Source organism: Ambystoma mexicanum, chromosome 4p (assembly GCF_040938575.1).
Source record: "Ambystoma mexicanum isolate Mex_15411 chromosome 4p, UKY_AmexF1_1, whole genome shotgun sequence".
NCBI classification, from domain to species: domain Eukaryota; kingdom Metazoa; phylum Chordata; class Amphibia; order Caudata; family Ambystomatidae; genus Ambystoma; species Ambystoma mexicanum.
In genome coordinates this window covers 1,184,606,493-1,184,894,850 of record NC_090927.1, presented here as the reverse complement: position 1 = coordinate 1,184,894,850, position 288,358 = coordinate 1,184,606,493, and positions in this window count along the sequence as shown.

The following is a 288,358-nucleotide window of genomic DNA, read 5'->3' as shown; positions in this document are numbered from 1 at the left end:
GAGCCCAACACCATAAATGAAACCTACTACTACCTAATGAAAATAATATATACAAAGAAGTGGCCATTGTCCGAGCGGTCCAAAAAAACAAAAATTAATAAAGGAAACCTAACACTAACTAACTAAATAACTATATACAAAGGCAGCGGGCAAGTCCTGCGGCTCACTCGGTGATGTTGCTGGCCAGGGCATCATCGAACTCCATGTCGATGTCCTGGAGGCGGGACTCTGTCCTGGCCCCGAGGTCTCGCAGGGATAACCCAATGTAGTTCAAACTCCCTGCGAGCTTCCTCGAGGCACTCAGCCCGCCTCAACGCCCGACGCATGGAGAACTCCGCCCTGACCATGGTGAGCCGCTCCTCTTCCGCCCGCTGCCGCTCCGCACCTATCCGCTGGACCAACTGCTCCCACACGGAAGACACCACCATCCCAGGGTTGCCCTGCCCTCCGGCCGATGCCTGCCCCTCTGATCTTGAAGGCCCCGAGCCATGATGCCTCCCACGTCGAGCCTGCTGCTGCCTCCGACGCCACTGCCTCTGCCAGCACGACGGCATCCAGGCTGATGGAAACCTCCGACGCCGTCGTGCACGTGCCCTGCCTGATGATGCTGTCACATCTTCCATCTGCTGGGGTCCAGTTGCTGTGTTGTCCACCCCTGCTGGACCTCCAACTCCCAACTGTGGCAGGGATGGGATCCCCACCGAGCTGGCTGCATTGGTCGGGGCAGGTCCACAGGGGGCCCTGGTGGCATCTGGGCCGGAAGACGGCAAGGAGAACGACTGGTGTATAGCCTGCACAGAGGAGGAGAGGGCCGCCAGATTGGACAACACATGCAGGAAACCCCCGAACATGGCCGATCCCAATTGGGCCACGTCGGCACGGTGCACTTCGTGATGACGTGCGTCCTCCTCCCGGGAAGCACGCACGGCATCACGAATCACAGCCGTGCGCATCGCGACCCCAATCAGGACCTTCTCCACACGGCCAGGGGTTCCCACGTCCGCAGGTGGAGGGGAGTCAGGTGACATGGACATCCCCTCTACCTGCGGACGGGCCTGGGACGGGGCATCCCTGCTGGTGCATGGTGGTGCACTCACAGGGTCAGGGACAGCGACATGCACAGGCCCCTCCATGGTGACCTGTGCTGCCTCCTGCCCCTGGCCCTGGACTGCACCACTTGCACCAGCAGGGATGCCCCCACCAGGCCCCATGTGTGCCCCAGTGGCGGCCTCCTCCTCCTCTATGCAAACCACCAACCTGGATGGCTCCTCACCGTCTCCCACCGTAGCAGGCCCCTGTGGGGGCTCACCCACCCCTTCCGCTGCAGCCGTGGGGGCATCCCCGCCGCCTTGCTCCACAGCGCCGTCTCCGCCCTCTTCTTCACTAGCCGCTGCGTAGAGGGAGACAAAGAACACAAGCATCAGGGCACTGTACAATGGTCCCCTAGACAGGAAGCAATAGCAGATGAGCACCACTGTCAAAGTACACTTCCATCATGTCCCTCCACAACACATGGGTCAGTCCAGGCAAAACACACACAGTAACAGGCATGGTGCATGCCATGGACATTTCCATGCATGTCCAATGGACTCTTGAAACATTCAATGATATGTAACTCACATGCATCATGGCTCATGCCTATCACATGCACACACTTCACCTCAGTCACATCCATCTGGCCCCAAACACACCAAACACAGCGGATACAAGGGTAATTTGGCTGCTTCACTGAATCTGTGCATTGTCACACACATGTGTCATGCATCCATGGCATGCACAAGTCACAGACACGCAGGTCAGGCACACAGACATGGCTACCATATATGTACCTGGCATCAGCACCCATCCCTCACCCCCACCCATGTCCAGGTACAGAGACTGGCATGCTCTCATGTTCAAAATCTGCATAGGGCTCCCCATGCGGCATTTGAACACATGCAACAACCATGTGGGTCACACATCACTGGTCGCACATGCATTACCATGATGTCCCTGCACACATACATGCATACATGGCCTATGGCACACATACAGGCAAGTATCATAGAACCAGCACACCGCAACATGCCCTGTCTCACACAGTAATGCTTGGACACTTACCGCTCAACTCCAGACGGGCCTCCCTCTCAAGGATCTGGGCGTGGAGCGCTGGGCGTACGCGTTCCAGGACCCTCATCTGGATGGAACTCATGCGGCCCCGGCCCCCCTCCACGAGGCGCCGGGCCTTCACAAGGGTCCTGGACCTCAAGTCCTCCCAGCGCTTCTTGATCTTCAGGACGTTGCGGGTTGCCACCCCCTCCGCGTTGATGGCAACCACACAGTCGGCCCAGATCCTCTCCCGTCCTTCCTTGCTGGCGCGGGATGATCCAAAGAGGGCATCATACTGCCCCAGGACATGCTCCACCAGAACACCAACTTCGGTGTCAGTGAAGCTGGTGCCCCTCTGCCCCTCTGGCCTGGGGTTGCCACTGGTGCCAGATGTGGAAGTGCCCGACATGGCAACCCCAGAGGCAGGTGTGGGTGGGCAACTGGGTCCTGGGGCTGGGCTGTGGAGCGATGTAATCCCATTCGGGAGTCTTCAGTTCCAGGAGGGGTGGACACAGCAACTGGACCCCTGCAGATGGCTGATGTGCAGGCACCAAATGGCAGGGCACGGTGGCAGCAGGCAGGCAGGCAGGCAGGCAGCAGCAGATGGCACGTGGGAGGCTGCTCGGGGCACTGGGGGGCAGTAACTCGGCCTTCTGGGCAGGAGCGTGGTCTTCCTTGTGTTTTCGCGTGGCCAGCTTGATACGGAGTGATTTGGCACGTTAAAATCCTGCACGTCAGCGTGAAATCCGAGGAAAGGCCCTTAGCGCGTAAGCGCGCCAGCACGCATACGCGATTCTATTGGACCAGAGTCCCTCAGCGCGTAAGCGCGTCTGTGACGTGACCCGCACGGGTGTTCCCCACTCAGCACGTGATGACGGAGCACACGTGGAAATACTGCACGTCAGAGTGTCATTGCGTGTAATTGGACAAAAGTGCGCGTACACGCGATTGGCCTATGTACGTGTATTTCATGGGTGCGCGGGCACTTACACACGCAAGTACGTCAGCGAACCTGTATCCCGTGGTGCATGTGAATTTCCACACGCTATTGGACTGGGAACTGGATTCCAGGGGTGCGCGGGTCACACGCTCGCCTAGAACACGCGCAAAGCATAAATTTGCGCACTTTAACAATAACAAGCTCAGACGCCAGGATGAACATACCGTTCCTAGCAGCAGTGGCAGTGGGCTACCAAAGGAGGAGGAGGAGGATAGTCAGGGCCAGAATATTCACACCCAGAACCAGCCTTTTCGGGATGCCTGATGACCAGGTGTATGGGAGGTACAGGTTTCCACCACACATTATACTGGACCTGGTGAGTGAGTGGGAGAATGACCTCACATCACCCACCCTGTGCTCCCAAGCACTCAGCCCCCTGGAGAAGGTCCTCAATGTACTGCACTTCTTAGCCACTGGATCATTTCAGCGGACAAGTGCCATAGTGGGTGGGGTGTCACAGGCCACCCAGTCACGCTGCCTACACCAGGTCTTGAACATCATCACTGCACGCCCATCAGTCCGCAGGCACATATACCTGCCCAGAACACCTGCAGAAAGGCATGCTGCCGCCCTGGATTTTTACGGTGTGGCACGATTCCCCAAAGTGCTAGGTGCCATCGACTGCACCCATGTGGCTCTACGTCCCCCCAGGGCATCTGAGCACATCTATAGGAACCGCAAGCACTGGCATTCCATCAACGTGCAGGTAGCATGTAATGCCAAGGGAATCATCACCTCAGTATATGCCAACTATCCCGGCTCCACCCACGACAGCTTCATTTACCGAATGTCCACCCTAAGCCGGGACCTAGAAGCTGGGCGGCATGGCGATACATGGCTGCTTGGTGAGTATGTATGCCACTGCACATGCATGTATGTTGGATACTGAGCAAGGTCACAACCCCACCAATGATACCAATCACCACCTCCACAGGGGACAGTGCCTACCCTCTCAGCCCCCACATGATGACGCCAATTCGGAACCCCACCACGCCACCCGAGGTAAGATATAACACAGCCCACATTACGACCCGGGGCATAGTGGAGCGCACATTCGGAGTGCTAAAGTCACGCTTTCGCTCCCTTGACCGTTCTGGCGGGCAGCTGTTATACGCTCCCCCAGTAGTGTGCAGGATCATAGTGGCAGCATGTGTCCTGCACAACGTTGCAACACGCCGGGGCCTGGCCGTGGACATGGTGGTGGCCCCACATCCCCAACCACATGCACAGCCGCTGCGCATGGGAGGGGAAAGGGCACGGGGGGGAGGCAGCCCGTACACAGCTAGTGGCTAATTACTTCACATAGAAATCACACCCCTGTGGAGTGCACACTGCCCTGGCACATTCCATCTGACAATCAATGATGACTCAACCTGACACTGATCCTGAATGTCTGGAGAATGAACCGTGAATACCATATCAGCCTGAGATTGTTCACCTGGAAGTGTCACAATGTGTGCATCCCTACCCACACAGACACCACCAATGCAGTTTTGTGAAGTTACACATTCAAGCAGCTAAAATGAATACCCACTTGCAAAATGCAACAAGAGGACAGTGCCATGTCAGCCAACCCAACCCCAGCACCGCCACACGACACACTGTGCCATGTCATGCTAATTGCAGGTAAACAAAGTAATCCCCACAACATGACACTAGTGTCACTATGTACAGTGTCCCTATTAGAAACCTGCAACACCTGAAATGCTCACAGCAATGCCGGACCAACAACATACTTGAGCACGTACTACCATTAACATGACATCACAAATGTTACATATTAGTAGTCTCACCACCTGGAAATGCCTGCACTCCCACCACTACCAACTGTGCAGTGTTGGCGCCATGTAGAGTTGTAGGTGCACTGCTGCCAACATGGACCCCATCTCCAGACTAGAGGTCCTTGTGTAGACATGAGGAAGGGACCTGCAAATTGGGAGGTAGACACAGAAGAAGAGTTACACATCAATGCAACATGCAGTGTACAACACAACAGCAATATGCACTAGGAATGTATACACAGTATTGACTACAGACTGCCCACACAGCTCATGGGAGTCCAACGTCACTGTGTAATTCACTGTCACTTGGGCACACCCTTTGCAAGCCCATGGAAACGGGAAGCAGGAGGGGTGTGTGTGACTCAAACCCAAGCATCTGAACCAAATACATTACAAGCCTGCATGTGCCCAGCCACAATGCAGCGTATGCCCACAGGAACCACGGAAGCCAACAAATCGTCCCAAAAAAATTGGGAATAAAAGAAATAAAAATAAAAATAAAAATAAGAAACAATCAAAAATGGCCATTGATGGGCCCGGGGGGGTTGGGGAGGCCACCCAGGAGGTCCGAGGACAGGATGCACACCAGAACCCACCTGCGTGGATCCTGGGAAGATAAAACACCTCCATGGGCTCATGGCCCACACGGCTACCCTATTGTGGGAGTATCACTGCTGTCGCTATTATCACCCTGTGCAGCTGCATCCGGAGGTGGTTGCACTATGGGAGGCAGCCCACGCAAGGCCCTAGTCTGCTCCTCCATGGCTGCAAGCATGCGGGTGTGGTAGGTCTGGTTCTGGAGGATGAGTGTGCGGAGGTCCCCATGCAACAACTCACGGGATGCCCGGACCTCCGCCCTCGTTGCCTGCATCTCAGCTGAGAGCGTACGGGTGAGACGCTCCAGCTGCTGTTCTGTCCTTTGGTGTGTTGAAGCCTCAAGCTCAACAAGAGTCGTCCTGAGGTGAAGGAGCTCCTGCCTCAGGGCTTCCCTGTGGCCCTGGGACTCAATGGAGATGGCCTCCTGCAGAGTCGCCAGTGCCGCCCGCCTGTCCCTGTTGGACCCCAACATGTCCTCCCTGTGTGACTGGCAGATGGAGTCGGTTGCCTGCTCTAGTCGCTCCATCAGCCTTTCTGGGGGGACAATGGAAGTGGCCACCCTATCCATGGCCTGAGCCATCATCTCGGATGATGCAGCCTGTTGGGTTGCCATACCGTAAATGGATTGCTCCCATGCGGTATTGCCGGGTGGTGTAGGGCCACCACGTCGGCGGGCACCACACCTGTCTGGGGCAAGGCGAACTGCGCCTTGCTGTGCCGGCACTGCCTGAGGCTGCAGGACTGCATTCCCCCTCTGATCTGCTGGCCCAGGAACAGGATCAGATGTCGCGGAGTGTGACCCTGCATCCGTAACCACCGAAGGCGTAGCTGCCAACACTGACATCCCCATGGAGGGTTCTGACCCTGGTGCAGGTGGGTGAGACAGAACAGAATCCCTCCCTGGAACACTCACCTGCGACGGCACGTAGGTCTCATCCGAATCAACACCTGAGTACAGCTCGGGGGAGGTGCAGCCAGAGACACCCCTTGAGAGCACGACCTGCAGCACTTGTGGGTTCTCCCCCACCACCACACCACGTCCCTCACTGGTGGTTGGTCGGCCCTCGGACCCCTCCTGGGTCTGCACCATCTCCACAACCCCAGCAGTATCAGGTGCGTCTTCCCCTGCAAAGACATGAAAACAAAGAAATGGAAACAGGCATTAGCACCATGGCACACAATGAGGGCTGAGAAGCAAGAGAACCAGTACTTGATTGACACATGTCCCACATGACTAAAACCCTCCCATGCATGCACCCTCACTGCGTATGAAGTGCAGGCAAATGGCACACACTGATGACACCAAGATGGAAGATGAACACATTTTCTGCATGCTGCCTGGCAGTGGCATCACACATTGGCCTGTGATTGCCAGGTGAAACACACATGCCATCACACAGATGGCATGTACCATTGCTATTGAGTGAAGATGGAGAGGAGGGCAGCACCTATTAATTCAGTCCAGTTCCCGCATGTAATCGCTTTTCTAATTCTAACAGGTCAGATTTTTCACCTGGAGCTGCCAGTCTGAAATGGTCCAATTGCACAGGGACATGTGTGTACAAATGATATCCAGGTAACAAAGTCACTCCACTTTACCATAGCCATGTCAGACATGCGACTAGTGGACAGCGACATGCCTAGTGAAAGTGGTGGAATGCAAACAAACTGACTGAATGAACAGTGAAAAATAAGCAACTATGTTGTGGCAAGGTGACACTTCAAGGGCAACTGGCGTGCAGTTGGGCTAGATGTCTACTGTTGGCAGAAGGGATACTGCTATGGCCAAATGCAGCTGCGCAGGAAGTATTGCATGAAGCACATGGCTGACCCATACGACTCAGGCGCACACACTCTCACCTGGCACACAAACAGAAGCCCTCACACACACACCATGCACATGGATGACACACACATGCATGTGCACTCACCGGACAATTCCTCGTAATCAGCCAGATCTCCCACGCCTTGGATCTGTTCCTCCGTGACGTAGGTCCCAGCGACTGACTCATGTGGAGTGAGTTCCATGTCTACTACTGGAGACCCACCTCCAGTCACTAGAGTTGCGGCATGACTTGAGGCCAGCTTACTCTTTGCCCTGCGCTTTAGGTCATTCCAGAGCTTATAGCAATCATTGGCTGTGCGCCTCACGATTCCAAGGGCACTTACGATGTCCGCAACGGTCTGCCAGTGTGCCTGGCGTTGTGCAGGTGTGGTCTTGGATCCTGCAACAATGACCATCTCGTTGTCATGTCCGGACACATACTCGACAAGTGCATTCAGTTCGTCATCCGTGAAGCTGGGCTTCCTGGATGGGCCGGACTGTGTAGCCGTGTCTGGGGCATCAGCCTGTGCCGGAGGAGCACTCTTCCTCTTCCGCTTGGAAGGTGGTGGTGATCCTGAGTGTCCTGCGCCGCTCTGGACACTAGGGGCAGGAGCCCTGGTGGACTCTGTATCAGGAGTGTGGGATTGCACACTCAGCATGGGAGTTGGTGCAGGCATTGGCTCTAGTGTGATGGTGTCAGGGGGAATGTCAGCAGCATGGACTAGGACCGACACTGTCCTGGCTGGGTGTGTGAGGGCTGGGGTGGATGGAGCCGCAGCTGCCCCTGCAGCCTCTCCGCCCTGCCTCCTTGGTGCAGCAGATGACCTTGCTGGCCCAGATGCACGTGGCATGGTGACATCAACGTGCACCAGCGCACGTGTCATAGGCCTGCTGACCTGGAAGTCAGCCATGGAGTCAGCCAGATCTGGTGCCACAATGGGCTGGTCCAACAAGGGCTGAGCATGGATGGTGTCAGCCACATCAGCCTCAACGGGAGGGGGGGGATTATGGGTGCCCTTGACTGGTCCTCCACACATGGGGGGACAGGCTCACCCTGCAAGTAACGACCACGTCCCCTACCGGATCCACCACGGCCACCACTTGTGGCTCTTCCACCTTTGCCACCCTTACGGAATCCTCGCCTCCCAGCCATGGCACTGATGTAAATGTGCGTATGGGAGTGGCTGGAAACTATTGTCCTGGGCAATTGGGGGTCAAAGGGGTTGGGTACCAGATGGTAATTGTATCCTAGTGCTCTTGCAAGGCTGATTGTAACCCCTGGGGAAAGATGACGGGTCACGCTACGCACAGGAGCCCCAAAAAAGGGAGATGACGTGCACGCAACCCCTCCTAGATCACGTGTGCAGAAAGAAAAACCTGCACTACGCTGTGGCACCCAGTAACACAAGAATGAACGTATGCGTGTCACACGCAGCCTAGAATGACCTCTGAAGGGGTAGGCTACACACGGGGCAAGCACAGATGTTAGATACGTGCGTGACTCACCGTCTGCCTGGTAAACGAGCGTGTAAAAGGAGCACGTTTGGTTGGCAACACCCCCGCCAAAAGAAGATTTGTACGCTGTCTGAGGAGACAGGACAACAGTAGAAGGGAACACTGTTTGAGGGAACAGGCCCAGGTAAACCAGTAAAAGCGAAAAAAGAGAAAAAGCTGTCAGAGGTAACAGGGAATACGAACTTGAAACGCCGTGAAGTAAATCGCGTGTGAAACGACAAGAAGTACAGAATTCACCCACTCGCTCTCCACGAAAAGCACGTACAAGGAAAACGTGTTCTACACATACCTTTTATACAGGGCCACACGTCCAGCGTCACTTACGCGGCGTGTACGCGCTAGGGCCATTTCCACCAATTACACGCTTTGTCACTTCTGCGTGTAGGGACATTTCCACCAATTACACGCTTTGTCACTTCTGCGTGTAGGGCCATTTCCACCAATTACACGCTTTGTCACTTCTGCGTGTAGGGCCATTTCCACCAATCACACGCTTTGTCACTTCTGCGTGTAGGGCCATTTCCACCAATCACACGCGATTACACTCTGACGTGCAGTCTTTCCACGTGTGCTCTGTCATCACGTGCTGTGTGGGAAACACCCGTGCGGGTCACGTCACAGACGCGCTTACGCGCTGAGGGCCTTTCCTCGGTTTTCACGCTGACGTGCAGGATTTTCACGTGCCAAATCACTCCGTACCAAGCTGGCCACGCCTACGCACACGGAATACCACGCTCCTGCCCAGAAGGCCGAACTACTGCCCCCCAGAGCCCCGAGCACGCTCCCACCTGCTGCTGCCTGACTGCCTGCTGCCCCTGCACTGCTGGGGGGTGGGGGTGGTGGGAGACATGGGTGGGGGCCTGGTGGAGGGTGCCCCTGGTGGCGGGGGGTGGGGGTGGTGGGAGACATGAGTGGGGGCCTGGTGGAGGGTGCCCCTGCACTGCTGGGGGGTGGGGGTGATAGGGGACATGGGTGGGGGCCTGGTGGAGGGTGCCCCTGGTGGCGGGGGGGTGGGGGTGATAGGGGACATGAGTGGGGGCCTGGTGGAGGGTGCCCCTGCACTGCTGGGGGGTGGGGGTGATAGGGGACATGGGTGGGGGCCTGGTGGAGGGTGCCCCTGGTGGCGGGGGGGTGGGGGTGATAGGGGACATGAGTGGGGGCCTGGTGGAGGGTGCCCCTGGTGGCTGGGGGGTGGGGGTGGTGGGACACATGAGTGGGGGCCTGGTGGAGGGTGCCCCTGGTGGCGGGGGGGTGGGGGTGGTGGGAGACATGGATGGGGGCCTGGTGGAGGGTGGCCCTGGTGGCTGGGGGGTGGGGGTGGTGGGAGACATGGGTGGGGGCCTGGTGGAGGGTGCCCCTGGTGGCGGGGGGGTGGGGGTGATAGGGGACATGGGTGGGGGCCTGGTGGAGGGTGCCCCTGGTGGCGGGGGGGTGGGGGTGATAGGGGACATGAGTGGGGGCCTGGTGGAGGGTGCCCCTGCACTGCTGGGGGGTGGGGGTGATAGGGGACATGGGTGGGGGCCTGGTGGAGGGTGCCCCTGGTGGCGGGGGGTGGGGGTGATAGGGGACATGAGTGGGGGCCTGGTGGAGGGTGCCCCTGGTGGCGGGGGGGTGGGGGTGGTGGGAGACATGAGTGGGGGCCTGGTGGACGGTGCCCCTGCACTGCTGGGGGGTGGGGGTGATAGGGGACATGGGTGGGGGCCTGGTGGAGGGTGCCCCTGGTGGCGGGGGGGTGGGGGTGATAGGGGACATGAGTGGGGGCCTGGTGGAGGGTGCCCCTGGTGGCTGGGGGGTGGGGGTGGTGGGAGACATGAGTGGGGGCCTGGTGGAGGGTGCCCCTGCACTGCTGGGGGGTGGGGGTGATAGGGGACATGGGTGGGGGCCTGGTGGAGGGTGCCCCTGGTGGCGGGGGGGTGGGGGTGATAGGGGACATGAGTGGGGGCCTGGTGGAGGGTGCCCCTGGTGGCTGGGGGGTGGGGGTGGTGGGAGACATGGGTGGGGGCCTGGTGGAGGGTGCCCCTGGTGGCGGGGGGGTGGGGGTGATAGGGGACATGAGTGGGGGCCTGGTGGAGGGTGCCCCTGGTGGCTGGGGGGTGGGGGTGGTGGGAGACATGAGTGGGGCCTGGTGGAGGGTGCCCCTGCACTGCTGGGGGTGGGGGTGATAGGGGACATGGGTGGGGGCCTGGTGGAGGGTGCCCCTGGATGCTGGGGGGTGGGGGTGTTGGGAGACATGGGTAGGGGCCTGGTGGAGGGTGCCCCTGGTGGCGGGGGGGTGGGTGTGATAGGGGACATGGGTGGGGGCCTGGTGGAGGGTGCCCCTGGATGCTGGGGGGTGGGGATGTTGGGAGACATGGGTGGGGGCCTGGTGGAGGGTGCCCCTGGTGGCTGGGGGGTGGGGGTGATAGGGGACATGGGTGGGGGCCTGGTGGAGGGTGCCCCTGGTGGCGGGGGGGTGGGGGTGATAGGGGACATGAGTGGGGGCCTGGTGGAGGCTGCCCCTGCACTGCTGGGGGGTGGGGGTGCAGGGGGACATGAGCAGGTGTGCAGGGTAGTCCCCTATTTTGTGGGATGCCTGCAGGGGCCGTGGAGGGTGTACAGGGAACACCTGTGAGGACCCACCCAGCCTAATTGCGTGTGATAATTCCCGCACACCCCTGTAATACATGTACCTGGCCAAATCGCATGTGAGAATTCCCGCGCACCCCTGTAATACACGTACCCTGGCCAATCGCGTGTAGAACTTCCCACGCACCCCTGTAATACACGTACCAGGCCAAATCGCGTGTGATAATTCCCGCGCACCCCTGTAATACACGTACCTGGCCAAATCGCATGTGAGAATTCCCGCGCACCCCTGTAATACACGTACCCAGCCGAATCGCGTGTAGAACTTCCCGCACACCCCTGTAATACACGTACCCTGGCCAATCGCGTGTAGAACTTCCCACGCACCCCTGTAATACACGTACCAAGCCAAATCGCGTGTGATAATTCCCGCGCACCCCTGTAATTCACGTACCCTGGCCAATCGCGTGTAGAACTTCCCACGCACCCCTGTAATACACGTACCAGGCCAAATCGCGTGTGATAATTCCCGCGCACCCCTGTAATACACGTACCTGGCCAAATCGCATGTGAGAATTCCCGCGCACCCCTGTAATACACGTACCCAGCCGAATCGCGTGTAGAACTTCCCGCACACCCCTGTAATACACGTACCTGGCCAAATCGCATGTGAGAATTCCCGCGCACCCCTGTAATACACGTACCCTGGCCAATCGCGTGTAGAACTTCCCACGCACCCCTGTAATACACGTACCAGGCCAAATCGCGTGTGATAATTCCCGCGCACCCCTGTAATACACGTACCTGGCCAAATCGCATGTGAGAATTACCGCGCACCCCTGTAATACACGTACCCAGCCGAATCGCGTGTAGAACTTCCCGCACACCCCTGTAATACACGTACCCTGGCCAACCGCGTGTAGAACTTCCCGCGTACCCCTGTAATACACGTACCCTGGCTAATCGCGTGTATGACTTCACACGTACCCCTGATATTACCCGCTTTGCGTTCCTTGTTTGGCAGCCCTGTAGACTGGTCCAGGGTTAGCGCAGCCCTTTGCGATGATTTAGCGATTTTGATGGCTTTTCCTTGCGCGAGGGCGTTCTTGGGGGCGTTACTGGCGCTGCTGCAGGGTCGCTGCGATACTCTGCGCCACGGCTGGTTTGGGAGCCTGAAATCCATGAATACGCTGTGCGCAGAAATCGGTTTTAGCGCACGTGCCTGGCGCAGACAATCGCACGCGGACACTCTGCGCCAGCCGCTTGCAACACTTTTCTGCGAAATTCTATGAATTACCCTGTTAGTTGATTATTAGTATAACAACCGGTTGTGCGTCATGCACCTAACTCAGTTCACAGAGTGTAACAATCAATTCCTTCATACAATGATTCACAACATTTGAAAAAATCAGAAGCCCCTAAAGGGGTTATTTTAATCAACCAAAGTGCACAGTTTTTCAAAACATTTTTGATAAACATAACCAAGGTTTAACCATAGTTGGTTTGTCTCACAGAATTTGTTCTAGTATGCTCACAATTGTAAGACTTTTGTTTCACACATAGACTTGCAAAGTCCCTTTTTCTTGAGTATAATAATAATAACAGAATGAAATAATATAATAATGTTCTTTGGTTCAAAGTCACCAATCCAAAGTAGTATCAGGGAGTTTCAGTGAATTGCCAACGCGTTTCAGACGTTACAACAGTCCATCTTCAGGGCCAATGATACTATTTGTTTCCCAAAATTCTATATGTTCGTGATTTCAATTCCTAAAGCAAAAGACATTCCCTCATTACGACCCTGGCGGAAATCGAAAAACGATGGCGGAAATGCAATACCGCCATCGATTAGCGCTCGGTGCGATTATGACCCGTCACCGTAAAGTACGATGCCATTAGCGACACCGTAGTGAACGCCAACGCTAACTGCACCAAGTACGCGCACGCGCGCCATGCGAAACCGTAATTACCATCATGGCGCAACGGTACGCGAATTCTGACCCTAGCGGACATATCCCTAACGCCATCAAGCATGGCGGAAAGTACCATTCCGCCATGGTGAGAAGTACGGCATCGCGAACCAACCGTAAAAGGCCCTACTGAATGCCTGTACACCACTCCCTGGCCACATTGCACAACTCCTCGTAGGTGCAATGAAGTCACAATGCAACCAGTGAAATGTACAAGTCACCCATGCATGCCAACGAACAAATGAATCTAGGGGCTCCAAGTGCCTTGTGAGTGGCCATCCATATTTGCCATGGCACCATTGCCGTACTGATGCAGCACAGGCATGTGAAGGTTCAAGTCCAGCAACATGAACTGAAATATGAGACAAACAAAAACAGGCCCCCCATCGCTTGACACCAGTGTAAGGCAACATTCAAAGCAGTATCCTGAGTGAGACTGCACCAGCCCTGTACTCCTGCCAGTAAACAAACCAACCATCAGCATAAGCATGTACCACACAAGTTGGCAGAGTGACTGAGCAGCCAGGCTCATCTCAAGAGGGGCCAATGGGAGCTGCAGGACACAGATGGCACGAATACAGAAGCTATTCCAATGGACATGACCTCAGTCTCCCTCCAAGAAACGCACGCAAACACAGGCACCTGTGACCAGCCATATTCTGATAATCACATCATTCCACCAATCCACCTGGCTGACCGGCATCTGTTACACAAAAGCTAATCCCCCGCCCCTGAGCATGACATCATTAAAACAGTCATAATGGCAGCCCCTATCCCTGACCTCACTGGGCTTCGTAGGCAAACGCGCCCAGTACAGTACCACGCAACTATACTCAGAAGCCGGAACCCAATGCAGATCTTCTCACAATACATCGCTCCACAAATAGGAATATGCTACATTACTTGCAAAGAATAACGCTACACGGTCAATATCATAATCAAAATTTAATGCACAACAAAATCACCAAGCCCATACAGCTATTAGGTCATGAACTCCAAAATATATTTCATTATTGTGGGCTGCATCCGCAATAAATGACCAGCTTCTTCTTGTGTGACGCCCTGTTCCTTCATGGTACACAGGGGCTACATTCACGTCCAAAAAGGCAACATGGAAGCGCCTAGAACCGCAGGGCCGTCCCATTAGGTAGGCACTAGTCCAGCTGAAAGGTTGATATGTTGCTCCTAGCCACTAGTACTGCGTAAGGGCATGTGGCCCATTGGCGATCGTCCCATAAGATCGTAATGGTGCTCCACTGATTAACACGAAGCAGCAGGTGTCGGGAGTAAAAGCCATCTGCAGGAGTGGCATACAGATGGCAGCGGCAAAAGGGGAGGAGATACCTGTCACCCAAATGAAATGAAAAAGAATAGTATGGGCATCAGAACTTCATTTGAATTACTCACTTCAATGATCACACTAAATCCACAGCCATATGCATGCTAGCCCACTCAAAAGGATTATTCCCACCCAAAAATCACTTGAGAATCATAACTATATAAATCGAAGTGAAAACACTATTACAAACGAGTGTTTGTGTGCATGCGTCTGTTAAAACAGAATCCATTAGATGGGATTAGTAACGTGCATAGACACAAGTGTTTGAAGGCGCGTCGAGACAGGGAGGGTTCAACAAGGGCAGATAGACGATGGTCCTACTATGGCAGCCCTGCATCACATAGCGCAGGGGAAGTGGATAGATTCCAAAAAGCCCTGTACATGGCAAACTCTCCATTAAATCATCTGTCCATGCATCCATACATCATTCCCTCATCCCGGTATGAAAACGCCTGATTATTTACTCACATAACATGTGAAATTTCCATTCAGTCTGTGTGTAATGCAGTCTGCAAAATCCACTGTGCTCCAGCCCGGAATTCCAGTGTTGTGAAGTGACATGTATTTGGGAACGTCCTGCCTTATCGTCCACTACGCTATTGCGCATCCCATACTATTCATATCAATCATTGCATTCTCGCCATGGCCCCTGTCCCAAGGACATTAAACAATAGAACGTTATATTTGCAGTCAGACCTGTGGGCGTCTCCTCGCCGCTAGCTGAAAACCGAAAGCGCTGTCCTTCGAATTCCTCATTTGCAACATCACGTCGAAAAGGCTTCTGTGACCGCTCGAAATCACAAAATCATCCATGTAGTGCGGCAGTGTGTGAAAATGGCAACTGGCTTCACTCACAAATGGGACGCCCCGCCCGTCGGTGAACCTCGGTACAGTGCTCGCCCAAAGGGGATTGCAGCTGGCACAGGTGGAATGAATCACCACAGGTGGAGGCTATACAGCCTGAAAACACATAAATTGCACACCCAACCCCCTCCCACAACCACACCCACTCCAAAATGCTACCGGCAGGACTAGCGATGTTGGCCCTGGGGGACCTGATAGCACTGCAAGTACTCCAACTTCAAGAAGAAGACGAACACCAACTACTACAACAACCGGCCGCACAGAGGAGACGCAGGAGGAGGAGGAGGGCAAGGCAGGGCCAGCAAGGCCCACCAGCACAGCCACTACCACCACGCAGGCAGCCCGCAATCCCACGCCTCCGAGCACATCCGTTCAACCTCACTGATGAGCAGATCCACACCCTCTACCGTTTGGACCGGGACACCATAACCGCCATTGTGGACATGACACACGCTGACCTTGTCAGCATGATAGATAGCCCAACCGCCATCCCACCCCTACTGAAGGTGGTGTCTGTACTCCACTTCCTGGCCACAGGCACCTACCAGCACACAGTCGGACAGTTGCATGGCATTTCACAGCCACTGTTGTCACGGACACTATTGCAAGTGCTCGATGCCCTCCTGAAGCACGCAGACGACTACATCTCTCTACCACGCTCGGAGCAGGAAATTACGAACACAAAAGTGGGATTCCATGCACTTGCCGGCATACCGGGTTGCATTGGTGCCATCGACTGCACCCATGTGGAATTGGTTGTCCCACATGCCATGGAGGCCCAGTACCGCAACCGAAAACAATATCATTCTCTTAATGTACAAATGGTGTGTGACTCCAACAGGATCATTACACATTGTTGTGCCCGATTTCCTGGATCAACCCATGATTCTATGGTCTTGAGGAACTCTACAATACCACGCTACATGGAGCGACACGCAGGGAACAGATCCTGGCTACTCGGTGAGTCTCATTTCATGCATGATAATGTGGGGTATGTGATGCGGCAATGACCTGGCAGGAAGGGGGGGGTGCGTACGTAGCAATGTCATTCCACAAACATCCTTTATTGTCCACATACAGGTGATGCCGGGTATCCACTGAAGAGATGGCTCCTTACACCACTCCGGAACCCACAGAACCAGCATGAGGAGGACTACAACCATGCCCACTCACGTACCCGTGTAGTCATAGAACAGGCATTCGGCCTACTGAAGACTCGTTTCCGCTGCCTCAGCAGGTCTGGCGGGGCACTCCTGTAGCGCCATGAGAAGGTTGCAAAGATGGTCATGGCATGTGTCATGCTACACAACATGTGCGTACGTAGAAATGTGCCCATGCCCCCTGACGCAGAACTGCAAGCACCTGAAGATGGTCATGATGAGGGTGGGGATGTGGCAGCACCTCAAGGAGTCTGCGAGGCACAGGAGGGCCGTGAAATTCGTCAGATTCTCATTGATTCATGCTTCTAGCACTCACGCCTGGTGGCTGATACATGGACACGGGACTTGTGGCACTGTGTGTGTCTGGAACATGCACAATATGGACTGTACGCCTATAAAGGCCTCGTACACAAAGATCAATGTCCACACATCTCATTGGATGATTGTGAAATTATGTTACACACCCCATCGACCCGCCACCCAAGTGAGCCCAACACACCCCCTCCACCCTCCTACCTCCCCCCCGAACACCAGTGTCCAAAGATGCTCATTGTCAGTGGGCAGACGCTATTGCAAGCCCCCTCTCCGGGTATCAGGGGCACCCCTGCCTGTGGAGCGCAGGTTCCTCCCAGATCTACGTTGGGGGCTGCCCTGGACGGAACTTGCAACGGATGATGTCTCTGCCTGCTCACGTCCATGCATGTCCCTAAGGGTTTGTGAGAGCTCAGTGAGCACACGGCGCACAGCGGCAAGTTCAGCACATACGTCTTTGGACGTCGCATGCAGTTCCCCCCTCAGGCTCTCGGTGCTTCTCTCCATTTGTACTCTCAGGCTCTCGGTGCTTCTCTCCATTTGTACTCTCAGGCTCTCGGTGCTTCTCTCCATTTGTGCCCTTAGTGTCTCTGTACTTCTCTCCATTTCTGCCCTAAGTGTCTCAGTTGATGTTTCTATGGCTGCCTTAGTACCCCCACATTCATCAGCATGGTCCTTGAGGAGCGTGGCCAGTTGCTGCTGTTGCGCGATCACCTGGTCGAGGGACTGTTGCCTCTGCTGTGCCATGGCCATTTGCGGTGGTGTCACAGAGGGGCTGATCACCTCATGTTGCCTTGCCACAGGGCTTGTGGGGGATGGCCAGTCGTCGTCTTGTGGGTGCCCCTGCGTGGTATCCTCATGGTGTACGGGATGAAACAAACAGGGGGATTGAGACAGGTCATGGATGGATCCTACATCGACATCACTGTTTTCTGTGTCGGAGCATGCTGCCATTAATGCAGTGTCACCTATGGTGCTGCTGCCACCAGAAGCAGTGCCTTCTGTGGCATCCATTGGGGGGACCTGTGGTGGTGCTGTTGTGGGCATGCTGGCTGCTGGGGTGCCTGTTGAAGTCCCCTCCTGTGTGCTGCCACTTGATTTGTGCTGCTGCCGTGTCTTGATCCGTGCAGCTGAGGTGGAGGGTCTTTGGCCGTTGGTCTTGGCCCTCTTTGCAGGTGTGCTGGTAGGGGTGTCCTGGAGCTCGTCGTTTGAATCGGACCCTGTGGTGGAGTAAAGGAGGGCGAGCGTTAATAATGGGTCTGTGGAAATTGGAATGGCAATGTATCACATGCATTGGGGTGGTACCTGAGGGTGATTTGGGTCAGGGCCTTGGAGGTGGTTTCATTTTTGTGTGGATTGAGGATGCAGTTGTTTTGCAGCCTGCAGTTAGGGTGTGCCTGCTGCACGTGTAGAGGGTGTTTTTAGGATTTTTAATTATTTATGTATTTAATGTGAGTTTTAAAGTGCGCTATCAGGCCAATGTATGTGGACGTTCTCCTGGCCATGTGTTTCTGTTGCACTATGTGGACACATGGTACTTCACATGATTGGACATTGTGGATTTAGCATTGTTTTATTTGGGCCACCTACCTGATTCTTCGGATGTCTGCACTCCTTTCTCCATCCCTCCGACTCCCTCTATACTCTCCATTCCAATGGTGGAGGCACAGATTTCTTCCCAGGGGGTCAACTTGATGGGTGATTCCGATCCTCCCCCGGTAGCTGTGGCAATGTTACGGTTGGCGGATAGTATGCTCCGTACGCGTATCCGCAAGTCGTCCCATCGCTTTCTGCATTGCTGTGGGTTGCGGGGTGCGGTCCCCACCGCACTTACCCGCTGTGCCACCAGGGCCCATATGGCCTTCTTGTTCGCAAGTGCCATCCTGGTCATTTGCGTCGAGAAGACGACGGCAGCATTCTCCTGGAGGGTCTCTGTGAGCACGGTGAGTTCCTCACGGGAGAAGTGGACCTGCCGCTTGCGGTCGCACGCTTTTTTCGCTACTTTTCCCATTTTTATTGTTTTCACTAGGGTGGATGACGGGTTGGGATGTGTCTCAGGGTAGTATTTTTAATGGTTGTGTGGGAATTCTGATTTTATAGGTGTACGGCGTGCTGTTTCCCGTTCCGGGACCATGTTTTTACTTCCGTTTCCGTATATTTACGGTCACCGTATTTTCCGATTGCCGCTCATTACGGTGACCGCTATGATGGGTGGCGGAATTGCACCTAGGGCGCCGTACGACGGCGGTGAGGGGCGTTTTGGGGACATTTCCGCCATCGCGGACTTTGCACTTCCGCCATGGCGTAGTGCTCGTGCCCGATGGGTCGGAATTAGCCGCACTTTACTCCATCGTGCAATGGCGGAAACGCTATTTACGCTATGGCGGTCAGGTCAGTTACTTTCCGCCAGGGTCGTAATGAGGGCCATAGAAAGTATTCCGCTATTAGTGTTATTAAGCTGGCTCAGTTCTGGCAATCTCATCTCCAAACAAATTAACACTTTCAGAGTAATACTTGTAATAATTACAAGCATTCTATTCAAGGTACCTCTTTTTTAGTGCCGCTAGCACCTTTATCTCTGGTCTTTGGACACACCCTGTAGGTGGGATTGATTGTGCATAACTCGCTGTGTGTGTAATTGGTTTCACCTCGAGAAGTCTCTCACAACAAGAATTTCTGGGGAAAAAACAGAACGGAATGTGGATTCAGTGCATGTTTCTAGAGGGATTATGGTACATTTTGATGCCATCATCTATAAGTTTGGTTCCTATGGCGAACCACTTGGTAATAATGGAGTGAATTTAATCTTCCCTCACACCCTCCTTAGGTGGTGAGTTCTACCTTGTTTGCTTTACCTAAAGGTAATTCTGACTTTTAGCAGTGTTCAGAGTAACTCCTTAGCTCAATAGCAAAGAAGGGGCTATTTTGCTGATTGGGTATCAATCTCTCACTCACCTCTATGCGTGAGGCGTGTGTGCCAAGAGCCATCAGGTATCCGTAAATTGAGGGGCTTCCTCCGGTCTGTGAGTTTACAAAGTGCAGACTGTATTAAACGCTGTTTAAATATCTATGCGCATGTGTTAGAGAGGATCTGACCGCTTCCCAATCGCGCATGCGCATAGGGAGTGCTTGGGACGGATCCCATTGCGCATGCGCTGGTGGACAGCGCGATGCCTATGGACTGATCCCGTTTCCTTCTACTCATGCGCAGGGTGTGCAGTGCACCACCCCGAGGCTCGTACACTGTTCACGCACGCATGCGTGCGTGCTTCTTACTCGTTCCTACCCGGGAACTGAGAATGTTTCGGATTTTTCGTCTTACAGTACCGATGGAGTCTAAGAAACCCTAATGGTATGTTAATTGTTGGAATATTCGGTACTGCCACCATTCATATTGGTGTAAGTTCATGGTCATGTACTAGTCTATTAACTCTATGCCTCACCTCCCTGTAACACTAACTGGAGGCTGATGCACCAAATTGAAATGCCTGTTGATCTTAACCTTTAGAATCAAGGGCCATGCTGTTTCGTTAATTCAGGTTATTTATAGGTATAAGAGAATCTGAGTCCTAGTAGGGAGTCATGTCATTGGGCCCAAGCACAGGTGAGTGGGGAATGGCGCAGACAATAAGTCTGCTTGGGTCCCCGTCTGTCCTATGCACTGGCCAACAGGTGGCATGACCCTCCATCCCTTCCATGCTGGTTTCTGAAGGGGGTACTATGTTCACTGTGTACATAATGTTTTATATGGCCAAGGGGTTTACTTGCTCCCATATGGTATCGGGCTCTAATCTAGTAAGAGCCTTTCCTGTAACCAGGCTCCGTCTGACTTTTTGTACATTCCACATTTGTCCCTGCAGAACAGTTGGCTCACATTCTACAACAACTCGTCATGTACCTTGGTTCCATAGTCTAACCCGCATATAGATTCTTGGAAACATGTAACAAGCAATTTCTGGTGTATATTTCTAGGTCGCCATCTGGCTTTAGGTCAAGAGCCCTTCAGGCCCTCAAGGTCAGGCATCAAAAGGTAAGCTAGAGGTTATTTCAAACCAAACATCTACTTTTCATTTTTATACATCAAACATAACATATCAGACAATCAGCTTTACATTTTGATGCATCAAACATAACACATCAGATCGAACATTACATTCATGCCTATAGGGCTAAGACAATCCAGGTTATCGATCCAAGTTATCTCCCTCTGGTGGAGAGCTCTTACAATATCTCCGCCTCTTGGGCCGAGTTTCACATGTTCAAGTATCACACATTTCATTTGTGCTACAGAGTGTCTGGCTAAAGAGAAATGTACTGCAACCAATGATTTTTTACTTTTTGTTCCAATGTTGGATTTATGCTCTGACCAATGGATTTTAGCTTTTCTGGTGGTCATGCCTACATAAAATAGGCAGCAAGGAGATTTAAGTCCATAGATGGCGTTTGATGCGTCACATGTGCAGGAGTGTTTAAGGGGGATGGCTTTTCCTGTATACTGGTGACTGATAGTATTACCTTTTAGTATATTGCCACAGTGTTGGCAGTTGTGGCATGGAACTGTCCCCTTGAACATGATTTTTCTCGTTCTCGTGGTTGTTATGTCTGCTCTGATTAGGCTGTTACATAGAGATTTGTTATTCCTGTAGGCGAATGTTGGGATCTCCGGGAAGAGTTGTTGTAATTTTGGATCCATTTGTAATAAGTGCCAATGTTTCTGAAAGACCCTTTTTATCCTCTTACTCTGGGTAGATTACGTTGTTACATATACCAATTTCTGTTGTTCCTGGTTACTTCTGGTTGTCAAGAGAGTTTCTCTTTGGGTCAAATTCACTTTCTCTTTGATTTCAGATATTACATTTCTGTCATATCCCCTTTCAATGAATTTTGTTTGTAAGGATAATGACTGCCTCGAGAATTCTGTCATTTCCGAGATATTGCGTCTGTACCGTAAGAATTGGCTCAATGGTACACTGTCTAGTGTTTATGTGGGTGAAAACTTGTGGCTAGAAGTAGGCTGATCCTATCTGTCTCCTTTGTGAAAATATGTGTCTGTAGTTTCCCTTCTTTCACATAAACTTCGACGTCCAAGAAGTGTATTTTGGACTCACTAGTAGTTGTCGTAAACTTGATTCTAGGATTCATCAAGTCCATCATGGCAAAAAATTGCTCCAGCTCCTCTTTTGGGCCAGTCCAGATTCCAAACACGTCATCGATGTATTGTGTGTAAAGTGATAGATGTCGAGACCATCTTGGGGAGGTTATGACATTCTCGTATTCCAGATAGAACATGAATATATTGGCGTAGCATGGCGCAATAGGGGCTCCCATGCTGGTTCCCGATATTTGCAAAAAGTAGCGCTCTCCAAATTTAAAGAAATTGTTCATTAGAACCAATTTTAGTAAGGTCAAAACAAACACCCGATCTGCTTTACAGTCTGCTGTTCTTAGTAATATCCATTCTACTGCCTCTAGACCTGTTTCATGGGTAATGTTGGTGTAGAACGATGTAACATCCATTGTAAAAAGGATGTCTCGGCCTTCTGCAAATTCAACATCTTGTAGTTTCCGTAGAAAACTTGTTGTGTCCTTCAAATACGTTTCTGTGTTCTGAATTAATGGTTGTAAGATCCGATCCAGATACTGTGCAAGAGGTTCTAAAATGCTGTTAGTGGCTGCAATTATTGGACGACCATAAGCTCTTCTCATGATAGAGTTGTACTCCCTCAATAAGAGTGCTCTACCCTTGTGGCTGTATCAAACAGTAATATAAACTAAGACACAATTGCACGCACTAACCCCACCACATTTTTAATGTCTTGTGTATAATTCTTAGTTTGTATATTGGTTAAATTCCATTTAAGTCTTTTTCAGGTTATTTTTCTATACATGTTTTATTGACAATAAAATATATATTTTTGTTAAGACTTGGTTGGTCTCAGAACTTTTACCGTTCACTAACAGGAACGTATTGTGTTAACTTTCAGCCTGACCAACACTGGCATAATCTACACCCGTGTTCTGTAAGTATATAACCTCTCCCGACCATAGGTACCTCTACCACTAGATTGCAGAACTAAGAGAGAGGGTCACCATCTTCATTGCGTCTCTTTCCTCCTAACCCTGATCCCCGAAGGTGGTATTCCCCGAAACAGGATCCTCCCAATCTTTACCTACCTAGCTACAGAAGAGGACAGGATCAAAAGTGAATAAGAACAAAATTAAACACAAAAGTAATTTTTTAAAAATTATTTGAAAATCAAAACACATTATGGAATTGAGAAGTAATAATTAAGAAAGATATTTTGATAAAGAATGATCAGAAGGAACCAGAATTCCAAAGGAATGCTTGATAAGTACTGTGCATAACAATGCATGCTACTTTCCGACTACTTTTGAGGTGAACTTTTGAGGTGAACAAATGGTGTCAGTAAATATGTATGTAACCCACTCATATTGTCATGTGCGGGTGTGGGGAGGATAACAACATAGTTAAGCTGAGACACTTTACTTAAAAGAACAAGCACTCACCTTGGTTGAATTTCTTTGCGATATTTTCTTTCCACAAATTTGTATATAGTGAGTTTGAGGTAGTATGTAGTAAATAGGGGTGAGGAGGAGGTAGGGGGGCACAGGGTCTTCCCGTGCATTTTGTGGTAAACAATTTGGTAAAAATAAATCAGCCTTTTACTTTCAGTCAAAACAAATGCGTTGTTCTAACATAGAACCAAACAACCACCAAGATAATGGGTTGTCATGGAATCTGGTGACCTACCTTCAAAGACCGAAATACCCAAATGACCTGTGCACCCCCTGGGATAGAACAGGGCCATCAGAGAGGGAAGCAGCTCCTCTGATGCCACCATAAAGCAGGCGCTTCTGCACAGCAGGATCCAACATACCATGAAATAGGCTGTTCCTCAAACAGGTACCAACATCCCTGATCACAAGCGAGGACTGCGTCAGGGAGACCATCATCACCTCATGATTCCACTCCTTCATTCTCTTTACATGAGTGGCACAGGCATCCTTCTGCTTTGTAGATAAACATTTGTGTCATATTCCAGAACAACTTCCACAGTAATTACGTGAGTTGTGTGACTACACAAATCCCTTTCAGCAGTGTTCCCATATAGCAACCACAAATTCCTCGACCAAAAGTGCAGCACTTTTTTCTGATAGAAAATAAAATATGTGTTTTTTACAGATCTTACAAATAAATTTAAAAAATGCATTTGCATAAATTGTATTATGCCAAATACGACAATGGCATCTAGCAGACTTTTTATGAGCATGTTGGTTATGGTTAAAAGATCTGATATTTTCAATACTTCCTTTTTTAAGTATGACCTAATTAGGAGTCATGATCAAACCGGATGTTTACAACATGGGTACATAGAAAGTACGAGATGAGGTAAGTGACTATTGTTTACCCCATGCATTAATTATCCATTGTGATTCAAACACATAGTTCAGTGGCATTTTTTAAATCAAATGGTATTTATAATACCATACTTTTTAACCTTTACCAGCATACTCAGGCTTTAAGTCTACGTGCTGCGATAAAAAGGATGGTATATTTGTGGTAAGGCTATCTTTCCATGAATGCCAGATTTAGGAATACAGCACCATCAAATGATTTGGTATTGTCTTTGCCCTGTGCGTTTACGTTCACTTTTGCACGGTCAAGTTGTTCAATGTCCTCAATTATGAGGTCATGCCTATAGTTTTTTAATTTTTCCTCCTGCTCTTAAGCTCCCACTCTGCTACTCTTATGATTTTTTTTCTAGTTACAGAATTATATGTCAGGCAATGTAAAAAAAAAAAAGGCTTTTATGGGAAAATGTCCCTCGCAAAATGTAGTCATGTGAAAATATAGCCAGTAAAAAGTTGTTTTAAAAAATGTAGTCATTCAATACAATCAATGCAAAGACTGAAAATGTCTCCAGTCATAATGTGTCATTTTTTTAAATAAACAGAAGACAGCCTGGTGGGGAATTCTAGACCGACAATGTTTGACTCTAAAATGTGTTTGAAGTAGCTGAGTTTACTGCAAAGCCTATATGACTGGGGTATTCGATCGGTCAATGGTCGATTTCCAAAGACATACTGGGCAAGCCCAAGATTGCTCTACTATAGACTTTTTCTGGGTTCCTCTGAAATCCTGTGATCTGGTGCTGGATTTTCATGTTGATGGTGACATAGCAAGTGACCACTTTCGGATCGTGTTAAAGCTTAAAAAATCATGTAGGCAAATGCCTAGCTATATGCCTTCCTTGTCTGATGTTTCAGTGGATAACAGTAAGAGAAGGCTGAAATGCCATTCAATTAACCATGTGGAAATAACAAGGGAAATGGTATCGACAAATCGCCAAGAGACTGATGTTCCTCCAGAGGGGACGTATGATCAGAGTGACAACTTGGTTAGGTTTTCTACTCTTTTGTCTAATATCTCAAATGTGTTCACCACCGTCAGCAGTGGTAGCAACAAGATGGATCCAGTGGGCTGGTTCAACTCGGCCTGTACAAAAGCTAAAGCAAGGTTGTTATCAACACTAAAGAATCCCTCCTCCTCTAGAAGTAAAATTATTGCTGCAAGGGCACATTATTAAAAAAATCATAGTTAATAGGAAAAAGGATTTTGAGATTGCAGCTTGGTCTGACCTGGTGACTGCCTCTGAAAATAATAACGCATATGTATTTTGGGAAATTGTGAAACACTGCCCATTTTATAACTGTAAGTGCCAGAGCTTAGAAACTATTGTCTCAGACCAGGGTGGGTCAGATCATTTCTCTTATCTTTATAGTGTGGGGGCCCTTTGCGGTCCTTCTGACTTGTCTCCAGAATTGGATCCCAAGATGATTCATCAGTCCATGGGGATAGAAACGCACATGTAGTTAAAATTTACTGTGGAGGAAATATCTTTAGCGTTAAAATGTCAAAATTTGAATAGGGTGAGAGGTCTGGGTAATATACCGGCAGACCTCTTATTTGATGTAGACATGTGGGCACCCATCTTGACCATAGGTTTTAATGCGTTCTGGGGGCATGAAACCTCTCTCTTGCCATCATTCAACCTATATTTAAGAAAGGAAAGAGGGATTGGATATACCAGATTTATATAGACCAATTTCCCTTCTGGATTCTCTTTTCAAAATCTTTGGATGTGCTGTTCTGGCCAGGTTGGAAACCTAGACGTTCAGAACAACATTCTGTCCCCTATGCAGTTCGGATTTAATTTAGGTTAGGTCTGAGTACATCATAGGAATCTTTAAATGCATACCTAATAGTGGCCCACCCCTTGCAAGTCAAAGAGAAACTGATTTATCTGCCTTTCATGGTCCTGAGCACCACCTTTGATAAGGTTAACCAGGTTAAGTTGTGGTGGGTGCTCACTGAATTGTCCAGTGGGGATAATCAATCTGTTAATGGCTCCATCAGTTGAATCAAGCCTGTGTAAGGAGTGGAAAAATGGGTGCTTTACAGGTTTTTTCTAGAGGAGATGGGTGTGCGCCAGCGATGTGTCCTAGCGCCCCTACTCGTCAGTTTGTGTATAAATGACCTATATGACTAAACTCATCCCCTGATGTACCAAGGATGGGAAAAAGAGTGCTGCCATTGTTTTGATCGAGCATATGCCATGAGCGCTACAGAAACGTATCCTTGATTACACCATGTTCATGGATGATTTGGAGCTGAGGGTAAATGCTCAGAAAACAGCAGTAATGGTTTGCCATAAAGGCAGTTGTCCACTGAAATTTCCATCCATGCGTTGTAAGGGCATTATCATGCCACTGTCAATGGATTTAAGTATCTGGGGTTAGCTTTTTGTTGAATTTCTCACCGGAAACTCATGTTAAAAAACAAACTACAAAGTTCAGGCAAGCTCTGGGCAAGCGGGGGTTGGGTGTAGCCGATCTTTGGCAATGCTTAAGGTTTTGTAAGTTTATAATAGCAAAGCGGTAGCAAGGTATGGGATGAAGCTGTGGGGATACAAGAATGTATATTTGTTCCAGACATGTGAAAATTACTTTTTCAAACAAGTACTGGGTCTTGTCCACTCGGAATCCAATTATGGAGTACATTTAGAACTGGGCTGTGAATTTATTAGTGATAAATTGTCGGTGCAGCCTCTATTCCACTGGCTCCGTCTATGCAGCAAGGCTGGCTTGACGATTTCATTAGGCTTCTTATTTTGAAAGACCCTAAATTTAGGATTCCCTGGTTGTCATTCATAAAGTCTAAGCAGGTGGAAATTAATGCTACCTCATATTTTAACGCATTAGACATTATAACATCTAGAATGGCAAAGGATTTAAAAACAAGAGCTATATCCCATAGGTTGGAGAAAAGGGAGTCTCATGAGCTACTGAAACCATTTAACAGGAGGCATGTGTTATGTGTACATGTTGTATGTGCACATACAACAAACCAGTTATAAACTGGTCTGTTGTATGTGCAAATGATATGTTTGAATGTTTGTCAACCAGCATATAATATTCTTGAATGGTGGGTAAAATATTTTTGCATGTGGCAATGTTTTTATAGAAACTCTGTTATTTCCCGAAATAAACTTTATATTGATGAAATGCACAAAGGAACACAGCCCTAACAATGATTTACACCTTTATTAAACCTCCACAATCATTCCGAAACCTTCCCCTAGCTCTAATTACTTCCCTGAACCCTTACAGAACATTAACCCTTCTGTGCGCGTAAGCATTTCATTTGCATATTACTCAATATAAAATCAATGGTAAATGAACAGACCAAACTCCAACCCCATTACCAGCGCCCCATAAATGACATAGCCCTTGCTCTAACCCTAACTCTTGCTCTAATCCTAACCTTAGCCTTACCCTAACTGCAACTCTACCACTTACCCTAATGTCTACTTTGCTCTAAGCGCTAGTTTTGTCCTAACCCGTATCCTACGTCAACCTCACCAGCCCTCCTCTACTTCCCTATCCCTTTCTTTCTCACCCAAACGATTACCCTATTAGCCCTAGCCTTACCATAATCCCTACCCCAACACTTACCCTGACACTTAAGCTACCTTAACGACTAACCAAACCTCAACATCACCAGCCCTGCAGTATTCACCCTGACTCTAACTCTTACCCTAATTCCAGCCAAAATCTTTACTATAACCCTAACCCCTATCCTACTCCTAAAGTAGGCAATCACACGCCCACAAAACCCTCCTTAACCCTAACAATTACCCAAGCAGCACTATATTTTTGGCTATTTATCAGCTGAATTTTCTGATTAATTTTTGCTTGCCAATCTTTTCACTGCAGAGGGATTTTTATCACGACTTTTTCACTGACTACATTTTTGCTGGCTACATTTTCACCCAACCGAAATTTGTACTCATTTATCGATCTAGGGAGGATGAAAGGCTGAGTTGGCCTTGCTGGGATTCAAACCTGCGACCTGCAGATCACGCTCAGATCGCAGCAGCAAGCGCTCAACCCACTGAGCTGTCTAATCGGCACAATTGTACTAACTGGGCATAAGAGGTCAATAGCTGGTCAAATGGTGTTAGTACCCAGGCATATCATTGCAGTGCCTGGCAAATCCCTCTCTAAGACCCACGCAAAACCCAAAACTGTTGGTCTCGCTAGTGCCTGTTTTTAACAGAAATGTAGTGCAGGGAACACATTCAAAGACACACACATTGCTTACAAATCAAGTAGCTTAAGACATTTGTATTACACTAGGAGCTGTTACCTATCAGAAGACTGCTTGGAAATAACAATGCACCCCCTTAATAACAGCACAGAGATGGATAACATATTTGCAAGGGGTGTGTTTTGGGTGGGAAGGAGCAGCCAATAGGTGGGAGTGGCCACAGGGTCTAGAATGCTCAAGGGTGGTCAATGTGTGCGTAAAAAGCCAAAAAACACCCACAGGTATTCCGCTCATCACATTCCATATCTTTCCAACCTTCACTTCCCACGCCAATAGTTTTGGCTTATAAGCAGCGCTTACAGCGCCACCTAACAGCCAAATCTATAAAGACAGTCAGCATTGCTAGCCAGTTGCTAAATTCCAGGGTAGTCTGGATGCTTTGCAGAGATTTTATAAACATTTTCGAAAATCTGCAATTTGTTTTCATAATGTTGTTTTTACCAATTGATCACTTATAATTGTGTATGTTGGTTGTGAGTTATCATTCTATACTGCTCAGTCCTATTTACAGTCCCATATGCGATTTCGGTGCATTGTTTCAGGCTGGATGTGTTTGCATCCTCCCCTGCATACACACCTTTTGCATATTAACACATTTGCAAAGGTGTTTGCATCATTTCGCACTGAAAAACCTTGGATTCATCTAAGCTCCAGTCTTCTATTCTACTACATAAGGTGAGACTGTCTCCCTTAAATCAATTTCTACGGAGGCAGCCAACATCCTCTCCCCCCATTGGATACAAATATCAGAGAGAAGAGGACCCTCTCCTCCACTTCCTTGATTGATGTCCAGCATAATTGGAGATGGTAAAACTACATGAAAAAGAAAGAAAAGAAAGAAAGCAATTCCGTGTTAAAGATAATTGAACTCTTCCCGCATAGCAGTGCAGCTAGAAAACCAGACTGCTTTCCCTGTGCTTCCGAGTTTCCTCTCCAGAAAGCATTGCTGCGGGCGGGCCCCCCGACTGCTTTACCTGTTGGGTACACGCTTTATTCATAAGTGCATGCTGCTAACATGCTGCCGGGCCTTATTGATGTTCGCCAGGGCAGAAGAATTAAAGGGAAGCTACAGCGTCAAGAACTGTCATCATTCTGAGTGCGAACAAGAACCAGCGTGATGCCTGGGCCGGCAAGAGCGCAGCGCGACAAAAGGTCACCTAGGGTGAACCTACATCACCTGACAAGGACCACAAGATGGCGCTTTTTTTTAATTTGAAAACGGATTTGCTGACAAATTATATTTTAAACTAACATTTAGCCGGCTGAAGTATGTGGAAACCTTTTAGAAAACAATCTCTACTTCATGTATGCGTCTGACATTGGGGTTGGGGAAATTGGCGAATAGGCTCTGTTGCTGTTTTTCCTTATGCTACAGGTACCATATTGTGGGCGAACCTATGTTGAGTTATTGGTTTCCCCTGTCTCTAAATTATCAGTAAAAGAAAAAAGAAAAATGCATACCCTGTGCCGTCATGGTGTAAAAGCACGTACATGTCCCTCTTCCTTTCTTTCCTGGGTCACATTTCATTTCCCAAGTTTATCGAGGTTTCTGCTGGGGTCAGGATTAACAGAAATGACAGGAGTGGGTGGAGAGTCACAACTGTGCTTGACAACACAAGCAACAGACTCTGTGAACCACCACTGCTTTGATATGACTTATGTAAAAACGACGCTCTGCGACCTCAATTCACCAAAACGCCAAGGGTAGCGGAAATAAAACTGAGTGATGGCTGGACGTTTTTGGAGCAATCATAACCACTGGTATTGCCCCTGACACTGCTCCAGATCATCTTCGTTCAGCCATTTGTGGCATCATAGAAGGGAAAAAAACCCATACAAATCAGGCTTTCTCCCACCCCAAAGTAGCAGGACAGCACGGAACTATTAGGTCACATCTCTTCAGCACAAGACCACAAGTAACCACAGACATATTTCTGATAGAAGTCACCGCTGCGGGCACGCGTCCTAGTCTGTATGGCAGTGCTGGAAGCTGCAGCGCACCAACTCGGCATGGCGGAGCTGTGTGGCCCGGCGCCGCCACCAAGATGGCGACCGCAAGAATGATGATGTTAGCCGACAAGATGGGGATGCTGGAAGCACCGAGAAAGAGTCAACTCCATAAAACATGACCGCAAAGGTAAGCCTTTGCGTCGCAACACTAATTGTTGCTCTGGCACGTATTCTGTTTGCCTCCTTTGTTCTCACCCTCCTTGTGCCTTAAGCTGTTTTATTCAAATCTCTTCCTGTCTTGCTCCTACTGCATCCCATTCTGGCTACCCTCCTTGAGAGATTGCGATGCCTTAACCAAAAAGAAAACATTTCTCAACTCCAAGAGTTGGTCACGGCAATACAAGCTCTTAATGCATAAGTGCCGAACCAAAAGGCAAAAAACGCATTTTTGTGTCCGGCCCTCACTAATCGAGATACTTTCCACATGTCCGCTTTCATTGGCGGTACCCCCATAAACAATTTTCAAGGGGACCCTAAAAATGTAAAAGAGTTTTTCAATGTCAGCCCAGTGGTGTTTTTCTTTGGACAAGCTGTCTTGCAGATTGATCGAGACAAGGTCAGGTTCCTGATTACTCACATTGCTGGAAGCGCCCTGGCATGGGCCCCTTCCCTGGTGACATGAGAAGATCCAATGTTAGACGATAACCAGGGGTTACCCCGTGGCCTATAAAGCCATATTCGATATACACAAATTCATTTATATGTTACAATATACTCTGCTAGATTTCGTCCAAGCAAGCCTGGATGCACTGATGTATATGACAAAGTTTGGGCAACCGGCTCAAGAAACCACATAGCCTGAAGAGGCTTGTTTTATTTTGTACAGGTGAGGCCTTTCAGATGAGCCAGAGTATCTCGCCCATCGTCCTTTGAGAACCTGGTGAAGATGGTGTTACAGCCCAAATACTGTCTACAGGAGAGGAGACATGAAAAGAAGAAGGGCCGAAGCATGGGACATTGTACTTCTACTGCTAATCTATCTCTGGTCACTGACACAGTTTTCCCCAAACCTATGCAGAGCGGAGTCACATGGGACCATTGTCTGGAGAAGAACAAAACCAGCGTAGAACAAAGGGGATTTGCATGTACTGTGGATCTGCGGGTCATTTGGAAGACTGGAAACATTAGCGCCAAACTTTAGCGGGGACTCTGGTCGAGGGGGAAAAAAAAGTCCCCTACCAGCTTCTGGTTGTACTGCTGACCCGGTTAGCATACCCTTTTGGTGCTTAAGGTTGTGCTGACGTCCCACTTCATGGGAGGCATTGAGGGCCTCACTCTGGCGAATTCTATGGATGTGTCTGAGCTACCAAGATGGGTATACCTTTAAAACAGAAGATTATAGGCCAACTTGTGAAGGTGTTGACGGCAGGACTCTTGGCCATTGTGCCCAATATAGAAAACAAATAATCACTACAGATGAGGATAAATCAGCACACCACAACCTTCGTTTATGATCCCATCCAAGCATTCCTTTTCCCTGTTTCCTGTCATGCTGGGCATGCCGTGGTTATCAAGACATAATCCCTTTATTAACTGGAAGTCACACAGCATCTTTCTAGGATTTAAATATTGTGTCCCAGAATGCATGAATGTACATTCGCCAGTACGTGAAGACGTGCCATCTGTGGAGGAAACTCAAACATCTGTGGTTCTGCTCTTATGTACTGTCCCAGCCAAGGATCAACAATTTCAGCACGTGTTTACTAAAGAACAAGAAAGAAAAAGCTCTTCCCCCTTATAGGATAGGCCTGAAGACTGTGCAATAAACATCTGTTATCTGCCAATGGCATCAAGATACCCCTCAGCGGGTCAACGTGTGCTCTGGAAAAAAAACTTGTTATGGCATGTTTTGTTAAAGATCTACACCCTAACACAGTGGTCACTTTCAATCATATGTTTATCCTGTCACCTTCTGAAAAAGTAATGATACAAGAATACCTACAAGAAAACCTACAAAACGTGTTGATCACTGAGTCATAATCCTGAGGGGGGCTTCCCATGCCTTAATTACGAAAATAGATTCCACATATCGTGGATTAAACCACATCACGGTAAAGGATAAATATCCTCTTCCGCTCATACCGTACATCCTGTAAATAGTTCATTCTGCACGTATCGTCACAAAATTGTATTTAAGGGGAGCATCGCACCTTATTAGGATTAGAGAATGCAATGAGTGGAAGACGTACTTCCGAAACTCCTTTTGGCCACTATGAATACTGGATGAGGCCATTCGGTCTTGCGAATGCACTCACCGTCTTCCATAGATTTTTCTATCATATCTTCACAAAGCTACTGTTACGAATGGTAGTAGTCTACCTTGATGATATCCTAGTGTACTCTGAAACTCCAGCAGAACTTTACATCCACATCACGGACGTCTTCTGATTACTACATGTACACCATCCGAATGCCAAGTCATAGAAAGGTGTCTTCGATGCAACCAGAGTTGCCTATCTAGGATTTATCCTTTGGAACCAAGGAATGTCTATAACCCTAGATATGTAAAGGCTATACTGGATTTGAAAGCTCCCACAACAAAGAAAGAATTCCAGAGGTTCTGGGGCTAGCAAACTTCTACCAAAATGTGATCCTGATGTTTCTCAATGTGTCCTCCCTCTCTCCGCTTTGTCAAGTTCTTTTAGTCCAAAGAAGCAGAAGGCACATTTCAAGAGTTAAAGAAACAGTTCAACACTGCCCCTGTTTTGTGTCAACCCTAGCAATGAAAGTCCATTTCTATTGGATGCTGATGTATTGGAATATGCAATAGGTGGGGTACTGGAACAAATCCAGGACAATTGGCAAGAGCACCCTGTTGCATACTACTGAAAGACACTATCAATAACATAGAAGAACTATGCAGCATTATAAAAGTAGCTTCTAGCTATCAAACTAGCATTTCAAGAGTGGTGTCATCTACTGATGGGAGCAAGGTATCCCACAAAGATCCATACAGACAATCGAAATATACAGTTGCTGCAAGTCTTTGATTGCGTCAACAGCCAGCGAGTCTGTTGGGCTAATTTCCTTTCTCTTTACAACTTTACTCTGACCTACTGTCTGGGAGCCCAGAATATGAGAGCAAATGCCCTGTCCAGAAGAGAGTGGAGACATTATGATCAGCATTCACCGAAAGAGAAGATGTTTCCGTATTCTACTTTAATCTTGATAGTAGTAAACTTGTTTCAGTGTATTAACAAAACCCTAACATTAAAATAGTCTGAAGATACCTTCATAAAGAAGTGGAGCCGTTAGAGGAAGGAGGACTGGCTGTTTGAGGAATATCAGTTGTTCATGCCCACCGTAGAGCTACTCCAATGTCACTGGACATCAAGGAATCATACCACCAAAGAGATGCTTTAATGACCCTCCTGGTTGTCCGTGGTAGGAACAGATGTCGGGACCTATGTTCGCACCTATGAAACATGCATTCAAGCCAAAATTCTCCATCAGAAACCAGTTGGGAAACTTACTCAGGCCGAGCTGCCTTCATCCATCTATCACAAGATGACTACAGACTTCGTTGTTGATATTCCATCAAAGTAATTACAGTCACGGTAGACATGTTTTCTAAAATGGCTCATTTTACTCTGTTAAAGAAATCACATACTTCAATGGAAATGGGTTATATCGTTCTGAAAGAGATATACATTCTTCAAACGCACCCATAAATGATGACTTCTGACTAAATACTGCAGTACACTTCCAAGCTTTGGGTAACTGTTCAAAGTGCCATGCATATGTAGAGTTCTCTTGTCAGGATACAACCCTGAAACCAACAGACAAACCAAGAGAACTAATCGAACTTTATAACAATATCTCAGATGTTTTACTTCTGCTACATATAACAAGTGGATGAACCGTCTATCCATGGCTGAGTCTTCTTACAATAACTTGAATCATTCAAGCATACAAATGAGTCCCTTCTACTGTATCTATGCACGTCATCTCAGATGCTTCCCAGAGATGCATTCCAACAGCACAATGGTAAATTCAGTTGAAACAGTTCTATAGGAATTGTATGATACACAAACACAGGCTATGAACAACCTTCGAAAGGTGCAAGAGATCACAAAATCATATGCTGATCAAAGAAGCACAGAGGCACCTAGATACAAACAAGGGGACCAAGTCTGGTTTTCTGCTTGACATTTACCATTGCATCTCACAGCTACTAAGTTCTCCCCAAAGTTTAATGGTCCCTTCCGAATCCTCAACATGGTGCAGTCATCATGTCTTTCATGTATCCTTACTGAAAACATACCTCACAGCCCAATAGCTACCTCGCAGCCCCATAGCTATGACAAAACAAAGAAACCCCTCGATTGATGCTCAGAGATTCATCACTGCTTTCTACAGGAGTCTGGCCAGGCCTGCTAAGTCTTATTTGGCCAAATGCAACCACGCATTCTAATCTGCCTCTGTGATCTCCAACACTCTGGACTTCAGTCCCTGAGGATTTTTCCACCACCATCACATTGAGACTACAATAATGGTTTGTCTTCCTTGCTCTCACCCTCCTCGCTACTCAGTCTGCTTTATTCCCATTGCCTCCTGTCTCGCTCCTTGTTCCTCCCATCTTGGTTCTCCTCCTTCACCTTCCTCATCCCTCTTGGACCTGGACTCCTCTTGTTATCATGCAGCACTGCAATCTACCTTTAGACTCTTGAGACTCCACCCACCATGCAAGTCTTATGTCCTGAACTTGGGTTTTCCGTTTTGGGTTTCACACCCCGTGGTTAGACACAATAGGCCTCATTACAAGGTCTCCGGTCCGGTAACAACGGTTCTGGTATGCTTGCAAGTACCGTTGTTACCGGACCGGCAAACTCCGAGTTGTGCCGCGGGGGTCTTTCATTCCGCCAGGTCTGCCCTGGTGGAATGAAAGGCACCCGCGAGCAAAGCATGCCTGTAGCACCGGCACCGTTATGAACGGTGCCGGTGCTACAGGCATCCCCATTCCCATTGAGCCCTATGGGGTTGAAATGGGAATGGGATCTACCGGCACCCGTGAAAGGGCAATTACTGGGTCTGGCGGGGTCAGAATACCCCAGTAATTGCCCATTTGCGGCTGCCAGACTTTCATGCCGGTATGGTGGTAGCCTTGCCGCTCTTACCGGCAAGGCTACCTCCAACCTCGTAATGAGGTCCAATGCCTCTGTACACATTCTGAGGCAGAGTTGGCTAGTCTTGGCCATCATCAGTGTGGTGGAGCTTGGGTTTCTAGACACACCAGGCTCAGAACCCATGTCCAGGCAAACGTCCTATTCAGTGTGACTTTAAACAAAAACTGAAGTGATAGCTGCAAGGAATGAATTCTACCTAAAGGCATAGTTTTGGGCAACCCTCCAGACCTTTGTTTTATAGCCCCCAATTCCAAATGTTCACATGCAAATCAAGTATAGCCTCGCCCCAAAGGGACAGTCCAGCTAGACCTTCTAGGTCACATCCCTGCTGCATGGCACCACACGCAAGAACAGACACGTTTTAGCCTTGTTGGGCCTCATCAGTGAGGTGTAGCTTTGGTCTCTAGGGAAAGCAGTCTTGGGACCAACATCAGGGCATACATGTCCCACTCAGAATGTAATGAAAAAACTGCAGGACAATGAACAGATAATTCCAGAAAGGGCAGCCCAGTCCAAACTGCTTGGTCACACCTTTTCTTCACTAGACCAAAGGAAACTGCAGACATGTTGCTGCCTCATTAGGCACCATTAGTGAGGTGTAGCTTGAGTCGCTAGGCCCAGCAGACCCCAGATCCATGTCTGGGTATATCTGTCATACTCTGGGTAATTTTATGCAAACCCTGAAGAATGAGGGCTGAAGGTTGTTTAATAAATTATAACTATTGGTATTGGTTTTGGCAACATCCAGACCTTTGTTTTTGTGCCTGCCATGCCATTACAGATGGAGAAAGACTGTATGAAAATTATTCTTGGTCACATTGCAAAAAGGGCAGTGCAGCCCAAACCTCTTGGTCACATCCCTTGTGTTCTAGATCACACAAAAGCCCAGCCATGTTTTGGTCTTCTTTGGCATCATCAATGAGGTGTAGCGTGGTTTCTAACCACAGTAACTCTGGACCAATGTCTGCTCATACTGGTCCTCCTCTGGGTGACTTTAAACAAACACTGAAGAGTAAAACGTGGAAGACTTAGAATGGATCATTACCACTGACATTGCTCCTAAAAACCTTTAAGACCAACATTTTTTTAGACTAAAATGCAATTACAGAAGGGAAAAGAATGCAGGCAAAGCAGACTGGTACCTACCCAAAGGGTCAGTGCTGCCCGACTGCTAGGTTGCATAACTTCGGTATGAGCTCTCAAGTAATCCCGGCCATATATCTGCCTTGTTGTACATCATCAGTACATTTTAGCATGGGTCTCCAGGCAGAGTAATCTTGGGACCCACATTTGGGTATGCCTGTCCTTCTTCAGGTTACTTTAAGGAAAAACTGAAGGGGTAGCAGAAGTGACATCACAAACACGATTACATCACAGAATGCCTCAACGCCTCACAAATCTCCAATGCCACGTGGACTCTTACCTCTTTAGAATTCGCCATCTCTGCAATTGCTCTGCCTTACTAGGTTCACATCATCTTTATCTATGGACCTCCTGGTCCCACTGGACCATTTTTTGATGACCTTGGGAAACTCCTTGATTCTCTCTACACTAAACCTCACCTCATTCTCTTAGTGGTCTTTAACCTTCCCTCTTCAACCCCTTCTCAGAAATCTGAACTTCAGTCATTTCTTAGTGACCATGCTCTCCACTCTATCCATAACCTACCTACCCACAAAGGGGGCAACTCTTTGGATCTCTTATTCATCTCAACCTCTCTCTCAGTCACTAATACTACTGTCACACCATCCATATCAGATCACTCAATTATTTCCACCACCATCTCCTTTCCACCCTCTGACCTTTGCTTACCACTTGCTTCACTTATTACTAAAAGGAAATTTAAACCATCTCCCATTCCCCCCTTTCTCTCCAGCCTACAGTTATCACTCTCTTCCTTCACACTCAGTGCCTCTTCCACCAACACTGCCTTCTCCAGCTTCCAATCCCTACTATATGAGTAATTCTCATCTGACTTCCCACTGTTTACTTTCATCCCTAAGTCTCAGCATCCTCAGCCACCGATCACCCCTTTCATATGCTCTCTCTGCAGAGACATGTGTCTGCTGCTGCGCAAATGGAGATGTCCTCAACTCTACCTTTCTGCCCTGAACTCTCTCAAGTCCACTCTATATATAGCAAAAAGGGAATGCTACCTAACCCCATTGACTCTCACTCCAGCAATCCTCAGCAACTACAGGGCACCCTAAACTCACACCTCACTTTTCCTAAATCGATGACTAGTAACTCCACTCTCACAGTTATGCCCTAGCTGAATACTTTGCTGCAAAATAATCCAAAATTGGAGACTCTCTTCTGACCTTTCTCACACTTCCTCCTCCTACATTTTACACTCTGCCTAATCTACCTCATCCTCTGCCTTTATCTCCCACTTTAGTGACTCTAATAGAAAGGCTATCTCTACTGATGAAGGCTAATCAGCCTTGTGCCCCATCAGACCCTCTTGCTTCTCAGCTAGTCAAGTATATTGCCCCTTTAGTGACCTCTCAACTAGCTGAACTCTTCAACCTGTCCTTCGACTCTGCTTGCTTTGTCTCTGTTTTCAAAACAGCCAGGGTCATTGCTCTCCTAAAAAAACAAGGGGCTGACCCGAACCTTCCGGCTAACTTTCACCCTGTAACCAGAGGCGTAGCCAGGATTGTTCAAGAAGTAGGGCCTGAAGCCAATGTAGTTGGGCACACCCTAAGGAAAGCTCTGCCACAGATGGAAGGCAGGGTTTGTCCTTCCCCCCAGCCCCGCAGGATTTTAGGGAAAAAAGCCCGCACTTTAGCTGCAGATTTTAGCTAAGATAATGGATCAAAAATTGTATGAGTTTTGCAGATCTAATGAGATAACGAATAGTAAGCTTTCCCAATCGGACTTCCATAAAACATCAAATTCGTAGTTTAAAAATGATTCTATAAACATGATTTGTAAGGAGACAATAATGTAGTGCTACTGGTGCCGTTGTTACCTCTCCGCCATATTTTGAGTTCTGCTTGCTGGTGCCGGACTGCATGCGTGGTCTGACCAGGCGTGCAGACCGGCACCCGCGAGCAGAACTTGTGGTTGCACCGGCACCGTTATTAAGGGTGCCGGTGCAACCATGCTCTCGACACCCATTCTGCCCTATAGGGCAGAATGGGGATCGGGAGGCCGGCCATACCGGCACCCGGTAATGGCCCATTTGCGGGTGCCGGGGCCGGTAGCGAGTTTGGCGGTAGCCGTGCTCTTAATACTGCCAAACTTGTAATGAGGCCCAATATCTGTAAATCATCAGACTGTGATTGTGTTTTTCCTGGGCAAATCAAATGTTGAAATCAATAAGCCCCAACAAGAATTGCATTTACATTTAACACAAACAACTCCCAGAAAGATCTGCCACCCACTACTGTACTATGAAAATATGCTTTAGATTGGACACTACAATGTTAGTGGCTGCATAACTGATAGGCTAGTTATATTGAGATTTTTCTATCAACAAGGAAATCATGTATGGTATGTGCATTTGGACACAACATACATTACATACAGTTATATATTATACCTTTATTAGGATAATGCATTGTGTGAAAGATGCACACATGTAATAGAAAACGGATACATTATTTTAACTAAATATTTATATTGTTTTAAGAAAGTCGCAAACATGTGGTCTAGTCTACATTTTTCACTTGTATAGCTTTCCATCCAAATGTTCACTTCCCTTTAATTACCAAAACTTATAATTCCTGTCATTTTCCCACTACCACCAACTCTATTATAGCACTCTGTCTTTAATGTACAACTTTACAAAAATTGGTGCAATTACTCTATTCATCCTTCACTACATGCCACAACTCTCTGGACACATTATCTTTTCTTCCCACACTACATCCTCCAACCTCATTTTCGCATTCCCTTTCTTTATTTGCTACATCCTCCAACCTCTTTCACATGCCTTCCTTCACTGCATCCTCAAATCATCTTCATGCCCTTACTTCACTATATCCTCTAAACCTTTAAAAACATTTTCCATCCTTCAACCTGCTAAACACATTCTCTTTCCCTCACTGCATCCTTCTGTCCTTCCTTCACTCGACCTCCAGACACTTTTCACATTCCCTTTCCTTCCTTCACTACATCCTACAACCCCCTTTTCACATTGCCTTTCCTCCCTTCACTACATCCTGCAACCCACTGTTCACATTTCCTTTCCTTCCTTAACTACATCCTCAAACCCCTTTTCACATTTCCTTTCCTTTACTACATCCTCCAACCCCCTTTTCACAGTCCCTTTACTTCCTTCACTACATCCTCCAACCCCCTTTTCACATTTCCTTTCCTTCCTTTACTACATCCTCCAACCCCCTTTTCACATTCCCTTTCCTTCCTTCACTACAGCCTACAACCAACCCTCTCACACTTTGTCTGTCGTTCACTATTCACCAACCCTCAGATTACATTTGATGTCCTTCCTTCACTGTATTCATCAACCCTTTTACAAATTGATTCTCCTCTTTTTTGCTTTGAAGGTATCAACAATTGCATCAATGTTAATTAATTAAGACAATTTCCTCTCAACAGACAGGACGCATAATGAGGACAGTCTGTTTTCTGTCATCCCTGATCTTAACCTTGTTTTAACACGTTTCAATGTACTAAAAGTACATTCACATGATACGGATGTAACTGCAAATGTTCGGGCCACTCTAAGCATGTTACATACATTTGGAAATGCTGCTTCTAGAGCCTTTAACAATTCTAGAGACACCGAAACATCTAGGGTACTTCTAGATTCCTTTTACTAATTCTGCAAAATCACATGCTTAGCCTGTGACAGTTCCATCACACTTAGCAAAAAACCTAACACAGACTTGTATGTGTTGAGCAAAGGCTGAAGTGTAGTGACATCAAGAAATTTGAGACTGGCTGGGCAACACCCTTCCACAGCCCCAAACTAGTCACAATTTAAACTAGAACATCTCCTTTCTAGCTCATCAAGAATAATTTGACAAGTTCGAGAAACAAGGTCTTCTACTAATGCCGAAAGGCATTCTGTTTCACAACTCTTGAACTACCTAAAGTAGACATAATAAGTGAGCCTTGAATCATTTTGGGAACAATGCCATAACGGCATGGATGTCCATCTACCTGTAGTTCTGAGACATTTATAGGTGCATCCATGTCCATGGCTGCAGTAATGATATCAGCACTATTAGATTTACAGTTCTGCAAAGCCGATTTGACAGCATCAAGAAATGCAACACAGCGAGAGGTCAAGATCTTTTGCCTGTAGCATATCAGACAGACATCTTGTTATACAAAACATCTTTCTGCATACTACTAATGCACTAACAAAATGTAAGCTTGTTACTCGAACTAACAACCCTCTAGCAGTTACAGCCTGTATCTTATTTTCACTCTCAGCACTGTAATCCAGAGTAGATATAATAGGTGTTAGCTTGTCATGAACTGCTAGAATACTGTCATACTTACATTCCCATTGTGTATCACACAATTTTTTCAATTCAATTGTTTGCTTTGTTGGGTTTCATCACCTTTGGTTCTCAAGGAAAAGGACACGAACAGCCGTTTGTGACATGAAAACATACAAGCTCTCGAGAACAGCAAAAAAATCATGTAATGTGGTAATTGTTTTGCAGCATTCTACAAATGCCAAATTAAGGCGATGTGCACAGCAGTGAATAGAAAGGGCTGTAGGGTTCTTTTTGTGCAGTGATGCCTGTACCCCAGAGTATTTGCCACTCATGACACTTGTTCCATCGTACCATTGGCAGATACACTTGAGCATATTTAGACCCACCTTATTTACAATTACGTTTTCAATGGAAGTCACCAGATTTTTGGCATCCAGATTTTTGGCGTCCAGATTGGCATCCATTCCCACATGGACGTGGGTGAACCCTACAAATTCATCCCAAAGGTAACTTACTCGTTTTTGCTTTCATCTTTTGTCTCATCAATTAATGAAAAGCAAGTGACACCCTGTATCTGTTCTCTTATTCTATAAATTACGTCATCATCCATTATATTTAACAACTCATTCTGAACATCTGACGATGTGTATTTAGCATTTTTTGGTTGCTGTGACAGAATTGATCTAAAGTCTAAATTTACGCCTTGTGCAAAAGAATGCAATGCCAAAAAATTACCCATATTCACCTTAGATGCATTTTCAAGATCAGGATACAGACACTTATTTCTTTTCATATAAATGACTAATATAGATTCCACAGTCATTCAACCCAGGCTGGTACTCTGGGGACAATTAAAACATGTATAGTAAAACAGAATTAACTTTTTAATTTGACTGTGATCTGCATTTAGGTAAATAATATTTTTTCAGGCAGAAACAGCTTTTGCAAAGAGAAAGTAGGAAACTGCTACTACTCAAGGTAATACAAGTCCACGGTAAACAAATTCACCAACAAATTATTAAATACCGCAACTGTGGATGGTAGTTTAGAAATGTGCACTGCATCTGTATATAGGAACTGCTTCTAGGCGCTTAACTACACATCTCAGTGTTGAAAGGGAGAGACATAATTTTTTTTATTCATAGAGCAAGTTTTGACAAATGTTCTGAAGGGCCTTCTGCATGCACTGAGGTTCAGAGCAGGATTCCCACATGGACGAGGGGAACATCCTCCCAATGGGATGAAAAATTATCTAGGCTGGGGTGGAGGGAGGTTGGGTACCAACTGTTAGATACCATTACCCCTATGTGCCCCCTGGCTTTGCATAGGGGTATAACTCAGGAGAGTTCTGCTAACATTTGTTACAGCCCTTTGATTATGACATTCTGGTATCAGAGAAGTACATTTCTTCTTATGGTTATTGAAGTACAGATTAAAGAATAAAGCAAGCATACAAAAAAGTGCCTACTTTATCGATGAGGTAATCAATCCCTGTCCTGTTGGTGTGGTTGTCGCGGTAGTCTTTCCACCAGGTCATTGAAAGTATGTGTGCTGAACTGTTGGTATGTCTGCGAAATCCACCACTGGAACAACTTGAATGTTTCCAGTCACATTACCAACCTAGCAGAGGTTGGAATATGATAAAATATCAAAAGATATTATTCCCTTCTGTTGACTCCATCTGGGTTTCTATTGTCAGTGCACTGATTGGTGCCACAGTCTACGGTCTGTCGATTGTATGACAATTCTAAATGCATCACAGCATTACTTTTGGACCACATGTAAAGCAATGATAATGATAAAGAGCAAACCGTAAAATTAAATTGGATTCACTATGTTTTCTTTGAAGTCATCTCACTCTTTAATTCTAATATTATTTACAGCACAGTGACTGCAGGTACTCCACATCTCCAATTCCTTCTTTATGGCTGCTGACTTAATTGTAAACAATCAGCTTGCTAAGAAATTAAATGCACATTACTAGAAATCTAAATCCACTTAACTTTCCCCTTTAAAAGCCAAGTGTAGACCGGTCACCAGCTAGCCAGCTCAGTGAGTGAGGATAATTTCTGCATGAATTTTAGTAAACTTTGCCCATCGAAAGGTTGTAATAACTCACAAAGCAGTAAGTAGGTATAGTTTCTTATCACAGTAACTATTCTGATGTGTTACCTAACTGTCATAAGATATAAACAAACTCACCAGCATCAATAAAAGGGATTTGCATTTTGTATCAGCAAAACTGCTGCTGCCAAAATGACAGCAGGAAAAGCAATAAGCAGAGTCGGTTTTCTTGGAGTACTCCAACCATTTACTATTGCTGTACCATGCTTCTTGGAAGGACCTGGAATTTCCACCTATCACCATGATTGGAAACGTTATCCGTTGTTGAAATTGTTGCTCAAATATGGATCCCAAATCATCAGGAAACTGTCTAACTACTGCTGCACCTCCTATCACACATGGACTTCTGATACCTTCACAGTCTACATCTGATGAAACCGGTGAACATTCAGCCAATTCTGTATTGCAGCTAGGTCTATCAGGTTGATTAGAACTGTGGTGATCATCACTAGAAACAGACAAATGCAGATCTCCAGCTTCTTTGATGGTAACTGAACTACAGTTTGGTCTAGTCAAGAAATCAGTGAGCTTCCTCTGTCGGTTCATGCCTGAAACCTAATCACTAACAGATTAACACAAATAAATAATTAATAACATAATTATAATGTATATTAAAATAAATTGGAAAAAACAGATAGTAAGTAATAGTAGAAAGTCACAATAAAAGCATGTCATTCCAGTGTAAACACACATATTATATTGCACTTTGAAAATATACAACAAATAAATATAGTGTGAATCATTCTCTTAAGTAATCAAAAAATTGTCCATAGGCGACGCTCTGCGAGAAAGAACACGGCCCATTGACCTGTTCTTTGGGAAGGTACCCACTCGAGAGTCTGCAGCCACACTTTAGCTCACTGTACTTTACAACAGGCCAATGGGCTGTGTTCATTCTCGCAGAATGGCGCCTATGGACTATATTTTGATCATTCTCTTAAGTGGTGTCATGCCTATATTTCCAGTGCCAATATATTGCCCTCAATTAGTGAGGGTGCAGTGAGAGCTAATGTAGAGGAGTTCAAATCTGTTCATTTTTATGATCCCAACCAAATTGTTCTTTGATTATATGCCAAGAACCAAGTAGCTTACATCAGTGCTATTTGTTGTCCTCTTCTTTCTCACAGGTCCCCTCATGAGTAATTTGAAGGCTGGCCTGAGGTGCATGGATGCTCCTGGTGGACACCCATTCCCCCAGTCTTCTTCCTGGGGCAGCTTTGTGGTTCCTAGATAATAATAGAGCTGCTTCCTAATGAAAACTGCAATGGTTTATTTCTCTGGGATTATCGTTGAGGGTGCCTAACATGAATCCTGGCTTGAACGTCTTTATCCCCCAAACCTACTCCCTACCCCACATTAAAGAATAATGTAAAACATGTTGTGGATAAGCGAACACCCTGAGGTCCGTTGTTTTCCAGCAAAATCACATTTAAAGTGACACAATGTCTTTACTGGGGTCTACTTCTGCCAATGACAGATCTTTGACCTTCTATGAACTCATAATTGTTATAGATTTCACAGACCAGAAGTGTGTATATATAGCCTTGCTGTCACATCTTCGAAAAAAAAAAATGAAGTCAGGGCTCAAGTTCTAAAAATGGAGGAACTCTGATCACACATGACGAACGAAATGAACAAATCCTAAAATTGAATTAGATATGCTAAATTATATTCAACTTAAATTGCATTGTCCAAATACACATTTGCCAACAGATTTCTTATTGCACTGCTGACTAACTATAAAATGTATGCACTTTTAAAATCTACTAAACTTCCCCAAAGTACGTTCCACATTGCAGGATGGCAATATAAAACATTTTAGGGGCCAGCAGTGAGCTATTCATGTGGTCTTGTGGCAAAGGGTCTCACCTCCCAGATGCACGACCAGTGTTCAAAAGCAAGTGCAGGGTTTTTTAAAATATACACAATAGGGACAGCACCCGCCCTTTCAGAAAAGTGGGTAGGCGCCTTCCACCCACGTGGTCCCTCGACTTGTGCCCTGATTTAAATGCTTTGGGGTCAGGCACATAAGTTATTGGTGGGGCTGGATGAAAACATTCTAATTTCTTAAAATGAAACATACACTGATATACACGTGTTTACAATTGGGTTAATTGTGTGCCCCATCACTAAATATATCAATGATGTTTCAATAATATCTACAATGTCACTACTAGTGAACACACATTCCCAGGACAGTTTTGCCCAAGATCACAAGGCACTCCAGTTCAATGAATCCCATCACTTTTGAATACCCATCAAAGCAGGGAATGAACAGAGCCGGAAATAGGCGGAGTTGCGCTCAGGCAAATATTGTGTTGTCAGACGCCGTTCATTGGAGACCCGTGGCCCATGCCCTCCCAAACTTGAGGAAGCTCTTTGTCCCCGACTCCCCAAGTCTCCTGAATGCTGTGCTTTTGAAGTCTCAATGTGTGCAGAGGGCGACGATATGCAATGCCTTAACAAGCTGCATCTGAAAGTTGTCCATTGCTTAGCAGATCAGTCCACACTCAATCAATGAAATGGTCCAAAGCTGTATACATGTCTCACGCTTTGCACACATTTTACTGTCATGTTGAATATTTTTACTAAACAAATAAACATTATACAAAGTGTGCATTGCATGCTCAGAAGGAATGCACGTTTAAATTAATATCAGACATGTTTGATAAATTGGCAGCCATTCTTATGTTCCCAAAATGCACTTAGCAGCCAGCATCTGATATTAATGGCACCCACATTCAACACCTACATCCACCCCTCATTAGCACCCACTCCACTGATATGTCCCCGCCCCCGTTACCACAACGGCCATTGAGCAGACCGAGGAAAACAAATGTTGGGACTATTAGCATGGAATTTTGACCCATTAGAAATGGGAATGGGTGGGAGTGAGCAGAAGTGAAAAGAGTGGATAATGTTGCATGTTTTATGAAATAATGATGATGGCTCATATAAAACTGCATGATGCTATTGTGACTTTGCTTGCAGGATGAGGAGAATAAAACTAAAGCCATACTTTTATTGCTCAATATATATCTATGACAATGTATATAGTGCATAGTTAGTTTACTATGAAAGGCTAGTTTATTATGTAATGTGGTTTGCTTCCAAGGCATTGCTATAAATAAAGTATTATTTAAGCACATGAAATGAAAAGCAAACCCTTAATAAACATCTATATCAACTAAGCCTGGGAAGATGTGCTCAGTTGCTTACATTCTCCACATCCCAGTTTCACCATTTAACCAAAGTGTCTGATCCTGGGTAAATCGTTTAATTACACTAGCTGCAGCTCTGTAAGTGATTCTGATTCACTTCAAAGCTTATGTTAATATAGCATGCTATTATTATAAAAAAGTGCAAATTAGGTATTTTGCATCACTAAGTTATTTGCCACTTAGTCAATTGAACTCAGTTCCATGGTGCGTCCAAGTATCAAAGACCAATTATGCTTCTTCTAATGTCCTTTTCTATGAAACACATATGTTGGTGAAAACCATATGCAAATTAGGAGGTTTGCATTTATTTTTCCCCAGACGGCCTGGACAGAGCTCTAATAGATGAGTTTCCAGCATCTGTTATGATCCTGCAGTTTAACTTTTTTGTTACGTGTTAAAATGCCATCTGCCACTAATCTTAAAACAAAAGTAGACTGGAGCGGAGGTGGGTGGTTTGGGTGTGTGAATGAGACCGTATGGAATTGCGTGCACTTCATTTTTGGGAAACACTGTAACAGGACTTTTTTCGCGGATCACCCCACTTCCCTCCCCCACTCTTGCAATGCTGGATACTTCCCTGCACCCGGGGCTGTGACTTAAGGAGGGCAATGGGCAGGCATGAAGGCGCCTGCGCTGAATGCAGAGCAAAATGATGCGCCGCAAGGCCTCTTAGCCCTCCTCACCTCTGAAACCAACGACTGGTCACTTACTTAAACCTGGTTGGTTGGCATCTATGCAGTATCTACCCTACAGCTAGTAATGATAGATATTTCATAGCTGCCTACTGTATTCAGTCAACCCCCGACCCATGAGCATACATTCACTGACTCAGACACACTAGCACACACAAACTTTACTAACTCTCTGCTAACAACATACACACACGAACACCACAGTCTCTCAGTCACTCACTCAATGTTTCCATAGACATATCAGACACTACACACATATGCAAACACATACATACACGCACACACCAGCATTCATGACACGCAGGCATATACACATAACATTAATATAACATAAACATAATGCTCGGCTCGCTGCTGACTCTGCTGTGCTAACCTTCAGAAGAAGAGTCTTCTTTCATCGGGCAGCACAGGCACAGTAGCAGCAGCAGCCTGGACACGGAGCTCTGCACACAGAGAGCTGCAGCTACCAGAGAAAGATGGCAGTCCGCAGTCAGTGCACAGGCAGTGCGGGTTTGCAATTGGGAGACCCCTTCTACTAAAAAAAACAAGGCGCTGGTGCACCGCTGAAGGGATTGCCCGGTGCTTCTGTACAGGTATGTATGGTTGGCCTGGGGTCGACCTTTGCAAGAAAAAAATGGTTGCTCAGCAGTCAGCGCTGAGCGCACCAGGCAACTTCGAAACGAAAACAAAAAGGGAGCAGCACTGTCCTCCTCCCTCTTAAAGCAACGTGGAGTGGAGGGAGGAGGGGTACAAAAAATAAATAATGCTGTCCACCGTCCGCACCCCTCCACCTCTGAAACCTAAGACCCTATGGAGAGGCAGCCAACTAGAAGCAACAGAGTGGAGAGGAAACCATGAGACTCAGTGGAATACAACTGCGGGAGAATTCCTGGTGTGGACTTATACGCCTAAAACTTCCCATTACAAGGCACCCGGGGTTGAGACCAAATACCTGGTGAGGCAGAGTCACCGACAGAGAGAAAGTAACTGGTCAAAAGAATCATACACAACCCCAAGGAGCGTAAGGTGGAAAAGACATTTCACTGCCTGATTACTTGTTGCAGTTAAGGTTTAGCAAGGCCCAATTCTCATGGTACTCTCTTAGCCGGATTCATAGGACCTTAGCGCCCAGATTCCTTTTGGGTTAAGTGCGCTCTACAAATGTTAAAGAAATAAACTCTTGCCCCTCATCCTTGTCCTGGAAGTTACTCCACCCCTTCTGCATCCCAGATTTTCTCTTTCGAATGTGCCAAAGTGGGCGTCTTTGTTATTGAGAGGAAGGGTCTAACCTCTCCATAGCTGTTCAGACTTTTAAAAGACCCTCTACTTTCTGTGCCTACAGCTAACACTCAGGTACTTTTGCAGCCTGGTATAGCAGACACAGACTGCTTTTGCTGGACTGTGGTCCCCCTGTCATTGCCAGATTTCTTCAGAATGACTTACAGCTGAGTCTGTCTGCATCCACTCTCAGGGCTCAATGGGTGGCCATTGAAGCAGTTTGAAGCTCTCTGGGTGAACAAATCGAACATCATAATTTCCAGGCTCTTTATCACGACCCAGGATTAGATCTCTGTCTATGGTACTCCATACACTGCAATGTCCTCTTTTCAAATGCATGACGGTCGTGGACCTTAAACACCTGGCATTGAAAACATCCGTTTTGGTTGCCATCACCGTGTCCCACAGGATAGGTGAGCTGGCAGCCATCCTCTGTCTCCTACTTGCCTTATCATCATTCTGGATGTGGTCACTGTACAATGTGACCCTTCATTCCACCTAAAGGTCCTTTCTACTTTCTGCCTTTTTTCAGGAGGTTCTGCTCCATGCCCTTGCCTCCAAACAGCCTCAGGAAGACAGAGGACAGTTTTCATCCTTGGATTATTTGGGAGTTGTTCCTGGATATCGGGACTCATCCCCTCAATTTCCGTTGTTGAACAGGCTCTTTGTGACCTGCAGGGCCCTAGAAAGTGTAAATCTCCCCCTTCATCCGTTAGTCATTGGCTAAAGGACACCATCTCCCTAACATATACCATTGCTGACTCTCCCATCCAGGCCGCGCGGTGGGCAGCTCTAGTAGTAGAGGTGTCCACTTGAATGGCTGAGATCAGCGGATCCACCCTATTGGACATTTGCAGTGCTGTTAGCCGGGCTTCAACAAACACGTTTGCGCATCACTACTGCCTCTTGATTTCTGGCCGGCCAGATCAGGGGTTTTCCTCTGCAGCTCTGCAAACTTGTCTCCTTTAGTGACTATGTTGTTGATTGTCTGGGCATTAAAGGAACACTGGGTTTTCCAGGATCCCCGGCTCTGCCTTTACATTTTTGATGGAGTAATATTGTATATTTGGGATTCTTCATTAAGTTAGGATTAGGACCAGAAAGAGGGGATATAGGGGCCATGCTTGGATTACTTACCAGTAATCTTCGTTGGACCTAGTCCCACTCTTCCTCCTCATAGTCCTGACATCCCTCCTCTTCGTTCTTGGGTGCTGGAACACTCCATCTCCTTTGGTATCCTAACAGGACTGCCTGATATATGGCAGATATTGTGTATCTTCTGAGAGGTGCCAGACGGGGCACCACAGCTGTTTTGGAGGCTTTTAGTGAAAGGTTCCTGGCATGGCAGACAGCCTTCATAAAGTTAAATCTATAAGGACGAAGGGTGGGACTAGGTGTAAGGAAGGTTAACAGAAAGTAATCCAAACACTTTTCTTTTATGCTATTTACATATTGGTAAGGCACTGCTATTGACCTGTGTTACTGGATGCTATGTGATGCTGATTTCTTTGAAAGTGGAGTGATCAGCCCTGAATCACAAAGGTGGGAAAGCAACTCAGCAAGTTCAGTTACTGTGAGAGAACATTTTTGTATAAAGACCTACCTGTAAATCCCATGTTTTTTTCTCTGCAATTTCTTCTGAAAAATGGTTATTGGGTCAAAAAGTATTTTTCATTTATCTGAAAATGAGAAAGACTGATTTAAAAAGACCACTCTGAGAACGCTCAGAGCAGGCTTTCCAAATCTTAACTGTCATGCCCCGAGTGCGTGCAGGGGCTGACAGGCTGACCGCGATGGGCAGGGGAGGACGGGTTACAGGTAAATGTGTGTTTAAGTGCATGTGTGTATGAAAGGGGACAGTGTTTATGGAGGGGAGGGGGCTGGGGGAAGGAGTGTGTCTGCATGGGTGTGTTTCTGAGTGTGTATGAAAGGGGGATAGGGGAAAAGGTGTGTCTGAGTATACAGTGGGGTTGCGGTGGGGGAGAGGTTGAAGAGAGGTTTGGAGGTGAAACCCCTGATTTCAAAGGGTGAAGGGGAAGGAATTCAAGTATTTCGACTATTGAAGGGTGCCCAAAATTGGAAAAAGATCAGTCTTTTTTTGGTGCAGCCTTTAATATTCGAGATAATGGGCCTCATTATGAGTCCAGCGGTAACCCTGCCAGTGCTACCGGCGTGTTGCTGCCAGAATTTTATCGACATCTGACTTCCCGCTGCCACTGGGAGATTGCAAGTCCGGCGGCCCAGGAACTCAGGCGCTGGTAAAAATTCCCAGAGTCCAATTCCCAGAGGACTCTATGGGAGTGGGGACACGGAAGCACCGGCACGTTGCTAACGGTGCTGGTGCTTCCGTGACCGGTCTGCCTACAATGGCTGCTGCGCCCGGAAGGGTCAGACCTGTCGGCCACAGCGGCTCCGGCAGGCAGACTCATAGCTTACCCCTTGTTTCCGGACTGGCAAACTTATAATGAGGCTCAATGACACAGAACCAAAAAAATTGCTGAAAATGCACTGCTTTGTAATAATTGTAAAGGAATTCTTGAGGCATGGGGGAGAACTGAGTCCACCACAAAACTTCTGGTAGAGGTGGCCTCTCTTTCTTTACTCAGTCACTTGCTTATGTTCAAGAAGGGGGTGAGGATTTCAGACCACCCCCAACCCCCTAGTGAAAATCAAAAGCTTGTAGCCATGCTGGACAGAGCTATAGTGATTAGGTTTGGGGACTCCCATGTCTGGGTCTGGTGTTTGGGGGCAGGGGCGATGGTGATTCAGTATTGTGGGCTATGGGACTGAGACTGGCAGATGCTGTGAGGATTTTGTCTGAGGGGTTTTGGCGATACCGTCACTGGGTATTGAATAGAGCTGTGGCGATTATAGTTCATTACCTGCTTCATTCTGAAAATATTACATATCTATAAAAGAACATATAACAAATCCAAAACACGTATTAAGCAACAATAACATCCCCTGAAATAAAACTTTATTTCCAATAACCACAGATATTTAAAACAAAACTTAAAAACAGATTAAAATCTTAAACTCATATATTTCTTATGGACCTGCTGACCATATTTTTAAAAATGTGCAGCTGAAAGAACTACATCTGATGAAATAGCAACTTCAAAAACCACAAGCGCCTCAGCTGATTGCATAATCCCATTCTTATAATGTAAACGCCTTTTTATTCTGCATTTATGCAGTGGACAAAATAGTATTAGGTAGTATATAGGTTTCTTTTTTGGCAAATGGAGCACTCACAAAGAACAGTAATTAGGAGTAGTAGGATGCCAGTGCGCAGTCACGCTGGCAAGTGGCAGGAGATTTAATCAAAGTTTCATGTACAAGGCTCTCTTCCAAGTGTTCGTGATCCAACCAATGTATGGCTCACAACACCACACTCCTATGATGCACACATATTCTATAGTTATGGGTACTATGGAGAGACCAGAGAGGAATGTATCACAAAGCGTAACATAGCAAATGAATTGGTGGCAAGTTCAGAAGATCCACTAACAACAAGCCTATTAGCAAACCAACAACGGCAGTGTTTAGGTGATGCATCTGTTGGGTTAGTGATGGAAATGAGGGCTTCCGCTAATGAGATACAGCATGTTGCCCCTCAGGCCTTACAAAACTGAGGGACACAGATCCCAATAGTTAAACGTGCAATTGCCATATGTACATTGGCTCAAATGTGCTCTTTCAAGCCATATCTCCTGATTACTCCCACTTACCACATCCGATAGCTATCCCCATTTTTTGGCAGGTGACTCTGGCTATCCCCAGCACCTGCAACAGATGATACCGCTCCATGACCCTTAGACAGCACAGAAAGCAGCACATAATCAAGCACACATCAGGAACAGCCTGTGCAGAGTATCTTTTTGCGCTACTGAATGGAGGTTTTTGGTTTCACTATCAGCGAGGAAGCGCCTTAATGAACAGGCCAGATAAAGTCTACAAGGTATTTGTTGTGTGTACCCTGTTGTACAACATGTGCTTCAGAAGACATGTCCCATGCCAATTGGATTTCTAAATTACCACCCAGAGAGGATGCTGGGGACAACCTGACGCCCATGCAGTGAGCGAGTGGAAGACCAGGACAGATGTCTCATGCATCATGAACTCATCGAGAACCTTTTCTAAGGGCATTTCATTACACCTACTTCACATGATTAAATAAAGTCAAGAAGTGTATATAACACACCCACTTACCAATGACTTTGCTTTCCTCATTTCAGGTTGAAATGTGACTTTACTTTCTGACTATTCAGCAGCCTTTCTCTCGTTCCACCCTCATCCCCAACAAGATTGCCTCTAGAACAGTAGTCTTATTGACGTAAGCCTTTTCCCATGCCATATTGCCCCGCTTGTGATCATGTGGATGAGCAATGGGGTGGATGATGGGCTCCCTGCCAATGATCCTTCAGTGGGGGTGTCATAAGTTGTGCTTTCAGAACCCAGACCCTGTATATTCTGCATGGTAAGGAGCAGTGCCCTCTGCAATGTCTCTGTGTCCTGATGATATTGCCTATGCCAGCTTGAAAACCCTCTGGCCCACCACTGAATTGGATGCTGTTGCATCTTTCAGGTGGTGGCTCATCTCATTAGTCATCCATGGAGATGGCATCTGCATGTTGGCATGCCATTTTCATGCTGGCGTAAATGCTGTTGGCTCCTATGAAATTCAACTGCTTTTATACATAAGCCAAAATGCGGAAGATTATTTCTGGAGTCACTTTAACTCATGTCTCACTGTGGAGTACAAAAGGGAGGCATGAAGGTGATGTTGTCCCCACATTACACCTTGCTTTTATTCTCCGAAGTGCAAATGATGAAAATTAGGTAGTGGGGAACCTGTTTGCACCTAAGTTCAAATGTAACAGGGTCCTCTCTCTGTATTTTATGGGGATTCTGAAAATTAGACCCACTGCCTTTTCATAGAGATATGTTCATTGGGCTGGCTGAGCTTTGTTGTGCGGTGGCTGAGTTTTTCTGTGGGATGGTTCAGTTCTGTTGAGGGGGGAAGTCCAAATTACAGGTCTTGAAATCATCATGTTGCTAATTATCACTGCCCTTTCATAAAACTATGGAGAAAAATGGAGCTGGTTTGCTATGACAAATAACTCTGAAGACCAGGGTTACCTGGCAAGATATAAGTGGGCTTTAGACAAGCCTGAATTCCCCATCTAAATCAATCTCCAAAGCTGATAGAGAGGACTGAGAGCTTCCTGCATGTCCTGGTGAATAGCGTCTATGTGGTCAGAGGTGGCAGACAGAGCTGTCCCACGTAGCTCGATAGGAATCCTGACTGGTTTTGGTAAGGAGAAACAGCAGTCTTTTAAATCTATTTACTAGAACAGAGTACATTTGCTTTCTGGCTCTAAAAATGTTCACTTTGCCAATTATTCTAAATTCCACTTGTATGCCCGCTTCTCCATTTTGGGGTTGAATGAAGCCTTTTTTACCCATTTGTCACATGTGTTCTTTTCTAAGACATTTGAAAATCAAGAGATCCCATGATGTATTTCTGTTGAGCTTGCCTCTGTTTTATGGTGTATTGGGATACAATGTGCCATGGTCTGCTGCAATTTTTGGCAAAGCACATTTAAATAAATCTGCCATCAGTTCCCCTATCTAAGATAAATGGAACCACATATGCATAAGTGGGTGAGAGGAAGAAACCAGCATGTGGGTTTCAAACGCATGCTTTTAATCCAGTACATTTAATGGCTGTACAGTGGATAAAATTATAGAACCTACCTACTGGCTTGAGAACCCTGACAGCACTGCTGTAAGAATATCTTTAAGTTTTTATGTGCCATAGTTTAAGTGGCTATACACATTATTGATTCGTTTTAGGCTTTCGATTCCTAGAAGTGAATGAGAGGAGAGTAGCATGCTAAGACTATATTCCACCAAATAATTGATAATTTTGGTGACTGCTTATTTTTTGACTATACAATTTGAAATGCTCATATAATATCTTGACAAGAGAATCGAAATGCATACATTCTAAATGAAAGAGTGAGAGAATTCTTTATGGGTTTCTGTTTGTGAGTATAAAGGGGTGCTATGTTGCAAGTGTGCATGCCAGCTGCTTTAGAGATAAAATTGTGCAGAGAAGTTATTGATGATGTTTAATGCTAATAATGTACAAGGTAGGCCCACATCAATATTGCTGTCCAACATGTTCAAAGGCAGTAGTGTCTGTTGCAATCTCTTCAAAGCCTTTAATTTATTTATTTAATTTTATTGGGTTTTTATAATGTGCCAGCTGTGGTCAGAGCCATATTGTAGTACCCCCCAGGGCAAAGGGCAGAGGGAAGCGAATCTGATCTTTTACAGGCCCAGGGAACATTCAGATCACCAAAGTGTGGATTGAAGAGATCGAGAGAAGCGCTAAGTACATTACAAGTGTCAGAAGTACATACATCACACGTGCTTAATATATGAGAACAGTTTGGTGCGCTGCAGGTGTATTAGGCAATATATCAAATTCTCACCCGGGAAAGGCAGATGGACAAAGCACAATCCGCCTTTCCTGGGTTCGATTGTGCATTCACCACCCATGTTGGAAAAAAAGTTAAAAAAAATATAACCGCCCCCAATAAAATAGAAAAGGAACTATGCCCCTTTTCGGATGATGGTGGCCATTTTGGAACTAGTTTTCAACGGTTTGCAGCCCGAACGAACGGGTCGTTAAATCCCATGTCCGCCCTGCCACCGCAGCCTAGAAATTAGAGTATTGTATAACTTTCTGACTGTGGTATAATGGGCCTTTGTTTCAGTAGACTCTGTAAATGGAGCAGAGCATGTTTAAGTCAATACATACTCTGAAAGGGAGTCAATGCAGAGAAAGGAGATTAGGTGTGATGTGATGCTTTGGTTCAAGGCCCAAAATAAGTCTAGCTGCTTTATTTTCAATCTGTTTTAGATGTTGTTTAAGGTTGTGAGGAAGGCCTGACAGGACACTGGTCCAACAGACAAGATATGAAAGAGCCAGGAAGGGGTAGACTGGCCTTTTTGGGCATGTTAAAAAAATGGAGGATGCAACTCAGAACATGCAGCTGAAAGTGGGATTTTGTTTAGTAATGTCTTTATTCTGAAGCACACATTCAGATTTTGACTGAATAAATAGGGGAGGGGTCTCCAGGGGTAGGAGACCAGAGGAATGGAAGGGCACAGGAAAGGACTTGCCAAAGTACATGATCTCTCTCTTAAAGAAAAACAAAAAGTGGTTGCTGTTGACCATCCATTCGGAAATATGATCAGGCTCAGGTGCAGATTCCTGAAGAATGAAGGCAATGTGTCAGATGCATAGGTTTGAAAAATGGTCATGCACGGGTAAATGAGGTTAACAAGAAGTCTCAGATGGGCATTAAGTAGCCACGTAGATAGGATGAAACCTTGGGGGAATCAGAAATGTTGGATGAAGAGCCGCGTGAGGAAAGGACATGACTTAACCCGAATATCCCGGGCAAACAAGAAGGAAAACATCAGCCTGATAGCTGAGTGAGAGTTGCCAAATTATATTTCCAGGTGAAGGAGCTGGGTTGTGTGGTTATCTGCATCAAATGCTGCAGACACATCCAGGGGACTGAGGATAGTAGGGTGATTGGTATAAAGTAAAGATAGTATCTTGTCCCTCATCGAAAAAAGTGCAGTTTCTCTGCATCTTGGCAGTGTAAAGATTGATTGGTGATTATGCAGTGGGCCATGCGTTTCAGAGAAATGCTGTTGTTGATTCGTGGCCAACCTTTTGAAAATGTTGCCAATGAAAGGTGTGTTGGTCAGTTATTAGAAGGGCAACTAGGGTCAGCATTGGATTTCTTTAGGAGAGTCAATATGTCATTTCTTTACGTAACTGGGGGAAGATGCCTGATTCCAAGGAGCTGTAATGAAGTTAGGGCTGGAAATAGAGTATGCATATTGTGCTTGATGGTCTTAGCATGGATGGGTTTGAGTTGATCGGAGGGGGCTTTTCTCTCTGTAGTGAAATGGCACTGAACTGCACAAAGGCCAACCTGAACTATTGATGGACAAACAAAGACAATCACTGGAGAGCCATGCCCCTGCTTATTGTGGGAACAATTGTAATAATACAAAGACTCCAATCAATACTAATCTCTCTTGGTCTGGTGGATTCATGTTCTTTGCACATGCAGCGATCAGAGAGAAAGTGGAGAAAGTGCAATTAGCCTTGTATCAGGTTGAATAACATTCCCTGTCAAAAAACCTGCCACAACTCCAGGTGGGCATTTTTATCACCTCTGCCATGGAAGGTAGGCTCTGGCAAACGATGTACAATGACATTCATGACAATAGACTTACAGGGGGACAAACTAACATGGGGCTGAGTGGGTGGAGCGTTGTCAGGAACTTTTGTGGGACGGCTAGATGGAATTGCTTGACAAATGGATGAATTAAGGTTTTAAAAAAAGGAAACAAATGTGTCTCCTAGATTTGCCATGTAATGGGGGTAATCAAGGAGAAAACTCCAAAGGTGGAGACATGGTGGAGACCCGATTCAGGGAAATCCTTCCTCCCTAGGGCAGGCACAGCAGCTTGGTTGAGCAATGCCATGGAAACAAGTGTGAACAAAGAATAAGTGGGTCCTGAGTGCACATCAAGAAGGCGTTGGAACTCGGTTATGGGACGCTACTCTGGCACAGCGGCTGACGTATGGATCGGGAGAGCCCACTGGCACTGCAGCAAGCTGAAAATACTGAGCAAATGATTGGCCCTATTGGGCGTTAGGCACTCAAAGTCAAAGCATGGGATTAGAATTAGCAGAGCAAGGGAATTGACTGTGCACTGTGAAGCACACACTATTGCAGGTAATACAGTATTCAGCTTTCCGCTGCCTGCTGTGTCATGCATTTGTGTGTAAAATATAATTTGAAAGTACTGCACTGTCTACAAAAAATATATGTTACAGGTGCACAGTTTTGGAATGTGTACTGTACACATACATCCATATACATTACAAATCGCCTTCAAATGTGTAATGCCATCTAAGATCGTTTGTGAGGGTAACAAATAACATAACAGCCTTTGGACTTCCACTTAGTTGTACATACCATGTACAGAACAAAACACACAGCTAAATATTGTCTTCCAAATACTGTGCGATGTGTCCTGTGCGTGGCTATAACCCACACAGTGCATACCATTAAACCATTCACCTTCTAGGAGTAGAAACATAGAGCACAGTCTTCAGCTATATCTAAATAGAACACACGAATAGTGCTCTAAGTGCAGTACACTGACTTCGACTTGTTGTATCCTGCAGAGTATTGTGTAAAACACATTGGGCCTCATTACGGGTCAGGCGGTAACCCTACCGGCGCCTGACGTCCTGGTGCCACCGGGCTATTACAAGTCCAGCGGGCGGGAAATTAGGCACCAGTAATTTTGTTAATCCCCATTGAGTCCTATTGGGGACACGGGAGCACCGGCACCGTTAACAATGGTGCCGGTGCTCCCGTGACAAGTCTGCCTACTGTGGCCGTTGCTCCCGGTAGGGTCAGACATGTCGGGCACAGCGGCTCCGTCAGGCAGATTTGTAGTTTTCCGGTCTGGAAAACAAGGGTGTCGGTGAGCCTACTGGCACCCTTGTTTCTGGACCGGCAAACTTATAATAAGGCCCATTGTTTCCAAATGCAGCATTCACTTCAGCGGTAGTTGATGAATTTGAAAGCTTTATTTTCCCCTTTTGTTCTTACCATGTTCATCCTCATTTTGAGGATGGAAATAGATTGTGCGCAGTAGCACATCATACTGCTAATGTGCACGTTTTTTTGTGTGTGTACAAAAGTGTCAATTTTTACCTTTGTGCATTAGATTTCAACTGTGTTCTTTTCTCCCCCTTTGTTTTCCCTGTACTGCTTCACTTCAGTATGGGAAACCTTTATTTACAACTTTTAATGGAGTTTGTACATCATTTCCACATAAAACAGCATTGAGCTGGTGGTCATTTTAAAAACATGTGGTATTTTAAATCCCTCCATTTTGTAAAATAGCACCTGGTTTTGATTTGGGATCACACTGGATGTTTGGGGAGTATTTGTATTTCTTTTGCATGTATTAAGCACTTTACGCCAGTAAACTGGTAGAGTAGGGCACATAGAACATGCTGCATGTGGTCAATACCCCATTCTGTCTACCGATGTCCAACTTTGTATTTATTTAGTTATGTTAACACTATGTTGGGGGACCCACTTTGGGTCAGAGTTACAGAGGTGAACACCAACGCCATTTTAGAATCAAGTTTTGGCAAAAAATACCAACCGGAGTTATAATAATAAAGAAATAACCCGGCGGTATGTTCAAGGCTACCGTAAATAAATAAATGAAGGTATTAGCCTAAAACAATGGGAAATCCCATAGGAAAATATTCGCGGTCGAATATAAAAAGTAGTTTCCACTGCCACCAGCCAAAACTCGATGAGGGGGGACGGAGACGTGCCCCCTCGACTAACAGACCCCGGGGCAATGGAATTGCCCCGGCCAGTACGTCCACAATATGATGGTTTGTACTGGTTCTGTTCAGGATTTGAGACTAGTAAAGTCAATGGTGACTTTACAGACCCTGGGAGACAGTAGTCAGTCCCAGGGTATGGAGTCTATGTTGGGGGGTCCCTAGGACACCCCTGGGTTACGGCACTGAGGGTGCTGTGTAACCCATTTCATAAAAACACATGAGGCCCTATGGAGTACAAGACCCCATAGCCCATTCAACACAAGGCAAACCAAAGAAACACACTTCAAACATGTCCAAGAGTGAGGGTAAAAGAGTCTCACTCTTGGCAGGAGAAAAAAATAAACCCAGAAAATCCAGCAAAGCTGCTGGGGGACTCAATAGGTTAGGAAATTCAGCCTAAACAGAGAATTCTCCCTAACAGTAGGGCACATAGAACATGCTGCATGTGGTCAATACCCCATTCTGTCTACCGATGTCCAACTTTGTATTTATTTAGTTATGTTAACACTATGTTGGGGGATTACAGGCAACTTCACACGTGAGTGCAGCATTTTTGCAATGCCATCTGCAGGAGCTTTCCATCTGAGAGGATGAGCTGCCTTTCCTTCTCTTTTTAAATCACCATTGGGTGGATGGTAGGCCCACAGGTGTAGCAAGGATTTTCTTTGTGTTCAGAAATGCTACAAGCAGAGATTAGGGAGTCACAGGGCTGGCCATACATTTTTTTCTTTCATTCCCTTTTGTGAAGGAAGAGTTCAACTAGACAGTATCCTTACTTATTATTACAATTCTTTGGGGACAAGCAAACCCTTTGGAGGGGAGCAAACTGTGTCTTCAATTTGTAACACTCTATGAATGACCAGAGTTCCCATTTGGCTTTTTTTTCTTTAAACGTTTAAATACAGTGCAGATTTACTTTGTTGGGGAGGTGCAACCACACACATTTGTTCAGTTAAAATATATACATTTTTTAATGGCCCATTGTCCGGGGATTCCTAAATCCATGGCTCTATACAGGGCTGCAAACTATGTTGTCTAGGATCTGCAAATAGTTGGTTGGATTTGTTCCTGTGGCCAAAAATCACAATTTTGCTGGTGCCAAATGCCATCCTTCACCCCTCTGGGCATCTCCCCACTCGCCCTGGGAACCATATAAACCCCAGAAGGGTGCTATATGCCATGTCCTTGCAGTTTGCCAGCACAATTTTATGGCACTGGATCTGCGGATCCCGCATCAGATCTCTAGATCCAATATGGCCATTTTTAAAACGTTTTCATGGGAGCATTGCTCAGTCAAATGGCCATATTTTCTGGCATGGGGATTTGTGCATTAGCATTGTAGTGTGAAACACGCCTTCTTTTCTCAGTTTGTTCAAACCCAAATACATCTGATTCAGTGTAGAACAAATAGCATTTAACTTCACATAGCCCACAATGTCTGCCAAACTATAACCAATTGAATGCAAATAGAATGTTGTAGCAAGTTTGTGGGACAGTAATCCTGTTTTCATATTCAAAGCAATGGGAAGATTAATTTAAACTGGAAATCAATAGCATTTCTGCGCAGGACACAGTCCCTTGCTACCAAAGCCAAGTACATTGAAAGCTGTGTGTTTTCACAGATATAGTAAATAAATGAGGAAGTGGAGCAGTGGGCAACTCTCCGTAGCCTAACAGAGAATTTATAATTAGCACCCAGTGTGGCGGAGCAACCAATCAGGACCGCAGGCTGAACTACCAATCCAAGCTCGTATTCTGAGCAACCTGATGGCTGCTTCCCCTGCTCTGCCATTTTTGCCCCGCCCACCGTTCCCATTAAATCTCCCATCCCAGCCACACCCAGCCCCATTTACCTGAATTTGTCAGCACCACTGCCACTGCTGCAGCCGCTCGTTCTTCCTTCTGCCCACCATGGAAACGGAAGAGGGGCTCTGCTTGGAGCCCAGTCTTACAGCTCCGTGGTGGACATCTTGAGTCAGTTTGTTGAATGAATGAACAGGTGGTGACAGCCTAAGGCCCGGGTTAAAGGCCCGAGCATGGCTTATTGCTTAAATCAAAACCTGTGAAAGCCTAGTAATTTAAATTCCAATGAGCAGTGAAATCTCAACAATAACATTGGGCCTCATTATAAGTTTGCCGGTCCGGGAACTATGGTACCGGACCTGGCGGGCAGAAAGGCACCCACGAGCACAGAATGTTGGTTGCACCCATTCCCCATTGGGCCCATTCGGGAATTCCCCATTCCCCATTGGGCGCAATGTGGAATTTTCGCGCTATTACCTCCGGCGGTATTAGCGCCGGCGGTAAAAGCACCGAAAATCAGCAAAATCACTGCGGATTTGCCCCCAGCTCAGAGATGGGGGCAAATCGGCCAAGGCCATGATCTGGTGGACCCTTAAATGCGATGGTAATAGCGCTACCGCTGCATTTAAGGGTTACAGCCGGACTCATGATGAGGCCCTATATTGTAGATAAATCAGTATTCTGTGTGTTCTAAATTGATAGCACAACTTCTCTAAACTCATGCCTGTAGATTTGGATGTAACCCATCATAGCTATGTGCAAGCTAGGAACAGATAGCACCATATCTACCTATAGGAGAAATTTGCACCAAATGTGATTAATATTGATGTTTATGTTACCTCTCTCTGATAACAATACTTCGCATTGGCATTGGAGAAACCAATGTTCCTTAGACCATTTCTCATTTACTAGAAAGTGAATTGTTTGCTACCGTAAGGAAAATAATACTGTGGCTGACAATCAGCTATGTAAAGATGGCATTGTATTGTGCTGCTTAGAATTTGAATTGCAATATTTAGGATTATAATTTTAGAAATATATATTTTTGATCTATGTGAACAATTATGTGTCCTATGTAATTAGTGAGAATTTTGCATGCAGGTTAATTTTCTTCTCTAAGCAACTGCCTATCTTTGTAAGTGGTGACTTCCCCAGCATAAAGTTAGGAGACCACCTTCGACTTCCATCTTTCGTCAAAGTAAAGTAGAGTATTCATTCAAGAACAGCCTGTTTCTTGCCCCAGTATTTTAGAGTGGGATTTACAATAAGGGGTGTTAAATCAGTGTGTGTTCCTTATCGAAATTAATACTCAAAATCCATAATAATACTTGACAAGCGTCACATGGTTCTGGCAACCTGATACAAAGGCTTAGTCTCAGCTTTGGGGATCCCTATTATAGGGTCTATTGGGTCCCCTAACATGTGGGTTATCATTCAGTACTTGATTGTTCCTCGTCTCATTCAGAGAGGCAACTTGACGTCTACTCGTGAATGTAAACCATTTTGACTTCAAGTCCTTTGGTGATTCATGCAACATTGTGGTGAGGCATTCCATGTCAAATATTTATTTCACCGTTAGGGTGGTAGGGTCTCTTCCAGAGTGTTACACCAGACTCTAGCTGCTAGAAGCAGATGACTTTTGAGGCATAGTCTATCAAGAACATTCTCTTTCTTCTATGCCGAATAGGATCAGGACATGGTTTAGCTCCCCATCAATCCTCTCTAGCTCCTTCATCCAGCCCAATGTCTCCTTCCAATAGATTTGTACCATCCTCCAACTCCACCACATATGCCAGTATTAACCTACGATCCCTAAACATCTCTAGCAATATGGACTCACCCCTAGGTACACCTTAAACAACTTTTGCGGAGGATATGTCTTCTTCATAAAAGTTGTGCATTTTATATTGAACGCCGTTCGATAATTTCAGGCTCCCTTTACACCTGTGTCTACAACTCCTCTGAAAACTCCCTTTTTATGACCTTTTTCCACCAGGCTTTTATCACTTGTATCTTGGTCATCAGTGCCCTGTATAACCTTTAAATGAATCACTTTGGCGAGAGTGACTGTCTAGTACTTGCTTGAATGGCAAGGAATTCCTACTCAGATTATTTACCCATCTTGGATCACTAATAACTCCTTTCCACTGAAAATACAAGAAAACAGTAACCAACTTTCTCTTTATTTTCTCCTGAAGAAGGCCCTTAGTGCCAAATGCACCCTTTTCACATGGTTAGCTTGCTCGTGTTGAACATGCTTCATACAAATTTTAGAACAAAAGAGTTTCTGTATTTAGTCCATTATCAGTGGAGCCCAAATGCAATTGAGTGGGGAATGACATGTGGAAACCCCTTCTGTGTTTCGACTCTTTCTATAGAGTTCCCACAATATTCTCAAAATGTGGTGATTGTGCACTCTCCCTGGCAGGTGTCCTGTTCGGACACTTAACCATTCCCCCACAGAAACTGGGTCCATAACTCCATTTTTAAGGGTCACCCATTGTTTGTCTCTATTATTTAATTGGTGGGTGACCATAATTCTGAGCTGGGCAGCTCTTTAATAGTTCTTGAGGTGCAGGAGGCCAGCTCCACCCTCCTCTCTAGGTCAAAAAAGGTTGATGTAGGAGACGCTAGGATCCTTACTGTTCTGTAAAAAGTCACGGGGCATTTTATAAGCCTCTGATGAAAGAGACTGCCACCTAGATTGGCAACATTTGAAAGAGGAAGAGAACCCTCGAGAGGGTGTACATGGTTGCCAGTTTTAGGGTCGAAAACAAAAGGATGGAATGCCTTTTGATCGACAGTCAAAGGACCGAAAAAAAGGGTCGAAATTATTATTATTATTTTTTTATTTGGGGGGTGTTTCCCCCCCAATCCCCAGTTTTCTTTATTGAAAACATTTTTTTACCAACCCAAACTAAAAAAATATATATAAATAAATTTCAAAAAATTCGACCCTTTTTTTTTTTTGATCCTTTGACTGTCGATCAAAAGGTGATTCTATCCTTTATTTTCGATCCTTTGACTGGACACCGGTGTACATCTTGATAATGCTTAATCTATGCGTCAATGATAAAGTAGTTCTTACCAGCAGGACAGATGCTCCGTAACGTTCCATCATAAACCAGGGTAGTTGGTCTCATTAGCCATTCCAGTTTTTTTTTCGGAAAATGTACCCCAAGATCACATATGTGTCCCTCTTCTGTCTGAAATTTTAGCTTGTTGGGCATTGCTTTTAATTCCAGGGGGCAGCTTCTCAGGTGTAACTAAAATTGATCCTAAACCCAGAGAGTTCTCCATATTCATCTAACAGGTTAATCAATCCCGGCACATATAGAGCTCCCTTAATCCTCCAACCCATCTATGCCCAACCCCATCTTCGAGAGTAGTGAGAACAGAAATTGCAAACTGACCCAATCAAATGCCTTTTCAGCAGTTAGGGATAGTAGAACCAAGTCAAAATGATCTGCTCCAAGACCGCACACCAGGGCCAAGGTTTTGTAAATATTGTTTGTCCCTGGGCACTCCTGCATAAATCCCAACTGATCATTGTGACTCAGACCTCTCTGTCAGTATGCTTGGAAAACTCTTTGTATCAATGTTAAGCAATGATATGAGTCTATATGATTCTGGGTTTTATCTTTGCCCTCTTTAGGTATCAATTCAATGTTAGCCTTACAAGGGACTCCAATGCTTCTCCCCCATCCAGTATTGAGCTCTATAATCTATGCAGGGAAGGTGGGGTAAAACCCAGACATATTGCTTATAAAATGTTGAGGTGAACCCATTGTCGCCAAATGCGAGGAAATGTTAATAAATCTTGATCTGAGTATGTAATCTGAGTGTGTACTTTGCACCTCCAAGGATCCAGCCTCCTCTCGTGTCCAAGTGGCTAAGAGAAGGGAATCCAGGAATGTTATCATCTTTCCTTCCCTGCCTTGTCAACCTCTGAATATAAAGATTTATAGAAGTTGACAAATTGATCTTTTATCTGTTATGGGTGAATTACCAATTTGCCCTCCTCATTCTGTAAATTAAAGACTGCTGTAACTGTCGTCTGTGTAGTCTTATGTCAAGCCACCTGTAGAGTATGCACTTTGTCACCTGTCTCATAGAACATCTGCTTTTGGCACCACTTTTGGCACCTCAGTTGGTAACCAACTCTAAAAGACCACAATATAAGTAACGTCTACCTCTTATCTGTCACATCTTGCAATTACTAAGGATTCACTATCCTCCAAGATGTTTTTCAAATGCGTTTCCAAGCACTGCATTTCACTGTTAAGGTTTTTTACAATCAGTGCCTTGCCAATTTATCCCCTGCTCCCTCAGATATTAGTAGGGAGTGCAGTGTTGACTGCAGTTTGGCTGGACCTCTTAACTTGTGAGCTTGTGTTTGCAGTGGGATGCATTTTACATAAACACTGCTTAAATACTGCTGCCTGCTTGTAGCACAGAATGGCAGTGCGGCAGAGAGTGCAGTCTGCCTGGACACCTTTGCTTCTGAGCTTGTGTTTACCATGGGAAGCATTCTACAGCAACACTGCTTAAATAGTGCTCCCTGCGTAGAGCATGGCGCAGGAGTGCAGCGGTGAGTGCAGTCTACTGGAGTCAGCAGCAGGAAAAATACATTACTGCAGAAATCTGTAAACCATTCTGTAATTGCATCTGGTCATGTCCAAGCTTCAACAACGAGTGTCAGCAGCCCGGCAGAGCGCTTCGACCAGGGTGAGTTGTTGAAATTTTCTTTTTTAATTACCATCTTATCTTAACTTTACAATGACATCGAATCTATAGAATTTAAGGAGTAAATTAGTCCCAGACTCGGCATCTGAGTGGTTGTAGCTAAAGACCAAACTTTTCTATCCACCGATATTGCAGACGCTTCATTCCTTTTATCAAAATTGATTGGAGCAGGAGCAGTGAAAAATCCTAAAACAAAGATTAAACCAAAAACAGTAACTCATTTTGCTATTACTCAAAATACACCCACCCTCTAATGCTTTGTCCTCTCAGATGTGTCATGAGTTGCCTGTCACCACTGTTATAATAGATTCAGCAGTTTCACTACCATCGTCTTCTACAATTACTGAACAGCAACTACCTCAAGGCCAGACAATCTTGTTTTGAATCTGCTACCTGCAAAGACTTAAATGGGATCATTAAGACTGACATTGTATCCTTTGTCTAAATCTCCACGTTTGACTAATTTATGTTCTCCAATTGGTTCAAATGTATCAATAACAAGTGCGACAAAACAAGAACAGGATACAAATGTGGAGAAATTGTCCCAACATCAATCTACATTTTGTTCTAAGATCGTTAGTGGGAGTAGCAAATAACATAATGGAAGATCTTAAATCACATGCTTTATCGATGGTCAGGACTCAGAAAACAGTTGATGACATATAAAATAATTCAATAGCACACATTTTAAAACTGTATCTACGTCATTGAATAAATCCAATCCCAGTATGTGTCATAATCTGGGAGACTTGTGTCCTACTACATGAGATCATGTGGGGGCAATTCATCGAACATGCACAACTTAAAAGATGCTTCAATTTACTCCAGTATGGAAGTTGATCAGCCTGCGCGTATGGAGTTTGTCGAAATAATGACGAGGAAGCTGTGTCAATATTCCCGTACATCAAAGCATGGTGGGAAAAAATGAAAAAAAAAAACAAAGTACCCCAAAAGCAAAAGAAAACTACTAGGCCAAAGGGTATGAATAAAAGATTTTCAAGACCTTTTCTTGAAATATTTGTGCCCATTCATTTAAAGGAACAAATGGTGATGGTTTCGATGGAGATAATGATTTATGCACAGAGGGAAGTGCACCTAAACTAAAAAGTGAAAGGAGAAGGCTAAACATTTTTTAAAAATTGAAAAATTATAAGGGGACATTACTCCCATTTTTATTGACCAAGATAAATTCAGGAAATGTAGAACAATCTGAAATGGGCGGTAGTATAGAGTCCCTTTGATCTGTACCAACGAACACAGAGAGTGATGACATTTTGAATGAGTCCATAGGAAGTACTTTGAGAACTACACAAAAGGATATGTTATGTTATGTTATGTTATTTTGCACTTATATAGTGCCTTATATACCATTGGTATGGTCTGAAGGCGCTGGTAGGTTTAACGCCCTTGGGAGTCGAAGATCAGGTCAGTAGAGAGAGTAGAGAGAGTCAAAGGTGCATGTGAGCACTGGGTATGTGTGCAGCTCATGTGTTATTCGTGTAATAGCTGCTTCTTAGCGGTAGGTGTGGTGGTTGAGGGATCAGGAGAATGTGTTCGTTCTGGCAGGTTTTATCCAGAACGGTTGTGGCTGTGTTAGGCCTGAGGAGAACGGCTGGCTGGGGGTGTGAAACCAGGAGTGTTTATTCAGAGTGATGTGGAGTAAGCGGCGGATGTTGGTATGAGAACAGTTATACCAAATGGTGTCATAGTATCTCTGTGTTCTAGTTGAGTGGTGACGTAAAGGAGACAGTAAGCGTGGTGGTGTGATATGATGGGTTATATGCTCTTTCAACGTTCTCTGCATTCCAAACCATACTATGTACGTCCCATTCTATGCGCTCCAGTCCGTAGCGTGCACACATATCCACTCCGTGCACCCCAGTCTGGTATAATACACTCCGGTCCACCGCCCGTGCACTAGTCTGCTCCGCTCTATCCACCTATCTGCATCATACACTCATCCGCTCCATACACTCATCCGTTCCATACACTCATCAGCTCCATACACTCATCCGCTCCATGCACACACCTGCTCCATAGACTCATCCGCTCCATACACTCATCCCGCTCCATACACTCATCCCGCTCCATACACTCATCCTGCTCCATACACTCATCCCGCTCCATACACTCATCCAGCTCCATACACTCATGTGCTCTATAAATTCATCCATTCCATACTCATCCGCACCATACACTCATCCGCTCCATACACACATCCGCAGCCTCCACTTATCCGTTCCATACACTCATCCGCTCCATACACTCATCTCGCACCATGTACTCATCTCACACCATACTCTCATCTAGCACCATACTCTCATCCCGCTCCATACACTCATCCGCTCCATGCGCCCATCCGCTCTGTACACGCATCAGCTCCGTACACTCATCCGCTCCGTACACTCATCCGCTCCGTGCACTCGTCCGCTCTGTACACTCGTCTGCTCCGTACACTCGTCTGCTCTTCCGCTCTTCCGCTCCGTACACTCACCCCCTCCATAAACTCACCCGCTCCAAACACTCATCTACTCCATACATTCATCAACTCCATATATTCATCCACTCCATACATTTAAGTGCTCTATAAACTTATGTGCTCTATACACTCATTCATTCTATAGTTTCGCCAGGTCTGTATATTCATCTGCTCTGACGATCTACACACTCTCCGCACTTCCTTATTCATCTGCTATCCATACTCGTGGGCTCTACATACTCATCCGGTTTACGCTTATCCGTTCTGCACATTCGTCTGGTTTGCACATTCCTGCATTCTACTCGCTGCTCAGAAATGTACGCACTCATCCGCGCTACTCACTTACCCTCTCTACGCACTCACCCCCTCTATGCACTCACCCCCTCTATGCACTCACCCCCACTACGCACTCACCCCCTCTATGCACTTACCCCCTCTACGCACTCATCCCCTCTATGCACTCGTCCCCTCTACGCACTGGTCCCCCCTACGCACTCATCCCCTCTACGCACTCATCCCCTCTACGCACTCATCCGCTCCAAACACTCATCCGCTCCACGCACTCGTCCGCTCTCCGCACTCGTCCGCTCTCCGCACTCTTCCCCTTTCCGCACTCTTCCCCTTTCCGCACTCATCCGCTTTAGGCACTTGTGATTTTCATGCATCCAACAGTAATATCCTGTTCTAAAACTTCAACTCATATACACTCATCTGTTCTATACCCTCGTCTGCCATGCCCACTCATACACTCCATATATTAATTTGCTTCATACACCTACCCTCTCCATACACCCATCCGCTCCGTACATCCATCTGCTCCATACACCCAAGTGCTCCATCCACCCATCCGCTCCATGCACCTATCCGCTCCATGCACCTATCCGCTCCTTACACACATCCGCTCCGTACACCCATCCGCTCCATACACCCCCTCCGTTCCATACACCCATCCGCTCCATACACCCCTCGGCTCCGTACACCCCTGTGCTCCATACACCCCTCCGCTCCATATACCCCTCCGCTCCGTCCATCCCTCCGCTCCTTCCATCCATCCGCTCCATACACCCATCCGCTTTCTACACTCATCCGTTCTGTACACTCGTCCGCTCCATACACTCGTCCGCTCCAAATACACATCCGCTCCATATACACATCCGCTCCATACACACATTCGCCCCATACACACATTCGCCCCAGACACACATCCGCTCTATACACTCATCTGCCCTATACACTCATCCAGCCTATTCACTCATCCGGCCTATTCACTCATCCGCCCTATACACTCATCCGCCCTATAAACTCGTCCGCCCTATACACTCGTCCGCCCTATACACTCGGCCGCCCTATACTCTCATGTGCTCTATACACCCATAGTTCTATACATTCGCCAGGTTTTCACATTCATCTGCTCTGGTTATCTACACACTCACAGCACTTCCGTATTCATCCGCTATCCACATTCGTGCACTCTACATACTCATCCGCGCCACAATACTCATCTGTTCTACACACTCGTTCGGTTTACGCATTCCTGCGTTCTACTCGCTTCTCTGTATTTGCGCACTCATCTGCGATACACGCTCGTCTGCTCTACATACTCATCCGTTAAACATGTTTATCAGGTCTATACACTCTTCCGATCTACATATTCATTCGATTTCCACACTTATTCGAACTAAATAGTTATTTGTTCTTCCATTCATGCATTCTTCCACTCAGGACATTCATCTGTTCCGCCTGCTTCATCCATTCTAACTGTTTCATCCACGTCATTCACTTCTTTCACTCCACCTGCATTCTGTCAATTTTAGCAGTTTAATTCTCGTTATTGATTCCATATGATTTACTCTTATTAACCATTTCGCTGCTTTGATCTACTTTATTCGTTTAATTCTGTTTGTCCTTCTAGTTTATATTAGGGGTTAATTAGCTGTCAATTTCTTGCATCAGGTAGTTTGTTGGATTGGTGTCATTGAGATGCTGTTTGGGCTAGTATAGTACCGGTTGGCTTTAGGGGAAGAGCCAGATTTTCAGCAGTTTGCAGAAGGACGCTAAATCCTCAGTTAGGCGGATGTGGGGTGGGAGTGAGTTCCACAGCGTGGGGGCCAAGGTTGAGAATGATGACCCACCTAACCGGACTGAGTTTGTCTTAGGTATGACTAGGAGGCCGGCTGAGCTTGATCTTAGGGTGCGAGGGGGGTGGTAGGGTTTTAGCTTGTCTTGGAGATATTGAGGTCCGGTTTTATGCAATGCTCGATGGGAGATGCATAAGGTTTTGAAGGTCACCCTTTGGGCTACTGGAAGTCAGTGCAGCGTCTTAAGGGCTGGGGAGATGTGGTCTCTCGGGCCGAGCGCAAGTAGTAGTTTGGCAGCTGCATTTTGTGCCCTTTGGAGTTTATTCAGTTGGTACGCATGGACTCCGAGGTATAGGGGGTTTGCGTAGTCCAGTCTTGATCTAACGATTAATTGGACTGCGGAGGGTCTGTTGGGAAAGGAGAGATATGGAAAGATGCGCCTGCGGGTTTTAAGGTGGTAGTTGCAGGACTTTGAGACGTTGTTGACTTGGCACGAGAGTGTTAGGTCAGAGTCAAGGGTGCATCCAAGATTTTTCACTGAGTTGGAGGGGGTTGGTGAGTTGCCTATGGCGGATGGCCAGGGAAGCGGGTGCGGAAGAAGTTCTGCGTTGCCACATATCATGATTTCCATTTTGGAGGGGTTTAACAAGAGGTGGCTTTGGGACATCCAGAGTTCTATGTCAAGGAGGCAGGAGGCCATGTCAGGTCGGGAGTTGGGTGTTGAGTTCAGGAGTTTTAGAATTAGTTGAGTGTCGTCGGCGTAGTTGTAGCACAGGATGTTGTTTGAACGAATTACCGGTGGGAGGGTGATTAAGTAGAGATTGAATAGGAGGGCGGATAGGCATGCTCCTTGTGGGACTCCTGTGTCGACTGGTCTGGCTTGGGAGGTATAGGTGGAGAGTGTCGTTATTTGGTACCTATCCTTGAGAAATGAAGCTATCCATTTAAGAGCGGTTCCACGGATTCCTAGGGAGTGGAGGCTGTCTAGGAGGATTGAGTGATTGATTGTGTCAAAGGCGGCGGATAGGTCAAGAAGGATTAGTGCGGTGCATCCCGCGGAGTCTGCTGTCATTTTAAGGTCATCCCAGATTGAGGTTAGGGTGGTTTCTGTTCCGTGACGGGCTCTGAAACCTGATTGTGCGGGATCAAGGAGGTTGTTGGTTTCGACAAAGGCATTTAGTTGGGAATAGGCGGTTCGGTCAATGAGTTTGTCAAGGAACCTGGTGTTTGAGATGGGGTGGTAGTTTTTGGGCTCGAGGGGGTCGAGCGAAGGTTTTTTAATTAGAGGTTTGACATGAACCGTTTTGAATGCGTCGAGAAAGATACCAGAGGATAAGGAGGCATTTATGATGGATCTTGCGTGTTCTCCTGCGCAGGTGGAAGCGAAAATTATGGTGTCAAATTTGGATCATGCAAAAAAGATAGCTACATCTCGCCCATTTATGGGGAAAAATACCAGCAAAATACAAATGGCTATTAAGAAAGATGAACAATTGAGGTTAGGTCTTACTCTTGTCTTTCCTTCGAACAGGAAGAATACTTTGGACCTAATTATAGAAATACTTATTGACCCATTGCTTTTATGGATTGGTCTTGCAAAATATTTGCAGCTCTAGTGCTACGAGATATCAATACTTGGGCTGAAATATTGTGTTGGCTGAACAAATAAGAAACATGTTTCCGATAAAATATAGGAACTTCGATAAATGGATTTCTGTTACATTTACTTCGACAACAGACCTATTTGAAGGACATCCTATCAATATACCAGGCATTCAGGCTCTTTGTGTTGGTCAAAAAGTATGCTATGCTGAGAAATTTTTACCTATCTGTGGCTTTTATAGACCTCAAAACAGCCTTTGGTGGAGTATCCACAGCTGTTCTCTGGGAAGCATTTATAAGAGTAGGAACAACACTGCTGCTGTTAGATGGAGTATTGCCAGCAATAACGCTGCTTCCTTTAATATTGAAACTGATGTTAGGCAGGGATGCATGCTAGCACCGGCTTTGTTTTGTATCTATATCAATAGGCTCATTAATTGTATAAGAGCCTTAGAAATAGGAGGAGACAGGATCCTGCTGCTATGTTTTGCAGATGATACCATCCTGATATCCCTGACTCCAACAAGTAATTGCCTTCAACAAGGAATGCAAACTCAATGGCCTAACCATGAATATGAGTAACAGCAAGACCATGGTCTTCCACACACCTCATAAAAAACCACCATGATTAGATATGACATTAGATGTATAGAGCAGGTATCTAATTACGAAACCTTGGGTGTTTGCTTTGCAGGAAACACTAAATGGACTGAGCAAATCTCACACTTGGAAGGAACAGCAACACAATACTTAAATATTCTAAATTGCATGGTAATGGAGCGACTACACCAGTGCAACCATTTACAATATAAAAGCCAAAGCTGGGACAACCTATAGGTCAGAGCTCTGGGGATTTACCAAGTGTACAGAAAAGAAATTCCTATACAATCTGTTACATCTTCCATCTAGCACGGATCCGGTTGGATCAAAGTGTCATAAATTACACCATTTCTTTAAGGCCTGTGCTATATTGGGTAAGAGTGTGGTCCTCACCTGCCCTAGGAAAGCATAGGGATGCAATCCGCGACATCCTGTCACAGGATTGAGGTCGTGATTAACCCTGGTACATGGACATTAAAAATCACCGAAGAGTCCTGGGCTTCTTACACTTGTGTCGCAATCCCTATAATATGGTAGCTAATATGAAGGCTACTCTTAAAACAGCACCTTGCAACCTTTTGCAAGACCAGGCCATTTAAAATTGCAATAGCCTAGTCCTTGCTAGTTCTTAAGTATGTTGCAAAAAGTATTTTGGAATTGAAAACTATTTAGACGAGATGGCACCCGCATATATATGCACATTATACCTGAAGATATGTTTTCTCAGCTTATCGTTAGCATATAAACAACAGGTGTCAAAGGCAAGAGCTACTGATCGCTGCCCAATATGCTGCTGGGAGAGAGAATCAATCAAGCGTTTCTTTTTTTTGCCCAAAATACATTCAGTTGTGATCTGTCTATTCAAAGCCAGTACTGAGAGAGTGCTTTGTGAGATGGGTCCATGATGCATTCATTTCTGCATAGGGCCTAGGTTGCTAGGTCAACATGTATTGACACTTCAACCCGAGATTACTAATCTTTATGCACTTTAGAGTTTTTATGCACTTTAGAAATAATGCTTTGCTGCAAATTATGTATAGGTTACGTTTTATCATGTCACAATTTACTGATATTTGAACTTGAGGATATGAATCATTATGCACTTTAGAGTTGTTATGCACATCAGAAATAAAGCTTCAATGTAAAATTATGTAATTTATTATCAACCTTTGAACATTCAAGTTGTGCCTTTCTTATACATTGTTGTTACATATTTTATGTAGTATAATTTGACCAAGTTTTTTTAATTCTTGTGTAAAATTGTATCTTTTATGCCTGTGTTGATTATTTGCTCTGTACGTTTTATGACATATGTTGAAATAAACTATTATATACAAAATATATTTTGTCTGTAATGATCTGACAAATATGTTTAATTATGTTAACAGAAATCTCCCATGGCAGAAGCTATTGAAATAGGGTTTATCCCGGGGCCTGGTGAAGATCTTAGTATTATTACACAAGTAGACCCACTTCCAAGTTAGGTTAAGTAACAAAGGTTTATTGTCAAAGATGATAGATGTTTCACAGGGCTTAAATTAGGGTTGCATATTGGCCCGACTTAATTTAATCTTTACATATCAGACTTAGGGGTACAGCTGTCCTTGCTGTGCTCCTTTCCACTTAAGATAGGAAACGTGCCTATACCTTGTCTAGTCTATGCAGATGATTTAATTCTTTTTGGTACCACGCTCGCTAGGACTGAAGAGATCTTTGAACAGTTTTTGCACATGTCTGTCTAACCACAATCTGAAGGTAAACTGCGTAAAATCATGTGTAAAATCTTTTATTTGGAAAAAAAGTTGAAGTTCTTGTACTTAGAAGATCTCTAACTGAAAACATCAGCAAACATAGTATATTTAGGTTACACCGTGTATAAGGGAGCCAATGTAACAGCAACAGAAGATTATTGTATTCCTTTTATTATTGCAAAATGAAGAAGATACTAAATAAATGTGGCAGATTCTCATTTATTCCTATGGTAAAATTATTTAACCATAAAATCGCAACCAGCTTAAAGTACGGCCTGCAACAACTTCAAAACACAAACTGGAGCTCTTTAAATACAATCAATGGTATCATTTGGAGATGAGTGTTGTTCTTCCCATCTGCTGTACTACAAATAATACAATGGTACAAAATATTAGTCAAATAAAAAAATAATGGTCCTTTAAGAAGAGGAAATTAGATGAGTTTTTAGCTGTGAAGGAAAAGAAGAGAAGGAAGTAAGAGAGCGAATAGCCAATGGAAGAGAATACCAACATTTAGGAGCCAGAATAAAGAAAGTCCGAAAGCGAGACTGAGCATGTGGACGGGCTGGAATGGGACAGACAGAAGAAAAAGAGATTGGGAGCAAACAGTGCATGATGGTTGTTACCAGGATATTAAAGAAGGAAGACAGGAAGGTTCCATACCCTAGAGACTTTTAAAATAATATAAAGATAATTATATTGGAGGCACTGCTCACAGGATAACCATTGAGGCCAAGACTAAAGAGATTTAATCACGACAAGAAAGAAACAAATAAACTGCAGTGAAGAATGAAAGGTGGAGGAAAGTGGGGCAAGATTAGAAGCAAGAAGACTGAGAAGTAAAGAAGAGCAATAGTCAATGCATGAAAGAATCGTACTAGTAACCAGAAGTTTAGTTGAGGAGGTGACAGGCACAGGCAGTAGTTAGAATGAATGAATGAAGAGGCGAGGAATGTGGGCCTACTTCTACGACATAAGGCTGCATTCCTTTTCAGTCGGCTGCCTTGCTCCCCGAAATCTGCCATTTTTGTCCCGATGAACAACAAACAGTTTGTGCTGCCCACAACGGTCAATGCCCTTTAGGGCAAATGGCCCAGCAGGCCACCGAGCAGAGAACCTGGGAACGTTATAGTGAGGGTTAGGGCATCTCTCAACATGCCTATCAACAGACTAAGGAAGATCAAATGGGTACATGTAGTTCTCAAATTTCAAGCAACCTTTTCTCTGAACCAAAACGTCTTGTCTTACATAACCCTTAACATGTAGGTCATGGTAATGAGTGAAGTTCCAGACTTCCCCTTTATGGCAACAGCCAATTCTCAGATGCTTGTTTTGTTGGGCATAAGGGCCAACATAACTATTTAAAACAGAGAATGTGAGAGAGAGAGAGAGAGAGAGAGAGAGAGAGAGAGAGAGAGAGAGACAGAGAGAGAGAGAGAGAGAGAGAGAGAGAGACAGAGCGAGAAAGAGGGAAACAGAGAGAGAGAGAGACAGAGTGCTGATAGTGGCAATATGAGATAATGAAATGGTACCTGTCTTCGAGTGGTGTGTGACAGGTGTGCAGGGTTGGAGGTTGTTTCTCTTTGAAAGGCCTTCTCCCCTTTTTGTCTGACTAACCAATCCCTTTCTAAGATCTTCTACCCATTTACATTATGCACAAGACCCAACACAGACAACAGGAACCAGTATAGCTGTTAGCACATCAATACTAATTAAGCCACGAATATGCTCTATACTTCAGTCCTGTCACACTGTGCTATATTAGCATCTTAACCAACCCAAAGCTTTGTAGATTATCAGATCGTGGGCTCTTCTCTATCAATAACACACTTCCAAGTCTCTCGGCCAAACACATAGAAAACATATTCCCACACAGGAACTGAGTTCTTCTGACCTGCACCCATCAACATCACAGATTTGGTATCTGCCTTTCCCATTGTTCCACTGATGACCCCTTGTTTTTCTTGCACAGCTATGTGCATCAAGGCCACCAAATGTGGCAGAGGCGTGCTATATAAGACTACCTACACTGCATTGCTTGCTTAGATAATAAAATGAAATATCAGTTGTGATGGTTATTAGTGAAGAAGAAAGACATGACTGACTCCGCTTTTTATCATACTGAGGTAGATAAAATGTGTACAGCAACAATAGTAATGTAGCCCCTGTTTTTGGGTACTGGTCCAGGATAAGGGAGTGTGGCTTCCCTACCTTACGCCAGGGACATATCCCACAACACCCAGCCACCCCCACCTTCTCAGACACGATGGAAAGGAAGGGACACTGCATCACCTGCAAATACAATTGATGTTAAAACTGGAAATGTAATGCACCCTGGGGTTTTACCTTCTACATTGCAATGGAACACAGAAGCTGAGGTGGAATTTTTAGGGATACTAATGGGGACCTCGCTTTATTTATAAAAACTCAAAATTACTAACTAAACATTCCCATTAAGAAAACACCCTCCCCATTATATGCTCCTCTGGCTTGAGATCCCTCTGAGAAATCTGACCCGCCACCCTCCCCCCATTAGAGGAGTCAAAGGCAGACCCATAAGGCCGAACTGAAGCAACAGAGCGGGTCTTCCTACCTGTCACCACACACTGTCGAGGGGACATGTTAATGGCCCCTTTGGGTGGTCCCAATCCATAGGCAGTCTGTGATACACTGCCACTTCCCTGATTTGCCCCACAACAGGGTACACAGCAACATCTTCCTATTCAATTCCCCTAACTTATGAAATCACTACCCTACTCTACCCTCTGCTTAATTACTAACGTGGACTACTTAATAACACACCCTAGCATCATATTACTTATAACTATATCTCTACACATATAAATATACATTTAAAGCAAAGTAGCACAAACTTAAAATATATTACATAAGGGTGATTGCTGCAGTCAGCCACCACTTTTCAGTACCTCTGGTCTTGTGCTGCTCTCCTGGTGGATGCTGGTTCTTTCGTTGGTGATGCTCCTCCACTACATTCGGCGCCACTTCACTACACACGTGTCCTGTGCCTGCTGTTGTATTATGGGTGGCTCCATCCCCATGCAGGGCAACCAGATCACCCTGCACGACTTGCGCAATTCGATTGTTGCTAGGTGGTCCGTCAACCATGTGGGGCTGTCGATGCACCATTGTGTGCACATGGTGCAGCCCTAACTGCCATGCCAGAAGCACTATTGAATCGTACTGGGCAGCCCAGGCTGTGACTTACCGCCATACCCTGTTGCATCATCTTCGCGGCTGTCCCATCTCCACATTGCATTTGTGCTGTGCACAGGACGGGCCTGTCAATCTTCATGAAGCTCTAGCCGGCATTCCGGAGCACCATCCACCTTCACCCTGGCCTGTGCGGACTGCATGGCCCGGGACTTCTCTTCAGCTGGGGAGTGATGACATTGTGGTCTGGGACTTTGCATGCCTGCACTGCCCCTCCAACCAAGTCAGGTGGATTTCTGCCATTGCCTCTTCCTCTTCATCTTCACCGCCCGGGCCACACCTGACATAAATGTCACAGGAGCACGGTGGCACAGCTGGGTTGCTCAGTATGGGCAGCTCCACGTACACACCCCTTCCATGTCCCTCTGGTGTGAGGTCACTCTGATGAATTTGCCCCATCAGCCCACCCTCCCTTAGAGTGGTTAAAGGAAGAGCCGTAGGGTGGAACAGACGAAAATTCTTCTTCTTCCCACCTGTGCCATCGACTGTAGTGGCAAGCAAGTAAATGGCCCCAATGGGTGGTCCCACTCCTAGGTGGCGTTTTTCAGGCCACCACTTTCCTTACTTGCCCCACTGCAGGGTACACAACAAAATCTTCCTATCAAATTCCCCACAGTTATCAAACTACTACCCCATGCTACTCCCTACTTAACTACTAACATTCACTACTTGATAACACACCCTTGCATTATATTGCTTAGCTATAACGCTACACATATAAATATATATTTAAATATACAACAAAGAAACACACATAAATGACATCACATATGGGTGACTGCTGACGTCAGCCACCCTTTTTCAGTACTTCTGGTCTTGTGCTGTTGTCCTTTTTGATGCTGGTTCTATTGTTGGTGGTGCCCCTCCCCGTATGGGGTTCCACTTCACCAAATGCGCGTCACACACCTTTTGTTGCATTCTGGGTACTCCCATCGACCAGGTGGGGCAACCCAATCACCCTACGTGACTCATGCCATTTGATTTTTCTTAGGTAGCCCTGTCAGTCTCATGGGGTGCCTATGCAATGCCACATGCACACAGCACCATATTCACTCTTACCGGATGCCCAAAAGGAAGGAGTGGACCAGGACTTTGCTTCACTCGCGGCTGCTATTAGGGAGTAGCCGGGAACTTCACCTTCCTTCACTGCCCCACCCGCCATGGCAGGGCAGACTTTTGGCACTTCCTCTTCATCTCCAGCTCCCTGGCCACACCGGGTATACTCAGCCCGGGAGACCCTTCTTCTGGGCCCAACCTGGCTGGCCTCAGGGTGGGTGAACAGGTGACATGGCCAGGCTGCCTGGTTCAGGCCGCACCAAGCATGCAGCCTTGACTGGGTATCTTTTATCTTAACCCCAGATACACAACACAAGCTGTCCAGGGTCTTTTTGGCGCCTAGAAACACTTGTGTACAGGCGCGTTATAAATGCCATATCACATCATATGGGCCGGTCTGGTCGTGCCCCCAGGCAGGGCGACAGCCCTCACTTCTCTGTGGGTGGTTGGGTTGCTTCAGGCACAAAGCCCGGCCAATGGTAGATGCTGGGCTGCGCTGAACTCACGCAACCTAGTTTTCTAAAGGTTGTATGGTCCTGTGGTCCGCTCAAGGACACAGCCCCCGCAAAGAGGGTATGCAGTGATTATGTGGAATCACAAACTAACTAATCCAATTACAAAGAATCCAAAATAACTAATTCCAAAATAACGAATTTGGAAAAAATTAAAATGGGGTTGGGAGTAGCAATAGTGGTTTTGGGGGTGGGAAAAGTATTAGGAACCAAAAAAGGAGGGCCTTGGGGCGGGGGAATCCCCCCAAAAACAACAGAAAAGGAATCCAGTATTTTGGGATTAGTTATTTTGCATTGGTTGTAATTGGATTAGTTATTTTGTGATTCCACATAATCACATGTAACCCCCAGAGAACAGCTTGAGTCTCTGCCTTCTGCTCCCTCCACAATAGTTTCCTTCTTTTTCTTTAACAGTCATTCCTGGAACGTTCACTCTCCCCTGCCCAGGCCACTCCTAGGCAGAGGAGCGCCGTCCTTTGTTTTTGTTTTTTTATTCCTTCCGCATTCCATCCTGCCTCATGGTGGGCTGGTTGATTCAGTCCAGGTAAGTCCAGTAAAAACACATAGCACATTAAATACACTGACACATTAAATAAAATATACTTCCCTGCACCCTTGTGCACCCTTGTGTCTGTCTCTTTATTTCTATTTTTCCATCAGGGGACAACTATTGCCCAATTAGCGCCATGACAACAGGAAGCATCTATTCTTCAAACGTTGAACCTTCGTTGGGCTTTTGGTGTCTAAAATATCTAAAGTCACATTCATTACTGAGAAATTGGACACATAGGGCCTGATGCATGGAGTTATTTGCACGTTGAATAGGCACTTTGTGCGCCAAACTGAGTGCAAAGCCCCATTTGTCGATTCATGGAATCGACTGTACAGCACTTTTCCGTACTTTGCTGGGACTTCGCACAGGATTGTCAAGTCTCTGCGTGCGGCTGAGTGACTTGCACGAGTCACCACGCCAGAGCGTGGTGAGAGCTCATGGAAGGCAGCAGAACTCATAAAATGAGGAAGAACAAGGGACAATGTGGGCATTATGTGGGAGGGCCGCAGGCAGTTCATTGCAGGCCCACTATTGCGCAGAACGATACGTATTCATGGATCCGACCGCGCAACCTCTCGGCAGGGAAATGGCCATGCAAAGCCTCATTCTATCCACCACCCAATAGCAGGCATACAGACACTTGCGCATAGGATTCATCAGGCACAGGTAAGATTGGGTGTCGGATTGAGGGGTGCTTGTACGGAGCCGGGTCTGATCTGGCTTAGTGATGCGCGTACACAGTCTAGTGAGATGCAGGATGCAGACATTCCGAGTTTTACCCGAGTTATGATAAATCGTACGCATGTCATCAGGGTGCCGGTAACAGTTACGAGGGCCCCCCACGTAGGGTCCCCAAGATGCAGGCCTGCTGGCAGGGGACCCCACACACTGTTTTAAGGGTTCATGTGTTCGCGCCCGGGAGCACAGAAAGGTAGCTGTTACTGGCTGTTTTTGCTTTGCATGGGGATGTGTCGGGGGCATTACCGGCTGCGACTTGCGTATATGGTTACTTTGTGCAAACAGTTCCATGAATACGCAGAGCACGCAGATGAACTTCTGCATGCAGGATCGCGCAGAGCGTTCTCAGCATGCAGGCATTGCGGGATCGCTGCGTTCTATTCCATGAATCAGACCCTAAGATTGTTCAATAGCTATACAGACATTTTTGCATCTTCATGTAATGGTTGGAAGTTTATTTGATGCCTCTGACAGCATTCTGTGTCTACTTTTTATGTTTGTGACTTTTTGCGATGTCTGTGACTTTATTCTATGGCTAATAGCTAACGGTCAACCATGCACCCTGACCGATACACATATGCCACCACTCATGCACTCACCACTAGCCTCATGCCAATCAGCCCATAAAATATATGGAATTCCTCGCACAAACTACACCCACAATGCCGCCTTCACCATCCACTGACCAACGTGCCATAGTCTACCTATGCTGATGCCCAGGACTGGAATGACGTCTTGGCGTGTATAGCCATGAGCAACATGACCACCTAGGGGCATCACACTGTAACTCAAACAATGTCGCTTTCCTGTTGCACAGCACGGCCAATCTGTCTGCTATCATTACTTTTGCAAGAGCCACCTGGCTCTCCTCCTGGTATCGTACTGACTCCCACACCAGACCACTGCTTATCTTACAGTAACCAAAGTGTTGAGATGGCATGCAAATGTACGAAATCTTGCACAAAATACAACAAAACAGCCAGCGTGCCAACAGAATAACATGCTACTAAAACGGTTGCAGGGCGAAATCGGACGGCATTTATTGCCAGCTTTGTTGTGCACGAATCTGATCTCTCGAAATGCATGCAAGTAATGTATCATGCCAGAAGTGCAGAGCATAACAAAGGTAGACTAGCTCAGACGATTTCATTAGAAAACCACGAATCAAATTATTGTGAAATGTTTTCATCTGAATGGAGTTATTACGTTCATTTGATACTCAAAGCATTGAGATGTAAACTGTGTGCAGTGTTATGTTTCAGGGCCTCTGGCGCCCATTAGCGGCGTCATATATCAACGCTGTCTTTGCCGTAAAAGCGCGCGCGCGCACGCACGGACAGACACACACGTGCCCGCGCGACACTCTGCTCCTAGATGCACTTGACCGGGAGAGGCTTTCCCAGGGGGGATTAAATACACTGGTTGTCAACATGTTTACAGCTTTTGTTAACAGTTTGACAGATTTTCGTGCGGAGGGTGTCACATTAGCTATCACTTCACACCCTTTCTCTCTTAATTACATTTAAGTAATGCTTGCGTCTCTAAACTGGGTTTCATTAGCAGCGTTAAACACTGTTGCTGTCGCTGCATGTGCAAAAGTGATGCTTGCTCAAAGAGAGTTGAGACCCTGCATGATGTTACCAGGGACTACAGAAAATAAACATCAGACGCATAATAGGCGACGACGCTTCACTAAACACAGTGTTTAACTCTTTCCTTCACATCAAGCCGTGATATCAGATATGCGCAGAATTGCAACGCATGTTCCTTTCCACAGGGACGCAACTGTACACCTGACATTGCAGTGAAAGAATGAAACAAAGGGCTATGCAGGCATAAAGCTGTACGCCTTATACTTATATCACGTGAGCAGGGCGTCAAGGCCTACGGCTGAGTGGCATACCAGTTATGGAGCAGAGGGGATCAGGTGTAGCTCTATTGAGAACACTGTAGCTGCACAGGACAGACCCAGTGTCAACACTGCACACTTCTGCAAGCATAACTACATTTATCCCAGGTCAGAAGCATGTCGAAAGCCACACAACTCTCACCTCTTGAAGCACACGAAAAACAGGGATATTTTCATAATTACATCACCTTTTATGAATGTAAAGTAGACCATGCCTGTTTTTGACCATACAGTACATTAATGTGGGAACCCACATGCTCACTCTGTGTGCCACTTTTTACACACACACTGAACCAAGATGTTTTGTTATTTTAGGTTATGTTGTGAGAGCGCATAAGCTTGTTCGTGGAGTGTCCTACTGCGCCCACACCTTAGTTATCCAGACCGCAGTCTGTTGGAGAAAAGAAAATGAGCAATGTACAAGGACAGGAAAGCAAGAAATAGGTGCTATAAACAAAGGAGGGGTGGGCTACAGTAGGGGAAGAACCTTTTTAGGTGGACCATGGTTGTGCAAGAGAGTAGGAGAACATGTCCTTAAGGGTTGCTTGGGTTTTGTTGCCATAGAATTTGAAGTTAGTACACAATGGGCCTCATTATAAGTTTGCCAGTCCGGTAACAACAGTACCGGTAAACTTGCCGGTACCATTGTTACCGGTCCGGCACACTACGAGTTCTGTTCGCGGGAGCCTTCCCGTCCACAAGGTCTGTCCTGGCGGGTCTACCAGCACCCGCGAGCAGAGCATGTCACATGCATCGGCACCATTCAAGAATGGTGCCGGTGCATTCGACCTCCCCATTCCCATTTGAGCCCTATAGTTGGACATGAGTTGGACATGAGTGGGGGCCTGGTGTAGGGTGCCCTACAGGGCTCAAATGGGAATGGGGAGCATTTTATTCCGCCGCCCGCCAATGGGCAATTACCGGGTCCAGCGGGTCCGTAATGACCCGGTAATTGCCCATTCGCGGGTGCCGGAAAAATTTGCAAGTTTGGCGGCAGCCTGCCGGTTTTACCAGCAAGGCTACCGCCAAACTTAGAATGAGGCCCACTATAATGTTGGATGGCTAAGGGTCTTGCGAGTGTGCTCGAGCAATGCTGGAAGTTGAGTGGCTTATTTTGATGGCATCTCTGTACGTGGTACCTCAGGTCAAACTTCAGAATGTTTATTTTGTGACTGCCAAGCTTGAGCCAAGTACTGCCTAGTCAAGAATCCACAGCGTATAAAGGTGAATGCTGTTTGTTTGTTTGTTTATTTGTATAGCGCGCCAAACCCTCAGGTATCTGGGTGCATTATTCCAGTTACATTTGTACATGATATAGTTACAGGTTACATGGTACTTATAAAAAACATTGAGATGATATTTACAGCATTAGTATTTTACATGATTAGGAAGTAATACATTACATTATTTACAAGCAGGAGGGAAGCGACCAGCAGAGCCATAATAGGTTGGTTGGTTTCAAGGGTGGCAAGCCGTTTTTTAGTGCTTGCCCTGAATTGGGAGAAAGCAGGTATAGTTCTTATGGCTGTGGGTATAGAGTTCCAGAGTTAGGATGCTAATACGAGGAAGCTGGTGTCTTCAGATTTCTGACGGTTATACCTGGGGACTTTGAGGCAGTGTAGGTGGGCTGACCTGGTGGGTCTGGATGACTGGTTTTTGGTGAATCTGCAGACCAGGTAATTAGGTGCTGAGTTTGTTAGGCACTTATGAGTAAGGGTGAGTATTTTCAGAGAAATTCTGTTATTGATGGAAAGCCAGCCGGCTTTGCGTTTCGTTTCAGAGATGTGGTGGGATCGGGGTACGTTGCAGGCTGCTCTAATAGGATTGTTTTGGAGGACCTGAAGTTTGTTTAGATTTCTTTTGCTAGTTCCGAGCTAGATTGTGTTACAATAATCCAGTTTGGAAAGGATCAATGCTCTATCTAAGGTGGAACCCCTTGTGATGGAGAGAAAGGGTCTAGAGTTGTTTATTAACTTTCAGGTGTATGCTTTGGCAGAGGCTACAGTGTTCATTTGTTTTGTCAGCATTAAGGAGTAGTTAAGATAGACGCCCAGGGTTTTCATGACTTTGGAGACCGGGATGTTAGTGCCGTCTATATAGAAGAAGTTGAAGGTGGTGTCAAGTTTGGCTTGTGAGCCGGTTAATAAAAGTTCAGTTTTCTCATCATTAAGGCAGAGGCCATGTGTGGCCATCCATTCCTGAATGATGAGGTAGATTTTGTTTAGTAATTTAGAGTCAGTGTCATGATTGCCAGAAATTGGGATGAGAACTTGGGTGTCATCTGCATAGTTAGTGTAGGTGACATCCAAGTGGTCCAGATCATCGAATATTGGCTTAGTAAATATGTTATATAGTGTCGGTGACACTCAGGAGCCTTGTGGCACTCCGCATGTCAATGGAGCAGGTTCTGCAGAGGATAGGGGAGAGAACACTCTCATCTTTCTATTTTCTAAAAAGGATTGAATCCACTGAGTAGCCTCTTCAAAGAAGTGGGCTGAAAGGCAAGGTGGTTGCAAAGGATTTTGTGACTGACGAGATCAAATGCGGCTAATAGATCTAGGAGAAGGAGGAGCGTTATGTTGCTTTGTCTATTTGCTCATCAATTTCCATTTTTAAATCTATAAGTGCTGTTTCGGTGCCGTGTCTAGGTCGGAACCCTGATTTCTGCAGGCCCAGGAGATTGTTTGTTTCCAAATGGGTCTGTATTTGGATCTAGACTGCCCTGTCGAGAATTTTCAATAGGAACATCACTGTGGTGATGGGCCTATAGTTTGTGGGGACGTTTGGGTCAAGGTTAGGTTTTCTTAGGAGAGGGAGTACCCAGGCATCTTTCAAGTTAGTGGGCACTGTTTTGGATTCAAAAGATGAGTTGATGAAAGCTCTGATGGCTGGTGCAAAATCCTTTGTTGCCTCTTTTTTGACAGCCACAGGGCATATATGGCCTTGGCATCGGGAGGGTTTTAGGCTAGTGATAATGTTTTCCACTTCGGTGATGGATAGTGGAGAGAATTTGAAGAGGCTACAAGGGAGCTCTCCTGGCCGTTGGGTCTTGGGAGGTCTTACATCGGTGCTAATGTTAGTTTTTTTCATTTCGATTTTGGTTTGTAACTGCAAGGTTTTATGACATCGGTCTGCTTGAATCTTGGTGCACCAAGCCTTATCTTTAGCACAGGACTCTGTAGGTGGGATGGGCAATTCAAGCTCTCAAAGGATCTTAAATAGTTCTTTAGAGCCAGGTTTAGCATTGGAGATTCTATTGATATAGATTTCGCTTTTCGTTTGGAGGATGGCTATCTTATATCCCTTTGCAGCTTCTAAGGAGACATTTCTGGTGAGAGATGATGGTTTTTCCAGGCCGATTCAGCGTTTCTTTTATTGTCACGTAGAATTTTAAGGTTAGCAGTCAACCAGTAATTGAGATGAGCTTGAGGCTTGGCTAGGCGTAGTTTCAGTGGGGCAATGGTATCTATGGCTTGGAGGAGCATAAGGTTGTAGAGCTCCACAAAGGTGAAGGGTCTGTTTTGGTGTTAGAGTAGTTTATGAGTGGGTCTAATAATGGTAATAGGTTTTCTGTTGTGATGTTTTTGTTATTTCTTGTTAAGGCAGGAGGAGCCAGGAGGCTGGTGGAGGCAGGGAGCGAGCAAGGTTGTAAGGTGAATGTGATGGCATGGTGGTCGGTCCATGCGCAAGGTGTATTGGTGAGGATGTTGGTTTCAGAATTGAGGTCAGCTACCCAATCGAGAATTTGGCCTTTGTTATGGGTTTGTTTGTCAGTGCATTAGCTAGAGACATGGCTGGGTTGTCTTTGGGGTCAAGGAAGCCAAGGTTAAGATCGCCAAGGTGTAAGATTCTGTGGTGATGAGTTGTTGCTGATCTTCCTTCAAAGTGGAGATAGGGCCAGGTGGTCTGTAGATAAGATGGAACTTAAGGGTGAGAGAGGCCGATAGGGGGAGTTTCACAGAGAGAAGTTCAGCCAGAAGGGAACGGAAGGTAGGGGAGGGCTCTCATACCAAGGTCCATTTTGCTGATCATAGCAACACCACCACCTTTGGAAGATTCTCTGTCGTATCTCGTGATGGTGTGTTTTTCAGGGATGGCTAATGCCAGGGAGGGAACTTCCGCAGCATGTAGCAAGGTTTATGTAATGGCAAGGAAGTCTAATTGATTGGCAGTGATAAGGTCAGCCACTTCTAATGCGTGGGCTGTCAGTGACCTAGCGTTGATAAGGGCACCTTTATCGCACTGAGAGGTCTATAGTGTCAGAGGTGGGCATGGTGCCTGTATGTATTTTATTGTGGGATTGTAATGGCCCTTGTGTTAGGAAGTAGGTAGGTAGCATAGAATTACGGTGTGGTAGAGTGGAGGACAAGGAGATAGTTACACTTCTCATATTGATTAAAGGGTCCAGTTTAATGGGAGCCTTGTGCCACATAATGATAATGTTGGTGACTAGCGCTAGTAGAAACAGTATGGTCTGTGTAACCACAGTTGCATTTCGTAGAGGACGTGGATTTTGAAATGGTCTGCCGTTATACTGAGGCATGACTTGCTGTAAGGTATGTTGAGTTATGAGAGATACGCTATACTTTTGAGAGGCAGGCTTGTGAAGCCTCGAGTGGACTTCCTAGCTGCTCCTGCCGCGCTTGTAGTTGCAGATCCGAATCCTAGCTGCTCCTGCAGTGCACGCTCATAGTTGCAGATCCGAATCCTAGCGGCTCCTGCAGCGCATGCTTGTAGTTTCAGATCCGAATCGTAGCTGCTCCTGTAGTGGATACAGCAGGGAGAGGGGAGACTGCTCCAGCAGCTTCGGTGAGGAAGGGACCCTACCCTGGGCCTGGAGGGTGATGAAGTGAGCACAGACAGGGAGGGCCTTGTGCTCTGGGGGCATTAGGCGTGGGGTGCCAGCTTTCACCTTCCGGCTTCCCTCCTAGCCTAATGCGTTGCTTGTGGCGACAGCCATCTTAGGGTGCTTGATTCTTCTAGTCAGGATTCATAGAGTCACGGCTCCACGTGGGGACAGGCTGGACTCAGGCCTGGTAGGCCTTGGTGATAGAAGGTCTGCAACCAAGGAAAGTGCAGATTTGTAGAGAGGCAGGCTTGTGAAGCCTCGAGTGGACTTCCTAGCTGCTCCTGCAGCGCTTGTAGTTGCAGATCCAAATCCTAGCTGCTCCTGCAGTGCATGCTCTTAGTTGCAGATCCGAATCCTAGATGCTCCTGCAGCGCATGCTCGTAGTTTCAGATCCGAATCCCAGCTGCTCCTGCAGTGGATTCCGGAGGGAGAGGGGAGACTGCTCCAGCAGCTTCGGTGAGGTAGGAGCCCTACCTTTGGCCTGGAGGGTGATGAAGTGAGCACAGACTGGGAGGGCCTTATGCGCTGGGGGCTTTAGGCTTGGGGGGCCGGCTTTCACCTTCCGGCTTCCCTCCTAGCCTATGGGGACAAGGTTGTTGCTGGTTGCTATGCAACCACTTGTAAACAAAATGCAACACTTGTGGCGACGACCATCTTAGGGTGCTTGATTCTTCTAGTCAGGATCCACGTAGTCACGGCTCCACGTGGGGACAGGCTGGACTCAGGCCTGGTAGGCCTTGTTGATAGAAAGGCCTGCAACCAAGGAAAGTGCAGATTCTTAGATAGGCAGGCTTGTGAAACCTCAAGTGGACTTCCTAGCTGCTCCTGCAGCACTTGTAGTTGCAGAACCGAATCCTATCTGCTCCTGTAGCGCACACTCGTAGTTGCAGATCCAAAACCCTAGCTGTTCCTGCAGCACACGCTCGTAGTTGCAGATCTGAATCCTAGCTGCTTCTGTAGCGGATACAGGAGTTAGAGGGGAGACTGCTCCAGCAGCTCTGATGAGGAAGGGGTCCTACCCTGTGCCTGGAGGGTGATAGAAGGTCTGCAACCAAGGAAAGTGTGGATTCTTAGAGAGGCAGGCTCGTGAAGCCTCGAGTGGACTTCCTAGCTGCTCCTGCAGTAGTTGCAGTTCCGAATCCTAGCTGCTCCTGCAGCGAATGCTCGAAGTTGTAGATCCAAATCCTAGCTGCTCCTGTAGCGGATTCAGGAGTTAGAGGGGAGACTGCTCCAGCAGCTCTGATGAGGAAGGGGTCCTACCCTGTGCCTGGAGGGTGATGAAGTTGGTAACAAAAGGTAAGACAATGGCGTGCTCCAACTAAGACGATCAAATAGAAAAATCTAGCATGTTGGTATCTAAAGGCTTATTATTAAGAGTCGGTTTCATCTAATGTTAGACTTTTTAGTTAACTGTGATACAGTGTGGTGCCTAACTTCAGAGTACGCTACTACCAAGTATGATAATGCAAATGCATCTATAGTGAGAAAACCCTGAGTTCATTAGACTGTGTGAAAGGTAGAATGCGGATGTACGACGAACAGTTGCTAAGTCGAGAAGAGCTAGATGTCTATTCTGTATGCTGTTACAATATGGCACGTTTTTGTCTGAAATGATGGGATGAGTATTTCTTTGGCTCAGAGAAGAACAGGTTTGAAAGCCTTCCACAAGACCATGGACTCATTGTGAACTGGGTGTGCTGAAACCATGTACAAGGAAAAAGAAGAGAGCAAACACACTTTTATTTGCTCACTTTCATGACTAGATGTCCCAGTTGAACGTAGACCTTTCTCCGCATGTTCCGGTCATAGAGATCAAACACGCTCCCTGGCCACCCAACGAGGCCAAAGGTAGAACAGGAACGGCTCTGCCAGGCCCTCAGCAGCTGTACAGGAAACAGTAAAGCAGAAGAGCAATGAATGCATGATTACTAATTCACTGCAGACAATTCACCCTACATTCCATTGACATACCTGAAATGGGCATAGGCAGGTCGAAAAGAAGAAGCAAAGTCTTTGCAGTCCGGCAGCACGAGGATGCCAAATGTAGGGGGCAGCGAGAGCTAACCCGAATGCAACAATGGTGCAACATAAGACTGATGCAAAAAGTCTGTTGGATGGGGGAGCCGTATGAGTTCATAAAGTTTTAATGAAATGGGGAAAGTCAAATCCAGAAAAAGCAAGGTTCTAAGGAAGTCCAAGTCATCAAAGCAGCAGGGTAATCCAAAAGAGTTCCAGGGAAGAATAATCCAATGTCCAGTAACCAAAGAAGCAAAAACCAGTTCACCAAAATCTAAGGGAAATACAAGGCCAATCCAATAATCCAAAAACCAAGGTCTTGAGATGCAGAGTAGGAATCACGGAAAACAAATCATGCCACATTCCACAACAGCTGAGAAGCACTTAAGGCTGTTTTTCAGTAGCTTAAATAACAGAGAGTTCAGCTTCCGGGCTGCAGTGTACATGCAATGGTGAGGCAGCCGTGATCATGTGACCACCCTCATCCTGCCTCCCGTGTATGCCAACCATCGTCATTGGGTGGCATTGGCCAGTTGCCATGGAAATTGTCAGCAATGCTGCAGTGCGTGGGAGTGGCGTGGCGCTCCAGTGGCTGGAGAGAAGCAATGACAGAGCCGGGAAGGGATGCCAGGTAATGGTGCAACACTCCCTAAGCATAGAAAGAACCATGTCCACATTCTATAGATAGGAAAGCGGGAGGAATTACAGGCTTGTAAATGATGGTGGCTTCAAGGTTTTATGCCAGACTTCCTTGGAATCTTTGAGGCCTGCTAGGATCTTCATGGGGATGGTGACAATGGTGTGGGAGGCAGAGGTCCTCTTGGACTGAGGTTGGGGTCTTCTGTGAGTTAATCAGCACAATCCAGCCTAATCTAGCCTTCTCAGCCTGGGCTATAATTACCTTATTCTGTTACTAGAGGGCAACATGTGGTTCTTCTGTCCAACACGGTGTGGAGTTTGATTGATGGCTTACATTTGCATGTATATTTTTGGAATGTTGGCACTTTTCTTATGAACTGAGTCCTACCCTCATGTGTTATTTTTTTAATTGTGAAGTTTTGTGGCATACAACCTTCCACATAATGGCTTTTTCAAAGTGCTTGACATTTGACATTTGTCTCGGAAGGATAGCTCAGCGGCAATGTGTTCGCCTTGGAAGCAAGATGACACGGAGCAACACAGGTTTGATCCTTCGAAACCGCTGGCTTTAAGTGCGTTATGAATAACTATCATATATCATAACGTGAAACGACATAACAAAACATGACATAATATACCTGCACGGCACATATCGCAATCTAAGCAGCCAGTATACCAAAACCGGCATCATGTTCCAAAAACAAAAATGAAGGGGTGAATAAATAAATTGCCAAAAAGAAAACTGGCAAAACTCCATTAAAAACTGAATAACACAAAATAATCACATTTGGTTGCGACATCGCAATTGGGAAAGGTGAATTAAAAATGGAAATCCACAAGACTGGAGAAGGTTTCATGTTTATATGCATTATGACAGGAAGTAGAAGTTGAAATGGGTGTGTTTGGAGTGTTCGGTGATGGGCCCTCAAAGCAAAATCAAAAGGAAGGTTTCATCATAAGCAACAGTTCAATTAACCTTTCTGGCAAAAGGTGCATTTGGGAAAAAAACGCCTATCTCCTTGCAAAGCCAACGTGGCATAACATGTCATTGCACGGCATAGATAACAAACCAAAACATCAAGAGAGCATAGCATTTTAAAGTATGTCAGAGCATAGCATATATGGCATTGCAAAATCATGCCACAGAGAAGCATGCCAAGAAATAATAAGGTAACCCAGCATAACAGTGCCACATAGGCAGCATGTCCCAAATAGGATATGTAGAGCCTGTTGCCCCCGCTCCATAGACACAAACACACACATATAGTAATGGTGACCATATGTGGAGGACAGGGCTAAAAAACAAAGGCAAGAGAGCTCCACCCATCACACCTTGTATTCACGCCACCCTAAGGCAAATGGCACGTTCATTTCATTAACAGTTGCTATCTCCTGACTACAGGAAGAAACAATTGGACCGCTCTTTGGCAAATGATGCATGCTTAATCATTTGAAAGAAATGTTGGCTTCCATGATATGACATTATTATTTGTTTTGTGTTGTATATAGTGCGAACATGTTGCCTTACATTTAGTTTGAGGCACTGCAGCATATTGCAAAGCCTGAGGAAGAAAATGCATACATTAACAACATCAAAACACGTCTGGAAATCTACATCAAACAGAAGAGAAAGCACAGGAACTGTGTCCTATCCCTAGGGTCCTCCGGGAACAGCTCCTCAGTAGACTGGGTACCGGTTTGCTTTGTGCATACCCTATTATGAGTGTAAAATAAAACCATTCTGATTACCTTTCTGAGAATGAACAGGCAACGGTTTATCATCTTTTGTAATATTTTATGTATTTATGATTTGGTTTTAAATTAATAAACTGTTCACAAAAATAGAGAAAGAATAGCCAACAGTGAAATACATAAAAGGATTGCAAAATACAAATTACATAACAATTAAACATTCTATATAAGCATTGCATTTCGTCTTTCATAAAAAAGAGAGAAAGAAAATTCCACAGTAAAATACTAATAAATATTATTATGTGAATACTTTGGTGCACAATAGGGAAAACGTGTTTATACTATTACTACAAATAATTTAAATACACCAATCCATTTAGGTAAATTGGTACCTTACCCCCACAATAAGGCTTTAAAATGTTGAACATCCCAAATGGAAGGTTAGGTATGTAGGTACTTTACCATTCGATGAGGCCCAAGAATCTTAATATTCTCACAGTCGGCGTTAGGATACATCCAAAGAAACAGCGATGCCATAAAGTGTCCGATTTGATACGAAACATATATCGGGTGCATATTTCCCCAAGAAATAGCTACGAATGCCACCTACAATTGGACGTCATTATTTTTTTTGATAACATATTTTATTGTATTTTCGTCTTACGATACAATGACATTTAACTCACAAACATATAACTTTGCATACATGTGGTAGAGGTGTTTGAGGTATTGCTGCATATATGTGCACCCATCTCGGAGCACCAGTGAGGGTAGAAGTGCAGGAAACATGAAACACACGAAAGTCTGTTGACACTTTCACATTTGGTTCTTTAGGGTGGTGAGAGGTATTATTGACACACTTGCTAGGCTCCTGGGTGGCGATAGTGCTGTTCATCGGGCTGCATTAGTTCAGTGTGAAAGCGTTTCACAACCTTAGTTCCCATTTCCCCCAGATTTTGTCTGCCTTGCTCGGGCAACCTCTTGCTTGGTAAAAACGACTTTCCATTAGGATAATTGCGTCTATGTCCGATATCCATTGATCATATTGTGGAGTGACTTCTGAGCCCCATAGCTGCGCAATGTTTCTTTTAGCTATTCCTGTGGACGTTGAGAGTAATAGCTTTTCAAAGCGTGACAAGTCCTGTTCCGGATCAATACCCAGGAGAAGGAGTTTGGGGTCAGTTGGGATTGGGCAGCCTAAAACCTTCGAGAGTCTTTCGCAACAACTTCGCCAGAAGTGTTGTATACGTGTGTATTGCCATAGGATGTGATAGAATGTTCCTTCCTCCCGCTTGCAACGTAAGCATTTTGGGTCAGATGTTTTGCCCCAGCTGTATAGTGCCACACGAGGGTAGTAAATTCTGTGAAGTATTTTCAGCTGAATGAGCCTGATTCTCGCCGAGATTGCCCTATCCCTGGGATACATCAGGGTCTCAATCCAGTCTTCAGGTAGAATCGGGCCCACATCCCCTTCCCATTTCAGTTTCAGGCTCGTCAGTTCTTTGGTGGCAAACGAGGAGATAGCATTATACATGGTGGATGTGATCTTGCTTTTCACACTGTCAATGACTATATTTCTTTCTATGGGCGTGCACTCCGGCATTTCCAGCAGGAGGGATTTCTGTTCAGTGAGTGCATGATGTAGTTGGTTATAGTGGTAACTTTCAGCGACAGGGAGGCTGTATGTAATCGAGAGCTCTGCAAATGGGGTAATTTGGTTACTTGCATATATTTGCTGGATGGTATGAATACCAGCTGCTGCCCAAGTTGGCCATTTAGGTAGAATGCCGAGACCCTCAAGATGGGAGTTATTCCAGATAGGCTGGACTGTGGTGAGTGTGTTGTCCCAACCTATGTGCTTATGAGCTTCTTTCCATATTAGGGCCATATTTGATGTAATCGTGTCTCCGGTGTGGCGGTTCACTCTGATGTATAGGCTTTCAATCGGGGACAGCAATTTCAGCCTGTATGTGGGGAAGTGTCGCGTCCCCATGCAGGATGTCATTAGTCGTCGCCATCTGGGTCGCCCAGTAATAGACCTGAATGTTCGGGAGCCCTATCCCCCCCTCCCAGACTGAGCTTTGGAGGGTTTTGAGCGCTATCCTTGGATGTTTCCCTCCCCATAGGAGCTTACGTGTTGTTCTATCTATTAAGCGGAACTCTGTCGAAGGGAATATGGAGAGGGGCGTTCTGGAGGACAGAGAGGAAGCGGGGAAGGGCCAGCATCTTGAAGAGTGCTGCTCTGCCCAACAGTGTTAGTGGCAGCGATGTCCAGTGTTCTACGTCTTAGGCGTATCTTTTGATCAGTGGCTGCAGGTTTTGGGTTACATAGCTGTCCAATTTATTCTCAATTAGGATGCCGAGATATCGGAATTGTGTGGATTCTATACGATATGGGGAGCCGAGTGGTGGGATGCAGTCTACCCCTTTCACCGGGAAGAGCAGTGACTTCGACCAGTTCACCCTTAGTTCACTAAAGACTCCGTAGTCTATCAGTATTTGGGTTACTATAGGGCAGGAGACTGCTGGGTCCCCCAGATACACTAGGAGGTTGTCGGCATACAAGGATACCTTGTCTTCCCACCAGAAACCACTCCATGTGATCGAGCCCTGCAGGACGACTGCTAGCGGTTCTATTATTAATGCAAACAGCATAGCCGAGAGTGGACAGCCTTACCTGGTACCCTTTCCCAGTTGGAATTCGCGCAAAGGCCAACCATTGACCCTTACCTCTGCCGTTGGGCAGTTATAGAGGAGCTGGATCCATTTTATAAATCTTCCTCATGATTGCACATAGGGCCTCCCAGTAAACTGAATCAAAGGCCTTCTCGAAATCTATGGCCAGTAGTGCTAGTGATTGATGTAGTACAGGTGCTCTCTCTAGTGCCAGATGGAGCCTACGAATATTCATTCTCGTTGACCGTTGGGGCATGAAGCCACATTGGTCCGGATGTATCAGCGTTGTAATGACCATTTGGAGTCTATTGGCTAGTACTTTAGCAAGTATCTTGGCTTCACTGTTAAGTAGGGATATGGGCCTATACGAGCTGCACTCATCTGGGGGTTTGCCTTCTTTGGGGATCACTATTATGGTGGACTTACGGAGGTCTGGTGGGAGCCTACCCTTTGTTAGGGAGTGTTCGAACATGTTGACAAGCTGGGCGGATATGTCTAGGTGATTCAGTTTTTTCAAGATGTGGATTGGGAACCCATTGGGTCCTGGAGTTTTGCCTGTTTGAAGTTGGGAGATGGCCGCTGATATTTCGTCCACTGTTATTTTGCTATCTAGCATGCTGACCTGTTCCGTGGTGAGTGCTGGGAGATCAGTGCCGTCAATCATGGCGGAGGCTGGTGTGGCCGTTGGGGGTTTGTAGAGATCTTTGTAGAAATCCGCAAATTGTTCTGCAATTTCCACATCAGTGGAGGCTAGCTCTGCATATGTTGACTTAATACACCTCACCTTCCTTTGCCCCTCTTCTCGTCCCTCCAGCCACGCAAGCATCTTCCCTGCTTTTTTTCCCGTTTCATAAAGGCTTGCCTTAATGGCATGATGTACTTTTTTGGCGCAGTCCAGCGATAGATTGTGCAGTTTCTTATACGCCAGCGTTAGTGCTCGATTGGACTGAGGGGTATCATTGGCAATGTGCTCTGCTTCTTTGCTCACCACTTCTTTTTCGGCCGTTTTGATCAGTTCACATTGTGCTTTTTTCTCTAGAGCCCCAAATGGGAAAGCAGATTTAGGCAGAAACACTACGCGGTTGTTTTCTGCAATGCTAAATGCTGCAGTGTTTCTCGGAGGAGCCTGAGAAGGTTAGAAAGAAAAACCGCAGCGTTTTCAAACACAATAACGTTGTATTTATGTTTGCTTCAAAAGCTACCGCAAACATAAATACAACGTTTTTGAAGCTGCAGTTTTATTTCTAAGTGTTCCGGGCTCCTCCAGCCTGGAAAACGTAGAAATAAAAACGCAGCTAGTGCTTATTTACAAAAAAAAATAGCACTTACCGAGATGCAGCTGCAGCTTTTCTGCCTGTAGTCTCCGGTCCGCACCCATCGATTGCAGACTTTTCTTGAGCGGGTCGAAAGACTGGCGTGCTTTCTGTACCTCCCTGGTAAAGTCAGGGAAGAAGGCAATCCTTGATCCGTTAAATGTGATTGTCCCTTTCGATCTCGCCAGTTGGAGTACTGTGTCTCTGTCCCTGTTATTCAGGAATCTAGCAATGACTGTGCGGGGTGGAGCCCCTGGTGTGATCTTGCCGGTTGGAATCCGGTGGGCTCGCTCAATCGAGAAGAACTTGGAGAAGGACTCTGCGTCATAGGTGTTCACCAGCCATTCTTCAAGAAACAGTTCCATGCAGTCTCCTTCTGCTTTTTCAGGAAGGCCGATTATGCGAATATTGTTACGCCTGGATCTGCCTTTGCTATCATCTGCTCTTGCTTCCAGGATTTTGATGCGTGCCAGCATGTCCGACACTTGCCGATTTACTCCTCACAAACCATCTTCGGTTTCCGAGATCCTTGCCTCCGCTTCTCCCATGCGGGAGGTCAGCTTTTGCAGGTCATGTCGTAAAAGGGACACGTCCGCACCAATACTGTCCATCTTTTTCTCCATTGAGGTCCTGGAGCTGGCAATGGCGCTCATTATATCTCTGAGGGAAATATTTTCTTCCGTACAGTCTAATTCAGCCGAAGGCAGCCGCTCTGGTGAGCAAGCTATTGGTGTGGATGCATATTGTTCAATTCTACTTTGTGTAGAAGTTTTCCTGGATTTATCTTTCCCCATTTTTCCTTATGAGGGTTGGTGGAGCCGAAGGAGAGCGCAGCGTACGTGTCCGGTATCGGTGATGTGATGTGGCCTTATGGGTTACCCCTTGTTGATGCCAGTGTGCTGCTTGCCTCTGGTGTTGTGGTGGTTTGATTCAGACACTTGGACGGTGGTGCTGCAATATTCCCCAGTGCCGGGCAAGCCCCGATGAGATCCCAGGCTCTAGTTGAACATCTAACAGCAGCAGGGGGGGGCAGACGACATCTTGTTTTCTCAGCGCCGGTTCCCCTTATCTCGTCACCCCCCTCTCCTTACCGCTGCGTCTTGTATCTCGGAATGGTGACACTGTAGCAGTAGTTCTCAGTGAGGGGGATTCTCTACGCGATGCGGAGCACCCGCTGTCCCACTGGCGGTCCTCTCGATTGATGGTCCCCAGTGCGCGGTGTCTCAGAGTCGCAGAAGCCACCAAGGCTCTGTCTCCCCCTGATGCTGCACAGGGCAGTTTCAGACGTTTCCCCTCAGTCTCAAGACAGTTTCTCCGGCTGCCGTCCAACGATTCGTCACCAGGCTTGCCCACTAGGTATTTCGCACGAGGTGCCAATTAGCAGGGCCGGTACACGACGGGGAAGCGGCACAGGATTCCCGGATGGATCAATGCGATGGGCGCGAAATCACCGCCTCACGCTCACCCGCAGCTGCTGCAATTACTGTTTCCATCCACTTCTGGGACTCGCTCTCCTCTGCCGCGCTTTCTGGCTAGTATACGCTCGTGGCGGCCATCTTGGCGGCAGTGTTCGTTCCGGGTCCTGTGTTTTCCACACGGCTGGAGCTACGATTTTCGCTCTGATTTTGCACAGTTTCAGAGCGATTCGGTGCAGCAGCATTTCATGCACCAGTGAGATGTTTTGTAGCCTCTCACAGACGCATATCACGGCCGGATCAGTACAGGATGAGGCCGGTGGCATGGGAGCAGTAAAACTCACGTCCTCATCATCCGGCTGCTGGCCACGCCCCCGGGCAAGTTAAGTGCTTCAATGTCTCCCTTTAAAAGTAATTCCTCGAAAAACGACAATATAGAGTCAGACACTCTAGCTTGTCTCAATTGTTTCCCGGTTTTCATTTGTTAATATTACGTTGAAACGAAACCTCATGCAATGAACAAAGTACCTTTTTGTTGTGCTCTCCCGCAATATCACTATATAGCTTGTATTTAGTTAGGGCAGAGTATGTTTTGATCCAATCGAACTCCCAGAGCCGTTGCTTTACAAAAATCAGTAAATCGATCAATTGGATCTGGGTACAATTTAGCTCCTGCAGTAACTGGTTGCATAAAGAAACCCAGTTCTTTAGATATTCACAGTTGTTATCAAGCAGTAAACTCTGCAGATTACAAAACAGAGTGTCCGGCTGAGGAGACAAAGGGGGTCATTCCGATTATGGAGGTAACCATTCCGCTATTAGTGGCATGGCTACGCCCATATCGGTACCGGGTCCGGGTTCCTTGAATGAGGAATTACTGGGCCATTAGTAATTCCTCATTCAAGGAACCCGGACCCAGTAGGGCCCAGTAATTCCTCGTTCAAGGAACCCGGACCCAGTACATCCCCATTCCCATTTGAGCCCCCATGCTCAATGGGAATGGGGAGGATGCTAACAACGAGCCCGTTAATAACGGGCTCGTTGTTAGCATCCTGGTCTGCTTGCGGGACCCGCTAAGGATGCCTAGTTTTACCAGGCGTCCTTAGCGGGTCCCGCGAGCAGACTCGTAATGGGGCAGTAAGCGGTTGACGGCTGCGGCACCTTTACCGGCGCCGTTAACCCCTTACCGTAAAGGTCGTAATGACCTCCAAAATCTTCCTTAATAGAGAAAGAGCGTTACATGCCACCCTACAATGCAAGGATAAGAGTCCCAGCTCAAAATGCACCACTACCAACAGGACACAATTGGGCAAACAAAGCACTTTATGCCACAGTCTAGCTTCAATAGGATGTATGCACTCCCACTCTAGTGTACACATAGTTTCCAATCCATACATTATTTTATGCAGCACTTTCATTTTATAATATTAAGGGCAGGAAACAATGAGTACCTTCCATACTTGTAATTAATTTTTTTAATCTCCACAAAGAATGAAGCACAATCAGCTTTAAATCACAATGCGACAATTGTTGTGGACTTGTTCATTCTACTGTGAATAGGTGTACCAAGTTACATATAGTGGTCTGCAGTTGCAAGGACCATATTGTCCAAAGACCAACTGTATCCCAAATTGTCTTTGGCTGTAGAAAACAGCATAAGTTTAGTTTTTCCTTTGTTCATCTTTAGGTCATTGTCAACTGCATGTTTGTCTAATGGTGACAATATTCTCTGCAAATCAATCTGTGTGTGGCCAAAAATTATGATGTCATCAGCATAGGCCAACCATCTCAGACGCGTATCACCCAAACGAGGTGACCCCAGGAAGTACTCTTCCAAAGAATTGCCTAGATCACATTTGTAGATATTAAGTACGCGCCCCTGTCTCAATTCCCTTCCTGTAGGGTTTCTGTCAGTAAGATTTTGTTCCAGGTTAAGTAATGCATACAGGTGGCCGTATGTAAGTAAATCAGGATATTCAATTAAACCATGGGGAAGACTCTAGAGAGATAATTTATGCCACAGTCTATTCCTGTCTACTAAATCAAAATCATGAGAAAAATCAATGAAACCCCAAAAAAGACTCAGTGATTGGGACATAGCGTGTAGAAAATGTACTATTGTAACTTTCAACCATATACCAACCACTTCATGAAAACCTGAATGGTGCCTATTAAGATTATCATCTTCCAGGCAGGCCTCAAGTTCTAGTGTGATTGTCTGAAAGTTTAACAGATCAAGGTGACTCCCTCTTATAAAGAAGGGGTTTACACAAGAAAGCTTAAAAGATTCCGGACTTTTACATAAATAAATAACATTATTGAATAAAATATACAGAATTGAGGCCCATAAAGACAGATTATTTTTTAACATACAATTAGACAAGCCATTTGTCCCAGCAGCCTGTGGTTTGCTTATCCTAAATATTAAAAATATAATTATAATCAAAATTCAAGAACAAATCTTTGGAAGTTACAGGTACCTCCTCTGTTTCCATTAGATACCCCCAGAATAGAGCAAAGTAAAATGCTTATTCCAAACTTCTTCCAATACTGTATCAATTTTCAATTCTATCTGAGTTTGCTGTAAGTTGTGGATGGTCGACCAGAAGCTTCTCTCTTGTTTAGTGCTAATTATCTCCAAAACAAGTTCTGAATCTCTTTGCAACATATAATGCCTACATTGCATTAACCAGTTCTTGTACTTCAGTTTACTGGATGTGGACAATTTAGTCTTAATCACTTCGCTCTCAGCACTATATATATATATATATATATATATATATATATATATATATATATATATATATATATATATATATATATGAGCTCACTCCTTAGTCTCTTTATTAATTAAAATACTTCTATCAAAAGTGTGTTGGTGGTAAATCCTACCTAAGGTTTTCTTCCCTTGAATATAAAACAAGTTTTCCTTCCAAAATAGGTTGATGTTCTGAGTCAAAAAGAGTGTATTTCTCTCGTCCTCACTAAACCTTTCAATTGTGTTATTTAAGACAGTTTTACATCTGTGAACGTTATTACGCTCTATGTGACACACACTCATAGGGTTAAAGACTACTCTTGATAATATATTTCTGCTTCTTAGATCTGATTAGGGCTGCATGGAGCCAAGACCAATCCCCAGTCTTCACTAAATCATCCTTATGGAGATTTACTGCTCGACCATAAGTATTAGGCCACATAGAGAAGAGGACACGTGATTCTCAAATCCTCAATTCCAATGAGAGCCATATTATTTGATTCCATAGATAAACGGGACATAGACTGGCGCCACACATTCACCGTTTTGGGTGCAATATTGTATCCCATGGATCTAAAACATTCGGGGTCAGAGAGCAACATATCTCTTATAACTGTTGATGGGACGTCTAAGAGTTATATCCTGTGAGGTAATGAGACTGAATTTGGGGATCTCATAGAGTATTGCCAAAATGTTAGAATGATTAAACAGTGGCTTGTTATTTTCCTGTAGTATGAATTCCATAATACATTTGGGAGAGATAGGCCTGTTCGTTGAATTAGACCCGTTGGAACATAGAGTGGGTCATCTAGATCTGACTTTTCCCTCAATAGGACTCTTAGGGAGATTACACAGATGAAGACATGAGTCATTTAAAGATATGACCCCCTCTTTAATTAGATACTCAAGCATGTGGTTTCTCCACCTGTGTCAAAGTGACACACATATCAGCATCACATGTGCTAAGGAATAGGTGATTGCTACTAGATTTGGGTTATCAGTCCTCACAATTGATACAGAGGAATGTAGATCTAATGGTGCCCCATCATGGCCCTTAGTAAGATTGACTGAGATATGTTGTTGATTTGCATCAGCAACAGAATGATCTAATAAGGCTCCTATTTCCACCACAGAAGTAGAGGAGGACATCTTAACTGCATTTCATGGCTTTTAAATTTATTTTTCTTCTTAGCATTCCTGGATTTTTTCTGTTGAGGTGGGTTAAGAGCAGATGGTCTGCCCCATGCTTCTTCAATAAGTAAGAATCTTGAAACATTTTTGGAAGATTTTCTATTAGAACTCTCTTTTCTTTTTTGATTTTTCATATGTTTTCCTCTTTGGGCAGCATCGGACTTAGGAGCACAGCAGGGGAGGCTATTGTAATTAGTTCACTGAGTTCTTCAATGGTTTCTCCAGAGTTTTCAACAACAACATCTGAATTGGTGCTGCTAGTTGGTAGAAGACGTGTCTCCTCTTAAAGGGGATTGGAAACAGATTGAGAGGTGGGTATATTTGCATCAACGTCAATTGAATTATTGCTGTTCTCACTTGCAGAGATCCACAATTCTTGACCAAAAAGAAGTGAGTCAAGGCTCGCCTGAACACCGAGGGACATTAAATTGAACATTTCCTGTAATGATGAAAGCACGTATGCAGAAAGCAGTGCTCAAGACTGGTTTTCAGTCATGTTCTTAGAATTCCTTGTGATTGGGAGTTGGAATAGTTTCATTGCAGCAATATCATGAGGCATCTGTTGTTTTGTATCTGTGCAATACGCTTTTATAGGTAAACTTGTAATACTGTGCTCGGAGAGTTGTTCCCGTCATGTGAAATCTTATAAAAAAGGCACATTTTCATGTTGTTATTTTTAAGAAGGGAAATGTGTTGGCATCAACATGCTCCGCAGGGGCATAGACAGGATTGTGTAAGAAGTGGGGCCTGGAGCAAATGTAGTAAGGCCTACTCTAAGAGGAGCCCAGAGAGGGAAGGAGGGCTTATTTCCCCCTAGCCAAATCCAATAACTTTTTTTTTAAAACAATGGGTTAAAATGGTGAATTTTACAGTACACTTTCTGTGATAAATTAGGTAAAAATCCCCACGGTTTAAAAACGGTTTTGTAGGGTAAGACGTGAAAAAAGTCCCATAGATAACAAGTCACCAACAATGCACAGGAACATTTTCCAACACATTTTCGTAATGCCTTTGCCCACTATGTGTCAGTACTCTGCAAGTGTATAAATGCACAAATGCCTCCATACCCCCATGTAAGAACACTTTTCATGTTGCCTTAGACCGCCATGCTACAGCCCCAGTGTATTGTTCTCCCCTACCCCAAACCCTCATTCACATAATAACACTAAAGTTGGCTTTGCTTTGTCCAGAAATGGCATTAAAACATCCCATATCTCTGTAAAACATGCTTCAAGGCCTCTCCCCAGGCTCCAGCCTTGCCCCCTATGGGAGCTCAGATGGAATGGGGAAGGTCTGGGCCTGGGTTCCTGGAGAGAGAAATTACCGGGCCCTCCAAACTCAGAATGGCCCGGTAATTCCCCATTCTGGGAACCCGGACCCGATTTCGGCGCCGAAGTCGTAATGAGGCCCATTCTGTGTGAAACACGAAAGTAGCATAAGCAAGAAGCGCTTGCAATATCTCATGCATGTTGAACCCTGACTGAGATAATCAGTTTCGTGAAGGCTGACATTCTTGTGATTGTGGCGTATTTACCAAAACCCATTAGTTGTATGGCAGGTTTAAAGCATGCATGAAAAAACAACCTTGTACCTGAAATGTGAAAATTGGATAGTCCGTTTCAGTTAACAAACACACATGTCACAGTGCCAAAGACACTTTTCTCACATGGAACAACGTGTTCTATCAGGTAAATAAATGTGTACATATGTATTACATATTTAAATACATTGTTCTCCCATTACAAACATGTGTAAATATGTCATTCTGCCATTTTATCCATTAATGTGTGTAGCCCATGAAGTGTACAGTATATACACATTCCATTCCGGAATGGAACATTGGGGTGCTGTTGTTGGAGAGAGATGTGATGACTTGAAGGAAGAAGGCAGACTGGTGAAATGGCAGGTTGGGCTTCTTACTATGTAACGTGATGAGAATTTGATGGCAGTAATAAATGCTTACGATTACTTCAACGTGCCTCAAATATGCATCTCATTACAAAGCTATTGGCATACCCTTGGAGCATTGCTCAGTAGTTCAGAACAGTAGCTGAACCTATAGGGATTGCTATTCGGTGGAGCTGTGGTATGTGTGCTTATTATCTGAAGTTGCCTATTCTATTCTGACATTTCAGGTAGAATGCTGTTGTTCATATATTTTTTTAACTCATCACATCTTTGATGGTGTTTGGTAAACAAGCCCCAAACATGCATGCTCCAAACATGAGCATGCTAGACTTCACCACAATGATTATCCCCAATGAGGAGGGAATGTGCATGCCTTTTTGAGAGGCATCTGTTTTGAGTTGAATACAATATGTATAAATGGTGCTTCTATAGGATTTTGACATCATTTGCATACTCTGAGTGTATTGCTCTAATATAGAGGTAAACTTTAAAAAAAAGGCTATTGTGTAATGCAGTGGCATGTTCGTTTATTAGCTGAAACATCCGATTCGTACCACACTGATGATTTTCCCAGAAAATAAAATGCAAGTATTGTTGGTGGCATCCTTGAGAGCTGTCTGTTTTGGTTTGATACAACTATGCTAAAAAATAGTGTTTTCCTCTAAGAAAAGCACACATGTCTCACATAGATTGACAACATAAGCTTTCCATCTAATTTGCACACACACAATGCACTGCTCAGAGGTTCAGAACTTGAAGTGAATTGAACTTCCCAGGAGTGGCTACTCGGCGGCACTTTGATATGTGCTTGTTAGCTAAAATGGTATATTATACTCTCACATTTCAGGTAGGAGGTTTTTTCACACACTTCTTAAACCAAAAAAGATCTTAGCTGGTGTTTGGTAATCATGCCCAATTGTGCATTGACTATCCCCAACAAGGATGCAACATGTATGTACGTGTCTGCATCCTTGAGAGCAGTGTTATCTGGGTTGGTAAAGCTATACATGATGTAGTGCAAAACAGAGGGGGGTCTGGGAAACTCTCTACCAGCACGAACACAGCCCATTGACTTGTTCTTGGGTGGATGGCCCCTGGGAGAGTCTCAATCAAGTCTTTGGCTCACTGTTCTTTTCACAGAAAAGAAATGTCCCTGCATATCAGTCTTTGTCCTGCCCAGGGGAAGTCCAGCACTGAAATGCTAGGCAATTCTCCTCTGAACAAAAGTACCACAGCAACTCCATACACGTGTTTCAGCCTAGTTGGGCATCATCAGTGAGGTGAAGCTGTGCCTCTCTAAGAGCAGTGAGCAAGGGGTCCACGTCCGGATTCCACTAGTAATTTAGGGTGTGACCCAAAGTTACTTGGTATGCAAAACAGAGGGGGGTCTGGGAAACTCTCTACCAGCACGAAAACAGCCCATTGACTTGTTCTTGGGTGGATGGCCCCTCGGAGAGTCTCAATCAAGTCTTTGGCTCACTGTTCTTTTCACAGAGAAGAAATGTCCCTGCATATCAGTCTTTGCCCTGCCCAGGGGCAGTCCAGCACCGAAATGCTTGGCAATTCTCCTCTGAACAAGAGTACCACAGCAACCCCATACACGTGTTTCAGCCTAGTTGGGCATCATCAGTGAGGTGAAGATGTGCCTCTCTAAGAGCAGTGAGCAAGCGCTCCACGTCCGGATTCCCCTAGTAACTTAGGGTTAGACCCAAAGTTACTTGGTATGCAACACAGAGGGGGGTCTGGGAAACATGATGTAGTGCTTCCCTTTATGACAAAAGATATTTTTCTCAAATGTTTCATCACCTGCTAAATTGCATACCTCTCCCTCACCTTTTGTTTTTCTCCGGCTCTACCAGAAATGTCGTCAGGCCTAGTACGGTAGTCGCCTGTCTGTTTCCATTTCCTTCCCACTCTCCCCCTCACTTCCTTATCTATGTCTTAGCTCTTGCACTATCTGAAATGTCGTCAGGCCGAGTACGATAGTTAATTTCACATCCTTACTGTTCATGGCCTGTAAGAATGTGGTTGTAACTTCCCTTGTTCCCTCCCTTGCCTTGAAGCGCTTTGAAACACATTGTGTATAGGCGCTATATAAATAAACGATCATATCATATCATACCTGCAATACGTTGCTCAGTGATTCAGAAGTGGGGGTGAAATTCCAGTTATGGCTACTGGGTGGCACTGTAAAAGGTTTGTTCCTCTTATGTTTTTGAAAATCACCTTCATTTTGATGGTGTTTGGTAGTATAAAATAATGATATCCTTGTCGTAAATCTCCCCCGTCTCACCTGGGATCGCTTCTTGCTCTGTTCCGCGGGAGGATTCTTCTTGTGGACGGATCAGGTCTTGTATAGGCTCGCTCGAGTCTCGTCCGGCTGCAGAGCGCGTTCAGAGTTCCGGGAAGGCCGCAGTTCCAGGATGTCAAGGAAAAAAGTAGCGGTCGCTAGGGATGAGGATTCCGAGAGCAGAATTAGAGGGAAGGGGTGAAGGGAATGAAGAAGGAACCAGGAAACCAGGAATAGTGGATCCGCCGAACAGCACACACACGTCAAGTCACTACCTAATGATAGTGTTGAGACGCGCAGGGCCACGGGGGTGTGGCCAATTTATCGTACGTGCCATGTGCGACGTGAAGGCTGGTGCGAGGCAAGTCACTTGGCACGGCCATGTTGGGAGTAACAAGGAATACAAGCCCCGTCGCGATAAGGACCAGGAAGTCCAGAAGGGGCAAGTTCTATGGGTCATGACTAGATCTAACATTGAAGACACATCCCATTATCCTTATTATGTGGTCAACTGAATACATCTCTCTCCTGAATGTGGAGTATAATATCTTGGTGAAGGCAATAGCAAACAGCCTCAAGAGTGCTATTGTTGGGATTGTGCATCCTGCCCAGACCTGTGGGGTTCCAGGAAGCTGAGTTGCACAAAGTTTGGCCCTTATCAAGGGCACCAACCAGTATGTCAATGATAGTAGAATCCCAGCTGTTTAGTATACCTTAGCCAAGTAGAGGCTTTTGACTCCTATTATTCATGGTGAAGATACTACCATGCTTGGGGGTAGGGGATCTGCAGTTATGGTAAAACAATGTCTAGAGACATTGTCAGTTCAGTCATGGTGAATGATTGTTAAATAGACCCCCTTTCCAAAAATGTCTCTGGTTAGAAAAGACTGCCCGATCTTGTCCTCTATATATGTTGGCTGAGTACATCCTTAACAACCCAGACATCAGGGGATCCCAGCATCAGGCAAAGTCAACGGAGAGCTGAAGTGCTCCTTCCACATGGATGATGTTGCTGTTTTGTGTGTGTGGATGGGAAGGCTGCAGAGCAATGCATCACACCTGTGAAGACGTGGGTCAAGCCTCAAGGTGTCACACCTCAGAGAACCTGGCGGCTTTGGTCTAAATGGAAGCTGCGTCCTCCATTGCTGGTTCCTTCACGTACGGCGAAGCGCAGAGTACGGGTCTAGTCTTTTTGCTCTACGCATTCGGACGCCGGCTCTTTAGCCTCCCACTTCCGGTGTCGGATGCGTTGCGGCAAACAGTTCTCTGATCGCCTGCGCTGCCGTACTCCTCGTACTTCGCTCCTCAGACTCTTGTCTCCTTCCCGGGACTAGTCTCCCCGTTCTATTCATCCCTTTCTATTCTCCAGCTACTCTTCTCTCCTCTGTTATCCTCGCCCTTCCTCCTTCTACTTTTCCGCTCCCGTCTACCGCCCGTCCCTTCCTCCCGTCTTGTGTTGTTTTTCCCTCCGGCTCATCTTCTTTCTCTCTTTTCTACTCTGCCCCCCCCCCGCCTTCAGTCCTCTGTCTTCCAGTGTATCGACCTCTGCCTGTACAACGGACTGCCTTGCCTCTTTCTGATCGGCTATATCCTGGTTCTATCTGTGTACCAACCACTGCCTGTCCAACGGATTGCTTGCCTCTTCCTCTATTGATTTGGTGCTACCGGAACTTTCTACCTGTGTTACTCTGGCACTCAACTGCAGTTCATACTTTTTGTTTGCTACCCCTGGAGTTTCCTGATCGCAACACATCACATCAGCAGAGGAGTACCATACTGTTTTTTTTATGCCACTGGCTTTTTCCCCACTGTTCAACGGCTGAGGAGGGTAGCCACAGTTCACCCATTGGGTGTCACTGTGGCGTCCTTTCATGGTCGTCCTTATCTACATAAAAAAAGGTGAAGACTCGAACCCAGGATAACCCGAAGCTTGCATTACACCGGAAAATCAGAGGTGAGGAGGAAGGGGAGGACAGGGAATCAGACTCTTCTCAAGTGGAAGAGGATATAACAGATCTATCTGACAGTTTGCAACGCCACAAATCATTATGGCCACTCCACAACAGGTGCAGGAGTTAGTTACAGCAGTCCAGAACCTGAACTTAGAAGTTCAAAATCTCAAGGGCGCTAATGCCACTTTACAGCAGAGAATTGCAGAGTGAGACCCACCTACTACGGATCTACCTCCATTACCCCTAGTCTCAGGGAAGTTTGATGGGACGCCCAAGAGACTAAAGGAGTTCTTGGATGCCTGTAACCTGCATTTTTCCTTTCGTTCCCAAACATTCTCTTCGGGGCATGCTAAGGTTGGGTTTATGATTACTCACATGTCAGGCAATGCCCTGGCCTGGGCCACCCCACTGGTCAACAGAGCAGATCCCGTGTTACAAGATTATGAAGCATTCAAGACATTGATGAAACAGACCTTCCTACGTACCGAGAGCACGTATTTGGCCTCCGAGGACCTGTTGGACATCAGACAAGGGAACTCAGACTTAATGTCCTACATCACGTTATTCAAACAAATTGCTGCTGAGGCAGGTTGGCATTAACAGGCACAATATGCCATATTCCAGAGAGGTCTGCGAGAAGAGTTGAAGGACGAACTAGCACGTATAGAAAGACCTCTCACCTTCACGGATCTTATCACAGCCACATTGCGGATTGATTTTCGGTTAACCGAACGGCGAGCAGAGCGTCGGAAAATAAAGACTGGGATCCCTATACCTCCAGTTTCCCTCCCTCTGACCTCTCCTTCCTCGACACGCTCCACTCGAGAAGAGCCTATGCAGATTGGTACTACCCGCGCCCCTCTCACGGTTGAAGAACGCAGGAGAAGGCGAGAAGGAAGCCTGTGAATGTACTGTGGATCTTCGACTCATTTACTTCGAGACTGTCCAGATGTACCCCCGAGGCACTTGGGAAACGAGCACCCTCGGTAAGTTTGGGGGCTCACTACCGAGTTAATAATCCCAGTCCCTTTGTTACCCTTTCAATCACTACCTTGGAAGGTACCAACGATGACCGTCTCATGGTGATGGCAGTTACCCTACTGGTCGGCAAGACCTCGATCCAGATCCAGGCCCTCCTGGATTGTGGGGCCGCAGGCAATTTCATTGATACCCAGTGGGCGGAAAGCCACGGACTTATTCGAGTAGCCAAGACCGAGGAACAGAAGGTAGAGGGGGTTGACGGCGAACCATTAAGCTCAGGCCTGATCACTCATTCTACAGAGGTCCTCACTGTGTGTATCATGCAACATTCAGAACATCTATCCTTTGACATCATCAGAGCAGCTCACTTCCCTCTGATTCTGGGCATAGGTTGGCTTCGTCGACACAACCCCTCCATAGACTGGACCAGAAACCTCCTAAGCTTTCACTCTACCTTCTGTAAAACGAACTGTCTGCCTAAACTGACCTTTGCAGCGGTGCGAACATCCTGTGGAGTGGAATCCAAGACCATACATTGTTTACCCTCCCTTCTCAAAGAATACACTGATGTAGTGACGGAGAAGATTCCTCTAGAGCTTCCTTCACACAGACCCGAAGATTGCAGGATCGATCTACATCCTGGGGCCTTGGTCCCCTTTTGCCGGATGGATCCTTTGACACGCCAAGAAAGAAGGTATCTGCGAGAATACCTAGACAAGAATCTGGCCAATGACTTGATCAGGCCTTCTAGATCTCCTGCAGGAGCCTCTTTATTCTTCATCCCCAAGAAAGACAGGAACTACGCCCGTGTATCGATTACATAGGGCTAAACAAGGTAACCACAAAGACAGATATCCCATGCCACTGATATACAAAATCATTCACGCCGTTCAGTCGGCCACAATATTTACTAAACTGGATCTACGTAACGCTTACCATCTGCTTTGTATCCAATCTGGGGATGAGTGGAAAACTGCGTTCAGGACCCCCTTCGGGCTTTATGAGTATCAAGTAATGCCTTTTGGCCTTGTCAATGCTCCATCCATTTTCCAACGCTTTATGGACAGACTCTTTTCTGATCGCTTGGGACACTCTATCATCATCTATCTAGATGAAATACTAATCTTCTCTCTCACCCAAGAAGACCATAATATCCATGTCCAGGAGGTGTTTCACAGATTAAAAGACAATCATCTCTCGGTCAAACTTGAAAAGTGTGTCTTTTCGGCTAAGTCCATTTCCTACTTAGGTTATATCCTTTCCTCTGAGAGGCATAGCCATGTACCCACAAAAAGTCAATTCCATCCTAGACTGGCCGTCTCCTAAAACCATTAAGGACATCCAGAGATTCCTTGGCCTTTCTAATTTCTACCGAAAATTCATCCCAAATTTCTCTCAATAGGTACTCCCAATGACCTCTCTTCTCAAGAAGTCCTCCTCTCCGTTCCAATGGTCTCCCCAGGCGGAGAAGAGTTTTCAACAACTCAAACAGACTTTTTGTTCGGCTCCCGTTTTAAGACAACCCGACCAGCACTGCCCTTTCATTGTGGAAACTGACGCCTCCTCAGCCGCAGTAGGAGCGGTCTTACTACAAGAACACCATGGTAAGGAACACCTGGTGTCCTATTTCGCCAAAACCCTAAACATCAGCCAACAAAACTACTCTGTGATAGAACGGGAATTACTCGCAATGAAATTAGCCTGTGCTGAATGGCGCCACCTTCTCCAAGGTGGGGAACATCCTTTTACCCTTCGAACGGATCACAAAAATCTGCAGGTATTACGCCAATTTGAATGCTATAATACCAGGCAGGCAAGGCGGGCTCATTTCTTCGCCCAGTTTGACTTCGATATTACCTATATCCCGGGTGAACAAAACCTGGTAGCTGATGCCCTGTCCCGATGCAGTGACTATTTGTCTGAACCGGAATCCACGACTGAGTTGATGTTTTCTAGGTCTCAAAGAATTGGAGTTATATCTACTTTTCTGCAACAAGTCAAGGACGATTCAGGAGGAAGATTCGAAGATGAAATGCATGGCAACCTGACTGAGTACGTCGTTAAAGACGGACTATATCTGGTAAATGACAAATTGTACCTACCCACTCCATCATTAAGGAAGACTGCACTATCCTGGTATCATGACTCCAAGTTTACTGGCCATCGTGGCATTTGTTGCGCTCAAGACTATCTGGTACGATAATTCTTTTGGCCCAACATGAGGGAAGATACTAAACAATATGTTCAGTCTTGTACCACCTGCCTTCGGAACAAATCCTCCACTCAACGACCTTTGGGATTGTTGGAACCCTGTGCCATTCCTACTGGCCCTTGGACCACTGTGTCTACCGATTTCATTGTGGATTTGCCAGAGTCACAAGGCTGTACCTGTATAATTGTGGTAGTTGATTCCTTCACCAAGTTGGCACATTTCTCGCCATTACCCAGAGTTCCTTCAGCCTCCTGTATGGCAGAGGTCTTCTTGAGAGACATATTCAAGCTACACGGTCTACCTACTAAGATAATCTCGGACCGAGGCAGCCAGTACACATCGCATTTCTGGTCTGCTCTCTGTAAAGGGTTGGGCATAGGGAGAGCTCTTACCTCGGGATTACATCCACAATCTAACGGACAGACGGAGCGCCTCAACGGTACTTTAGAGCAGTATCTCCAGTGTTTTTTTAACCAACAGCAAGACAATTGGGTCCAGTTACTCCCGACGGCAGAATTTTCTTACAATCACGCTAGACACTCTGCCCTCAGAATTAGCCCTTTTTATTGTACTTATGGTTACCATCCCCGCACCCTACTTCCATTAGCTCACATAGAGAGCTCAGTACCTTCTGCCGAAGCTTCATTGACAATTATCCGAGAGGCACATAACAAGGCTAGGCTGGGATTGAAGGAGGCCCGAGAAAGAAACAAATCCCAAGCGGATAAACACCGTAGACCAGTTCCTGAATGGGGTGTTGGTTCTAAGGTACTCTTGTCTACCAAATTCCTACCACGTTGGGTACGTCCATCTAAGCTGTCCCCTAGATATATTGGACCATACAAGATTACTCGAGTCATCAACCCTGTAGCCTTTCGCCTACAGCTACCTGCAAGCTTACGTCGAGTTCATCCGGTGTTTCACACTTCTGAACTAAAGACCTTTGTGGAAGATAGATGGACCCGAAAGACGAGCAACACTTCAGTACCTAAGGATCCTTCCAAAGATGTCTATGAGGTGGCCCAGATATGTGACTCCCGGTATCATAGAGGACGCTTGGAGTATCTAATCCACTGGAAGGGATACCCTAGTTCTGAAAACACCTGGGAACCTAGATCTCATTTGAATACCCCCCTGCTGTTACATAAGTTCCACCGTAGTCATCCGAGCAAACCAGGAGGGGTGGACTTTAGGAGGGGGCATACTGTCACACCGCAGGGAACCTGGCGGCTTTGGTCTAAATGGAAGCTGCGTCCTCCATTGCTGGTTCCTTCACGTACGGTGAAGCGCAGAGTACGGGTCTAGTCTTTTTGCTCTATGCATTCCGACGCCGGCTCTTTAGCCTCCCACTTACGGTGTCGGATGCGTTGCGGCGAACAGTACTCTGATCGCCTGCGCTGCCGTACTCCTCGTACTTCGCTCCTCAGACTCTTGTCTCCTTCCCGGTATTAGTCTCCCCGTTCTATTCATCCCTTTCTATTCTCCAGCTACTCCTCTCGCCTCTGTTATCCTCGCCCTTCCTCCTTCTACTTTTCCGTTCCCGTCTACTGCCCATCCCTTCCTCCCGTCTTGTGTTGTTTTTCCCTCCGGCTCGTCTTCTTTCTCTCTTTTCTACTCCGCCCCCCCCTGCCTTCAGTCCTCTGTCTTCCAGTGTATCAACCTCTGCCTGTACAATGGACTGCCTTGCCTCTTCCTGATTGGCTTTATCCTGGTTCTATCTGTGTACCGACCACTGCCTGTCCAACGGATTGCTTGCCTCTTCCTCTATTGATTTGGTGCTACCGGAACTTTCTACCTGTGTTACTCTGGCACTCAACTGCAGTTCATACTTTTTGTTTGCTACCCCTGGAGTTTCCTGATCGCAACACATCACATCAGCAGAGGCGTACCATACTGGGGTTTTTTATGCCACTGGCTTTTTCCCCACTGGTCAACGGCTGAGGAGGGCAGCCACAGTTCACCCATTGGGTGTCACTGTGGCATCCTTTCACGGTCGTCCTTATCTACGTAAGAAAAAGGTGAAGACTCGAACCCAGGATAACCCGAAGCTTGCATTACACCGGAAAATCAGAGGTGAGGAGGAAGGGGAGGACAGGGAATCAGACTCTTCACAAGTGGAAGAGGATATAACAGATCTATCTGACACAAGGGCACAAATAAATGTCCAGAAATGCCAGACAATGATTTTTGCGGAATGGAATTTAATGCATGAACCTCTTTCCCTACTAAATTAGGCAGATTTCGTTAAGGTTCTTGGTGCCTGCTTCAGATAGAGGGTGCTGCACTTCAGAACTCGGATGAACACCTACCAAGAGTTGAAACAGTATTTGGGAAACAGGAGACTCCCTAGGCTGAGCATTGAAGGTAAAGCTTTGGTGCTCCCTCGCACACTGCTCATGCTGCAATATGTGGCTCGTGCATGGTCTTTACTGGCGCATATAGCATGGTGATCAAAATCGATGTGTTCCTCGATGGGTTGGGTCAAAAAGATTTATCAGCTTTAAAGAGGCCAATGATGGAGAGTAAGGAAGTCCTGACATCCCCACCATCCTCTGAGCCTTTTTTGTTTGCAGTTGTGTAAGGATTGCTCTGCACACCTATGTAGTGTCCTCCTGCTTGCACAGGTAAAGGTGGGGTGGGACAAGTGAAAATGTGTTTTTCTGTGCAACAGATCCCTCAACTGGTAATACAAGGAGGCAGAATCACCTGCAAGAGACCTTGGTGTGAATGGTATGACACCAGACTTATGGAACCCCAGAACAGTTCACCTACGCATAAGGGCCAATGATACACCAGAGTTGGTAGAGATTCTGCTGGAAGCCACAGCTACCCACTTCTGGGAAATTATGTCTACAAAGAAGCTGGTCAACAAACTCAAAGAGCTTGCTTGAGTGGCTGCGACAGGAGGACTCCCAGGAAAGGCTTCATGCACAGATGGGGCCCCTGCCCGCACAGAACCTGCCTGAGAAGATACCCTGCAAATGAGACTGTCTACCACTTTTTCTGGGACCTTTTCTCTGCCCAGAATCTATCGCAAGCCCTAAGCACTGAACTCAGAGGCCATGCCTTCCTCAAAACCAAAACACACACTACTCCATGCTATATGCTCTCTTACCCCAGACACATCAAGTAGAAACCATGAGAGTGCTGGAGGATCTGGACGTGTGCCAAGGATACGCTCCCTTATGCTTGAACCTGCTTAGTAAGGAATAAGAAAATTGAATACGTTAAGACTTGTCGCAGGTTGATTCACAGCAGCATAAGGGACTACAGCATTATAGACAAACTAGAGGGAAACAGGAGGATGGGTGATGTCCTTCCATTCCTCAATTGCATTATACCTGTTGCCATATCTGTGTTCATAAACACAAGCTTCTACACTGCTTCACAAAACTCTTTTCAAAAGAGAACTCATTGTCAGAATGCCCTGAATAACACTGCCCTAAAGGTTTCACAAATTATAACTAAATACACGTCTGCAAGCTTTGCCCTTCTACTCTGAAGAGACCACTGCATTGTCAAAGGACAAACTTCTTTGCCTTTGACAATTTGTATTTCTTATATTTAGAGACTATGTTAGCTAAGCACGTAATAAAAGTTTAGTTTTTACAACAAAAGATGGTTGACTCTGTCAGACTAGATTCAAGATTCCAAATGTGATTTATCTTGAGCTATTGCCCTAAAATAATGTAATCAAGACATTTAAAACATGACCAATTTTTGCAATCATTCAAACAATAAGATAAATGCCGAAAACACACTTGCCCATGAAACCTTATTAAAAGGCAATCATTCACTCCATTCAGGCCCTTCCTTGCAAAAGTGTGATATAAACAGTGCTTCCGCGGTCTTAAAAACATGTCAAGTAATCTACACTTGATTAAAACACAATTTTAATTAAAACATTTCTCACAACGCCAAGCTACACGCAGATATTTTGACATTTCAAACATTACATATCTATGATCCATTGAACTGCATTCCACCCCCACTTAGTTTAAGGTAACTGACATTGATTTATCTAGGTTATGAGATCAAACATTTCTGTTTCATACTCCTGTGTAATGGCCAGACACAAACAACATTTCTCGTCCTTCCGTTTGGCTTTGAATGCAGAAACATAGAGGGTGCACAGAATAAATAATCAGACAGCACATTAGCGGCTGTAAATTACCTGGTGCACAGTCTGATCTTGCCAAGTCTGCACATTTGGACCCTACTGACACCCTCCCTTCTTCAAGTCTCTTTACCCTTCTTCTACCGCTGTACTGTGAGCATCTTGTTCGCATGTAATGAGATATAAACCAACATATTTTAAAAAATGAGTCCTGTTTATAACTTCAGGCCATACATTTTCCTTCGAAGTCGAGGCTGATAAGAATCAAAGACACACAGATAAAGTCACAACATGTCACGACAGCACCACACAAGCAATTTCATATTCGCACCAGGGTAAGAGCGCTTAGCCAATCAGGTGGCTAGAAATGTGGACAGAATCTGCCAGTGACGGCCTGTGTTCTCCCATCTACGTGGCCAACTCTCCTGCGTTCCACCCTTTTTTTCTCAGGCTCCCACTCCCGCCTTCTCCCAGCACCCCAAACCACACAGCATACCCCCATATCCCTGTCACCCCCAACGACATCCCTCCTGGCGTTGGGGCTTCCTACTCCTGACTTCCATGCGCCTGCACCATAGAAATAGAAAGGGACGACATCTCTTTTCTATTGTCCATGATGGCAGCCATCTGTGTTTTCTAACAGGTCAGATTGGTCATGCACAATGCCCACGCATTCCATATGCTTAGAAAGAAAAACATTTTTGTTTTCTGGTTATGGGTATTTTGTTTTATTTAAATGTGAGGCTATATAAACTCTTGTCTTTAAGGGGGATCTGTTAATGCCTCATTAGTCACAAGTAGTCCAGGACAAAAAGTACTTATAGAACATTGAATAGCCGAGTGCCAGGTGATTTGACCCGGTCCAACTTCGGACAAACTATTTAAAACAATCAGTTACATAATTTAAAGTGGGACATGTGTTGGAGCTCCTTTTCAGTCTAAGCCAGCTTTCAGAGAGGAAAAAGATTGCTGCTGGAGGCAGACTTAGGACATTTATCGGAGGGGATCTAAGCTGCAATGGAGTTAGAGTAGTTGAATAGCAAGAAGGGTAGGGAGAGGTAGTGATTAACTGGGCACTCAAAGAGTTACATTTACAAAGGGTCTCGCTTAGGCAGCACAATAGTGGCAAATGCAGTGATGTCAAGTGGGTGAACACATACGTGCCACCTTGTGTGAGTTTAGAGACAGGGAATACCTGTGCAGGAGTACAGCTTAGGTGACTGTGACAGTATCTAGTCATTGCATCGAATTAAAAAGCATCGAATGCCTTTCCATAGAAAAAAATGCATCGAAAAAAAAACATTGAGTGCATCTTTTTAAGGTAAAGGGTTTATTTCAGTTATAACAGGTTTTAAAGTTTAAAAACAGGGGGGCTGGGGAGGGGGTGACCCCCATAAAAAAAGAAAACTAAATGCATTCAATGCTTTTTTTTTTACATGTATTTTTTCGATGGCAAGGCATTCGATGCTTTTTAATTCGATGCAATGACTATAAACCACTGTGACACACACACACGTGACTCTTGATTTCCTGTAGGTATTTTGTGGGACAGTTTAGCTCGCCAGATTTCAGTGGTTGTAGAAACTGAAATTCAGGAAGGCGGGTGACAAACAAGTCGGTCCCTACACGTGAGTGAAAGAGAAACGTGGCATCAAATGACACCTCGGAGGAAGAGCAGAAGATGTCGGATATCCACAAGTATGTCCCTTCAAGTGAGAGAACGAGAAATGTGGCATCAGAGGACACCTTGGAGGAAGCGCAGAAGGAGTCACAAATCCCTGAGGGCAGCTTGTTGGAAAATCACACTGGCTCAATTTCGGCAATAGGAGCAGCCGAGATTTGATGAAGTGGGTTATGAATTAGCCAGTGTGTGTCTCTGGAAGTGAGCGACTGGCACACTATCAGAGAGTCAAACTGGCGTCATTTTGGTGGGAGGAAACAGCAAAGATTCAGGGAGGCGGTTGATACACCAGTCAGTGGGCCTGATCACGACCTCGGCGGTAACGCTAACGCTATTAGCGCAGGGGCTATTAGCACGACCGCCATATCCCCCAGCGCTAACAGCGCGGGATCACGAGTTGGGCGGACTTGGAAGTCCCCATTCCCCGTTGAGCCCATTCGGGAATGCCCCATTCCCCATTGGGCTCAATGGGGAAAATTTGCGCTCTTACCGCTGGTGGATTTCCCGCCGGCGGTAATAGCGCACATTTTCGGCGGATTTCCCCCCAGCCAAGAGCTGGGGCGAAATCCGCCGAAGCCCTGATTCGGCGGACCCTTAAATCCAGCGGTAATAGCGCTACCGCCGGATTTAAGGGTTACCACCGAGGTCGTGATCAGGCCCAGTGTCTTTCTCTTGAATTGAATGGAAGAGACATATGACACTTGGAAGGAGGAGCAGGAGGAGAAGGGAATCCCGCAGAGCTGTTTGTGGAGAGTACCCCTTGTTTCCTTTTGTGGGGGAAAGCAACAGAGAACATAGCAGACATTTAGCAGACATTTAGGGAGGCGGGTGACACACCAGTCAGAGTCCACTTCCAGAAGTGAGTGGAGGAGACACATGCCCTTGGAATGAGCAGGAGGAGTGGAGAATCCCAGAGGGCAGCTTGTGGGGGATTCATGCTTGCCAAATTTCAGTGGGTGGAGGCGCAGTGATTTAGCGAGAAGGGTGACACACCAGTTGGTGTCCATCTCTTGAAGTGAATGGACAAGACAGGTGACATCTGGGTAGAGGAGATGGCCATTCCCAATACTTCAGGCTCCCCTGCCTAATCGGAGGACCAATGATGCTGCATCACCTGTGCCCATGAAGTGGCACCAAAGAATGGCATATGGTTTCCTTCCTTCTCACCTATCTTGGGGTAATACTCCTCCTGAAAGGGGAAACACAGTTCCTCCACCTCCTCCTCTCTTCCCATCTTTTTCCCCTTCCTGCGCCATGATTGAACAACACATGAGAGACCCATGTGAAATTAAACACACCCGATAACCAAAAAGAGTGAAAATACTCCAGAAAACCCAAAAGAACAACCCAGTGAACAGGTGAACAAGTCCTACTACTATACTTTTAAGACAAACAACACTAGATGACAAACCGAGAGAAGTAACTGAACCGCAAACGGAGAGATGAGGTGACACTCAGGGAGAAACTGGGAAAGGTTAAACAATTGTTTTGTATTTTGTGTTTTTTAGGGTAGGATGAGAGACAGGAAAACTTTTTAGGGCTTTTTGAATTATAGTAGGGGAGGAAAACCAGAATAGGCACAAGAGAAAAGGGAACATCGTTTTCCATTTTTATATGAGGGAAACTGCCAACACACTAACAACACAGTAAACAAAAACTAGAACAAGGGGGAACAAGAATTGCAACAAAAACAAACAATAGACCAACAAGACCAACAAACTGAATGAAAAAAGACAAAATGTAACTAATATTAATCCACAAAATTCCCCAAATTAGTCATTTAAAAAAATATTGTTATTATAATACAGCCAATTGGCTTTTTATAAACAGTACCATCATTAATATCAAATAACAGACAGACATACAGACTTTCAATTCAATTAATCACAGGCAGTACATTTGCAAGTGTGAGCCTGTCCTGTGAACTCCTTCTTTCTTAGCGGAGGAAAATGTCCATAGGAACAGGAAACGAGTTGGGTCATTTTTAGCAGGTTGAACTTCCTTTAGGGCATTTGAGCAGTTTGACTGAACAAACTCAACACATTTTCCAAAAGGAGTCTGATTGGCTGGACAAACCATACAAATAAACCTGAGATTCAACCTGAGATCCAAGGCTTCTGGTTGGATGAGGAATCATTGCGTGAGACCCGGGGTTCGGCCATGCCAAAACACATTCTGATACTCACGGTATAGCACAAAGCACCCAAAAATGATTCGAGAGGCCTGTGGGATATTTTTGTAATGGAATCCATCCATGCTTAGACACAAGGTTGTGAGATGAGATGACACCAAAAGATGATTTACTGCTTGACAGTAGACATACATTTTGGATGCCAAGTGCACTATGTTATTTCTGTTTGCCTCACAACTTCTGCAGGAAACTCTGCCAGTAGCCAATACGTGACCAAACACATAAGACCCCGTCCATAGTTGAAACAATATCTAAAATGTTGAAATCTGCATGTGGTTGGAGACTCACATTCCTAAGACTTCTAATTTTAGTTAGTGTTGAGAGAAGAGTTTCTATATATGGTGAAGTGCAACAGCCAAATTCAATGGGCAGAGTCTTGGGCAATTCCCATGGCATTCCGACATCCAAGACCACGGAGACAATATGACGTATTATTACATTTGTTACCACAAACATGTTTCCTTCTCATAGCATCGTCGCATATTTAAAGCCCTGAGAATGTGCAGTGCCGAGATGTGAAACAATATATGCCTAATAAAACAGAGCCCACAGCTGAACCTGAATAGAATTAAGTGATATCGAGCTGAATCTGCATACAGCGCTTTTTCAAACAGCATCGTAATAAACACTTGCTGAGTTATCCTTACTTGTAACTCCTCACACATTCAATCATCATAATCCCAACAAATGCAAACACACAGCCCATTCCAGACCACCACATAGCAATTAAATGTCCCTAATGTTAATGTTACGAAGTATAGTCTGCTTCTGCAATTTTCTCTGGGGTTCATGAGAGGTTTTCCGATATCCCGCTGGTAATTCCAGCATGATACCAACAAATGGACCTACCGTTACTGGCGCCTTATATCGCCGTATTACCTGGATATTTCAGGTGCTGGCAACGGCGGTCCTTCCCCATTTCATTGAGTCCCATAGAACTCCATGGAGTGGATTGCCAGTATATCCGGCACTGGTAATACTGGTGCCTGGTAATACCAGCATTTTTCTGCTGGAAGTCGCCTGATTCACCTCCAGGTCTTGGCTGGAGGTGAATCAGGCAACCCCCACTGGCTTCCAGATTTACTGGCTCTTTTACAAGCACTATTCCAACACGGCCAAACTCCTAATCACCCAATAGTTTGCATGATGCTGTGTCAGACGGTGGTCTGCTGAAATCGCTAAGCTGTTTCATGCTGGTTTAAACATAATAGATTTCTATGGAATCATCCTCAAGTTAACACCCATTAAAGTATAGGCGTATCCATAGGAATCCATTAGTAAACTCAATCTGGAAGGTGTCATTTGGATGTGATATTTAATTATGTACAAGACTGAGTGTAATATTAAAGAGTAGAGGTGCTTTCGACTGGTTTTACTATTTACTTTTGCACTGCGCTTTGCAAAAGTTGAAAATTGGATGCAGGGGACCCAACACCACATGTGTGCTAATGGTGGTGGTCCGCTGCACGCAAGCTGCCTTTAATTTAAAATTACCCCCAAAAAGTTAATTTTGCTGGTCTCTGCTTGCCCATTTTTCCAGACTTTTCACTATGGTTGGTGCTTACCGGCTTATTTACATGACATTTCTTAATTGTTGATCACTGATGCCTACTGCATCCTAGATCAAAGGCATCATAGCTTTGGGCAACTCCTGTGCAGTCAGATTGAGGACTATAAGACAACCTTCACAAAAGTCCTGCTCATAGCCAAGGCAAAACACTGGCTTTCATTTCCTACAGTCCACTCTTGACTCATCTGCACTCTCCATCGATCCCTCTGACCACTCTATCATCTACTTCACCATTTCTGTTCCCCCACGTGTGCTCCTGTGCTCTCTCAGCTACCTGTAAATAGAAATGATAGCATGACGCCATTGTCTTGACCAAGGCAAGGCCTCCCTCCAAAATCTCACCCCCACTTAGACACTCCATCAAACTCGCCTTCGCTGAGTTTGAAGCAGCACTGGCTAACCCCAATGACAACAGGTATTCTGCCTGCTGGTTTACTCCATCTAACCCATCCCTTCAACCATGGGTCTCCCCATCTATCAAGTACCTGAGGACAACAATGCGACTCAGTTTATGCCATTGGTACAAAGATTGCTTCCTCTCTCTCCTTGTGCCCTAGAAAGACTCTCTTCCTACCCTCACTCCTGCTCTTGGATTTGTCAAGTCCTTTAAGTGCACATAGCTGATATCCTCTCTTTGCCTTGCTTCCCGCCTCAAGAACAGATCCATTCCCTCCTCTCTCTCTCTGCCAATGATTTTGCCTTCTTCTCTGAAATCACCAAATATGTGACCACCACCCTTCTATCTCTCCCTCCTCCACATACCTTGTCTCCACCTCTTGTCGACTCCAACCTTTCCTCGCTATCCCAATTCCCAGCACCCCCTCCACAGAGCTCTTACTCATCTTTCTTGTCCAACCCATCCTACATTCATATTGATCACTTTACACCCCAAACTATCAAGGAAATTGCAACAGGCACCCCCTTCTCCTCCCTCTGCCCCCTTTATTGTAAAGTGGGAGTGCTGACAGAAATTATGACAGGTCAATCTGGTGTATGTCACAAGGGTTTAATTCAGCATCAAGATAAGACTGCAGCTGATCCCATCCAGGGCTTTTCTCAACTGACCTTGGAATCCTCAGCTCCCATGCCATAGCAATTCCAACTGGCTGAGCAGCTGATGTCCCTACATTATAGGAATTATGCAAACTATGTACAAAGCATAGCATGTTAACTATGTACATGGAACATTGCTATTACAATTACAATAAATGAAAGTAAGTATCTTTTGAAAGTAAGTATGTTTACAACACATGTCCTCTCGTAGAGGCTTTAATTTTCTTGTGTTGCTCCACCGTCTCATGTATACCTTGCTATTCTATCTTTCACTTCACTGCCATACAATCTCACCAAATTCCCATAGTCTTTTTACACCACTTTGACAGGCAAAAATTGCATATCATACTTCTTCCCCCTCCTTCCCAACAAAACGCACTTTGTCATCTTTCAAACTTCATGGCTTTTCCACACACCTGGCTATCATATTCCTTGGCTATCCATCTTCCTTGGAGTTCCTTGGCCACTTCACTGCACATCAAAATAGTTCTTTCAATGACCTAGAGTCTACTCTTACCAGTTTGGACCTTCCTAACCACCCTGGCGTAAGAAGAGTGTTGGGCTTACTACCTCTGATAAGTTCAAAAGGTGTCACACCGGTCGTTCCATGAAGTGTGACCGTATATTGAAAATCTCTCTGCACCAAATCTTCCATCCATATATTGCCATTGGCAAAAGCTATACACACTCCATCCTTAATGGTCCTTTTGAATCTTTCAACACACCCGTTACTTTAGGAATGTCACGCCTAGGTTCTTTCATGTTTAATCCCCAAAGACTTAAGCCATGTCTCAAATTCTGAGGAAAGGAACTGAGGTCCATTATCACTAAGAAGCCTAGAGGGAAAACCTTCTCGCAAAAACATCCCTTTCAAAAATCCAATCACACTTCCAATGTTAATGTCTTTACAAAACTCCTGGACATCAAATCCACAGCTGCTATCACATAACTGTCTTTCACTCTTAGTAAGTTAAGTGGTCCTAACAAATCAATAGCTACCATCTCCCATGGAACTTTCTGCTCATCTGGTACTATCATGGGGGCTGTCTTTGCTTTCAAAACCTAAAAATGGAACAGTTTTCCACACTATGCTCAATGTCCAAATCCATTTCTGACCACCAAAAACCCATGCTGATAACTGATATGGTTCTAGATACCCATGTGAGCGTTGTGACCTAACTTGATCACTGTCTCTTTCATGTCAATCAGGACGAATAGCCGTTCCCCTTTGTAAACTAGATCTCCATGCACACTCAACTCGTCTTTGACCCACCTGAATCTCTAAATGTCAAAATTCCTACCACTTCGCAACTCAAGATCATAACAACTTCATTTCTCTTTGATGAACTGCTTCACGAGTTTATAGGCTTTGTCACCATCACAGGCCTCCAATCACTTGGATTCATCTCAACACTCCTCAATTGCAAAAATGTCCTTGAAACCTTCATTGAGATCCTCAACATCACCAGAGTCTTCCTCCACCAGGGCATTCCGCGACAACCCATCAGCAACTACATTCTTCCTATCCTCTATGTCTTCTACCACAAAATTCAAACCTTGCACTCTGGCCACCCATTTCACAATACGCCTGAAGACTCCCTCTAATACTCCTTTATTAAAGATATTCACCAAAGGCTTATGATTGGTCTTCAGAATGAAAGGCCCACCAAACAAATAAACCTTGAATTTCATCACTACCCACAACACTGCCTACGCTTCCTGCTTGATGATGGAATAACTCTTTTGAACATCTTTAAGCATCCTGGATGCAAATGCAACTGTGCTCTCCCTGCCTACAGAATCTTCCTGCATCAGAACCGCTGCAAGGCCTAGTTCACGCGCATCAGTATAAACGGTGGTGCTAACTTCACTTCGCCACGCACCAACATCCCAGTCATGGACCAATCAAGCCCATGACTGGGCGAACCTCGTCTCCACAAACTGTGTTCCAGAATGCACACTGGTCATAGCACCTCACTCATACCGGCACTAAGAAGATCCAGGCTTAAACCTAGGACCATGCCACTCTCCCCACGACCCACAACCTCTCCCAAGACACAACTATCAACACACACAGGCACCCCTACCAGTAGGCATTCGATAAACTTGCTCAAGTGCTCCCTTGTCAATGTGAGATCACTAGGCACCCGTGCAGTAGAAATCCATGATCTCATACTAGAGGAGCAACTCGAAATGCTAGCCATAACAGAATCATGACTCCACGAGACCTCGGGACCACTTCTATCCCTGGCCATCCCTCCCAGATACACTGTCTACAGACCCAACAGACAAGATGCAAAAGGATGGGGAGTTGCCCTCATAGCAAAAGCCACGCTACAAATCATGACCTGTCCTTTGCCCACCAACTCGGGGTATGAAATAAACTGACCACAGACCCCCAAAACACGCATATGGTGCTTTTGCTATATAGGCAACCCAACGGTCTGAGCCACCCAGAGCTGGATACCCCTCTCTTGGTTACCCCATTCTTGAAATCTGCAACCAAATGGGAGACATCAACCTGGGATCCAATAATGCCACAGACACTCAGGCAACTGCCTTCTCTGATTATATGAGCGACATGTGCTTGACCCATTTTGTCACTACTCCTACCCACTCCAAAGGACGTATCCTGGACTGGATACTCTTCACCAATGCTCTAGTCAATATCGCAGACATCAAGCCAGTACCCTGGTCTGACCACTTCATCATACATTTCCCCCTACCACTAGCTAAACTTGCCACTGAGCCCCAGGCTAGTCCGCAATACACGCAAACCTATGTACGAGGAGTTAAAACCATCTCTTCTCACTGCGCTCAGCACCTATCTACTACCCCAAATCACTCAGTGTAGGACCTGGCCTCCCAATGTGATGCCTGCCTATTACAGGCCATTGACATACATGCACCACTCAAACAAAAAAATCCAAAACCTCATAAAACCAACAGCTCCTAGTTCACTGAAGTGCTGAAACATCTATGGAGGGAAACAGGTTCCTTCAACATCTTTGCAAACGTCCTGTCCCCTTGAATTGCGATGCCCTCACCACCCTGGCCCTCAAATGCAAGAAAGAGGCTGTCAAGGCTAATCTAATAGCCTTAATTACAGAATTTCCAATATCAATTCCAACAGCAAAGATTTATTTGCAATTCTCCTGGAGTTGGAAACAACCATCCCTCTGCTCGCCAGCACGAGAGCCGACAAAGCTTGGTGCAGCACGATTCAGGACACCCCCTTATGCACAAAATTGAGCCCTTGCCATTAAAATCAAAGGAAAACAGGAGATACTCACCGATAAACCTTCCGTGCCACGCTTGGTCAGCCACCCTAAAGAGGATCCAACACCGAACATCCCCCTGTTCGCTTTCTTTCCAGTTACACCTGAGCAAGTAGTAGCGACCATCAGAACATTGAAACCATCCAATTGTAAAGGTGACTCTTGCCCAGCACATATTGTGAAGCTCTGCTTGCCAACAATCTCGCCCATTATTGCGGAGGTCGCTAATACGTCCTTCACAACAAGTATAGTCCCCTTCACAATCAAAACAGCATGGATCCTGCCACTACTAATAAATACTACCCTCGACCCCACAATCCCAACAAATTACTGCCCATCACTTCTATCCCGTTACTACTAAAAATACTGGATTGTCTAGCCTACGCTCAAGTGCAGCAATTCCTAGAAAACAACCGCCTACTAGGCAAAAGACAGTTTGGCTTCTGCACAGCACAGAAACTGCCCTACTGGATTTAAAAATACAAATGGATACGATTAGGGACCCCAGCAATCTAGCTATCCTCCTGCTGCTTGATCTATCGACAGCCTTTGACTTGGTCTATTAGAATATCCTCTGCCTGCACCTCAACCAGCATTTCCATTTCTCCCAGGAAGCCATAGCCTGGATTAAATCCTTTCTTAGTGGAAGGACCACACGAGTGTCCATAGGGGATTTGGCGGGCGACACCATCCCAGCAAAATAAGGTGTCCTGCAACGGTCTTACCTCTACCCTGTACAACACCAATACAAAAGCCCTTTTTGATCTTCTGGATGACAGTTGCCTCATTTACACCAACTTCGCGGACGACACTCAAATCCTCATCCCGCTCTCAGAAGATCATGTCGCTGATACTACTAAAGGGTATCCAGTTAAAATGTCGAAAAAAAAATTTGAATTCAAAAATGGCGAAAAAAATAATGGCAAAAAAAATTCGAATGTTTTTTTTTTATTTATATGTTTTTTTTGGTTTAGCTAGTAAAAATACATTGTAAATAAAAAAAACAGGGGTTTTGGGGGGCGAACCCCCATCAAAAAAAAAATAATGGAAATAATTTTTTTCGGCATTTTTTTTCGACATTATTGAATTCGAAAATATGTTGTTCGACATATTCACTATAAACCCTACTAAAGTGAACACAGTCTATAGCACCATCCAGAATTGGATGGCTATCCACAACCTCTGTCTAATTGATGAGAAAACTGAACTCCACATCATCGGCTCACCACACTGGATCAGACACCTTGACTCTCCATTTCCCTCCTTCTGCATTGACAGCACACCCACCCCTTTGTCGAAGCAAATAAAAACATTGGGGGTCCACCTTGAAGCAGACCTCTCCATGAACAGACATATTAACCCCCTGTCATCTTCCACGGCCTATACAGCTAGACTCATTGCTCTCAGCAGGCAGTTCCTCTCATCAAGTAAATGCATCACTCTTGCTAGAGAACTGATCCTATCTAAACTCGACTACTGCAATGTCCCACGTATGGATACCTCGAAAGCCAATTTGGCAAAACTTCAATTACTCCACAACAAAGCTATGTGCTCTGCCCACAGTCTCAAAAGATAAGACCATATCTCGGCCACTAGGCGTGAAGCCCACTGGCTCCCCCATCAAAGCCTGTGTGGATTTCAAAACATTATCACACACCAATGTTTGCACAAAGACACCCCTCAGTATCTCAACATCTGCATTACCAAATCTGTCTCAGCACACTCGCTCAGATCCAGTGCCAGCATCTCACTGGTTACCCTCCGCTTTAAGAAAAAAAGAGCACAGGGAGTCAGCTTTTGCATCACGGCGTGCGCACTTTGGAATGCATTGTCAGTGCACATTTTCAATGAACACCCATTCCCTACTTCAAAAAAATTAGCCAAGACCTGGCTGTTCGATAAGTATGAGTAAAATGTGTCCCTGTATGCTCCTGATGTGCCATGTTTGCACTGTTTAATTACTTGTTCCTACACAATTGCAACTTGCTATTGCCATTATGATGTACTAACGCTGTTAATGCCCCAAGGTTTGGGCGTGGCCGTAAATGCTAAAATAGATAGATAAATAAATAAATAAAACAGAGCATTAAACATTTGGTTCTTAACCAACTGGAACTCATTCATACATTCATTGGACCATTCACATTTGACCCACTTTCTTGTAAGTTTCCTAAGTGCATTTGTACCACTAGCTAAGCCTTTCACAAATCTAGCATAGTACTCAACTAGACCAAGAAAAGACGCCACCTCCATCTTATTCCTCGGGGAGGCATCTCCACAACAGCCTTGATTTCACTGAGAACTTGTTTTATAACCTCTCCAGACAAATGGATTCCAAGATATTCTGCATCTTTCTGCCAAAAAATGACACTGTTCATGCGTGAGCGTCAAACTTGACCCACCCAATCTCTCCAGAACTACTCAAAGTCTGCCATCATGCTCCTTGACATCACATCCCCAAATCAAGAACCTTTGACTCCCAAAAGATCACATAGAAGAGTGTGTATGACCTTTTGAAAGATACTCACTGCGGAAACCAAACCAAATGGCATACACACAAATCTGAACATCCCGACGTGCCTAATAAAAGCAGTGAGATCTAACGAAACGGGATGTAGAGGTATCTGATGTTAAGCTGACCATACATCAAGAAGAGAAAATACGTAAGTTGCAGGCAAATTCGAAATCAATTTGTCTATTTTCAGCAAAGGAAATCTGTCAGCAATAATATTCACGTTCAAACAACTCAAGTCAATGAATCATCTCACAACCCCATTCACTTCCCTTACCACTACAATGGTGCTTAACCATTCGGATGTATCTAATGGTACGATCACCCTCTTCTTCACCATTCGTTCAAGTTCTACCTCCACCTCCTTCCTAAGGGCAAGATGGACTGCCCTTACTTTTGCTATGACACAAATGGCATCCTTCTTCAATCTGATCCTATGTATGCATCGTTTCAGACACCCTATGTTGTTAAAAAAAAATTGTGGAACCCATGAAGACATGTCTTTATTCAAAGTATTCCATTGGACCTCACTTTCACAGATCTCTTTGTCAGCAGTGTTACATTTGATTTCACTCTCACAGCTCTGACTCTCGTTATTCACAACTGATGTATAGACGGAGTGCTCCACATTGGCATCTAGCTTGATTCCCAGTGCTGTTTGGCTACTCCATGATAATAATTCTCCACCAACATTAGCACCCTGGTGGGAGGTGCTAGCCAATTAGGTGGCAATTAATTTGGGCTTGAACCACAGCTGAAAGCCCATGTTCCATGCCGCCTGACGGCCGGCTCTTCTCGTCTCCATTGTCCATCCCACCTTCCGTTCCTTTTTTTTTCCATCGCCCCCACCTTTCTACTTAACTTATTTCACTTGGGCTGTTAACTTGAGCTGCCGTGCCATTAGCCCTGTTCCAGCCCTTGGAACGGATGCTTAACTCCACATTGTTTACATAGACATTGCCCTTGCCACTTCTCCCTTAAAACCTGAGTTCAGCATGTATTTCTCCAATTATGTTGATAGGATTCTCTCCATAAGCATTGGATTTAAGGGTCTCCTCATTGAGGATGCAGCATTTGAAACTAGACTCCCAAGTGTCTCTCCCAATTAGATTTTAATCAGACCCACTGTCTATGTGCATCAAAACTTCAACACCATTAATCGTGACTAGCTCCCTGGTTTTCTTCAATCTCATCCCCATCACAGCATTGACTACCTGAATCACTCCCCCACTGCCATAGTAATCAGAATCTGAGTCTCTGTCCTCACTCTGATCCTCTTGATCACTCCCGAGTTTGCCAGACATACTATAACACTTTGTCAGATGTTCCATGAACCCACATAAGCAGCATTCTTCATATACAGCTGTGCACTCTTTTTAGAGTTAGCAAAGTGCTGGGTGCTTCCACAGCTAAAACATCTTGTTTGCGTCCTATGTAATATTTCCGCATTTTAAACGCCAAAAAAGAATGATTTTGGGCCGTTTTTGCATGGCCTTTAAAATGCTGAAATATCACATACTCACCCTCCCCCCTTTAAAAGGCGACCCCGTCCCCACCCTCCAGCCAAGCACATACTCTCCAAACACACACACACACACAAAACAAACAACATACTTACCTCCTTCAATGAACCTTGCTTCTCCTGCCCGCACTTGTCAGCCCCTGCACCCACTCGTGTGTGACAGGGGCATGACAGTTCGATTTATAAAGACTGCTATGTGCAGTGACAGAGTAGTCATTATAAATCAATGTTTTTTTTCTCTATTTTTTTTAAACAATTTTTTTCACGTGATAACCTTTTTTGTTGTTGCCCTATAGAGCAATCTCCTGGTTTCCCCATTTGTCTGCTTGGTTCCCAGTTGTCTCTCTTTCCCTTATAACTCTTAGATTTGCAGGCATCATTGTTCCTATCACTGTTCCTCCTGCCAGTTTGACTCTGGCCTTTGGAAAACAAGATCACACTGACTCCCTTTGCCCCCTTCTCACCCGACACTTTATCACTCTCAATTCTAAATTGCTCAATGGACAGAGCAGTGTGCTCCACCTTTTTCGCTATTTCAATTGTCCTATCTAGGTTAGGGTCCCTATCCTTCTACAGCTCTTCTCTGACCCTGTCATCCGAGCACCTGATCACCAATTGATCACGTATGTGTTCATCAAAACAATGTCAACCAAACCGATACTTGATGACTAAATCCCTCAGAGCAGTGACAAAATCTTCTATGGCCTCACGCTCTTCTGCTCTCCCGTCCCAAAGCGATATCTGGCACAATCTTATTTTCTGGTATCTCATAGTGCTTATCTAATTTGGCAATACTAATATCAAAACTGTTCCATGTAGCTGCATCTGGAGGTTGGGAGCCTCTTGAACACTTCTTGTCCTGCATGTCCATAACAATGATATAACAAGGCATCTTTCCTTTCTACAGCACAGTTTGTCCCATACACAGCTAACACAAACTTCATAAAGTCCTCCTTCCACTACTTCCATTGTATCAATGGTTCCTTAGGCTGGGGCAAGAATAGTGCCGAACCTGGAATGTTAGCCATGATGGTGCCATCTAAAACAGCAGATAAACAAAATGTGAAATAAAAAAAACACAAAACAGATTAAACAAACTTGTGCAAAATATCCTTTTCGTAAACCAACTGCTGAATTGGTCTGTGTGTGTGTGTGTGTTCCCCCTCAGTAATACAACAAAGTTCAAACCACAACAGCAAATGGGTGCTGCATTCTGTAGTCTCAAACAGCAAAATAAGTGAATGTGAAAGAAATCGAAAATTAACACATCCAACAACCTTAGTCTTGATTGCACCAGTCAGGTAAGGTCAAACATTACAATGTGATATGTGGTACAAGTTACCAAATAGGGTTGTTTATGAGGCAAAGAGCCATAGTTCTCTTCAATTCAGTGTGGCTGTTCGGCAAAAGGGCACTCCGAGGACAACTACGCGATGTAGAACAAAACGGGGGTACCCCGTGACGCATTGCCTGGTAGCAGAATCCTGTCAGTTTGCCTGCATGTAGCGAGACGCGGTGAGACTCTTTCCTTTAATGCCTCTGAACGTTGCTTGGCAACAGGATGTTTGTTGACAAAATGGCTGCACTTTGAGAGATGCAATGAGGACCCTTCTTCTAATGGGTCGGCTGCTTGAGAACGTGCTACCACTATCCCTCCTGCAACTCGCGGGTACATTCGTAACATTTTGTTTTGCCGTAAGCTTTGACTCACACATGTCCCAGCAGTGCTTTGCCTGGACTAATGTTACTTTGCATTAAAGATTGCTCAGCTTCACTCATTTTGTTCTTCCCCCAGCAGCGCACTATGCTCACGGTGCAAGATTGCTCACTTCACTTTTCCCCAGCAGCGCATTGATCTTTTACTCACTCGCTCCAATACTGGGATCATAGACAGGTGGGCATACTCTCTCTGCTCGCACTGGGGCACCCTCTATGCCCTTCCTCACTCGAGCGGAGGACTTCCAAAACAGTCAGTCTGCTCACTTCTGTGGTTGCTCCTAGATTGCTGGGAGTAAGTGGACACAACAAATTGTGCAGCTTCGTCTGGGTGTGAAGTCTGCTCTTCCACTCATTATCTTGCAATGTGAAATCTGCTTGCCGACCTCTCCACAATAACAGCAGAATATGACTACGCAGTTTCCCAGGTACAGGCCCTATAATTATAGTCCACGGAAGACACCATATGGATTCACTCTCCCACTACCTCTCTTCACTGCAATCCAGGCAGCTTGTCGCCAGTATTGTGAAGTGCGAGTGCTGGCTGAAATCAGATAAGCGTATTTTTTTGGAGGGTGTTAGAGAAATTGCCTCTTAGTCCAATTTCCAAAAGATCGCAAAAGAGGATTCACCTATTGATCTAAACGAGGAGGGAGAAACTGGTGAAGAAGTCTGCATCACCCCTTTGGAAGCCCGTGAAGCATCAAGTGGAGGGGCAGGGGATTGTGTCAGTGCCATCCCCGAGACTATAATGCAAGATGTGGACCAGGAACATTGTACACCAGCAAGTCGGCTACCGGCAACTACCATAATGCCAGCAGCCGTAGTGGTCAGGGCCCTAGTCCATAACGATGTCGACAAGCCGGATGTTCTCGAAATCCCCAAAATTGGGAAGACTAATGACTTTAGCAATGTGAAAAAAGGTAAGAAAAATGGCTTCTCTATCTTTGAGCAAGGAAGAAGAAGTGGACCAGGGGCAAATATAAATGAACCTGGCAAACAAGCCATGAAAACCAAAAATGTAAAGAAATCAATTGCAAGCAATGCCCTGTGGCTTCCAATGTTTCTTGAGAAATCTGAAGGTTCAAGCAGCCGGGAAACGAACTCGAAATGAAAAAATCCAATCTGCAGGCGGGAACCTTTCAGAATGCCCAAATTAACAAAAATCAACATGAGGAATTGGAAGACAGTATGATGGAGCTGTTGGACCTATCAGTATATGAAGATGATGACCTGCCTAAAAAGGATGAATACCTGAGGGTGGTTCCGGTCATACCTTCTCAAGAGCCAGAGGAAAAAAGTATTTCTACATCTCAGGATTCAAACATCTTCCCACCATTTCTTGCCTTGTCTGAAAGAAGAGAAAAACGAAGGTCCCGAACTGACCCTAATCCATGCCCCCCGCTACACACAACTTTAATGAATGAACTGCTTATGAAGTCAAAATATGATCACTTTTTGACAGGTCCAACATAAAGAGGGTGGGACAACTTTATCCAAATTCAGATGGATCAGAGGAGTCCGAACCACAAGGAAGTAAATAGAAGTGACGTTGACTGGGACCAGAGCTTAATAATCACATTGGAAAGAATTTTGAGAACAGGAGACGGTCTGATTCTAAATAGATCTAATTTAATGACTCCCCTTCATCACATTCAGTGATTAAGAGTCGTTAATACAGATAACATCAAGATCGTCAGCTTCCCAGATGTAAAAGTCAATGATAAAGTAATCTATTCATGAGCTTTGCTACCTTGATCTGAATAGGAGAGCTATTTCATCAGAAGACTATCTCACCTGCCCATACCCCTGGCTGCGATCCATACCCTACCAGGCAAACTGCACTTCTTACTCATCCCAGAATGCCTGGTCAGTATGCTAGTTATGACTTGGATTTTGTGCGTAGCTTCAGTGGTGAGAGTCTGCCTTCAATATTCTGTGCTCAAACATATACCTGCCTTTTGGTGTCCCTGCAGATTATTCCTTTCTGTCTCTCTCACTCTTTCCCCCTGCCTCTCTCGCTCTCTGTCTCTTTCCTCTTCTACCCCCCCTCTCCAAATGTGTCTCTCTTTGTCTCTTTCTGTCAATAGGCCACGCCTCCTCTCTCGGTCTCTTTTGCTTGTTCTCCTGTCTATTTCACCTCCCTATCACTTTCTCTCTCGACTATTTCTCTCTGATCTCTCGCTTTGCGTACCCCTTTTCCCCGCCTTTCTGCATAACTGCCTTTTTTATCTGCCTGCTTAACACTGTACTCTTTCTCTCTCCTACTCTCTTTCTCTCGCTCTCTCTGCCCCTCTCTTACTCTCTCTGTCCCCATCTTTCTCTTTCTCTCCGCTCTCAAGCTGTTCTATTTCTACCCATCTCTTTTTCTCTCCTTTTCTCTCCCTCACTCTCTGGTCATTTCTCTCGTTCTCCTTCGCCCTCTTTCTCCCTCTCCAAATGTCTCTCGCTTTGTCTCTTTCTTTCTCTCATGCATTCTCCCCCGCTCACTCTCTTTTGCTTCTCTTTGATTTTCTCTCCCGCCACTTAATGTTTCTCATCACTCTCTTTCTCTTCTCTCTCTCTTCTTTCTCTCACTCACCTGTTCTCTCACATACCTGTCACTCTCTTGCTTTGTGTGTAGCTCTCCTTCTCTGTCTTTCAGTCTAGGAGCCTGCTTATCTGGCTGTCTGTATTCCCGTCTTTCTCTTTCCCTCTGGTCTCTCTCTTTCCCTATCCCTCTCCCCCTCTGTCTTTCTGCCAAACTGCCTTTTTATCTGCCTGCCTATCTCTGAGCGCTATCCTTCCCTCTCTCTTTCTATGTCTCTCTCCCAATCTCTTTGTAGTGTTCTCTGTCTTCTGTTTATGCCAATCTCGTGTTCTCTCTTTCACTCTCCCCTCCCCGTCTCTGTCTTGTTGCCTGACAGTCTTTTTTTATCTTCCTGTGTGTCTCTTCCTGCTGGTGCTCCTACTCCTCCTACCTCTCTCTCTGTCTCGCTCACCCTCACCATTTCATTAACCTAACACTCTGTAAGCCTGCTTCTGTTTGTCCATTAGTCTTCCCCGCTCTATTTCTTCACTCGCATTTTCTTGCATTTTTACCCACCTCTTTTTTTTCCTTCTCTCTCATTCTCTCTTGCCTACTTTATAATCCTTCTGGACTATTCCAGGGCTAAGGTGGCTGCGTTTCCTTCTCTGTGCTATCTTCCCTTCTGTATGCATGAGCTCTGATGCCTGAGAGCACAAAGCTCATGTGATGATACTGACTTGCGGTGGTAAGGGTGATCCTGCAGGCTGATAAAGAGTCCACTGTGTAACCTACATGCGTAAATTTCATTCAGAGGATACTGACCTTGAGCGTAATCAAAGAGCTGTGTAAAGGATCATTGCATTCCTCACCTGCACCTGACTACAGTGGACGACAGTGAAGTATTGGGTCACACAGGTTGTGGATTTTAAAGAAATTTATTAAAGTATCACAGATAGCCCACCGGCTCAATGAACAACAAAGCATTAACTGAACATAACAACAGTCCAGAACTATCATCTTTCTCCTAAAGTTCTATATTCTGTGTTCCAATACTATATGTTCTATCCACTGCCCCACAAGATATAGTTAGGTGGGCATGATATATAAAAAGCATGTAACCTAAGGTATTACAGACAGACTTAAGGATTTCTAACAACCTTTGCCGCTTAAGGTTTCCTGAAAATTACTCAGCATGTTTCTGTGTGAAAGTTGGGTGATTTGCGCGTTAGTTTACATAGGCCTCGGGTTTGCATCCCGGAAGTGCGAGGGATAGAGATCCAAGGCTGCAATGATTGGTCAGAGTGTTGAGAACGGTCGATAGATAGGACAGTGTGGTAAATTATCGCTCTGCCGCCCGCCCCTCCCCTTCCCGTTGCTCCCTACTCCCTCTCCACGTGACATGAGGGATTCAAAACTTAAAGTCACAACATCACAGCCTGTTAGTCAGGTTATCCTAGAGGTTGCTGTCAACCGAGTATGAGAAGAGATTTAAAAAACATCAGTCTAAAAAGGCTTTTTAGAGCTTCCCCGTTTGGTGACTCCTCCTTTCTTAATGGGCGAGAGGACCTCCATGATACCTTCTCGCTAAGATGAACCGGCTGCTTTAAGTTGTGTTGTTTATGGACACCAGCTGAGAGGGTAACAATAATCAATATAGGTGGCCCCTGGCAGCATGTTAACATATACAAAAATGCGGAAGTCATGAAATGACTTGACTGGCAAATAAAATGAAAATTCACACACTCATGAAAAAGAGTTGCTTTCCCTCGCTTTACTTAGTGACTGCATGGCCATGCAGCGAAGGCAGACAGTGTTACTTGCCATCAGGATAAATTATTCTATGATTGAATGATGGAATCAGACAGAAAATGTTTCATGTGGAAACCCTGTTTTGTATCTTTGAATCAGGAAGAACCAACTTTTAGAGAAACTGCAAGGTTCACAAATAAAAGCAGACTTCCTTTACCCAAGTAGTTCCTTTAAAAGCTGAATGCTCGTAGTACTGACTCACTCTCCTAGTGAGGGTGTGGGGGGGTAGATCATCTAATGAAAGTATTGATGCCACTAAAAAGTGTTTCCTCTTATAGGACAATTGAAGTCTTGGGAATTGACCCATGCTCTTTCGGATATTATATTTGATTTTGACAGAGTCAAAGAAGGATGCACTAAAAATAGCCATGCTACATAACAGTTAATTTCCAAAACTGCTTAAATTAGTTACTTATGAGATCATGGCCTTTGCGTATGTACTAGCCTCTAATCACCCACGAGCCCCAAGTATCATTCCGAGCAAAGCAGGGGCCTTTGAAGTTGCGGTGGCATCCCTGCCATCCGGTATAGACTGACACAAAGACCCCTTCGCCCGACTTCCTCGTCATAGTCCTCATTTCATTGAGGCATACATTCCCTTGACAGACCATCCAAGCCACACTTTCCCATATCAACATGGAGGACTTACTGGACTGGATAAGACATACCTCCATGTTTACGATTTATTTGGGGACTTTCCTATAATCAACCTACAAGACTCTTCCCAGTCCTACCCATGACCTGGTATCTCAAGCACAGTACAGGGCAGGGTGAGAGGGAATGAGGATTGTGAGGAGGACTATCCGTTTCACAGTAATGAAGATTAACAGAAAGTAATCAGCCCATTATTGGTAAAGAACTCCAGCAAAAGCTTGCGGTTTCTTGTTTTTTTTAGGATAAAGAAATTTGCATGAGGGGCATAGGCCTGTTTCCCACAAAGAGACTACAAACAAGATGGCCACCATGAAAAATTCAAAAGGAGATCAAGAAAGAGACACGTTTGGTTCTATTTTCATGGCAGTTTAGCAACAAATGCCTTGGTGCGGCCAATAAGGAACATGGGAGATGGAGGACTGTGGCAGTAAGTGATGCGATTTTAATTTGTTCCAAAAAAAGGGATTGTTGGGAGTGACTGTAGGGTGAGCATAAGACAAACAGGATGATGCGGAAATCTAAAAGAATGGAACCCAGGTGAAAGACTGAATGATAACACCTGTGTTCCGCTATTCCTGGTTCAGGAAATGGCTGCCTCAGGTGCTCATGAGAAAAGTTTTTAAAAAATCTAAACCACAGCATGAAGTACTTGTGATGCTTATGTGCTTTAAATGCTTAAACTGTATTTTCTTTGACTTTTGATACTCATAAGCAGCTTTGGGTCTGTTTCCTTTGTTCTTAGATATGTACCATTGTTTTGAGTGGTGAACCTTCTTACTCAAAATGGAAACTGGGAGGCAGAGCAATGAATATCCTCTAAGTGCAGCCTATTCTAAGACCTTGCTTGGTGGCTAGACATGTCTGGGCAAGCCTGACAGAGGGGATCTAACTACCCTGTACACTGATCCGCAGTTCCATACCCACAGGATGCTTTGCAAAGTGTCCTTGTCACATTCCTGAGGGATGGACACAGCAAGTGTGGACTGGGCTGTTTAGGGGTAGAGAGACAAATCATTGTTGCACCTTGATCAAAGGGAAACCTTTTCTTCCTTCCCTCTGCGGCACACTAGTGATGATGACTAACTGTGCTGCAAAGTGGTAACGGAAATTACTAATGCTCAGAGTGAACACGGGTACCAGGGTTTGGAATAGAGAACAAGTTGAGGGTTCTGGGGCTGACATGAATTACAGTATGTGCTTCTAGACTGCGCGCGCGCCCTCTGTTTTCCATTCATGGCGCTGTGTCCCTAGTGCTGTGTCCACATAAATTACAACTTTCTGTAGGAAGGGACTATTTAACAGCAAAAAGCAGAAACTGTTGTGGCCAGCGCAAGTCTTCAATGTATGAATCAGTCAACCAGTGACCAGCCAATGGTTTTATTTTTGAAGCGCACTGACCTGTGGCCTCGGTGGTGCACTGCATATGCTTTCTGACTACGCAGTTACAATAGTTGGCTAGATCCTCCTTCTCTGACCCTCTAGTCCTGCCCCTACCTTGGCCCATGCAGGAGTGGACCAGACAATCAGAGTGCTGTGATGTGAAATAAGACAGGCCCAAGCACTGCACGTGTTGCGCTTCTGAAGCCAGTCGCATTTGATTGTGCAGGTCCAGGGGGCCAGCAAAGGCCTGCATTGCTTTCTCATGTCTTCAGAGTCCACGAACCAACCTGGACTCAGACAGAGCCCCCATCACAGCTGCTACCTAATCACATGATCTTTTACCACTGTCCTTCTCCCGACTCGTCAGCTGGAGGGAGGAGTCACAACAGCTGTCTAGGCACCAGCCAGCACATCGAATGGCTCTTGTCCTCGTGCCATGGCTGCCTACTACCCTGCTCAAGCTCGTTCATGTTGCTATGAGGCCCAGGCTGTCTGGCCTTGGGTTCTCATTCTGGGTCTGCCCAGCACTAAGCTGTACTAACAACACGATGGGCCTGATTCATGGAAATATTAGCGCATTGCAAATTCACTTTGCACCCTGCTAAAACCTCCATGAATCAGGCCCTATATCTCAACTGTTGTCTAATCAGTATTCGCTTCATCTGTGGCATCACAAAGCCTGCTGCTTGAGGCAGCACAGAGCTGAACTCCAGCTGCCACTGCTGCACTTAATTCGAGCAGTGATAAGCTTTTCGAAGGCCTTGCTTTTAAAATAGTTTTCTGTGACACTTAGCCATTAATTGACAAGGAAGCGTTTATTTCATGTGAACAATAATCTGCATCTTATTACTTATTTTAAAGCACAAAATGAAAATGCTTTTTCGATGCACTTTAATAAATGGCGTAACTATTTTTCTGAAACACATTAAAAGCTCCATATTAGCTTTTTCACATCTAAACACATTCTACTTTGATTATATAGATTAGCAAAATGACTACCGCTTACATTTTATCAAGCAAGAGGTTATATATCAAATGGGATGACTGTCTGCAGTCATGTTTTGTAAGGAATACCATCCCCTCTACCATACACAACAAGCATTGGCAATGCCAGCAGTTTGGCCTTTTGTGTAGGCATGGCAAAGGCATCTGCCAGGCACTGCCGTAGTGGTATTATCTGGCTATTGATGGTAGCAGGTGCAAAATGGTGGGAGTAGCTGGTCATCTAATAACAGTGCCTGGCAAATGCTTAACATTTAAACACAAGACAAAACTGTTGGCTTTGCCAATGCTAGGAGATACAACCATGAGTTTTCTCAGTGCAATATATCACTAACTCCTATCACGATATCTGGACAATCTAAAACACACAAGGACTTGCAATGTTGATGCATGTGTGAATATGATGCGAACTTTATTGCCAAAATGTGATGTACACTTTGAGAAATGTATATAAAATTGAGCAGAGAAAGATATACTTCCAAATGTGGACAGTGAAAACAGAAACAGTACACGGTTGTTTGCATATTCTGTTTATATCCTTAATTAAAGATACATATATAAAAATAGTTTTCTGAGAAGAAAAAATTGCTCTGAATGTCTCACATCTATTGATATATTACAATGATATTGTTATAAGTGTGCCCCTATTTGCCTCCCGTTGACTCTCGAGGGACCTCCTTTCTCACCATCAGTACTCACATGACCACGTCATTCAGAAACTGTTACTGCCAGGCCTAAATCTCCACTCACTGCCCCAAATCATGAATTTAAGAATTAAGTCAATTTCAGAATTCCAGGTTTGACGATTGAAAATTAGATCATGACGGTCCATATTTAAAATGCGGCTAGGCGACAGCTCTGGCTTCTTCAATGTGCCCAGCATGGGGGTTGTTAGAGAATGTTTGCAAGGAACATAGCGTGAAGGTCGGGGAGCCTGGAAGGGGCAGGATAATGATGCAAAGTGAGTCACTGTATATTCTCAAAATGTATTTCTTCATGTACATCGGAATGAACCACATCAGGTTTTAGCTGTCAATTTTATGAATGTATTGCCATCCATCTGTCTTTCTCAACTGATCATTTTTCCTGCATATATTTCCAGGGTAATGCAATGAATCTGATTATAGGTAAGTCTGACAGGGTTTGCTATCATGCTCTGTTTCCTTTTAGTTGGTCCGACCATTATTAATGTCCCTCTTGGTCCAGGTGGTTGCTGTTTCAGTCAAACCCATGCCATGTCTATCTGTGGTGAGGTCTATCATTTTGTGAGGTTTGGTGACAAAGAGTGACATGGTTAAAGCTTTGTCCTCCATCTCTTCACCTGCCGACATTTCGCCTTGCTCTTGTTCCAATGTACTTGCTGAACATTTTGTGCCTTTGACCTTCATTTCAGTTTTGCTGGTATCCCACCAGTATTGCCGGCGGGATGCCTGTGAAACTGCCTTACTCTCTCCGCCACCCAATTTCCCGGTATCACTGGGATACTACAGGCGGTGGAAGTGCCTACTCAATGGAGTCGCAGAGGACTCCATGGTATGGGATTGCCGGAATCACCAGCACCGGTAGTACCGGTGATTCCAGCAATTATTTGCCAGTAGAGGCCTGAACTGCCGGCAGGTTAGGCCTGCCGGTAGTTCACTGCCCCTACCAACAAACTTGTGTTTCCCCGATCTCGAAAAAATGCTGTTGCCGGAATTACCAGCATTTTATCCAGACCGGGTAAGTTATAATGACCCTCTTTGTCTGAAAAGATAGCTGAAGAAGTAAAATCGCTGACGAAATGTTCCCAACCTTGATAGTGTTAGTTATTAAGAGAAAAAAGTAGAACATGGGACGAACTAAGCACCAATAGTGACTTCCAAAGATTTTACTCTAAAGTCAATTCTCAAAGATTTAAAAGTAAAGTATACAGAAGCTTTTTGTGAAGCAAGTGCTTTTTTTTAAATTCAGAATATGATCAATCCGGCCCTAAGTCATCTGAGGAAATTGTTTAAGAGATTGTGGGGGTCATTACAAGTTTGCTGGTCCGGGAACTACGGTACCAGTAAGCTTGCCGGTACTGTAGTTCCCAGATTGGCAAACTACGAGTTCTGCTTTCGGGAGCCATAACGGCCACCAGGTCTGTCCTAGCAGCCGTACCGGCACCTGTGAGCAGAGCTTGACGGTAGGGCCGTACAGTTATTAACAGCGCCGGCGCTACCGTGCTCCCCATTCCCGTTGAGCCCTATGGGCCTCGAATGGGAATGGGGACTGACAATTACCGGCACCCGGCAATAGGTAATTACTGTGTCCGGTGGGGCCGGAGTGCACCAGTAATTGCCCATTGTCGGGTGCCGAGAAAAAAACGATTTTGGCGGCAGCCGTGCCGGTTATTACCGGCACGGCCACCGCCATAGTCGTAATGAGGCCCTATGTCTGTTTTCAGCCCTATCAGGGATCCACAATTACCTCTCCCTAAAGAAGAGGTATCTATAACTGAAGAAGGGCGCAGAAAGGCCCAAAATGCATAGTACAAGGATAGGAGATACAACCCTGAGTGTTTTCAGTGCAATGTATCCCTAACTCCTATCAAGATATCTGGACAATCTAAAATACACAAGGACTTGCAATTTTGATGCATATGTGAATATGATGCAAACTTTATCGCCAAAATGTGATGTACACTTTGAGAAATGTATGTAAAATTGAGGAGAGGAAGATATACTTCCAAATGTGGACATTGAAAAGAGAAACAGTACACGTTTGTTTGCATATTATGTTTATATCCTTAATGAAGGATACATATATAAAAATAGTTTTCTGAGAAGATAAAATTGCTCTGAATGTCCCAAATCTATTGATATCTTACAATTATATTGTTATAAGTGTGCCCAAGTTTGCCCCCCGTTGACTCTCGAGGGACCTCATTTCTCATCATTTGTTCGGTTCTGGTAGCACAGTTCCAACAGGGAACACCTGAAAGTCATAGATATAATTTATTTAACTAAGTACTAATTTCATTGATCTAAAAGAACTTGAGTACACCTCCACCACCCCACGATCACGTGAGCACTGATCCCATCCATCCTACAACACTGTTCCGGTTGCCATTTTGTGTCAATATGCTGCTCTGATGCTTGGAAGATTCTATGCCTGATAAGCCAAATATGCGACAGGTTGCCCTTTACGCTGTGCTTTGCTTTGTTCGGTTTGTGTATTGGTGGTAGGCTGCAAATGAAGATCAGATTTGTGTAGATATCTTGCCATATTTATTTCTCACCCTCTCTTTCCGGGGGCGGCGTGTCCATAATGAGCGCTGATCTGCCACTCATCATGAAAGAGGGGAAGCTGACTGGACCAGTGAATTCCTGATTGCTGCTCAGCTGCAGTGTACAGGTGAAGGAATGTCCTTGTTCAATTCATAGGGACACAAGTTTTCTCTCTGCATGGAGTACCCAAACTGTACATGCCCAATGAGCCATGAAAGACCTGGGGCGTTTTGTACCCCCAGCCCTGCATTGCCCATTGGCTGCACATGATGGGTTACTGCAAGATAAAACATTCCTCCTCGTAGTTTACCTCTGCCTGGAGTGCTGAGGTCCTGCTGCTCTAACTTTATGTTAGGAGCCAAGTCTCAAAGAGGGGTGTTTGACATCACCCCCATATGCCTGATTTCTGCCCTATGTGTGTGTGTGTGTGTGTGGGTGTGTGTTTGTGTATATGCGTGCATGCCTATGTGAATGTCTGTCATATCAGCAAGTGCAATGTGTGCGGAGTATGCAGTGGGGAGGTGGGCTGGTGAATGGATGTGAGAAGGAATGTGTGTAAATTAATGCATGGAAATTAATATGTGTGAATGGGGGGGTGCTGAGATACAACAGAGGAGCTAGTCCTGGGCCATGGGTGGGGGGTCGGGAGAGGGTTTGTAGGAATGGCATACTTACTGGCATTATGGGTAGCACAGTATTATTTCCGGCCTTATGGGTAAAGGCAACATGTTGAATATTCTTAAGTAGGGAAAGTGGTCTACATTGGGGCACCCAGTAGGAACAGGTTTTCATAGAGTAGCAATTGCATAGCCAATATGATGAGTGTTCTTGCGTGGGCATATTGGTGCAGCCAGCATAGACATGTTTGGGAACAGCCAACATGAAAATGTTTTTTTTTAATACTGGAATGAAACTGGCTTATATTGTTTGCAAAGGCGTCATGAAAATGCATTAGAAAATGCTCTATTGCACTTTTGGCATCTATTGGTTTTGTCATATGTTGCCCTACAAAACTGATTATAAATTGTGTTGCTTTCTACCTAATGTTTCACGGAAAGTGTGCAAAACCCTCCTTGGTTGGTTGGGGCGGACCCACTACACTCAGTCGCTCACACACCTTCATGGGAAATGTTAACACCTCCAAAATTAAAACATTCACGTTTCTTTCTGTCCTTAGTTTATCCTCTCGCCTTCTTTTCCCCTGTCGCCCTCTTTTTCATCCCCTTGAAAGTCTGTCCCTTTATCACTTCCTCCTCTACCCCCTCTACCTCTTTCAGCCTGTCAGGCTATGTTTCTCTTCCAACCCTTTCTAACGCTCTCCCTTTCTCTCGGTCTCTTACTCTGCCTTCCCAACAGGCAGTCTTTTCATACGCCTGCCTATCTCTACCCATCTGCCTGCTGTATCTGACTCTCAGTCGCTTATCTTAAAGCCTGTTTATCTATAAATGTGTCTCTCCATTTGGCTGTCTTTCTCTATTATCCCCCTCTCTCCTTCCTCACTATGACACTCTCTCTCTCTCTCTCTCTCTCTTGCTGTTCCCCTCCCCCACTCCTTCACTGTATCTCTGCATTTATTTCAGACTGTTTATCTGCCTGTCTATCTCACATCTCTGTCAAGCTATCTCCTCAATTGTATTGTGTCAATAAGTGCTTCTTTATTTTTTCATACGTGTCTGAATGCCTAAACAAGGACATGCCACGTGACCTTTGCCTGCTACATTCTCTGCCCAGGCAACGACTTTCTGAGTGTAATTTCCCTCTCCCTTCTGCCCACACAAGTGTATGAGTCACGGAAGTATGCAACAATGGCCCATTGATTTTCTGCAGTTTTTTCGCACTGTCATTTTGACCGTTTGTATTATTTGGATGTGACTTGGGCCGCCTTCTCTCCTTCTATAACAGACAGCTACTGCAAGAAGTCAACCTTCTATTAACCTTAAGACTTGCTTTCATTTGACCGCGTGCTTTGTTTTAAAATGACCCCTTGCTGGCTGTAACCGCAGCCATCTCAGCCAATGTGCCTGGCACTCTTCAAAAATGGCGGTTCATTTTGCATGACATTCACAGTGTTGCCCTGTTACTTCAGTGAACGAATGACTGTCCACGTTCAGTGTTGCACGCATATAATGCAAAGAGCGCTGTGCATTTGCAGGTGAGTCATATGCAGATATGCAGAGAGCAACATAGTCTGTACAGAGTTTACTGTCCCAAGTGGGGCGCCGTAATGCTGTCCCTCCTTTGCAGTGACATATTTAAGAGAAAGTGCCTGTGGGTAAGAATGACAAGAAGCATTGGCAATGCCAACAGTGTGGGATTTGTGTAGGCACGGGAAAGGCATTTGGCAGGCTCTGCTCTGGTGGTATTAACTGGCCAAGTGCATGGGCATCTAATAGCAGTGCCTGGCAAATGTCTAAGACTTATGAACAAGCCAAAACGGTTGGCTTTGCCAATGCTTGTTTTTAACCAGACTTCGGTGGAGGGCACGCATAGGGCTTATAAACAGAGTGCCTGAAACTAGACCTGGCTAAGACATTTCTATTTCACCAAGAGGACATTTGCAATTCCAAATAGTCATTAACTTTCAGAAGACTGATTCGAAAAAACACTGGCAGGCACTTTGAATGCAAAGTTTGATGGTAAGGCTTGAGTAAAGCGAGCTCAAAGAGTTCTCATGAGGAGGTGTGTCGGGCGCAGAGGGGGGGGGGGACTGGGTGGGAATGGCCATAGGGAATAGCATGGCCATCGACAGTCCATGGGCCTCATTACACGTCTGGCGGTATCCTGCCGGTAAATCCGGCGGGATACCACCAGACGGTAATACCGTTACTGACACCTGATCTACCTGTATTACCAATTATGAAAGAAATTGGAGTCAACAGCTACCCTAGTCATTGACGCTTTCAGTAGGATGCTTTTTAAGAGGTCACAGTGGAGCTAATTTAGCACATATCAGTTAGCTCATAACATAAACACGAGCTAACTGATATGTGCTAAATTAGCTCCACTGTGACCTCTTAAAAAGCATCCTACTGAAAGCGTCAATGACTAGGGTAGCTGTTGACTCCAATTTCTTTCATAATTGTTGCCTTACCCTCTGGAATCAAGCCCCCTTAGAAAAAAAGAGGGTTCCCTGCCTTATCTTATACACTACCTGTATTACCGACAGATCAGTCTGCCAGTAAATTCATGTAAATCCCCACTCCATGGAGTCCCTTTGGGTATTGCCGGTAATTTCTGTGCCGGTAATACCGAATGTTTTTCCGGTGGCCTGCTGACTTAACTCCAGCTCTTGGCTGCAGGTAAATCAGGCCACCCCACCGGCAAACTTGTAGTTTGATAGTCGGGAAACGTGTCAGTAAACAGAATTACTGGCATGTTAATTCCGTACTGGCAAACCTGTAATGAGGCCCAATGGCTTGCAAAAAACCAAACAAAACCTCCAAGCTTTGTATCCCTCCTAATACGCCATTCCTCCCTATCTGTACTTTAATGCAAAGGTTTCAGTTTATGGGTGGTGCTAAAGCGCCACCTAATAGTCCAAACTAAAAAGGCATAACATGGGTGGGTGTGTTTGTGGGGAATGTTATTGGTTGCCGATTTGGGTGGGCAGCGTTTTGGATGGTCTTTGGGTTTTAGGTACGACAATATGCATTTTAGGGGTTACAGCTTAAAATATGTTTGTTTTTTGTGTCTCTAAAATTCCTGTTCAAATTAAGTGCACTTTGCACTTTGTCTCTTGGCGAGAATATTTGAGTATAAACCAATTCCCCCAAATGATGTCCAAAAAATACTTTTCCAAACTTGGTGCATAGTTCGGGCTGAGGGACCTGAATTTTTCAGGCTACATAGTAAAAATAGGGCTGCGTTATTTGATTTCTGAATCGGTTTTGTGTGGACAGAGGCAGGAGGTTACAAAGAAGTTGGAAAATAGGCTTATGTAGAGGGATAGTACAACACGGATAAACTATAGTTAATGGGTAGTTTGAAAATTCAATTGATAATATTTAGTCGATGGAGAGGTGTAAGATTCCATTATTTATTTGCGGGATGTGTAGAAAATTAACATGAGACTTAGTTGAGGGAGACTGTCACATGTTCGACACTGATCAACAAATAGGCCAGACAGGGAATTAGGTTAACAAAGTATTTTATTACTAAGTCTGTGCAGGGTTAGCCAAAATTAACAAATGCTTGTCCGGAGGGTGCTTCTCCCCTGGGAAAATGTATCCAAGGAAAATGTCTCTTGTGAAAGTAAACTGTTCCAGCAAACGTTCTGCCATACCCTGTTACTCCAGCGTCTGGATGTCCCCCTGTAAATCCACAGAAAGCTTGGGTGCTCACAGTCTTGAGTTTTAAATGGTTCCTGCCCGCGATTTTTCACAGGTTTTAGGGTCTCTTCTCTTGAGCAATTAGTTGTGGGTTCAAGTTCTCCTTGACCCTTAGCACCATACTTGGAGCATGTGGGTGGATTCCATAAGTGGGGTCATGAGAGGTGGGCTGTCTACGATGGAATGGATCCAGAGGATGACATGGGGCTGCCCTTCTGCTGGGGAAGGGTTCTAACTAGCCTCTACTCTCCCTTCCTTTCTGACAGGGTTCTGCTCCTCCAACCGCCTGATCCATCCCTCTACCTTCTGTGGCATCTTGCCTCAAGTTTCGCCCCCAAATATGTGTAATCTTTGTTATTTGTCTGCTTGGGTTTACCCTTTTTTATCTTCATGTCCACCACCTCTGATTTAACAATTTTCCACTCCCCACTTTGCTCTAATACGCCCTCTTCTAGTCCTTTAATAGTCCTCTCCCTCACCTCCCCAATATCTCCTACTTCTATCACCTTCTCCTCCTGTAAGGATACCCAATGTTCTTCTTTTCCTTCTTTTTGTCACCTCCTTTCCTGCCTTTGTGAGGTTTCTTCCGATCCTTCACTTCCTTCAATGCTTCCTCGGTTCCCTGTGCTTCGTTTTACTCTATCTCCTGTTCTTTCCTTATTCATCCCTCATCAATGGCGCCTTTCCATAGCTGGTTATTCACCTCCCTTTCATCTCTCTTTTGGGCCCCATACCCACACCACTCAAATGTTGTCCAAATCTCTTCCAACTCCACCACCAGCTTCCTGTGCAGAGTCCACACACGTACTGCTTGCATAGAAAAGTCTTAGTGATATTTTCACCAACAACACATTTTAAAAACCTTTTTCTGAATTATAAGTTCTTAGAAGTCTTTTTGTGAATGAAAAGTCTTAAACAGCTTTGTATTCGAGACGGTGCATTCGGTAGCTTTAACTTTTAAAGCGTCCTTTGATTCATTTAAACCTTGTGTACATTTTAACGCTAAACACATTACAACATAAATAAGAATGCATTGTCATATTATGCATTAACACAGCATACAGATTTATAAGAACCATTATCAACACCAAGCTCCCTCATTTCAAAGCTTTTATTTTACCTTCAATATCACACAAAAAATAACTGCCCCATAAATTGCTTTTTTGTTATCCCTTTCATCAATAATTCCCAAGATGCTTCTGCAATAACGCCACGGGCCTCATTGCTGCCTCCAATAACAGTACCGAGTCTGCCCTCATTCAATGGGGACCTACCGGTCTATTCGGACCTTTGCAGGACCGGTAAGTCCCCATTGAAAATACCATTCCCCATTCCCATTGAGTCCTGATAGGGCTCAATGGGAATGGGGAAGATGCAAATAACGATACTGTAATTTGCGGTACCGTTATTTGCTCCCGGGACCCGCAAAGGGACCTCGGAATAGGGCGGAAAGGGATTAACGGCACTGGTGTCCTTACCGGTGCCCGTAATCCCTTTGCACCAGCCTTGGAATGAGGCCCCATGTATCGAGAGAACAGCGAAAATGTAAGTAGTGTGCTCTACACTTGAGGGCAGGCATTTTATAATTCAATGTTGCATAGTTTCATGCCCATTCCTGCTGCTACATAATAAACACAACCTTTTCTCCATTGAAATATTCTTCCCTACCTGACTACTCATACGTATGTAGCATGTTAAGACGCATTAATACATGCGTTATTTTCTCTCGACAAGGGAAGTCTGTGGCATATTCCAGTATCAACCCCCTTTCCAGCAGTATTTTCAACAGTTTTATGTTCTTTCATCGTTAGGCTTTCTAACGCCTGCCTTTTAAACGTGGAAAAAATATCCTCCTCAACACCTAGGCCATCATGTCGCCCCCCGCGCCACCTGACTCGCTAGACACCGTCTGCCCCGCTCCTCACTGCCACCCTGTAGAGCTGTAGCCCTACTCGGTGTCCCTCTGTATGCCCCCCACTATATATCTGTCCTGTTGCTAGCACTGAAAAGCACTCTGTTGTGTATCTGTAGTGTTGTATACCTCTGTTAAGCGCTCCATTGCTTCTTGAAGCTATGTCCGTGCTCAATAAATAATAATAACTATAATAAAGATATGCATAATTTTTCGAGAAACTACTTCATGGTGTTGAAGAAGGACACATCAATCGTATCCTGTCCAAGAATGAGCCACAGCCTCCTGAACGACTTCAAGATCATTGAAGGTCCAGAGGATGACACCATCGATGAAGAGTGGGTACATGTATATTTGTAACGCTCACCTGATTCTCGCAGAGGCGCCAGTCTTGACTGGGCGACTACCGTATCTTGAAAGGTGATGTGTAGCACCCGGTTGGCTCTTTGGGCTGGACCTCTGTGCACTGTATGCCTGACGTGTAGAGTAAGATGTCTGCAGATAGAAAATATGGGGTTAATGAACTGGGGTTATTGGGGTGTCCCTATCTCTTTCCTCTTCTCCTCTCCTGTACACCCCCAAAGGTTAACACTCTCACCTTAGGTAAGTGAATGCCGAGCTCTCCATCTGCCTCAGGGCAGGGTGCTGTAACCAGTTTCTTCACTGGATAGGTAGCGCAGGCCTCTTGACTTCAGAGGACTGCTGTCCGTCGTTTACTGCACGAACGGTAAGTTTCGAGTCATTCAAATGTCTTTAAAGTCTTTAGTAATGATGTCTCTTGTTTTGCAGGGTTCCGGCGATGGCGGATGACGGGCTGAAGTGAGTTGAAGATGGAGCCCGTGTGATGAATAGAAGCGCCTGGAAGCACGTAAGTAAGCGCTTGTTGCCTGCTTCACTATGCGCTCTAACTGTCTTTTTATTTTGCAGGTACGAGTTCGGAGCGGCTGCAGGGTGCCGGAATACCCACTGGATTAGATGTGGAAAGGAGTAATGGCACGTGAGTATTAAAGTTCCCCAATGTCTTTAAACGCACCTTGTTTTGTCTTTCAGATGCGGGATGCAGCGCCGAAGACCTCCGGAGCGCACGAAGAGTAGGTAAGCCTTTGCCTTTCAGATGCCGGAATGCTAACCTGTTCTTTCTTGTCTTTATAGGTGTTGCTGAAGACTGGATTCAGGATGGTAAGCCTTTGCCTTTCAGATGCCGGAATGCTAACCTGTTCTTTCTTGTCTTTATAGGTGTTGCTGAAGACTGGATTCAGGATGGTAAGCCTTTTTCCTTAGGCCCAGGACCGGATGCAGAAGACACGATGAGCGTTCTGCTGCAGAGGTTGCAGAATAACGCAAAGCAAGATTCATCCACCGGGTGTGGTTTAAATAGCCTCCTGTAGTGCTTAGGTGTCTCCTTCCACAGCCACGCCCAAGTAAGAAAAGAGTTCCTGGTAAGAAAAGAGTTCCTGCCTTCCAGAAGAGTTCCAGTGTTCTGAATCTAGGGAGTGGCTCCAGCCCCACCCAACAGGAAAAGTAGTTCCAAACAGAAGAGGATCAGAGGCTCAACTGGCAGGCAAGTAAGCAGCATGGTCTGCTGAAGGTAAGTCCACCCAAGCATTATGAGCCCGGCGCTTCCAGCGCTGGGACTGGGCATATTTATGAGCCTGGTGCCACTGGCGCCAGGACTGGGTCCAAAAGGTCCCAATTGGGACTGGTTGGCACTCGGAACCTGGGTTATGGATCTGCTTCCAAGGGAGTTGGGAAAACCCTGACCTTTTGGAAGCAGAGATCATGACAGTACCCCCCCTCAAGGCCCCTCCCAAACCGGGCTTCTCCGGGGGTTTTGGCTTGTCAGGAAATGTTCGGTGAAATCTTTTGATTAGGCGAGGAGCGTGGACATATTCAGCAGGTTCCCAGGATCTCTCTTGGGGGCCGTAGCCTTTCCAGTCAATTAGGTAGAATAGTTTAGATTTGGAGATCTTGGAGTCCAGAATGCTTTTGACTTCAAACTCGAGTTCTCCATCCACTAGGATAGGTTTTGGAGATTTGGTTAGTCGGGTTTGAGGTTGCACGGGTTTTAATAGAGAGACGTGGAAGACCGGATGTATCTTCATGTGCGGGGGCAAGTCCAACTTGACCGCTACTGGGTTTACTATGGTAGTGATGGAATAGGGACCAAGGTATCTTGGGTTGAATGTGCGTGGCCCTTTTAGAGATAGATATTTGGTGGATAACCAGACTTGATCCCCTACTTGATAGTGAGGGGCTTCCTTCCGATGTTGATCTGCTCCTTTCTTGTATTGTTCTTTAGCCCTTTGAAGGTGAGAAACAGCTTCCTTAAAGGCTTGGGTGATTGTAGAATGCAGGTAGTCTACTGCTGGTGTTTCAAGATCTTGGAGGGGATCCAACTCCGAGGTTCGAGGGTGACTGCCGTACAAAAGAAAAAACGGGGTTTTCCCAGTTCCCGAATGGACAGAGTTATTGTAGGCATACTCGGCTATCCAAAGGATATCTTTCCAAGTTTTTTCAGTTTGTTGCAGCATGCAGCGTAAATACTGTTCCAGAGTTTGATTGGTCCTCTCGGTTTGTCCGTCGGTCTGAGGGTGGTGACTGGTCGATAGTCTCACATCAATTTGAGCCGACCGACAGCAACTTCGCCAAAAATGAGAAATAAATTGACTACCTCGATCCGAAATCAGAACCGAAGGAAAACCGTGCAGTCGGACGATGTTTTCGAGAAATTCTCGGGCCAGAGTTGCTGCTGTTGGCAAGCCTTTGAGCGGAATGAAATGCGCCATCTTGGAGAATAAGTCCACGATTACTAGAATCGTATTGTATCCGGAGCATGGAGGTAGATCGGTGATGAAGTCCATAGAAAGCGTATGCCAAGGGCGAGGTGGGATGTCAATAGGGCGTAAGAGGCCTGCTGGTCTTTCCTTTTGACTCTTGTTTTGGGCGCATACTCCACAGGACATTATAAAGTCTCTGATATCTTTTTTCCAAGACGGCCACCAGAAGTAGCGCTTGATCTTTTCTGAGGTCTTGGCTATACCGGGATGACCTTCCATTAAAGAGTCGTGATAACAAGAGATTACATTTTTCTGTAAATCTGTGCTGGGTAGGTATAATCGTTCTTGGAAATACAATAAGTTGTCCTTTACTGCAAAGTCCTTTCCCTGCAGATGCCAATTCTGTATGTCTGCTGGAGTTACAAGTTGCCTGGCTTTATCCTTAACTTCCTCTATGGATTCTGTGGCGATTACACCCAGAATTCTTTGTTCGGGAATGATTGGTACAGGTTTAGGGTTGACCAAGTGTTCTTCCACTTCCATCCGAGAAAGGGCATCGGCTTTACCGTTCTTTGTACCAGGTCGATAGGTAATTATGAAGTCAAACTCGGCAAAGAATAATGCCCAACGGAGTTGTCTAGAGGATTGGGCTTTTGCGGTCTTCAAATATTGCAGGTTTCGGTGATCCGTAATCACAGTAACGGTGTGTCGGGCCCCCAGCAGATAATGCCGCCAAGCCTTAAAGGCAGACTTGATAGCCAGAAGTTCCTTGTCAGTAATCGTGTAATTGATTTCAGGAGGCGAGAATTTGCGGGACCAAAATGCCACGGGATGCAACTGATTGGTTACCGGGTCCTTTTGTGATAGAACTGCCCCCATGGCAAGGCTTGAAGCATCAGTTTCCACGATGTAGGGGAGTTCGGGGCGAAGGTGTTTTAAGATTGGTGCAGAGATAAATTTAGTCTTCAAATCCTGGAAAGCTTGTTCCGCCTCGGTAGACCATTCAAAACGTTTGTTTTTCTTTAACAAGGCAGTGATGGGCTGGACTATTCGAGAGAATTCGGGGATAAACCTGCGGTAAAAGTTAGCGAAGCCTAACATGCTTTGCACACCTTTTACGGAGGATGGTGATGGCCATTTGAGAACTGCATCGACCTTCTTTGAATCCATACGCACTCCGCTAGGTGATAATATGAATCCCAAGAATTCAACTTCAGTCACGTTGAAAACACATTTTTCCAACTTAGCGAAAAGTTTGTGTTGACGCAATCTTTCGAGGACCATTTTCACATGTTTCCGATGTTCAGATTCCGATGAAGAATAAACGAGGATGTCGTCAATATAAACAACAACACATACATCTATGAGCTCTCTGAGGACATCGTTCATAAAATATTGAAAGGCGGCTGGGGCATTGCAAAGTCCGAAGGGCATGACCTGATATTCAAATAGCCCATACTTGGTGCGGAAGGCCGTCTTCCATTCATCGCCCTCTTTTACTCGTACCAAGTGGTAAGCTGCTCTAAGATCCAGCTTTGTATATATGCATGCTTTTCTGACTTGGTCCAGGAGTTCAGGGATCAAAGGTAACGGATATCTATTCTTAACAGTGATCTGGTTCAGGGAGCGATAATCGATACAAGTTCTAAGGTCTCCTTCCTTTTTTGGAACGAAGAACAAAGCTGAAGAAGCAGGGGACTTGGAAGGACGAATAAACCCATTTGCCAGGTATTGATCCAGGTATTGTCGAAGGTGAAGGTTCTCAGGCTCGGTGAGGGCATAAATTCTACTACAAGGAGGAGTAGATCCAGGTATCAGGTCTATCTGGCAGTCATAAGACCTATGAGGAGGTAGAGAGTTAGCCTGATCCTTCCGGAAAACATCTTGGTATTCTAGGTATTCGGGAGGTAACTGGGGAGTCTCTGAAGAAATTGCGGCCAGTGCAACACCAGGTGGAGGGTGACAAGTAGAGACACATTCTGGAAACTGGACCGTTCTTGCTCGCCAATCGATCAGAGGATTGTGTTTCTCTAACCAAGGTATTCCTAGAATAATCTGAAACTGAGGGGCCTTGATCACATCGAACACGATCTTCTCATGGTGTCCATCTTGACTTACTAGCGTCACCTCTTGAGTGGTATGCGTTACTGGCCCGGAGGCTATCTCCGTACCATCCACCGTAGTAATGACGTCCTTTACAGCCTTGGGACAAAGAGGTAGATTCATCCTCAAAACCATTTCATGATCCACATAATTGCCGATGGCACCGCTGTCGACGTAAGCTTCAATTGCATGTAATCGATCCGGATTATCAGGGCTAATGAGGACCATAGGTATCACGAAATGCGAGGTCACGGAACTGGTTTTCACGCTCGGCAAGAGGACCTCTATTCTTGTCGGGCGAGGTCGTTTCCCTGCTCAGAGTTTGTAACTTTGGTAACTGCAGCTCCTACTGCCTTCTTGGCAGGTTTCACCGGACAGTCTCGAAGAAAGTGCCCTGAGTTTCCGCAATATAGGCATAATTGCAACTGTTTCCTCCTTTCCCGCTCCCTTTGTGTTAGAGGACCTTTCAGACCCCCTATTTGCATGGGTTCCCCGGAGTCTACTCCCTTGGAAGGAGTTGGCGGTTTGGAAAATACTCGAGCACCAAACTTGGAACGATCGGCCTTCCTGTTCTGCAGCCTGTGATCTATTTGAACGACCAAGTCTATATAATCCGAACAGTCTTGTGGGGGATTCACTACTTGGGCTAAAACGTCTTTGAGCTCTCCACGTAGACCTCTATAAAACAGCGTAATCCTTTTGTCCTCAGGCCATTGAGTTTCCACTATTAGTCTATTGAAAGATGCAATATAAGCCAAAAGGTCTTGATTACCCTGTCGCAACGAAAGAAGCTCATTGTCCAAGGCCTGCCCCTGTGAATGTCTTGCGAACAGTTTTTTCATACTAAGCTGAAAGGCTTGAAAATCATGGAGAACCGGATCATCTTGATTAACTAGAGGGATCGACCAGTCTGCCGCATTGCCACTAAGGTACGAAAGTACAAAAGCTACTTTTGCTTGATCAGTTGGAAAGGCTGCTGGCCGGCATAAGAAGTGCAACCGGCACTGATTGATAAATACTGCAAACCTCTTTGGGTCACCAGAAAATCGTTCGGGCGGAGCCAGAGGTACATTCCCAGGTAGGTTGATCTGCACTGGATTCATAGAGGATGTTGAAGGAAGATTTGCCCCTGATGCGGGTAACGGGGTCTGTCCGGCTTGTGACTGTAGCACTTGTCTAGCAAGATTGTCTGTTCTCTCCTTGGAAATAATGAGTTCCCTTCTTAGAGCATTCGTTTCCTGACGAGCTGCATGCACTTCTGCCCTTAGTTCCCCAAGTAACCGGGCTAGGGGGTCAGTATCCGAGGTTTCCATAGCGCCTGGGTTTTGCGGTAGGCTTTGCGTTCTGTACCGCTCACCTGATTCTCGCAGAGGCGCCAGTCTTGACTGGGCGACTACCGTATCTTCAAAGGTGATGTGTAGCACCCGGTTGGCTCTTTGGGCTGGACCTCTGTGCACTGTATGCCTGACGTGTAGAGTAAGATGTCTGCAGATAGAAAATATGGGGTTAATGAACTGGGGTTATTGGGGTGTCCCTATCTCTTTCCTCTTCTCCTCTCCTGTACACCCCCAAAGGTTAACGCTTTCACCTTAGGTAAGTGAATGCCGAGCTCTCCATCTGCCTCAGGGCAGGGTGCTGTAACCAGTTTCTTCACTGGATAGGTAGCGCAGGCCTCTTGACTTCAGAGGACTGCTGTCCGTCGTTTACTGCACGAACGGTAAGTTTCGAGTCATTCAAATGTCTTTAAAGTCTTTAGTAATGATGTCTCTTGTTTTGCAGGGTTCCGGCGATGGCGGATGACGGGCTGAAGTGAGTTGAAGATGGAGCCCGTGTGATGAATAGAAGCGCCTGGAAGCACGTAATGTGATGAATAGAAGCGCCTGGAAGCACGTAAGTAAGCGCTTGTTGCCTGTTGCCTGCTTCACTATGCGCTCTAACTGTCTTTTTATTTTGCAGGTACGAGTTCGGAGCGGCTGCAGGGTGCCGGAATACCCACTGGATTAGATGTGGAAAGGAGTAATGGCACGTGAGTATTAAAGTTCCCCAATGTCTTTAAACGCACCTTGTTTTGTCTTTCAGATGCGGGATGCAGCGCCGAAGACCTCCGGAGCGCACGAAGAGTAGGTAAGCCTTTGCCTTTCAGATGCCGGAATGCTAACCTGTTCTTTCTTGTCTTTATAGGTGTTGCTGAAGACTGGATTCAGGATGGTAAGCCTTTGCCTTTCAGATGCCGGAATGCTAACCTGTTCTTTCTTGTCTTTATAGGTGTTGCTGAAGACTGGATTCAGGATGGTAAGCCTTTTTCCTTAGGCCCAGGACCGGATGCAGAAGACACGATGAGCGTTCTGCTGCAGAGGTTGCAGAATAACGCAAAGCAAGATTCATCCACCGGGTGTGGTTTAAATAGCCTCCTGTAGTGCTTAGGTGTCTCCTTCCACAGCCACGCCCAAGTAAGAAAAGAGTTCCTGGTAAGAAAAGAGTTCCTGCCTTCCAGAAGAGTTCCAGTGTTCTGAATCTAGGGAGTGGCTCCAGCCCCACCCAACAGGAAAAGTAGTTCCAAACAGAAGAGGATCAGAGGCTCAACTGGCAGGCAAGTAAGCAGCATGGTCTGCTGAAGGTAAGTCCACCCAAGCATTATGAGCCCGGCGCTTCCAGCGCTGGGACTGGGCATATTTATGAGCCTGGTGCCACTGGCGCCAGGACTGGGTCCAAAAGGTCCCAATTGGGACTGGTTGGCACTCGGAACCTGGGTTATGGATCTGCTTCCAAGGGAGTTGGGAAAACCCTGACCTTTTGGAAGCAGAGATCATGACAATATTTAAGAGGAAATCAAATACCCCTTTAGGGTCTAAGGACCATAGGGAGATAATGGGCCTCATCACGGGTTTGGCTGTAATTTTATTGGTATAACGTCCAAAATCTTTTACCATTACCACCACCCGGTTCCAAGCATGCACTGCAGCATTGCAAATGGTGGTAAGGCAGTGCTAATCCCCATTTTGGAAGTATACTGGAGGAAAATCCTCCACTTCACCTTCAAAGACAGAGTTAAACGGTGTGGTAGAACTGCAGCAGTTCTGTTACCACCAAAAAAGTGTCAGTCACTGAATTATCACCCAAAAATTCCCACACCACCAAACTGACAAAGAGTCAGAATGCCAGAGCACACTCTGTGTTGCAAATGCACTACCATGCTAAGAGAATTTTATGTATAAGATTAATGTTCTGACAATGGTTTATGAATGCCAAGTTTCAACACTGCAGTCATTACAACGGTAGTCCATCTCTGTGAATTTAGGTAGACCCAAAGACACCTTCCAACAAGCGCCCTTAGTTTTTGTCAGCCCCGCCTTATCATCAGAAACTCAGGCCTAAGCACTGCATACAATAGTGGGAGCGAGCTTCATGTTATGTAGCATTAGGAAAGATTTTGAAGAAAAACCTCGCTTACTTAGTTGGAACTGCACCCATGAGCTGTCAGGCTTTCCTTGCCTTCGGCTTTTTGTAAGCTTTCCGAAACATGACTCATGCTTGTAATGCTTAAATGTTCTTCTAAACTCAAAGCATCATGTCAGTTGTATAGCTCAGTTTCAAGGCAGGCATTAATAGAACCCATACAGCTTTGACCCAAAACAGTATCAATTGGTAAGCCATGGTTCTTTTAAACTGACTCTTTGCAATGTGCCTGGCAAAAGGAAGTCAGTTTCTCCACAGCTTCATTAGTACAAGAAGAATGCTATTCATTGTTAACCCTATTTGCTCCTTTGCTTGGAAAGGGAGGCTTACTATCTCTGCTGAATTAGTACTTATCTTCGGTAAGGGTAGTACTGGGGTAACCTCATAACATGTATTGCTCATATTGCAAAACATGTAACGCAAACCATTAGTTTCACTCATCTCTTCAGCTCCACAAGTCATAGCTAGCGATACATAATCAGCAGCGGAGCAAACAAAGGGCAGGGACGTCATTTCACCAAAATGCCAGGCATAGCGGAAGTGACATCACACGACCCTTGACCTCTAAGGACATCACAGGAAGTGATGTAATTTGACCACACCCCAAAGTGATATCACTGGAAACAATGGAACACGACCTTTCACCCCTTGACAATACAGGAAGATGCATCAAATAGCATTGTTCCTATGTACACTACGAAAAATATGGTTACAATATCACTATAATATGATATACATTTCATACAAGAATGGATCACCATATGTATCGTTAAGATCAGAGTGTATAGGCCCATATTACTAAATTACTGTGAATGCAAGCAGACGTCCATGGCCAAATGATAATGACATGTTATCATATAGCACTTACTTTTAAGTGCTTTTTATAGAACAAATATACATACACTATCACCCAACCTGTGTTGGTACTCATTTATCGACTTCAGAAGAATGAAAGGCTGAGTTGAGGTGTTTAATAACAGACTAAATCAGTGACCCTGAAGTGTGTCTGAAATAAACCTTTAATGATTTCAGCAATTATGGTATAGAATTCCAGAAAGACAAATGTTTTGTTATTCCTATTCTTTCTTATTAAGGGTCCCTGCTGAAAGTGTTAAACTTGTGTAACCCGTTTTTGTTTTTAAGAGACCTGAACAAGAAAGCCAGCCACTCCAGAAGCAAAGAGCCACATGGTGATGGCCACAGCCCAGGAGGTTGCATTTAAAAAAAAAAAAAGAATGTCATTTTTTATTTTGTTAAGGGGTAGCAAGGGAGACCACAGAGGTCGCAACTACGACCCCTAAATGACGTCCCTGACAAAGGGTCTTTCATTGTTCGTCGTGGGAGGAAGGATGCCTCAGAGGCTACGTGTTTGTCTTGGCACGTTATAAAAGAATAATTATAATTCGTCATAACAGTGTTTCCCGAATTTGTAACTGCATCTCAGGGGTCTGAAGTGTTGGACAAACAGTAGACAAGTGGAACTTACGTTGACGCCATCTGTCCCCAAACACTTGAGCACATTACCTTGCCCTGTAGAGGCCTTATGCTCTATTATTTTAGCTTCTTCAAGAAAAAGGCTCAGTCCAAAGACTTTCACTTCACCCGCTCCCTGCCAGTCAGTCGATAGTGTGCCAGTATCATGCGTCCTGTCAGCACTTCTCTTTCTGCTATGCTGTTGGCAGCAGCACAAGTAGGCTTGGCCGATTTCTAGCTGGCGCGGCTCAATGGGCCTGCCCAGCCATCATTGATAATCTGAAATAATGATCTCTGTGAGCAAACTCCTCCAGCTGCCACAAAGTACCCACTTGTGTATAATAGTAAATGCTTGGCGTCACTGAGTCTCTCTTTCTTGTATGTCTGTTGTTGGCAGCCGCACAAGAAGGCCTGGCACATGAACAAAGGCATGAGTGCAGGGCCTCATTACGAGTTTGATGGTATCTGGCCGGTAAATCCACCCAAATACCACCAAACTATATTACTATTACTGCCACTTGGTCCGGTGGTATTATCGCTGCATTACAAGTGGTGGTGCTGGTGTAAGTCCCAATTTCTTTGAGTCTGTAGAACTCAATGGGGCATTTTCGGTGGAATTACCGCCGCATGCAGAAAGTCAGCAGATTTACCTGCCGCTGCAAGCTGAAGGTGAACCATTCAACTTTCCACCCGCCTCATAGTTGGGCACAGCGGTAATGTGGCGGTATACGGTAATACTGCTCCATTTAACTCGCACCAACCAACTTGGCCAGCCATCACAGTACAAGGGAAGAGGGAACCAGAGTGCTGACATTGCATTAAACACCTGTGCCATTGCTTGTCAGACTGATGAACATAGGCTCACAAAATTGATCGGCGGCACAAGCAGTCAGGACATTACTTTCAGCATCTGTAACTGCGAGTTCCATCTTTGTGTGACCAGTCGACATACTTGTTGCTTTTGTAGAAAAGTCTTAGCATTCATGAGAGACTAGAGGAGATTATATTTTGACCATTGTATGGCCTGCATGTCCTAAATACCTTGTATGTGCAAGTGTCGAGGGTGACATGTGGTTAGAGGGCATTTTAAATCTGCCCCTCTGCAGCTGAGCTTCTGTCAGCACCAGAGAAGTCAGAATTGTTTATAGAAAATTGAAGGCATTCATGTTGCCTTCAGAAGTACCTGCTGCGCAAGGGATGCTCATGCTTTGCGGTCAGTGGAGGAGGAGCTCTGTAATAATCCTCAGCAGTTTATCACAACCCCTACTTGCCGCAGTAGAAAGGGTCCATAATTTATTAGAGTTTGTCCTAAGTTTCTTTCTGTAAGGATGCTTCCCCTATGCTAAGGAATGTCGTGAGCACTGGAGAGCTCATTACAAAAATTGTGTAATGGCATTCTGAATAGCACCCATGGATATTATATTATGAGGGTTATAGAAATAAGCGTTGAATTGTTTGTTATAGTCACTTTTGGGCACGGTTGAAAAACAAGCGCAGAAGGATGTAACATTCATCAATAAACTATTACTAGCATACAGGAGTTGTTGTTTACATGTTGTCAGAAAATTAATAAATTAAATATTAGGGCACCTAGCAATGCCCTGAAAAACCCAGGTGGGTGTACTTAGATAAACAAAACCAAAATGTTCAGGGTGAGAGGTCACACCAATGCAACAATTCGACACATATAACAGTCAATAGCAATGCATTTTTGAACTGAATGTATTTAATAACATCTGAATAATAATGGTGGGGATAGGGCACCCAGAAGTATTTGAAAAGACAATACAAGTAGGTATAATCCAGTGAAAAGAACTGGATTTCAATGAAACAACAAAAACAAAAAACTGCTACTTTTGGTCAAATATTTCAATTGTGCAGTTTACAAAATGAACATAAACCCAATTTCATGGACATATAACATAAAGCACAACAACAATGCTTGAACTGTGCACTGTTCAGATGGTATTATCGTCGACACAACTGTGTTTCGGCCTAGGAGAGAGCTGTAAGGTGCAGCTTTGTGAGCAGGCCTTCATCAGGACGTGTGATGGAATGAATGGTTGTCCCGGGGTCTCTATCTGTAAATAACAAATGGAGTGTGATGAGTGAACTGGTGACCTCGAATATAAAAGGATAATTCAAAAAGCTCCCTATGGATGCTTCATTAAAAAAGAAAGGAAAGCTCCAAACAAGTGGAGCCTGATTCTTACCGAAGACTTATCCAGTACAGGGGTAAGCGAAAATATCCATCATGGGTATAGATATCTGGACGACAATAAATGCGTCGTTGAGGAAACAAGTGTGTACCTGTAACGACATGAGAGTATCTATAAGGGGTCTGTGCAGATCCTGGTCCCATGCATAAATAAATGGAAACATAGGTAAAGTCTTACCTCAGGCTGTAAGTGGTGTCATCTATGGTGGTAATAGTGGAGACACCCACTGTGGATAGCGACTGCTAACCCAGATTGTCCATATGTGACAAAAACCTGTGTGAGACAAGCACATATATGTAAGGCTACTATGTGGCTGAGGCGCGTGTCAGAAATGAGCATAAAGTAACAAATCTTGGTTAAAAAGTCCAAGCCTCGCCACAGGTACATGGACTGGGAGGCGTACAAGACTTCCCCAAAGTTGTGACACGAACGACGCATATTATGTGACACTTACTTGCATTAATCAAGGCGTTCGTCTGGGCTGCACAGCGCGGCGTCTCTGGGCACGAGAGCTGCTGAGAAAGTGAAACTGTAGCCATGACAACGCCAGGTAAACATACCGATAGCTAGTCCTGATTGGGTAAGCGGTGGCGCTCCAACAAATCGATGGCTGCCACAGGCAACAGGGGGGCGGGCCCGAAGGCCGTATTGGCCTGAAGCACGAGAGATGATGAAAAAAAGTGCTGCAGGACGAGAGCAGTGCGTGCTGATCGCACGTAGAATGCGTGGCTAAATTGTATCCGCCATAACAAAAAAAAGTTGGAATCTGCCCGAATGCCAGGTGTACATATGTGCTGTCGTAAAGCGCTATAAGCGCGTGTTGTGTTAACCAGCTCTGTGTAAAGAACAGCCAGATAGTTAAAAAAGGAAGTGTCAGGGTCAGCTAATCTACTACACATGTATGATGGAGTAAAAAATAAAAAATACAAAATACGTGGACCAAGCTGTTATGTTAATAGCGTGCCCCCTGTTGGACGCGGATTTATACGGACATCTAACATCTTATATAAGCATGTTAGAGAAACATATGCTGGGGTGTAGAACCCTGTGAGCCTTGATTGATAATGTGTGTGTACTAAATGGTATGTACTTGTTGTCAAACATTATACATATGCAGATTAAGAGCACAGTAGACAGCAACAATATAGGGAGAGCATTAGATGTTTTGTCACAATCTCTACACCATAGATCACAGGGCAAAAAGCGCTTTCCATGGCAAAAGTGAAAAAAAGATTCAAAACGACGACACGGTTGCAGAATCATTTTGTGAAGTTAATTGTTGTATGATGGTCCATGAGATGTCATCGTTGGTGTGTCCTAGTCGGCTGAAGTGTTCGACCATGGGCTTGTCCGGTATTTTGTTCTTAATGCAGGATCTATGTTCTGAAATCTGCTGTTTAACTGGTCTGGTGGTCTTGCCTATGTATAGCAAGTGGCAAGGGCATTGTATTCCATAGATCACAAATTTACTATTGCAGTTGGTGTGGGTCTGCAGAGTGAAATGGTAGTCCATGTAGTCGAAAGTTTTGGTTGGAGCGGTGTAGCGGCATGCCACGCTCGTGCCACATCGAAAGTGTCCCACAACACTTGGAAGATCCCATAGTGTGTTAGGGGTCTTGGTTTCTTCAATGTAAGTGTGGACCAAAGTGTCCCTTAGGTTTCTGTTCTTTTTTAATGCAAAAATGGGCTTTCTGTCCAAAGTGCCCTTGTTTTTTTATCAAATGCCAGTGTTTGTTGATTGTTTGTTTGGTGAGATTACTCACCGGACTGTATGTTGTGACACAGACCAGTCTATTCATTTCGGTTTTCTCCTTAGGTGTCAGACAAGTAGTTTTGTCAGTGTTTAGAGCCCATTTTCTTGCCTGTTTGATGGATTTTTTAGGTTATCCCCTCTCTATCAGTTGATTTTGTAGGCCATTGGCATGTTGTTCGTATTTTTCTTTATTTGAACAATTCTGTCTGATTCTAAGAAATATGAGATGCCCAGTGAGTCCAGAATACGGAACAGGGGTCTGGTGTAGAGGTTATACGTTGCAACCTACATGCTACATTAGCCTCAAGGCAGCAATACCAGAATCTACAAAACACAAGAATCCCTGTTTAAAGGCTTGCAGATGCTTATGTGAATTAACCTGATCTAATTGCACACTGTAAAGCCATGTTTCAGGAAAATTACAGCCTAAGTACACTTGTCTCACTGAACACCAACCCCAGTGGGGATTCGTGCTGACCTCAGCAATCGCCTTGCAAACCCAGGAGCAGCCAAGGTCTTGCAGTAAGTGTCATGAACCATCGAACTTGCCCTTTCTGGGCCTCCTGTTCCCTGACACGTCGGGGTCTACACTCCATAATACTACCAACATGGTAGAACGCCGCTCACCAGTCTTCGTGTTCTACACAGCGTGCTCTATAAAGAGACCACACCCCCGTGGCCCCATGCGTCTCAACGCTGCTGCTAGCTGTGACCGGACGTGTGCTCCGTACTCTTCCTTGTACTATCCTGTTGTATCCTTGTTCCAGGAAACCCTTCGTCCAATCTACATTTCCTCCTTCTTATCCAGCCTTCCCAGAATCCTTGCACCGCCTCCGCGTGCTTCTTATTCCTTTCTTGAGTCTTCTGGAGTTTCCCCTTGATCCCGGACATCGAAGCTGAACAAACACTGGAAGCCGAGGACGGCCGAGCGGGCTTGTATAAGACATGAACCATACGAAAGAAGACTCCTCCTAAAGAAGTCATCAGGCAACGAAAACAGGTGAGAAAGGGGGAAACCTGTGACAGATTGAGACGCCACCTGACCGAAGTCGATACAGACATGGAGGCAGCCATCCAGGATCTTATGCGCGGCATGCAAGAACTATCCACCGAAGTACAAAACCTGAAAGCTGAGAACGCCGCGTTAAAACAATTGGTACTATCCCGCGACTCTGCCACAGAGGACAGTGTGCTATTGGGCAGCATTGTTGACAAATATGATGGCTCTGCAAAAACCCTGCGTGGATTCCTGGATTCTTGTTTGGTCCACTTTACCTTTAAACCTTATTATTTTTCTACCCCCAGGGCTAAAGTGGGCTTTATTATTTCACACTTTCCGGGAACGCATTAGCCTGGGCCACACCATTAGTTAATTCCGGAGATGCCCTTTTGGATGATTATGACGGATTAATCCAAGCACTCAAAACCATGCTTGACCGCCCAGAACAGGTCTTTAGTGCTCAAGAACGTTTACTCGATTTCCAGGAAGGCTCTCAGGACATGCTCACTTATGTGACCCGATTCAAGCAACTGGATAAAGTGGGTTGGCCTTCTGAAGCTTCCTTCACTCTCTTTCGAAGAGGGCTAAATGAAGATATCAAGGATGAATTAGTCAGGGTGGCACGTCCAAGTTCTTATCAGGCACTTATGGATCTTGTTCTACAGATTGATTTTCGCATCCAGGAAAGGAAGGCAGAGAAAAGGAAGACCAAGTCACCCCTCCAGAAGAACCCCTTAGAGACCTCCTCGAAATCCGAAGATCCTTCTGTCCCCACAAACGAACCCGAATCCATGCAACTAGGGGACTTCCGTGGACCTATATCCCCCCAAGAAAGGTTGCGAAGGATCCATACTGGCTTATGCATGTACTGTGCCTCGGACAAGCATTTAGTCAGGGAATGTCCAATAGCCCCTCCGCGGCGTTCGGGAAACGCCACCTCCCAATCCTAGATGGAGCTCATTTTCGGAAGAGAGATGTAGGCTCCACATCTATACCATCCTTGAACTCTCCTGGACAAAACTCTCTGGTAATTTTACAGGCCTTTCTATCACCATCCAAGAAGGAAACCTACCCCATTCTGGCATTAGTGGACTGTGGGGCTATGGGAATATTCATAGATCAAGAATGGGTCCTTAAACATCATATTCCCTACGAATCCCGGACAATCTTGCAACCCGTAGAAGCAATTGATGGCAGGCCTCTCTCTTCTGGACCTATAACCCTTCAGACCAAGGAAATTGAGCTTGCAATAAACCATCATCGAGAGAAGATAAAGTTTGACATCATAAAATCTGCCCATTACCCAATGGTATTGGGAATGCCCTGGCTACAAAAACACAATCCATTCATCAATTGGACAGCAGGTTCCTTGTTCCTAGGTTCTGAATTTTGCATGTCTCATTGTCCACTCCTGGATCCTTCTCCAACACCATCGGAAGAACGTTCAACAACCCAGCAAGGTCCTCTCATGGTCTCCAACATCGTCCAGGTTCCTAAAGCCTACCAGGCGTACAGCGATGTGTTCTCTTCTGCTATTGTTCAAGCCTTACCACCCCATAGGCCAGAATACTGTGCTATTGAAACCGAACCTTCAGCTGTGATTCCCTTTGGAAGGATGTTTATTCTGTCTGAACCCGAGAAAAGGGCCCTTCGTGAATACCTAGATACTAACTGTCATGATGCCTACCTCCAAGGAGCCAGACCAGGCCCAGCTACCCCAGAGGCAGACATCATGTCCCCGAGGGAAGTCTCAGCAGCCCCAAATAGGGGCCCTTTGGACTCAGTCCTGGCGCCTTTGGCGCCAGGCTCATATTGGACAACAGTCCTGGCGCCATAGGCGCCAGGCTCATAAAAGATGACTTTGTGTAGAAAGGTGCTTGGTGTAAACTTACCTGATGCAGACCATGCTGCAACATCCAGGCCATCTAGAGGCCTGAATGGGACTACTTAATCTTTGGGGACTACTTAACCACACGGGTGTGGCCGGAGGAAGAATACATACCTGAGAGGAAGGATATATACCTGGAACTACTTTGAAGGCTATTTAAGCCACGCCCAAGCAGCAACTCACACTTCGCGTTGTTCTGCATCTAGCAGCTGGACGCTCACCGTGTCTGCTCCTGCATCCTGACTTCTGCCACGCCCGCCAGCATCCTGGAACACCTGCAAAGGGAGAAGAGAAGAGAATAGAAGAGTCCTTACCTGCTAAATCCGCATCCCGGAGACATTTCGCCGACGATCCTGAAAAGGAAGACATTAATTTTAAAAGCACATTGCATCGATCGCTGCAGCGCCGCATTCCACTCACCTTTACTGGGCGCCTCCATGTTCATCAGCGACCATCTGGATCCGCAGCCACATTTCAGCGCCTAGGGAGAAAAAGACAAGAACAAAGGTGAGCTAGGGAAGAGAATAAGAAAACCTTAATTTTCCATCATAAGACTTACCTGTTGGGTCATTCCCACTTCATTTCGGGTCGGTGCCGCATCCTGGCATTTCCGAACCCCAGCCCCTAAGGGGAAAAAAGAGACATCAGCGTTAGTGAGCGAATGCTAAGACATTACCTGAACGCTCATTAAAGACTTACCTGATATCTACTGGAACTGCACCTCTCACTTCGGGTCGGTGCCATATCTCCGGCATTTCCGAACCCTGGCCCCTATGGGGAAAAAAGACACAAGGATTAGTGCATTAAAGCAAGGACACTAAAGGAACCTCTCATCAAACAACTCACCTGAGTTTACTTCGTCGGTTCCATTGCTCATCTCGGAATCTTTGTTCTGCACCTGAAATAGAGACAACAGACAATTATTATTTCGGGCTCATACTTATAAACAGAATTCTCACAGTATTTTACCGGGAAGGTCAAGCAAACTTGAACTCTCTACAATCCAAGATCCAGTGAAGTAACTGGATTACAAAGCGCCCCTGCATCAGAAGCAGGATGGAGAGCTCGTCCTTTCAGACCCTAAGGTGAGACTTCACGGGGAATCGCAGAAGGGTTTCGTGGAGGGTGAGAAGGGAGTGGGAGGCTTACACATTATCCTGCAGATTGTTAATACTTCCTTTTCACACACAGAAGGATAATTCTGCGAGCCAGACAAGCTAGATTTGAGGGTCTGGTCCTGTCCATCCTCCGAGTCCTGCGCTTCACCATAGAAGAGGCAACAGCACTCCAAACCAGGCCTGTGCCTCCGTGGGAATCAGGTGAGCGTAACACTAACCTACAAAACTGAACCATACGCCCATCCAAATCTCCAGCTGGAGCTTCGCTATTTTTTGTTCCTAAGAAAGATACCAAAGAGCTCAGACCTTGCCTTGATTATCGAGGTCTAAATCAGTGCACCCTTAAGGATCAATATCCGTTACCCCTGATCTCAGACATCCTGGAAGCCGTAAGAGGAGCCGTAATATTCACCAAATTGGATCTCAGGGGTGCCTACCATCTGATCCGTATTAGGGAAGGAGACGAATGGAAGACAGCCTTCAGAACACCCTTTGGTCACTATGAATACTTGGTCATGCCCTTTGGACTCGCTAATGCTCCGGCGATCTTCCAACGATTTATGGATCGGGTGTTTTCGGATATGCTGTTTCTCTTCGTCATCGTCTTCCTGGACAATATTCTGGTATTCTCTAAGGACCCTCTCAAGCATGAAGGACATGTTAAGGTAGTACTACAACGACTACGTGTGTACAAGCTTCTAGCAAAACCCGAGAAGTGCCTTTTTCATGTTTCTACCGTCCACTATCTAGGATTTGTCCTTAGCCCAGACGGCATAGGAATGGATCAATCTAAGGTTAAAGCCATACTTTCCTGGCCAACTCTGACCACTGTAAAACAGATCCAGTCTTTCCTGGGCATAGCTAATTTCTATCGAAAGTTCATACCATCCTTCTCCGAGATTGTTCACCCAATGATTGCCTTGTTGAAGAAAGATACTCCCTTTCATTGGACATCTGCCCAGGAGAAGGCCTTCCAACGCTTGAAAACAGAGTTTACACAAGCCCCCATCTTGGCTCAACCTGATATAAATTGACCCTTCCTAGTGGAAACAGACGCCTCTAACTATGCCATCGAAGCAGTTCTGAAACAGGAACTCCATGACGGACTGGAACACCCTATTTCCTATCTTTCACAGACATTGACCCCCAGTGAAACTCATTACTCGGTTTTAGAAAAGGAACTGCTAGCCATCCGTCAAGCATTCACCGAGTGGCGTCATTTACTTCTAGGAGCTAAACACCCTGTCCAGGTTCGTACAGACCATCGAAATCTCCAAGTATTACAGGCCCTGGAATGCAGGAACAGCCATCAGGCCCGTTGGGCCTTCTTCTTTGCCCAATACCAGTTCCAGATTCACCATGTTCCTGGAACACAAAATATAATCGCTGATGCCCTGTCTCGGCGTCCTGACTATAAACCTCCTGAAGACCGAACATTTCCTAAGATGTTTCCCCATACAATATTTGTAGCTCAGGCAACCAGTCTCCTAGATGAAGTCTGCATGCAAACTCAATCCTCTGATTTCTGGAAGGACATCTCGGGCAAGAACCAGTGGAATTTGAAGACTAAGCATGGATACCTGTTCAAAGATAACGCCTTGGTTATTCCAACACAAAAACTACAACAAAGGATAATAATCCTCTGTCACGATACCCTTTACTCCGGACATGGTGGTATTACCAATACCCTCCGACTAATACAAAGGCAATTTTGGTGGCCCGGAATGAAAGCTGACGTACAACTGTACGTTCAGGCATGCTATGTCTGTAATCAAAACAAACACGACAACAAAAGACTGGCGGGTCTACTACAGCAACCTCCACTACCAACAAGGCCTTGGGAATTCATAGCAACAGACTTCATTGTGGAATTACCGCCTTCCAGGGGATACACAACCATCATGGTCACCATTGACTTATTTACTCATATGGCTCATTTTACACCCCTGTATAAATTGCCATCCTCGTCAGAACTTGCTGGAATTTTCCTAGAACACATATTCCGACTACATGGACTCCCTTCCAAGATCATATCGGACAGAGGGCCTCAATACATTTCTCAGTTCTGGAAACACCTTTGCCGGATACTAGGAATTCAACGTGCCCTCTCCTCAGGCTATCATCCCCAAACCAATGGAGCTACTGAGCGAGTAAACCAAACCTTGGACAATATCTTCGTTGCTTCTCTACCCAGGTCCAGGACAAATGGTCCCTTTTAATACCAGTGGCTGAATTCGCTTATAACAACTCGGATCACTCGGCCGTTAAGACCAGCCCTTTTTTCTGTAGCCATGGATTCCACCCTTCGGTTCTACCTACTGTCCTTCCACATCCTACACCAGTTCCAACAGTCGACTCCTGGATTGAAACACTCAATAATGTACAAAGAGAAGCCAAAGAACAATCAGAGAAGGCCAGGACCCAGACCAAGCTGTATGCGGACTCCAAAAGAAGGCCGAGCCCTTCCTACTCAATAGGGGATAAAGTATGGCTATCCTCGAAGCTGCTGCCATGGCATCTGCGACCAAATAAATTGGCTCCCCGGTAGTATGGGCCATTCCCTATAAAGGAAATCATCAACCCAGTGGCCTTTCGACTCAAATTACCAGACTCCTGGAAGAAAATCCATCCAGTCTTTCATACATCCTTAATGAAGCCCTACGTCCAGACCTCTCGAACTAACCTCTGGGCTAATCCAGTACTCATCAATGACCAACTGGAGTATGAGGTCTCCAGAATTTTTGATTCCAGATATTGACGTGGCCAACTCCACTACCTGGTGGAATGGAAGTGATATCCCTCCAGTGAACGCACTTGGGAACCTATCTCAAACTTAAATACCCCCAGGTTACTCAGAAGGTTCCATCTCATACACCCGGGCAAACCCAGCGGGACGGGTTTTCGGAGGAGGCATGCTGTCATGAAGCATCAAACTCGCCCTTTCTGGGCCTCCTGGTCCCTGGCACATCGGGGTCTATACTCCATAGTACTACCAACATGGCGGCAAGCCCAGAATGCCGCTCACCAGTCTTCGCGTTCTACACAGCGTGCTCTATAAAGAGACCACACCACCGCGGCCCGCGCATCTCAACGCTGCTGCTAGCTGTGGCTGGACGTGTGCTCCGTACTCTTCCTTGTATGCTGTGACCGGACGTGTGCTCCGTACTCTTCCTTGTACTATTCTGTTGTATCCTGGTTCCAGGAAACCCTTCTTCCAATCTACCTTTCCTCCTTCTTATCAGCCTTCCCGGAATCCTTGCACCGCCTCCGCGTGCTTCTTATTCCTTTCTTGAGTCTCCTGGAGTTTCCCCTTGATCCCGGACATCGAAGCTGAACGAACACTGGAAGCCGAGGACGACCGAGCGGGCTTGTATAAGACCCAAACCATACAAAAGAAGACACTTCCTAAAGAAGTCATCAGGCAACGAAAACATGTGAGAAAGGGGGAAACCTGTACAGTAAGATAAGATTCCTTTCCTTGAACGACTGTGAACTCTGGCAGACAAGCATTTTTAATTGTTCACAAATACTATTGATTGATTCAGAGCAGAACATCCAGGGCCCAGTGTTTTTTCACCTGGGAATGAAAGACATTTTCGCAAAGACCCACACATCATTTGAAACATAATTGTAACAAGAATGGCTCAGCTCTGTCCAATGAACGCTGAGGGCCCAGGGGCGAAAAGCCTGTTTCAGCTAAAACTAATGGGAACAAATTCAAAATGCAACAATTTTAGAATTAGGTAATGGCGGTGGCGCAGTTAAACCAGCCCACTGACACAATAGTCCTAATGTCCAATGATCAGGCTTCCTATAAGGGCTCCATAGGTAACCTATCACTTTGCAGCCAATCGCAGGATGAGATAGGTTTCTGGGAGCTGGTCCAATTCTGTGATGTCAGCCTGCAGTGTGTTACAAAGCTGGCTTGCAAGCCAGACCCGAGGGAGACGGTGCCTGAATTTTCGCTGTGCACGAAGCTCTATGTGTGTTTTTTGCTGCCCAGAAATAAACGCAGTTTGGAACATGTTGCTGCCTGCTTGGGACTCTGCTGCATGTCTTTGGGCAAAATGGGAGGTGTTGGGGCCTCTCATAGCTGGGACCCCCAGAAGCCCTGGTGGGGGTCCAACTTCTCCCTAACAGTTGCGTCAGTGAACAAGCTACACAGTGCATCCAGGAAACCAAGAGGAAGGCAGACAGGACCGGCCATACTCCAAGACAGGGTGACAAATCAAATAGCCCAAGAGAAGCTGGCAGGAATCCATATACCGCAGGGAAGGTTGAGAGACCAAATAGTCCAAAAGGGGCTGCAAAACCGAGTAGCCCAAGAGGGGCAGAAGAACCAATTAGCCAAGTCGGGCTGAGAAAACAAGTAGCCCAAGAGAAGCTGAGGCAGCAGACAAGAAGGGGTGGAAAACCTGAGACCACACAGCATGGTGAGAATCAACTGGGCCCTGAGTGGGCCACAAGCAAACTGACCCGCTGAGGGTGTGTGAAACCCAAGACACCTGGGAGAGGTAGGAACCAAAGGGATTCCAAACAGGTCAGGAAAAGGGTTGGCTATTCAGAGACATTTGAAAGAACTTTGTTACCTATGGGATTTTAACTGTGCAGTGGGCCAGGAGGCCTAGAGACTCTCACCACTCACTTGTGCACCAGGCGGGACCTCTATGTATATTTATTGAACATTTTTGCTTTGAACTGTAGATCAGGCGAAAAGCCCAGAGACATTGGCCGATGATCATATTGGAACCGTGCTGAGGGCAAGAAGCCGTTGCTAATCCAGAGACAGTGGTAGGGACGAGAATCAGGCTAGGATATGTTTTCTAGATGACAGACATACTTAATTTTGTAAGACATCCTGCCGTGCAAAACCCTTCTGACTCTTCTGAACTCCTTTAGAGTAGGGACCAGCATTGTGTGTTTTGGAACTTCAATAAAACAGTTGGCACAATGCACAATGAGTTGCCTGTCTGCTGATTGACTTATCACACTGCCATAATCGGATACTCACATGTGCGTTTTTTGAAAATCTAATTTGAGCAGTCTGGAATCAGGCATTTTAGTCCTGAGGGCACAAAGTATTATAAAAACTGAAGGATATATGTAGCACATATTGAACAAGTTGGGAATTTTCCATATTTGGGTGTTCGATTTTGCAGTGGCAAAAAATATCTCGCCATCCATGAGCGTATCTTCACAAGAACTGTTACTAAATGTGCACTTGTTAAAGGTTTTACAGGCAAACGGGTGGTGATATCTTGGAGGGCTACTGAAGGTTTACAAGCAAAGTATAATATCATCAGTAACATATGGCGTAGAGACTAGCTTTGAAAACCCACATGCATTCCTAACCAAATCACAACGCAAACTTTGGTGCCCCACTCTAGGATTGCCTCAATGCACCCAAATCAATGTTTTCACCTAGGACTGGGCTGAATGGCATTGTCCACCATACTGGAATTAGGACGGAGCATACTCTTTGTTAGAAAGCACTATGCCAATTTTATCATGGGAATGCTGGGCAAGATAACTCGAGGGAAGACTAATAAAACCTTACGAGGGTTTGCCAACTCGTGGAAGGAATTCCATCAGAGGATAGCCTGGGAAGCGGATTGAAGTGCAGCGTTTGAGGTTTTTAAACAACAAATTACAAATAAAGCTCAGAAGTTGGATTGGTGTCATACCATCTCTTACATTACAAGAAATTCCTGACTGACTACACTGCTCAAGCATTCTCAGTATCAAACATCAGAGCAGGGATGTCATTTCACCAAAATGCCAGGGGTAGCGGAAGTGACATCACACAACTCTTGACCCCCATTGACATCACAGGAAGTGATGTCAGTTGTCTCCACCCCGAAGTGATATCGCGGGCAGCAATGGAACACTACCTTTCACCCATTGACAAAACAGGAAGTGGCATCACATAGCATTCTAAACTCCGAAAAATATGATTCTGATATAACTATAATGTGATGTACATTTCATGCAAGAATGGATCGCCATATGTATCATTAAGATCAGTGTGTATAGGCCCATATTACCAAATTACTGTGAATGCAAGCAGACATCCATGACCAAATAGTAATGGTGTGTTATTATATAGCCCTTACGCTTAAGTGATTTATATAGAAAAAATATACACCCAATATCACCCAACCTGTGTTGGTACTCATTTATCGACCTCAGAAGGATGAAAGGCTGAGTTGAGGCATTTAAGAACAGACTAAATTAGTGACTCACCCCCTGAAGTGTGCCTGAAATAAACCTTTAATGAGTCTAGCAATTATTGTATAGAATTAAAGAAAGCCACATTATTTGGTATTCCTATTCTTTCTTATTTAGGGTCAGTGCTGAAAGTGTTAGACTTGTGGCACTCCTGTTCTTATTTTTCTTCTTTTTTTTAAGGGGCCTGGACAAGAAAGCCAGCCACTCCAGAAGTAAAGAGCCACATCATGCTGTCCACAGCCCAGGAGCTGCATTAAAAAAGAAAAAAAAAAGATGTTCTTTTTCTTTTTTTTTCTTAGAGGTGGCAAGGGAGACCCCAGAGGTCGCAGTTGCGACCTCTGGCGACCCCTAAATGACGTCCCTGCATCAGAGGCATGTATTACAAATCCCTTCTCATAAACTCTGAAAATTACTTAAATTGTTCTGTTTTAATTTAATACCTTTGTTTTTAGTAATAGGGGCTAGGTTGGGTGTATGTTATGGTGTCGATTTTTTCAGTGCTTACCATTATGCAGAGTACTTATCTTCAACACAATGTTTGGGATTAAACTCTTTAAATGCTAAATATTTTGTCATGAGGAGACAAAGGGCTGTGGGTATGACTAGGGAAATGTGGGAAAGATCACACAGTGTGTAATATGTATCAGACAACATGCACTCAGGAACCAATAAACATGCATGCTTACATCCAGGATGTACAAGTAGAACACGATACAAATATATGAAAAGGGGTCCGGGGTCAGTAGGAAACATACAACTACTGAGACTTAATAATGTTGCCTATACCCAATACGGCTGCTTTGTGCCGTACTAAAATCCCGACCCAAATTACTCCGACTAATGGAAGTGGGGTGTCCCCCTCTCACGTTATTCAGAGTAATAGGGGTCCGGGGCTGCAGGGGTGTTGGAGTGATTTTTTTTTTAATTGTATGGAATGTGTACTGTTTGTATAATGTTATGGTTGTTACGGTTTGTCTGACTTTTTGTATGGCAAGTTATTGTTTTAACAAAATCACCCAGAAAATTAAAATAATTATAATAATATCCAACCAAAATATGCTTTGGCAAATCCAAGAGTTGTGGCTTTTGCATAGGCAAGTGATAGGCACTGCAATAATAGAACTATTTGGCCATGAGGTGGCAACAGCTGGAAAATGGCCTGGAAAATGGCCTGAATATTTGGGTAGATAACAACAGCCCCTGACAAATGCAAATAACTACTATGTTATAACTATACACAAGTCAAAACTGTTTGCTTTGACCATGATTGCTTTTAACAGTATTTCAGCACAGTGAGCAGGCCGGTGGATATTGTTTATAAATCAAGCTCCTGAAGGCACACTTGACTAAGACATTTTTACTAAACGATAAGCAAATTTACAACTGCTATTAAGCCAATGACTCACAGACGACGACATGGGAATAACAGGAGTAGAACATGTAAGTTGCAAGCTACTAGCCAGCCATACAAAGTAACTTGCTGTTTCAATTCTAAACATGCACACAGCACATCATTCCTTACTTGCCAAGTATATATTATCACCAGCCAATAGCTAGTGGCTAGTGCACATTTTGAGCCCTAGAAATAATACTTGCATGCACTTAACAGCATAATGTTTGCTATTATTGACTGATATAGCACGCTCAAAGAGATCACATGAGAATGTATTTTGGGCTGTGAAGAGAGGGGTGGCAGGTAGGGGGTGGGAAGGGCCATAGGGATTATCATGCATCATGTCCACACGCCCACTAGACACCCCACAGCATGTCCAATCCCAACATCCGTTACACATGTAGGACGGGGGCCGTGTGAGCAGCTTGGGGTCCATACCTTACGTCACAGCAGAAGTCACATTTGGTCCCGGTTGTATCCATTTCTGCATCGGCAACTGCCGTGGCACATTGGGTCAGGCAGAGTCAGGCAGTCACGTTCACTTCCGGATCACGTGACAAGGAGATCCCGAACACGTGATTCTGTTTTGGGTCATGTGACTAGGAACCAAACAGTATAAAAGCAGAGTTCCCGCGACCACACATCGCTTCACAGCTGTTCTTCACGACTCTGTTTGGCGTTTGCTCTTCAATCTTGATTCTTGGATTACTCAAACTCGAACCTCGAACAATGGACTCCTTTTGGTTTTCCCTTTCGATTTGGCACTTTTTCTTGTGGATATCTGGCTGTTTTGACCTCAGGACTTTCATACCGGACTTCTTTTGGTTCTTCCCTGGATTGATTTTTACTTCTCACGAACTTACGTATAACCAAGTCTTCCACGTCAACAACTGCAGGTGGGCTCAGCAACTGGTGACTACTCTGACCACCATCCCAAGTCACCATTACCATCATCTGAAGGTGCTGCTCACGTGCCACCACGTAGCTGTATCTCAGGCCCCTGTGTGGTTAGCAGCGACCTTACTACTATACTTAGGTAAGCTTCTTCCTGGACAGTACTAGTCTGTTCTGTATACTGCAACTGTGATTGTTTGTAGTAATAATTGTTTGCCTTACAGCGGCCTTGGGGTTTCCAATGCTATGTTGTGCTGGCGTTCCAGCATCTTCCACCTGTGGCCTCAAGGATCGCATAGAGAGTCATATTATCTCTCCCTGTGTGGTACTTGGGGACGGGGCCCCCTCTAATCTTCACGATAATCAAGTTTCGACGGATTAGCATGGCCCTGGGCCATCAATTCTTGAGTAAAAACACAAATAACACCCAGAAGCTGTTCGTGCCTCGTCATATTCCATCCCCCTCCTAGCTGTACTCCAATGCAATTGTTGGAGCTTATAGGTGGTTGCTTAAGCTCCACCCAATAGCCAAAACTAAAAAGTAGTGTGCTGCCATGCTTTAAAAATGTCTGGCTGATTGCCAGAATGCCACTCTTTAGGACTGCTCCCTCTAAAATGTTGTTTCTAATTTCAGAAAGGGGACTGCTTCCAAATTAATCATATTCTGGGTTATTGCCTGTTATAGAGGAGGGTGGATAGCTCATGGGTTCATCACTCATCTCTGACATGTAGCCAGGCTACACCGAGCAAAAAGAAATCTGGCAGGGCCAAATACAGCTCTTCATCCTTCTGAGATCGATTAATTGAACACATCTAGAATGGGTTATTAACATTATGACAGTCCCTTTCTAAGCACTGTAATAATGTAACTATTCCGTGAGGGAAATCCGGCATGAAGGGCTATATAAACACCTGACATTGTTTTATTGAGTCTGACCTCACCAAACTATTAATGTATTCTTCTGAATCGTGATAATTTTTTAAAACCTTAATGTTAATATCAAATATAAGTCTTGTAGTTTCCTTTTTTTCTGCTGCCAAGTACATAAAATTAAGGAAAATAATAGATTCATATAATACTCCTTCTGTGTCATTATTAAAGTTATGGATATTTTACTTTGAAGAGTCTGCATCTTGTTTACCTCCACAGCATTTCATTTTTCATTTTCTTCATGGTACATTTTGAAGAATGCAGACGATTCTGGGCATTCAGGAATTGAGTGATATTTTAGGCTGATCCCTGGGAGGTGGCGAGGCGTGCTAATTGGACAAGTTGACGCGTTGGCCTCGATAATGAGATAGATGCAGAAACGGAGTTAATGTGGCGTGTCGTGAATCACTGCTTGGCTGATCATCAAAAACAATGATGAGGCTCATTTTGATCAGAAAATAACAGTCGTGGAAATCAGATCCAATGTGAAAAAATGTTAACGCATTAAAGCGTACCTTACCATTAGCTCTATCAGTGCCACCACAAAATAACCTTACCATTAGTATGCACTGTGATGCGGCACAACACATAGTAAGTACAACGTGACGTATCCAAGAATTTGTGGTTGTGAGAATGGTAAAGAGGCTACACAGCCATCTCAGTTTAAGTAGAAATCTAGAATGTTCCACTGGTCACCAGCACATCAATAGCCACAGTGGGGGTAGGGGAGCAGGGGCGGCGACAACTACAGTGCAAAGAACAGAATGAACTCACAAGAATTTGAATCCCTGTGAGGCAATATCTCAGAAATATAGACTAAGCAGTCCAACCCCAGAACAATAAAACAACAGTTAGGGCATGCACAAATATGTAGGCGACACTGTCTCTTCAACAACTTACACCACAGAAGGTCCTAAAAATCTCTGCCCCGCCACCTCCCTTCAAGACTCATATCAGGTCAAAGGTGCCGGTCGCCATCATTCATGTAGCGGGCCGCGGAGAAGAAACAGGAGCATATCCATGCCATCCTGTCAGCAGACAGCAAAGAGCATTAGGTGGCACGTAGGTGAACATTGGTATCTAGCTGATGAGTATATTCTTGGAGCTGGGGTGAACTTGCACGGATTGCGTTTGTGGGGGGATTGACATGCTAGGTCTTAGGGTTGCACTGGATACCGTTGTTACTATTGTTAATGTGGGTATCCGCGTTCTCATCATAGTACTCACTATTCACATTTGGTTCATCTATTTCCATTGCAACACATAGTGGCATATGGTCCCTTTCTTATCGTATTACTCTCACCATATCTACTAGTAACAACATTGCTGCTGGATTTGCAAATACATAATCAAGAGTGAAGGCGCTTTTACCACTTATAGGTGTGTATGCTTTGGAAGAGTCTCCACAACAATGGCTGTTAAGTCTAGTCAGCGGGTGGGAGTATAACAATCTTGACCACTACACTACAATGCCAACGGCTTCAGCGGGGTATAAACATGGGATCCCTCCATTTCTTCATCACCATTACTTATTTTTGCATTAAAATCGCCTATGATCATGAGGGGCACACACGGATCGCATACTTCTAATAATTTTGTCCCTGTTTTTACATTCCGACTGGTGGCAACTGCATCTGGGGGATCATAAATATTTATAATATTCATCACCTTCCTGTTGTTAGTGGCTTTAGCTGCCAGCACCATTGTCGAAGACCACTGTTTCATTTTCAGTACCCATTGGTGGCGAATAGAGATTAGTAGACCACCCTTAGGTCTGCCAATTGGGCCTTTTGTGGCTATTTGATGAATGGTGCTACGACTATCAAACTGACAAGCTTGCGACAACCAAGTTTCTTATCGGGCCACCACCCAGAATAGGTCTATATAGGCTAATTAGCCTTCCACTGCAGCTAAGTGTGTATGCCCCCTCGTGTTCCAAGAGCCTCCAAGGTTCAGGTCATCGAGATAATGTCCAGAAGTGTGGCCTAAAAACTGTGGAGAGCCACTGACACAGGTCCCTCTCCACAGGTCTCAGGCTCTCTTCTATTATTCGTACTATTGCTCGCCTGTTGGTTATTCTCAGCTATTTCAACCCCACTTATGTGGAATTGACTGGAGTTAGCTTTCGCTACCATAAGAGGAGCAGGAACTTTAGGGGATCTCATTTTCTGGGAATGCACTACTTACCAGCAAGTAAACTTCACAAATGGGTGCATGCTGCCCTGTTATTTAGCAAACTGTATTACTGGGAACTATTTCATGCATATACGAGCGTGCAATTCTTTTAAGCCACAATGACAAGTGGCAGGAAATCTCATCCGTTAAATTAATGGTATTGGCAAAACACGTTGCTGTCGGTGTAACTGAAAAAATTGGCAATCTTTTCAAGTGCATGGCGGTCTGAAGGTGGGAATTTTGCACAATTATACCACTGGAAAGAAAAGTATCAACCCCTATTGTTGACCTTGCGACCCAGTAATCAGCAGCGGGGAATGGGAGTTTGGTAGCCAATGGATCTAATGTTGACGATAGCGCCATCTAGGGGAATGCTAGTGCTAAACTGAGAGAACCAGAACAAACTGTGAGGGGAGGAGTGGGAGCATGGTTCGGGCACGGGGCTTGTGCTTGAGACTTCACAGGGAGAGGACGCACAGACCAAAGCTCCAGAGAAATCACTTGCGAGGGGCCCAGCCCCACCGCAGCAGCAGCCCGGCCCCTCGCTCTTGCAAGATAAGTGTCTTTCAACTATTTTGGAATCAGAGGGATAAGGGGAAAGCACAGGGGTCACGGTTTGCCCATCCAAGGCCCCTGCGCCTCCAAATGAGATAAGTGGGTGTACTTTACGCGCCGCAGTACAGAGCTTGCATTTCACTGGGGAATTAAAGTATTTAAAAATTCCGCACAACCTTCCATGTGTTTCCGCCTCCTGGAACCTAAAGCCAAGGTGCACATGAGGCAAAAACACATGTGGCAACCCACATCTCAAAAGTATTTGCCCGCAGCGGTCTGAAGAAAGACCACTCGTGGGAATCTGGTGCAATCAGTCACGTCATCTGGAATCAGAGGAAACAAACCAGAGACGAATTGTGAAATCTGGTGCACCTTTTTCTAATTTTGGCACAACCATCCACGTGTGATATCGCGCACGGATGGGCATCATAGAATGCTTTGTGTAGGATGCATGTGAGTGGGGCATGAGTGTTAATGCTTACTAAACATGCTAATATATATCCTTTCTTCTATCTTGGACCAGCTGTTGAACCCTACGGACGTGCCACAGAACTTGATGGCTCTCCCACAGAAAGGACACCGAAAGCCAGAGCTAAGGTTGCATGCTGAGTTATAATGCTTATCTAGATTTGGACTGATTTATGTGCAAAGGTTATGACTTAGGATTAGCCAGTGAGGGGTCATTTTTTTGCAACGTGGTGCTAATGTGAAAACAGCTACTTGGTACCAAGTACAGCCTGAAACAAAAGTGTGCAATGATCAGCCCTTCCCTAAATTCCCCCGTCCTAACCACATCCTCTACCTTATCCTCAATCCGGTTTTCCTAACTTCCCCCAAACCATCCAACCATCGAGACCCTAACCCTCCTTCCCTGTTCTGGTCAAGGAAGTCTGTGTAAGATTTGACTTGCAGGCTCTGCGACCATAATGGGGGTGGTTGGTATGCGTGGCTCCTGCGCCTTGGACCTGAGTACTGTGAAATGTGCTGTAGTGCCGAGCCAATCCATGCTGGAGGCAGGACTGCATTGAATACGTGGTGGGTGGAGGAATCCCAGAGCCGTGGATGGTGCGGAGTCCAGGAGAGCAGCATGCCCAAGGCACTGAGATATCCTGAAGGGAGAGGCCGAACCGTTGTAGGCACAGGGCACCAGCATCCATTAGCAACGATCAAGGAGGCACAGTTCAGAAGTAACCGGAGGAGGTGCCTCCCCCGAAGAACAACACTGCTGAAACCCAGGTACGGAGCTAATATAGAGAAGAGGGAGGAGGGCGGCAAAGCTCCAAAACACCCCACTAGGGAGTGAGGAAAAAACAGAACCCACATAGGCCAGTGAGGCGGTGGTATCCATGCTGGGCCATGGAGCCCAAAAAACCCAGAAGGGGGTGAGGACATTACTGAAACCAAACACCCAGTATGGCTGAACAGCCCGCACACAGAGGCATGAGAATAGCAAGAAACTGAGACAGGCTAAGAGCCTGAGGGCCTATGCTGTGCTACAAGAAATAGAAACTCCTGGGAGGGGTGAACCAGAAACAAAGCCCCTTTTGGGGGGAGAAATAGATAACAGAGAAGCAAACAGTCTGAAGGACCAGAGAGCCCAGTCTGGGCTGAGAAACCAGCACCCTGGAGGTGTCAACCTGAAAAAAAGACTCCACAAGGGGTAATAGCCACCAGAGAATCAAAAGGTCTGAAGGACCAGAGAGCCCAGTGCGGGCTGAGTAACCAAGCCACTCATGGAGGGTGGAAAATCAGGAAAAGCCAATGCTGGCATTAGAGCCAGAAAGTCCATGCTGGACCAAGGAAACCCATTGCTCAAAGGAAACAGAAATGCCCTGGTGGAGTGAGCAACAGACCCGCGTTGCAAAGTTGAATGTATTGCAAATCCGATAGTTGTATTTAAGGAACAACCTTTCTAAGTTGAGCAAGACTTCAGTGATGGGGTCAGGAGTCCTCTTTGGTATAGAAAATCAAGGAACTTGTTTAAACATCACAAGCAGGCCAAGGCTGGAAAGACCAAGAGGAGAAGTTGAGAGATGATTGGGAGGGAGTCAAGCATCAACCACCAAAAGCAAGAAAGGGGGGGAGTGATAACACTTCTCCAGGCTAAGTTATGTTTCCTTTTTGTTAGAGGCTGGGTCAGTCAGTAGGATAGAATAAGTTTGGACAGAGCATAAGGTTTTTTCGTGTAAGAGATCATGATGAGCACCCATTTGTTATTTTCTAGAATGGGGAACCTTCATCGTAGAAGTAGGGATAGATGAGGCATTTATTTCCTTTAATAAAACGGAGGCACTTTGAAATATGTCTTCCTGTTCGTCTCCCATGTCTGACTTACCACAGCATCGACTGTATGGTCATCAAACAAACGACATGCACTATTAACAGAATTTGATGTAAATTCCAGTTTTTAAAACATATCAACCATGCACCCCATACCATACCATACTCCATGTACCGTACAAAGAATTTATTATGAACAGTTATGACAATGTGATTGCACTGTACATGTAAAAATATAGATACATTTCCACTTTGAAATGGCCTAGTATTGTGCCTGGTCCATACAGAATTATCTTTGTTTAAAAGTTCAACAGTTCATAACAAACTAAACATGTGGGTCCAAAAGTAGGAACGTTTATGTAGACAATTTCAAGATTTCAAGATTTTGTCTTAAAATAATTCCTTTTCCTTTTTCTGAACACCATTCATTGGAAATAAATGTTTTTTCCAATTCGTCTAACTTTTTTTAATGCTACATTTTTTTGTGTGCATGTTATACTACATATTAACAAACCACCTCTTCACCAAATCTTGTGGAGATACATATCAAATGCTTCAAACGTTACATGGAAAGCATTTTCACACTTTTCTATGCAACCTCAGATGTAACCTTAGAGTTGTAACCTTAGAGTTGTAGAAGAATGTTATTTAAATGGACCAGTGCTTAAGCAGGACTTTTTGCATAGTACAGTTTATGAGCGAGATTTCTTACAGTTGAATGGTGTTTTGATAACATTTTGATATGGAGGAAGGTGCTTTTGCAAGAAGGTCCAGCAATGCAAGCTAATGAATGTCCTCATAGTCCCGTGTAGTTGTGCACTGGACTGGAGTCCATAGTTTTTAATAGTTTTATTTTTAATTTGTCTTTGCCTTTCATATACTGATTGAGGAACTGGCGTAAAGAAGTGAAATATTTTTTGTGTACGTTACACATTGATGTGCACAGCCAATTGTAGACTGGAAGTATTGGTTCGGTGGAATGGAGAGTTGTTGCTAAGTTTGCTGGGGATATTTTTGTGAGCAGCGTTTCTTGTTCCATGATGGTATTGTTAACCTTTTCATACCCTCATATACTGCTACGTATGGCAATTGGGTTTGTTTGCTTTTGTTTGTATGCTTCTTCGTTGAAATATGGCGCTGTGCTGTTGGTGTGACTCCACTCACCTGCACAGATGTTTGCAAAGCTATCTTTGTTGATATTCCATCTGTTGCAAAGTCCTTGTTGTAGTTTAGTAATTGGTTTTGTTAGTGGTTTCATTCTGTTTAAAACTAATATAAATAATGTCCTTTTGAAAAAGACTGCACTGTCTATGAGAGCTTCCAGGGTTAGTTTTCTGCGGTAGGTTTTATGGGTTGTGCATAATTTGTCCCCTGTTTTTTTAAGGTTCTGAAGGACTCTGTGGTGGAACATTTTTTATAAAATATTTTTTTGGTATGCTTACTTGTGGCTACATCAAGATTTATAGGTGCAGTGTTAGCACTAGTGGTAGCTGCAGTCTTCTTAATACCTTTCTGTTTAGTTTTACATTTTGAAAGAGGAGTCAACATTTCTTTCCTGCAAGCTGCTTTAGTTTGGCTTAGTGAGTGTATTAGCTGTTTTGTTTGAACTTTTTGTATAAATTCTGCTAGGGGCGGATGCCTAATTTGTACGCTTTTAGTTTGATTTGCTCTATTTCTGCATTTCTTTTTTACAGAGTTGCTTTTGGTAGCCATTCTTTGGTGTCTATTGGAGAAAAAAGAAAGCGTGGGTTGGGAGGGTGTGCAATGTATGTGTGCACTGTGCATGAGTGCCTGAGTATGACGGTAGGCATACACGTAGAGGTGTGTGATTGTGGAATGGGCTGTTACTTCAGGTTGGGAAGGCTGTACTCGTATCTGTGTGTTACTATACTGGTGTTCAGATGACAATACAAAGTGTGCACCTGCTGAGGTGCAATCAGTAATGCCGGATCTAATGCTGTATGGTTGATACAATTGTTTGTTCTACTATACAAGAACACTACACTCTTTGAGTAAAAGTCAGAACACTACGACAGTATTGCACTTACCTTGCTAGATGCAAAGAGTAGGTTTCTTCTGCGTTCTGTTTTGTACTTGAGACACCACTGGCTTTCAGGAGTGTGGTCTTCACTGCAATTGCGAAAGAAGGAGGTTAATACATATGTGTCTTAATGGCACAGTAAATTCCCTTGAAAAGTAGATTATTTACATTTCCAGAAGCATTTCTTTCCATGAAGAGGTACTGTATGTGTTAAATTGCACATCTTTGTATATGAATGGGGATTTTGGAGCATCAGCATCATTACTAAGGGGGTTAGTGGAGTATTTATAAGTGTGTCCTATGAGGTGCACATTTGAAAGTGTATGTGTTGCTGTTGCACTATTTAGTGTGGAAATGGATTTGTGGAAGTTGTAGTAGGGCAAGAAAAAAGCTTGGAAAGATGTACAGATCGAAAAGGAGAATGTTTTTGTGTGTGAAATTCCATTGATTTGTGTGCGCATAGATGTTTGCTACGAGAGAGGAGGAAACCTTTCACTTATTTGATTTATTTATCCACATTTCTATTGGCACTGTTCTCAATGTACTATGATTCCAAGGGTTTGGCTTTTCCTGAGCTTGGCCTAGTCAGCAACACCTTAAATGCCGATTGTTCTTTATTGATCAAAGGATTGTTTTATTGTCATTTTATTGTACTATAGTTGTCGCGTCTCACTGGGGTAGGCAGAGTTATTTGTAGTAACTGTCTGATTAGATAAAACTTTACATATATTGCTTTGTGAAAGGATATCATATTTCAGAATTATTCATGATGTTTAAACATTGGTTGTATGGCCAGATGAAATTGGCCCAATGAGCATAGGTGTTTCAATATCATTAGACAGCTGTGTCATTACGCAAGGAAGCAAACTAATTGGAAAGGAGCTACGAATATTTTTAAAAACCCAACATTAAGGGTATAAGTCAGTACAATAGCTAGAACATGAATTGTTAAAGAATATTTTGTGAAACACAATATTAGAATCACAAGTTAGTACATCAGCCAAAACACGGTTTGCCAGTCACCAAACCCCAAATTATTAGAGTAAACAATAGAAAATGTTACGGTTTCTAATGTATATACAAACGCATTAAAAAGTAACATGATCTACTTGATTAATTTAACATACGTTACAAAGCAAATCCATTAAGAGTAACAAATCACTCAAAGATGGCGGCACCAGTCACCAGGGGAACTGTCAGTGTTGCCTGCCGGTATGTCCCCTTGGCAACTGACGTCAACAGAGAAGGCTCACCATGACAACGTATACAAAGAAAAGTAGAATGGCGTCAGCGTCCTGTGAGGGAAGAGCCAACGTGTGAAAAAAGAATGCAGCTACGGTAAGAAGCAGCGCGCTATAATACTAGGCAAAGTTGTACGGATTATGTTGACAGCACTAAAATTGAATTTAGGACATATGCGCGAGTACAGTAATGTAAAAATAAAAAAATAAAAGTGTAATGCCCTCGAGCAGTACAAAACCACATTGCTCAGATTTAAATAGAGACCGCACTTGCGAATGTAGATACATAATGATGCAGCGTTTTTGAACATTAGGCAATTGTATTTTTTAGATTTAAACAAAGTATAGAGATTGAATTAAATTGATATTGCACTTGCAAATGCAGTTACGGAAAGAGGCAGCGTCCAGACATTCTTTAGACAAATGTGGTCTGTTGGGTGGTTGAACTATAATAAGACTGTAGCTAAAGAGGGACAATGGGTAGAATGAACTCAGCAGAAAAGTATGGCCTCCTCACAGGGGTGTCTCAAGGATTTAGTAGACCTGATGTTCATAAGGTGCATTAATGTATTAGTTTAAGGAAACATTTTGTTTGTATATTGTTTGCACTAATGAAGGGATTTAACCTACAAGAGTTGAATCAGGAGACCTGAAAAATACTAATGGAAAACAGTAAGCCAGAGTGTTATAAGTCTATTTTATGGAAAAAAGGAAAGAAAATACTTTGTATGTTACAAGCGAATCAAGTGTTCTGACAGGTTTTTCCCTTTTCTTTACCCTCTCACAAAACCTTCCAATCCTCCCTGTTACCAACCACGCAATCTCTGTCTATCAAATGTCATTTATAATATATGCAAAATTCTAATTGTATTATTATATACATGTTTACCAAATGTACAACTATGCTAACGCTGATATTTATGGTTCTATGTCACGAAAATCTTTGTGTTGTATTTACTGTTTGTTTTATTATTGGTGTATTTATTTATTTGGATCTTACCCTGATTTGACAAAGGCAGTATTGCTGAAACACGTGTTATCACAAAGGGCACCAAACTTTACTTTGAAAAACAAATATTTGAAAAAATATAAATTGGTGCAGATCTCTGGGATTTTTGTTTTTCCACTGTTCTGAATGTACACATGTATCTGTTTGGTTTTACAAGAATGGTAAGTGGCAGGCACTCTGTTCAAAATGCATGCAATGTATGTACTTGCAATGCTTTGGTAAGATACCAGCTGGTTTCCTGTTCTGTGTGCATTCTTGGAATTTCATAATAGTGTGTTAAGGGGAAAGTGGTTGTGAAAATGACAGAAGGAAATAAGAGAATAACAGTTTGCACATTACAATGAGTGATATGGGTAAATACAAACTTGGAAAGCAGACAGATTTGCAAGTGAACTTGATGATAGGAGATGGGGGAAATGACAGTATGCTTTTTTTGCAGATTATGCAGGGTAAGTCGCAGGTACCCTGTTCAGATGCATTTGTAAAAGAGTTGTAAATGTACTGTGAACACAGTATTCATACCTGTAGTTTGTGTTGATGCATGTAGATGTGGATGAAGGCTGCAATCACAGAAGACTTGTACTCAGACTGATGAACAGTACATCTAAAGTGCTGCACTGTGATGACAGAGTTAGATGTAGAGTTCTTGGATGTGATTGGTGGATGCTTGTGTGGCTGCTTAACAGTAGCCAATGAGGGAGTGGTGCAGAGAGTGAAATGGAAAGAGAAGAAAGGCTGCCCCCGTGTTACGGGGTCCACGGACACCATTGTGGTCCGCGGACAGGGCGTGTCACATCCGGGGCATCTCAGCATGCCTGGCATGGAAATGGGACTCTGGGGGATTAGCCAATCAGGTGCTCAGGTTGTGCTTTGCAAGAAGAGAGGGTGTGTGTAGTGAAGATGGCTGTGATTAGAGCGATGGAGAGAGTGAGTGTGTGGATGGTGAGAGATTGTTTTATGAGAAATCTCCATATGTATGCAGAGATATGTGGCATTTCTGCCAATATTGGATTGGAGGGAGTGTAGGCTATGTGGTGTGATGTGCCAGGGAGAAATTTGCAAGGTGTACTTACACTTTGTAAAAATATGGCTGTTTTCAACAGTCCAGATGTCTTGGTGGTTAATTGTGGAGGAATGTCTTTGGGGTATGTAAGTGCAGTAACTTTGCAGGCTAACCTTAAGCAGTTCCTGAGGCATTTTTTTGCATCTTTTTCCATGTGCAAAGATCATCTTTTCCCAAATACCACCTAGGGCGGCATGGATGTGTTGCAGTATCTTCAATCCTCAACAAGACATAGGAAGGCATCTTCCTAACCAAGGGATATCTTCCTTTATGTGTGCTGTTGGGATGTCATAATTCCAAAATTAGAACCTTTTAGAGGATGGGGCAAGTTCTTTTTTTGAGATGGCATTACTTTGACGGATTGTGGTAATAAAATCTTTCTTAGTAAGATTCAAAATTCAATCAGAAGTGAAGTTATGTAGATTGCATTTAGCAGTTGTAGCAGAACAAATCTGAAAAGGTCCAAAAAAAATAAAATACCAAAAAAGGGTCTTGTCAGAGCCACCAACAAAGAGGAAATGTGCTACTCTGGTTGCAATTTCTGTCCACACCCTCACACATTGTACGATATGTCAGTGGACACCATGGTAGTCCACGGAGTGCACTTGTCACATACGGGGATTTTGAGGCTGGCAGGCCAGGGGATTGGTCAATAAGGTTTATTGGTTGTGATGTGTACGGATAGACTTTGGCAGAAGGTCTGTTTGCTGAGAGGAGAGCAGATGGCTATGGCTGTGTCTTTCAGGAGGCAGAGGGCCTCATTACGACCCTGGCAGTCCCATAATGAAGGGTGCTGGTACGGGACCGGCACCCTTCATTACGGGAGAGCCTATTACGAGGTTCCCTTTGCGGGACCCGGAACAGACATCTGGTAAAACCAGGCATCCTTTCCGGGTCCCGCAAGGGGAAGAGGGAGCTAATAATGAGCCATTTGTAATATCCCCGTTGTTACCTCCCACCCCATTCCCGTTGAGCCCTATGGGGGCTCAAATGGGAATGGGGAATGGTTCCTTCAAGGAGGAATTACCAGGTCCTCCAATGTTGGAATGACCCAGTAAATCCCCATTGAAGGAACCCGGTATTGGAGCCCGGTATGGAGGCAGCCATGGCGCTAATAGCACCATGGCTACCTCCATACTCGTAATGAGGCCCAGAGTGTTTGGATTTTGGGAGATTTGTGGATAAATTGGTTGGAGTTGCATGCAGAGCACTGTGGAGTGGCTGCACATCTTGGATTCCATCATGTGGATGTGCACTGGTATGGAGTGCACAGAATGAAGTGGGTGGTTTTGCTTCCTCTTTGTGCCACTTTGACGACACACTGCCATCCAGACATTATTATTACTCATTGTGGAGGGAACAGTTTAGGACATATTACTGGAATCTCCTTGCAGTATGCAATGAAAGAAGGACTTGGGAAAGTCATGGACATGTTTCCAAACTCCCAAGAAATTTTTTCTCGTATTGCGCCGAAACAAATGTGGCTGCGTTCTTCTTCATCTGGTCCGCAAATGGAGAAAGCGAGGCGTAATGCCAACAAGGCTTTTTGTGCCTTTTTGTGCCTTTTTGAGAGATGTTGGCATGTCCTCTTTCCACAATGAAAATATTATGTTTCGTAGCACAACATTTTTCGCAGAGATGGCGTCAGTCTTACTGATGCTGGCAATCATATTTTTCTGTGAAATATACAAAATGCATTGCGGCCCTTTTTGCAAGTATAGCAACCATTTCTCCAGTAGGTGTTGGCCACTTCAACTTTTCAAAACACAAAAAAAACTACAAAAAGGCTGTTTTCAGAGCCACCACTTCCTCCTGAAGAAGAGTGCAATGTTTTTGATAGCACACCACCTCAAAAATGTTGAAAGTCTGCGTCCTGTTCACAGACTTTTCAGAATGCCCGAGGGACCTGCACCATTTCATTGTCACTTCTATTTTTAAACTGTGAAAGGTGGCTCTGAAAAGATCCTTTTTTTGGGGGGGGTTTGTTGTTTTGTATTTTTTGTTGTTTTCCAGACGTGACACATAAGGAAAAGAAGGGAAGGGAAGGTAGGGCAGGGTCACCAACCACAGGGATAAGAAAGGGCAAGTGGAGAGAGGAAGATGTTGAGTGGGCCTCACTTGGTTAGGTGACACTCTTTCTCATGCTCCCAGACTGAAGCCTCGAAAGCACTCCAAAATTGTTCCCCCCTACAGAGTACCGCATCGCAGTACATACACAATATAGTGACCCTCGAAAAGGTAAGGGTCTACTGCGTCGTGTATGGCCTGCGAGGCTGGTTCAGGGATGCACTGCCCGACAGGAGTGTCTCTTGTGGTGGCAGGAGCAGATTTGGAGGATGTTGTAGAGGAACTTAACCTACTACTTTGTTGAAAGGGGATGACCCTCCAAACTGCCGCTTTGTGGTATGACCTCAGGTGTCGCCGCATGGAAGTGGTCCCGTAGCTGTATGAACCCGGTTTGCCATGACTGAGCTCCATGTTGCACTCAGTGTAGTGCACCTTGTTTGCCTTGGGTACCTTTCCAATGGTGGTAACGAGCCTCTACACCCAAGACTCACGCTGGCCGGCAGTAGTGGGGACTTCCACTACTTCATCCTCGTCTTCCTCTTCATCCCTCTCTACATCTCCATGCCTGTTCCCCTCTCCAGGCGCTTGGGAAGGTGGTGGTGGTGAGGGTGGTGCTGAGGCAGAAGTAGCACCAGCACCACGAGCAGCCATGAATGCCATCAGCAAAGCTGTCAGGAATGAGGAAGATAGCAATCTGAATAGCAAAAGCTGAATAGTCCTGGTCAGCACAATGGACCAAAAGAATTCCTGGTAGTATCCAAAAGGAATTAAGGCAGGAGCAAAAGCAGGTCCAGCAAGGATTGCAAAAACCACCAATCTGCAGCAGTGCTCTGTGTTGGACAGAAAGACAGATTGAGGAGAAGCTCTGGGCTGTGGCCTTTTATAGGGGGGCTGGGGAGCGCTTCGCAGACAGCCGTGCTGTCCGCAGACACTCGAACACCAAAAAGGGCTCAAAAAGCTCCAAAAAGTTTCCAGATCGGTAGGGGTATAGTCTGGGACCTCTTCAAGGGTGAAGTTTCATAGAAAAACATCTTGGATTGCTCAAAAAGGTGTCTTCTTCGGTGTCCGGGGTGCCCAGACCCTGTCCGCAGTCAAGGGCCTACACTCAGCTTGGGTGCGGTCACATGATGACGTCATGAGCACGTTCACGAATGGGACGGCTGTCCGTAGGACAACTATTGCACCAGATCGGTTGTACGCATGCGTATAGGTGTTCTACGGACAGTGTTTGGGTTCCCGAACTAATTAAAAGTGCAACACACATGCAGCAGATAGTTCTGGACAGTCGCAATGTTCATAGGACCCCGAGGGTGGGATGCGCATGCAGACCATTGTCCACCGGACAGGGCTAGGGTCCCCAAACTAATTAACGGTGCGTCACAACTTTGCGGACATATGGACAGGGCAGGTGTTCTAAGGACTCCTCCATTTTGATTGCGGACAGACCGGACAGGATAAGTGTCCGTAGGACACCCCCAGTTTGATTCATTATGCACATTCCAGACAGACGCTTTGTTCGTAGGACCCCAAAGGTGGAATGCCCATGCAAACAGGTGTCCGCCGGACAGGCCTAGGGTCCCTGAACTAATTAAAGGTGTGTCACAACTTTGCAGACATGTAGACAGGTTATGTGTTCTACGGACACCTCCATTTTGATTGCGGACAGTACAAATAGGTTAAGTGTCCGCAGGGCACCCCCATTTTGGTTAATTGCTGACATTCCGGACAGTTGCTCTGTCTGCGGACTCGCAAACTGGCTTTAAAAAAAAAGCAGATATATAGTATACATATAACTTCATTTATATACAAAAATATACAAATTATGAAAGAGACGGGGAAGCAGAAATTAAGACATATACAGGGGAATTGGGGTTTTCTATAGGTAGGGTTTTAGGGGAGGAAGGGATTGAGGTCTCATCGTAACGTTTTTGGTGATGGAGAATTTTTGGGGATGGTTGACTGGGACAGGAAGAAGGGGTACAGGTGCATGTGGGGCAGTGATATTTAATTTTCTCCATGATATGTCTTTGTAAAAAGTCTTTCAAATCAAGAAAATGGTTTAATAATTGATCAATTCTTTCTTCTAAGTGCACTACATGATTTTCCACAGTGTCAGTTTGTTGTTCCATATGTTGTTGGAGTACTACATGATGTACTGTTTTTGGAGCATTGTTGTTATTTTCTGTATGTACTGTTAAAGAATAAAATGTGTTTGGTACTTGTGCAATAATGTGTATTAATTGGCTTACTTTGGAAACTGCAGTGTGTACCAGTACTATCACTGTCTTCACTCATTGCACCCGGGGAAAATTTTCATCAAGCCACTCCAGGGTGCTAGTCATTTCTGTGTAAAAAAGATACATTATTTTTTAGTGTATCCTACTAAGAAAAGTGTATAGCTATAGGAATTAATGTAGTGTACTTACCAGTTTGTTTTTCAGTTTTGCTGTTAGTGCTTTGTAGATGTGCTGTTGATATTTGCTGTGAAGTTTCTGTATAATGGAGAAGTGAGAAATTCTGCTGGAGGCATTGGTTATTTTTGTTATTGGTATGATCCATTATGCTGTACATCCTATAGAACTGCATTGTTGGTTTCTTAAGGATACACTTTGTACTTCTAGTTTATTTTTGTTTGTAATTCATTTATGTGCTGCTCTTTGAACATGTTTAGTGTGTTTGTTGTATGCTATAAGAATGTAAGATACCCCCTGAGCTTTTGGACAGTGTGGATGTTTCCAGGTCTGCAGACAGTCGCAGAGTCCATGGACCCCATGGCTAATAGCATGGGCTAGGGAGTTCAGTATGTGGTATGGTATATGTACATAAAGTAAGGGTATACTGGTAAAAACCTATGAAATTCAGTGAACAAAACGTTGTTAAAGGGACGTTATGGTTAAGTTGCGCTATTCAAAACCTATCAAATTCAGTGAAAAAATGTTTCTAAAGGGACGTTATGGTTACAAGTAAAACTGAAAAACCCTTGAAATTCACCAGTTATGGTAATCTAAGCAACCATAACTCGCGCCACCAACGTGCACTGCTAAGACTAATACCCATGATATCAAAGATGACATTACAAATGTCATTCATGACATCACTGATGACATCATATGTCTGGCTACCCCTTCTTTTTTGTTCACTAACATATCTAGGCCAGGTGGTTTTCTTCACTGACAGTCAGGAAGTAAAAATGCAAAAGGTACTATGTTTGTAGACCTTACTCTTCTCATATGCATCTTTTAAGGATGCCTGGCATGGAGAGAAGACATTCCGGGACTAGACAATCAGGTTTTGTGGTTGTGGAGGAGGAGCTGAAGTGTACATGAGTGAAGGATAGCAAGTCTTTTCTTTTCTTTGTTGTGTGTAGTGAAGATGTCTATGGCTATGAAGAAGCAGAGTGTGTGGATGGTGGGAGATTCTTGGATCCCTTAATAGAAGGTTTATACTGAATCTCGTTGCATCTCTACTACAATAGATTGGACAAAGTGGAGGTTTTGTGGTATGCAGATTGTGGATTAATGGGTGAGTTTATTACCATTCGGTGAGAGTGTGGCTCACTTTAAACACCCACATATTATTATTGTGCATTGTGAAGGCAGCCGTTTGGGCTATGTGACTGCAGATCTTTGCAGTCTGCTGTGAAGGACATGTTGAAAAGTCTAATGGTACTGTTTCCAGCTGCAAAGATTTTTTTTTTCGGAAATCCATGAAAGTCAAATATGGAGACGTCCAAACTTGTTTTGTTATGAAATGTAAGAAACTAAACAGCATGTTAATAAAGATACCTGTGCTTTTTTATTTGGTTTAGGAATGCCATCTTTTGACAAAGCAAATATCAAGTTGGATGGTGTAAATATTTCGAGGAGATGCAATGCATTTGACTAATGTCGGAAATCAGGTTTTTCTTTTGAATATCCAAAATGCACTGACAGTTTTCGTGAAAGTTAGAAAAATAATTCAGTGGAACATTTGTTCATGCAGTATATAAACCCCCTAAAAAATAGTTTGAACGAAAAACAAGTTAATTGGTTTTAATTCCCCCACCCCATGGCTGGAATTTTTCAGATGTCTACGGACGTTCGTACTGTCCGTGGACCATGCAGACTGCAAAAGGCCCTGTGATTTTTATTTTGAAATCTATTTTTTAACCATGAAAGGTGGATCCTAAAGGAACCTTTTTTTTATCTTTCTGGCTTTTATATTTTTTGGGTATTTTGTTTTTTGTTTGAGAGACAAGGAGGTAAGTGGTGGAGGGAAGGCAGGGAAGGGGTACCAACCACAAATACAGAGGGGCAGGCGGACATGAGAAGATGGTGGGCGTGCCTTAAATCTAAGGTAGTTGGCAGTGTTTCTCATGCATCTTGACCGCAGCCTTCAAAGCACACTGAAACTGCTCCCCACTGCTGAGTGGTGTGTCACAGTACAAACAGAGTATTGTGACTTTCGAAAGGTAAGGGTCAACAGCATTCTGTAGGGCATGCGAGGTAGCCGGTGGTATCTTCTGCCCCACAGGAATAACCTGTGTGCTGGCAGGAGCGATTGAGAAAGATGATGTAGAGGCGGATAACATACTTCTCCCTGAGAAAGGAATAGCCTTTCTTAGAGCGCTGGTGGTGTGGCATGGAGGTGGTCACAAAACAGTACTGCCCAGGTTGTACCCTGCACTCATTGCTTTCAAACTTGGCAGCCCAAGCTTTTGGTATAACCCCAACGGTCTTAAAGAACCCCAGCACCCATGATTCTATCTGGGCGCTGGAAGTAGGAACTTCCTCTACCTCATCTTCCTGTTCCTTTTCATCCTCCTCCGTATCATCGCTCTTGTTTCCCTGACCAGGTCCTCCATGTGGTGATGGTGCTGGCCCCTGTGAAGGTGGGATTGTCATAACGGATGCCATTCTTGAACTCCTGGTAGTCTGGGATGAACTGGTAAGTAGTTTCTCCTTCATGCAACATGCTTTTTACTTTGTAGCTGCGCATTTATTTTATTTCCTTTTAGGAACGGGTGTACCGTTCTGGGCATTTGACTTGGTGCCTCACTCTCAGCATTCACGCTACTTTTAGCGATTCATATTTATATTACTTTGATATTTATTTATTTTCCTTGTACACCGTTTTTCGGCAGCTCAGGGTGCTTGTCCTCCAAAGGACTCAGAGGCTCGAGATTGCTGCGACAAGTCCTCTGTTTATTTCTGCCTGCCATGCATTTCAGGAATCTATTCCTTCCTCTCTGCCTATACGCAGAACGAGGGGGCTGGCTACATTCATATCATATGTCTACATAAACAAGTCCTCCCCAGACAGCACAGTGGGAGAGGGCTTGCCCTGCCGAAGTCGCGCCTAAATTAAGCCTGTCTGGGCCCGTCCGGGCTAAGGTAGGGCTAAAGGGTAAGATTATCATATCTCGTGAGAACCTACTGTAGCTTGAACCTTCTGATACCATTTTACCTTTGGATTTGGTGCCATTATCACCTCCTAATACAGAACCTATTACACATTGTAAGCAGACCTTGAATGCTGCTTTGTTAAATACTCATTCTTTGCCGGCACATGCAGCTTCAATATTCGACTATCTGTCCAATCTCAATCCAGATTTATTATGTTTGACTGAAACTTGCCTATTGGGAAAGTCTGCACCTATATTTTCCCAAGCCTTACCTGATAACTACAAGATTTTGCATTTTGATAGGACTGCTCTTCATCCTGGGGCTGGTGTTGTGATTATTTTTAAATTGTCTCTATCTTTTTCTAATATCTGTTTCACACATGAAATGGAAGCTTTTTTAGTGCGCTGTACAGTGTCTGCTTCCTATTGTATTCCTTTTTTGTTGGTTTATCGACCTTCTGGTTCTCATTCTGGTGTTCTGCTTCCATTCGTGGAATAAGTAGCATCTTTATATATGTAATATTCTAATCTGATAGTATTAGGTCACTTTAATATTCGGTTCAATTATCCTCATACTCCAATACTATCACAGTTCTTTGAGTCCTTTTCAGATTTGGGCTTAGTGCAGCATGTACTTTCCACTACACATTTTAAGGATGGAATCTTAGATAACATTTTTGTGGCTGAATCCCTAGTAACTATCTCAGACGCTGTTCCAGTTTTGTGGTCGGATCACTTTCTAGTTTCTTTTAATATTGAACTTGAAAATGCACCTGATGCCTTTCGACCTCCTCCAGTTTGGAAACTGAATTGGCATCAGGCGGACCACTCTCGCATTTCATCTTTGATAAACAATAAATGTTTGTCTTCCTCAGTGGTTGACTTTTCCTCTTTGTCTGAAGCCTTCCTATCTGTGGCAGATGAGGTGGCACCCCTGAAACATGTGCAGAATAGGACCCAGCGCTCTTCCCTATGATGCACTGGAGAGCTTAAAAGCTTACACTTGAAGGTCAGGCAGGCCGAGCGCAAATGGAGCCAAGCCTTTGACCCTAAAGATAAAATCACTTTTCGTCAGGGTTCATTGGAGTATCATACAGCAATTAAAACTGCAAAGAAATGTTTTTTTTCACAGAAAATGGAATCGGCAACTAATAAGTCTAGGGAACTCTTTTCGGTGGTAACCTCTTTGTCGTCTTCTGCACAATCTGTGACTAAGAGTACACCAACACAAGAACTATGTGTTTCTTTAGCATTCTTTTTACCACTAAAATTGAAAAAATATGTTCTCACACTAGTAGGACTGCCTTGACTTCTGCTGCCACTTCGGAGGTTATCACTGCCCCTTCCCATTCTGGGGCATCCTTTCCAGAATTCTCTTCGGAAGACATTTTAGTGGCAGCTCAGCGCCTTAAATCATATTCCCCCTTAGATCCTATTCCTTTAAGAACTGTACAGGAAATTCTTCCATCTATTCTTCCCTGGCTCACTCTTGCGGTTAATCATTCTTGCCAAAGTGGTACTATACCTCCTTCATTGAAGCAAGCCAAGGTAATTCCGTTTTTGAAGAAGCCTTCTCTTGATACTCTGCTATTATCTAACTATCACCCCATTTCTCTTCTTTCTTTTTCTATGAAGATTTTAGAATCACTGGTTTCACCTCTTCTCTCTTCTTTTCTAGAATCTACTTCTTTCTTTGATACTTTTCAATCTGGTTTTCGGCCTGGTTGGGGAACCAAGAGAGTTTTGGTCTCGGTCCTGGGTGACCTTACTATGGTTGCAGATCAGGGTGGCATTGGAGCACTGATTCTTCTCGACTCCTCTTCTACATTTGAGGCGGGTCATCTGAGGCACTATGTGGTTGCCTGGAGGCCATCAGGAGCTGGATTGACCACAATTTGCTGAAGCTGAACGGGGACAATACTGAGATCATGGTGGTGGGCGCTATCTCTGACTCTCTATTTTATTTTCTCCCTCTGACTGGCCTTCTTCTTTAGGTAATTTTCCTCAGCCTGTCAAGCAGGTAAAAAATCTGGGTGTGGTATTTTCCTTTTCTCTTTCACCGGCTTTACAGATTAGTGCATTATGCAAAATTGGCCATTTTACTTGGTGCTCTCGTGTCTTTCCATCCCATGGCTATACTCCACTTGCTCATTACATATATCAAGTCCTTCAGTTTGCTCAACGGTTTGTCTTTTGCGTTTCTTTTGAACCACCCCAGTATACAGGCTTCCAGCGTTTTTACATCAATATCTACACCCCCTGGTCCAGTTTCAGTGCCACCGCCCCCCAAAAGCCCTGAACCACCAGGCATACCCAGAACATATGTATGAGTCCCGCCTCATCCTCCTTGCCTTGGTGCACACCTGTGTCTCTGCTCCCTTAAATGTGGATATCACAGCGGGCGTGAGATATGCTCTTTGCACTATGTGTAGTTGTAATAATTATAGTCTGGCATTTCTGGACACTTTCTTATGATATCGTTTGATTCCTCCCGACACCCTCTCCTCAAAGTCCCTTCCCAGTTCCCTCTCCCATTTGCTTCTACAGTGCAGTTCAGTCCGAGCAGTACAGCCCAACAAAATATCGTATATCCCGGACAGTTTGTGTCCCCCTTCTGCCACTGTAAGTATCATCTCTACATCCACATTGTCCCTTCCTTGACTCCAGGCCATCTCTTATTGAGCAAACCCAGGACAGTAATATGTAGCAAGAACTGTCATGCCTGTATTCCAGACTCCACTTGTAATTCCTCAAAGGTCTTCTACCTCCCCTCACTCCTCAGATCCCCAACAGTAGCTACACCACACGTCTCCCAACTTGCCTTTATAATTCTCCTTTCTCCCACTCTATTCCCCACCACCGCCACTATCAGTATGTGCGAGGAGAGCGGGTCCATTACCTCTCCCACACTACAGGCTCTGCGCCAGAACTGAATCCCCAGTTTCACCAGATAGCCGCTACCCCTCTGTGCCCCCCACGGAACCCAGAGGAGGTCTTGCATGTGCCGATCTCCCAGCGTGGGCTGCAGTAAAGTGGTCTCAATCGTGGCTTCGTCAGACATCCATTTCACCACATGCTGCAACTGACACGCCAGGAAATAAAGCTTGGAATTTGGCACCTGCAGTCCTCCCTGGTCACACAGTCTCTGCAGGGTGTTTAGAGCCACTCTATGTCTTCCTTCCTGCCACAGGATCCCCCTGCATAGTTTCTTCAACTCCCTGAACAATCTCCCCGGAATATCCTATTGGACGTTCCCGAAGCGGTGCATGAGACGTGGCAGAGCCACCATTTTCAACAGTGCCACCCTCCCCATCACAGACTTGGTGCGAATCGTATTGTACTCATGCTCCTGGGCGGGGTCCCGGTGGATGTTAATGCCCAGATATCTGAACGTGGTCCTACTCCAGGGCAGGGGGAGTACCGGCAATTCATCAGCTTCCAGCAAGGGGAACAGGCACAATTTCGTCTTGTTCACTGCAATACCTGTGAGCTTGCTAGAGTTATCTAGCACTTCCAACATATTTGGCAAGTACATTTTAGGGTCTTGTACATATAATAACACATCGCCTGCATACATTGATATCACGTGTCTGACTCCATCTACCTCTAAGCCTATATCCCCATATTCCTTTCTCAAATATGCCACCATGGGTTCCGCTGCAAGTATATACAACATCAGGGACAGCGGGCATCCCTGCCTGGTGCCTCTGTACAGTTGCCAAGCATCTGAGCACCTCTTCCCTGTCTCAACCATCGCCACAGGTATTATGTATATCAAGCGCACCCACCTCATGTACTGCGGTCCTATCCCCATTTTCCCCATCGTTGCATACAGCCAGTCCCAGTGCACTTAATCAAATACCTTAACGGCGTCCAGTGAGGCTACCGCTCCTTGTATGAGACTCTCTGCAGTGCTGTATATTACATGGTGAAGCCGCCTCAGATTCTCTGAGTTCCCTCTTCCAGGAACATATTGCGTCTGATCTGGATGGACCAGTTTATGTATCACTTTACGTAGCCTAACTGCCAGGACTGCAGTCAGGATTTTACTGTCCTAATTCAGCAGGTACAATGGTCTGTAGGACCCGCAGTCCCTACCATCCTTGTCTGGGTTCAGCAGGGACACTATCAGGGCCACCCTCATACTTGCAGGTAATAATCCGGACTCCAAATATTCATTATATACTTTCATCAACAGTGGCGCTAGAATATCCACATACACCTTATAGAACTCCCCCGGGAGGCCATTTGTACCTGGTGCCTTTCCCGTGGGCAGAGATCTGATTACGGTCGCCACCTCCACTGATGTAACTGGTGCCTCCAGTAACTCCACCTGGGAGCCCTCCAGTCTAGGCAGGTCCATCTGTTCCAGTACATCTTGTATCTCCTACCCTGTGTTTTCCTGGGGCGCTGTGTATAATGCTTTATAATATTCGGAAAACACCTAATTTATCCCTTCCTGCGTCCCAATTTCCTCCATCTTCTCGTTTCTAACCGTACAAATAGGTGGCCTGGGTGTCTCCCGCCTGCACAGCCACGCCAACATCTTACCTGGTTTATCCCCTAACATGTGGTTCCTCTCTACGTATTTAGCATAATTAAACTTCCCCAGCCTATCCCATTGTGTGAGGCCAGTTTGTCTCAATGCTATCATCTCCTCCAGCTGCTGCTGTCCCACCAAGGCCTCCCTCTCCCACCTCTTTAGTTCCCTCTCCATCTTCTCTAATTCCCTCACCAGTACCTTTTGCACTCCCACTGATTCGGCTAACATCACACCCCTGATGACCACTTTATACGCTTCCCAGACTGTGCCAATTTCGTTTACACTCCCCTCATTAATTTCTATGTATTCTACAGTTTTCTCCGTGACATGTTCAGAAAAGGCGACATCCTGCCGTGCTTCGCTCCTCAGTCTCCACGTGGGGATCGGTGGTCATGGGGCTGCCACCCTCCATCTCACCACCAGCGGGGAGTGATCTGACAATATTCTGTCCAGGTACTCTGTCTCTGCGAATTCAGGACCGCTTTCCTCCCCTGTGAACATATAATCTATCCTTGCGTACACCTTATGTGGGGCTGTGTAGTGGGAATACCCTCTTGTTTAAATGTGCTCTGCCCTCCATAAGTCGTGCAGTTTAAAGCATTCTACTAGTGAGTTCAACACTTTCATGGGGGTGATGGCCTCTTATGCTTAGAGTCAGATCTACCTAAGACCGGGTCCTTTGTACAATTGCAGTCTCCACCCCATATCAAGGTGCCGCTTCTGTACATTCCCAACCTTGCGTGCAATGATCTAAATAACACTGTGGCATCATGGTTGGGTGCATATGTGTTCACCACACAAACCTCATGGTTCTCTATTAACCCATGTACCATCACCATCCTCCCCTCATTATCCTTTTTCACAACTAGCACTTTGAAAGGTATGTCTGGAGCTATCCAAATGAGAACTCCTCTTGCATATGTCGAGTATGTTGAGACCACCAACAGCCCCCCCATACTCTCTCCAAATTCTTTTGCTTCTGTCTAGGTGTGTATCCTGTAATAACGCGATTCCCAACTTATGACGTCAGATATGCATGCTCGCTCTTTTATCCCTCACATAATTATTCAGCGCCCTTACGTTACAGGACATAATTCTTTCTTATCGTGTCAGCCATCCTTGCCTATGTTGAAGAGCTCGCGTTGGCACTCCCTTGTGGCTAGTCTCAGGAGGAAATCAACATACCATATTATAAATCGCGACAGGCTTCCCATTACCCACCTTCTTGTGAACTCCCTCCCCCCTTAAACTCCATCACCACCATCACAACCTTTACCATAACTACAAACATAACAAGTCCTGCTATGCATAGCATGCTGAGATAATCCCGTTTCCGCTCCAATCCACCTGTCATATGACAGTTTTCCGGTGCCCTACGGGTGGACCCTACCAACTCGGTCCTCAACTACTCTAAAACGAGGGGGGTACAGGTGTGCCACTACGGTCCTCTACCAGGCTACCGCAATTCCCATTTTGCTCCCGCTCTGTCAACACATCATGGCCACTTCACAACATACAGTTGGCATATTGCCGATTATATAAAGGTCCACACCATCCCACAGGAGCCTCTTTCGCCTCTGCACTTTCTTGCCATCTTGCACGTCGCCGGCGCTATCCTGGACCTTGGCCGGTCTCGGGCTCCTCCGGCAACTGGGTGCTGTCCATCCATCCATGCGCATCCTCCGGCTACTCAAAGAAAAGGGATTTGCTGTTGTGGAACACTCTCAGTCGTGCAGGATATATAAGCATGTACTTAAGACCGGCCTTCCGCAGTCTAGCCTTTACCACAGTAAACTCTGCCCTCCTTTTCTGTAGTTGAAATGTGTAGTCTGGGTACACAGCTATTTTGGCTGAGTCTCTTTGGATCCTTCCTCCTGCTCTGGAAAAGGCTAGAATCTTCTCACGGTCTCTGTAGTTCATCACCTTGGCTATCACTGGCTTGGGCAGCGCACCGGGGGGGCAGTCTCCTGCCAAGGGAGCGGTGCGCTCTCTCAATTGTGAACCCCTGTGAAAGCTCTCCCGCTCCAATCTCCTGCAGCTATAAATTCTCCATGTAGTTTTTGGGGTCCGCACCTTTGGCGCCCTCCGGCAGACCCACAGTGCGTATATTATTCCTCTGGGCGTGCCCCTCAGCTTCCTCTGCCTATCTAGCAGCTTCACCCTCTGCATCAGAACGTCCACATCTTTCGTAGTCTGAGCACGTATTTCAGTATTTTCCTTCACCTGCTCCTCTAATCGGCTTGTGCGTTCCGCTATTGTGCGTACATCTTGACGCAGCAGGGTCAGGTCAATAGCTACCACATCAATCTTCTCTTCCAATTTGGACTACAGCACACCTATCGTATCTAGGATCTGTTGGTTGCTAGGTCCAAGGGTGTCTGGAGGCAGGGGTTGCCCCTTAGCCTTCTCCATAGCTCTTTCTGGTCGGGGTAACTGGTTTGTCGCGTAGATCTCCAGTGTGGTCTGCTTATTTTTTGATTTAGCTTCCTTATTTGACATCTTCTGTGTCAGTGCTCACCAAGCCACCAACTACCAGTATGTTCTAGGTTCCGTTTATGTTGGTCCACCGCTCTTTCTTATGGGGCTCTGCCTAAGTCTCACAGTCTGTGACTCAGCGCTCTGGTTACTCCATCCTTCAGCAATGCTTGCTTTAGTCTCGCCAACACCCCGATGCCCTAAGGCGTTGCACTCTGCCCCCAAAGTTTAGTTCAGGCGGGGCCTCTTCTCTATGTGAGCCAGGGGGGGAACCCAAGGCTTTACGTCACCAGGTGCAGTTGAGGGGGAAGCCCACCCTCTACGTGCGTGACTGCTGTGTGCCAACAGGCCCCCAAATCCCCTTCTACTCCTTACCCCTTACTCTCGCTGCCTCAACCTCCTTTCTTCTCTGTGTGTCTCTCCGTTGTGGCTGTTTGCTCGTCCTGGCGTTGTGGGCAAAGCGAGCTATGTGCACTCCCTGCTGACGTATGTGGCCGGTCCCAGTGTGTTTGCTCCTTCCCTTTGTAGTTGTATAGTGGCTGCGAGCTGAGGGATGTCTTCCATGTTGTGCGCACTCTGCTTGCATTGCACAGCCTGCACTATCCACCTGGCCACCCGGTGTACGGATCTGTGGGGTTTCACTTGTCCCTGTCACTTCACGTCCCCAGCCCACAGCAACAGCAGAGGGGAACCTCAGGTGCACTAAAAATGTCTGTTCCTTGCTGCTCGCACCCCTCCACTGGGGTGCCGCCCCCTGTGTCTTCCCGGTCTCACTGGAAGTACAGCAGGAGCCTGCGGCCGTATAATCCTGCTTAGTCTGCGCTATTCAGTTCAATGTGGTGAGCCATCGCCCACCGGGTCCTCCAGTATGCCTAGCTTCAACTGCGCAGGCCTTCCCATCCTGCGATATAGCTGTGCGCTGAGGCAGCTCGGTCCCCTCCAGTCCGCGTGGGCCATCTGTGCCCTTCAGCTCTATGGTCTCTCCAGAGAAGTGCTCGGGGACCGATTCTGTGCAGTCTGTACTGTCTAGCTGTATCTACTCCTTCCACCGCTGTCCATTCCTAGCTGCCTTCATGACCCCTCACAGGTGTGTTCCAGGATGTTGCGAGTCCTTTGCGCCGCTTGTTCCTAATCTCTATTAATTGTGGTTAACCTGTTGCTTGGGGTAACCAGGATCAATGTCACTGGTATCTACTGGGTACTGTAAGCATGTACCCTGCATATGGCCGTTGTTTGCCGCTTTGTTTTGGGGCCCATTTCAGGGCCTCAATCCGGATCTGATACTCACAGTCGTACATGTGCCCTTTTTGCCCAATGCCGGTCGCTCCACCCTGCTTCTATCCCCCAAATCCGGCACTGACCTTGCGTCTTCTCTCCGTGTGTTGGGACTTCCACCCCATCCTGTTTGTTCACTTCTCAAATGGCTGCAGATGGCACCCTAAGTTTGCTGCAAACGCATCCAGTAGGTGGAGCCTTCTATGCACTTCTGATGCCTTTGAGACTCCATGTGTGGCTGCGAACACCCCTTCCAGGGCTTGCGGGTGTCTCCCACTAGAGTGCTCTACACTCCTCAGCACGTCCGTTCCAAGCGACACAGAAATGGTTTCACTGTCTACTGTCCCTTATTTCGTTATGCCGCGCTTGTTTATTTCCACCGGCATGCATTCATTCCGCTGCTGGGTCTCACACGTGCTCTGTGTATAATATAGTTCAGTGCAGGGCTCCCGTAATCACAACACAGAATTCTGTCGTGCTCTTAGTGTCGTCTCTTGTGATGCAGAGACTGCTTGCTTCCTTTGGACGTGTTGTAGCCACTCATGCAGTATATTCCCTTACAGAGAGCCACAGCAGTTCTTTTAGCTGTCCGCGAGCATGGGGATCTTCCACCTGGGCATGTGCTCACCCCGTATCACGTTCATTACAGCATACATCTATTCATGTCTTGCAGATTATTACATTCCTTGCTGGTATGTGTCCTTTATTCACGAGTTGCCTGTTTTCTTCTGCTGCTGCGCTCCCACGACGATCCGCTGCCTACGCTCACATCCAGAGCAACCAGTTCTTCAGCTCACAGTGATACTTTGTAGCTATTCATCAGCGGACTGTTGCATATCTGTCGGCTCCTTTGGCTCGCCAGCTGACAACTCTGCCACCGTCCACCGGCAATTCAGTCTGTATTAATTTGGCATTAGACACTTGTAGAGCCAGCGGCGCTGCTCCTCGCTATCACTGTGTAACCGCTGCAAAGTTTGTTCCTTTGTTCCTTTCAAGGTGCCATTTTGTATCTCCTCTCGACCAGCATACCGTAACTTCTCCGGCTCATTCTGCGTTATTCATGCACATATTTTACTGGCGTCACGACCGTAGCTTGCCTTTCATATTAATAGAGCTGCAGTTTTTCGAAATAGCAGCTCTCTACAGGTTCTGAGTGGTTTCTTTTCTTCGGATCGATGCAGGATCAGCAGGAGTACTATAGATCACACCTAAGTCCGTGGCCATGTTGCCACGCCCCCAGTCATTCAGTAGAAAGTTGTGCATTATATAACTCAGAGACCTTTGAGATCCAGCTCGGCTCGCCATCTGGTGACCCCTAGATATCGCCGAGCGAGGCTTGGGGGCAATGCTTTTTCTATAGCTGCTAGCACACTTTGTTATGAGCAGCCCTCTGTCTTGAGAAGTATTGAGGGCCACCTCTTATTTTGTGAGTCCCTCAAAACTTTATTATTTCAGTCCAGTTTTGAGTTAAAGTAGCCTTTCCTCCTATTACCTTACCACATACTCTTGCCAAGATGCCTATGGTGAATCTGCGCGTTACAAGTCAGAATAACGTAACATAACATCACATCACATCACATCACATCACATAACATAACATAACATAACATAACATAACATAACATAACATAACATAACATAACATAACATGTCTTGTGGAAGTAACTCTCAAAAGATGCTCTCTCCTGGTCTGCCAGATGGCACGCTGCATAAGCGCGGTGACATAATGATGTTCGTGGAGCGTCCGTGGCGGTGGTGGGTGTCTGCAGACATTGGTGTTCGGGAGACGCTGGGCGCATGCGCAGGGATGCCCGCAAACAAGTACATGGTCTGTGGACTATTTTAAAATGCGTCATGCGAGACCGGACATGCACGGACAGGGCGCGATGTCCGCAAACCCCCCATTGTGCAAATGGAACCTCTGAATGGTCGAGATGTTTGCGGACTACTGATGCGGTTTTAAAAAAGAAATACACATTTATTACACAATAATGTACAACATATTTATAGTAGAAACAATTAATTTATTTATGAAAGGGATGGGGTATCAGAATGATAAAATCAAATGGGAGGGTTTGGAATTTCAATGAAGTCATCATCTGGGAGGGAGAGAAGTTACATCAAACCGTCATTGATTTATATTTTGTGAATTTGATTGGGGTGAGTGCTGGGGGAAAGGGGCATGTACAAGTAGGGGATTTATAATCAACATTTTGTAATACAATTATTTTTGACATAATTTAAGTTCTTTGAAGTCATTGCAAGTTCATGCAATTTCGAAGACAAGAGCGTTATTTCATTCAGTACAAGTGTGTTTGCCATTTCTGTCAAAATAAGAAATGGTGATATTTCTTTATGAGAAATGTTTATATAATGATTGTTAATAATATATTTGGTTCAGTTGCTCAACTTATAGAAAGAATACTTTTTTGCAGTGTATAAATTTGGCGTTATTTGACAAATGGTCACCAAAGTTTGCAGAGAGGCTCATGCTGATTGGATGTTTGAAAATATGACGTGCGTCATAATTTTTAAAATGGTTTCCATATTGGATTGGTGGATCATGGGCTTTGTCCGCAGACAGCCCAGTGAGGAAAAGAAGTCTAGAAAATATTTTTGGGGTTATTTTGTGCATGAAGGAGGGGACATAGAGCTCTTTTTATAGGTGAAAAAAGGCTGTGCAGGTGCTGCCGTGCCTGGCGTAACACATTTTGTCCCCAGAGCTCTTGGAATTGGGGGAGGGGGGTATATGTGAGTCTTGTTATTTGAAGATGTATTGTACATGCACGGTTTAATTCTATTGTTGTGGCCAGATTCTTGGGGGCATGGCTGTAAACTGTACCCCAAGAATCTGGCCACTGGCCACTTACAGTATAGTATTATGTATATAGTTATTGAAGGTACTATAGGGGGAGTATACTCTATTAGTAATATGATCAAATTATAAAATTCAAGTGTATATGGTATTTATGAATGTACTAAAATTGAAGATAGTGCTCCTTGATGTCTCCTCCACCTTCCACACGGTCAACCATTCTATCCTCATTAAACAGTTACATGATACCTTTGGCATCACGGGCCGGGCACTGGACTGGACTGGCTGACTACTCAGTCTTTCCTCACTAATCACCCTTCTCAGCTGCAAGTTGGCCGTTTCTACTCCACCACCTCACTCTCTACCTGCAGCGTACCACAGGGTTCTATCCAATCATTGTGGCTCTTCAATATCTTTCCCGTCCCTCTGGCTCACCTGACCTCCTTCTTCTATTTTCATTTCCAGTGTTATGTTGATGACACACGGCTTTCCTTGAATCTTCTGGCTACTAATTTATTCTACTCATCTTTTCCCTGATTGTCTGACCGCCATCCTGGAATTGTGTGCAGCTAGCAATTTCTGTCTCAATGCCAGTAAAATGGAGATCCTTCTTATTGGGACACCTTGCGCTGTTTTACTCCTACCCTCTGGCTGCCCTCCTTTGGCCCTCTACTCTTACCTTCCTGTGAGGCAAAAAACCTTGGGGTCATCTTTGAGTCCTCTCTCTCCTTTACCCCTTACAATTTGGAGCTTGTAAAGAAGGGCCACTTTCAGTTTCACCTCCTTACAGGCATTATACCGTTCCTCACCTTCCCCCAGAAGCTCAGCGTTTCTAGAACCCTGGCCTTCTCTAGGCTGGACTACTGCAATAGCCTCTTCCTCAACCTCTCCATTTGTTGTCTACACCCCTTCAGTTAATCAATAGGGATGCAAGACCTATCCTTGGCCTCAAGCACAGGGATCATACAGCTGCAGCACTAACATTTGAACATTGGCTCATGGTGGCTGCAAGGATGAACATCAAGACCCTCTGTATCATTGACAAAACTTTCTGTGGCATGGAACAACTCTCCAACTTTGTATCCCCATCCCCTGCTAGAGCCCTACGCTCCTCTAATTCCAATTCTCTGCTTGTCAAATGTTTTTTAAAACATAGAGCGGGAGGCATGTCTCTCTCTTCGGCCGGTGCTTCTCTTTGGAACAGCCTTCCTGCTCCTCTCAGACTAGAGCTGGACTTCCTTAAGTTCTGTAAACTTCTAACAACTCTGCTTTTATCTTCCTGTTTCCCTCAATCTGGCTGGTGGCCTGGTACCTCCTGCCCTCACAAATTCCATGACCTATATTTAGTCAACACCAGTTCACCCCCCCACCTTCAGCACTGCCCTTGCTGCTCTACCGCCTGGTGACTGTGTACCCCACTCTTGGTAATCCTCTGCCCCAGCAGTTAGCCAGTGGCCTCCCACATTGGCATTGCTTGGGACTTTCCTTCTGGGATGGTATCAGCACTTGGCTATCCATACTCCCCCTTCCATTCATGCACTTCGCTTAATGCACAATGCATATGTGCATTTATAGCAGCAGTATGTACAATTATTTTGTATAAGTAGGGGAAATGGAGACACAAAAACATTTCTAGAACATTGTTAAGTGGCAGTTGGTGTGTGGAAGTATATGTTGATAGGGTTATAGGTAGAGTTTTTGGAAGCGATAGTTGGATGGATTTGTGACTGTTCGAAAGCAGGCAATGCGTGAGTGTTACAAACATAAAAGTAAAAAGGGTAGAAGGGCTGGCATGTGCGTTGGTATGCATGTGCAATCTCGGTCTTTTAATGATGCATGACCTGGAAAGTGGACTGCAGAGGCCGCGGATAGTCATGAAGGTCCATGGATCATGGGCCTTATTGTATGCTAGAGAAAAGTAGTTGGGTCAGAAAAAAATTAGTTGCTTTTTTCTTTTTCTCTTTCATACAATTGTCCATTATTTCTATTAGCATAGTACAAAGTGCTAATGGAAATGTTGGAGAATCTAATGGGGTCTAACTACTTCACTGAAAAATGTAAAGTAAATTGAGTCTATAAGATTATTTTTTTTTTAGCTCTATTTTTTAATTGTGAAAGGTGGTTCCCAAAAAAGCCTTCTTTTGATTGTGTTTTTTTGAGGGGCACCAACCACAGATATGTAGAGGCAGGTAGGCAGGGGAAGATGTTGGGCGTACATTAAATTTAAGGTAGAGGGCAGTGTTTCTCATGCTCTTCGATTACAGCCTCAAAAGCACTTCAAAACTGCTCCGCCCCCTAATGGCCTTCAACTTCTGTCGATAAAAATTGCAGGTTTGCCCCAATCTTTTTAACCGCCCTTCTTTGATGGATAGAAAGGTAGTTTCCTGTGCAAGATTAAGTAGCTGATATGAGGTTTGTAATTCACCTTTCAATAAAGGGGCTAAATAGCATATTTTAAGGTTATCTCCCCATCCTAGTTGTTCAGCTAGGGGTTTGAAGTTTAGAAAAAAAAAACTAAATCTTCATCTTCAAGATATGGCTGAAGAACCCCCTGTGGTAGTAAAGGTCTCGCTTGCAGTTCTATTAGCTTAGCCAAACTCTCTTGCAGTCTAATATTGGCTTGCATCTGATGGTTTGCTAACTGGGCAATGACATTGACTAGGTCAGCCATTTCTTACTGGGGTGTAAGGGTCCCTTCTGTACTTCTGTAAATGGTTCAAATCAGAAAAGGAGGCAACTCTCGACTTCATCGGATAAGGTTTTGAAGTTGTCTGATACGTCCGACTCTGAGTCTGTTGAAGTAATTATCTGCAGTAAATTAATCTCTATGACTGATGGCCCCCCAACAGATAACGATTGGCTACCATGAAAAAAAAGGTTCGTAAGGAGGTGGATTCAGAGCACCAGGTCTGATAAAGGAAAAGACAGGCCGAACATTTGGGATAATGCGGTCCCATACTTGTATGTGGTAATAGGAGAGAGGAAGGATATCTAGCAATACTTGAGTTTTGAAGAACAGATCTTGTTGACCAGGTGGAACATGCTATAGGGAGAACAACTCCTCTTTCAGTGTGGATACGTGGTCAGAGTCAAGGATATCAACTATTTTATTTTCCCCTTCTGGTGGTAGCACAGCTATAAGCATGGGTTTCAATTATGATCAGTTGAATCTTATCCCACCCCTGGCACCATATATAAGGAACTCATGATGGCAACAGTAAAGACAGACATAAGTGATCACAGTTCAAGGGTGTTTATTGAACTTTATAATGGGTGAGATAAACGCCTAATATAAACCTAAATTTAAGATGGGAGCAGGCTACAACCATCAAATAACACAAGGCAGTCCTAGTGGTGTCTTGGCAAATAAAAAGGGCCTATACTAAAAAACAACTATTGCCAATCCTTACCACTAAATTACAAAAAGAATGTGGGAAAATGTTCACCAGAAAAGAAAGAAGTGTTCAAAAAATGATCAGTCAGGATGGTATAATTGAGTCTCGCTTACCCACGTTTTTAATACGGGACAAGGTGGGACTTCTGAGCACAGCACACTCCTGGACCTCTCCAGCACGAGGTTTTCAATTCCACTTCAATGATACCACAACCTTCAGGGGCAAAATCTGTTTTCTACCAAGTCTCTTGCCTTAGAAGACCTGATGGATCAAAACAATAAACAAACAAAAGTTCCTTCGGTAATCACCCACATTTGGCAATTGCTCTTCGCCCCTTGGATCTCCTTCCACCAGGCTTGGATCCTTCCTTCAACTTGGGCCTCCCTCCATTGGGTTCACTACGTCCTTTCAAATGCAGCTTGCAATATTCAAGAGCTTTAATGTCTTTCCAAACAACTTCCTACTGCGCACAGCCCTCAGCGAGGTTCATTCTTGTTGCACAATGTTCACGGGTGTATTACACTTCACCCCAACACACAGGCATCCCTCTGTCAGTTTCACATCTGCCAATCTCACAGTTCACATTGCTTTATCACAATACAGGATTTACTTGTCTTAGTTTTTCCCTTGGCATCCCTCCTTCGGGTTCACATAGCCGTCTTTCACAGTTCATGAGTTTCTAAAATGGTTCATGATTTGCTCATCTCATCAGAAAGTGGAGTTCCCTTCCCCTAGCTTTCCTTCAGCATCCCTACATCGGGTTCACACTTGCCTTCTTTCCAATATTCACAATCTTATCAGAAAGTTGGGTTTCCTTTCTGCTAGCTTTCTCTCTGCAATGGGTCAGAGTCTTTTGAGTGCACAAGGGATTTGACCAGGGACGTCATTTGGGGGTCGCCAGAGGTCGCAACTGCGACCTCTGAGGTCTCCCTTGCGACCTCTGTGGTCACCCTTGCGACCTCTAGAAAAAAAAAGAAAAAAAAAAATGTTTTTTTTAGACTATTTTTTTTTTACTTTTTTTTTTTGTAATGCAAGCTCATGGGCTGTGGCCAGCACCACGTGGCTCTTTAGTTTTGGAGTGGCTGGCTTTCTTGTTAAAGCCCCTTAAAAAAAGAAGAAAAGGAGTGACACAAGTCTAACACTTTCAGCACTGACCCTAAATAAGAAAGATTAGGAATACCAAATAAAGTGTCTTTCTGGAATTCTATACAATAATTGATACTCATTAAAGATTTATTTCAGGCACACTTCAGGGGGTGAGTCACTGAATTAGTCTGTTCTTAAACGCCTCAAATCAGCCTTTCATCCTTCTGAGGTCGATACATGAGTACCAACACAGGTTGGGTGATATTGGGTGTATATTTTTTCTATATAAAGCGCTTAAGCGTAAGTGCTATATAACAACACATCATCATTTGGTCATGGTGCTTGCATTCACAGTAATTTGGTAATATGGGCCTATACACACTGATCTTAACGATACATATGGCGATCCATTCTTGTATGAAATGTACATCACATTATAGTGATATCGTAACCATATTTTTTGTAGTGTACAATGCTATGCGATAGCACTTCCTGTTTTATCAACGGGTGAAAGATTGCGTTCCATCGCATCCCGCGATATCACTTCGGGGTGGGATCAAATGACATCACTTCCTGTGATGTCACCAGGGAGTCAAGGGTCGTGTGATGTCACTTCCGCTACCTCTGGCATTTTGGTGAAATGACGTCCCTGGATTTGACGTGACCCTTGTAGACCACTTTGACTCCTCATGCTGCCCTTTTGCAGGGCCTTCTGGTACTTGCAGTTTCAACACCAACGGGTTCAGTGAGAGTCCTTCAACTGATCACTACTAGGCGCCTGACTTCTCTGCAGCTGGCCCTTCTCTGGGCTTTCTCAAAAAGTTCAAAGACACACAAGCTCTTTTTTCTCAAGTTCTTGCATTCATCTAAGTTGCCACTTGCAACCTTGGGCTGGACTCAATTCAGTTTGCTATCAACCTGACTTGGCTTGCTGCTGGAGTCAAGGACGGTACTGCGGTAGCCAGTGTGCCTCCCCTTCTGTGTTATCAATGCAGAAGGCTCCTGTGCACCATTGACATCTGTTGCTTCACACGCCAGCTATGCTTCCCGGTCTTGTAATTCCCTTTTTGGAGACTTTTGTGGGTCTGAGTTGAAAATTGCAAGGGCAGCTGCCTCTTCGTCATCCCTCCAGGTCTCGCTGTGTTTCTCCTCCATTTGAACTGCCGGTTTGGTGTAGCTGTTTCCTCGTACGTTCGGCCTTGCTCATAGTGTGCTCTCATGCTCTACATTTTATCCCTCTGGGTTAGGTAAAGGGCCGTAAGGTATGATTGGTTATTGTCAATTGCCTGACTCTGCCTGACCCGTGTGTTGGGACATGTCAGTTAAACATCTCTGGTGTTAGTCTGTTGTCTGTTATGGTGTATGAAAGTGTTCTTGTCTGAAAAGGGCGTCAGGGGTAAAGCTTTTAAGTACCCTACAGGGTATGGGTTACCCACTTCAATTCCCTGAGGACTCCACATCCAGGTGATCCTCCCCCACTGGTACAACCCCAGGAACTGGATCCAATAGCGATGGCCGTGTCCTGGCCACCTCGATGACAGATCCCTGGGGACTAGTAAGTGAGACACCTTCAGGTTTCTCACAATAGGGACAGAGAAACTTATAAAGGATAAAAGAATTATACACACAAATAACCTAGTTATTCAAGAAAGGTTATGGATGTATGAGAATCCAACCCCCGATTAAGCAATAGTGATTGCAAGAAAGGTGGAGCACACTCAGTTGTTTTCCTGGACCATAAAGGAGAAGAAGAAAGAGGTGATGTGGCAGAGGTGTGCAAAGCTGACTAAAGTAAAGAACAAGGTCCAATAAATGTGGTCACACAAACATACAAGAAAGGCAGTGCGAAAAAGGAGGAGCCAAAGAAAGATGCCGAGACTAGAGGGGAGAAGAAAAAAGCCTTGGGGTTCACGAATGGCGAGAAAGGGAAGTGCTACAGGTGTGGTCGAGTGGATCATTTTGCCAGCCCCAAATTATGTCCAGGAGGCCAGAGAAGATTATTCTCATATGAAGTGTCCCAGCTGCAAGATTAGAATCCAGGTTAAGGTAATGGCTCGCCTTAGTCGATTTTCACTGAGGACAGGTGGAAGAAACTACAAGAGACATGTCTGAAGAGTTTGTACAAATGTTCTAACATCAAGGATCCTGGAGGATATGAGAGGTCTAGGATTTCCATGAAGGAGATGTTTCAAGCTATGGTGCAATGTAAAGGAAGGTTAGCAGCGATTAACGTATATGTGGCAAAGAAAGGAGTGGACATATTGAGGTGGTGGGATCAAGCAGTCTTGGGGATTAGGCTTCATCCCAGGAGCTTTGAACCTGTGTTGTTTGTACACAACAACGATACAGAGAAAGAACATTTACCAGAAATATTCAACAATAAGGTGGGGTGTTTGCAGTGATTTGCTTACATGATTGTGTTGAAGTCGGAATCCAAGCCTGTGTGCCACAAGCTGAGGCACATTCTGATATTGATCAGAGGAGAGGTTGAAACTGAACTGGAAACGATTTTTGAAGAGGGCATGATTAAGAGTCTGGAGGCTGCAGAGTGTGTCAGCCCCATTGTGGTGGCATGCAAGGAGAATGGAAAAATCATAATATGTGTAGACCTCGGGGATGTTAATAAGAACATTGCAGTCGATAGATTCCTGCTGCCTATGATTGCAGAGATGCTGAACAGTGTCAGTGATGCTAAGGTGTTTACAAGCTTTGACTCAGCAGCATATCACCAGATACCACTTACGGAGGATTGCCACACTCTGATGACATTCATCATGCCATTTGGACTTTTCTGCTATCTCAGAATGCTGTTTGGCTTAGCATCAGCAGTGGCAGTATTCAGAAGAATGATGAACAAAATTCTTAAAGGGATTGAGGGTACACTGGTATACCAATATTACATTTTGGTGTATCGGAGGAATGCACTAGAGCATGATAAGAGGTTGAATGAGGTATTACGCACATTGAAAGACAAAGGGTTGATGATTGAACTGAGTAAATATAATTTCAAAGTGAGAGAGGTGGAATATCTTGGACATGTGGTGAGCGGAGAGGGGTATCACCCCATGGTGGATTCCATGAAAGCTGTAAGAGAGGCACTGATACCTAGGAACAAGTATGAAGTTAGGGAATATTTAGGCATTGCAGAATTATATAACAAATGTGTTAAGAATTTTTCTGTGTTGTCAGAATCTATTTGTGGGCTGTTGAAAAGGAGGTGGGATTTCAATGGGATGGGAGATGTCAAGTAAGCATTGGAGTTGATAAAGGAAGGGATTTGTAATGCTAAGAATCTGTGAGGATTCAAAGTGGAGGAAGAGTACATCATCAGTGTGGATGTGAGTGTGAAAAGGTTAGGTGCTGTTTTCTCACAAGGCATTGGAAAGGAATAGAAATCTGTCATGCTTCCAGAGCTGTGACAGAAAGTTAAAGCAGGTATTCGGTAATTGAGAGGGAGTTGCTGGCATGTGGGGAATCAAACATTTTTGAAGGTTTGTTTGGGGTCGGCAGTTCCTGGTCAGAATGAATCTCAAGCCTTTGCTTTTCACTGTGAAAGGGAACATGAGGGCTACACCCAGGATTGCCAGAAATCGTTTTAGAGTGCAGGAGTATGATTTCAGTGTGTAGTATGTACCTGTTATGAGTCGTGTTTCTGATTTTTGTCAAGAGCACCATTAGTGGAGAAGAGTGATAATGTAGCAGTGGAGGAGGAAGAGGAAATAGCCTTCCTTGAGGAGGTGTTTGTGAGTGAATATGCAGTAGTAGGGAAGGAGGAATGAAAGAATTGCTTGGAGGTGGATGGAGTTCTCAATAGGATGGTTGAGTGGACGAAACCTGGATGGCCAATCAAGAAGGAAGTCACAGATGAGTTTAAAGGGTTCTGGGGGATCAAGGAACAGCTAATGATAGAAGATGATCTTCTTTTGAGAGGAAGAGTCTTGGTGGTGCCGATGTGTTTCAGGGAGAAATTGGTCAACAAGGCTCATGAGGGGCACTCAGGAATTGCCAAATGACAATTGAGAGAGAGGTATTGGTGGCCTACAATTAATGTCATGGTGGAGAGAGTGGTCAGGGAGCGTGGGGCATGTCACAATTGTGACAAGGCATTGAAGACTCAGAGACAAGAATTGTTGCTGGTTCCTTTGCCCGTGGGTGCGTAGTTATGAGTAGCAAATGGCATTTTGGGACCATATGAAATTTTAGGAAAGGAAAGTAGATTTTTGATTGGTTAATCATTTGTCTAGATGGTGAAGTGATCAAGTTCCTGGAGCAAGTTTTCAGCAGAGGGGTTTATCCTCTGGAGGTGGTGTGAGAAACTCATCGTGATAACAGTAAATACAGACACAAGTGATCACAGTTCAAGGGTGTTTACTTAAACTTTATGCAGGTTGGAAAAACGCCTAATCTAAACCTAAATCTAAGATGGGAGCCAGCATCACCATCAAATGAAAAATAAGACAGTCTTAGTGGCATTGTGTCAAATAATAAGGGCATATACTAAGAAACCTATTGTCAAACATTACAACTGATACAAAAAAGGGTATGGGATGGTTTTCAAGGAAAGAAAGAAGTGTTCTCAAATAATATGTCAGGATGCAGTAGCCTGGGACTAACTTTCCCCACGTTTTGTGCACAGAGAAAGATGGGAGCTTGGAGTACAATACACACTCAAGCCTTTCCCAGCATGAGTAAAAATGTCCAATGGCAGCAATCAGGACTGTCGATGGCCAAGTCTTGTTCCTCTTGAAAGTCTCTTTCCTTCGAGGGCCTGATGTATTTACTAACAAAACAAACACCCAACAGGGTTATTTTCTGTAGATCACGTTGGGTGATAACTTCACCCCTGGGCCCCCCTCTTACGGACACAGACCCTTCACTCACAATTTTGAATGTCTTTTTAAACAGTTCCGGTGGACATCCCTTGCCTGGGTTTACCTTTGTCAACACACTGTTTCTTTAGACTTTCCCCGCTTCTCATTAGCACCCCTCTTCTAGAGCTACTCTTACCAACTTCACCTTCATATTTACTGTATTATGAACTCGACATCCACACTTCTTGTTTCTGTAGTTTTACTCAGACAGGGATCGAACAGAGTCACTGGAGTTAACACACATGTGGTGCTAGTTCCCTCTGAAGCCGGTCTCCACTTAAACACTTTTTACAGTTCTTTGAATTTCATTCACTACAGCTCGGCTCTTATCGGCTTTGTCCTCCACTCACCAGCTGCGATGAACCACTTGGTTTTCTTTGTAACTGGAGTCAAGGCCAGAAACCACAGTAGCAGGAGTTTCTCTCACTCCAGCTGATCAGCGTCGACATGCCTCATGTACCATTGGCATCTGCTGCCAGACACTTGTGCTATTAATCGCAGTCTTAGGATGTCTTCCACGAAGGTTCCACGGGCCTGGGACAAAAGGGGCACGGCCGCCTCTCTCCTCACCACCCTCTCACATCCTGCCATCTTTCGCCTTCTCCTGAACTGCTGCGCCTGATTGGCTGTCTTGTCGTGCTGTCTGCCGTGCTCATACTGTGCGTTCTTGCTCCACTTTTTATCCATGTGGGGAAAGGAAAAGGCCAGCGGGTGTGTGTGATTCTGATCAATTGCCTAACTCTGCCTGACCCTTGCATTGGCACATACAAACCAATGATGAACACACTTTGCACACCCTTTTACGAACGGTTACAGTTCAAATAATAATTGGGTAAGGCTTGGAAATTCTAGTGTGGTGTATTAAGATAGAGTTGGACGTGCAGAGGAGAGAAAGACAACCTTGACACCTAGGTTGTACAGCATAAGACAACAAAGAAAAAGTTCCCAATTTGGGAACTCACGTCCCCTTCACACTATCCTGTGTCTGGATGACCAGACCAATAATAAATCATCTTTTTTGTGGTTATGCGTTCAAGTAGTAAATATTAAGTGACATCCACACTATAATGTGCGCTCTTTGAGAAAGAGCAAAATTCTTTGTTCCCTTGCATTGGGACATGTCAGGTAAACGGCTCTGGTGTTAGTCCATTGTCTGGTGTGTTGGTTGGGCGAAAGTGTTCATATCGAACAAAGGGGTGGCAGTGGTTTTGATTGTCCAACGTGGTAGGATGTGGAGAAAGTGTTGAAACAAGGGGGCTAGAGCGTCTCACCCGTCGGTGTCCCACTCCCACTTCCCCGAGGACCCCCCATTCAGGTGATCCTCCTTCACTGGTCCACTTCCGGGAACTGGATCCAATAGCAATGGCCGTGTCCTGGCCACCTGAATGACAGATCCCCAGGGACTAGCTAGGGAGACACCTTGAGGTTTCTCACAGTGGTGAGTAACAATGATAAGCAGTTCCGGAGTGCGGAAATGGTGACTTATGCGACAAAGATTAGGTGGAAATTCACATCATTGTATAGACTGCAGTGGAATGGTTGGGTTGAACGTGTTAACAGGCTGTTAGTAGGTGTGATTGAACAAGCGGTGAGGAATAGTATAGAGGTCAATGATGCTGTCTGGAAACTGCTTTGGAATGTGAGAGCGTCTCCCAATGGTGTCACAGGTGTGTCACCTTTCAAGATTATGAGGGGAAGGAAGGCCAACACTGGTCTCAATTCTGCCTGGGTCGACAGTGTGGCTAAGGGTTGTGCTGGCAAGGAGGATTTGGATGGAAGCGTGAGAAGGAAAATAAGTGAGGGGTGTTGGAAAAAGAAAGTGGATTATGATGCCAGGTTTGGGAAAAGGACCAAGCCAAGTATCAAGATGGTGAAAGGTTTGTGGGTGAGGGTCAGGAAGGGCTTGCACCTGTACAAAGGCAGATCACCGTTTTCAGAATCTAAGAAGGTCCTAGAAATGCTGGCTAATGCAGTGAGAGTGGAGGATGGATCCATTTGGAAATTGGATTGAGTGGTTGCAGTGGAAGGTGTAAGGAATTCTGGGTCAGTGATGGACTGTCCCGGATCAGCGGATGTGTATATTGATAACTGTGGAATGGGGTGGTGGGGTAGCAGCTCCATACATGATGTTGCTGATGTGCGTTCTGCAGGTACAAATGAGCAGAGTGGGTCGCATAATAGGCTCAATTTTGTTATAGGTCATGGTAGTAAACATGTTGGTGGTGGTAGGAGTATGGGCAGTATGGTGAGAAGGAGGAGGGAACCAGCGTGGTTCAAGGATTATGTATAATAATGCACTTAGCAGTTGTTCATGTTCACAGATAATTTTCTGGCTACTTTACATTGTATTTTGCTCATTTATTGTTTGCTTCATTTCACTTTTGTTTTTCTGTTCCCTACCTGTTCTTTGAGTTTTCGTCTTTCCTTTGGGTTTAGGGGGGAAGGTGTGTGGAGGCTGGCTCAGGTCCAGGACCATGGCCATTCTAGGTTGGAATGGGGAATGTGAAATGTGGGGCAGTGAAACAGTTGTGAGGCAGCTGAATTGTTTGCTGTGTCGGCTATTGCGGTTGCTGCAGGGTTTGTTTTAAATAAATTATCTTACCTGATTTCCACCTCCGCCTCGATTACTTCAAAAATGCTACATATAAAATAGCACTGTCCTATAGACAAAGACATTTGTTGGTTGAAAGGCTTAGCAATTGAGCTAATTTGCATGCTCATAATATGTTGTGCATTTGGCGGTGAACTGGCATTGAACTTCCGGTAACAGCTACTTGGTGGCACTGTGCTGGTTGCAACTTGGCTGAAATGGCTGATTCTGATAAGTAATGCGATATAGATAAATAGATTGATAGATACATACACATATATATCATATCTGCATGTTGAAAATATGACTATATTTGACATGCATAGAAAAGACACAAAAATCTTCTCCTCTCTCCACATAATCCAAATAAAACATATTGCAATAAGGGAAGTTCATTACTACAGATACAGGAAATAAAAAGAAACAAACTAACAAACACAGCAACAGGACAAAAGTACCCTAAAACTTGTAAATGACGCAGATAGCCATACACCCACTCACTCCTCCCCTAAACGCACAGAAGTAGTAGACACAAACTTACTAAATCAAGAAAACGCCCCAGCAAAAGTACTTGAAAAAAACCCAGAAAAGAGTAGTCATAGGATAAAGTAATACAAAGGGTATTATCCCCTCAAACTACTCCAAACACAATTATTACAATTCACAACTAACACATCCTTAACACACACATAACTTGTATACTGAAACCTTCTATGTGATACAAGCAACCCAACAAAATAAAATAAAACTACAAAATGAGCAAAGTATAAACATAGCAATGCACACTGAATGGAGTTTTCAAATAGCGGTTTAAGCCCAATCCCCTTTCGTTCTGCATGGCCACTGCACTGCAATGATGTCAGCCGGCATTGCAGAGTGTCCCAGTTTGTGCTGCAGGGTCGTCGTGCAGTACTCTCTAATGCACGTGGAAACCCATTAGTCGAATGCTACTGTGTAGGTAGTCCTTGCTGCAGTTCATCTGGTGCAGTGGCTTGGGTTCGGTATGCACCGGTGCTGGGGAGCAGTGAGCAATATGTCTGGCGGCAGCTTAAGCCCTCAATTTCTTAGATCTTTGGTTCTCTCGCTCCCTGCTGGCTCTGGGGCTCAGATGACTGTCAGCAGTTTGTGTGGGGTGCTGCAGGGTCGCAGTCCTGCTGGGCCTCTGGTAGTGGCCCTGAAGTTATGGTTAAGTTGCTCAACTCATAGAAAGAGCACGTATGATTTTGCAAAGTTTGGTGAGGTTTCATCCATGGGGCAAAATTATAGGGGGGATCCCAAAATTTGTGGAAATCCTAGACGCAATGAAAAAAATAATTTGCTCTAGCAGCAGCGGCTTGGTCCAGAAAGCGTACTTTTGTGAATTTGGTGTAAATACATCCAGTATTTTTTTTTTTTATTTGGCCAAAAAGTAGGTTTAAATAAATTAGTGATATCTGGGTCTGGTCCGTAGACCCACTTCCCAATTTGGTGTCTACTGACACATCTGGGCCAATCAGGGGTTTGCATGTTGTCCTCCGACATCATATGCGCCTACTGATTGGATGGTGAAAAGCATTAGGTGCACAATATTTTTGGAAACGGTTACCATGTTGGATCTGCGGACAGTCGCCGGTGTCTGAGGATAGCGCGGTGGGAGAAAAGTCTGGAAAACCCATTTGGGGTAATTTGGTGGCCGAAATAGGGGCTGAAGAGAGAGTGGAATAAAGTTGATATGGAGCTGTTTTTATAGGTAAAAAAGGGTTTGCAGGTGCCTCCAAGTCCACAGAAATCACGGCTGACTGCGGACAGCACGGTGAGACAAAGTCTGGAAACACATTTGGAGTTATTTGGTGGCAGAAAGAGGGTTTGGAGGAGTGCAATAAGGTTGACATGAAGCTGTTTTTGTAGTTGAAAAAAGGTGCGCAGGTGCCACTGAGTCTGCAGTCACTTTTGGTGTCCGTGGACATCATTTGGATGCCAGCGGGTTCAGGGCGAGTCTTGTTATTTGAAGGTTCATTCTGCGTATTTCTTATAGGCTTTAATTGTATTATGGCCATGCCCCATGAATCTGCCCACTGGACACATGCACTATAATAATATGTGTATAGTACTTATAGGTAATGTAGAGGGAGCATACCGTATTTGTAATATGGTGCAATGACATCATTGAAGTGTATCTGGTATTTATGATTGTAGTACAATGTAGGATATTGCTTATGGAATGTGTATTTGTTTATACTTGGTATGGTTATTTAGTTGCATACAGTAATAAAGCTGGAATCTCTGGTTCTTTTTCTTTGAAAAAAAACAGTATAATTTGATAAGCAAGATAGTTTAAAAGCTTTAATTGTATACAATTTTACATAAACATTTACTTTTTTGACCCTCATAAACAGTACATTCTAAGTACTATGTTTGGTACAACATTAGTGTGTGCAACACTGTTGTTGTTTTGACATGAAATAATCATTGGGTCAGTGGGAAAAAACCCATAGAGGCTGAAAAAACGATTATAATTATGTGAGTGTAAGTGTGGTTTTATGGTTGTTTAAAGTATGTTGTAATTAAGGGAGTGTTTAAGTAGTTAGATACCTGTTGGTGTATTCTAACTGTATTAGACTTTACAAGAAGTTTTGCAGTAACAAAAACTGTAATGGCGTATTTTCAGTGTATTGCAATGCAGGGTATTTTTGAAGCAGTTAGATACCTGTTGGTGTATTCTAACTTTCTTAGTTTTTAAAAGTACTATTGTTTCATTATGGATGTAGTGAGATACCCATTGGCATATTCAAACTGTTTATTGTGCTACAGTTTAGTGAGTACATTTGGGCTGGAGGAATATTAAGTAGACATTTCTTAGATTTTCTAGTAAAATATGTTTTGGAGTAACAGAGGTGTCATTACATTCAAGCCAGCCACTTCTTATTTTGACATATGCAGTTAAGTTGCCTGAAGTGGTTGTAGCACCAGTGTTGTCGATTATGTCCACTGTTGTGAAGGGTTTCTTGCCAAGAGATACTTGGCCGTGTATGAAGTCTGTAAGCTTACAGGTGATTTTGGTACCATCTGCATTGTACCTTTGAAGCATTAGTATCACATAGTTGGCCATGTGAGTTTATTTGTATGTTGGCACGATAGTCTGAATTACAAAAAGGGCATAATATGCTCTGATTTGCAATTTGCAGATGCTGGTGAAATGGAATAGATTCAGAATTTGGTATGGATACACAAATCTTTCATTAGGGATTTGCTCTTGTGAAACATGGTTGCAGAGAGTGCATGTAGGCTTCCACATATATGAAATCTGGAAGATGTCATTTATAGGGATGTTTTTGGTTTCCAGTACTCTTAGTAAATACATTAGGGATTCTTGTGGATCTTCCTGTGTGTTTATAGTACATTATGGTACATTTTACCATTCTTGCACAGTAGTCCTGCACAGTAGTCCAATTCTGGCCTTATACCTGTGGCGTTTATATGAAGGATGAGCATTTGCAAACACAACTGGTCTGAGCCGTTTAAGTAAATGTTGTGAACAATTGGTGGCAATTGAAAGACCTTATTGATTGCTACAGTTGCATAGCAATTTACTTCTGTTGTGTTGCTGAATTTAAATGGGCCAGAGTGTTGTGCCTCTGTATCCTTTGATGGTCCTACAGTTGTTTTTTTAGAAGAGACATTTGTCTCTTTGTCTTCTGATGGACGTGCAGTTGATTTTGGAACAGACAGTTTTGTGGTGGTATTATGTGATGGAGCAGCAGTTGCTCTTTGTTTTTTTAGCGGTATTATTGGGAGATATGTTATAGGTTCTTTTTGTATTTGTTTTCTTTTTAAATGTTTTCTTTTTTGAGGTACAGTGTACATATGTAGAAGGGGTGTTCAGTGCATGTAGCCTGTTGTAATCTAGGATGCAAGGAATGTCAGTGTTGACTTTTCTTTCATCAAAGTTAACTAGGAATACACCATTGAATGTACGCAGATCTATAAGTGCTATGTAATCCATACCTTCTTTAAAGACTGTGCTGACAATGTCAATTAATGCGTGATCTAGGGTTAGACCTTGTGATTTGTGAAAAGTGTCAGCAGCTGCAAGAGATAAAGAGAATTGTTCTCTGCATGCATACATGTCTTTGAAAATAAGGAAACATGCTATTGTGCAGCCTATTTCTTTAACTTCTGCAAGTTTGCCAAAGTGGATTTTGACAAACTGGATGTTGTTGTCATATGATATGTTTGGAAGCCAACAACTGTACCTATTGCTCCAATGACTAAACCTTATTCTAACATTGTTAGAATTACTCTGCAGTTTAGACACAGAGTTAATACTTTTTTTAATCCAGCTGTGTTGGAGATACATTTTTCTAAGCTATTTAGTTGTGCTGTTGCTTGTTGACACATAGGGAGGGTAATGCCATGCACTTCTAATTTGTCTGTGGAGCTGATATGCAGTATGGGCTGCATTTAATTTTTCAACACTGTATTGTTGAATTGACTTCAGCTTGCAAGAGTCGTCATTTAGTTGAGTTAATTGTTCCATGGCATCAGGAGCAGATGTGTTTTGCCCATATAGCTCAAGGACTTGTCTAGTATTTAAGATGGATTTTGCATTTTTAGTAAGCAGACCAGTTCTAATACTTTTTAACATTTTAGCACGGGTGAGATCTGCAGACTGAAGCATGTTTTGAGTTAGTTCTCTGTAGCAAAAATGTTGCCAGTGATAGACATTTCCAATGTTGCTGAGTGTGTTACGGCATTTTTGGTGTCCTAATGTTTTTTAAAAGAGGTTGACTTTTACTGGTGTTAACTGTATGAGGTATTTGAAAACAGTAACGTGTTTTCCTCCAAACAGATCTTTGTAGTTGGTTTTTAGGACGTCTTGCATTCTGAAATGAATTAAAGCCAACATGAGGTTGAAAACCATGCTTACTGCATCTATCAGGAGGACTTTCCTTTGTATCAGAATGCTGCATACTTCAGTAGCAGCTTCTGCTGCTAATTCTTGTATTCTAATTTGCTTTGGTGAACAGTAGTTGGTGTAAATCTACACCTCCTATTTTGTAGGCAGCTAAACCTGTTGCAACAGATGAAATGTTGTTGTTTGTTAGGTTTTCCATACATGTGCTAATTAGTTTAATTAAGAATGTTTTACCAGAGGCAGCTTCGCCACTTACATACAGCTGGAGAGGTTTATCATTTTTACAGCTACAAGTTTTAGTTTCATGTTTAAAACCATGTTTAATTGCTTCAGTGACATCTAGATAAATGGTGAGGTGTACATCATTTAGCTGGGATTTCTGCCCTGGCAAGTCTCCTTCAGATGGTTTCAATTTATACATGGTGTTTTCTACGTCAGTCATTGCCATTTCTGCTTCATTTAAAATAAGTGGTTCTCAAATGGTTCTTGGCTTCCTGAATGGGAAGGTTGACTGCCCTCAGGGGTGTATCTAGTAGAGCTTCAATGTCTTCTTCTTGTTGGCATTCATTGTCCAACATTTCTTTGTATTGTTTGAAATTGACATTTGTTATGCTGCTTTAGTTTGCTTTGAATGCAGCTTCAAATGAGCCGTGGTCACCTAATAATTCAATTTATTTTCTCCAAGGTTTAAAAAGTTGCAATAGGGCCATGTAATAAGTTCTCAATGTTGTAGAGATTTAAATAATAACTTTATATGATTCAATAGGCTGGGTTCAGTAGGTTTCACTAGGCTTCCTTCACAAGTTGAGACTGAATATTTGCCAGTTGTCTCATCTGGTGTGACATTGTTTTTTAGTGGTTTTGGGCTATGTCTCACAGGCACATGTTTTCCAAAGCAGTACTTTTTAAAAAAAATGTCCTGGCTGTTTGGATCATTTCTGGCTATTGTGTCTATCTCTTGGTAGGATTTTAGAACTCTTTTTCAGGATGAAGCTGGATCAAGGTTTAGCCAGACAATGTGTTCAGATTTGCCATATAAGGCTGTACCTGTTAAGCAGGCTGCAGCTTCATTACACCCGCCGTCTCTATGGGAGAGCATTTTTATACCGAAGCTGTATCATTTTTGTGACAGTTTTTTGTCAGATGATATGTTATCCCAGAGATCCTTTAGCTTTGTTTTCCTAGCTTTGGTGAGATAGGGTGTGACATATCTTGCATCTGCAGTGGAATTGTATGTCTATATTTGCATTCTACAAGAGGGCAATGATTGCATTGTAATCATTGACATACTTGGATGCTTTGTCCCTTTTAATGTTGCATGTGTTTTTAGGGGATTTGCCTTTTACACTTTGTCTAACAGAAGACATCAAGCTATTTACTTGTCCTTTTTTGCGAGCTGGTCTAGGGAAGCCAAAGCAACATTTGGTACAGTATTTACCTTTGTTTTTATATCTACGTTGGCAGTATTAGCCCCACTTATGTTTTTGGAAGCGTAAGATTTGTGTACGTAGGTCAGTATGTGTGGTTTCTGAAGGGATGTCACAGGTAATGTATTTACAATAAACTGTAAAAAAGTGATATCACTGTCATGGCCAAATCTGGGAATGTCTTTAATACACAAAAGCATGTGGATGTTTGCTGCACTTCTACGAGCGGAGGGTTAGTTTTATTCCAGATGCAGTGCAGCATGGCAATGAAGTGATGGTGAAAGTACCTTTCTACATTGACACGGTCAAGAGAACAGAGTTCTCCTGGTGTTTTTATATTTATTCCCTCTGACCATAGCGAAACAGCTTGGATCTGCAAAGCCAAGGTGAGTGACATAATTAAGATAATAGTAAATCTGTCATCTTTGAGAGCTGCTGGCCATGATGGTACCTGTAATGGCCTTATTAAGCTATCATCAGAGTTGTGGGGAAGTTCACTTCACAAACTGTTTCAATATATTGGCCAAACGGGACAGATGCCATATTACCGATATATAAAAAAGAAAGCTGGAGAGATCTGATGAATTATAGGATGCTAGCAATGCTGGACATAACAGTACAAATCTTTGCTAAAGTGCTCCTTATTGATTTAAATGAATGGATCCCTGACAACAAAATACTTCCAGTTAATCAGACAGAGTTCAGAACTAAGACCTCAACCACCCACAATCTGTTTGCACTAGTCCCCTCTATTGAAAATGCATGGGAAAGAAGAAAACTCCCAGTATTTGGAGCATTCATTGACTTCAGCACAGCCTTTGACAAGTCAAGCAAAGAAATTCAATGCTTGGAATATACCGGAAGGCCTATTGCACATGATTAGGATGCTATATCAAAACATAATGGTTCGAGTAAAGACTAGATGGGGAAGGCAGAATCACAAAACAAATATCCACCACTCGTGGAGTTAAGCAGGGATGCAATCTTGTATCTACACTTTTTAGTGCAACCGCCCAAAATAAGACAAAGACATGTAGATGATATTTTGTTAGTTGACTACACACCTATGGGACTGCAAAATAAATTGGATGCATTAGGTCAATATGCGAAAGAAAACGGTCTACGAATAAATATAAATAAGACCAGGATAGTTGCATTCATAGGAAAAATCAAAAGTAATAAATCCAATCGCATGAGACTATCAATTGACCACATCCATGTAGAAAGTTTAGAATGCCTTAAATATTTAGGTGTACACATTGATAAAAAAAGCTCAGCTGAAACACCCAATGGGATGAAACCAAGACCAAAAGCCTGAAAATCACCTACACCAGTAATTTTATTGGCAATCAAGGTGAATGTTCAATAAATACCATAATTATGCTCTATACTGCGAAGATCCTCCCATGTATGTTGTATAGAGAAGTATGGGGCGCAAGCATATAAAGGCATTGGGAAAGTTGGAGGTAAAGATACTTAGACTGCTTTTACACATGACAAAAATGCTTCCTATTGAATACATGCTCCTAGATTTTGATTTAATAAGCATCAAGGAAATCATAGAATTGAGAACAACCATGAGCTATGAAAATGTAACTACCTTGACCAATGGCACTATCATGGTGGATGCTTACCAAGCTTTTTAAAAAATAAATACATTTTATAACTTTGGGGTACTTGGAAATATGCATCGTACACATGAAAGATGGATGAGAGGATATGAAACACTTAACATCACAGGCACAAATATCAGCATAAAGAGATGGGTTAAGACAAAACTAACATGCTTAGCAAAGGAAGAAGAAGTAGTCTGCCTTGGGGCAAATGTTAATAGTGGAACATCCATCCAATACTACCTGGAAAATAATATGACACCTCAAAATATTTTTGCTCACCCCAATAGTAAATCAGTAGGGCAATGCCTACTATTCAAATGCAATGCTACTAATGTATTGGAAATTAGAGGCGCAAGACTGGGAATAGCGCGTAAAGATAGGTTATGTCGATTATGTGTTGAACTGGTTCTTGGGACGACTACACATATCATGTGTAAATGTCACAGTTTAAACTGCCTAAGAAATACACACTTGAAAGCATATAATAACCACTTTAAATGTGATTATGTTTTGAACATGTGGTACTCCTTCTTAGAGGGCAATGATATCAATTTGATATATATTATGATAAAATGTTATGAAATCTGCATGGAAGTGAATGGACTATATTAGAAGGAGTTTTTTTAATTAATATACATAGATTCTGTTGTTGTTAGCCTTTAGTTTTATATGCATTGATGACGGGCGATTTTACTTTGAATTGTGGTTTTATTTTATCTATGTCATTGGTGTTGTATATGTTTTGTAATATGCAAAACCACTAAGTGGTTATGTGTGTATTAAATACAAATGAACATATCTATTCCCTCTTCATTTTGGTTTGCAGTGCATAAGAAGTCGTGCAAGTCATCCCATGCGTACTATGCACAACTTAAAGTAACAACCCATGTGGGTGGGCCTAGGTTCCTTAGCATACAACGTATGTCAGCATGACGTTGGAACCAGTATTCCAGGAGATTTGTGATACTTGACTGCAAAACACCCTCTTTGTCGTTTATCTTTTGAAGCAGTTGCGCCGCAGGCATGTTCAAAAAATGAGAACTTGTTTTTAATGTGTGTGCAACTCCATAACAGACAGTTGCTAGTTCACTTTCGAAAAGGAGGTGGAAAATGTATTCTACATTTTGTCTGAAACTGGGGTCTTAAGAATACATTCATAAAGAGTGATATTCTGATGCATTAATTTGTGTGGATCTTTCATCATATCTTTCTCCTTTTCCTGTAGGAAAGATTAGAGGAATAGAACGTGCTTCTACACATTTTCCCATATGCTCAATGGGATTCTTTGGCTTGATGTATTTGATATGTTTCTAATGCATCTTCAATGGTGTTTTTGGAGTGTAGTGGGTAAATTGCATACCAGTCTAAAATGTTGGCTGCAGTAACATGTTCAAATTGGCCAGTAGCTTGTTATCTTGAATTATTTGGGTGGTTTCTCTTACGTTTTCTTGTATATTTATATCTTTGTAGTATTCATTGTTTTCTTTCAGATATTGTAGGGCTTGTCTAACTTTGGTCAAGTTGACTAGTTGTTGCCAATTTATTTTGTCTTTTGTTGGTACACCAATTAACTAGTACAATCAAAGATTGATCTATTGGCCGTTGTGCTCCTAGAGTATGTACATTTTTTTAAGATCTAATAGCAAATATACTACTTTGCTACAGATGCCTTTTAGTAACTCAGATGGAGGCGTATTATAGCCTGAAATGGGTGTGTTGTTAGGTTTATAATGCTCGCATGCAAGTTAAGATGTTGGAGAGCCTTTGGAAGTGGGACTATTATAAGTTATTAGTAATAGCACGTGATGGCATTTGGTTATTGTCAAGCTTTGTATTGCAGTACGTGCCAACAATTGAGGAGTTAGTTATTTTGTATTAATTTTCTGCTGTTAGATATAAAGCTAATTGGAACCATTGGGATTCCTCATTGTCCTCTATTTTGAAGGCTATATCACAATTTTTGTGCTTTTTTTTATAGAAATGTCTGCAACAACAGACAAATAATTGGTCTGGTATTACAGCATATGTGTTTTGAAACATAGCTATTTCTTTTTTGTGTGTGTTTGTTAGGAGGTAGGTGTTTGTGAGGCTTTCACCACTGTTTTCTGAAGTTACTGAATGTTTTTAGTCAACTTCAGTTCCAAAGTATTTATGTTCCAAGTAGGAGAATGTTATTTACATTTTTTAGTTCTAGAACAGGACTGTTTACATAGTATAATCTATGCACAAGATTCTGTATAGAGGAATGGTGTGTTGCTAACATTGTGATGTGGTGGAAAGTGCTTTTGCAAGAAGTTCCTGAAATGCAGGCTAATTAATGTCTTCAAAGTCCAGTTTGGCTGCACACTGGACAAGAGACCATGGTTTGTAAAGTTTTCATTGTACTTTTGCTTTTTAGTTTCACATTGTGATTGAGGAATTGTCATAAAGATTTAAAGTATTGTTGTATGCCACATTACACATTGAGCTGTTTGTCCATTTGTACACTGGACAGTTTGTTTGGGCAAAAGGAACATTTAATTGAAAGTTTGTTAGGGATGTTTTTTCTATAAGGGTTTCTTTTGCCGCGATGGTGTCTCCTATCATTTCATTGCCTCAGCCATTCCCGTCTATGGCAATTTCTTTTTTGTTCTTGTTTATAAGCCTCTTCATTGAAATATGGTTCTGTGCTGATTGTGTGAATCCATTCACCTTCACAGAAGTTTGAAACGGTATCTATATTTACATTGCACATATTTAGAAGTACTTTTAGTAATTTATTGATTCATTTAGTTAGTGGTTTCATTCTGTTTAAAATCAATGTAAACAACTTTCTCTTTAGTGGAAATGCGCTGCCAATTAAAGTTTCGAGGATTAGTCTTCTGCAATAGTTTTTATGGGCAGACCATGACTTTTCAGCTGTTTTTATAAGATTGTGAAGAACTCCACTGTGGATTTGCTTTTGTCAAATACATTTTTTGGAATGTTTCACTGTGGCTACGTTAACATTGGTACATATAGTGTTCGGTTCATTAATATGTGTCCTTTTGTTTGTACATTCTTTTTACTTTTAGTTTTTGCAAGAGGGGCCTTACTTTTTTTTAGTGTTGGCTGCTTTGGTTTTGTTGAGTGAGGTTACTAGCTATTTTGTTTGAATGTTTTCCATACATTGTTTTAGAGGTGGATGACTATATGGCTTGCTCTTAGTCTAATCTGCTCTATTATTTCTTTGTTTTCTATGGAGTTGCTTTTGTTTTGTCTGTTGGGAAATAAGAACGTTTGGGTTTGAAAGTTATGAAATGTATTTGCATGAATTGTGCATGGGTTTGTGGGTGTGATTGTATAGATGAATAGAGTGCTGTGTGATTGTGTAGTGGGATGGTAGGTATGGTTGGGAAGGTGGTAAGAGTAAGAGGCTGTACAGGTGTGATGTGGGTTAGTGAGTAAGGGAGTGGGGCTGTGATTGAATAAATAGGAATATTGGGCCTTATTAATAGGTCGGCGGCAGCCTGCCAGCGCTACAGGCAGTTTTGCCGCCGACCTCGTAACACCATTCCCGCCGCTTAATATCCTGGTGCCACCAGGATATTACAAGTCCCGGTGGCCCGGGATGTCAGGAGGTGGGAACTGTAAGTCCCCATTCCCGTGGAGTCACAAAGGACTCCACGGGAATGGGGACACAGAAGCACTGGCACTGTTGCTAAAGTGATAATCAGGGATGCTGATTGATTTCAGGTGTTCAGGGTTGAAACCCTCTGGGAAGTACCAGTCTGTAGCAGCAATGAAGTCTGGTATATGTAGTGTAGAGGCAGCCAGCATCCAACTCTCCCCCAATGTTCAATGTGAGACCTCAATACGGAGGGAGGGGATGGGTTACCAACAGTGTGGCACTCCAAAGTCAGGCATGTGTGGCCCGGGTGCAGCCCATCTGAAACCCCAGTCTCCAATTACATGTGCAAGCCAAAGGAGGGGTGGTAGGGGCTCAACTCTGGCCCCAGCCGCAATCTGCTCAACAGTCCAAAGATATTCTCCTACTAGTGTGCTTTCATGATACAGCAATCAACAGGGAGGCTGATTGGTTTCAGGTGTTCAGGGTTGAATCCCTCTGGGAAGTACCAGTCTGTAGCAGCAAGGAATTCTGGTATCTGTAGTGTAGAGCCACCCAGGATTCAACTCTACCCCAATTTTCAATGTCAGCCTTCAATAGGGAGGGGGGGAGTTACCAACAGTGTGGCACTTCAAAGTCAGGCATGTGTAGCCCAGGTGCAACCCCTCTGCAGCCTCCGTCTCCAGTTACATGTGCAAGCCAAAGGAGGGGTGGTAGGGGCTCAACTCTGGCCCCAGCCGCAATCTGCTCAACAGTCCAAGATATTCTCCTACTAGTGCGCTTTCATGATTCAGCCATCATCAGGGAGGCTGATTGGTTTCAGGTGTTCAGGGTTGAATCCCTCTGGGAAGTACCAGTCTGTAGCAGCAAGGAATTCTGGTATCTGTAGTGTAGAGCCAGCCAGGATTCAACTCTACCCCAATTTTCAATGTCAGCCTTCAATAGGGAGGGGGGGAGTTACCAGTGTGGCATTCCAAAGTCAGGCATGTATAGGCCGGGTGCAGCCCCTCTGCAGCCTCAGTCTCCAGTTACATGTGCAAGCCAAAGGAGGGATGGTAGGGGCTCAACTCTGGGCCCCAGCTGCAATCTGCTCAACAGTCCAACAATCTTTTCCTCCTAGCGTGCTTTCATGCCTTAGCAATCATCAGGGCGGCTGATTGGTTTCAGGTGTTCAGGGTTGAATCCCTCTGGGAAGTACCAATCTGTAGCAGAAAGGAATTCTGGTATCTGTAGTGTAGAGCCAGTCAGGATACAATTATCCCCCAATTTTCAATGGGCCTCATTCCGAGTTGGAAGTAGCCATGGTGGTTGAATGGGGACTTACCGGGACATGGGAATGGGGAAGGCACTAATTACGGGCCCGCAAATAGCGGGCCCAATATTAGCCCCCTGGTCCCTTAGCGGGACCCGCAAAGGACGTGTGGTCAGACCACACGTTCTTTGTGGCTCCCGCAAAGGGACCTCGGAATTGGAATTAGGTGGTAAGGGTTTAGCGGCACCAGTCTCCTTATCCGTGACCGTTAACCCTTACCGCCCAACTCGGAATGAGGCCCAATGTCAGCCCTCAACAGGGATGGTGTTTGGGGGAGTTAACAACAGTGTGGCACTCCAATGTCAGGCATGTGTAGCCCAGGTGCAGCCCCTCTGGAGCTCCAGTCTCCAGTTGCATGTGCAAGCAAAAGGAGGGTGGTAGGGGCATAACTCTGGGTACCGGCTGCAATCTGCTCAACAGCCCAAGATCTTCTCCTCCTAGCGCGCTTTCATGCCTCAGCAATCATCAGGGAGGCTGAATGGTTTCAGGTGTTCTGGGTTGAATCCCTCTGGGAAGTACCAGTCTATAGCAGCAAGGAATTCTGGTATGTGTAGCGTAGAGCCAGCCAGGATCCATCCCTCCCCCATTTTTCAATATTAGCCCTCAGTGGGGATGGGCGGAGTTGCCATCAGAATAGCACTCCAAAGTCAAGCATGTGTAGCTGGGACCCAGAGTAGCACCCCTGCCACCCTTCCTGTTTGTGTGCATCTCTAACTGGAGACTGGGGCTCTAGAGGGGCTGCACCAGGGCTGCACATGCCTGACCTTGGTGTGCCATACAGATGGTAACTCCCCTCGTCCCCATTGAGGGATAATATTGAGAAATGGGGGAGAGTTGGATCCTGGCCGGCTCTATACTACAGTAACCAGAATTCCCTGCTGCCACATCCTGGTACTTACCAGAGGGAGTCAACCCTGAACACCTGAATCCAATCAGCCTCCTTGAAGATTGCTGAGGCATGAAAGCATGCTAGGAGGAGAACATCTTTGGACTGTTTGAGCTTACTGCAGCTGGGTCCCAGAGTAGCGCCCCTGCCACCCTTCCTGTTTATTTGCATTTCTAACTGGAGACTGGGGCTCTAGAGGGGCTGCACCCCGGCTACACATGCCTGACCTTGGAGTGCCATACTGATGGTAACTCTCCCCCTCTCCACTGAGGGCTATTATTGAGAAATGGGGAGAGATGGATCCTGGCTGGCTCTACACTACAGTTACCAGAATTCCGTGCTGCCACATCCTGGTGCTTACCAGAGGGAGTTAACCCTGAACACCTGAATCCAATGAGCATCCCTGAAGATTGCTGAGGCATGAAAGCGCTCTAGGAGGAGAACATCTTTGGACTGGTTGAGCTTACTGCAGCTGGGACACAGTACTTTCGTACTGTTCGCGGACTGTAGAGCTGCTACATTGGGGGTGAGCATACTATAAGGAGCTTGTAGAAAATTAAGGGTGCACAGGTAAGACCTATGAAATTCAGTGAAAAAACATTGTTAAAGGGACTTTATGGTTAAGTGGCACTAATAAAAACCTATCATATTCAGTGAAAAACATTGCTGAGGGGACGTTATGAGTAAGTTGCACTAATAAAAACCTATCACATTCAGTGAAAAAATGTTAAAGGGGCGTTATTGTTACAAGTAAAACCGGAACCCCCCAGAAATTCGCCAGTTATGGTAAGCTAAGCAACCCTAACTCACGCCACCACCGCACACTGCTAAGACTAACACTCAGGACATCAAAGATTACATGACATATGAAATACATTTTGATGAAAAGTCCCTACAATGGATTGTGTTTACAATATTGGTAGCAAGATGTCACATGTGATCGGGAGACCTCTCATGAACTACTTAATGTACTCTTCTAAACAAAACATTATTTTGGAGTGTTGTTGGTAACACAGCCACCTGATAATAAATACACATAGGGAATCGGTGCAGCATGCACCAGAGAAGTACAGTATTTTTTATCTGGTACATTTGGCCAGTAAACTAATAAATGCAAATCTATAAGAATCTTGACTAATGTTAAACTTGTAATCAATAGCTAACAAAGCAAGACTCACTACACACTTGTATTAGTACAATCAACACATATGCAGAGCCACCATGAATAGAAATCTTAGGCACAGACAGAGACACTCCAGTAAGGAGGCAAGAAACAACATCACTAGAAAATGACAATAACATTGGCGTTTATCATCATGTACACAAATTAATTGTGCGTTTGATGCCTGCTTATTGCCCCATGTATGTGCACCATGAGCTGAGATTAAACTCCAAGGAAAGTACTTTAAGAACATATGAGAAGCTTAATGTCTAGATATATGGCACCTTTTGAATTTTTGAAATTCTCACTGTTATTAAATAGCCTCGGTATGTCAGTGAACAGAATCAAGTGGCCCAGATATTTCATGTCATTTGTGATGTAATCTTTGACGTCTTGGGTGTTAGTCTTAGCAGTGCACAGTGGTGGTGTGAGTTATGGTTGCTTACCTTACCATAACTGATGAATTTCTGGGGGTTTTCGGTTTTACTTGTAACCATAACGTCCCTTTAACAAAGTTTTTTCACTGAATTTGATAGGTTTTTATTAAGGCAACTTAACCATAACGTCCCTTTAACAAGGTTTTTTCACTTAATTTCATAGGTTACTATTAGTGCCACTTTACCATAATTACCTTTTTAACAACGTTTTTTTTCCTAACTTGACCAAGCGGTGCGAGCACCGCGAAACGCGTCGTTCTTTTTGTTTTTCCTTGGAATGTGAAAAACTTATAATAAAGGGAACTGTTAGTCTGGAACTTCTTTGGTGTCTCTGTCTCCTTGCTGGAAGCCATCATGCATTTTCTGCTGCTTTTGGGAGTGCATCCCGACTTTTTCTGTTTCCTTGATTCGAAAAGAAAATTCTTTTTTTCAAATGATATATATATATATATATATATATGTATATATATATATATATATATATATATATATATATATATATATATATATATATCTTTCTTTAAAAGACCCCCACTTATCCCTGATTAATGTATTTTCTAGGAGGTGGGTATATTTTGTATATCTGGGACCTACAGTCCTCGCGTCAGCTTCTTTTTTTATTTCTGCATATATATATTTTTTTTTTTATATTCTATATATATATATATATATAGAGTGAAAAGACTTTGTTAAAGGGACGTTATGGTTAAGTTGTGCTAATAAACACCTGTCAAATTCAGTGCAAAACCTTTGTTAAAGGGACGTTTTAGTTACCTTGCACTAATAACAACCTATCCATACTATGGTTACAAGTAAAACTGAAAAACCCCAGAAATTCGCCAGTTATGGTAAGTTAAGCAACCATAACTCGCGCTACCACCGTGCACGGCTAAGACTAACACCCATGACATCAAAGATGACATCACAATGTCCACAATGTTTCCACTGAACTTCATAGGTTTTTACCAGGATACCGTTAATTTGTATAGATGTTCCATACAACATATGAACCCCCTGGCCCAATACTGATACAAACAGGGTCCATCCACATTGCCCAAAAGCGGTTGGGCTGTCTTACATTGTTGTAGCGTGCAGCAAAGACAGTAAACATTTTTAAAGAGCAATACATAAGTGAATTACAAGGAAAAATGAATTAGGTCTACAAATTCTGTATTTATGAAAGCAGCAGTGCAATTGCATAGTGTGTGCAACATAGTGGAATGCACCAAGAGGAAAAATAACCAGTGCTTCCAACAGTATTACTTCAGCGCTGCTTTACATACAAACTGAGAAGCAACTGTCAGCGTGACAACTGCAAAGAACTGACAGCAGAACTGTACTACAAAGTGGTAAGTACACTACATTTATTCCTACAACTGTGCAGTTTGTTCTGTGTGCAATACTAGTATAATTTATTTCTCTTTTTCCACACAGAAATGGCAAGCACCCTGGAGTGACTTGAAGAGAATTTCCTTCGTGATGAAATGAGTGAAGACATTAACTCCATTGGTACACAGTGCAGTTTGAAAAGTAAGATAATTGACACACATTGCTTCACATGAACCTGAGACATAGTTCTTTCTTTAACAGTACATACATGAAATGAAGGGAATGGCAAAGAAGCAGCAACTCCTCCACAAGTCCATGAGCAGATAGAAAACCAAAGTAATAGTGTACAAAATCAACTAGTGAGTCTGGAGGCAAAAATGTACCAATTAATTAACCGTTTTGGAAACTTAAAGGGTTTTGTACAGAGACATATAATGGACAATATTAAATACCACTGGCCCACCTGCACCTGTACCTCTTCCCCCTGTCCCAGCCAACCATCCTCAGAAATTCGCTGTAAGCAAACACGTTATAATGAGACCTCAATCCCTTCCTCCTCTGATGCCCAACCTGTGGAAAACCCCAATTCCCCTGTATAGGTCTCCATTTCTGCTACCCCTTCCCTTTCCTAATTGTGTTTATTTATGTGTGTAAATAAAGTTCTATGTGTATACTGTTGCTGTGTGATGTCCGCAATTAATCAAAATGGAGGAGTCCTATAGACACCGCGCCTGTCCGGAAAGTCTGCATTCACAATGGAGGTGTCCATAGGACTCTGTGCCTGTCCGGCATGCTTGCAAGGCTGTGACACACCTTTAATTAGTTCGGGGACCCCACCCCTGTCTGGCGGAAACTTGGAGGCATGCGCATCTCTCCCCATGAGTCCTTCGAACATCGTGCCTATTCGGCATGTCTGCAAAGCAGTGACATACTTTAATTAGTTTGGGGACCCCACCCATGTCCGGTGGACACCTGGGTGCATGCACATCTCATTCCCTGTGTCCTACGGACAATGCATCTGTTCGGAACTGTCCGCTGCACATGTGTTGCACTTTTAATTAGTTTGGGGATCCCAACCCTGTCCGTAGGACACCTATGCACAGGCGCTCAACGGATCGCATGCAATAGGTGTCCAGCGGACAGCCCTCCCATTCGCGAACATCTGTGATGCCACCATGTGACCGCACCCATGCTGGGCGTCGGCCCTTATTCGCGAACAGGGTCCAGGCCCCCAAACAGCGGAAAAGTGCTTTTTTGAGCAATCCAAGGTTTTACTGTGACACTTCACCCTTGCAGAGGTTCCAGTCCATGCCCATGGCCATCTGCACACTTTTTGGAACTTTTTGAGCCGAGCTTGGGGTTTGAAGTGTCCGCGGACAACGCGATTGTCTGAGAAGCGCTGCCCAGCACCCTTATAAAAGGCCACACCCCAGTGCTGCTCCTCATTCTTTGGATTTCCAGGACAGACACTGCTCCACATTGCTGGATTGCTGAACTGCTGTTCAACATTGCTTCATTGCTGGATTGCTGGGCTGCTGAGTTCCTTGATTAGCTGCATAAGCTGCATAATGGCATCCACTGCTGTTACATTTGCTGCCTCTGCTTCAACACCACCTCCACCACCACCACACTCTTCCCAAGGGTCTGGTGAGGTGTACAGGCGTGACGATGCAGAGGAGGAAGATGAGGTTGACGAAAATTAGGTAGTAGAAGTCCCCGCTAGCTGCTGCCGATATGAGTCTTGGGTGTGGAGGCTTTTTACCACCGTTGGTGGTAAGCCCAATGCTAGTGTGGCCAAGGTACGATGCAATGAGTGCAGCATTGTACTCAGTTGTGGCAAACGTGGGCTGTACAGTTATGGGACTACCTCTATGTAGCGACACCTATGATCCAGGAACAAAGCAGCAGTTTGGAGGGTCGTCCCCTTAAAACAGGGTAGTAGGTTGAGTTCCACTGCAGCATCCTCGACATCTGCTCCTGCCACAACATGGGACACTCCTGTGGGGCAGAGGATTCCTGCAACAGCCTCACAGGCCATATGCATGGCAGTAGATCCTTACCTTTCAAAGTTTATTGATTTGTGTGTGTACTGCAGTGGTGAGCAGTTCCAGAGTGGTTTCCAGGCTGCAGTCCGGGACCACAAAGGACTCTGCCCCCTACCTCAATGAGGCACACCCAACATCTTCCTCTCCCCATCTGCCCTTTCTTAACCATGTGGCTGGTGCCCCTTCCCTACCCTGTCTACCCTTCCCTCACTTGTGTGTCATGTTTACAAAATACAAACCAATTCACCCAAAAAATTGAATCAACAAATAAAGGCTCTTTTCAGAGCCGCCTTTCAAAGTTTAAAAATAGAAGTGCCAATTAATTGGTGCAGGCCCTGTGCAGGCTGAGAAGTCTGCAGACAGCACGGTAGTCCCTGGACTACCAGAGCGTGCAGGGTGTGGCAGCATGTAAACCATTGCATTCTTTTCCGGGACAAACTGGTGGCTCTGAAATTAGCCTTTTTTTTTTCTTGGAAGTTTTTAAATGGCCAACACCTACTGCAGGGTATCCACGTACTGGACCATAAGGGTGGTCAAATACCCAAATCTTCCCTTGGATATTGTGTCTTCACGTTAGGATTTGGGCAATTTTATTTATAATAATTCCTTAAAAAACGAAAAGGTTTTGGAAACACTTCTGTTGCTTTGTCATAAAAGGCTGTACTCAAGATGAAGCAACATTGACTTTATTAGGTTTTCCCTTGAGGGCAGGTTCTTTCTTTAAAAGACCCCCACTTATCCCTGATTAATGTATTTTCTGGGAGGTGGGTATATTTCGTATATCTGGGACCTACAGTCCTCGCGGCAGCTTCTTTTTTTATTTCTGTTTTGTTTTTTTCTTTTGTCTTGCTGTTGTTAATATAGAAAGTGTTTCCTATATTTCTGTGTGCTTTATACACAGTAATGATCCTTGATCAGTCCTTATCTTCATTAGGGTTGATCGTACCGTATTCTGACATATTGCGTTCAAGTATGCAGGTACAGTGTTGTGATGAGCCGACCGGTTTCAGTGGTAGGACACCACTTTCATCAGGGCTGAAAACAGCTTAACCATTTATGTTGCTGTTGATGTTTTTTTAGGGCTAGAAATAACCTCCTTACATGCATGCGGACCAGTCCCCCAATTCTGCAGACCGTTTCACTGCGGACAGCGGTATGTGCACCCTTCCTGGGTCGTTACTGAGTTTACCTGCAGGTACCTTGTGCAGAAGTTTGATTGACAGTGGCATCTGCAGTAGGACTGAAGCCTACATCAATACATCTAGGACCCTCCCAAGAAGAGAAGACACCAAATAATTGGGGGACTGGTCCGCATGCATGTAAGGAAGCTATTTCTAGCCCCAAAAAAAAAACACCAACAGCAACATAAATGGTTAAGCTGTTTTCAGCCCTGATGAAAGTGGTCTCCTACCACTGAAACCGGTCGGCTCATCACAACACTGTACCTGCATACTTGAACGCAATATGTCAGAATACGGTACGATCAACCCTAATGAAGATAAGGACTGATCAAGGATCATTACTGTGTATAAAGCACACAGAAATATAGGAAACACTTTCTATATTAACAACAGTAAGACAAAAGAAAAAAACAAAACAGAAATAAAAAAAGAAGCTGACCGAGGACTGTAGGTCCCAGATATACAAAATATACCCACCACCCAGTGAAGACATTAATCAGGGATAAGTGGGGGTCTTTTAAAGAAAGAACCTGCCCTCAAGGGAAAACCTAATAAAGTCAATGTTGCTTCATCTTGAGGACAGCCTTTTATGACAAAACAACACAAGTGTTTCCAAAACCTTATTGTTTTTTAAGGAACTATTATAAATATAATTGCCCAACACCTTCTGCACACATGCTTCCTATACTTGCAAGAATGGCTGCAAAGCATTTTGTATGTTGCGCAAAATAAAAGGTGATTGCCAGCATAAGTAAGATGGTCGGCATCTCTGCGGAAAATGTTGGTGCTACGAAATGTAATGTTTTCATTTGGAGGGAAGACATAACAACATCTTGCAGAAATGCGCAAACAGCCTTGTTGACATTGCCCGGTGGACCAAATGATGAAGAGCACAGCCCCATCTGTCTCTGGGTAATGAGCAAAAAAATGATGTGAGTGTTTGGAAACATGTCCATGAATTTCCCAAGTGCCTCCTTCATCGCAAACTGTAGAGATATTCCAATAACATGTCCTAAACTGTTCCCTCCACAATGAGCAATAATAATTGCTAGATGATGCAGCGTCACCAAAGTGGCACACAGGGAAAGCAAATCCAGCCACTTCATGTCACGCACTCCATACCAGTGCACATCCACATGACGGAATCCAAGTTGTGCAGCCACTCCACAGTGATCTGCATACACCTGCAACCAATGTATTCAAGAGCCCCCTTAAAATGTAGACACTCTGCCTCCTAGACCACACAGCCATAGCCATCTTCACTTCTCTCAGCAAACAGACCTTCTGCCACAGTCTCTCGTCGCACACCTCACCCAGGAAACCTTATTGACCAATCCCCTGATCTCCAAAGTCCCATTTCCATGCCTGCCATGCTCAAAAGCCCCGGATGTGGCACATGCGATCCAAAAACTCCCGCGATGTCTGCAGATTTATCGTCCAATTCACAGCGTTGGTGAGTGACATTTTAACCAGGGTAGGAGGTTTCCCCTTTATTGGTGGCTCTGAAAAGAGCCTTTTTTCTTAAATGTGCTTGTAAACAAACACCTTTTTTGAGGGGGGTTATTTTCTTTTCCTCCTTACTACCTTATGTCAACCTCTACAAAGCATCCCTTAGATTCCCAAAAAAAATGAGCGTTTCCAAGAATGGACAACAAAACGCCATCTGCTGTAATATAGTGCACACTAAGGGAGTCAATGTTGTCGGAGAAAACAGACATCTTAGCATGCCAATAAACTGTCCCCATGCCTCTATTAACAATGCACCTTCCAACAGTTTTCTGGGGATTGAAGACTTTGGGGTTATTACATTGTGCTCTGGGTAGTATTTCAGAAAAAACACCTTTGCACTTGGGAAAAGCAGCATTAGTTCCTCCACCAACAATTTCAATACAGGAATCAAACTTGGGGCACTGATGTACCCCAAATGCTCTCCTGCACGGTGTACCACCAAACCATCAGGACTACCAAAAGTAGCCATGTTTCTACAAAGAGCAAGCAGTGCCTGCATATTGCAGCCAGGCACACTGCACCATAAAGCCTCCAGGCCTGGAAAACAAGATCTGCAGAAACACATCTTGCCTTTGCATACCTCTCCAGATTACAAACAAAGGAATTTCCCTGTATCCATATAATAACCCCAGACATCTTCACTACACAACCAACACAGCAATGAAAAAAACGTATTACTCTCCCTTCCTGTAAAGCACACCCTTAACGCCTGATTGGATAATCCCCAAAGTTCACTCCCATTTCCATGCCAGGCATGCTGAGAAGCCCAGGATGTAGCACGTGGGATCCACAAACTACTGCAGTGTCTGAGGACCCCGTAACACAGGGGCAGCCCTTCTTCCCATTCCACTGTACACTTTGCAGCACTCTCTCATTGGCTACTGTTAAGCAGTCCCACAATCATCCACCAATCACATCAAAGATCTCTACATCTAACTCTATGAACTCAGTACAACTGAGGGGGACTTTAATCTTGGCTTTCATGACGCTGACAACAAACACGCTCTATCAATAGCAGTTATACTAAAGGACCTTGAACTTACACAAAATGTCCTGTCCCCCACCCATATTAAATGAAGAACCCTCGACTGGGTGGCCGATCTGAACTGTAACATTGCCATTACCAATATTGCCCCACAATCCTGGACCGACTACTATCTAATTACCTTCTCCACCACACTAGATCTCCTTAGATCTAAAGCCATTGCTATGGCACCTCCACTCCCAACTAGAAGTAAAAAAGACATCACAGTGGAAAAACTACTCCCTCATCTCCTTCCCAGTATTAACAACTCTGACAATAACACAGACCCCAATCTACTAGTCTTTAATAATGCCATGACTAAGGCTCTGGGCATTATTGCACCTGTCAAATTTCACAAAGGCTGACAACAGTCTCATCTTAATGCCTGTTCACACCCCAACTCAAAGAATTAAAGCTACAAGAATGAATGCTCCAATCCATCTGGTGGCAATCCCCTACTTACGACAATAAAGCCAAGCTTTCCAACCATTCCAAATACTACAAAAAAGAAATAATCAATACTAAAAAGAACACATTCAACGATAGAATTTCAAAAGCTAAGTCTAACACCAAGGAATTATTCATTATCCTTCGCAAAATGGAATCACCAATCCCTCTGACTGACAATATCCAGAAGGATAAGCCATGGTGCACGGATATACAAAATGCTTTGTCGAATAAAATCGCCTCTCTCCAACTCAAAATAGCTAACGAGAAAGCCTCATTGCTCCCTTCTGAGCAGCAAACTATCCAACCCACATGGGACAGAACTACCACTCCTTTCAGTTTGAAGCTAATTTCTATCTCAGAGACAGAGAAAATTATACTCTCCCTCAAACCCTCGAACTGTAAGGGAGACAGCTGTCCAGCCCAAATCATAAAGGATACTGCCAGAGACCTAGCCCCTTTCATCACTAAGCTTATTAATGCTTCTTTCAAGACCAATTCAGTGCCTAACAATCTCAAAGAATTGTGGGTCCTCCCTTTGCTAAAAAAACAAACATTAAACCCAACCATTCCGATTAACCTCAGGCTCATCGCTACTGTCCCCTGCTTACTTAAAATTATCGACAGAGTAGCTTACCTGCAAATCCAGGAATATTTGGAAGCTAATCACCTGCTAGGATCACGGCAATCTGGCTTCCGCCCTCTTCATGACACAGAAACAGCCTTATTAGACCTTAAAACTCAAATTGACGAGCTAAAGGATAATGGTAAAACAGCTATGTTACTTCTCCTGGACCTATCAGCAGCCTTTGTCCTGGTGGATCATGCAATCTTATGCAACCACCTTAGGTTGGCTTCCCACTTCTCAGAGGAGGCCATAACCTGGGTCCAGTCCTTTCTAGCTAACCGTACTATGAGAGTCTTCTCCTCCTCAGCCTCCGCTGACCCTATTCAAATGTCTTGCGGAGTACCTCAGGGATCGTGTGTCTCACCCACTATGTATAACATTTTTACTAAGCCTTTGTTTGACAAGTGGACAGACTGGGTGTCACCTACACAAATTATGCAGATGTCACCCAAATCCTCATACCCCTTTCGGGCAACTTTCTTGAGGACACGGCCTTGGTAAATAAGATATACCCCCTGATTCAGGCATGGATGGCATCCCATGGCCTCTGCCTGAACGACGACAAAACTGAGATACTGATCCTAGGCTCAGAGACTAATCTTAAAAAACTTAGCCCTAGCTACAACTCCTTCAACATTGATAATAACCCCATCAAGGTGATGCTGGTTGTTAAAACTTTAGCCTTCTACCTTGATTCCACACTCACTCTTAAGAAACAAGTTAACTATCTTGCATCCTCGACAGCCTATACCTGCAAACTTATCCGAGCCTGTAGACCATTCCTCTCCAAAACTAGTTGCATCACCTTGGCCAATGCTCTTATAATGTCCAGACTGGATTACTGCAACGCCTTGTACGCAGGTACTAATAAATACATCACTGATAAAATTAAAAGACTGCAAAATAATGCCCTAAGAGCAGCTCTGAATATTCCCAACAGAGAGCATATCTCTAAATTCAAAAGAGATATCCAGTGGCTAAAAATAAATGACAGGATCCTCCTTAAAACAGTCTCACTCACGACTAAGTGCCTGAACAACCTAGCGCCACCTTATCTCTCTGAAAGACTAAAGAGGAGAACTGCTACTCGCTCGTCGTGATCTGCCAATGCTCACACTCTGGAGATCCCAAGATTCAAACATATTGCAGCGGGTGGCTCTAGTTTCCCGGTTAAAGCACAGCAATTTTGGAATGCTCTCCCTTCAGATCTCAGAATGGAACAATCTAATCCTAAATTTAGACGCAATGTACTAAAATGGATTCAAACTCATGACACCTAACTTTCTCTGTCCTGCATCTAGACTGCTCTTCTTACCTGATACCTGCTACGCTCTACCATATTCATTGCATCTGCCACTTACCGTACTAGTCTACCGACACATGTATTTATAATATATGACCCGTAGCTCTTACCACTCCTCTGTAACCTGGAAGTGGCAGTAATTCTATATTTCTTGTATGTATTGTATGTACCTATATGTTCCTGACATGCACTGTAACTAAGCTTCAAGTATACTTGACCTGTTGTGCCCAACTACCTAAGGTTTTGGTCCGCATTACCAAATAAACAAACAAACAAACAAACAAACAAAACAAACAAACAACACTGAAGATGTACTGTTCAACACTCAGAGCACAGGTTTCCTATGATTCCCAAGCACCTGCATCCAAAAATACTGTAAAACTCTCCAAGATTTCTACTTCCAGATTTCTCCACATCTACCTCCACCAACACAAACTACAGGTATGCATATGTTTTGTAATTCACATAGAAAATGAAAACTGCATGTATGATACCAAAGCATGTCAAGTACATAGATTGCATGCATGTGAACAGGGTGCCTGCCACTTGCCCTGCATAATCTACTAAATAATAATACTGTCATTTGTACCATCTCCTCACATTAACTGACAGTTACTTACAATGCTGTTTGCGTTCACAGTTTTCTTGTACTGCCCACTAGCATAACAGCTGTAAACCACATATTTCAATTTCAGCACCACTGCCTGTGATTTTCTTTAGATAATAAACCAAATTGGAAACATCTGCACAGTACATGCAAGTGCCAGATCCTATGTGAAATGCCCAGAATGGACACACAAAAGGGAAACTGCATGTATATTAAGAAAGCATGCCAAGCACATGCATTGCACAATTGAAAAAATGCACCATTGGGAGGAAAGCAACGAAATGCATGTGTACTTCGGAAACAGTGCTATTTGTAAATTTGGATCCATATATGCAACAACTGAAAATAATTTCTGCACTCATGTAGCAGGCATCTAAATGTGAGAAACTTAACAAAATTCAACACACAGTAAAATTCTCCTTTCCAATCTCTACATCTTTCTGCCCTTTTTCTCACTGTATTATGACTTCCACTAATCCATTTCCAAAAGAAATAGTGCAAAAACATCTCACACACTTCAAAACTGCAGCCTGAGAGGGCACAGTTAGCACTGCAATGGACCCCATACCAACAATGCTAATACTCCCAAGTCCCAAGTTATCTTTTCTTTAGTCACAGACAATGAAACAAGGATTTCTCCTGCATTTCCACATGCCACAATATTCAAATCTGCTATTGCCACTTGAACGGTATTCTGAACTGCATTCAAAAAGGGTGCACAGTGCCTCACCAGTGCATACAGTGAGTATGCAATTATTGGTGTCATGCTTCTTTGTAATCAGCAAATTACATTTTATACACATATGTGTGCAATCTATGTCAGTGTCACAATCTTGAGTGCATGCCATTTTATGCAGCGTTGGTTGTGGCCAAGCACTAGACCAAAAATCAACACTGTTAATAGCATGAAAAACTGAGCTTGGTGAATAAGAGAATAATATTGTCTCTGTTAACTTGTGCAAAATGCTAGTGAAAAGAAAGCAAGTGCAAACAACAAGTTGGAGCATATGAAAAATTATCATATTCAGAATTCATAAGTCCAAGTAATTGGAAGACATACACAATCATGGTGATACTGGGGGTTAATTTAAAAAGACATACATTTATTCATCACCATTAAGGCCTTGAGGTTTAAGAGTCTCAAAGTAGATGATTAGCTTGGATTCCAATTGTCTTAATTTTAATTGCCTATTACCTTGTTGAGGATGTTCAGGAATGTGCGCTAATCCTACACATTTCATACAGCGCACATCCTTATTGTGTTTCTCTGACAAATGTGCAGTCGTAGGATAGTTAATATCTAAATGTGTTATCGCTCAATAATGTTGTAGGATTCTTAATTTAAGAGGTCCAATCATTGAGCCTATATACCTGACTCCACAAGTACATTCAATCAAATAGACAATTTACTGGGACAAACATGAAGTTTTATGTTTGAAGGAGCAGGCGTTGCCACCAGTTTTCTTGATTTCAGAAAAACATATGATAAAATCGCACATCTTAAATGTTGTACACTTGAAGAAGCCAGTAACTGTTTCAGTCTTTGTCAGACAATGGCTTTGCAAGACTTGAGAATGTACTAGATTCAGTTCTAACATGGATGATAAAGAGGGGGTTTAAGAGAAAGTCACAGGTGGGTGATAATTTAAGGCCACTTTAAGATCTCGATGTGCTAATAGAACTGGATAATGCTTACTCAAGATTGATCTAAGTTTACTGGCTAGATGATTAAAAGTCGTAATAAACCTCACCTAATCAGATCCAGATTTCTTTTTTACTCCTCTAGGGAGGTTTTTCCTATTTTTAGATTTTGTGTCCTCAAAAGATCTCTTAATGTTGTTAAAAGAATAACCACGTTTCAAAAAAACATTTTTGTATAATGTTAGCTTCTCTCAAAAAATTCTCCTCTGTAGAGCAGTTGCGCCTCGCCCATAAAAATTCACTATAAGGAATCGATAATTAAAGATTTTGGGTGGTGACTAAACTCATGGAGAACAGAGTTGGAGCTAGTGGGCTTTCTAAACATAGTAGAAGTTAGTGTATTGTTTAAAACTTCAATGTTGGCATCCCATAGTTAATTACAAATTAATGTCATTATTATTGAAACAGGTCACATAATTCAACAGTTTCTCTTATGGGCTACTCCAAATCAAAAACGTATCATCAATGAATCGATACCAAATCACCACAGGTTCTACAAATTCATCTAATCTTTCAGCCTGAGCAATTGTTTGTTCCCACCAACACATGTATAAATTAGCATAGGTGAGGGTCATACATGACCCCGTGGCCATACCTCAAATTTGTTTTAATTCCTCCTTATAAAAAAAGGAAAACATGCTCCAGAAAAAAATCTTAACATAATTAAAAGCATCTTATTCTGTTGTTTAAAAATGATCTATCTTATATCCCAAAAATATTGATAGGCTATAAATCCATAATCATATTCAATTGAAGTATAGAGGGCAACAACATTCAGTAAAACCAGTATAAATGTAGATTCCCAACCTACGTCACTAACTTTGTTCAGCAAGTCTGAAGTATCATGTATGTGCGAATTAAGGCTCTGGACAAAGGGCAGAAGGAAGAAATCAAAGAATTTAGAGGTAGCTTCCAATAGACTTGACATAGAAGATACAATCGGTCTACTGGGGGGAATCAATGATCCTTGTGGACCTTGGACAAAAGATGGAGAATAGGTGTAACGGGATATCCAGTTTTCAAAAAGAAATATTCTTCAGCATCCAGCAAGTATCTATCATGCACATTTTGGAGTAGTTGATGGTATTCATACTTCTTCTCTAGAAGTAACAATGCTTCAACTGGTGAATCACAATCAGTGTCATATAGTTGTATTGTTGCTTCTGCTAGGTAACAAAATGTGTCCTATATAACAATTCCTCCACCTTTATCAGCCAGACGTATAACTATAGTGGTGTCATCGTGAAGAACTCGAATGGCTGATCTTTGTAAGAATGAGAGGTTAAAATCTTGTTGTTTAGATTGAGGGAGCAGCTTTCAGTAGTAGCTCCTCAAAGACATCTATTTGACTGTTGATGGTGATGGGACAAAACGTTGACTTGCATTTAAAGCCCGTTTCAGTGATTAGATCAGTGTAAATATCAGATTTTTCAAAGAGAACCTGATTATTCAATTCTAGAGCCAGTTTATCACTCTGAATATGATATGATATGAGATGATATGGCATTTATAACGCGCCTATACACAAGTGTTTCAACGTGCGATGAGGCATGGGAGGGGGTACAAGGGAGGACAGACAACGATCCTACTAGACCAAGTGTCATTCAGATTGCGCAAGTGCATGGGAAGGGGAAGGAGGAGAAGTGCGAGGGAGAAGGGGGAGAGGACATTGCAGTACATGGGATAAGAACCAAACAAAATAAATAAATAAATAAATAAAGATAGATAGTAAGTAAAAGTATGGCCCACAGGTGCAAGTGCAAGGAAAGTGCAGCCATCAGGGGTCAAGTGCTGGTGGTGGGACTGTAGGGATACAGAACTAGTCCCCAAGTGCCGGGGAAGCTGGGAAGGCAGTGCAGGAGTGCGACTGGCAGGGGAAGGGACCTGGGCCCGAGATCAGAAGCAAAGAGAAAGGTTTTGAGGTGCTTCCGGAATCGAAGATGATTCTCCTCAAATTTCAGGGAGGCAGGGAGGCTGTTCCAGAGGGAGGCACCAGCCGAAGAAAGAGATCTACCACCAACTCGTTGCTTGGAGAAGCGACTGACTCGGAGGGAGTTTGAGGTAGATGAGTGAAGAGCTCAAGAGGGAAGGTGTTTAGGGAGAGAGAGTTGAAGGTATTGAGGCCCCGGCCCCAGAAGGCCTTATGGATGATTTCGAGGGTTTTGAACTTAATCCTTGCAGCCACTGGGAGCCAGTGCAGAGATTTCAGTCCTGGAGAGATACGATCCCTGGGCTTGAGGCCAAGGACAAGTCTTGCGGTCCTGTTCTGGATAAGTTGCAGAGGGCGGAGAGTAGAAGAAGGCAGATTTAGAAAGAGGCTGTTGCAATAGTCCAGCTTAGAGAGAATCAGAGCTCTGGAGACAGTGAGCTTCTGGGGGAAGGAGAGGAAAGTAAGTATACCTCTGAGGAGGTGCAGCTGGTAGTGTGACTTTTTAGAGATGTCAGAGATGTGAGGAGAGAAGGAGAGTTGAAGATGACCAGAAGGTTTTAGCCTTGCAGGTGGGAGCAGGAAGAGGGCCAAGGGAGGCTGGCCATCAAGCTGAAGGTAAGGAGGGAGTGGGTGTGCCGATGAGGAGAATATCAGTCTTACTGGCATTAAGGCAGAGGTCATTGGCAGCACACCACTCCTGGATAGCAGACATACAGTCAGAGATGAGGGAAATGGAGGAGGAAGAGGCAGAGGGTAGCCTGAAAATGAGCTGGGTGTCATTCGCATAGCACTGAAAATTGGGGCAGAGAGCAGCGATGCGGTGGGCCAGGAGGGCCAGATATTGGTTGAACAGCCAGGGTTAGACCCCTGGGGGACACCACATGTAGAGAAAAAGATAGCAGAGAGGAAGGACCCAAGTTGGACCTGGGAGGGTCGGTCAGAGAGGAAAGAAGTCAGCCATGCCAGAGCATGACCGGTGATACCCAGGTTATCACGGAGACGGTTGAGCAGGATGGCATTGTTGACTGACCAAATATGAAAGACAAGTCAAACTGGTCAAATCTTTCACTGTTAAAGGGTGTATAACCCTATCATCCATTTCTGCAGTGAAATAGGTAGATGATACTTTGGTGAAATAGAACTTGATACCTTTCAACATCTAAACAAATGTAAACAGATCAAATCAGGTGTCTGTAAATCTGTACAGTTAAAGTCATTGGTGGGACAGAAGGACAAATCTAGTTTCATGACTGATTCCTCCAATGGTGTAATAAGTCTCGAAGAGGTGCTGTATATTCTAATTTCTAGTTGTTCATCCCCCATCCTTGACCCCTTGATCTCTGACTTCTCCCAGATTGAGTCATCCGGAATGTTATGTCTCTGAAATTTTTTGCCCCTCCTTGTCTTATTATTTTGGTTCCTCCTCCGCTTTCTCTTGCCCTTAATGGTGGTCTGCCCCTTCCCTTCCTTTCTATTTTCCTAAATGTAACAGTTTAAATTCCTCTAAAGATTGAGGCGTGTGGGTCTTAACTCCAGGTCAGTAGTTTCCACGTCTGAGCTACTTTCTCCTCCAACTGATATCTGTTCTATCATAGAGGAGGGGGGTTGGTAGAAGGGAACGTTCTTTGATCTGCTTGTTGAATCGTTTTGCAAAAGTATGTATTCTACATTGTTCATAATCAAGTTTATCTCTTTTGAATTTAGTTTGCTTATGAACCCTACTCTCGACTTCAATTCTCTTTTCTTCTAGGCGTGCCATCCTTGTCTTGCATTCATAGCCATCAGCAGAGGGTGAATAGCTGCTCTTCCATAGTTTCAATTTCCTAGATCAATTTAGATCTATCTAACTAAGCACATTTGATTAAACTGTCCATCATCGTAAAGGAGGAGGTCTTCATATGGTCAGTCCTCTCCTTAATCAACAGAGCATCTATTTTCTCATACGTAGGAATAGACAAAATTCTTTATCCACTGGGGATATCCTTTGTTCTTTAAGATAAGTCTGAAGGGTCATGGATTCCTACCATTTTGATGTCTCTCGTTTTTTGAGCCTTTCCAATTTATCCATCAAACCGCATGAATAATGGCGATATACATATATTTTTTTAATTACTGTTATTATGGTTAAGTAAACCTTTTAACACATTGTACACACAATATAAATATATATTTAATTCACAGTTACACTATATCCAGAATAGTATTCAAATCCACAAGTACATCAAACTACATCATCAGTATGTCAAAAAGCAAGAATACATGCATCTCAAGGTACATAACATTCATACATAAAATCTTCGATATATCAAAATACTTGAAAAATATGTCATAACATAACCCTGGATGACAACATGTGGTCCTTTAAATTGATAAAAACCATACAATTGTCAAATGTCTTTAAACATTTTTCCAGTTTCAAGCCATGTATGATATAACGTAAAATTCAAAATAGTACATTCACCAGAAAATAAAAGACTCCAGGATTGATCAGAATAACAATTATCTATTTCATATCTTAAATTATAAAATCCTTTAACATGTACTACTTTCAGTTTACTACAATTCGTTAAAAGGTGTCTGGGGGTTTCTATGTCATATCCATATAGTCTGCATAGACGCAAGTCATATGGTATTTTCTTCCATGCCTCTATTCTAGAGAATGTAGGAAGAAGGTCCAGCCTAAGTAGCATCATAAATCTTCATACCCAACTATTAAAATGTTACTATTAAAATGTTTTTTAATGTATTTACAGGGAGTATCAATGTGGAAGCTTTGTTTGACATATATCTCATACTTCTGATGCGTACCCAGTGTAGTGATGTTAGCATTTCTAGCCCAGATATTTGCATATTTTTTAATCTGTTTTTCCATTACAGAAATTGGCATTTCTTCATCAATTTCAAGCGAATATCCTCAGAAAATGTTATCACATCTTTTTACCAATCAGCTAATACACTTTCTGAAGCACTATTACCCAGGGTGGATTTGAAATTAGAAACAATTGAGTCGGGAGTATTTTCCTTACTCAACATTCGCACATAAAATATTCCCATTGCTATCTTTTTTTGGTGCATAATGAAATCAGATCTAATTCACAATTGATTCCTTCAACTGGTGCAGATTTAGGGAGGCCCAATGCTCTCCTGCAAAGCCTATCCTCAAGTGTCTTGATTCTTTCATTGTAAAGATCTCTAGACCATAACATAAACTAGGGATAAAGCTTGTTTTATGTAGTTTCACTAGGCCCTCAATCGAAAAAAACACTTTTACGTCTTATAAAATTCCAAATGGTCATGAATCTTTTTTTCTATTTTCTGTGTCACATATCTTTCAATTTGGGTCACATTTATGGTATAAAATATATACATTCCCAAATAAACATATGAGTGTACAACCTCAATAATCTCATTAGCCATCCTCTGCACACATTTAGGGTACCTTTTCATACAGAAGCATATTTCTATCACTTTAGTTTTTTGATTATTAATAACAAGGCTGTTAGCAGAGGAACATTAGTATAGGCCATCTATGCTTCCTTGAAGCCCAATCTGTGTTCTGTCCAGCAGTAGTGTATCATCTGCATACGCTAACCATAATAATGTTTGGTTTCCAATTTTGGGGGGAAAGTTATGACAACTGTCCAGGGTGGCTCCATTTCCAAAACATCTAAGTTATATAGAGTGGGAGCAAGTGGGCAGTCTTGCTTTAATCCAAAATTAGTTTGTATTTTTTCACTAAGGGAGCCCTCCTGCTCGAGCCTTATCTGAACTTCTGTATTTATATATAGCTGTCAGATAAAATGAAGTACTTTAGGATATAAATTACACTTTTTCAGTTTGGACCACAGGAGATTACGAGCTACAGTATCAAGCACTCCTTTAAAAGCATTGAAATATATATACAATGTACCTCCCTTATTTTAAAAATGTTCTCATATTAGGTATGATAATGGCCATAAATTAGAAGAGGTAACCATACCTTTTCTAAATCCTGACTGTTGTCACAGGTTTCCCCCCTTCTCACCTGTCTATGTTGTTTACTGGAGTTCTTTGAAGGAGTCTTCTTGCGCACCGTTCGGATCTTGTATAACCCGGTTCGAACGTCTTCGGGTTCCAGCATGCGTTCAGCGTTCTGATTCCAGGGACGCTCAGAATGTCCGGGAAATCCTGGAAGTGAAGAAGCGTGTACTCGGAGACGGGTACACGGAGGTCCGGGATTCAGGATGTAATAAGAGGAAGGGAATGAATGAGGAAGGGAATTTAGGGACCAAGAACCAGGAGTCAATAAGTTGGCAAGGGCGAACTACGGCAGCACACGTCTAGCCATTGTAAGCGGTAGCGTTGAGATGTGCGGGGCCGCGGGGCGTGGATTATTTATGGAACGTGCTACGTCTGACACGGAAGCTGGTAAACGGCGTTCCGTGTTTGATGGCCATCTTGGAAGTACTGCAGAGTGCAAGCCCCGATGTGTCAGGGACCAGGAAGTCCAAAAGGGACGCATCCGACGGTTCATGACAGCATGCCTCCTCCAAAGACCTGTCCCTCCGGGTTTGCCCGGGTGCATGAGATGATACCTTCTGAGTAATCTAGGGGCATTCAGGTTTGAGGTTGGTTCACAGGTACATTCACTAGGAGGGTACCCTTTCCACTTGACCAAGTATTGTAGCTGACCACGTTTGTACCTGGAATCACATATTCTGGATACTTCGTATTCCAGCTGGGCATTGATAATTACAGGGTTAGCTCTGAGGGCAGTCCGGGATGACTGGATGTATGGTTTCATTAGGGACGTGTGAAAGACTGGATGGATCCTCTTCCAAGAGTCTGGTAGTTTAAGTCGGTAGGCCACTGGGTTTATGATTTAAACCCAGTGGCCATAGTACCGGGGAGCCAACTTATTCGGTCATAAATGTCGAGGTAGTAGTTTTGAGGACAGCCAGACTTTATCACCCACTGCGTAGGAGGGTCCTACTCTTCTTTTAGAGTCCGCATAATGTTTGGTGTGAGTTTGGGCCCTTTCTAAGAGTTCTTTGGCTTCCTTGTGTACATTTTTGATCCAGGAGTCGTCTGTAGGTACTGGTGTGGGATGTGGAAGAATGGAAGGTAGAACCGAAAAGTGAAATCCTTGGCTGCAGAAAAAGGGGCTGGTCTTGATAGCCGAGTGATCCGAATTGTTGTAGGAGAATTCAACCACAGGTATTAAGAGTGACCAATCGTCCTGTACCTTAGTAGTGAAGCAACAAAGATATTGTTCCAGGGTTTGGTTCACACGTTCAGTAGCCCCATTAGTCTGTGGATGATACCCTGAGGAGAGGGCCTGTGGATTCCTAGTATTCGGCATAAATGTTTCCAAAACTGAGAAATGTATTGAGGTCCTCTATCTGATATGATCTTGGAAGGGAGTCTGTGAAGTCGGAATATATGTTCCAGGAAAATTCTAGCAAGTTCTGATGAGGATGGTAGTTTATCTAATGGTATAAAATGAGCCATATGAGTGAATAAATCATTGGTAACCATGATAGCCGTGTATCCCTGGAAAGTGGTAATTCCACAATGAAGTCTGTAGCGATGAATTCTCAGGGTCTTGTTGATGTCGTAGGTTGAAGTAGGAGATCCGCCGGTCTCTTGTTATCATGTTTGTTTTGACTGCAGACTGCGCAGGCTTGAATGTACAGTTGAACATCAGTTTTCATTCTTGGCCACCAGAATTGTCTTTGTATCAGACAGAGGGTGCTGGTGATACCACGATGTCCTGAGTGAAGGGCATCGTGACAGAGGTTTATAATCCGTTGTTGTAGTCTCTGTGGTGGGGGAATGACTAGGCCATTATCCTTGAACAGATACCCGTCCTTTGTTCTTAGATTCCATCAATTTTTTCCTGTAAATTCCTTCCAGAGTTCAGAGGACTGGGTTTGCATCCGAACGTCTTCCAGGAGTCTGATTGCTTGGGCTACAAAAATTGTGTGGCTAAACATCTTTGGGAAGGACCGATCTTCAAGAGTTTCGTAGTCGGGATGTCGGGATAAGGCATCAGCAATTATGTTCTGTGTTTCAGGGACATGATGGATCTGGAACTGATATTGGGCAAAGAAGAAGGCCCAATGGGCTTGACGGCTATTTCTGCATTCCAGAGACTGTAAATCTTGAAGATTCCGATGGTCTCTGCGGACCTGAACAGGATGTTTGCTCCCAGGAGTAAATGACGCCACTCTGTGAAGGCTTGACGGATGGCTAACAGTTCCTTTTCCAAATTGGAATAATGGGTTTCGCTGGGAGTTAGAGTTCTTGAAAGATAAGCAATGGGATGTTCTAGATTATCCTCGAATTCCTGTTTTAGAACTGCTCCAATGGCGTAGTTAGAGGCATCCGTTTCCACTAGGAAAGGTCGATTGATGTCAGGATGGGGGCTTGTGTAAACTCTGTCTTTAACCATTGGAATGCTTTATCTTGGGTTGCCGTCCAGAGAAAAGGAGTATCTTTTTTCAACAATGTAATGATCGGTTGAACTATCTCAGAAAAGGAAGGTATGAATTTCCGGTAAAAGTTGGGAAGACCCAGGAAGGATTGGATCTGTTTCACGGTAGTCAGAACAGGCCAGGATAGTATGGCTTTTACCTTTGAGGGGTCCATTCCGATTCCTTCTAGAGTGAGGACAAATCTCTGATAGTGAACAGTAGAGACATGGAAAAGGCATTTCTCTGGTTTAGCCAGGAGCTTGTGTTCACGTAGCCGCTGTAACACTGCCTTAACATGCTCCTCATGTTTAAAATGGTCCTTAGAGAATATTAGGATATCGTCAAGGTACACTATGACGAAGAGGAACATCATATCAGAAAACACCCGATCCGTGAAACGTTGAAAGACCGTTGAGGCATTAGCGAGTCCGAAGGGCATGACCAGGTATTCAAAGTGACCAAAGGGTGTTCTAAAGGCTGTTTTCCATTTGTCACCTTTCCTAATACGGATCAGATGGTAGGCAGCTCTGAGATCCAATTTCGTGAAGACTACAGCTCCTCTTACAGCTTCCAGGATATCTGAGATCAAGGGCAATGGATAGCGGTCATTCAGGGTGCACTGATTTAACCCACGATAATCAAGACAAGGCCTAAGCTCTTTAGTATCTTTCTTAGGAATAAAAAACAGTGAAGCTCCTGCTGGTGATTTGGATGGTCGATTGGTGCCATTTTCAAGGTTGGTATCCAAGTATTCATGGAGGGCCTTTTTCTCGTGTTCGGATAAAATGAACATTCTTCCAAAGGGAATCACAGCTGAGGGTTCAGTATCAATAGCACAGACTTCAGGTCTGTGAGGGGGTAGGGCCTGAACTATGACAGTTGAGAACACATCAGTGTAATCCTGATAGGCCCTAGGAACCTGGATGATATTTGAGACCGTGAGTGGGCCTTGCTGGTCTGTCAGTGTACCTCCAGAAGATGTCGGCGAGGAATCCAGGAATAGACAATGAGACATACAATGCTCGGAACCCAGGAACAAGGATCCTGCTGCCCAGTTGATGTATGGGTTGTGCTTTTGTAACCATGGCATACCCAGTACCATTGGGTAATGAGCAGACTTTATGATGTCCAATTTAATCGCTTCTCGATGATGGTTTATCGAGAGCTGTATCTCCTTGGTTTGTAGGGTTATGGGTCCTGAAGAGAGAGGTCTTCCATCCATTGCTCCTACAGGTTGCGTGATGCCTCGAGTTTCATATGGAATGTGGTGGGTAGTGACCCAATCTTGATCTATAAATATCCCCATGGCTCCACAATCCACCAATGCCAAAATGGGATAGGTTTCGTTCTTGGATGGCGATAGAAAGGCCTGTAAAATCACTAGATTGTTTTGTCCAGGAGAGTTCAAGGATGGAATAGATGTGGAGCAAACATCTCTCTCCCGAAGCTGTGCTCCTAGGATCGGGAGCTGGCGTTTCCTGAACGCCGTGGAGGAGCTAAAGGACATTCTCTCACTAGATGTTTATCTGAGGCACAATACATACATAGCCCAGTGTGAATCCGTTGCATCCTTTCTTGCGGGGATATGGGTCCAGAGAAAGGCCCCAGTTGCATGGGTTCAGGGTCATTAGCGGGGGCAGGAGTGGGCACAGCCTTTGAGGAAGTTTCTATGGAGGTCTTTTGGAAAGGCGTTCTAGTCTTCTTCTTCTCAGGCTTCCTTTCCTGGATACGGAAGTCTATCTGTAGAGAGAGGTCCATAAGAGCCTGGAATGAACCTGGGCGAGCCACTCTGGCTAGTTCATCCTTAATTTCTTCATTTAGTCCTCTTCGAAAAAGAGTAAAGCAGGACTCTGAGGACCAATCCGCTTCTTTAGCCAGTTGCTTAAAGCGTGTCACATACGTATGCATGTCTTGAGAACCTTGGTGGAAATCCAGTAGGCGTTCCTGGGCACTATAGACCTGTTCTGGGCGGTCAAACATGGTCTTTAGAGCCTGTACGAATCCATTGTAGTCATCCAGGAGGGCATCTCCAGAATTAACTAAAGGCGTAGCCCAAGTTAAGCCATTCCTAGAAAGATTCAAAATCTTAAAGCCCACCTTTGCCCTGTGGGTAGAAAAGTAGTAGGGCTTAAAGGTAAAGTGCACTAAACACGAGTCAAGGAATCCGCGAAGGGTTTTTGAAGAACCGTCGTATTTATCTACTATACCGCCCAATAATACGCTTTCCTTGGTCGCGGTATCGCGGGACAGGACTAATTGTTTTAATGCGGCATTCTCAGCTTTAAAATTCTGCACTTCCGTTGTTAACTCCTGCATGCCACGCATGAGATCGTGAACTGCCGCCTCCATGTCCGTACCAATTTCAGTTTGTTGGCATCTCAATCTGTCACAGGTTTCCCCCCTTCTCACCTGTCTATGTTGTTTACTGGAGTTCTTTGAAGGAGTCTTCTTGCGCACCGTTCGGGTCTTGTATAACCCAGTTCGAAAGTCTTCGGGTTCCAGCGTGCATTCAGCGTTCTGATTCCAGGGACGCTCAGAATGTCCAGGAAATCTTGGAAGTGAAGGAGCGTTTACTCGGAGACAGGTACATGGAGGTCCGGGATTCAGGATGTAATAAGAGGAAGGGAATGAATGAGGAAGGGAATTTAGGGGCCAAGAACCAGGAGTCAATAAGCCGGCAAGGGCAAACTACGGCAGCACATGTCTAGCCACTTTAAGCGGTAGCGTTGAGACGCGCGGGGCCGCAGGGGCGTGGCTTAGTTATAGAACGTGCTACGTCCGATGCGGAAGCTGGTAAACAACGTTCCGTGTTTGACGGCCATGTTGGAAGTACTGCAGAGTACAAGCCCCAATGTGTCAGGGACCAGGAAGTCCAAAAGGGACGCGTCCGACGGTTCATGACAACTGTTGTCTACAGGACAGTTTATTCTTTTTATCCATGCATTCATTTCTTTTAACAATAGTTTGGCAAAGATCTTTTGTACACGCATCTGTCATGGCTAGCAATCTATAGTTCGACGGGTTGCACCTGCCCCCCTTTTAAAGATTGAAATACAATCAAGGATTTCCAACTATTGGGGATGATACCTGACAATTTAATAGCACTAAATATGTAAACCAAAGTTTTTGTCCAATAAACATGATCTTTCTTATAGATCAGGTTCGGTCTATCATCTGGTCCAGGTGCTCTTAAAGATTTCAATTTAACTCTCATCCTTTCTAAATCTTGTACATCCAAGGGCACTGACTTCGCATAGGAATTAATAATTGAACTTATTCTGATCCTATCCTTATGATATGATATGATTTAATATGGCATTTATAACGCGCCTATGCACAAGTGTTTCAAGGCGTGACGAGGCAAGGGAGGGGAACAAAGGGAGGACTGACAACGATCCTACTAGGCCAGGTGTCATTCAGATTGCACAAGTGCGTCGGAAGGGGGCAGGGACAGTGCAGTACATGGAAAAGATGATAACAATTAGTAAGTAGCTGCCAGCATGTGGCAAGTGCATGGATAAGTGCAGACAACATATGTCACGCGCTGGGGGGGACTGTAGGGATAAAGAAAAAGTCCCAAAGCGCAGGGGTTGTCAGGAGGGCAGTGCAGGTGTGAGACGCTGGTGTGGGAGGGACCGGGTTCTGAGATCAGAGGGTTTCCAGGTAGCCAGTGCAGTTCCAGTTGCAGCTAGGAGGTCAGCAGAGGAGATGAGGAGAAAAGGCAGAAGCAAAGAGAAAGGTTTTGAGGTGGTTCCGGAACTGGAGATGGTTCTCCTCAAGTTTTAGGGAGGCAAGGAGACTGTTCCAGAGGGAGGCACCAGCCAAGGGAAGAGATCTACCACCGACTCGTTGTTTGGAGAAGCGACTGACGCTGAGGGAGTTGGAGGCGGATGAGCGAAGAGCTTGAGAAGGAAGATATTTAGGAAGAGAGAGTTGAAGGCATAAAGGCCCCAGTCCCCAGAAGGCCTGTGGACAATGCAGAGGGTTTTGAACTTAATCCTCGCAGACACTGGGAGGCAGTGCAGAGATTTCAGTCCTGGAGAGAAACGATCCCTGGGCTTGAGGCCAAGGACAAGTCTCTCAGTCCTGTTCTGGATAAGTTGCAGAGGATGGAGAGTAGAAGCAGGCAGATTTAGAAAGAGGCTGTTGCAATAGTCCAGCCTATAGAGAACCAGAGCTCTGGAGACAGTGAGCTTCTGGGGGAAGGTGAGGAAAGGGAGAATACCTCTCAAGAGATGCAGCTGGTAGTGTGACTTTTTAGAGATGTCAGAGATGTGAGGAGAGAAGGAGAGTGTGGAGTTGAAGGTGACCCAGAGGTTTTTAGCCTTGCATGTGGGAGCAGGAAGAGGGCAAAGAGAGGCCGGCCAGAGAGGTACAGGGAAGGAGGGAGCGGGTGTGCCGATGACAAGAATCTCAGTCTTACTGGCATTAAGGCAGAGGTCACTGGCGGCACACCACTTTTGGATAGCAGACATACAGTCAGAGATGAGGGAGGGAGAGGAGGAGGCAGAGGGTAGTCTGAAAATGAGCTGGGTGTCATCCTCATAGCACTGAAAGTTGGGGCAGAGAGCAGCGATGTGGTGGGCAAGGAGTGCCAGGTATAGTTTGAACAGCCAGGGAGAGAGGTTAGACCCGTGGGGGACACCACAGGTAGAGAAAAAGATAGCGGAGAGGAAGGACCCAAGTTGTACCTGGGAGGGTCGGTCAGAGAGGAAAGAAATCAGCCAAGCCAGAGCCTGACTAGTGATACCCAGGTTATCATGGAGACGGTTGAGCAGGATGGCATGGTTGACAGTGTCAAAGGCAGAAGAGACATCAAACAAGATGAGGATGCAGAGGGGGTTAGAGGCAATGTTGGAGAGCAGGTCTTCAGTTTCTCCAGGAGTTTGCCCAGGAAGGGAGTGATGGAGATTGGGCGATAGTTAGCCAGGCAGGAGGGGTCGGCAGAGGGTTTCTTAAGAAGAGGGTGCACAGGGGAGTGCTTCAGGGGGGATGGGAAAACTCTAGTGGTGAATAAGTGATTGCAGAAATCAGCCAGGGCAGGAGCCAGGGAGTCGATGTGGTCCTTGATAGTTTTGGAGGAACAGGGGTGAACATGTTTCAACAAGACTTTCATAGATCAGACTTGTCTAGAAACCTTGTCTGCAGAGAAAAGGGGAAAGGCAGAGAAGGAGGGAGGGGAGGTGGCTGCAGAAGGGCCAGAGGAAGAGCAGGAAGTATAATACAACTGCCTAATATGTGCTTTCCAAATGGTCTTTGAAAAATTATTAATTTCCTTTTTAGCACCAGCATCACTTACGGGATATGTTTGATACAGGTCCCAGAATCTGTGAAAGTCAGTGTTTCTTACCATGTCAAACATGAGAAACATTTTTTTCTCTAATACTGAATCCTTGTTTCTTTTCACAAAATGTTTATATCTTGTTTTAAGAAAGATTTGTGACTTTCCTGTGGAGCTTTTTATCAAAGCCTTTGTTTTGCAATGTTTGTATCTCTCTATAGAGACTCAGTTTTTCTTTCGCTATTGTTATATCGAAGGTTTTATTCCTAAGAGAACTTTTAGTGAAGCTTTTTTTGGGGTCATTTGGCACATATTGTTTGGACAATTTAGAAAGTAATTCAAACTCTGCTACCCCAGCCATGCCATACAACCATTTCTTCTTAAACAAGCCATCAAAACGGGACACATATTAATTTATATTTTTAACCGTCCAGTGTATTCTGTTTCCCGCGGTATTCAGTATGGTACGACCTTGCAATTTATCTTAAATTTCCAGAGTCATTTTAAAAGAACATTTCTTAACAACATGAGTGATCATGTTGTTAAGAAATGTTCTTTTAAAATGACGTGTTCATTCATTCATTATAAGTGATTACTGGAGTTTGAATAAGTTGTAAATGACCAATGAAGTCAAACATTGACTCCAGAAAAAGTATGCAATCAATCCAAGAAGCTTTTCTCCCATTATACCAAGTGAAAGGAATAGAGCAAAGGACACTTATATCCGTATATAGTTGAGATATATACATATACATATCTTCACATATGCATTTTGAGAGTAGAATAGGGCATTCCAGCTAACAAGCAAAAATACTACAGCACCTCCTAATAGCCATCCTTGGAAGTTCACCTCCAGTTCTGAACTACTAAGTGAAGCATTGTGGATATACAAATTAGCTCAAAAAGCATACATTTTTACCCCATGTGAAAAAGAGTCTTTTCTCTTATAGAGCATCGCTATTTTAAACATAGATTTATCAAGCCAAAAATACACCTCTCAGGGGGGCAGACAACCACTTACACATTTCATCTTCTTTTGCGGATTACTCACTGGTTTGGGCAGCAATGTATATATATTTACAGACTATTCTGTTGTTCAAAGGGTCATTCAGCTTGTGCCAGCACTAAATCTTTCAAAAGGGTGATATAAGTTCTTGTATTCACTTCCGTGTGGTCATCTTGAAAATTCCATTCTTGGTCAATATTGATATTAATATTGGTTTTTCCACAATATTATTGATGTATCATTAATTTCAACCTAATATGATCAAGTTGAATTGCTGATTTGCTATTTTCAATATTATACAGTATGGTGACTGTAACTATTTCCAGTGCTCTCCAGTCTGATAACTGATAGATTGATATTAATCTGTTCTTATTGCATTATAGTAGTGCTGGTCTTAAATTGGAATATATGTTAACCTCAATCATCTTAGACTCAACACGTGTTTCACCACTGTGACTCCAGTGGATCATCAGGAGGTTTAAATATAAGCACTAATTTAAAATTTCTACAAAACAAAAATGCAAAACAATATATTTTTTATGATTAAAGCAGCACTATTTTGTATCTCTCATTATTTATCATTCATTTGTTATAGACAACAATCAATGTGTTACCACATTTCATGAGTCACCCTTGATAGTTGTAATCTGGTAAGTATTGTCATTGATGTTGATATTTCTTTGATTTACCTCCTTGATAAGGGGACTAGTCTGTGAACAATAAAATCATTTCCATTACAGGTTTTCTGAGCTTGTGTACGTGGTAAGTCTAAGGATGCATGATATGCCAAACATACTGTAAATTACCCTTATTTGCCAGTTACTACATGATCCAATTGTCTTTGTGTTGTAAATGCTGATCTGCATAAGGGATCAGCGTTTCAAAATGGCTCCCTTTTGTTTATCTGCATGATGATGTCATCACGTTATTGTGCGCAATGACATCATCACACCCTGTGCCAGCGCAGCATTACTATAATAGAGCTGGTTTGTTTATAAATTCAAACTCTGTTAATTGGAACATTTACTCGTTTTGCATGTATGAATTGAATCCTGTATTGGTGAGTGGAATCATATAATTTTAAACTTTAGTGACTTTCGTATAGTTCATTATTCTAAATAGTTAACTTATCACTCAATAGAATATGTCTCATTTGTAAATAAATCATCATTATTCTAGGATCCTTATATGCATTTTTATTATTTTGCTTATTACTGCATGACTCGTAGTAAGAAGTCGTTGTATTATATGTACTTTTCTTCTAAGCGTGTCATCCTGTTGTTGCATTAATCCCCATCAGCAGAGATAAATAGCTGTTCTTCCATAGTTTCAATTTCCTAGATCAATTTAGATCTATCTAACTTAGCAAATGTTATCAAACTGTCCATCGTTTAAAAGGAGCAGGTATTTGTATGTTCAGTCCACTCCTTAATCAACAGAGGATCTATTTACTCATACATAGGAATAGTCAAAATTCGTAATACTCTGGGTATCCTTTGTTCTTCAAGATACGTCTGAAGGGTCATGGCTTGGGTTCGTTGTCTCTCGTTGCTTGAGCCTTTCCAATTTATCTAACAAACCTCATGAATAATGGCCATATGCATATCTTCAAATATGATTTGTGAGAGTAGAATAGGGCATTTCAGCTAACAAGCAAATATGCCACAGCAACTCCCAGTAGCCATCCCTGAAAGTTCACCTGCAGTTCTGAACTGCTAAGCAAAACATTATTGGTATATGAATTAGCTCAAAAAGCATACATTTTTACCCCATGTGCAAAATAATGTTTTTTCTTATAAAGTAGCACTATTTTATATGTAGCTCTATCAAGCCAAACAAAGACACCTCTCAGGACGAATTTCTGGGGTTTTCCGGTTTTACTTGTAACCATAACGTCCCTTTAACAAAGTATTTTCATTGAATTTCATAGGTTTTTATTAGTGCAACTTAACCATAACATCCTGTTAACAAAGTTTTTTCATTGAATATATATATATATATATATATATATATATATATATATATATGCATATATACTAGAACACTCTTGGCTACGCCGCAGTCTAAATGTACATTGTGCATTTATTGATTTTTCTGCCGCATTTGACACCGTCGCCAGGAATCCGCTATGGCGTAAATTAGACAGCTGGGGGATTCCCCCTGGTTTATTTCGTATGCTAATGCTGCTCCACGCTGACACTACAGTTTGTGCACGCCTCAATGCACTTGGTAAATTATCAAAATCCATATCTACCTCCTGTGGGGTAAAGCAGGGTTGTATGATCACAGCCATCTTATTCAATCTTTATTTAGCTGACATGCGCGAAGCATTCACCATACATGCAGCAAATCCGGTAAGAATTGGTTATGTCTCCTTGGGTTGGCTTGTTTACGCGGATGACCTTGTATTATTAGATTATACCCCTGCGGGATTGCAACTGATGTTAAATGCTCTTGCTTCTTACTCAGCAGCTAATGGCTTAGCGATCAACATAGCCAAAAGTAAAATAATGGTTTTCTCTCAGAAACCCCGACCCAAAGACATACTTGGACTCTTTTCTCTAATCCGATTGATCAAGTGTCGTCGTATAAATATTTGGGCCTTATGCTTGATGACAAATTGAAATGGGAGCTCCATTGGACAGATGTCAAATGGAAATGTTTATTATCGGTTAATACCCTAAGTGCATTTATCGGCCGCAATAATGGCTATTGTGTTTCAGCTGTATTGTCCATTTATAATGCTAAGATCTCAGCAATATTATCTTATGCAATAGCGATTTGGGGCCATAAATATAGGAAGGAGCTTGTCATTTTTTAAGCAAAACTATTGCGAAAGCTTTTTCGTCTTCCTCAATGTGTTAGTATTGAATACATTTATCTCGAATTCAACATCAAAGGCATTGGACATCTATATTGCCCAATGCGTATTATTTTTTGAATGCCTACTTACTGTGCAAACAGATACGATTATCGTTCCCTATATGAAAGCCTATCTGGTTCTCGCTGATAGAATTCCAATTGGAACAATTGGCATTTTAAAACAAACCCATAACAAATGGCTCCATTAGGGTTGCAATACGTATGTTTTGGGCAATATGAGGCTTTGGCCTAAGAAGAAACTACGTGAAGTATAGCAAATATGGTCCATATTGGAAGCATGGCCTCAACTCGGGACTATTGTAACGAGAGAATATCTAGGGTATATCAACCATCGTACTTAACTGCTTACCCTAGTCCTTATATCTTTCTCAATTATCTGCTGATCAAATTTAATGTTACAGTTGTATTATCTCCGAATTGTTGCAGTAATTACTCATTGTACCAACACACTTATTGTCGTCTTTGTGGCACTTTAGTTCATTAAACAATTTTTCATATAATTATTGAATCTGAATGTTTGATAGATCTCTGAATGAAATATTTGAAAGCCTACAATAATTCAGTCATTTTAAATCATATACCTTCCTTATGGTTGGCTTTTATGCAAGGAAATGACCCAATACCTAATGTATTTTATTGTCCGGTTTTATTTGAATGTTGTTGACATTTTTAAGTGTCTTGTATAAGTTTTGAGTCATCTTGTTGAAATGTTATGATGTATAAATGTTATATTTGACTTTCCTGTTAAATGTTATACAAAGCTTTGTTGCTATATGTGTATCAATAAACTACTACTACTACTACATACTAGCAGTTGTACCCGTGCTTCGCACAGTAATTCCTACTAATAAAAACAAATTAGACAAAGAATTTAGACTGAAGTATATTCATATTTTATACAATTTCAGGTTTGTAGCATGTTGGGAAGTATGCTGAACATTTTAAACAGACACCCAAACATATCCAAGCATTGCAGACCGCTTGTAAATAAAAAATAAGAACAATTTATTTGGTATAAGTTTTACATTGTCTACACCATGGAACCTAACCACATCCCAAATTTCAGGTTTGTGGCATGTTTGGAAGTATGCTATACATTTCGAACAGACACACACACATATCCACAAATGTCCCCCAATAAAATAAATTAGAAAAAGGTATATTTATAATTTAGATTGTTTACATTGTCTAAACCATGGAACGTACCCACATTCCAAATTTCAAGTTTGTAGCATGTTGAGAAGTATCCTAAACATTTGGAAACAATGTTTTTTCATTGAATTACATAGGTTTTTAGTAGTGCAACTTAACCATAATGTCCCTTTAACAAAGTTTTTCAATGAATTTCATATGTTTTTATTAGTGCAACTTATCCATAAAGTCCATTTAACAATGTTTTTTCATTGAATTTTATAGGTTTTTATTGGTGCAACTTAACCGTAACCGTCTCTTTAACAACTTTTTTTCCAGTGAATTCCATGTGTTTTTATCAGTGCATGCTATTTTCCTACAACTTACTAATATCATACTTGCCCCAATATAGCAACGTTGTTATCCAATTTACAACAGTCCACCTTAAAACTCTTCCATTTCCCACCTTCTAGCGTAATTTGTAACACTTCCATACTTTTTCCACTATTTTTGCTTCCGTCGACGTCCACAAATGTCTGACGTCATTGTGGACCTTCTGGACAGTGCCACGTGACCATGCGTTTGTGTGCGGCATGATGACGTGTCCATGAACATGTTTGCACTTTGCGTTCGGGTCCTTGCTTTGAGGACAGTCCGGAACAGCATTTTCTACTGAGCTAGGAACTTTCAAGCTCAAAATGTACCCTTGCAAAGCTCCACAATCTAGTACAAAGCACATACTTGGAAGAATAGTAGCAAAACTGCTATTTATCTTTAAGATGTCATCAGCTATTGCCATCCCTCCTCCCCTAGAGCCACCACCACCAGCTAGAGGACCCACACAACAATAACAACGCCAAAGACAATGAAGAGGACCAAGAAGATGAGGTAGAGGAAGTGCCTACCTCTACAACCCAGAGAGAATCATGTGTGTCGCAGTTCTTTACCACTGTTGGCAATGTACCAAAGGCTAAAGCTACAAAAGTGAAATGCACTGAGTGCAGCTTTGTACTCATTCATGGACTACATGGACATTGCTCCAACGGAACTGTGGAAACAGAGAAATTGACATGAGGCCGGGAAGCCCAAATGGAAACACACCAACACAGGTTACAAAGGACCATATAAAGCGCTTTATTTCAAAGTTACAAAGTTACCAAGTTATCCAAGTCAATTGACATGCGAATAGCTATTCGGCCCTCTGACTAACACACGAACCTTCAACGTTAGGTTCGCACTGAAAGTGGGAGAGACCGATCATCGGGATGCTTGGGTTTTTATACATTTAGTACTGCATTGGCCAGCCCTCTTACAAGTTAACCATTTCTGGAACCATGGCTAGGGTTCGTAGCCAGGTCGAACATGCAATCTCCATATATTAGATCGGTTCCGCTGATACAGTTACATATTTACACCTAGGTTAAACAGAGGACAGGGTCTTAGTTCATGACCCTAACAAGTAGCCTGCGGACATATTATTCATTCACGTGTGCGGAGGTCACCATGGCCGAAGTCTTACTCGTAATGTCATTCGGCCTCCATTTTGTGATTCGGGGTGACTTCCACACTGCAAGAATACCTAAAATGGCGGCTAGATCCAAGATGGCAGCTTACACAATATATTAAGGTCAAGACCTTGCCGCGGAACCTATGTTCACAATATTCTTTAGACAGCTTGGCGTAGGCCAACATACATTTAAACAATGCGATTGGGGTCACAATATTATATCGATTTCCACAGACCCTCCTTTTGGCCTATGCCAAGTGCTAAAACATAATTTTCTAATACTTTTGAAAATACTTGAAGGCATTATCATCCATAGGTTCCGCATCATTGTCTGAAATATCAATAGCCATAAGGTCGTTCGTAAGAACTTCTTGCAACATGAACTCTTTAGATGCTGTCTTCGGAGTGTATATCTTACGCCCTATTGCGCTCATTACCTGGGCACAACATTCCCCCATCATTCCGCATATACTTGGGAGGCATTGAAAACAACAGCAAAGAAATAACAGAGTCCCTAAAATACCTAAAATGACAGAAAGCACCTTCCACCCCCAAGATCGCAGAGAATCCCAAAACCAGGTACTAAGGCTCCAGTCTCCTACTGGGATATGGACTTCAGAACTAAGAATGTGTAAGTTCTGAATTGCTTTAAATATTGTTGGTGAAGAATCTGGTACGAAAACGCAACAAGCGGACCCCACTAATTTACATACTCCACCTCGTTCGGCTAAAATGACATCTAATGCCATTCGATTTTGCAGTGCTACCAATCTTATCGCCTTTTGCTCTAAGGTCATATTGTAAAGTATGTCCGTGGTCCGGTTGATCGTTTTCTCCAATACCCTCGCTAATCCCCTAATGTTTTCTGAATTTGCTATTTGTCCCCAAAAGGGGACTACTGATTTGGCTATATCCCCGAACACTTGTCCGGGGGTATCTCCATCACTATCTCGTCGCGGGCGATCCTTGGATACCTCTAAGGTACTGGCTATAAATACACCTGGTAACAATATCCCTAAATAACAAGTCCCCTGCCAATCCTTGGGCAACCAGGGAAAAGCTAAACTACCACAAACAAAATAAACGGGTCCCCCTACATACAAAGGCCTATTTTCCCCAGTCAAATTTACAATATGTATACAAGGCTCAAAATCTCCCATTGGCCTAGTGCCATTTCTTTGTACACAGAAAGGGACAGAATCAGGATTGTGATTTACAGAATAAGAAGGAGGCATGGCATCCTTATTGCCTATCGGAGCCATCTTGAAAGAAACTAGATTTTGGAAAGGAAAGGAAAGTTTATCAGACGGCCTAATAGAAGCGATATTAGGTCTACTCCTATTTGCGAAAAGCGAGCATCCCAGGGGAGTCAATTCACGTCTCTCAAATTCATTCAAATTAGTGCCATCGAAGTTCCCTGAGATGCTATCATTCCATCGGCCAAAGAAGAGTGCTCTAAGAGAGGCATAGCAGGAAGTCGTTAGAGGTAAGGGATGTATATACCATCCCAGTCCCTTGTTCCCATGTTGTGGCAAATGCGTGCAAATCCAACAATTACTCTTATTAAAAATAGCATGCGTAGCATTCATCACTATCATCAGAGTGTTATTATGATATTTCTGTCTATGCCGAGAGTCCCTAGGGGACAGAGTGTGAAGGTGTACAGAGGGAGTCAAAACAGTTGGTACAATTTCGGTCGGTAACAGAGGCTTCAAAGGATAAATCTCTTCAAAGTACCAAAGTCCCACGGCAGCAGTTGCAAAACTAACAGTAATCAAAACAAGAACACAACAGTACGTTTTCAGGGCCCAGGCACATTGTCCATTATTCGAACTGGTCACCTCCTTATCTAATAGTTCAATAGGAGGAGCAGCGGTGAAGGCGGCAGGCATCATGGTTGTCCCGATCGACGGCCCCAATGTTCGTTGCTGGCGGCACTTCGGCCGCGCGACTTCTTAGTCCTTCCCAACCCTAGCCAACAGAACCCTCCTTTTCTGTGTTCCAAAAAAGGGAAAGACAATAGTATTCCAATCACTCCTTTTTCTTCCAGATGCACGATACTCGTGCAACGATTTTATTTTCGTGGTCGAAGGTTGTACCTGATGGTACCCAAGTTTTCCGAATTCAAAAGCAAAGTATCGTCGCTCCCTGAGGGGAGCGTCACGTCGGTGGCGACGGAAGTCGCAGAACTTGAAACAAGAGTTTCCGGAAGTGATTGATCAAGGGAGTGCGGAGACAAAATGGATGGCTCCCCGAGCTCCTCAGGCTCAGAGAACTTCTCCGACGCACTCACAACGCTGCTTGCTACTCCGAGATCAGAAGGTGTAGCATCAGCAAGGGGTTCTGTTTCTTCTGTAACTTGTGGCGTCGGGTGAGGGATCTTCTTGATGTGCGTTGCATGTATCCAGTTCTTCTTTCCTGCCACCCGCACTGCCGTCCTGGTGACCAATAAAACCTGGTAGGGTCCCCGCCAGCGAGGCGCGAGACAGGAAGACCTTTCGTAGGCCTTTACCAGGATCCAGCTGCCGGGCAATATATCGTGTCCTGGGCCCGTAAACCGTACAGGTAAGGCGGCCTTTACCTGGTGGTAGATGAAATACAGGTTTTTAGTCAATTGATTACAATAATCTACAAGCAATACATTCTCCACATCCCTCAGGGCTTTAGGTTTAGGGAGGCCCCAAATATTAGCAGGCCTTCCCATTACCACCTCAAATGGAGAAAGCCCAGTTCTAGTCTGGGGTGTGGTGCGCATAGCTAACAATACAATAGGTAAAGCATCTGGCCATTTTAATTTAGTCTCAGCACATGTTTTTGCAAGTTTGTTTTTCAAAATACCGTTGTGTCTTTCTACCAACCCCGCACTTTGAGGGTGCCTAGCTGAATGAAAACGTTTCTCAATCCCTAAGGCAACACATATTTGCAATATTCCAGCTGCGATGAAATGTGGGCCGTTATCCGACCAGATTATCCTCGGGAGCCCAAATCGAGGAAAATATTCTTTCACCAAGATCTTTGCGGTGGTCATGGCGGTAGCATCTTTGGCAGGGAAAGCCTCGACCCACTTGCTAAAAGCACAAATGATAACAAGAACATATTTCAAGTTATTACAACGTTCCATTTCAATGAAATCAAGGTGAATGGTTTCAAAGGGGACAGAGGGGGGCCCGAAACTACCCCTTGGAGTCACTGTCCCTTTACCCACATTGTGTTGTAGGCAAATCATACAATTACTAACGTATTTTTTTGCAGTTTCCAAAATTTTATCATTCACCCAAACCTGCTGTAATATCTTCGCAATTTGCTGGGCACACACATGTGTTGGACCGTGTGCCATTGTGACCATTGCTAATACATAAGAATCAGGAAGCAACCATTTCCCGTCAGATGCGTCCACCCAACACCCTTCATCATCCAATTTCCCCATGCCTTCAGCCCATTTCCTAGATTCATCAACAGAGGCATCAGTCTGAATATCTCGCACAGACCCAATGCCTTCATCTATTATACAACCATCTCTTACTTCCCTTGAGGTATACATGTCTGTGCTAAGGTCTGTAGCTGTTTGTCTAGCTATCGAGTCTGCAAAAGCATTTCCTTTGCCCACATCATCTATGACCTTACGATGAGCTGCACATTTCATAATCGCTAGTTGTTTAGGGAGTGAGAGTGCTGAAAGTAACTGTACTATTAAGGGACCATGCTGAATCTTGGTCCCATGTGAGGTCAGAAACCCTCTTTCCGACCACAATTTTCCGAAGTTGTGAGCCACCCCAAAGGCGTACTGACTATCCGTATAGATATTAACTCTATGCCCTTGGGAGAGCTCACAAGCACGAGTCAACGCTATAATCTCTGCGGCCTGCGCAGAGTTATGCAGAATCCTTTTAGTTTCTACGATCTTGTTCAAAGTAGTAACTGCATAAGCAGCTGTAGATGTGCCATTCGGAAGTTTAAAGCAGGAGCCATCACAAAACAGCTCCCCTTCCACATTCTCCAAAGGAGTATCTGAGAGGTCTATTCTGCCCTTTGTTTCTTGTTCGGTGGCGTACAGGCAGTCATGTGATCCATCATCGCCGCAAGCAGAAGGTTGCGGGAGAGGCAAAAGTTCAGCCGGATTGAGAACACAACACCTTTTAATTTGGATATGAGGAGCAAATAGAACTAATTCATACCTGGTCAACCGGGCAGAAGTAAGGTGTTGTGTTTGAGTTTTATTCAATAGAATATCAACAGAGTGAGGTACCATCAGAATCAAATCGTGGCCTAGGACCATCCCCTCACTCTGTTTTACAGACGCAGCAGCAGCAGCAACAGCGCGCAGACATCGCGGCAAAGCGCATGCGACAGGATCAAGGGCGGAGGAATAATAGCCGCACGGCCTATTCTTCCCTCCATGTTCCTGCGTTAACACAGACAAAGCACATCCATTACATTCATGCACAAACAACACAAAGGCCTTATCGTAATTTGGTGTACCCAGAACCGGTGCTGAACACAGCGCGGCTTTGAGAAGCTCAAATGATCGTTGATGTTCCGATTCCCATGGCAGTGGCAAAGAAATGCCCTTCCTCGTCAAAGCCAACATCGGTTTTACCACTAGGGCAAAATTCGGGATCCACAGTCTACAGTAGGACGCCATCCCTATCAGGGCTCTGACTTCCTTCTGTGTTTTTGGGACAGACATGCCAGAAATGTGTTTTATTCGTTCAGGTGTCAATCTTCTCCCCTCCTTTGACAGGAGGTAGCCTAAATAGGCAACCTCCTGGCAACAATATTGAAATTTCTTAAGTGAAGCTTTGTGACCATGTTCAGCTAAATGAACAAGCAACAATATAGTGCCTTCTTTACAAGCTTTCTCAGAGTCTGCAGCTAAGAGCAAATCGTCTACATATTGAAGCAGCGTGCAAGTAGGTGGCAGTTCAAGGGTGTCGAGCTGCTCTTTTAGGGCTCTACTATAGATACTAGGACTTTCAGTGTACCCTTGAGGTGCCCTTGTGAATGTAAATGAGCGTCCCCCCAAGGTGAACGCAAACAAATACCTGCTCTCCTTGTGTATCGGAATACTAAAGAAGGCGTTTTTCAAATCTACGACACTGAAGTGCGTAGCCGTAGCAGGGATCATTGTTAAGATTGTTGTTACATCCGGCACGATTGGAAATTGTGGGGCCACTACCCGGTTAATAGCACGAAGATCTATTATAAACCGGTACGGAATTGCATTGTCGCCTTTCTTATATACCGGTAAGATCGGACTATTACATAAGCTACCTGTAATCTCTTCGATCACTCCACGATGTACAAAATCGGAGACAATGCATTTCAAAGCGCGCTCGCCCTCAACTGAAATTTTATATTGCGGAATGCGCGGCAGTTTAACCCCATGTTTCAATACTATCTTAACAGGGTCAATGTGCAATATCCCGACATCATTGTCGTCTATTGCCCACAAATATTCTGGGACAATGCCAAATTCGGGAGGTAGAGGTCGGGTCAAGTATTGGGAGTTAAAAGGTTGCTGTGGTAAAACTGTTAATCTTATTCCGTCAGGGGAACAATGAATCACTGCGTTCAATTTCTTCAACAAATTTAACGCCAGCAAATTTTCTCCACAGTTTGAAGTAAGAAGAAAAGGGCACTGGTCTGTAAAAGGGCCCAAAGAAATGGGTACCGGTGCAGAGACTGGACAAACAGTTGGTATACCAGAGAACCCTATAGAAACATTCGTTTGCCCTGACAGGGGAATGTTTGGAACCCGAGAATGGTCAATGGAGCACTTCTGCGCTCCAGTGTCGATCAAGAACTGATGTTTCCTATTCCCCACCAATAATTCAACATAGGGGCCCTTCTGAATAACGGGAATAGGTAAAGGTTCCAAACGCTGCTTCGGGCAATCCTAGTAAGGCAGAACTTCATCAAAGGGAAGTTCCTCAGAAAGATAGACGGCGGAAGGGTGATCAAATATATTTCTTGAGTCCATACTCGAAGTCTGATTTTCCTGTGAAAAAGGTTGCTGTGGATCTCGTAGAAGCTGACCTCTATCAGGACCCCCTGCTCCAGGGCGGCCCCGTGGTCGCCTACCCATACCTCCGAATGTGCCTCCTGACCTCTGCCGGAGGGCAGGGCACTGTGCTCGCCAGTGACCTTCCTGGCGGCAATAAGCACACTGATTAATATTTATAGAATTTAGAGGAGTATTTCCTCTTGGAATGTACTGACCTCTAGTTTGTGTCGTACCTCCTCTGGGGTGCCTGACAATTTGCTGCAACAATACCTTAGTCTTTAGGTCACCCCTTCTTTTTTCGATTTTCTCTTTCTCGTTATTAACCCGATTCTCATAATACTGAGCCATATGCAAAACCTCTGACTGAGATTTTGCCTGCCAAGCGCTCTCTGAGGACATAATTTGTGACTGGATGTCGGGCAACAATCCACGCACAAATTTGTCCACAAACAACCTCTTCCCCGACTCTGTACCCAAATCCTGTCCACTGAAGTCGGAGAACACCTGTTCAAACCTATTAAAGAATTCAGTGGTACCTTCAGTTTTTCCTTGGACACAGGCCGTAAGCTTGTCCCAAATAATCCTTTTTTCTGGAATTATAGTTTTCAATTTGGCAACTATTCTATCAGGTAAAGTGAGTATTACCTGGGGTGGTTTCTCACCAGCTGGTCGTTCCCCATCTATTCTAGTTAGATTTACCCATGTATCCCCTAACCCCGGCACATCATCTACCGTCCGTACCTGCTTCCATACATCAACAGGTAAAAGCACTGGAAACAATAAATCCATGTCACTTAAGGTGAACACGGAAGACTGCAAAACGGATTCTATTTCTTTATAAAACCCTGTCGGGTTCTTCCTAATATCAGGGACTGATTGTCTGATCGTGTTCACTTCCTGTCGAGAGAACGGGACGTGAACAAACTGTGATACGTAGTGTGCTGGGATATCCACCGCGGGAGCACCAGTCGCCGCGTTGGCGGGGATTTCTACTTTTGGGACAAGGGTCGGAGGGACCTCTCTCATAGGCAACTGAGATATAGGGACCTCCGACCGCTTACTGAGTAATAAGGCCAAATCAAGCGCTAAAGCAGCTGTGGAAGTGTCAGGCGAAAAAGCTCTTTTACAAATACCTAATAACTCTGTGGGGCAACCAACCTTCTTTCTTATACATTCTTCCTGCAAGTGCTGTACCATCACTTGAATTACCTTCCTTTGCATTTCTACCGTATATTGACTATATGTATCGTATACCTCATCCGGCGGTATTGATGAATCCGAGATCCATCGAACCGCATCTCTAGTACAGATCCGTACTTCCTCGGGTGCTGATCTTCGGCACGAAAGGAACCGTTTCTGCATATATATCCTATCGTCCTCATTTTGTAATCTTTCAAAATCCTGTCTAAACTCAAACAATCTATCAACATGTCCATATACTTTCTGTTCGGTATCCCTTGAGAGTGCCAAAGCGTTCAGATCTCTCACCCCTTGTGGGAGATCCGAAGTCTGCAATCTACCCCACATTACACCTAAATGAATCCCCAGTCCTTCAATAAAAACGTTTTTCTCAGGAAAATCGTGCAAATTAGATAATGTTGAAAATACCTCAGTTTGATCACCTTTTTCCATGCAATGTTTAGCCCAAGCAAATAGTTCCTGTTTCCTGCCCGCAGGAACAGTACTACGAGTCACTATCCTCGACCCTGCACCAGGATCTGATTTAATAAACACAGGACTCCCCGAAATCGAAAGTGTAGGTGAACCTAACATGGGTGCAGGGGAAAGAGGTAAAGTAACAGACGAAATAGACGGAGGAGCGACAACTAAGGAACTAGGGGTAGTAGGCTGTGTAAGAGGAGTAGGAATAACGATAGGAGCAATAGCAGGAATGGGAAGAGCGCCCACAACAGGAGCATACGGAGGTGGCGCTGAAGAATCAGGCCTCCGTTCGTTTAATATTTTCTCAATAAACTCCTCAGAAACATGGAAATCTTTAGAAGGGTAAATTTTCTGGACTCCGAGCGAAAAAGCTCTGTCCATTTTCTGGGTTTCATCTAATCGTTTTTCCTTGTCATATAACAATGCCTTTTCGGCATTCGTTTTATGATGTCGTGCATGTTTATCCCTACTTTTAAGCTGCTGTAATGCTTCCTTTTTCCAATTTTGTAACACATCAAAGGCTGCTGGCCTAGCCTTCTTCTTAAGCAAAATCGACTCTAAGTATTCAATACGGGGGATCTCAAAACTACCATTGATTGGCCACTGAAATTCGGAGGCATTTCTGGTCTGTCTGTGCCAAATGTCATTAAATACAATACTACCAATGCCATACTTACAGTACATAGTACACGCCGGCGACCCCTCCTGTGGTGCCGGACGGCTAAATTCCAAAGATTGTCGATCGCTGCGGAATAGAGCCCTAAAACAGCTAGACAATTTCCCAGGCATTTCTCAAAGAATTGGTGTTACCTGGTCCAATAATTGTGTCTGCAGATACAATACGCCAAATTCAAATTGTCAGGGTTAAATTAAGAGCCGGGTCACGACTACACCTGACCAAACCTAAGGAGGACCGTACGGTTTTCAAAGGACTTCAACTAACAAATTTTACCTGCGTTCAGTGGTTTCGGCAAATCTGCCCGCCTCGGATTTGGACCCTCGTCAAGATGCCGTGTCAGACCGCACGACTATCGCCCAAGGATCGAATCGTGCAGCGCTGCCGAGGTATCGCGTCTCGATCGGTCGGGCCCGCAGAATCACACCGTCCGATCCCGATTCGATAGTCTGCGTCAACCTTCAATGATCCGGCATCAATCTTGAGGGTCCCTATTCGGGCGCCAACTGTGGAAACAGAGAAATTGACATGAGGCCGGGAAGCCCAAATGGAAACACACCAACACAGGTTACAAAGGACCATATAAAGCGCTTTATTTCAAAGTTACAAAGTTACCAAGTTATCAAAGTCAATTGACATGCGAATAGCTATTCGGCCCTCTGACTAACACACGAACCTTCAACGTTAGGTTCGCACTGAAAGTGGGAGAGACCGATCATCGGGATGCTTGGGTTTTTATACATTTAGTACTGCATTGGCCAGCCCTCTTACAAGTTAACCATTTCTGGAACCATGGCTAGGGTTCGTAGCCAGGTCGAACATGCAATCTCCATATATTAGATCGGTTCCGCTGATACAGTTACATATTTACACCTAGGTTAAACAGAGGACAGGGTCTTAGTTCATGACCCTAACAAGTAGCCTGCGGACATATTATTCATTCACGTGTGCGGAGGTCACCATGGCCGAAGTCTTACTCGTAATGTCATTCGGCCTCCATTTTGTGATTCGGGGTGACTTCCACACTGCAAGAATACCTAAAATGGCGGCTAGATCCAAGATGGCAGCTTACACAATATATTAAGGTCAAGACCTTGCCGCGGAACCTATGTTCACAATATTCTTTAGACAGCTTGGCGTAGGCCAACATACATTTAAACAATGCGATTGGGGTCACAATATTATATCGATTTCCACAGAACCACCTCCATGCGCCGCCACACCAAATCCAACTATCGCATTGCTCTCCGAAAAAAAATTCCTTTCTTAGAAAGTAGTAGGCTCTCTTCCTCCACATCATCTTTCTCAACCAATACTGTACCCACACAGCCTACATCTGTGGGACACAAAATCCCACCAGCTACCCTGCAAGCAATAAAAGAGGCTGTTGATCCACATCTTTGGAAGACAACAGTCCTCTGTACATAGTGCAACACACCACTCGATGTGCGTGTGAAGCTGTAATGAAGGAGCATGAGAAACACTGCCCACTACCTTAGAAGTAATACACGCGAAAAAACTTCCCCTCTCCACCTGCCCCTCCATATTAGTGATTGGTGCCTATTCCCTCATTTTCCTCCTCTTCTTACGTTATAACATCACCTGCAAACATTTTTTTTGAAACAACAAAAGAAAGGTTCCTTTAGGAAGCACCTTTCACAGTTAAAAATTAGAACAAAAAATAAATCTTATGGACACCATCTACTTTACATTTCTCAGTAGAGTACATAGACTCAACAAGTTTTTCCAACATTTCCATTACCATTTTGTGTTATGCTAATGTAAATAATGTGACGTTCATTCCCCGTTCCAGGGACCGGAACGGGGGATAACGGTTAACGGCATGGCAATCCAAGTTATCGGTCAAGCGAAGTGTGTCTGTGTGCACACGGATGCCTGTGGGCTTCAGTGCGTTATGAATAAATAAATATATAAATAACGAGGGCTCCAGACCATTATCCTCCATTGCAGCCCCCTTTACCAGAAAAGTTTAGAGCAGGGAATATACTTCTTTTGCAAAGTTTGGTTAGGTCCGTCCAGGGGCAGAAAAGTTATAAGCCGCCCAAAAAGTGCTCTTCCTGTGGGTTTAGCAACTTAACCATAACTACACAGCCACTAGCGCAGGCAGTGTAATATATATATATATATATATATATATATATATATATATATATATATATATATATATATATATATATATATTAATATTTTATTTAATGTTTTGTTGAAATTGTATTTGAACTTTTACTTGAAGCTTCCTTTTATCTTGTTCACCTGTTTCCTTTTTAAGGAATGTTTATACTGTATTACTGATTTTGTATCTTGTAATATCTGTAAAAGCTTGATTTAACTCCATATGCAATAATAATAATAATAATAATAATAACACTAACACTAGAGTTGAGTCTCATGTGCACAAATTAATTGTGTGTTTAAGAGGGCTGCTTATTGCTCCATGTATGGGCACTTTGATGTCAAATCAAATTCTATGGAAAGTACTTTAAGAAGATATAAAAAGGTTCATGTACATATATATAGCACCTTTTAAATTTTTAAAATATGGTACCTTTTCAATTTTTAAAATTCTCATTGTTTGTAAAAATAAAAAAATACTAGACATGTCAATGAACAAAAACAAGTGGGACAGATAGGTGATATTATCAGGTATGTCATCAATGACATTTGTGATGTCATCTTTCATGTACTCAGTGATTTTTCATTGAATTTCATAGCTTTTTAATAGTGCAACTTAATCATAACGTCTCTTTAACAACATTTGTTCATTGAATTTCATGAATTTTTACCAGTGCATGCTGATTTCTCATATCTTTCGAAGACAACAGTCATCTGTTATACTGCAACACACCACTCTTCAGGGGGGATCAATTTCAAAGTGCTTTTGACTCTGTAATCAAGGAGCATGAGTAACACTGCCCCCTACCTTATGTAACACACGCACAGCCTTCCCCTCATTTCCCTCCCCACCTTACATTCTAACCTCTCGTGCAAAAAAAAAACAAAAAATCAAAAAGCAACAAAAAAAGGTTCCTTTAGGAACCACCTTTCACAGTTAAAAAATAGAACTAAAAGATTAATATCTCATAGACTCCATCTACTTTACATTTCACAGTCAAGCACATAGACGCAATAAGATTTTCCAACATACCCATTAGCATTTTGTGATATGCTAATGGGAATAATGTGGCATTCATCCACCGTTCTAGGGACTGGAACGGCGGATAATGGCCTGCCAGCCCAAGTTATCGGGCCAAGCAAAGCGAGTGTGGATAATGAGGGCTCCAGACCGTTATCTCCCGTTCCAGCCCCTGCAATGGGGGATGAAGGCCATTACCACCCTGTGTTACCAAAGCAGTAACCTGGGGTGCTAAAAAAGTGATTTTTCTTCCTAAATCGGGAAGCGCACGTCATCCTGCTGTAGGAAGGAAAATCCTTTTCCAAGATGGAAAGGGAAGCCAGAGTTCTGTACAGAGCCCCTCTTCCCTTTCCATGGAGGCCTGCATAAAGCAAAGAGAGAACCCTATGACCATATTACCCTGAACACATTTTTCTTTTATCCTTTCAAATCTATCCCAATTTCAAAAGAATTTACCACATAGCCAGTCCCTGGTGGACATGGCCACTTTATCTCCATTGGTCGTCGCTCGTGGTCATGGCCAGAAGCCAGATTGTCTGGGTCATGACCTTATGCCATGACCCAGACAATCTGGCCACTGCCCATGGCCACAGGCTATACATCAGTCACCAAAGGTATATTATTATTTTTTCCACTTACATCATGACACTTTTTCAAAACATAAAACATGGGCACATTTGCAAAACCATGCTTTCAGAGCCTTGCCAATGCTCCTTACACAAATTTTCTTGATATCCGTCATTGTTTTGTTTTTTCAAAAGTGTCAAAACGTACATACATAAAATAGTCATATAACTTAGTCCCCACCTGACAAAATCAATTCAGACTTTGCACAATCATTCAAGGGTTGATCTCTAATCTTTCTAAAAACCGTTTGTCTGCATTCGTCAAATGGCAACAAAGTTATAAACCATCTCAAAATGTTGAGACCCCCTTCTAATTTAGCCCCCTCTTGACAAAACTCCACCAAACTTTCCAAAACATTTATATCTAGATCTACAATCTTTTTGCAAACTTTTGTGCAGATTCATCAAGTAGCACCACATTTATAAGACTTTACAATATTTTGAGTTCCCCCTCTAATTGTGCACCCTCCTGACAAAATCCCACCAAACTTTGCAAAAACATTTATATCTAGATTTAAAATCGTTTTGCAAACTTTAGTGTACATTCGTCAAATGGCACCACATTTATAAGCCTTTACAATATTTTGCTACCCCCTCTAATTTTGTACCCTCTTGACAAAACAGCACCAGACTTTCCGGAAATCATACAGAATCAGGTCTAGAATGAAATTCCAAAATTTCACGCAGTTTCATTGAGTGGCGCCAAAGTTATAAGCCATTCAAAAACTGATTTTCACCAACCCTATAATGCACAAATAAGCATAGGTGCCTCTGAGCATCTAAGTAGTTTGCGGACATCACAGGACTGTTCCGGACTGTTCGCGGACATCAGAGAAGAAACACACCCAATTTTTGGGCTTTTTAAGGCCATATTCCATCCCATCCTCATCACCTCTCACCCCCCCAGAGAATGTTTGATAAGTTTGACAAGTGAAATGTCATGTTTTTTAATATTTTTTTACTGGGATGTTCGCGGACATCAGCACCTGTCTGCGAATCCAACATGGCGGGCGTTTTCAAAAATCTGACACACGTCACGTTTTTCCCCATCCAATCAGCAGGCAGGCCTGATGTCCGTGGACCTCACTTTGGCCTCTGTGCCAATCGGAGGCCCGTCCGCAGACCGAACTTCTTTACAATATCACTCTCTCACCAGGAGCATTTGCAAATCATATCTTTTGCTTTCAGGTGAATGTGACCAACCCTTTAAGGGCGAATACCTCTTTCCAGGTTACTTTTAACACTCTTGTTTAGGCACACAAATCTTTACAAAGTTGGCACAATAAAGGCATCCCTAATATAAGCCTTATTTATTTCAGATATGCCATATGGCCTCCTAGCAAGGTAAATATCATGAGCTAATCATGGACACTCCCTCAAATCATGTATTCGCACTGTTTCATTTTCTAGTTCCAACAGGCATATCTTGTTCAATTGTCATGTTTAAAAGGTACTGCCCATACAGATTGCGCTTTGACAACCTATTATAATTATTCATTTCTCCAAATTCCTGGTTCGTGATTTAATTGTGTCATGTGACAAACCCAAAAAAGAAAAGAGAAAAGTTGGTTAAAGAAATTCGTAAATCAGAATGAGTAGATATATTCCTGTATTAGCATTCAAAAGGCATTGCATAGCATATTAAATGCTTCTGGTGCCTTCAGTGAACCCAGCATATAGCATGAGAATGATTTGAATCACAACATCATGGCAAATGCCATCAATATAGTATTGGTTACAATAGTGTAGTATTCATACACATCACAATGGTATTATATTCATACACATTTGGTCAACACTCCTGTTGATATAAGGAAAACACTTCGACACGCCTTTAATATATAAAGAAAACACTGCGACACGCCAACACGTGTTTCAATGTTTCAAGGTCGTCCTCAGGGCGTAAAAACAAATATTTGCAGTGCAAAACTTGAACTTAAGTATGTGGCTTTTTTCAGTTCCTATTGGGGCGAGTGAGGAGGGGAAACAAAGAAACCAGAGAGGGAAGAGAAGAAAAAACAATGAAAATATCGTCAGATAAATCAAGTTTTTAAAAGCAAGGTACTTAAACTGTGAATACACCTCATATAATAGAGTAATGGCCGGGCCAGAAGTGTCTACGCAAGGCTATATGCTTACAGTAATGCTACATCACATTTTGCCGCTACTAAAACAGAGACAAGCTAATAATCATTTAGTATTGTGGATTCTACTCCAATATTTTAGTTTAACACTCATTGCACAACAAATTTTGGTTATGTACAAGGGTACAATGCCTTTTAGTACCTTTTAATTTCATTGGGTTCACATCTATCCTATTACTGCTTGATAGAGCGAGAATTTGTGGGAGGTTAAAACGTCACCCACGTATTTTGACAAACCTTTGTGTTAGTTAACTGCAAAGGAACAAACACCTAATACAATAGTTACTTGAAAAGGATTTATCTGTTATTATTAGATTGAATATTAGAAGCTGTAATAGTCGTTTTACCTGAGGTAGGTTAACCGTTCCGTATAGTAAATGACGACCGCTGTACATGTGCAGCGTATTTAGGCAGGTTTTGCACTTGGGCAATTTTAGGACCGTAATCTGAAAGGATAAGGTGAAAGAAGTGTTTGGCAATGTTAATATGTGTAAAATATGTTGCAGCATTGAAATACACGTGCCTGTGAAAGGTGCTATTCTTGCTCTTAGCAAAATTGCAAGGGTGTATAACTGATCTACGTCACTCAGCTCCTGCGAACTGGTATCCCAGTGGATATTAAAGCTAGGGGATGCAACAGAGATGTTGCCTGTACACCAAATAAATGGATGTATATTATTGGATTATAATACCTCCATCTTTTTCGGATGTAGTTCAACAAGAATCTATGTCGTGCAAGGCATTTAAAGGCGTACCTTTGAAACAAATACACAAAAAATGTTGCCTCTGGGTTAGACACACTGGTGTGTTGAAACCAAATTAGGGCATTCAGATGCAATATTTACGTATCGTATTTGCCTAACCGCTAATATCCACATTTTAATTTTAATTTTGTGGGTGGAAGACATTAGTATATTGAATCCAAACGGTTACTAACACTCTATGTACACATACTCATTGATATCTGACATGCACTTGGTGACTTTAAATTGTTTGAGCATAGAAGAATAATACTTAGTAATTATAAAAAGACATTGAGCTCATGTTCCTTGTTAAGGCTGAGTGAAAGACAATGTAATTTACATATCATTCTTGCTTCATGTTGTCGTAGAATCAGCTCCCTGTTTCCACCTCTCGGATGTGGTTTGATCTGTTGGAGACCAATATACTTGATATCTTTGGCGTTATCCATTTGGTGATGTTTTTGCCAATGGGAGGCTAGTGGTAGTCTAATATCTTGACTGCTAAGGTTGTTCAAGTGTTCACCGATTCTAAAACGTATTTCACGGATGGTGCTTTCAATATATACTTTCTTGCAGACGCACTGGATAGCGTATATAACATATTTAGAGCGACAGTTAATAAAGTCTTTGATTGTAATTTTAAGTCCTCCATGGCAACTAAACACCTTAGTTGGTGATAGTGCATACTGACAGAAGTTACATGAGCCACATTTGTAAAAGCCTCCAATCTTAGTGCTTGCAGTTAGCCAGTTGTCCTGCCCAATTGGCTCAAGTTTGAGAAAAGAGGGACTTAAAAGATTCTTCAAGGTGGTTTCTTTCGTAAAGAGGATGTTGGGGCGTTCTGAAAGGTAAGTAGACAAATCTGGATCTAGGAGCAATATATGCCAATGTTTTTGTAATATATAATACAAGAATTTACTGTCTTGCGAGTACTTAGTAATAAAACTTACATATGTGGGATAAGTAGATTGATCCGATTTCATCTTATCTTCCAATAGCTTAGGTCTTTCAACCATTTTCAAGGATTCTGTGGTTTGCCTGATTAGTTTTTTTGGGTACCCTCTTTCCTGAAATCTGTAGCCAATAGAATTACATTCTACTTCGAAAGTATCTTCTTGACTGCAATTTCTTTTGGATCTTAAGTATTCACCTCTAGGTATATTGCTAATGACACTTCGTCTGTGGCTGCTGGTAGCATGAAGGATAGAGTTAACTGTAGTGGCCTTCCTGTAAGTACAAGTCGGAATTGTGTTGGAGATAATGTTAATTTGCAAATCTCAAAACATGATTTCATCAGGATCCATGTGTCCCGTAAATTGCATATCAAAAGTATTGTTGTTAAGATAGAATGCTCTGTCTTAACAACAATACTTTTGATATTCAATTTACGGGACACATGGATGGGTCCAACACAATTCAGACTTGTACTTACAGGAAGGCCACTGCAGTTAACTCTATCTTTCATACTACGAGCAGCCACAGACGAAGTATCATTCGCAATATATTGTTTGCGTATTTATAACGTGCGGACCCGGGATCGAACCTGTGTTGCTTCGTGTCGTCTTGCTTCCAAGGCACACACGTTGCTGCTGAGCTCTCCTCTCGGGATAATTGATCCCGCAACAATGGATGCTTTTTTTGTTATGTGTATATCTTTCCTATCTCGATGGCATGCTGTCCAGGATGTTTGTTTGCATGTATGAGGTAACGAGTACAGGATGCTGTGTGAGTGCGCTGCTTTCCCTGCACTACTCTAAATTCTTTCATACACTGTTATGAACCGCCTCTGCCCCCCCAATGTTTTGTATTTTGCCAACCTCTGAAGCCTGAAAAGTAGATACAGGCAGGCTTGTCGTGTTGCCAACTTTGCAACAGACCTGCAGATGAACTGGCTTGCTGTTAAATCTCAGTTACCAGTTTAATGGTGTCCAGTACAGATTGTAATTTGCTTTCTGACTTTGAGAACATTCAGGCATGTAATTGCTCATTTCACTATAATTGGTAAGATAGCTTACTGGGTTGAGCGCTAGCTGCTGCCATGTGTGTGTGATCTGCAAGTTGCAGGTTCGAATCCCAGCCAGGCCAACTCAGCCTTTTATCTTTCTGAAGTTGATAAATGAGTACCAACAAAGGTTGGGTGATATTGTATGTATATTTGTTCTATATAAAGTGTTTATGTGTAATTGCTATAAATTACTACATCATTATCATTTGGCCTTGGACATCTGCTTGCATTCACAGTAATTTCGTAATATGGGCCTATACACACTGATATTAACACTACATATGGTAATCCATTAAGGTGTATCACATTACAGTAATATCGTCAGTGGCGTCGCTAGGGGTGGACTGGGGGGCCGAGGCCCCCCTGTGAAACCCTGTGCCCCCACGTGCCCCCCACCTAAGATGAGCAGTGACCATGTTCTCCCCCTACATTTGTCTGTGCCCCCCCTACTTTTGTCTTTGGCCCCCTCTGTGCCCCTCCTAAATTTGATTCCTGGCTACACCACTGAATATCGTAACCATATTTTTCATAGTGTATTTAGTAACAATGCCATGTGATGCCACTTCCTGTTTTTTCAAGGGGTGAAAGGTTGTGTTCCAGCGCTTCCTGTGATGTCACTCCGGTGGGGTCAAATGGCATCACTTCCTGTGATGTCATCAGAATCAAGGGTCGTGTGATGTCACTGCTGCTGCCCCTGGCCTTTTGGTGAAATGACGTCCCTGTATTTGATACCCTGGTACTCGCACCATTTTGCACCTTAATGGCTAGTTAATACCATTGCAGGGCTGCCTGGCAAATGCCTTTCCCATGCCCACACAAAAGCCCAAACTGTTGGCATTGTCAATGCTTGTTTGACTATGGAATGGCATTCTTTTACTGTGCATCAAGGATAAAGCAAACATGGTAAGTATTGTTATGTGGGTAAATTTACCTCCATTGCTGCAGCCAATCTGGTTCAATTGTCTTACTGTGGCACTGGCATAGCACTTCTTACTGGGCATCAAGGGTAAAGCACACATGTTAAGTTTTCTTATGTAGCTAGACTGGCCCACATTGCTGCAACTAATGTGGTTACGTTGTCTTCCTGTGGCATGGCATTTTGTACTAGCAAGGAAAACAGGAGCATGTTCTCATATTGTAATACTAGCAAGCATTGGTGTAGCTTGCATGGACATGCATGTGCGCAGCCAGCATGAAAATAATTTGTAAACTGTTCCTGTGCACTGTTGGTGACTAGCATCTATTTCATTTCTTCATGGGTTACTCTACAACCGAATGAAAACTGTGCGGCTTTTGACACAGTTTTTCACAGAACGTGTGCTGTAAAATGTACCATTTTAACCCATTATTTTTTTTACATTTAGTTGATTTGGGGTTCCCCGCTATATTCACCATTCGCTAATGCACTCTCCTTTTAGTGCAATTATGTGTAGCGGCGCTTCTTTCACAACATGCTCTTTGCACAGTCAATAAGGGCACAGTTTTTAAAAAAATAAGGCATTTTTTGTTCTACTTTTTTCTTTATCTTTTAAGAAGCAACGGACTTCCTAAGGCAGAGATAAGGGGAATCTCTTCTGTGGAAACGCAGCGCTTTACACATTCGCACCTTATCAGTTGGCATTCCCTGGCCTTCATTAGCGCCTAACCTTTTCAAAGATAACAAGAGGAGACTGGTAATGTGTTTTGGCAGAAGGAAGGAAGCTTGTGAAGTCTCATTAGACTCTTTGCCTTGAATGTGTTTTTTTATAATAATGCTTTTAATGCAGCATCTGTCATCCTCGAAGGTTTTGAAACTGCTTTTCAGTCATATTTGTCTTAATCATGCCTTCAGTTATAGCCCGCATCCAACAGGACGCTGCAACTTTAATAGAATCGTAGCTTGCTTTCCCTTCATAAACGCGCAAATACCTACCAGGCCCCTGTTCTAGCTAGTCAGCATGTACTCATAAGTTCATTTCAAGGGGAGCCCTGTCATAGCTCTATGACCATTCTTGCCTCCAGCTGTCCTCTTTCTTACTAAACTTCTCTGAAATGAAAGACGCTACTTCCGTCTTCAGGAGGGTATGTCTATGTTCCATGTAATAATGTCGCCACAGAAATCTCACCATGCAAAAATATCACCGAAAAATGGCAGTTTTTTGTGGCGAAATTATTGCATGGAACATGCGGGGGACACCCCCGCAACCCACAAACTTTTTTTTTCTTTTTTAAAAAAAAAATTGTTTTTTTTGCCCCTGTCCCCATATATATGGTCACCCAAATAATATCACCACAACATTGTCCCGTCGATATTATTTACGGCGACCATACATATGGGGATATTATTACCTGATACCGTCTAGGTTTCATGTAATAATGTCACCACAAAAATCTCGCCATGCAAAAATATCACCGAAATATTAGTCAATTTGATGGTACTCGGTTTATTGACCCTTGGAAGGATGAAGGACACAGTCGGCGCTGCCACCGTTCGAAATGCAGGCAGGCCTCAAGTCAGAGGTGAACACGCGAGCTGTGCACCTGGTTAAGCATGATAAACTAGCATGATGCGTCCAACATGCACCGTTCTTGTTTTGCCCCAAAGTTCCTTGTTCTCATAGAGTGTCCTCTGGCTGGATTAATTACCATTTTCCGAGATAGTTTATCCCAGTCCGCCATGTAGATTAGGATGCCAGGACAATCGAGTGCCACTCTTTAATGTAGCTGTCAGCTTCAATAGGCTACTCGAAGGCAGTGTTTTTTTGTTTTTTGTTTACCCTAATTAGCACAGACGCTAACATCACCTTGGCCCTGCTAGTCCTATAAATCGCTTTCGACATCTTTAACCATACTTCTATCCAGGCTAGAGAAACCCAGACTGTTCTACGCCATGCCATGCGGCCATGGATAGAACGGTTTGTCACAAACAAGACAGTAAGAACCTGGCTACTCCCTTTCAGTACAAACTTGCACAACATAACATTGTGGAGTACAGCATGGATCAAGCCTATCACCTGAACTCTTTATTATAAACATGGCCCCCCTCATGGGGCCCATACTCACCTGCTATATAACTGGCAGATGACACATAAATCCTTTTCAAAAGGGCCATCACCAAGAACACAGACACCTCCTCAGCAATTGCCACACGCAGGAACAGCAATGTTATTAGCCTATACGTGGTAAAGAATCATGATCGCTCCATACCATGACACGCCAAAAACAGCATGTTGCTGGCTTACAGAAATGGGTACTGCTAAGATGGATTTTGAGAATCAACCATTGGTGTGGATTCTGACAGACCAACCTATTATGGTGAACAGGAAAGACATGTCTAGAAAAAACTCAGACAAGGTGGAGTACCTGAACAGTAAGGCTTAGAATCAGGAGGCTGTGAGTATGGTGTAGGGCTACAATGAGAGACACACACAAAGCACTCCAGTAACTCAAGTTAAGACATAAGATGTACAAAAATATACAATTATTTATTAGGCCTTCGAATATACTCTAAGCAATGAAACATGAAACCCCCAGGTAATTATTGTCACACAACTGTTATATATATACGGCCATGTAGTTATTGTTAAGTTGCTAAACTCATAGGAAGAACACTTTTTCAGCGGCTTATAACTTCGCTCCCCCTGGAGGAATCCTCACCAAATGTTGCAAAAAAAGTATATGGCCGTGTCTGAATTTTTTCACCAAGTTGGGCGAGGTTTCGTGCAGGGGGGGCAAAGATATAGGGGGAGTCCCAATTATTATTTATCTTCCGTAGTCTGAATGGCCAAAAACGTTGCGTACGGCTACATCCCGAACGGCTGGACGGATTTGCACCAAATTTGTGCCAGGAGCGGGTGTTGGGTCAGAAAGCGTGCTTTTGTGTGTTTGGTAGGAATCCGATCAGTACTTTTGTTGCAAACAACTGAAATGTACGTCTCAAAAAATGTGTGATATCTGGGTCTGCTCCGCAGACCCATTTCCCTGTTTGCTCCGCGGACAGAAGTGTCATTGGTTTGCGGAACAGCATGCTGTCGGATAACTTTGGACGCAGCCGGTTGTTGGCTGGAAGAAAGCATGCTGTGCGACAAAATTTTTTTGGCTCACGTCGCCCTGGTGTATCGGAGGACAGTGCGAAAGGGTCTGGAAAATATACTGTACGCCATGTCTTGCCGGCAAGAAGGGAGGGAGAGGGTGGGGGAGTGAGAAGTGGTTCATGTGAAATATGTAAATAGGTGGAAGAAGATGAAGGAGTGCCTGCAGTATCCATGCGTATTGCGCCACTTTGCGGGTCCCTAGACAGGCAACAACTTTGTGTGGTGATTGGAGGCAGCTGTTGTAATGGCACGATAGCTTGTGCCGCGACCTGTTTGCAGCGACCTCTTTCCGTGGTGAGTGGTGGCAGGTGAATTTCAGAAGGGGAGTGAATGGCACATGACATAGGTTGGGTGGGAGTGCGGGTGGCTGTGCTCTACGGATGGATTGCGGTAGTTGGGCACATGGTGGCATGCATGCAAACAGTATATGGGTAGGTTGGCAGTGACACAGTACTTTGTGAATGGAAGTGGGTACGCCCATAATATGTGAATGAAAGTGCACAGGGGTGCAGGGGGCAGTGTTTTCTTTCTACATTATGGTAACTGTTGCAATTTTTAGCTGCATAGCTCTCTGGCGGTGAACAGGTTGGGTAGGTGTGCTATTGGCAGTTTTGTGTATGTGGATTGTTGTAGTTGGTGACATGCCTGGTGGCATAACATTGCAGTAGGTGTGTTCAAGGCCTAGACTGCGGGGTGCATGGCTGAAGGCCGTAGGCCGTAGGCCATGAACTCAAGAGCCTAGGGCATGTGCACATCCACAGCAGTAATGCATTTTTGACTCTGCATCAGTTACAGGGTGGTGACTTGTACAGAATGGGTGTGCAGCACATTTTAGACGCAATAGAGCAGCAGAAGTGAGCTGCCATGCATGTATGTTTGGTTTCGCAGGTGAGGTCACTGTTAGAACATGGTAAAGTTTTTCATGTGTTGTTGGAGATGGTGCAGTGAAAAGTCACGCAATGTGGGCACTGGGTGCAGTGTTTGCATACTGTTAGTATGGAAGAGGGTATGATTGACATGCAGCTTATATGTGATTGGATAGTGTGCTGTGTGCAGATGGCTTGGAGTAGGGGCAATCTTGTGAACATTTTGTGGTTAGGTAGGCAGTGACACAATACTTTCTGAGTGGAAGTGGGTAAGACCATAGTATGTGAATGAAAGGGCATAGGAGTGCCGGAGACAGTGTCATTTTTGTAGATTATGGTAACTGTTGCATTTTACGCTGTATAGCTCCATTGCGGTGCAGAGGTTGGGTAGGAGTGCTGGTGCCAGTGGTGCGTATGTGCATAGTTGTAGTTGGTGACATGCTGACATGCATTACGGTTCAGGGAATGTGTGCAAGGAGCACACCCACTGCAGCAATGCAGGTTTGACAGTGCATCAGGCACATGGTGGTGATCTTTGGAAAATGGGTGTGGAGCACATTGTAGACGTGCTACAGCAGCACAAGTGAGTTAAGAAGTGTGCATTGTGCGTTCCATGGTTGTGGTGATAGTTGGAACATGCTACAGTATCTGGTGTACGGCAAGAGATGGTGCAGTGAGAAGTTGTGCAGTGTGGCCACAGGGTGCAGTGTTTATATAATGTGAGTATGGAAGAGGGTATGGTTGAAGTGCAGCTTATATGTGATTGGTTACTCTGCTGTGTGCAGATTTATTGAAGTAGGTCCAATGTTGTGAAGATATTGTGGTTAGGTTGCCAGTGACACAATACTTTGTGAATGCCAGTGGGTAGGGGTGCTGCAGGTTGTGGTATGTTTGTGGATTCTGCTAATTGTGACATGTTTTCATGAATGGGTGTTTTATGTTGTGGGGAGTTGGGTAGAAGGGCCGCAACGTATGTTACGTTTGTGCATAATGTTAGCTGCCCACATGGTCGCATGCATGGATCCCTAGTGTTGTGGTGGGTGTGGGAAAGGGCTGCACTGTTGTGCTCATGACAAATGGTGTGGTGGGTGTGCCTAAGGATCTTTGTGGATCCTGTAATCGTGCATTCTTTAGCAGAAGTTTCTGGTGGAGGGGCTTTGCAATCAAATGGAACGTCACTGACAGTGTTTAACGGTAAATATGGAGTGGTGTACAGAAATAATAGTGTGCAATGCAGAGGTTTTGTATGTGATTGTTGCATTCATGTTTGAAAATCTGACAGCACCCAATGAGGGAGTGCTGCAAAAATGCCAGTGCAGAGGGAAGAAGTATTGTGTCTGCTTTACTGGGCCGTGGCCCTCACTGTAGATTGGAAAGTACACGTGCCACATCCTGCCATTATGAGCATGGTGCAATGCTTGTTTGAAAATTTGACAGCACACAATGAGGGAGTGCTGCAAAAATGCCAGTGCAAAGGGAAGAAGTATTGTGTCTGCTTTACTGGCCTGTGGCCCTCACTGTAGATGGGAAAGGGCACATGCCACATTCTGCCATTATGAACATGGTGGCCATGGAAATGGAATTGTGGGAAATAGGCAATTAGGTGTTTAGGGTGTGGTTGACCGGAAGGGGCTGTATCATTTCTTTCCAATACTGTGTCATGAGGTTGGTCGAGATGGAGAGACGCACGCTGCTTATCATCGGTGATACCTTTGTGCGCCATCTGCACAGGTGTTGTGTGCAAAAAGGCATTGCCGGTAATTTCGGGTTGGAAGGAGTGGACGCTTTCTGGGGCTGTCAGGGTGACTGCAGTTTCGGCGGGATGGTCCGCCTTTGCAGATATGTGGCCTCCGTCACAAACGTAGACTTTGTCGTGGTGCATTATGGAAGTCTACATTTGGGTTACATGTCGTGTGGACATTTAATCCGTCACCTGAAGAGGTTGCTGATCACATTGATGCAGATTTTTCCTACTGCCAAGGGCGTTTTCTCATGCATAACACCAAGAGGAGTATGGGCCCATGCCGGTGTAATTTGTTCCCGGCCAGAGGTCGGAAGGTGTGTTATAAACAGAAGCATGTGTGAATTTATGCAGACTGCTGGCATGTTCTCCACCCACTATGAGATCATGAGGTCGCAAAATATGCAGTGGTTCCGTAGAAATGGCATTTATTTGAGCGCCATTGGCAATGCCATTTTCTTTTACACTGTGCAAGAAGCATTGACAAGAATGTGGTAAAAATGTGAATCCAATATTCTTTGAAAAAAACGAATATTGCATAGAAAGCTGTAATACAATCACATCAATCACTGGCGAACAGTAATTTGTTTGAATTATTTATATATTTCTATGTAGGTCTAAGAGACAATTGAAGAATGCTGACCTGTATGGTCCTCGGTTGCCCTTCTAAGAGCCATTCAAAACGTCCGGGCATGGTCCTGCATACATTCCCAAAGGATATTGATTTAATAAGAGAATGTGTTCAATACTATGGTTTTCGGGTTGCCGGTATTGAAAGTAGACCATAGGCTGTCTTGACGGACGTGAGGTCCAATCGATTCCACACCAGCAGCCGGCACTTAACCGATGATATGTACGACTGATCCGAGTACACTAAGAAGCGTCGACCCCGAATTCATCGTAAATTGCTTCCACATGCAATTCCAACTGAATTTATGCATACACTGCCTCCAGTGAGTCGTGCGTGATGAATTAGCTGTGTTTGTTGTTATGTTGGGCGATGTGTTGCATAAATAAGTACTATCAATGATCTCTCTATCAAAATCTGGTAACTTCACGAATGGATTTGAGCTTTCAGTGTATATTTACTTCAAAAGTGTCTTACTAAGGTTTCCATTGCTTAAAGATAGTATTGAATTTTTACTATACTAGATTTCTTTACACTACATCGGTCCCCACTTTCTTGAGCCTCTAACAAATCTAACAATACACAAGTGAAGAAACCACTGACACGTCCAGTGTCCCAATGGTGAGTCGATCTGGCATGCACAAAGTGATATTCTCGAGCGATGGATTTGCCCACACATCTAATACAGCTATGTTTTTCCCTTGGCCCACCTTATGACAATGCTCGGAAAATGAAGCAACAAGATTCATTATCAATTTCATTTCCAGAGTCAACATCAAGTTTGCTCGCCTATCAAGTAATTTTATTATACTTGTCCTTTATGAAAATGTGTTATGCTTGCAATTTAAAATGAAATGAAAAAGTGTATGTGTGCTATCAGTTAATAACACTAAGTAGCATGTATTGGTTTCCCTCTATATGTACAATTGTTTGAATCTCATTGTCACAGTTCCATTTCACTGTTTTCACACGTACTAAAACAAGTACTATGTTACTGGTATTTGCTGGCACTTTGGCCATAATCACTTCATCCTTTGCAACTGGTCCAGAGTATGAGGTATGCATACTTCCCCTCTAATGCAGAATACATTGCAAAAAGATTGAGGGCAATATTACGATCAGTATGTTTTGCACAGTGATCTCTGATGAAGCACATGTGTAATCTCAGAACGTTTTCAGGTGCAATGTGAAAGGTATATTATGACTGTTTACGAAAGGTATGTTTATACAAATGTTCTCTTAGTGTTGCGAGAACAAACCTTGTAGCATACGGTTCTTACTCATTTAATAATACTTTGTAAGTGCACAGTGCAATCAAACATTCTAATTTCCAGTATAATTCACTTTTAATTTTTTTTAATGAATATTCTGTTTGAGGAATGTACACAAGGTGTTGAAATCGAAGAGGAGGCACATGGACCAGAGGTAAATATAACCTAATATTGTATACTATTGGAAATCACATTGCATTTGGAATACATTTTAATGTTGTAATGTTTCCTGTTCAATCAAGTTGCTTCTGTTTGTAGATATGTACAGAGTTGGTTTGCGATAAAATGAAATGTGCTGGATGTACACCATATAAAAACGCAATTTTTTTCAGCTTGCTGGTGCAGTGGAAAAAGAGAATGCCACGGTTTCCAAGAAAACAAATAAAACAAGGGTAACAAACAAACAAGTTTGCTTTGTAGAACTTTTTAAGCTGTTGATTTATTCACATAATGTTTTTGTATATAAAGTGGTATCTGCTCTATGTGTGCTATACATTGAGCATGTTTCTTAACACATCTTTTAGAGCCCCAGAAGGAAGCAAAGTATAAAGACACAGACAACAAATGAAAGAAAAGATGTTGCTTGCCAAACTGATTTCACAATGGAGCAACTACTATTTTGGGGTGCTGCATGGTCCAGTCACTAAGCAGACTTGTGATGCTTATGCCAAATGGCCGGAAACTGAATCTAATGTGACCGGCGATCCATACAAAGTGGCCATGAACCATTGCTAGCATGTGACAACTCGACAAGATGAGACTGAATACAATGAAGATGCAATGCAATTCCTCGCAGACCCCTTGGCACAATCTACACCCGCCAAAAATGTTCCACCAAATAAACATTTGATTATATCTGTTTCTCCAATTCGTGTGCAAATATCACA